Source organism: Lissotriton vulgaris, chromosome 6, assembly GCF_964263255.1.
Source record: "Lissotriton vulgaris chromosome 6, aLisVul1.2, whole genome shotgun sequence".
In the NCBI taxonomy this organism is placed as follows: domain Eukaryota; kingdom Metazoa; phylum Chordata; class Amphibia; order Caudata; family Salamandridae; genus Lissotriton; species Lissotriton vulgaris.
Genome location: NC_141694.1, coordinates 563,143,045 through 563,431,402, shown reverse-complemented (window position 1 = coordinate 563,431,402; position 288,358 = coordinate 563,143,045). Strand labels below are relative to the sequence as shown.

General features: G+C 44.4%; 1 protein-coding gene across 2 annotated transcripts; it reads left to right on the top strand.

The window, feature by feature from the left end:
• Positions 1 to 51,284: 51,284 nt before the first annotated feature.
• On the top strand, positions 51,285 to 281,989 carry PGM3 (phosphoglucomutase 3). 2 transcript variants are annotated; one of them, XM_086926556.1, is made up of 13 exons: positions 51,285 to 51,430; positions 74,720 to 74,925; positions 99,706 to 99,890; positions 112,674 to 112,741; positions 125,688 to 125,821; positions 136,285 to 136,480; positions 142,679 to 142,836; positions 174,621 to 174,704; positions 199,854 to 199,952; positions 235,687 to 235,803; positions 267,480 to 267,602; positions 278,546 to 278,719; positions 281,543 to 281,989. In XM_086926556.1, exons 2-13 carry the CDS (start codon positions 74,722 to 74,724, stop codon positions 281,627 to 281,629), a joined length of 1,629 nt encoding a protein of 542 aa, XP_086782682.1. In that variant the 5' UTR covers positions 51,285 to 51,430; positions 74,720 to 74,721; the 3' UTR covers positions 281,630 to 281,989. The 2 variants fall into 2 exon arrangements, with proteins under 2 accessions (XP_086782682.1, XP_086782681.1); XM_086926555.1 differs by lacking the exon at positions 51,285 to 51,430 and having other exon boundaries at positions 74,683 to 74,925.
• Positions 281,990 to 288,358: the final 6,369 nt, after the last annotated feature.

The window sequence follows — 288,358 nt, the reverse complement described above, 5'->3', positions numbered from 1 at the left end:
AGGAGAGGGGCCGTGGCCAGGATGAACGAAATACGTTTGATAGGCGGAATCAATATCAGATTTTGGAGGGAGAGAATGTGGAACACCAGGATTATGTGCATGCATAGGACTGCGTAGGATGGGGTAAGGAATCAGTTGAAGTACCGGTAGATCAGCAGGGTCCATATGTAACAGCGGGTATTCTGGGTTCTACTGATCAATTTCTAGTCGACACAGGAGCTACACGTAGCGCTTTGTCGAAAAACTTGGTTCCGAGGGCTCCCCTGTCTGGCGAAATGATTACATGTGTAGGGTTTGATGGCACACCCTCCCCCAGCCCATTGTCCAAGCCCCTTGCACTATGTCTTGACAAATACTTTAGTTTCGGTCAATTTTTGTTATCACCCCATACCCCAGACAATATCCTGGGTATTGACTTGCTTAAATATTTTCGAGCGACAATACCTTGCGCTCCGGAGGGAGTGCGGGTTATCCTGAATGATAATTATCCTGACCCCGACAGGTTTTACGCAATCTCAGATATTTCTGCTTTGGCCTCTCTCCCGCACACGTTATGGGCGACCTCAGATACGGATGTGGGAGAGATGCGGATTCCACCAATACATATTACTGTTAAGGAGGGGGCCCCTCTACCACGAGTGCCACAGTATAAGATTTCGAGAGAAGGTGAAATTGCATTGACACATATTGTTCAGGATTTGATTTCTGCAGGGGTTGTGGAGGAGGTCCCTTATAATGTTTGTAACAGCCCTATTCTTCCGATCCTTAAGAGAGATACTGACGGCAAAATCTATTGCTTTATTATTGACTTGCGAGAGGTCAACAAAATTGTCATTCCTCAATATCCGGTGGTGTCCGATATTACGACCTTGCTTACTTTGGTTCCACCAACGGCCACCACGTTTAGTGTAATTGATTTAAAGAATGCGTTCTTTTCTATTCCTGTTCATCCTGATAGCAGATACCTGTTTGGTTTTACGCTAAATAATAAATCGTATAGATTTTGTCGTGTTCCCCAGGGATATACTGAAAGTCCTAGCATCTATAGTCAGGCTTTGAAAAGGCAGTTGGATTCCTTTAAATTGCAGTCTGGTGTCGCGCTTATCCAGTACGTGGATGACCTTCTGCTGGCTGCTGACTCTTATGCACAATGTGAACAGAGTATACTTGCGTTGCTTTCCTTTTTGGCACAGAATAATCATAAGGTTTCGAAGAAGAAGCTTCAATACTGTAGACCTCAGGTGACCTACCTCGGTCATCTGTTGTCTAAGGAGGGGCGTGCATTAACATCTGATCGAATTCAAGCAATTTTAGACACACCAGTCCCACGCACGCAGAGAGATGTACGTGCCTTCATAGGGTTGACGTCCTTCTGTAGACAATGGATCATGGGTTTTTCACATATCATAAAACCTTTGCTAGCATTACTGTCCAAAGCTACACCAATGCCCCTTGAGTGGACAGATGAATGTCAGAAGGCTTTTGAACAGCTGAGGCAGGCCCTTTGTTCTGCACCCGTGTTAGGCACACCAGATTATACGAAACTTTTCACATTGTACGTGCACGAGAATGATGGGTGCGCGTTGTCAGTATTAGTGCAATTACACGGGGATAAGCAGAGGCCATGTGCATACTTCTCTGCCGTTCTGGATCCTGTAGCACGAGGGTTGCCTGGGTGTTTTCGAGCGGTAGCAGCAACAGCAGTGGCCATACGACAGAGTGAGGGAATAGTGTTATCACATAAATTGTTGGTGTTAGTTCCTCACGCAGTAGATGCTCTGTTGAACCAAACAAAGACCCAATACCTCACGAGTGCACGGCTAACAGGATATGAGCTGACACTTTTGGCGCCACACATTACACTGAAAAGATGCGCTACTTTGAACCCTGCCACTTTATTGCCCTATCCGGCGGAGGAGGGTCAGGAAGAAAAACATCATGATTGTGTTTTCCTGACCGAGGAACAGACAAAGGGTCGTGTTGACCTACAGGATGTCCCACTTCCAGATGTGGATGGGGAACTGTGGGTCGATGGATCGTGTTTAAGGCTGCCAGATGGCACGACTTCCGCAGCCTATGCGATCACGACACTTAAGACAGTGGTAGAAACAGCTAGGATACCACAAAAGTCGGCTCAGGCAGCAGAACTGATAGCCTTAATAAGAGCCTGCGAATTGAGTGCTGGTTTATGTGTGAACATATACACGGACAGCCGGTACGCCTTTGGAGTGGCACATGACTTTGGGCTACTTTGGAGAGAACGTGGGTTTTTGACATCTCACGGAGAGCACATTATGCACGGAGAATTAGTGCATGATCTCCTAAATGCGCTGCTAGGCCCAAAGAAAGTAGCGATAGTAAAATGCAGTGCCCACAAAAAGATTACGGATAAAGTGGGTCAAGGAAATGCCTTTGCAGACAGCATAGCTAGACAAACGGCTATGTCCCGAACTAGCTCCCCCATGTATGTGGTACAATCGCAGGCTGAGCGATGGAGTGATGCTAGAGCAGAAATATTGGATATTCAAAAATCAGCTACTGAATCTGAACTTGCGGCATGGGCAGCAGATGGGGTACTAGATGACGAGGGTTGTTGGAGAAGCAAAGACATGGAAAAGTGGAAATTGCCTGCAGCTTACTTGCAGGCGATGGTCCAGATGACACATGGACTGGCGCATGTCGGAGCTCTTGCAATCACTCGGCTCTTAACACGAGTTTGGGAACATCCCGAGATTGCTAATACTGCAAAGAGAGTAGTGCAGACCTGCCTGGTATGTTTGCAACACAATCCTGGAAAGGGGACCCATACTCCGAAAGGAGGGTTCGTTCCACCTTCTGCACCATTTGAGGTACTCCAAATGGATTACATCCAACTTGAGCGCTGCAATAACCTGAAGTACGTCCTAGTGGTGGTATGTGCTTTTAGCAAATGGGTTGAGGCCTACCCCACGAAAGACAACACGGCTTTGACAACAGCTAAGGTGTTGCTTAAGGAATTCTTTCCTCGCTTTGGAGTTTGCAAATTTCTGTGGAGCGATAATGGGCCTCATTTTGTTGGAAAGATTGTGGAATATGTACTGAAGGGGTTAGGGATTCAGCAGAAGTTCCACGCTGTATTCCACCCTCAGTCAGCAGGTCTGGTCGAGCGGTACAATGCAACGTTGAAGCTTAAGCTGGCCAAAATTGTGGCGTCTACATCGTTGAAGTGGCCAGATGCTTTGCCGCTAGCACTTCTCTCTCTTAGATCAGTACCGCATTCACGAACTGGCCTTACGCCCTATGAGGTGGTGTTTGGGCGCCCTATGAATATCTGGGGGGTGCCCAAGCCGCGATTAATACATGATGTGCCTTGTGTTATGATGAGTGATTATTTGGCACGATTAACAAATGATTTGCTCTCTATTCACCAACAGGTTCGAGAAGCGCTCCCTGATAACTCTACTGGAGAGGGCCATGATCTCCGTCCTGGTGACCATGTGATGATTCGGTCGTTTGAGAGAGCAAGCAGTCTGGAGCCCAGGTGGAAGGGCCCCGAACAGGTCCTCCTTGCAACCCGCACCGCTGTACGAGTGACCAACAGGAAGCGGTGGGTGCATTCGACACATTGTCGCCGTGTCTCTCTGGACCTGGTGAGTCCTGCTGTGCTGACTGACTACAAGGAGATTTTGGAGAAAGAAAAGAGCCCAGCTGTGACGTCGGCCGAAGTTGAGGGAGCCTTCCCGGACCACACTGTTACCGGACGAGAACGCTACAACTTGCGTCCTCGATAAGAAGATTTTTGTATTTTAATGACTGGTTGGTTACCGCTCCAGGTTTGTGAAACGGAAACCGGGAATTCCAAGGGGGGGGGATCAGTTCTGCCAGAGTAGCGACACCCGTCTTGGCCCGGAGAAGAAAACAACGGCTACCTCGGAGTTCAGCACCACATTTTGCTTTTTTAGGTATACACGTATGTGTATGAGACACTTTGTGACTAAATCGAATTATTGAATCTCAGCGAAGGCCTTCAGAACTATGGCATTATCAGCAGTGCGAGATAAGAGACTCTTGGGTGCCATTCTCTTTGTTCTGACTATCGTAGTGATTGCGGCAATAGCCTGGGTAGTTGAACTTGTGGTACCTGCACGTGAACATTTGCTGCCAACTACCCCAGCTCCATCTGAACATTTCCATTTCACCCTGCCCTATCATGAAGAACGATTTACAAAAGGGGGTGGTGATGAACAGAGTGTCTGAATTGAGCAGACCACTCTTACCCAGTCCAAAGATCAGGGCTTGATCCATCACCGTTATTTATCTCACTGCCCCATCCCAGCTCAGAACCTGGCTATATGCAAATCAGTCTGTCCCTGGCCCAGTGCATCATGGGAACAGGGCAGACTAAACTACCAAGCCAATTCTTTACCAGAAAGGAGACAAGCTACCGGGGACCGGTTTCTGGCATTTCAGCCTCTTCGGCCCGGCTTGCTTGAATCCTGATGGAGCAGTGAGAAAGGGACTCATGTCTGATCATGAAGAACGGCACCGACAGACTTATCTGAACAATAGCTTTATTCAGATCCTACATCACACACACAATATGACAAATACTTCAAATTGCTGGGTGTGTGGGATGTTGCCTGGGCATCAGAAGAAAGGGGGTACTCCACTCATCCCTCTACCGTTTTCGCATAATGGGTCTTGTAATGCATTTTATACTCTCCTCTTTACTTTGAGATGGCCCACAAAAGGGGGAGTGCTTTTTCGTTTGAATAAATTGTGCCATCATGATCGGGATGGGTATCCACAAGCTGAGGGTACTCGATTTGAATATGAGGAGTACCGCCCTGACAATGAGTCTGTTTCACGAATGTATAGCAACCAGCGAAATGTCAATGTATCGAATGCACATGTTATCAACGTTATCGCTACCAAAGCAGACCTATGTATACGTAATAAAGGTGTAATTTCTGTTGGGAGAAGTGAATGTAACACTACACTTACGTTTGATAGTCCTACTGGTATATCGTTTGTCACTTCCCGAAATACTTACTTTATCTGTGGAACGAAAGGTTATCATCAGCTTCCTTTGGGATGGTCAGGCACTTGCTACGTGTCTTTCGTATTGCCGCCTGTATTCATTGCCCCACCTATGTATCACAACAACTACATCCTCTATCACGATTTCGTTTTGAATCGTGATAAACGCTCCCTTGTCTTGGACGATGTCGACCAAACGGACACTACTTTGCAACAATATGTGGACTTCAATTTGGGTTTGTTCTCTTTCGTTGGGGCAGCTTTGAACAGTCGAAAGATCCGATGACTAACTCATGTTGTTGAGGCTGTGGCTAATGATACCGCAATTGCACTTGGAAACATCACTGAAGAAGTACAGATTTCTAGAATTGTTGCGCTTCAGAATCGGATGGTTTTGGATGTAGTGTTAGCTGATCGTGGGGGGGCATGTAGAATCATCGGAAGTAGCTGTTGCGTTTACATACCTGATAATTCACCCTCTGTATATGATGCCATCACTAAACTACATAAGATAGCGGCTGAAATACATCCCGATAATGGTACTTGGACTCTGTCAGGATGGTTCTGGTCAATACTCACCACCTGGGGATGGAAACTATTGACGATTCTATGTATTATTGTGGGAATTCTGTTTTCTATTTGTTTATGTATCCAGTGTGGCCCAGTTTTTTGTTCTATGTGCCTGTCAGTTTTTGTACCCTCGAGACGAGCTCTTGCCCATGATAAAATGATGCTTCATAAAGAAGTAACACAAATAATGCTAATTGACATAGAAGATGAACACCCTGACTATGTCCACTATGAGGTAGCTTCAGCTAAACGCTAAAAGGGTCGTCTGTCGTATTTTGACGATGGCTGTGTTAGCGCTTAGCTTTGCTACACGATTCCCGCTTAAATTAGCTATACATAGAAACGCCATTTTATATGTGTTGGCGGCCATCTTAGATCATGAACGGCCTCGTGGCCGGCGTGCCCTTTAGTCCGTTGTCCGTTCCACTGACCACTTCAGTCTGCCCAGCAACAGGCTATTTTTAGTACTGGTCAAGCCACACATGCGCAGTTCACACTGACCAGTCGTTCCTCAAGAATGTGCCGCAAACTGACCAGTGGGTTTGAAACCCTCCAATGAGCTGGCAGTATTCCAAAATATGCCCTTATATGTACATAATGTTCTGTAACTTTGTGCCGCGTGTACGTTTTTATTACCTGTAGAATCATATAAAAGAAGGGTCACACCGATGTTCGGTGTGATACCTCTTGCATTACCGAAGGGTGCTGTATGAGTGTACCACCACCCCATGGGGTCTTAATAAACTTGTTCTTTGACTTTTACAGTTTCCGTGCCAACAGTTCTTGATTGTAAGTGGGTTATCTTCGGAACATGTAGGCCTTGGGAACCCTAATTACTTCAGAATGATTTCAGCCATTTCAGTGCAATTCGTCTGATGCCACAGGCTTCAAGTCTTTGTAGGAGTAGTTTATGTGATACGGTGTCGAACGCCGCACTGAGATCCAGCTGGATCAGTGCGGCCATTTGTCCCTCATCTACCTGCTTTCTCAATTCTTCCGTAGCCAGAAGTAATGCTGATTCCATTGAGTGGGCCCTTCTGAAGCCTGACTGAGAGGGATGTAGCAGGTTGTTTGTGTTAATATGATCTGTCAGTTGTTTATTCGCAATTTTTTCTGTGATTTTAGCTACAAATGGGAGTAGTGAGATTGGACGTGGGTTCTATAACACAGTGCTCTCAATTGATGTTTTTTTTTTCATTGGCCTGACAATGGCCTGTTTCCATTTGATGGGGACCACCCCCTGCTGGAAGGAGCGGGAGATAAGCTCTGAGATATATGGCATAATCAAGTTTGCTCCCTCCATTATTATTCCTGGTCGAGCTGGGTCTCGAGGTGAGCCCGATTTTATGCCATTGGCTGTGGCTTTCAATTTTGCTAGTTTCTGGATGCGGAATTCATCCAGGGTGATGCCTATAGGATTTATTTGATCGATATATGTTAGGCTAGTCCCTTGCCTAGCTTCTCCTTGAAAGGTATCATATATTTTTTTCACCTTCACGGAGAAGAAAGCTGCTATCTTGTTACAGCTCTCTACAGAGGCTTTTATATCATCATTTTCTCTAGGTGTTTTTAGAGATTTCAGGATAGTGAACATTTCTCTAGGGGCGTTGCTGGCTTTATTTATGCTTTCTGTGTAGAGAGTACATTTGGACTGCTTAATTAGTAAATTATATAAATGTAATTCATTTCTATAGTTTTGTATGGCCTGGCCGCAATATTCCTTCCTCCATAGTCGTTCCAGCTTTTTACGATTTGATTTAGCTTTTTTCAGTTCACCACTAAACCAAGGTGCAGTTGCCCGTTATCTCTTAGGCATCCTAGTGCTCCATGGGGCTATATCATCTAGTGCCTCTGTGATCCATGATTCCCATTCATTATTTGCTCTATTGACCTCTTCATCTAATCTGGGTTTTTTCTTCATCAGAACCTGCTGAAAGGAGATGGAATTGAATTTATTCCATTTCCTAGTGGTAATCACCATTGTTGGTTGATGTAGCTTTTTTCTAGAAAAGGGTATTTTAAAGGGAACTAGGTGGTGGTCTGACCAGGGGATTGGCCATGGTGTTCCCGCCTCTATTTCTGTGATATTAGAAAAAATAGGGTCTAGGATATGGCCCTTTTGATCTGTTTAGGCTTCTACTTTTTGTACAAAATTTAGTGTCAGTTGGTCATTACATAGTGCTTCAATGCCTTGATTCAGCCTGCTGTCAAAATTTATATTCAAGTCTCCTAGTACCAAGAAATTTTTATGTCTAAGAGCGGGGAGTACTACCTTCTCTTCCAGACTCGCCATGAATTGTGTTGCTGGGCCTCGTGGTCTATATATTTAAAAAAACGCTATGGAAGTATCTTCTGTTTCCCTTATTGTGAAAAAGAAAGCCTCACAGTGTTCTATGTCTGCTTGTTTTATTTCACATTTTATTGTCGGTTCATGGATTATGGCAATGCCATCCCCCTTGTTAGTCTACCCTATCCTGCCTTACTAGCCTGTACTCACTTGGAATAGCATCCAAGATATCCAGCGTGGAGCTCTCTTTGAGCCAGGTTTCGGTCAGGAACAGGACATCCAACCATCTCTCGTTTAGTAGACCGTGGATCTCATGTTTGTGTCTCGCCAGTGATCTGCAGTTTAGGAGTGCCATTTGCAGTTTGCTTTTTTTTCAGAACAAATTGCAGTTTGCTTTTATTAGGGCTTTGAGTTGCTGCTGTTAATATCACGTTCCAATTTTCTCATATGAGCCTTTCACTCTCGACATTCAGCTTATGCTTGCATGCTTCCTCCATAGGTCTTGATAGTCTGCTTAACTCTTCTCCTGAGTATTTAATCCTGTCTTGTAGTTCTAAAAGATATGGGGTCCTGGCCTCTGGGCTCGTTCGGGCGTGAAAGGGAGCAGATGGGCTTGCCTTTGGCGCGCCTTTGGCGCAGTCGCCTGCACATTGGTGGTTTATAGGGAGTGAGCGGGAGGCTCCTCCTCTGCCATCCACACCGGAAGTAATGCGTTTGAAGCCCTGCCCTATGCTTGCCTCGGTCACGCCCTCCACAGAAACGGCACACAGCCACGGTGGACCGGGGTGGATGAGTCAGCAAGACGTCCAGGTAAAATATTTCAAAGTGCCTATTCGTGCAGTTTCAGTCTTTGTGCAATACAGTACAGTATTTCTCTAATAACAGTTTTTAAAAATGGCGATTTTAAAAGGTATCAACGCACGCCTCTCACTACCTTGTTCTGAGGTCTCTGCACGGTCGCCTGCACAGTGATGGTTTATAGGGAGCGAGCGGGAGGCTCCCCCTCTGCCACCCACACCGGAAGTGATGTGTTTGAAGCCCTGCCCTATGCCTGGCTCGGCCACACCCTCCACACAAACCGCACACAGCCAGGGTAGACCGGAGCGGGTGAGTCAGCAAGAAGTCCAAGTAAAATATTTCAAAGTGCCTATTCGTGCAGTTTCAGTCTTTGCGCAATACAGTACAGTAGTTCTCCAATAACAGTTTTAATAAACGGCGATTTTAAAAGGTATCAACGCACGCCTCTCACTACCTTGTTCTGAGGTCTCTGTGCGATCGCCTGCACAGTGGTGGTTTATAGGGCGCGAGCGGGAGGCTCCTCCTCTGCCACACACACCGGAAGCCACACCCTCCACACAAATGGCACACAGCTGGGGTGGACAGGGCAGGTGAGTCAGCAGGAAGTCCAGCTAAAATATTTTAAAGTGCCTATTCGTGCAGTTTCAGTCTTTGTGCAATACAGTACAGTATTTCTCTAATAAGTTTTAAAAAAACTTTAAAAGGTATTAACTCGCGCCTCTCACTACCTTGTTCTGAGGGTCTCTGCGCGGTCGCCTGCACACTGGTGGTTTATAGGGAGCGAGCGGGAGGCTCCTCCTCTGCCACCCACACAGGAAGTGATGCGTTTGAAGCCCTGCCCTATGCTTGCCTCGGCCAAGCCCTCCACACAAACGGCACACAGCTGGGGTGGACTGGGGCAGGTGAGTCAGCAAGAAGTCCAGGTAAAATATTTCAAAGTGCCTATTCGTGCAGTTTCAGTCTTTGTGCAATACAGTACAGTATTTCGTTAATAACAGTTTTAAATAACGGCCAGGTGGGATAATCCTCACCTCCGTGTCCTTTATAGAAGTGAAACTTTCCTTCAAGTTAGTTAGGTATAACTTTCTTTCTATGTAAGGACCTAAGGCAAGGATTATGCTGATTTCAAGTTGCTCATCACCAAGTAAGCCATGTCCAGCACCGGCTTAAAGTAGAACCAATTGAAGGTAGAATCTGAGGACCAATCTGCAGAGTTCATTATGACCTCCAATCGTATTTCCAGCGAAAAAGCATTAGAAGCTAGGTTAATTTCTGCCTCTTACACCATCCAACGTACCTACAGAGCAATGGTGGGAGAAGACAGCCTTGTCTGGTTTCCACAAAGCAATAAGGGGTTGTTGATCACCTGGGGGTCCGAACTACTCTGATATTTCCACATATACTTTAAGACATTGTACGATGCAAAACATTTAGAAGTTTGGAAAAGCCAGATAAAAAATAGTCTTGTGTTGGACTTAGTCCATTTTTAATAGGAAATTAAACTCTCAATGGGAAAAAATCCTTCCCATTCTAGGACCCAAACATCAGAAACCCGCCTGCAGGAAACGAGGTATAACATCATTGCTAATTTTGCTGAAAGCTCCTTGTGGGATAGGAATCTGGTTGGTTGCCAGGATAAAAATAGATTGAGCACTTGGTTGACATCTCAAAGTATGGTAGTGGGCCTCAGCAAGGCCTACCATTGCTAGGGGTTCTCCCTTCTCTGCACAGAGTCCTCAGACCATAGAATAGAAGTTGCACAGAAACTGGAATAGAAAGTACAACGTTTATTAAACCTCTAGAGGTGAACTACATTCACAGAGCACCCTTCGGTAATGTATGAAGTAGCACATTGAATGGAGGAGCTTGGTCCTTTTATACCCACACAGGGGCTCAAATGAAGACAGTACCAGTACACAATGCTGGTTTTAGGTACATATAAGGTCATACAGAAAGTGTACAGGCAACAAGTGGGAGGAGCTAACAGTTTTCTAATTCTGGTGGACACATCCTGACAGTTACAGACTACAGCAGCTGCAAGCTCAACTGAGCATGTGCGAAGGTGGAAGATGCTAAATATATCTTGTCTCTAGGCAGATTTCAAGAGAAGTTAACAGAAAGGTAGGACAGAGCACATGGCGGGCACATGGCAAACAAAATGGCTGACAGAAATACAAAATGGATTCCACAAAACGGACAAGATAGTCTCTAAATACAGGATGTCTTCTGCTTAACCTAATTGCGGCCAAATTACAACAGACGACCCTTTCAGCATTAGCTGAAGACATTCATTTATCTGGGGTAATCTAGATACGCATCCTGTACATTGATGCTCATCATCTCAGTCATCTGTTTATTTAACATTTGTTGTTCTTTTGGCAGGTGTGCAAGCAGTGATACACATAGAGCAAATCATAGGACCACATTGTATACAAGTACAGCATGTAAATAGTTTCACCAGTAGAGTCAGAGTCAGAGTCAAAAATACTTTATTCGATTAGTTAAAATCATAAAAGTATACTACAAACACATATGAAAACATATAAAGGCACATAAAAGCATATTAAGAAATACAAAGGAGGGGATGGCATTTCATTCATATTTCAACAAATACTGTACATGGATGTGGTATACAATAAAACGATTTTTTAAAAGAGACATTAAAAAGAACATTTATGCAGGGAAAATCAGGGTCAGGTGTTACTTTTTACTTTTTACTTTTTACTTTTCCTTTTTAATATAGATCAAACCCTTTGATACAACATCACATTTGTGTTCTATAAGTAGTTCATTGGCAAGTTCAAAAAACATTTAAAAAAACTTTATGGTGCAAGTTTTTTTTATACAAATCTACAGAAATAGGTTGTGTAATATACTACACCTATATTTACATGATTCAATCAGGTGTTGAGGAGTTCATTGATCTGAGACGTTTGGCTCTCATAGCTGCTACCAAAAAACTTGCAACCCCGTACATCACAATTGGGGTCTCCATAATTTGTAAAAACAACAATGCGGGTTTCACTTGCATAAATCCCCTGTTTCTCATTAGTGGTAGTATATATTTTTTTCTCCCCTCCGCAAAAGAGGGACAGAAAAATACAAAATGGGTCTGGTCTTGGTCGGAAAAGGAATCACATTTACATGGGACGTTATCCCTTGGTTTGTTCCATTTCGGGTAGTCTCCCAGAAGGAGGTGCATCTGGTTGAAACGAAATTTTGTGAGAAGCCACCGATGATAAGGCCTATTCACTACCCTTAAATAAGGCTGGATGGACATGGTAGATACAACAATATAGTGAGCCCTAACAGTGGTTTTCTCTAATTCTTGCGCTTCACGCAACATGTTCCTAGACTCTAAAAATTGTGTTTTGATCCATGTAATGTCTTCTTTGCACAGCCTCTCGGGGTTACTATACAAGTCAGCACGGCCCAGAAGGGTAGCAGCAGACTTAATATAGCTCAGCCATTTAATATCATTAGCTCTGTCTCTCCCCATGCAGTCAGTAATAATTTGACGATTTAACGTCAGGTTCGGGTTCAACCACATTTTCACCCAAAGAAGTAGTGGGGCCAGGTTAAGAGTATCTTCAATGTATCCTTGCCCTAATTCTATCAGGACTGAAAAGATGGGTGTGGACTGTGGTAAGCCTAATAGTGAACGCATGGACCTATTCTCCTCCTTCTGTATCAGGGCCAAATCCCTGAATCCCCAAATCCCAGCCCCGTATCTAGCCAGAGCCAAGGTTTTGGCTCTGTACAGCTTGAGAATGGCTTCCGTTGGTTTACCCCCCAGTCTTTTAGCGAAGCTCTGTATTGCTCCAAATGACCGCCGGATAGCCATTGCTTTATTGACAACCTGTGGAGTCCAGGTGCCCATGTCATCAAAAATGACTCCAAGGTATGTAAATGTTTTAACTTTGGTTAAAATCACTCCATTACATCGCAGGGTTTTAGTGGTGTTCTTTCCTTTCCCTATGGACATAACGTGCGATTTATCCATATTTACAACCAGGTCTAGTTTTTTCATAAAAGCTCCAAACGAGTCAAGGAGCAGCTGTAGACCATTAGGGGTTCTGGCAATGAGGACCGTATCGTCGGCGTACATCAGTACGGGCAACGGTGACCCTCCCATATTGGGTATATCTGGGGTAGCAGTTTTTAAGACGGAATACAGGGAATTAATATACAAGGAAAATAACATGGGGGCCAAAATGCACCCCTGTCTCACCCCTCTAACTGATCTAAACCCAGTAGTGCACTTGCCACCTGTTGTCATCCGGACCAATGCCGTCAGGTCGCTGTGCAGGAAAGCTAAGAAATTTATCACAGCAGGGTCTAGACCCAACTCAGAGAGAATTGTCCACAGCTTCGACCTATTTACTAAGTCGAACGCTGTGGACAGATCCATAAAAGCTAGGTGGATTGACCCGCTGGAAGCAGCAGTATATTTAGAAACAGTCATGTATAAGTTAAGACACTGCTCCTCAGTACCCCTCCCTGTTCTAAATCCATATTGCGTATCACATAAAATTGCATTTTCCTTTTCCCACAAGTTAATTTTATTTAAAATGACTTTGCCAAGAATCTTGAATGAAGAATCAAGTAGCGATATAGGTCTATAACACCTGGGGTCACCCCTTTGCCCCTTCTTAAAAATTGGAATAATAACCGAATGTGACCAAGTGGTGGGAGTGTCAGACAAATTCATGCATACTAAATTAAAAACATTCGCGAGTACTATAGACCATATGTGGGGATGTGCTTTATACATATCGGCGGGGACCCCATCCGGGCCTGGGGCTTTCCCGCCGGCAGTATTTTCAATTGCATTTAATACTTCTTTTACCGTTACTCTTAATGGAGTGTCTGTAGGTACAGAATCTATAGGAGTGAAAGGGGTAGTAGGGATCTTACTTCCATAGATGTTTTCAAAGTGATCTAGCCATTGTTTCTCGGTGATATTAGCCTCTAATATCTCATTCTCGTTACCACTAAACAAAGGAGAGTTCACTATTTTCCAAAATTTTGCACTATCCCTTAAACTAAGGTTGTCATAAAGTGCTTCCCAGGCCTTGTGTTTTAGTTCTCTTTTACGAGCCTCGGTCGTACTCCTATAATCTTTCCTCAATTGGGACACTTCAGTTATATTACGAGGCTTACGTTTTAGGGCTTCTAGAAGTTTTTTATGCGCCTTTGAGCAATCGGCATTGAACCATCCCTGTGCCATTCGTGGTTTATCAGATGATTTGATTGTAAGGGCCTCAGCAACATTTTTGCATATGGTTCCAAAAGCTTTTGTGACATTTCCTCCTGTTGACAGCGGATCCCTGCATATGTTAAGTTCAACACTTAATTCATCACACAAATTAGTAAAAAATTCCTCAACATTAATCTTAGACCATTTAACCCGTCTACCTTGGTCATGGGCCCGGACTACAGTAGGGTAGGTTAGCTGTTGGTCATAATTTATTATGGTAGGATTTATATTAGTCAGTTCCATAACGACCGGGTTATGGTCACTAAATGCTGTTATAATGGCATTATATGAGATAACATTTACGAGGATACTAGGTGACACAAAGATATAATCAATGATAGTGTTACTACCTCTCGCACTGTAGGTCACCACTCTATCTTTCGGGTTCACAAAAGCGGGTTCAGACATATCCATATCTATCAACAGTTCTTCTAAAGCGCCCCCCTTTGCAGAATGTTCAAAGTGCGGGTGAGTCAAATAGTCATCATCGTAGAAACTACCGTTATAACAGTTAAGTTGACAAAGATGTGTGTTAAAATCACCAAAAACAATATAATAAACCAAAGTAGTTTGACTCTTCTTATAATTGTTTAAAAAATCAGTCAACATTAGGATATTTTCGCCTCCTTGTAACCCTTCTGTTGAGTTATAAAAATTTACATATAGGAGTTTTTCCCCCGTATTCATCAAGGCCTCTAGGATGAGACAGTTAGGAGAGTCGATATCTATAATTTTCATCGCCCCCATATGACTTACTGAGGTCAATAGTGCAAGGCCTCCCTTACTTCTGCCTCTATTGGACTTTTGTGCAGCTTTAAAGTGGGATACATATCCTTCTACCCAAAAGTTACATTCGGTGTCCCATGTTTCTTGGAGTGCAATCACTTCATGTTGCTTAATGATTTCAAGCCATTCTTTATCATCTCTTTTGGTTTGTAGGCCAGAGATATTCCAAGTCATTAGCTTCATAGTTCTGACAGCCCCTTTGGACCCGGAAGGTACCTGCAGCCCCATCTTGGTGCCCAGTCAGATGTCAGTATCCAGGTTTGTAAGAGCATCAAAACGGTTTCTTAGCTCCAGGCCAGGAGTCAGAGCCGCTTGGTGATTACAGTCTAGGGACAGATGTGAGCTAAGGGGTAGAGTGGCCCAGTTGGCTAGTTGCACTTTTTGTCTTGGGGTATTTTTCCTGTGAGCAAAGTCCCGAATGGTTTGTTGTGTTGGGCGAGGATAGAAAAAGCCCAGTGGGACCGCACGTATTTGCCCTTGGATAATATCAGTTGCGTCCCAAAAAAGTCTTGAGCAGACGTGTGGATTCCTGAAGTTAATGATGACACAATCATCAGAGAAGCGTTTGGCCGTCGGGCCCAGCCAAGTAACTCTTCTCGCCAAGCTAACATGTGCAGAAACGTCACTAGGACCTGTGCAGTTTTTATCGCACCAGCTCTTTACGTTTTCCATAAGAGTTAGTTGAGTTTCTGATTCTCCCGGAGTAAGTCTTGGGACATTAACCAGAACTGCCACGAAAGGAGTTGCCTCGGGGGTAAATTTACCATAGGCTTGGGATACAAACCATGCCCCGTTCTCTTATGAGATGTGTTATCTGCAGCCCCGTCATTTGCCTCACTAGTATTTGTATTGGAATCCGAGTTGTTCTGTCTGCTGGGGTGCAGAATATTTCCGGCAGGTTTAGGATTATTTGCAGGCATCACTGTCGGGATGAGTGGCAGATGTGCTGTTTTGGGCATAGAATTCCCAGTGTTGGTCACCTCCATGGGTTGGCTGGTATGCCCTGTGGCATGTAGTGGATCTTTTGCTAGATGCTCTGCCACTTTTTGAAGCAACAGGGAGTTCATCCTCTCGCATCGGGTTATAATACCTGCTACACAGTCTTTAAGGGTTTCGACTATGTCACTTGATATCTTGATGAGTGTGGATTCAATGGTGTCCGTTAATACCCTTTCTATCATATCTTTACTAGAGCCTTCAAATTTAGCTGAAGATTGTCGTGATTTAGTGTTGGCTCTGTATTGTAAGGGTAGAGTTTTATAAGATCTTGCTCTTTTCCTAGTTTTACATATCTTGGCATCCCCCACTAGGACTTGGGCGCGCACAGGGGGGTCAGATACCCCTGTAGAGTACTCCTGGTGCGCTGACTGTTGAGCATTAGGTAAATTGTCACAGGCACTATTAATAACAATATTGGGTTCTAAAGGTACCCTTGACTCATTGTGTTCAATCGAAGCTCCCTCCCTCGAAGCTCCCTCCAAACCAAGTTCCCGTTCTTTCTCGGCGATTTCCTTATTGAGCTTCCCTACAGCAGAAGTAAGGTATGTCAAGATGCTTTCAGGGGCACTAGTTTTGCGTGCAATTTTTACTTTGCTAGTTCCCCCTGTTAGCGATGTCTGGAGTTTTCTCTTACCCATTTCTGGACTGTAGATGTTAGGGGACCCCTGTCCTCTGTCGTCCCCTGACGGCCACAGACGGCCCGCCCTCTGCCCGGGCTCCGCCCGGTGCCGGCCGCGCGCGTCCGCGTTGCGGAGGAAGCTGTCTGTTTTTATGCGCCTCCGTTTGCGCAAAGCAGGAAGTGGGCGCCGATCTCCCAGGGCAGGCTGGGAGCTGTAGTCTCGACCCCGCTCCGCGGCCGAGCGATGTCAGCAGCTCGCCGTTGGGGGAGACCACAGCGTCAGGAGCCCAGCTGTGCCCAAATGCCCAGTAAGTGCGGTGAGCGGCGATGTCCAGGTAAGCTGCGAGCCCCCTCGCAGAGCGTCAATGCAGGTTCTGTGTTTTGGCGTTTCCCGCTGCTCGGTAGGGGCTGTCCGCCTTTATGCGCCTCTGTTTGCGCAAAGCAGGAAGTGGGCGGCGATCTCCCAGGGCAGGCTGGGAGCTGTAGTCTCGACCCCGCTCCGCGGCCGAGCGATGTCAGCAGCTCGCCGTTGGGGGAGACCACAGCGTCAGGAGCCCAGCTGTGCCCAAATGCCCAGTAAGTGCGGTGAGCGGCGATGTCCAGGTAAGCTGCGAGCCCCCTCGCAGAGCGTCAATGCAGGTTCTGTGTTTTGGCGTTTCACCAGTAGTATGCATAGAATAGTCAGTAGCTTCCAGCCCCAAGTAATAAAGAGTGTCCATATCCAGTTCGAAAATGTCCATGTACCAGTCTCTGTGTGAATTTCTGCAGCAATCTTATGCAGTTTTGAGATTGCATCATCTACTGAAGATGAGTGATCTGGTATAAATACGTAACAACTGCTACCGATGATGCGACATGCACCACCTTGATCAGCCAAAATCACATCAAGCACCATTCTGTGTTGGTGTGCTACAATCCTTGCAATTTGCAGTTCCTCTGTAATATTCCCAAGTGCGATTGCTGTTTGAATGGTGACAGCTTCCACAACACGAGCCAATCGCCTTATCTTTCTACTATTCAGTGCAGCATCCACAAAGAAGAACAGTCCCAAATTGAAATCAACATATTGTTGCAAAGTGGTATCAATCTGATCGACCTCATCTGTACTTATTGTTCGTTTGTATCTATTCTTGGAAATGTCATTATACAACTTTAAATTTCGGTGATACGATGGAGGGGCCAAGAACACAGGTGGTAACAAAAATGATATGTAACATACCCCAGACCACCCAACCGGTAATTGATAGTATCCTTTATTACCACACACAAAATACGTGTTATGTGTAGACGTAAAACTGCTGTTATTAGCACCTTCAATAGTCAATGTCAAAATACATTCACTCCGTCCTAATGGAATTCTTCCAGCACTGCCAATACATAAATCTGCTTTAGCTCTGGTCACAGAAATTACAAAAGGTCCAGTGTTCTTGATTTTCTTCATATTCGAGAACACATATAGTGTTGAAATATTGTCTGGTTGATACTCTTCCCATTCCCATTTAGTCCCTTCAGCTTGAGGATAACCATCTTTATCCTGATAGCATACTTCATTTAAGTGAAAGATAATTCCACCTACTGAAGTTTTTCCAGAAGCAAACAGAAGTGCATACCAAGCTTGACAAGAACCATTATGGGAAAACGGTAGAGGAATAAAAGGTGTTCCTTCTTTCTTTTGGTGTGCAGGTATCATCCCACACACCCAACAGTTGGTAGCATTCGTGGCATTGTGCATATGATGCAACATCTGGATGAATGTATTATTTAGGTAGGATTGTCGATGCTTCTGCTCATGGTAGGGAAGCGTGAAGTAATGATGTTCCACTGGAGCTGGAGTAGTGGCAACAAAAAGCTGTCGAGCAGGAGCCACTTTCTCAACAAACCCTATAGCACAAATGATTCTTTTGTTATTCATTTCAGCAACAGCGATAATTGATATTTCTAAAAACTTTTTGAAAACAATCGTTGGAGCTCTTATCCCTGGGCAGCCGTTGATTTCTTCACCACAGGCCAAGACGGGTGTCACTACACTATGCAGGACTGATCCCCCCCACTTGCCACATCGGCGTTCCGTTTCGCTAACCCAAGGCGGTAGCTCAACCAGTTTTTTTCGGCAAAGCAGATTCTTTCCTTGGTCTCAGCTGATATCGGGATTCTCCAGCGATCGTGTGGTCCGGGAAGTCTTCCGCAGAATCGTCAGGTGAGATAACTTGACCTTTCTCCGTCTCCAGAATCGCTCAATGGTCGGTCAGCACAGCAGATTCCACCAAGGCAGGCGACACACGTTTGCAGTGTGTGCTATAGACCCAATTCTTCTTGTTCGTCACTCGAACTGCTGTCCTTGTCGCAAGGAGCACCTGCTCTGGTCCTAGCCACCTCGGCTCCAAGCTGTTCGATCTGTCGAAGACCTTGACCATCACGTGGTCGCCAGGACGGAGTTCGTGGGCCTCACCTGTAGATCTGTCAGGAAGCGCTTCTCGAACCTGTTGATGAATAGAGATCAAACTGTCGGTTAACTGTGCCAAATAATCATTCAACAGAACACAAGGAACATCACGTATGGAGCGTGGTTTAGGAACTCCCCAAATGTTCATCAGTCTCCCAAATACTATCTCATACGGTGGAAGCCCAGATCGTGAGTGTGGCACTGATCTTATGGACAACAATGCCAAAGGTAGTGCATCTGGCCATTTTAAAGATGTGGAAGCCAGTATTTTCGCCAACTTCAATTTTAAAGTTGTGTTGTACCTTTCCACTAATCCTGCTGATTGGGGGTGGAAGACTGTATTGAATTTCTGTTTGATCGCTAATCCTTTCACGATATACTCAACAACTTGCCCAATACAATAAGGTCAGTTGTCACTCCACAAAAGCTTACAAACACCATATCCAGGGAAAATCTCAGTTAGAAGCACCTTTGCTGTGGTGAGAGCAGTAATATCCTTTGTAGGGTATGCCTCTATCCATTTGCTGAAGGCACATACCACCACTAGGACATATTTCAAATTATCGCAGCGTTCAAGTTGGATGTAATCCATCTGCAAAACTTCAAAAGGTGCGGATGGTGTAGCAAACCCTCCTGTAGGAGTCCGTGTCCCTTTTCCAGGATTATACTGCCAACAGATCAAACAGGACTGTACTACTCTTATAGCTGTGCTGGCAATTTCAGGATGCTCCCAAAGTTGTGTAAGCAATTTAGTTATTACTAGAGCTCCAACATGTGCCAGCCCATGTGCCATTTGAACCACAGGTTGTAAATAGGCTGCAAGCAATTTCCACTTATTCATTTCATTGTTACGCCAAAAACCCTCATCGTCCAATATTCCTTCTTTAGCCCATTGCTCAAGTTCTGCTACAGAAGCAGATCTCTGTATATCTAATACTTCTTCTCTAGCGTCATGCCAACGCTCAGCTTGTGATTTTACTACGTACATGGATGTAGTGCTTCGGTGCAGTCTCACGAGCCAAGCGATCTGCAAAGGCATTGCCTTGTCCTATTTTGTCAATGATTTTCTTGTGTGCGCTACACTTCATAATAGCAACTTTCTTCGGGTATGTAAGTGCAGTCAAGAGATTATGTACTAATTCTCCGTGCATTATCTGCATCCCGTGGGATGTAAGAAAGCCTCTTTCCTTCAAGAGTAGGCCAAAATCAAGAACCACTCTAAAAGCATAGCGGCTATCCGTGTAAATGTTTACACACAAGTCAGTGCTAAGTTCACACGCTCGTGCCAAAGCTAATAGTTCAGCTGCTTGAGCCAACTTCTGAGGTATGCGAGCTGTTTCCACTACTGTCTCAAGCATGGTAATTGCATAAGCAGCTGAAGTTGTGCCATCTGGTAACTTCAAACAGGACCCATCAACCCACAGTTCCCCATCTACATCTGAAAGGGGCGTTTCTTGAAAATCGATGCAACCCTTTGTTCCTCAGTAAGGAATATACAATCGTGAGGCTCCTTTGACTGAGACTGAGTCGCAGGATATGGCAAAAAAGTGGCTGGGTTCAGTGTCGCACACCTCTTCAAGGTAATATGCGGTGCTAACAATGTCAATTCGTATCCTGTCAGACGAGCACTACTTAAGTGTTGTGTCTTAGTCTGATTCAAAAGGGCATCTACTGCATGGGGTACTAGTACCAACAGTTTGTGTGACAAAACTATTCCTTCACTCTGACGTATGGACACAGCTGTCGCTGCAACTGAACGGAAGCACCCAGGCAATGCATGAGCAACAGGATCAAGGACAGCTGAAAAGTATGCGCTGCTTGTCCCCGTGTGTCTGTACTAAAACTGACAATGCACAATCATCTTTCATGTGTACATAGAGTGTAAAGTAATAAATACAAAAAAGAGGGGGAGGGGGTCCTAGGGGATGTTTACCGACCAGGCATTGCTACTGCCCCTATACATATATATCTACCAACAACAAGTAGCAATGGGTCACAAAGAAACGACAAACTGACTAAGTTTCTGTAAGGACGTGACCTCAACTGTGAATGTAAAACAGCGAAATCGAACCTAGGGTACTTTCTCAATAAGAAAAAATTCCCATCAGATTATCGACCTGTACCACCCTGCATCATATGGGATCCTTCACCATGAAGGTAGATAGTTGTACCCTCGGTAGATTTGGCAAACCTCAGCCTAATCTCACAGGTATGTCCCTATTCAAGTGTGATGTATCTCAGTGTCAAGTGGTAATTTGACTAGCAGTGCTGAACAAGTGAAAATAATAAGTGACTAATGTGAAACCACATAAAATTGGGTAGTGAAGAGGTGAGAAATATTTTAATGAGTACCTTTTTACTCCCAAGATAATAAAAACAGTGCAAATAGTAGTATAAACAAAAGACTACTAAAGTAGATATTGGGTCGACATGTTTCTGCAGTTTAAGCGGGGCCAAAAGGTCTCCTACTGCTTCCTCAGGACCATGAAAGTTACTGCTAGGTGTAAGTGAAACAAGTGAAAAAAGTTTTTATATCACCTGGAGTTCTCCTGGTTTTGTGGTCCAATGTGCACCAGAACAGAACAAACAAACAAACAGATACATTGACAGAAAGACATATACATCATAATTATTAGTGTATCATAGTCACTTTGTGCCATATAGATATAATAATCATTTATAGGGCAGACATATCAGTATGTCATATTATTCTGTAGTGACATATAGTGATAATGTATCGGTTCAATACACAGTCACTCACCTATATTGTAAGAAAATGTTGCCCCACCTCACCTGGCCACAGCGCAGGTAAAACAGAGCACCGCTCTGATAGGGGAAAAAAGAAAGGTATTGAAGGAAGGACCTCATTAAACGCAACTACGTGTTCAAATGAACCGTTCAGGGCCTAAGTAATATTGTCTATGTTTGTTGATAAATGCATAATTAGTGTTTTTCGATAGTATGCCATGGTTCATACTCGTTATCTCAACGCGCTATTTCAACCGGCATCAAGATTGGCCCTCGGTCAAAATTCTTGTGAGTACGAATTACAAGGAAAGTCACTCTAAGCGTCACTGCCCCCGTGAATAATGGATAATAGAGAGTAGACTTTGACATAAGTATAATCACACGCAGTCCACAACTCATGTTTCGGAAGCCGCATTAACGTGCTGTCGTGGCTCGGCTAGAACAGTAGCTTAGCAGATTGTCAACAATATTAAAAAGGAAACCAACCTGCTATGCACGCCTCGATGTCTGAAAGAAACTCTAGTGCTGAGCGTGTACAAGTTATATAGACTCCCTGATCTCGATACCATGAGAGTCTTTTTTTTTATTTTAAATATTTTTATTATTGCAGGAAGCGACAGAAACCAAAAGTGATACATAAGTACAATTTCCAATGACCTTGAAAAGCATATATTTACAATCATTGTAATTTAAAGGGTAAGACAAGACAAGAAAAGAAAAAGAAATAGAAATAATAGACGAAGAAAATAGTAAGGGGCATAGAGGAAGATGAAAATAATTCAGGAAAACAATTAATAGAGATACTACTTAGCACACAAATATGCCTTTAACAATCCCCATTTCTTATACTTCAAAAAATTGTTTCCAAATCTTTTCCTTTCTAGCAAGAGCTTTTGGTCCTCTATATTTGGCAAGTGTGAGTTCCATGGTTCTAATTTCGATAACCAATGCTAACCACTCAGCTGCGGTTGGAGTATCCTTAGAGATCCATGCTCTTGCTATGATTAATCTTGCGCAGGCTAACAGAATTGTTATAAGATCCTGGTTGGGACAGTTGTTCTCATAAATGTCCAATAAGACCAACTGAGGAGATAATTCAGGTATCTTTATCTGGCTAGCTTGGAGATGATCTGTTATTCCATTCCAATAGCTAGAAAATGCAGGACAAGAAAAAAGCATATGTTCTATGCCAGCAGCATAAGTATTACACTTCACACATTTCGTTTTGTCGGATAATTGGTTCCCTTGCGTCCATGAGGAAATTCTCTGTGGTGTGTAATATAGCTCGGTGATAGTCCTATACAGTTGCATTCTTAGGTTAGAGGAGTGCACAACCTCACTTAAGTGTGTTAGAGCATTTCCGATCTGCCTTGAGTTTATGTCAAGGTTTAAACGGCGAGACCACTTAGTTGCAATTTTAGTAGTATTTTCGCATTTGTCTTTAATTAGAAGTTGGTATCCCAACTTTATGAGTGATTTGGTTTTATCAGAGTATATGCACTCTAAAATATCAGACTGAGTTACTGCCGTTATTTTCATTTTGTTAAAAAAAAGTCTCTCAACTGGCGATATTTAAAGTGCATATCATTCGTTAAACCTTTTAATGTTTTCAAAGTTTCAAAATCTAACCTACCATTACTTCCAAATATATCACCTAATGTATTAATATCACAACTAATCCAACGATTCCCTGTCCCATCCGAAAAGATACCCGGAAGACCCGGATTGTTCCATAGCCTAAGTTCGGTATTATAAAATGAGCTCTGACTAATGTGCATGATTTTATTCCAGATTTTTATGGCATGTTTAGCAGTCTTAAATTTAACCCGCTTGAAATAATTTGGATCGTGTGTGCGAAGCAGGAATTGGTTAGAGTCAGCACCCAACAAATACTGATAAAAAAATAGGGAAGGCTCATTTTTAAGTAAGCTCCTTATTCGAAAAAAAGAGGTAGCCAAAAAGTATAAATTAAAATCCGGGAAAGCAAGTCCCCCTTTCGATATTGGCAATGTCAAAAATTTAATAGCCCTGTGTGCCTTTTTGTATCCCCAAATAAAGCTGCTACATATACCGTCTAGCTTTTTAAAAAAGAGTTGATTCGGTTGTAATGGTATGGCTCTAAACAAATAGAGTAATTTAGGTAGTATTTTCATCTTAATCAAATTAAGTCGGCCTAATAAACTAAGAGGGATTTTATGCCACTTTTTAAGGGTTGTGGTAGTTTCTTTTAAAAATGTCTCATAATTTGTTTCCAGAATTTTCCCTACTTTGGCCATTAATTTAATACCTAAATAAGTAGCTTCTCTGCAAGTGTCGTAAATGTGGATATCCGGAGTATAATTAACTATAATTTGGGTTTTACTCACATTCAATTTATAACCCGAGATTAAGCCATATTTTTGTGCTTTATTGATAATTTCTGGCATAGCTTTATTAATATCGGTTGTATATATTGCTATGTCGTCAGCAAAAGCCGTTAGTTTAAGAGCTATGCCCCCATGATTCACTGGAATAATATTAGCTTGATCATTTAGTGCATTTAAAAAAGGTTCTAAAGAAAGAGCAAAAAGGATACCATGAGAGTCAAGTTTAAAAGTCATGAAACAGCCCGCGCTTACCTGTCCGTCGGTACCCCGGACGTCCTTCTGGGCTGTCTGTGGGGAGGTACCCAAACGGAGCGGCAGCGGCCATTATATCGATCAACTTCCTCTAGGATTTGACGCATCGTGTGACGTCATACACTAGTGCCCTGGAAAGATGAGATTTGTAGTTTATACCAGCTAAAACATGGTTTGATGGATTCGTTCCGCTTTTACTCATGACCCGAAGCTGTCTGAGACGATCACATGATTTATTAGACACAATTAAATGTTAACTGTAGTCAGAGGCATTAACATTCTTTTAAAGCAGTTGGTGTCAGCCTGTGAGTGTTATTTGTATGGAAATAAATTACAGTATGGATACCCATTGTACTCACAGAGAGAGCTGTAGCCTTCCAGAACTAGAACCCATAGGTAATTGATAGATTGCCATACAGAACATAACTGTTCAGGTGTTATAATGACATCCAAGGGATATCTTAGTTTAGTCCAATCTTATCTGACTGCAGTCTGTAGACCCATTTCTGTTCGCGTCTAAAAAGGAAAGCACTTACATCAGTTATGTGTGATGGAATAAGTGGCTGTTCAAGTACTGTCCAGCGTAAGTCAGTAGGTGAATGTCGTACTTCTATGAAGTGATTAGTCAGTCTTGTCGCCTGTTTAGAGCATCTTATTGAGCTTTTATGCTCAGAAATGCGCAATTTGACTTTGCGGGTTGTCATCCCCACATATTTTTTGTTGCAGGGACATGTAATCAAGTACACGAGATTCATGCTATTACAGTTGGTGAACCTGCGTTGCTCCCACAGTCGATCTGTTCCAATATCGATGGTCATTGTTTTTGATGTTTGTGGGCAAGCTGCGCAATTACCACAGGGATGAAGGCCCGTAACTGCTGACATGTCCCACAATGTCCCTACTGCTCGAGGGATGTCGCATTTAGGTCCCTCAGATTTTGTCCTCTATTGAATGCGAATACCGGGGGAGGCAGAGTGTCAGTGCCTGTGTTTAGGATACCCCAGTGTTTTCTTACAATTTTTTTGATCTGATTGGACTGTGTGCAGAACGTGTTAACACATGTTATTCGTTCTAGTCTTGGCTTTGGGGGTAAAATTTCTAACAGGCTCTCCCTGTTGTTATTTGAAGCCATCTTCTTCGATTTCTGAATTAGGCGGTTAGGATATTGTTTAGCTGCCAGATCCTTAGCCAGGCTATTAGCATGGACTTCGAATGCGGACTTAGTTGAGCAATTCCGTTGTACTCGTAAGAATTGCCCATAGGGCATGTTTTCCCGTAGTGCTTTCGGGTGGCAACTATGGTAACTAAGTAGCGAATTTCTCGCTATGGGCTTTCGGTACAGTTCTGATTCTAGGCCTGTGGAAGTAGATGTAATCAACAAGTCCAGAAATGCCAGTTGTTTGTTGTGGTATTTTATCGTGAACTTGAGGAATTGATTCCTCTCATTAAGCCACTCATGGAAGTTTTTTAACTCCTCCACGGTGCCTCGCCACACCACTAGAACGTCATCTATGTAACGTTTCTACAAATGCAGACACCCTAGATGGGGATTGGTGTCTGTGCAGATGTGCTCCTGCTCAAACCTGTGTACGTACAAATTAGCGAGACTAGGGGCAAAAACACTGCCCATGCTAGTCCCGCTAATCTGTAGGTAGAGCGAGTCTTCGAACTGAAAGAAATTCTCAGTCATTGTTAGCGTCGCCAGCGTCATTATTAGCCGGACCGGAGTAATGGAATTCAGATCTCTCTCAGCCAAAAGGCCCTCAATGACTTCAAGAGTTTCCATCTGAGGTATTGATGTATATAAACTCTCAACATCAAAGGACACCAAGAGATCTGTTACTCTGTTATATTCGATCTCAGGCAAAAGCCTGAGGACATCCTTGGTGTCTTTTAGAAAGGTTGGCATCTCCTTCACCATGGGTTTAAGGAAAAAATCGATGAATGTCGATAGTGGTTCTAACAAAGAACCTATCCCTAAAATTATGGGACGCCCTGGAGGCGGGCGTTGTGTTTTGTGTACTTTTGGGAGTTGATAGAAGTAGGGTGTTCTTGGATTAACTGTACATAGGTACTGCCCTTCTTTTGTAGTAATCCACCCTTCTGTCAAGGCTTCCTCAACTATGTGCCCGATCTCAGTTGTAAGCCTCTCTGTGGGATCCGTTGTCAGTTTCCGATATGCCTTGGTGTCATTGAGTTGGCGTAAACATTCATTACGGTAAGTATTTATGTCCAGCAGGACTATAGCACCGCCTTTGTCCGCGGGTTTGATCATGACGGATGGATTATTAGCTAGTCCTCTCATTGCCTCTTGCTCTCTTTTAGAAAGATTGATAAAGGATCTTTGATTGTTTTGAAACAGGTTTCTCAAGTCGTGGTCTACGGCCTCTTCAAAGGTGAGTACTTTAGCTGGAAGACCCACTGTTTTTGAATTAAAGGTTGATGGCCTCTTAAGACCTGTGTTGTCATCACAGGTGTATGTGCCTCCACGACTCTGATTTTTATTGGCAAACAGATAGTATAATCTAATTTTGCGATAAAATTTGCCCATTACTATCTGGTCAAGGAAAGGATCTCCCACGTTTGTGGAAACAAATTCCAGACCTCTATTGAGGACTTGTTCTTCCCTGTTGGTCAATGAATGAGAACTAAGATTAATTACAAGACTGGCCCTGCTGATGTCCCTGCTTGATCCTGGGCAATCTTCTTCCCACTCCTCAGATCCATGGTCTGAGGAGGGAGGTTCCAGCGGACCTGGCCTTGTTGCTGTATCCGATGTCGTCCTCGTGTTCTCCAGCCAGACTCTAAAAAAGGTTGCTGGTTGTAATCATGATAGAATTGTTGTGGGCCAAAAGAACCCATCATAGGTGGGTAAGGAGGAGGGCCCCACAGTGTAGGTTGCCACCAGGGAGGGCACTGCGGTTGGCCAATGCCTTGGCCGTAACCTCTCCAACCTCTCCTATTATTTCCTCTACCTCTATACTTAGTCTGTGTGTTGCCGGAATTTGATCCAGCAGAGTCGCTTGACCCGCCATCTGAGCTAGAGCTCCCATAGGTAGATCCTCCCTTATGCCAATTTTTATTAAACGGTGCTGGTGTATAGTCATCGCTAGTATAAGGATATTCCTTCTCCATGGAGAACTTTGCTAAGTCCTTCTTGAACTTCTCCAGTTTATTAAACAGAATAGAGTCTCTAAATTCTTTCCTGGACTTATTCCCCTCATCCTGCACAGGTCTATCTCCCTTGGAGGCAAACACGGTGACTATAAGTCTCGTTGGCGGCAGCACTTCGCGCTGCAACGCCAGCGAGACCTAAAAAGGAACCGCAGGTTCAGAGATGGTGACATTCTCCAGTGTGGTGGTGGGTCTAGGGGGTTGTTTGTTTAGTTGTGCATCACTGTCAGATGAGGAGGTCTCTGTAGCAGAGTAAGGATTATACGCTTTCGGTTGGCGTCGGCGGGCATACACTTCTGCCCAATTGTACACCTCTCCGAGCTTATAATCTATTGTGTCCCTTTTGTATTTGCGTATTTTTCTTTCCTGAATATCTTGGGTGTATTTATCCAGTTTAATATTCAAATCCTCCAGCATTTGAGTGTAATCAGTTGTTTCCATCATCTCCAATAAATCCCTTTTAGTGTTACCAATATCCTCGCTGAGCTCTTCTAGTGTTTTTGATAGCTCCTCAACAATCAATAAAATGAGATCAAGCGAGCATTTATTTAGGATCGCAAACCACCTTTCAACGAATCGGGTATTGTTTTTGCATAGTAGAGGTTTCAGTGGGACTCGTAGGCCCCTGGGGATACGCTGGGCACGGTGATACCTCACCAGGGTACTCGCGTGAAGTCTCTGGTTGGTTTCTTTTTTGAGTAAGTACAATAATTGTTTGATGTTATTTTCTTTGCTCTTTTTCTTTGAAAAAGGTGAAGTATCCTCTCTGATCAGTCCGTAAATTTTTGTAGCATCCTCTGTAGTGAAAGCAAAAGTATCAGCTTTTAAATCCGTCAAGTTGGTTATGTTGTGGAAATTCATTTTGATTGGCGTGCTGTGTCTTGAGTCAGAAAAGGTGTATACAAATGAAGGATAAGACACGCACCGCTTATGCAAACTGCAAGTTGAATTGATGAAAATTTGTTGCGTGCAGACTAGGGCTTCGCTGTCTGAACAAATCAGCGTTGAAGTAAACACTATAAAGCAATCTCCCAGTGGGAGTTGTCCCCCAGTGCACCGTTTTATGAACACAGACACAATGTAGCTCAGCTACAATTCATAATCCTTGAGAACATTGTCAATACGGAGGGCACGAACCCCAAGAATAAATTGCTTCAAAGGGAAAACTTTTGGATATGCTACCTGAGCACGATGCAGCCTACAGGGCTAAATGATCGTATGGAATTTCTTTGTTATCTTGAATAGACTTATGATGCTTTTTGACATATGACTTTCATATTTTGCATGTATGAACACGTTTATTATTGTCCTCAGATGCATGTTTGTACACATGACTTTATTTAAGAATCTCTGTTCCTTTTCACCAACTTAGACATTTTGTTATTTTTCAGGGTCGGGGAACCTGTTTTGGTTTTAACACAGTTTGACAGTTTGACTTTACATACTGCTCCAGTATGGCCCCCACACTCTCTACTATTCACCACTTTTTGAATATCATCACCGTTCCAAAATGGCCCCCACACTTCGGACTGCTTGACAGTCCTTCGTTGATGTTCACCATAATGCACCCGGCGTGCCGCATTAAGTAAGAATACCGGTAATTCTGAGTTTTACACGCTAGAACCTGTGGTTTACAGCGTTTCAACACCACGTCTCTAGTAAGTATTAACTTCCCGCGTTTTGATAAACATTCCGTCACTTTAAGGCTGATACCATTGGTCACCATGAAGTTTATCTTTATCACGATATATATGAGTTAACAGCACTCTTTTACTTTTTAAGTCCTGTCTGGGCGAGGGTTTCTTTCCTTTTTAAAATAAATCCATAGTTCACTACAATATTTCACCGTTATGGTTATCGAGCTACTTGCATGCATCGAGATTTACGATTTACATTTGCTTCGCATTACGTCTTTCACGAGCACGGGGATTATTTGACCTATCTAGCAATAATCGTTTTAAATGGAAACATTGTGTTTAATTTGATATATGAATAGGAGATATCCCCCCTGAAAATAGTCCATTTTTCATTTGTTTACAGACAATTCCCTTGATGAAGGGCTGGATAAGCCCGAAATGCATAGGGATGTAGAAAGAAACATTGTGGATGTATTTGCTGACGCTTGCAGCCGTTTTGCCGGTGGAGGACTTTGGGAATCATTACTCTTGCCTCACGGAGCCTGACACTTGGGAGGACCTGCTGAACTTTTCATTCATCGCCGTGTGCTGCAAGGGTCCGGGACTGCGAGACCCAGGGTTCACCGCGCCTTACCAACACAGCGCACCTGGTGTCTCTTCCCGCCCCTGCTCCCTCAAGGCTATTTATGGGTTGCAGCCCCTGCTCCGCGGGAGCCGCTCGCAGCCGTTTAGCCGGTGGAGGACTTTGGGAATCATTACTCTTGCCTCACGGAGCCTGACACTTGGGAGGACCTGCTGAACTTTTCATTCATCGCCGTGTGCTGCAAGGGGCCGGGACTGCGAGACCCAGGGTTCACTGCGCCTTACCAACACAGCGCACCTGGTGTCTCTTCCCGCCCCCTGCTCCCTCAAGGCTATTTACGGCTCGCGGCCCCCACTCCACGGGAGCCGCTCGCAGTCGTTTAGCCAGTGGAGGACTTTGGGAATCATTACTCTTGCCTCACGGAGCCTGACACTTTGGAGGACCTGCTGAACTTTTCATTCATCGCCGTGTACTGCAAGGGGCCGGGACTGCGAGACCCAGGGTTCACTGCGCCTTACCAACAAAACGCACCTGGTGTCTCTTCCCGCCCCCTGCTACACCTATATGACCACGGCCACCACCGTGACCGTGGGACGCGCGAGGGTGGGCGCCAGGCTAAGCCTGGGCAAAGGGCGGGCCGTTTGAGGCCGTTCGAGAACGGTAGAGACTGGGACCGGGCCACCCCCCTTATATTTTGATTTTACTTAAAAACTCCTCTTCTTCTCCTCAAACCCTCGAACTATGGCCACGAGAGAGACAAGGAGCAAGAGCACGCTAGCCGCAAGGGCGGCAAAAGGTACTCTGGACACCTATTTTGCAAAAGCGGGGTCTCTTCTTATTGATGAAATCACAATTCTTGAAAGGCGTATATCCCAAGAAATAGAATGGGTAAAGAGATCCTCCATGGGTCCCATACCACAGGCTAAGACCCCAGAAAAGAGACTGGATCGCATAGTGTCAGACAATAGGAATAATGGGGTCAGTGGTACGCTAGACTTACCTGACCTAACCAATTCTACCTTTTATAATAATGACATTGATACTAGCGCCCCCGAGGAGTTAAGCCTACTACCCCTACCCCAGCCCCCTCCTCCCCCACCCACTGTCACGGTCACCCTGGCTAACATGGATGACACTACCGATAGAGCTAACCGCCCTACTCAGGGGGAAAGGGAAGGAGCCATTCCAAAAAGGAAAAAAGGGGCACAAAATCCTGGGGGGCGTAAGGCTAAGGTAGCAAAGCACAACCCCATGGCGGAGGGAAATAAACAGGGATTAAGCAGCAAGGGACGCACACCTCAGAATAAAAACACGGCATTACCCCCTGAGAACCCACCTTCACAGACACCAGTTCAGATACCTTCTCGTCCCAGTGTAACCTCAGGTGAAGAGGAAATTACTCTCTCTGATATCGGTGCTCATCTGAAGACATTTCTAAACCCTCTTGAAGCTCGCCTATCTAAGATCGAAGCCAGATTAGTGTCCATAGAAAAAGCTACGGTGCAACTAGCAGATACCTTTAAAAAAGATAATAACGCTGCTAGAGGTGGGGGGAGCCTAGGAATAAGAAGCCTACACCAGCGCCACTAGCAAAGGAGGCGGGTTTGGCCTCCAAGTCCTTACAAATCCGACAGCCCGCACCTCACACAGCAACCCCTCAGTTGACTGATTGTGCTGCAACTTCCTGTCTCCCTGAGAGGACAGCTGTAGCCACACAGGGAGCACAGGGTATTATCAAAAAACATAGGCCAGTAAACTTGCCGCCGGAGGCGAGCCCATACACAGTTATCCTAGCTGGGGTTCCAGAGCTAAAATCATTCTCCAAAGAACCTGTTGCTGCTCTCAAAAATAAGGTGGTTAACTGGCTTTCCATCAACAGGCCCCTTCCCCAAGGAATATCGAGTGAGGTCCTCATGGTGAGGAGAGTCACATGGCTAGGCAACACAAGAAAATCAATCAATGGGGATTGTGTCCTAATCAATTTTAGGGATCCCTTGACCGTTTCACATATATGCAGATGGTCATTTCCTGATCATGGGACATCCATCCAGCCCTTACCTCTATCCTTTTTCTACCCACCACTGACCCATGTGCGAGAAGAGGAGGGATGGGACACAGTCCACAGGAGGGAGGGAAGCTGGGGTGACAGAGAGAGAGGAGTCTCCCTTCGTCCTAGACCTCTGCACCCTGCTTACTTTCCAACCTTCAACAGGTACAGCGCCCAGGACATGGTGGACTGACAGAGCGGGACCAAGAGGGGGGAGGCCGTTGATCGATACAGGGGCTCTAAGGAAAGAAAAGTCACTCCCCACACACATTGCACTGTCAACTCACGGGGGACGGTCCATGGCGAGGAGCAATATTTCACCAGGGAGGCTCACACAACTATTACCGGGTCCCCACCCAGCCTGAGCGAACATACAGTCGAACAAGGGGAAAGACCTCACAGCAACACACCACTGATGATTCCACCTAACACAGGCATTCCTCCCCCCCTGATCCCGAATTCCAGATCTCCCCGCCTAAAGATACTATCTTGGAACGCGGCAGGTCTAGGAAATAAATTGAACTGCCCGGACTGGAGTTCATTCATCGAGGGTAGGGATATATGTCTGTTCCAAGAAACCTGGGCGAGAGAGGATGTCTCTCGTACAGGTTTTGCAGCATATTCCATTCAGGCAAAGTGGGGGGGCAGGGGGCACCCCTCGGGAGGTCTTGCAACCTGGGTGGCGGCTGACCTGGGATTCATGGCCACCATACTTCCCCTAGCTACAGAGGACATTCTTGTTCTTTTGTTGGAGTAGACTCGCAGTGATAAACGTCTACTCTAGGCCGGTAGGCATTACACAAGAGTCACGTACCATTGATGAACTCTCGGTCGCTCTCAGCGACATTTCCCAGGGCACTCCCTTCCTGATTGGAGGGGATTTGTATTGCCACTTCGAGCCCTTTTCAGGTTTACTGGATGGACTTTCCCAGGAGAAGGACGCAGTATGGTCTGTACCCCCAACGGCAGCGCCAGCGCCAAGAGCCTGGACTCCTCTGGCTGTCCAAATTACGGCCACAACCCTGAAACATGGCGTGCGGGCCTGTAATGGACGCACAAATTCTGACATCCCTCCTAAATGTACATACAACAGAGTGGGTAGGGAGTCAAGGCTGGATTACATTCTGGTCCCACTTTCCTTGTGGTCACACATTAGCGACTTCCGGGTGATACCTAGGGAGGATAGCGACCACAACGCACTGGAATTGGAATATGCCCTTCCTGGCTTAGACGATAGAGGGGCTGTGGCAGGCGCCCCCGCCCAAGGGCTAGTGTTGACAAACAATAGACGGAGAGTGAGGTGGGAGAAGCTTGCCTCAAATCCAGAGAAGGTCTCAGGGCTCTATGCCCGGGTCATCCCCACACTTGAAAAGGTTTGTGCAATAACAGAGCAACCCAGTACGCTGGGCACAAACAAACAGCTATGGTTGATGCACGAGGACCTTATCAAGTCTGTGGCTGAAGTTCTCTTCTCGACAGGAAAGAGTGGTGGTGGCCGTTATATCCGACCCACTTGGTATAATGTTGTATGCCGTAAGGCTAAATCAGACCTGCTGACTTCGATTAAGGAAGGCAGAGACAGATCTGTGATTAGGGCCAGGAGAAGGGCCTACAAGTGCCTGATTACCCATGCCAAGAGTGAATGGGAACAGGAGAAATGGGAAAACCTCACTATTTCACTAGCTTGTAGGGATTCAGGAAAATTCTGGCGTATTGCTAACACGGGGTCTGAGGAGTTAGCCTCGGCAATTGAACCAAATATCTCAGCCAAGGCTTGGCAAGATCACTTCCAGTCCCTTTACAGGGTTGACGATGGCGCCCTAAATAACTCCCCACTGACCACCAGCATTGTACTAGAGGGGGACCCCTTTACAGAAAAGGAGGTACGAATAGCCATTGCAGGGTTGACATCAGGCAAGGCGCCTGGCCTGGATGGTCTACCGAGAGACTTATTCAAACAGGAGCCTGATGTATGGGCGCCCTACTTGATGACGATATTCAACGCAGTTTTGAGGGGCATGGAGGTGCCCGGTACTTGGCTGGGCACAGAGATTGTTCCCATATATAAGAAGGGATCGCCTTTGCTCCCAGCCAACTACAGGCCCATCAGCCTCATTGATGTACCTCAGAAAATATTTGGCAGGTTGATACTTGATCGCCTCCAAAATTGGATTGAGGAACTCGCCATCTTGAGTCCCTACCAGGCTGGGTTCAGAAGGGGGGTCTCAACCACGGAGCAGATCTTCCGTCTGAATCTTTTGTTCTGAAAGACTGCGGCAATCGAGGGCGGCAGCTTGTACACGGTATTCGTGGAGTTGCGAGGAGCCTTCGATCTAGTGCCAAGAGACAGATTAAGGACCGTCTTGGCGGAGTTAGGGATCCCGGCCGACATTCTCTCAATTCTGATAAGATTACATCAGGGGAATTTCGCTCGGGTCAGGTGTGGCAGAAGCGGGGCACTTTCGGGAAGATTCCCTGTTGATAGAGGGGTAAGACAGGGCTGTGTGCTAGCACCGACCCTGTTCTGCCTCAGTGTCAACGGGGTAATCGACCACTTGAATAGGTTGGGTGACATTGACGCTCCCAAGCTCAACGGCAGCAGGGTGCCCGCTATTATGTTTGCGGACGACACCCTGCTGCTATCCAAGTCCCCTATGGGTATACAACAGGTCCTGGACGGGTTTTCGACTTTTTGTGTGGAGCGTGGGCTAGAGATCAGCGCCCTGAAAACCAAATACATATCTTTAACCCTCCCTCCTCAACTCGCCCAAATCCTACTATAGGGCCATTGAGATTAGAGAGGGTCTTCACTTTCGAATACCTGGGGGTAACCATCAACCAGAAGATGACATGGGACTCGCATCGCACCAAGGCCAACATGAAACTGGTTCAGTTAACGGGTGGCATCTGTAGGATGGCAAGTAGGTCGACCTACAAGCCTTTTGGTACCCTCCTCCAAATCTACAAAATGCAGGCAAGAGGGGCAGTTACCTATGGTGGAGAATTGTGGGGTCACACAACTGTCCAGAACTTGCAGATTAGGGAGAACAACTTCATAAGGCAGCTGGCAGCCCTACCACCTAGCACCCCCCTCCTCCCGCTGAGATTAGACTTGGGTCTCAGACCTATTACAGAAGAGCTGGGACTAAAACCTATAATGTTTTGGCGCAGAATCTGAAGCACGCCAGAACTAATGAACTATAGGGCTGAGCGCGAAGAGATCCTACACTTACCCAATGCTACACAAATCCCATGGCTGAGATACATTAAACAAACATGCGAGACACTAGGAAGACCAGAACTATCACTTGATCCGGTAAATGCATGCTGTAGGATCCCACGCAAACTTCTTTCGAGAGACTTTTACGAGCAAAAGTTACTTGACTCAATTGGGAGTACACGCCAGGGGTCTTTAACAAATTTGTTTATCAAGTCCAAAGACTCATACCACCTAGAGCTGGTCCTTGATGGCATCAGTCCCGTTCTGACCAAAAAACTATTTTTGCAGTGGCGATATGGCACTGTTCCTCTCAGGGCATTTACGGATCGTTGGGCCAAGTCCCAGCCCTCAACACAGTGCCTAGTTTGCCTACATCCCCAGGAAAATGATCTGCACATTATATTTGTCTGTAAAGCTTACCAAAGATCTAGGAAGTACTGGCTTGTCCCACTCCTTAAAAACCTTGGTTTCAGGCACTACCTCTCAGCTTACAGAATACTTAAGACAGAACTATCCCCCCCAATTGTGTTTGCAGTGGCAACATTTTTAACAGCAATGTGGCATACTCGTAACCGCTGCATTAAGTCAGATACAGATAAATGAATTGTTCTGATGATTCCTAAATGTAATGTATTGTAACTGATTTTAAACATGTTAACTGTATTGCTTTTAAACTCTGCTATACTTGACACTATTTTTAACGTATTTTAAATTGCTGTACTCTTTTATGATCTAAGTAGATCGAAATTAAGATTGAAATGAATGACAAATGAATTATACCTACGGGTACTTCATAAAGTGGTGCACTGGGGGACAACACCCACTGGGAGATTGCTTTATAGCAGGGGTACTCATAGTACGGCCCGCGGGCCAGCAGCGGCCCGGCAAGCCTTCCGCTGCGGCCCGCGGACCATGCAGACATCTGTAATACCCACTGTGTGTTGGACCCCTGGCCACCCTGCCGTGTGCACGAATATTACTTGTAGTGGTGTTCGCGCGCCAAGCATTGCTAGATCTGAGCCATTTTAAAGTTCCACCCCATATGAATTTCAAAGTAATTTCTTTAATTGAAGCCGGCTGGTAATTTATAACCTCTTGGCTGTTCTTGCAGTGAGTGTTACAGAAGCGAGCGAGACGCACAGGGGGTTTAAATGCATGCACATTAAATGATTTGCGTCGCCATTCAAAAGCTGTATTTGTTTTGCTCGGAGCCTCGGCTGGCAGCAGCCCCGTGGGGCGCTGAGCACCTCTCTGTGAAGCCTTTGAAAGCGCCCGGTGCCAGGGCCTTTTCTGCCGCGCTGTGCCCTCGTGCTGGGCGGGGATTGACGGACCCTTTTACCGTGTGTTTTTTTTTTTTTAAATGTAAAAAGTGTCCACAAACACTGTGGTTGATGCAGCGCTCTATGGGGGCCGGAAGGTCAGAGTGGAAATGCACGGGTGCTAAAAAGAGGCAAAATACAACGAAGCCTCATTAACAAGTAAGTGGTCTATTAATGACCTGTGAAGTACTCGGGTTCGGCCGGCGAGCTGCCTCAGTCCTGGGTGACACACACCCACACCAGGTGAGGTGACAATGGGAGGGTGAGGGGGGTGGGGGAGGAGAGAGAGGCTGAGGGAGGGAGACAGTTACTAGTGAATGTGGGTCTGCAAAACTCTGCCCAGCATCACATTCTTATTGTTTAATCATTTTAGACTGTACCTTACTCAGTGCTACAACACTAGGTCTTTCTAGATTCCAGTTGCTTCTAAACTCTGCTGTGCCAATGATTCCAGCAAGGAATTCATTTGAAAATGAGCATTTAGAGCCAATGCGATGCCTGCCACCAGCATTACTATCCAGTTTCTTACTTTTCTCACTGTTAGAGATTGTGACTTGTAGTAAAGTAGAAACAACCATAGTCACCCGGTTTAAGTTTAAACCTTTTCCATTGTTGCATTGAGAGTTGCATCCAGAAAATTCGGTATTTGCTAGGAATGCAGATGTGACTTTTTGACCGTGGTATTTAATCCAAGATTCAGTAGCAAAGTTTTTTGAGCCAGTAAATGGCATTTTTGAGTTGTGCTCTCTTACGCCAGCCATCTAATTATGGACTTGATATACATGGGCACTTTCACAATGTAAATGTGCCACAATCACTACCAAATAATTTGTAAACACCCATGTAGTTGACATTATTCCGCAACGAAAGACTAAATTGGGGATATGTTCGCTTGCCACAAAAAGATGATAACACTGAGAAATGAATGCACTGCAATGACAGACAGAAGGAGGGAGGGAGACTGAGGGAGGTAGGGGGGAGACTGAGACGAGGGAGACAGAGGGTGAGAGACAGAGGGTGAGAGACAGAGGGTGAGAGACAGAGGGTGGGAGACAGAGGGTGGGAGACAGAGGGTGGGAGACAGAGGGTGGGAGACAGAGGGTGAGAGACAGAGGGTGAGAGACAGAGGGTAAAGAGGGTGAGAGAGGGTGGTTAAAGAGGGTGAGAGACAGTGGGTGGTTAAAGAGGGTGAGAGACAGAGGGTGATTAAAGAGGGTGAGAGACAGAGGGTGGTTAAAGAGGGTGAGAGAGGGTGGTTAAAGAGGGTGAGAGAGGGTGGTTAAAGAGGGTGAGAGAGGGTGGGAAGGAGACAGGGGGGAAGGAGAGAGAGGGAAGGAGAGAGAGGGAAGGAGAGAGAGGGAAGGAGAGAGAGGGAAGGAGAGAGAGGGAAGGAGGGAAGGAGACAGGGGGAAGGAGACAGGGGGAAGGAGACAGGGGGGAAGGAGACAGGGGGAGGGAAGGAGACAGAGGGAGGGAAGGAGAGAGAGGGAGGGAAGGAGAGAGAGGGAGGGAAGGAGACAGAGGGAGGGAAGGAGACAGAGGGAGGGAAGGAGACAGGGGGGAAGGAGACAGAGGGGGGAAGGAGAGAGAGGGAGGGAAGGAGAGAGAGGGAGGGAAGGAGACAGGGGGGAAGGAGACAGAGGGGGGAAGGAGACAGAGGGGGGAAGGAGAGAGAGGGAAGGAGAGAGAGGGAAGGAGAGAGAGGGAAGGAGGGAAGGAGACAGGGGGAAGGAGACAGGGGGAAGGAGACAGGGGGGAAGGAGACAGGGGGAGGGAAGGAGACAGAGGGAGGGAAGGAGACAGAGGGAGGGAAGGAGAGAGAGGGAGGGAAGGAGAGAGAGGGAGGGAAGGAGACAGAGGGAGGGAAGGAGACAGGGGGGAAGGAGACAGAGGGGGGAAGGAGAGAGAGGGAGGGAAGGAGAGAGAGGGAGGGAAGGAGACAGGGGGGAAGGAGACAGAGGGGGGAAGGAGACAGAGGGGGGAAGGAGAGAGAGGGAAGGAGAGAGAGGGAAGGAGAGAGAGGGAAGGAGGGAAGGAGACAGGGGGAAGGAGACAGGGGGAAGGAGACAGGGGGGAAGGAGACAGAGGGGGGAAGGAGACAGAGGGGGGAAGGAGACAGAGGGGGGAAGGAGACAGAGGGGGGAAGGAGACAGAGGGAGGGAGGGAAGGAGACAGAGGGAGGGAGGGAAGGAGACAGAGGGAGGGAGGGAAGGAGACAGAGGGAGGGAGGGAAGGAGACAGAGGGAGGGAAGGAGAAGGAGACAGAGGGAGAGAGAGAGAGACAGAGTGAGGGTAGCTGAGGGTAAGAGAGAGAGGGAGTGAGACAGAGAGACAGTCAGAGTGAAGGTGACAGAGGGTGAGAGAGAGAGAGAGAGAGAGAGAAATGTGTATGTGCCGGGTCTGGTGACTCAGTGGACGAAGGCGTCCGCTGCAGGGGCATGTGTTCAACCTCATGGTCACAGTTTTTATTTTGCTCTAGACCCGCCCCCCTCCCCCACTGACCCCGCCCCCACCAGTGCGGCCCTCTGCCACAAACCACACTGTAAATTTGGCCCCCGAGAGAAAGTTTGTGAGTACCCATGCTTTATAGTATAACCTTAAAAATACCAATGAACAAAATGAAGATGCTGCCCTATTCCCTTTGGACATTTCAGAGTTCTTTGACACAGTTGATCATGACACACTAATTCAAAGGCTCAAGGAATCAGGAATAGAGTGCACAGCTCTCACTTGGATCACATCCTACCTACACAACAGAACAAATAGTATCCATACTATATTTCTCCATTCTCTTCAAACCCATAGAGCATACAAGCAAGAGTCCCCCGAGGCTTAATTATCTTAGTCATGTTTTTTGGTAGAAAAATAAAAATACTATTGAAAACACCATACCAAACATCCTGCCAAACATCTTGCCGCCGCAGCGCAGAAGAGGTACCATCATCCCTCTCACCCTAGAATTTTTTGGTAAAAAACAGCGGAGCATGACCTATCCTAAGCCTACTCATACTTTCACCAGGCCTACATGGCCAGCAACAACTAATGGCTGGGGATTTGATGTACCAATTAATAACTGGGGCTATAGTCAGGATAGAAGGGAACGCCCAATACGGCCACCCCTCCAGATCAACATTACCCTACTCACTTTAATAATCACTTTAACATCCCCATCTCCAATAGGTATGGTATCTTCTCAGATGAGGGGGGGCTGGATGGGGTGGAATGACTACCTGTCACACATTCTAACCCCCTCACAAACGACCGATTCTCTGAAGATACAGACTTAGGAGACATTCCTCAAGTGTTAGAACCGCAAGGTGGTAAAGTTGGGGGTTCGGGTGTTATGAACCAAACTGATATACCAGGTTTACCTACTGATATAAACCCAGCCTCTCTTCTAGTTTGTACTTCGGCTAACCCTGGGGTAGACCGGGTGCGCTGTTGTGCAGGCTTAACACCTATCACTCAAATTGCACGTGAAAATGTGGCCACAATACAGCTTGAACCAATTAAATATAAGGAGGGGTTACTATCCTGGAATATAGCTGGACTGCAGGATAAACTGTCTAATAAAGACTGGTTATCCTTCGTCAAAGATTACCCCGTTATATGCCTCCAAGAAACCTGGGTAGTGGGGAAAAACATACACATTGACGGTTATCAGAGTTTTATAACTTCGGCAGTTCCCTCACCTAGTGGTAGAGCAAAAGGGGGCTTGGGAATCTTTGTTAATCTGTCACTTATATGCATTAAAACTGAACTTCACTCTGGCAATAACAATATTCAGGTTGTCAAATTTAAGAGGGGCAGTACAAGCTTCGTTTTGTTCAATTTCTATAATGCAGTGAGTCAGTCCGGAGATTGCAATATTGAGTCACTGCGTGAATTTCTAAGGGCTAAAGATGATTCCCTCCCCCGCCTTAAGATAATAGCGGGTGATTTCAACACACATTTATGTGGGAACCCTAGCCTGAGTCCTGTTGGTCAAATGGGCTGTAATAATCTGGAAGGAATTCACTTTGATCACTCGCGGAGGGGTTCATGTTTAAATGACTTAATGAATGAATGTAATCTTTTTACTGCTATGTCATTAGCTGAGGAACAAACTGTATTTTCAACCCCCACTTTTAAAGGCCACGCAACAGGGTCATATATAGACCATATTTTATTATCAGCAGAACTTGTTAATATTGTTGGGGATTTTTCGATCATCTTAAGCATTTACAGCGACCATAATCCTATATGTATTACTATGGGTGTGAATTTATTCGAAAAACTTAACCCCCGAGAGGATAGTGGAGCTACTAAATGTATTAATGGTAAGCGACGCTTAAAATGGTCAATGGTGGACTGTAAACAATTTTATTCCTCTATTAACAATGTATGCCATTATGATTTGACAATATGCACATCTACTGCCTCAGCACCATTACAAATTTTGAAGTCTTTTAATGAGATAGCTAAAAAGGTGGAGTCACTTTTAACGTTACCTGCTAAGAGGATAGTTAACTCATCCAATAACCCGAAATGGTTTGACAACATCTGTTCGAAGGCCAGTCGTGAGCTTAAGAAAGCCCTAAAAACAAAACCAAGAGATCCATCGACCATCAGGGTCTTGCGGGCTGAGTACAAGAAGTCTCTTACCATTCGTAAACGTGCTGTTAAGAATAGCGTATGGGAGTCCTTGCTAGATCCAGAGACATTAAAAAACAGCTCAAAGTTCTGGGAGATCATTAATAAGCCCTTATTTGATCACCCCAGTATTTCTAGTATGGGCACCAATATCCCAGAAGAAGAGTGGATTAACCACTTCAGCTCCATTTTCAAAGGCAACGGTTCGCAGGTACAATGCAGTCCAAAAGATAGCAGAGAAAAATCCTTGTTCTTTACAATTGATGAGGTTATAAAGGGCATAGAAGGCCTATCGAACAACAAGGCCCCAGGACCTGACGGTCTTCCCCCCGATCTTTTCAAATCATGTATAACACTCTGGGCACCAGTTCTCACAGCTGTACTCAATGCTGCTGTGTTACGTGGATGCCCAAAATCTTGGGGGGTATCTACTATTGTGCCTATTTTTAAGAAAGGAGACCGTAGTAGCCCTGCCTGCTATCGACCAATATCTCTAATAAACTCCGTGGTTAAAGTGGTGGGAGGAGTAATACTGAACAGATTGGTCAGATGGTCAGAAGAAAACAACATAATATCTTCAATCCAGTATGGATTCAGGCCCGGACACTCCACAATTTCACAATGTTTAAACTTATACCTCATTATTGCGAAGTATACTAAGGCTCGAAGAGGAACGATCCATATGGCGTTCATGGATCTTTCCTCGGCTTTCGACTGCGTGAGTCGGGGGAAGCTCTGGGACGCCATGCTAAAAATGGGTGTGGATCCAAACCTAGTCGATTTGCTAGATGACATGCACTCTGACACCAATGCAAACGTTAGATTCACCCAAGACCTAAATGTGACCAAAGACTTTGGGGTGCATCGTGGTGTCCGACAAGGCTGCATTCTGGCCCCGTTCCTTTTTAATTTATATATTAATGATTTGGAAGAGCACCTTTTAAGCACTAACACGGATTTTCCGTATATTGGCCGTAGGGGGCTGCCAGTCCTCTTATATGCGGACGACGCAGTTCTCCTATCAAGAACAGCAAATGGACTTCAAACCTTACTAGATTCCTTCCATTCTTTTATGACCTCAAGAGAGTTAAGTATTAATAACTCTAAATCTTACATAATGAAGGTCGGACAGGGAAATAAAAAAGTAAACCGCCTAAATGTAAATGGAGTACGTATCCCTACTACACATACATTTTCCTATCTCGGGGTCCTTTTTGACAGTCAATTAAATTGGGGACCCGTGATTGTAAAAAAGAAGGGAGAGGTCATTAGGGTAAACGCGGCAATAATGGACTTTTCTAGGAAAGTGGGCAATAGTCCAGTTGCCGCCTTACTCCAACTTTACAAAGCTAAAAGTGTTTCCACAGCGTGCTATGGTAGCGAAATCTGGGGTTATGTCCCTCTGGAACCCCTACAGACTGTCGAAAATAATTTTTTGAAACAAGTACTAAGGCTTCCCAGGGGTACGGCTAACTTCTCTGTGCATGAGGAACTGGGGGTTTCCTTCGTAAGTGACAAGATTGCTGTTAATCCCATGTTATGCTGGTTGAACTGTTGGTTAAATGATAACATCCCACTCACCCAGCTTATTTTAAGAGAAACACTCACATGGGATAACAGGATGAAGATTCCCTGGTTAAAGTATCTTTACAAGTGCTTTGCTGATCTAGGTCGCCCTGAACTCTTTTTATTCCCTGATTCGATCACTAAACAGGATGTTATAACGGTCAAGAAAGCTTTTATTGATTTTAGAATCCAAGATAGGGAATCACGTGAACTAAAAAAAGAAAGTGTTCGTAATCATGTATTAGTAAAAAGCACTTTGCTCATGGAACCCTATCTATCCTGGCAATTGTCCAGCTATGACCGTTTTCTATTGATCAGGTTCAGGTTTAACTTGTTTCATTTCTTGTTGGCTGTACCAAGGGGAGCTCATCGTGGACAAGTGTTGCCGGCTTGCGGCTGCGACGACAAGTCTCCGCAAGACTTGGCACACTTTCTTTTCTTCTGTCCCTTTTATGCTGTACCGAGGAATCTATATTTAAAACCCTGTCTGAAAAAACTAAATTTTATACAATTTCGCCCTGCACTGCACTTTCTTCAGCTGCTAAATTGTGAATATACCTTGTATATATGTAGTTTTTTAAAATTGGCAGTAAAATTTAGAAATAGTATGGAAGGTTAATAATATTAATACATGAATTGCTATTACCTCTTTTTTATAATGGACTCCGCAAAATACTTTGAATGCTTGTTGTATATTTGTTGTCTTTTCGCTTATATTATAACTGTATTTTACTTCTATTGTATAAATATGTTCTTTTTTAATTGTAGTGTAAATGCTTTTATGGTTGTCAATTCGTACAACCGAATAAAGTTTATTGACTTGACTTGACTTATTGAAAAGATTACAGCTATATTTCAATTCTGTTCAACCTTTAACCTCTCTCTCCTCTCTATGCCTCATCCCAAACGTTTCTGACTACTATGAACTGCCAAACATCTATTCAGAATCCCCCCTCTTTCTGTATCCAATCGGCACATATTCCCACAACTCCTAATAACTCAGACCCTCCCTTTTTAATCCTCTTTCATTATTCTTTCCCTATTCAAAACACTACTAAACGCATGAGAACTCTAGAGCATAAAGGTACCACAACTAACGCCGCCAATAGGCCTGACCTTTTTTTATTACTGATAGCACACAATGTCTACATCAACTTTCTCTTATACACACACACATTGATAACTTCATACTGGTAGCACTAGTGGTTTTGATGGTCTAGTAGGTGTGATTGTGGTGGTATTGATGCTGAAAGTAGGAGGGATAATGGTCTCAGCAGTGGTAATAGTGGTTGTAGTAGAAGAGATGGTGGTGGTAGTAGTGATGATGGTGCTTCTGGTGGTAGCAGTGATGGTAGTAATGACTATGGTAGAAGCAGTGACATGGATAGCAGTGGGGGTAATTATAGTGGTGATAGCAGAGATGTAGTTGTAGCAGAAGTAGCAGCTTTGACAAGGGTGATAGTGGTAGTAGGTGCAATGATGGTCGTAGTGATAGTACTATCTAAAATAGTGGTACCTGTGATTGTGATAGTTCTGGTGTTAGTGGTATTTGTGGTGATGAATGTGGCAAGCTTGGTATTAATAAGGGATATTATTGCTGTAATGATAATTGTGATGGTGGTAGTGGTAATGGTGGTAAAGTTGGTGGTAATTGAGGTAATAATGGTAGCAATGGTGGAGTGGCAGTGGTAAGGTCAATGGTACCTGTGATGGCAATGGTTTTGGTGGCAATAGTGGTAGTGATGTTGGAAAATGGTGATGATAATGTAGGTGGTAATGGTGATGACTGTGGTAATGGGAGAGGTGGTAGTGGTGGCAATAGAGGTGTAGTAACTGCAGGGTGGTAATGATGATAGGAATGTAGTGGTATTGGTTAGTGTAGTGGAACTAAAGATGTCCCATAGACTGCAAAGAATTTTGTATACGCTTTCATTTTTTGCATCTCGTATTAATTTAACATTGAATATGTAATGCTGCTAGTATTTTGTTCCAAACTTTCTCCAAAAACGTCATTCTAGAGAAATAATTTTAACAAATGTTGGTACAATAAGCTCTTTCTTCTTCGATATCTTTATTTTGGTTCGTCTGAACCATTAAAGTTTACAGTAAAATTATCACAATGTACATAGCAATTACAAACAATAAATTAAAAAGAAGAATTCATAAAATGCCAAAGAGATAAAATTCTTTGCATACAGTAGCTAAATTGGAACTTGATAATGTATGGGTTGTAAAAAATTAAAAAGACATAAGATTCTAAATCTATAATAATCATTTGAAGGCAATGTATGTTAAAACCACCATTCTACAGGAGCACGTACTGATAACATTTTCTGAAAGCCAGAGACTTTTATGAAATTGCCTACAGCAATACAAATATTAAGGTCCGCCAGTGAGTGAAAAAAGTTAAAACCATCAATATATGTGCAAGGGCGGATTTTCCTTAGTAATGGTACTAAAAATGTACTCCTCTCCGTCTTACGTAAGGTGCAGAATAGAATAAAGTGCAAGGTGCTTTGGCTCATAAAGTTGTCACACGGACAAGGTGTGAGCTTATTAGCCCACCCTCTTTAATGTGGAAATGCCAATGAAAAGCGCACAGCGCATAAGCAGAATCTGGTTACATAAAATCTAGTATGCAAATCAGTGGTAAAAGTTAAATTGTATTGCAACGGGCAAGGGGCATCTGTAGTGGAATCTGATGACATAGACATTGAATAAGCTCTTTCATTTTGGGAGTCTTTTAACAGAGCTGAAGCACTGACGTGTTTTATTTTTGTGATTGAAACTTCGTATTTCTCTTTACAAAAATGTACTGTTTGCCTTACCACAGTGTGAATATTTTATAAGCAAATTTGGGGCATTGAGCTCACATTAACTACTATATAATTAATTATTAAACTAATTCTGCAAATAAGCATTGGAAACACCAATAGGTCTGTTTTAGGGGTATGCTCAGTGCTTAGTTTGTAATAGAATATAAGCAATTGCCAAACACTCTGCTCAGAAGTCTGCAGCTGGTGAAATTAAATGTTGAAGTGCTGAATACCACGTAGCTGTTTTATATCGGTGGACAGGTTACTCCATCACAACGGTGACGGATATCCTGTCCGCCGAAATATAAATCCTATGGAATATAATGGGATTATTATTTCGGCAGAAACCTATCTGCCAAGATATAAATCTGAACCTAAAACTACAGTTTTAAATTGAACTTAGGCCCACCTAATCCACTACCAGTCACTCACTGCCCCTTTATCTCACTGCTGCAGGTTCCTACTCTCTCTTCCTCCATCTCCCCCCAGCGGCCTGGAGGAGCCCTCCCCTCAAACCCAACCAATCTAAAAGCGCGAGCTCGCTTCAACTGATGTTTCTGGAGATGCAGGATTGTCCCTGGCGCGACCTCGGGGGGGATCTCGTGCTTGTGAGGCAAAATGGCGGGCGGCTTTGTTCACCGGATCCTGTCGTGCCAGCGGAGGTTGCCACCTGAAGACCTTGGCCTCCCGTGTTACACCAGCACTAGAGGTGAGCCGGGCCCCACCGCAACTAACGGGGCGCCCTCGCTGCTCTCCTCAGAGAAGCGCTCCAGTCTGCTCGGCTCCGGGGCTTGCCTGACCCCAAAATGGTGGCGCCTTAGGGACATCGGTGCCAATGACTCCCCGGACAGACTTTCAAGCTCGCGATCGGCTGCTGCCTAAGCATAGCCTGAATAGCTCTCCTCCTGATCCCAACATCGAAAAAGATTTAGAGTCCCTGTCTTGAACGTAGCAGATTAGGATTGCTGAATCATTACTCATAGACGGGGTCTAGCTTGGGAAGTAGGATAATTCTTTATATCACATTAACAATACAAGTTAGTAACATAGGCAAGGCAGAGTGAACAACTAAACCAAAGTGAATTAAATTGGGACCACTAGTAAATATACCAGGCAAACAGTTTTTGTCAGTTAAAAATGAACATGAAATGTATTCTTTACCTCCCAACTGGGTTACAATCTAAAACATAATAAAAAAACAAATTTAAAAAACCACCAACAGTGGTAATAAGTGAATATCTTGTATAGTCAAAGTTAAAACAGTCGACGCAGCTTTTCGGTGCTTTTTCAATCTTGACACCTTCTTCAGGACATTTACAACATTTGACTCCGTATCTGTATTTCAAGTGGGAAGAGCGTTTCAATTGCTTTCCAATATGTTATGAGCCTCTCAGGTGTTTCATATTTCTTGAGCTTAAATATCAAAATAAAATCTTCTGTGCGCACGGAGGAGCCACCGTTAATAAAGGGAGTAGCTTCTTTGGGTCTTTAGACCTGCTTTGATATCAGGTAAATCTTTTAGTATGTTGGTTTCATGGTATTTAGTGAACCAATTCTTCTCTTGATAGGTAGAAGAGGATATCTTATGGTAAAAATATGGCCTCCCTGCTCCTCCGTGCTCTCATCTTCATGAAAATCCTCATGTGCCTCCTCCTGTGCCCATCCAGCATCGGCGTTGCTGAGGCTCCTCCAGTTGGCCCCAGATGATGTGGGTCGGCTTTGTGGCGTGTTCTCCCCTCCTCCTGGGACTGCCTCCCGTTCTGCGAACAGCTGTTTTGGCGCCTGTGGTCTTTCTTCCCTGACTCCTGGTATCCGGTTCGAACTCCTCTGCCCCAGCTCCTCATGGACGATGAGGCTGTGACTTTGCCGCGGACTGCCTTTCTCCCCCCGGACTTGCTGGCTATGGCAGCCCTCTTCCTGGACTTTCGGACCTGGACCTCTGAGTTACCCGCCATTTTCTTTTTATGACTCGCTGCTTCTACCTTTCTCCTCCTCCACTTTAGCGATCTCTGACCTCCCCCTCTGACCTAACGACCTTTCTATTGTCTCTCCTGCTGCCTCTGACACACTCCTCGCTGTCTTACTCGTTACTATCTGCTTCCCTCTATGGTTTGTCTCCCTTTCCTGCCCTTCTCTGTCCCTCCCTTGGTGCTGTGACTGCATCCCCCCTCCGACCCCACCTAATGGAACTCTGCTTTTCTGTATATAGAGATAACTCTAATCACTAGTATATGTAGTAGACCTTTGTACTCTCTACCATTCCTATGTGACTCTCATGGACTTCTTTACCTTTTCTTTTGTCCTGGCCACCATTTTACTGCTGCTCTCGGCCGTTTTTCTCTGGACCCTGACCCGCCATCTTGTCCATTCCCTCGTCTTGTACCCTTCTCCTTCGTTTCCCCCTTGACGATCCTCAAATGTTTCTTCCCTTTTCTGTTTTGCCTTTTCTCCATACCCTTGTATCCCTCCCACCCTCCCTTGGTGCTGTGACTGCGCCCCCCCTCTGACCCCACTTAATGTAACGCTGCCTGAGAAAATCTACTATGTGTGTATATATATGTATATAGAGATAACTCTAATCACTAGTATATGCAGTAGACCTTTGTATTCTCTACCATTCCTATGTGACCCTTAGAGTATATCCATTTGAATCCCTTCCTTATGTATAGAGATAACTCTGATCACTAGTACATGCAGTAGACCTGTATACTCTCTACCATTCCTATGTGACTCTTAGAGTATATCCATTTGTATCCCTTCCTTATGTATATAGAGATAACTCTAATCACTAGTATATGCAGACCTATATACTCTCTCCCTTTCCTATGTGACTCTTAGAGTATATCCATTTGAATCCCTTCCTTATGTATAGAGATAACTCTAATCACTAGTATATGCAGTAGACATTTGTACTCTCTACCATTCCTATGTGACTCTTAGAGTATATCCAGTCATATCCCTTCCCTATGTATATAGAGATAACTCTAATCACTAGTATATGCAGTAGACCTTGTACTATATACCATTCCTATGTGACTCTTAAGAGTATATCCATTTGTATCTCCTCCTTGTGTGACTTTACATCTTGTACATTTGCAATTTTTTCTGTTTGTATCCTTTATGTAACGCATGTAATCCTAAATCCTTATGTTTCTCAACTGGTTCTTATGTAAAGCGCTCTTATGTAAACCCACCAACCACCTCCAACCAACTCTGCAAAGAAACTGGAACAAAATCACCATCGACCAGATCTCCTCATCGCTCCTTTTAAACACCCCAGCCCACTCTTCTAACCCAGACCAAGCCGCCGCCAACTTCACCCTATGGTTATCCAACACCGCCGACATCCTAGCACCACTGAAAAAACGTCAAAGCAAACCTGGCAGCAAGAAGGCCTCATGGTTCAACGATGATCTTAAGAAATCCAAGAAACTCTGCCGCTCCCTTGAGAAGGCCTGGAAAAAAGACCCAACAACCAGCACCAAGGACGCCTTCAAAAACGCCACCCACATACACCACCAACTGATCCGAAATGCCAAGAAAACAGCATTCAAGGATCGACTAGACAACAACGCCCACAACAGCAAGGAACTTTTCAACATCGTCAAGGAATTCACCAACCCCTCGGCCAACTCCAACGACATCACCCCCTCTCAAGCCCTCTGCGACTCCCTAGCTCTATTCTTCCACAACAAAATTGCAGACATCCACAACAGCTTCGACAACCAACCCGGAGACCAACCCACCCAACCATATGCTGAACATTCTCCCCCCTTGAACACCCTTAACGACTGGAACCCAATCTCCACTGAGGACACCATCCGCCTGATGAACTCCATCCACTCAGGATCCCCCACAGACCCATGCCCTCACCACAGCTTCAACAAAGCAGACTCCATCATAGCACCGCACCTCCGAGACGTCATCAACTGCTCCTTCAACTCCGCCACCTTCCCGGAAAGCTGGAAACACGCTGAACTCACCGCCCTTCTGAAAAGACCCACAGCGGACCCCACCGAACTCAAAAACTACCGCCCCATATTGCTCCTTCCTTTCCCGGCCAAAGTCATCGAGAAAGCTGTCAACAACCAGCTCGCCGCTTTCCTCGAAGCCAACAAATCCCTCGACTCCTCACAATCTGGCTTCCGAGCAAAACACAGCACTGAGACTGCCCTCATCGCAGCAACAGACGACATTCGAACTCTACTGGACAATGGAGACACAGTCGCCCTCATCCTCCTCGACCTCTCTGCAGCCTTCGACACAGTCTGCCACAGCACCCTTTTACAACGCCTCAGAAACATCGGAATACAAGGAAAAGCACTTGAATGGATCACCTCGTTCCTCACTGGAAGAACCCAGAGAGTCCGCCTTCCACCATTCAAGTCCGAGGCCACTGAAGTCATCTGTGGCGTACCACAAGGATCCTCACTCAGTCCCACCCTCTTCAACGTATACATGAGCCCCCTTGCGGCCATCGCTCGCCAACACAATCTCAACATCATCTCCTACGCGGATGACACTCAACTGATCCTTTCTCTCACCAATGACCCCAGCACCGCCAAAACTAACCTACACGAAGGAATGAAAGAAGTTGCCGAATGGATGAAACACAGCCGTCTGAAACTGAACTCAGACAAAACAGAAGTCCTCATCTTAGGTACATCCCCCTCTGCATGGGACGACTCTTGGTGGCCGGAAGCCCTTGGAAAAGCACCCATCCCGACAGACCACGCACGGAACCTAGGCGTTATCCTGGATTCCTCACTCTCAATGAACAGACAAGTCAGCGCCGTATCCTCATCCTGCTTCAACATTCTTCGCATGCTCAAAAAAACATTTCGCTGGATCCCCACCGAAACCAGAAAAACAGTCACCCATGCTCTGGTCACGAGCCGACTGGACTACGGAAACACCCTCTACGCAGGTACTACCGCTAAACTCCAGAAGAAACTCCAACGAATCCAAAACGCCTCAGCCAGGATCATATTAGACATCCCGCGTAACGAACACATCTCTGGTCACCTGAAAGACCTCCACTGGCTACCCGTCAATAAGAGGATCACTTTCCGACTGCTAACCCACGCACACAAATCACTCTACGACATCGGACCAGAATGCCTCAACTCACGACTGTCCTTCTACACCCCCTCCCGCCAACTACGTTCTTCCAACCAAGCCCTCACCACTGTACCTCGCATCAACAAGACCACCATGGGAGGCAGATCCTTCTCATACCTGGCAGCTAAAACATGGAACTCACTCCCCACTTACCTTCGCCTTACCCAGAACCACCTAGCATTCAGAAAGCAACTTAAAACATGGATATTTGACAAGTAATCCTCCTCCCCTCCCTAAGCGCCTTGAGACCCTATGGGTATGTAGTGCGCTATATAAATTCTTTGACTTGACTTGACTCTGACACCTTCGGGTAAAGTTCGCGCTATATAAAATCGCATAAATAAATGTACGCTTTGTTTCATTTCCCTCGCATGCTCTCCGTTACGGTCCGATGCACAAAAATAAATGCTGGTGGCCATCGCCAGTTCAAATTAAGAGCTGGTATGCTCGTTGCTGTATATGTCTGGATACCGTGACTGAAAACTCAAGAGATACTGTTCATTGCTTTGATTTACTCGCAAGAAAGCGTAACGCGAAGTGTCACACATTTAACAGTAGACTGGTCATAGAGAGACTGGAAGTATTGAAATGTCACATAAACGATCTGAAAACGTGGCAGCTATGCTCACCGATACTGGTCCATGAGATAAGTTATACCACCTCCCACCCGGAATTAACCTGTTCCCGAAATGCCACGCTGGCTGCTGCAATTACCATCCTGCACTGCCTCCCTCCCACCCCTATCCGACCAGACAGGGTGTGCCTATCTATCAATGCCCGGCTAAAATCTTACAGCACTGCCGGTAAACTGCCTTGCTTAGAGTCATCCGCCCACTAACATAGGCAGCACCGATCAACATTACGCCCGCCAATTGGGAACAGCTAGCAATTATGTGAAAATGTGCCCACAGGAGACGTGCGGATTCTACAGCCAATAAAAACGTCAGATTCTGTGCACCGCAATAGGATTGGCTGGCCTGCAAACAGTCCTCCATTCCTAGATCACCTAGCCAGCACGAGTCACTCTGACTTTCAGGTAACGCCCAGAGTATTTTCGGTTATCGGATTGGCTGCCATGCGACCCGGAAATGCCGAATTTGCCGACACATGTTGCTTATTCATAAAAACGAAAAGATCAAGACGGACAAGCTTTACATAGACGGCCTTTGTAAGTAGGGGATTGGGGACAGATCCGCCACGCTTGTGGCTTGTTGTCTATGATGCTGAAGGTAGACGAGGAGGCTCGGGGGACCTAAGGCAACAGGGTAGCATTGCAGATAGAGTTCACAGACTCAAAAGGTGCCAATGCCTCTTTGAAAGGAAAACTGCTTTAATAAATATCATATAACTATGCAGCTAAAAGGTACTTCCTCTGCTGCAAGTCTCACAAGTAGGTCAGATTTCGTTTCTCATGACAGAAGCAAAAGTAGTGAGGAATTGTGCTCCCGTGGGCGCTGCTCGTGCCAGGACTGGCATTGTTAGTGCCCGTTTTGTAATTTTATTCATTTTAACCCTGTATAGCGCACACCAGACTGCTTCTAAGTCCTTAAATGTAAAATTCATCTTAAAGAATGTGAGCTTTCTTGCTCAGGAATGCTCTTTTTGCCGACCTCCGTATGATGAAGAGCCGAGTTGCACCTACTAATTCACATTTCTCAGGAGTAGGGAGCACAAACGGCTGAGTTTCCTTTTGTGATCTCGTCAGCACACTCAAACGGAGAGCAGAAACATGGAGCCCAGAGGCATATATTCTATTGGTGCAGCAGGTGCAGTGGCACCGGTCCCAGAACCCTGGGACTATCTAACCCTGATAATTGGTGCTATTTCCTTGCACCAGGCCTCATGATAACCTTGTTACGTTACCGACTCCTCCTTTGACCCCCTCACCCCCCCCCCCCCCCCAAATCCACCTTGCTTCCATCCCTGCGGTGTTCTGCCCTGTCAAGCACCTTGCTCCTCGGCTTTCCAATTCTAGCTGACAGCCCTGCAGGAGACAACGAAAGTGGCGCTGCTGACAGCCAAGTGTGGGATTTAAAAAGGATTGCGAATGAGGGGCTTCAAGTTTTATTTTATTTGTTTTGGTACTCTACTGAGGAGGCCTCAATAAGCGCTCCCTCGCCCCCACCCGCTCCTTCCCAAAGCTCCCACTGCCTTCAACACCTCCCATGGACTGACTGGTCATTGCATGACCTGCATGTATCTGTTTGTTTTACATCACTGCACACCCAGAGGCGCAACTAGAGCTACATTTCGGGGGGGGGGGGGGGGGGCTAAGAAAAAATTTCGGGGGGGGGGCTGAACCTTTAATCACAGGGCACAAGTCGTAAAAAAAGAAGTGGGGGGACGCTGTCACCGGAAGTGATGTCACAACAGGTGCCGAACTCCTTGTCCCAGAGAGGCCAAAGAGTAAGTCCAGCTGTTTGGCAGGGGGACGGCGTCCCCCCAGTAATATAAGTGGGGGGACGCCGTCCACTCGCGTGGTACCCTGACTCAAGCCCTGTTTAATCAGTATGCAGAGTGGAGCTGCAGGGCCTCCAACAAGGGGTGAAACAACAGCAAGGCCTAATTACCATTCAAATGGTCTTTTAAAGACCTGTTAAACGATCGGGTGCGGCTCTGTGTGTGCCCGGGATCTGTCTCATCCCGGGCTGATACACACGACGGGGGGGGGGGCTGAATCCCGGTGAGTTCAATGGGTGTTGCGCGCTTGTGCACACCCTTGTCCTCCCGTGCGTGGTCTCACTTTATATAACTTGCATTCAGGGAACAAACACCGCAGCTCGTAGAAACTGTTGAAAGGCCTAGATTTACTGAGATGTGTGCACTGGCACGAACTGCAAATACTGCGCAGCTCTGCATTTAACAGGTGTTACTTACTGACGTCACTGGTCACGGTTACTCCAAAAATGTCATGTTTACGTAACGCTAAAGAGTAATTTGCATAGTGCAATGGCGAGTGAGTGTGTTCTTCATACACACCCTCCAGGACAACTCTCTACACACATGCACACACAACCACCTGATGCGGCCGTCATGATGGGGGGAGGGGGGAAATAGCACAGGTTCACGCGCCAGGCGTGGCTTGGGGCACAGGTTTCGCTTCGCCCCAGCACGCCCATTAGGAGCTCGAAGGGCACCTAATGGGCACGCGCAAACAACCCAAAACACAAGTGCGCATGAGTGGGCACGGTGCGAAAATTCGCCCTCCGTCCCCACTCATGCACACTTGTGTTGCTGCGTGCTGGTGACAGTCCTGTCAGTCAGTATGACGTCAGGGCTGGCGTCATGTTGACTGATAGGATTGTTAGTTCTCCCTCGGCATGCCGGACTTTGAACTTTTAAGTAAATAAAACTGATCCAGTTAACTGAAGCACGCCGAGGGAGCTGCGGGCACGGGTGGGGTGGGGGGGGCGGGGCTATGCCCGTACGCCCCAGTGGACGCACCGCGCCTGCTAGTAGATATTAATTATTGTAAATTTGTTGATTAGTGGTTAAGGCTTGTGCCGTGAGAAAACTAAGGGGCATATTTACAAGGGCTTTATCTCCGCTTTTTTGGCTTAAAAAGCCAAAAAACAGAGATAAAACTATCACCGTATTTACAAGAGGGTGCTAACATGCATAATCGCATGTTAGCACCCTTTTCCCCAACGCCTCGCTTTGCATCTCTAATGAGATGCAAAGTGGGCGTACCCGGATGGACAACCTTGCAAATATCGCTGATGTTCACATCGCGATATTTACAAGGCTGCCTCAGCATTTTAGCACACTTACTTTTTGGAGAAAACTGCTGTTTTCTCCAAAAACTAACGTCTGCTAAAATGCAGACTTACCTAGCCCCAACATTGGGGTGGATTATGCTGATACGACCCTGTGGGTCGTATCAGAAAGGTTATCTCCGTTTTGCAGGGAACATCGCTGGAAAACCAGCAATGTTCCCTGCAAAAGGGCGGTGACCTCGCTATCTCTGGAATTTTTATCGCCCTGGAGTAACGCGTTGTTAATAACGCGCTACCAGGGCGATAAATTCCAGAGATAGCCTGCGATAACAAAATTATTGCTAAGCACGGTTGATAATATTCACCTGGAGCATTTACTCTAGGTTCTAGTGGTGGATTAAGTTAACGAGAGCCGGGTGTAAATTATCAGAGTGAGTTCATATAAGTAGAAAAAACTTGGGCTAAGTAAATAGCATGAAGGAAGTTAGATATTGTAAGATTGCAAGGAGAGATTGCATAGAAGGATACATTGGGATTTATGGGAATGGGATGAGTAGCTAGGTTAGGTATTGTCGGCAGGGTTACTCTGAAGGAGAGTTTATGATATGTAATGAGGCGTATAGTTTGTTTAGTGAAGTTCAGAAGAGAGTAAGGTGGTAGGCATGTGAAAGATTTTTTTTCTACTCCCTTCACCACTGTCTTCCCCTTCCTTCATCGCTGTCGTCCCCTCTCCTTGTCTCTCTTTCCCTATTACCTTCCCACTTGTCGTTTCTCTGCCTGCCGTCTCCCCGCCCGACTTTCCAATTCTCTCATTTCCCTCTTTCTTTCTCTATCCTATTCTCCACACCATGTCGTCTATGTGTCTTTTACCGCCTCTTCTCGTTTCTTTTCTATCCTCTGGTTTCACTTCTCTCTCTTGCTCCGTTTATTTTTTTCTCACTATCTCTTCTCTACTTACTGCTCTCACTATTTCTTCTCTCCTTTCTACTCTCTCTCTCCTCTTCCACCTCTCTTTCGTACTTGCTGTTTGCCTCACACATTCTCCTCTTTGCCCTCCCACGGCTCGCTCTTAGTTCCACTTTTCTTTCCTTTCTTGCATTTCTCGTTCTCTCACTTTCTCAATAGTTAACCTTCTTTTGCGCCTTATCTCTCTCACAGTCGTCTCTCTTGTGTCTGTTAATCACTCACCCTCACCCTTACACCCTCACTCACCCTCCACCCTCACACCCCTCACCTTCAAACACCCTCACACACCCTCACACCCCCTCACTAACGCTCACTAACCCTCACACACCCTCTCACCCTCACTCACCCTCACTCACCCTCTCAACCTCACTCACCCTCTCAACCTCACTCACCCTCTCACCCTCACTCACCCTCTCACCCTCATTCACCCTCACACCCCCTCACCCCCTCGCCCCCTCACACACTCTCACTCACCCTCACCCTCACACCCCCTCACTCTCACTCACCCTCACACACACTCACACACCCTCACCAGCATAGCATAACAAAACATAGCATAGCATAACAAAAGAAAGCATAGGATAGGAAACAAAACATAGCATAGCAAAACACAGCAAAGCATAGCATAGCATAACAAAACACAACAAAGCATAGCATAACAAAGCATAGCATAACAAAGCATAGCATAACATAACAAAGCTTAGCAAAACAAAACATAGCATAGCATAACAAAACATAGCATAGCATAACAAAACGCAACATAGCATAACATAGCATAGCAAAACAAAGCATAGCATAATAAAACACAACAAAACATAGCATAGCTTAACAAAACATAGCATAAAAAAGCATAGCAAAACACAACAAAACAGCATAGCAGAACAAAATATAGAATAACATAACAAAACATAGCATAGCATAACCTAAAACAAAGCATAGCATAACAAAAAAAGCATAACAAAACATAGCAAAACACAACAAAACCTAGCATAACAAAATACAACAAAACATAGCATACATAACACAACACATAGCATAACAAAACATAGCAAAATACAACTAAGCATAGCATAGCATAACAAACAAGCATAGGATAGCAAAACAAAACATAGGATAGCAAAACAAAGCATAGCATAATAAAACACAACAAAACATAGCATAGCATAACAAAACATAGCATAACAAAACATAGCATAACAAAACACAACAACCCATAGCATAACAAAACATAACATAACATAGCATAGCTTAACAAAACACAACACAATGTAGCATAGCAAAAAAAAACATATAGTAGCATAGCAAAACATAGCATACCAAACACAACAAAACATAGCATAGCATAACAAAATGTAGCATAGCAAAACAAAGTATGGCATAATAAACACAACAAAACATAGCATAGCATAACAAAACATAGCATAACAAAGCATAGCATAGCATACCAAAGCATAGCATAACAAAACACAGCATAGCATAGCATAACATATCAAATCAAAGCATAGGATAGTAAAACATAGGATAGCAAAACAAAACATAGCATAGCATACAGCATCACTCCGCACCACCACAGCATTATTCAGGGGCACCACAACATCACTATGTGCTACCACAGCATCACTGAACGCCACAGCATCACTCGTTCCCCATCACAGCATCACTCAGCGCCACCACAGCACCTATCTGTGCAACCATTCAACAACACCTGGTTCAAATATGTTCTCTCAATGTTTCAAGCTTTATTACAAACGTAACAAAATGATGTTAATATTTCACTTCTGTTCTTGGATTTTCGTCACAATGAAATGCACTGAACATAATCTTCACAAAAGTTATTCACAAAAGTTTAAGCTATTGCCATTATAAATGACAATAGCTTTTAAGTATTAATTCTTAAAATTTGAAAGCCATTATTATTTGTAATATCAATACATCTAAGTCACGTAAATACAACACACATAGCATTACAAATACTATAGGTGTCACATTTGCGAAAGTTAAAACAATTGCCATGGTAAATGACAAAGCTATTAATTTAGCAATTTTCAAAACCAACACAAATACAAAATTTGTCATTTACAATACCAATAGCTCAAACTTTCCTAATGCGAGACCTATTGCATTGCAAACGCTTGTTTGTTTCAGCTCTTGTGTTGCAGGCTGTTTCTTGTTTCCATTCTACCCCCACAACCCTCTAGCCATTTCCAGGTATCCTAAAGAGCCAGGATTTCTCTTCTTCCAGAAACTCGTAGCTTTGCTGGAAAGTGCATCATATATTATATATTGCCTGATATAGATCTTCTTTCGCTTTATCAATGGAGTGCCGTTTTGCTTGCACATCCTTGGTGTAGTCTGGAAATATCATGATTGTTTTGTTTTTTAACTGGATGGGTTTGCTTTGTTGGCCCCCCTTTAGGACCATGTTGCAGTCTATAAGGTTAAGATATTGGGCAACTGTGGTCCTGGGTCTCGCTTCTGGCTTTGGCGGCAACCTCTGTACAGGGCTGTCCTGTTTAATTATAAAGCAGAAGGAGAGGTATTCTGGATTCACCAGGTTTTTCACGTGAATTTGAACGCACCGTTCCCTCAACGGTCTCTGCATTCTTTTAGGGATTCCCACAAGACTGATAATGCTGCGCCTGGACCTCTCCTCAACTTTTCATCCCTAGCCTGTAGATGTTGAGTCGCTTTTCTTAGCTAGTTGACTTGGATCTTCAGCTCCAGTGTAGTCTTCGGTTGTCACCTACACAGAGATTTTCTGAAAGTTCGCTCATAATATGGTGATGGCCACTGCTATCAATCTTCTGCTCTAGGACATTTCTGGATCCTTTAACTGCTTGCAGCACCTTCTCAGGGATAGGTCGTGTTCTGCTCGATCTTGCCCACCTCTGTGGCCTTGTTCTGTTGGTCAGGATGAGTTGGCTTGTGTCAGCCCACACCTCCTACTTTGACGGAGTACTTTCTGAACTTGTGTAACTGCTCCATTTTGCCTTCTTTCTCTTGGGCCATCATAGGAGATGTAAAGAAGTGGATAATAATCCAGAAAGGATGATTCAGTAGACAAAGTTGTTAATCCAAAGGGTTTAATTGCAAGAAGATACAGCATACACGGGAGCGCCACCAGCTCTCAACAAGTCAAACAGTTTAATGCATATTCCTACAACAGTGAATCATAAACAGTGGTTGAACTGAAAGGAGATCCTCGAGAGATGCACCTTCAAACATAAACATGTTTGAAGGAACACTCTCTCTCGAGGATGCAGGGGATGGAACATGGGACAGAAGCATAATACATAAATGAAAGTAGAAGAAAGACTACCTTACATCATCTCCCTTCTTATAAGAAGAACACAAAATAAAAATCAAACAAAAGAACTAAGACATATAAAAATCCTTAAACCTTGTGGGAATGGAACAATTACGATTTGGCCTAACAGATTCATATATTCCACTTGAAGATGGAGAAGATTGCAAATCCATACCTGTAGAAGAAGTGGAAGGAACAACAGAAGAACAAGCATTGTTATTAAGATAATCAGAGGGAGTTCCTACAGGAAAATGTGAACATTCAACATCGTTGGAATCAGTTTTATATACAAGAATTCTTTTAGCTTGATCATTGGAAATCTTCACAAGAGCCCTTTTACTCCACCACCCCTTTTCTTCAAGAAAGACAGACCCTTTAGAAGTCTTAACAATCTGAAAAGGAGAAGAACATTTTGACATTCCTTATGTACATTTCTTTGGGTTCCTAAACAAAACCCAATCACCCACCTGAAAATCTTTCATAACAAAATGGGAAGAAGCATCAAAGTACTTCTTTTGCAAAGTTTGCTTTTTAATAACATTCTCCTTAAAAACACTCTTATCATGACAAGAAATACAAGGAGAAGTGTCCTTCCTTAAATCCTTCAACCAGTTTGGACAAATCACACCATTCGGATTTCTTTTCTTCAAAAGTATGAACGGAGAAATACCAGTTGTTGAATGTGGTGTGATTAAATAAGACCACATTTTCTTCTTCAAAAAATCTTTAACTGGGAAATTACTAGCAAGAGCTGTTTGCACACCCTCTTTTAAAAATCTATTAAATCTCTCAATTAGACCATTAGCAGCAGGGGAATAGAGTGATACTTTTAAATGTTTAATGTAATGTGCTTTATAGTAATCTTGCATAGTCGGGGAACAAAAATTTGAACCATTATCTGTCACAATTTCTTTTGGATAACCCTCTACATGAAAAACTCTTTCCAAAAATTTGATAACAGAAGAAGAAGATGGAGAGTCACCAAAATCTACATCCACCCACTTAGAATGGTAATCAATTAAAGCTATTATAAAACTATCACTAGCTGGCAATAAATCAAATGGACCAGAAAAATCCAATGCAACTTTAGACCATGCCTCATCTGGAACAGACACAGGATGAAGAGGCAATTTATTGACTCTCCAGTGTTTATCCAATAAGAGACAAGAATCACATTTATCTATAAATAAGACAACATCCTTGTCTAATGCAGGCCACCAGAAAAACTCTTTAAGCTTTCTGGAGGTGCTTCCAATGCCTAAATGACCCTCATGCGCACATTCCACTAATTTTTATACGTAACGAAGAAGGTGGAATGCATTGATCTCCACGCATCAAAATCCCACTTACAATGGAAAGATCTTCAGAAACCTGAGCAAAAGATTTAAGGGAAGCAGGTAAAGAACGTTCCTTTGGCCAACCATTAATAACCATGTTATTCACAGCCTGTAAAACTTTCATCACTATAGGCCTTGAACCATAAATCCTGAGTTAAAAATGGAAAAACTTCTCTTGAATCAAAAATTGATGCTACTACACATTCAACATCACTAAACTTAGTCTCTACATAATCCTCCTGGAGCGGAAGTCTTGAGAGACAATCCGCTCTGACATTGAGACCACCTGACACATGACGAATTGTAAAATTAAATTCATGCAATCTAGACAGTAAACGCACCAAACGTGCTGAAGCCTTCCCAGTACCATTACCATTCAATAAATTGAGTAACGGTTTGTGGTCACTTAGTAACACAAAGTGCGTGCCCCAAATATAACTCTTAAACTTTTCCACAGCCCACGAACAAGCCAATGCTTCCCTCTCAATGGTAGAATAATTTCTTTCTGCAGTGGACAGAGACCTAGAGGCAAAACCTACTGTACGTTCAAGAGAACCTGTGTGTTGAGACAAAACAGCGCCTAGACCTAACTGGCTGGCATCAACTGAAATCGTACACTCAATTCCTGGGGTAAAAGATGACAAAGCTGGAGAATTCAAAATTGCTTCCTTAATTGATTCAAATGACATGTTTACAACATCAGACCACTCAAACTTACTATTTTTCTTAAGTAGATCCCGTAAAGGTTGAACAATCTGAAAGTAACTTGAAACAAATCTAGAGTAATACTCTGTCATGCCAAGAAACGACCTCAAAGAATCTGTGTTACCAGGAGCTGGAACATCTGAAATGGCTTTTGTGAGCGAGAATTTGGGTTTTATGCCCGCTGAACTAATGCAATGACCTAGATAATCAACTTCTGATTTTAAAAATTTACATTTATCCCTTCCTAAAGTAATACCAACATTCTTGAAACATAGCAGTACCTCCTTTAAAGTGTTAACATGGTCCTCCACATAAGAACATCGTCCTGATATGCCTGAACATTTCTGCTTTTACCTAGCAAAGAATCCATAAACTTTTGAAAGACACTTGCGCCCGAAGCTAGGCCAAAGGGCAACCTCAAATACTTATAAGCACCAAACGGTGTAATAAATGTAGTTAAATCAGTTGACTTTGAGGATAAAGGAATTTGGTGGTAAGCACTACGCAAGTCTAAAAGCGTAAAAAAGTTACATCCATCAATACCAGTAAGAAGATCCTGAATTCTAGGAAAGGGATGACAATCAATCAATATATTTTTGTTTAAAGACCCGAAGGTCCACACATAAACGGATACTAGAATCCTTTTTACGAACAATAACAATAGGACTGACCCATTGCGATGAATTTGCGGGCTCAATAATTTTGTCAGTAACCATGTTATCCAATAACTTTCTCAAATCATCCCTAACACTGAGGGGAGTTGAACTAAGTTTGTGCACAACTGGAATTGCACAGGTTTCAACTTAATAAGGTGTTCACATTTTTTAACTTTACCCACATTTGAATTAAAACCGTCTGGAAATTGTTTTATAATATCACTAGCAGCCCGTCCCGACGTTGTCCGGGAGCAAAAGGCTGCTTCAGGGCCCCCGCCCGCCCCGCAGAAGAGTTGTCTGTGCAAGTCCTGGCCCTGTTCAACTGATTTGGCCCACTTGTGTAATTCTTTTAATTTGTATGTATTGTTTTCTGCGTTTTATGTTGTCCGCAAGATGTGAGGAAAGTGTCGTGTCACCTGTTTAATGTTTTTTTTTCTTTCGAAGGCTCTTTCCGTGTGTTCGTTTTTGTATCCCTTCAAAGAAGTTTCCCTTTCGTTTTGTCAATTGTGTGGTTAAGTCCTGGCAGTGCTCGAGTGATTATGGGCAGTTGTGTTATTTTCGTTATTCGTATGTCTTATTGTAAGTGTTTTATCTGTCCGCAAGATGTGAGGAAAGTCTCGTGAATGCTCAGTCGATTGCGTTTCTCCGTTAAGAAATGTCGGCTTTTTTTGTTCGTGTTTACCCCCCTGTGACGTCGTTGGTCAAGGACCAATGGTTAAAGACTTTTTTTTTTGGTTAGCCAAAGTCGTGTGTGTGTTTTCTTTAGTGTGTTGTGATTGGTGTAATATGCGATTAATCCTGCCCCCTGTGTGGCGTCATTTGACACTCCTCGTCGAATTTGTATATTGGTGTTACTGCGCTGTATGTGTGAATTTAAATTCATTGAAAGCGCATTTCCGCTGTATGTGTTGGGATTTGCAAATGTTTGTTAGAAATTCATTGAAAGCGCATTTCCGCTCTATGTCTGCATATTGTGCGTTCTAAATTCAGTGAAAGCGCATTTCCGCTCTATGTGTGCATATGTAAGTGTGTTGTGAAGTCGCTTGGCCTATGTTTATTTGCACTTGGCACGGCCCTGTAAACGCCCACATTTGTTGTTTGAGACACCCACGGCCACGGCCACGACCACGCCCCCAAGGGACTACTTTACCACTTTGGGCGTTTTTACTTTTTTAATGTATATGGTGTACATATCTATAGCCTATGTCCTTTTGCCACATCTCCCCTTTCAAATGGTGTATTGGGTGTAGTGATTGGTGCATTACTTTTGTAGTTTACCTGGCTCAAAGATTTGTGTTCTCTCTTTATAATAGTAGTATAGATTAATACAGGACTCATTAATTCCTTCTACCAGAGAAATTGCAACAACATTCAATTGAACTGGGTTCTTAGACCCAGGGAGAAGTTTCAAGTTCATCTTAGCTAAATCCTGCCACCCAACTATACTTTTTCCCTTAATGGTTACATAAACTTTAGTATAAGTTTTCCTACCCAAACATGTTTTCTCAAACATTAAGAAACCAAGCATATCAATATCCTTGTCTCAGTATGCTTTCGGTATAATGTCAACTTTACACAAAACAGTTGAAGGAGCCCATAACTTGTCAAAAATGACATCAGAAACAATTGTGACCGGAGCACCAGAATCAGCCATCATGTCAAGTGAGTGTCTACCAATAAGTACCTGACATGTAGGATCAGGAACATGTTCACCATCAATTAAATTTCCACATGAGTCAAAAGCCAACATTTCTTTAACCTCACTTGACATTGTTGGTAATTTGTTGTGATCTTCTATTTCTATTATGGAGCATGGAGCTCTGTGTTGTAGTGTTCTATGTTCTAGCTATGTGTGGATGTTCTCTACCCCGGCAGTTGCTGTCTGACTGGCCAGGGGAGAGCCACGCTTTTCTTACTCAGGAATTTCTAAGAGAATAAATCTTCTTACTACTCCTGCGATACCTTGTCTTCCTTGAATTCATCTACAACATTTTTGGCGACGCTTTGGCCAGCTTTTACACTGTCCTGAGTACGAGTGGCGAAAGGACCTACGCGAAAGGAATATTTATAGAAGTGGAGTCTTCTATTTCTTTCTTACCAGCACTTTCCTTCGGTAAAACAGACTAGTCGTGAGTAATTTCAGCCTGTATTTGTTTTATTTCTCGTCAAGTTTGGAGTCTCGCCATTGCTTTGGAGCAGCTCGTGCGTGTTTTGTAAAATGCTGTCTCGAGCGATGTGAAACCTGTGTTCCTTCTACGTCACAGTCATCACATCCAGTGTGCTCGATTGACTCTGGAAACAACACGCACACCGCGCTGCTACAACAAGGCCAACTTCCTTTGGAAATAAATGTCGGAAAAGGTAGCGGCCATTTTGTCACATTAGTATTTTATCGTGACTCCGACCCTTTCTTCATTTTTATGAGATATGAGGAGAATCGCTAAACAGGTATTACTCGAAGGATTGTATTGGTTTTAATTGCATTTGACTTATTTTCGCTCCAGCGTTTCATACTAGAAAACGAATAGTTTTATTCTTTGTTGGAAAACTTGGACTTTGGATTGTTTGATGAACATACAATATTACTTATATTTTCATTCTTTCGTAGTTTATCTTTCTGGGATTCTCATTTGATACAGTGACTACTTACATTTTACTTACCTATTTATTTTGTACATTATGGACAGTCAAAGTTCTACAGTTGCTCCTCCTATTCAATACATTATGGAGAGTCAAAGTTCAATAATAACTCCTCCAATTTTTTTAGCTTCACCTGGACCTTTATTAATAGAGTGGGAAGATTGGCTACCTATGTTTGAGAATTACTTAGATGCTCTAGATGGTTCAAAATTCAGTGCTGCAAGAAAAAGCTTTACTTCTAAATAACATAGGCAAAGAAGGTCAACGCATCTTTAAGTATTTACCAGTAGCGACTTTACCAACTGGCAATGCAATTGAAGATGTTTATCTTGAAGCTAAAAAACGTTTAGAAGTTAGGTTTGCGAAGGAGATAAACATTGTCATGAACCGATACCAATTTTACACCCATAGGCAGGAAGAAAACCAATCCATAGACGAATTTGTATCCAAGCTTAGAGAGTTATCCCTGAAATGCAAATTTGGAGCAATGACAGATGAGTTAGTGACAGATCAACTCATAGTACAATGCAGGTGCAAAAAAACGCAGGAACGACTTTGGGCTGCGAAGAATCCTTCCTTGAAAGATGCTATAGACATAGCCAAGGTTTTAGAACATTCTCAATATTGTATGCGTGAGTTGAATAAAAAAGAAGGTGGTAACGGAACCGGCTCTTCAGTTTCCGGTGCGGATACAGATGTATCCAAGCTTTACTAAAATCTAATAATTTCACCATTCTTGGTGATTTAAACATTCACTTCGATGATGTCAACAACCCCCTCAATAAAGTCCTTCTTTCTGACCTTGAGATTTTTAACCTCAAACTCTGTAACTCTGGAGCCACTCATAATGCTGGCCATCTTTTGGATCCAATCATCTCTACTCTCTCATTTGACTGTACCCACTCTGCCCGCCCGCTTGTCTGGTCTGATCACTATGCGGTTCACTTTGTACTACCACCTGCTTTATACTCTGCCAGGGTCCATGCGGATGAAATTAAATCATCGTATCGCTGGGACAAGCTCAATATAGCCGATTTTAACCTGCGTCTAACTGAGTCTATTCCATCCTCCATCAATACTGACCAGAATCTGAATGTTTCCATCTCTGATTGGCTGACAGATGCAGTATCGACTCTTGTCCTTCAATCCAGGAGCAAACATAGATCCTTGCGCCCACCAGCACCCTGGTATTCAGAGGAGCTGAAAATCCAACGCTCCAAATGCAAAGCCCTGGAGAGGAAATGGAGGGTGTCCTATTCAGCTTCCTCTAAAGTGATCTACAAAGAAGAATTAAAACTTTATCATGCAAACTGCAAACGTGCTAAGGCCTCCTACACTGTTTCCACAATCACTTCAGTGCAAAACTGTCCCCGAACTCTTTTTGCCACAGTTAAAAAACTCACAGGAGCTGATACTGTCCCCGCACTGCCGGCTTTAGATGCCACACAATGTAATGCCATTGCAGACTTTTTTGTATCTAAGTTTGAGGGCATTCATCAATCTCTTGCTTCCCTTCCCTCTCCAACTGATTCCTCTCTACACGGTCCGTATTGTAATACCTCCACCTCCCCCACTGAGTTTATTTACAACTGGACACCATTTGACGACTCTTCTTTCCTATCCTGCTTAAAAAGCATCAGGTCTGGATCTCCGCGGGACCCAGTCCCCATGAAGATACTCAAACAACTTGACCTTGAACCACGAAGATTCCTAATGAGGCTATTAAACGTCTCGCTCACCGAATCTCGAGTGGAACAGGACTGGAAACATGCCATGGTCGTCCCCCTGCTTAAAAAATCTGGTGCTGACATCACAAATCTTGCCAACTTCAGGCCTATATCCCTGCTGCCAGCCTGTTCTAAAATCCTAGAACGCCATGTTAACACCCAGCTTAATGAGTTTGTTGAAAACATGGGATATCTCCATCCGTCCCAATCAGGCTTTCGCGCTAATTACTCCACCGAATCCGCACTCCTAGGGGTAACTGAGCGACTCCGACACGGTATCGATGGCGGTGAGACCTTTGCGCTGATTCTTCTTGACTTAAGCGCTGCTTTCGATACCGTGTCCCACTCCATCCTATTGGAGTCTCTCGGTTCCCTCGGTGTTGCTGGATCTGCGCTCGCCTGGGTGTCCTCATTTCTTAATGAGCGCACCTTTCAGGTTTTCTCAAACAAAGCTGAATCTGCGATTCATTCCTCTGCCTACGGCGTCCCCCAAGGGTCTATATTGAGCCCTCTGTTGTTCAATATTTACATCAGACCACTTGCTTCCATCGTAGAGGACGCCGGTCTGTCTATATACTCATACGCAGACGACACGCAGATTGTGTTCTCTTTGTCTAGCAGCAGGGCTCAGGACACCTCTGCCCTCAAAATCGGCCTCTCTCGCGTTGCAGCTTGGATGCAAATGCATCTGTTAAAGCTCAACGGAGACAAGACCGAGGTGATCATACTAGGCAAACAAAAAGATCTCTGGGGTCCACGACATTGGCCCAGTGACATGGGTCCTCTGCCTACCCCCGTGCCTGTTGCTCGCAACCTCGGTGTCCTAATCGACGACAAACTCTCGATGAGGCAGCAGGCAACTAAGGTCGCTGCGATCTGCTTTAACACCCTTCGCTGGTTGCAAAAGATCATATGGATGCTGCCTGAGTCCACTCGTAGAACTGTCGTACAGGCCCTTGTGATGTCCCATATCGACTATGGCAATGTGCTTTATCTAGGAGCAGATAAAGCTACAATCAATAAACTCCAGGTTGTACAGAACTCAGCCGCCCGCCTGCTGCGTAATGTCCCAAGGAGAATGTCCGCAATGCAGGCTCTACGTGACCTCCATTGGTTAAAAATCTCGGATCGAGTGGCCTTCAAAACTTTGTGCATCCTCTTCAAAATTCGCCAAGGCTCCGCTCCGGCCTACCTGCACAATCTTGCGCAGCCATATCAGCCTGGCCGCCTTTTGAGGTCATCCAACAGTGGCAATCTTGTGATTCCCAGAATCCGACTGGCAAAAATGGGAGGCCGTTCATTCGCATATCTGGGCCCCAAGATGTGGAATGCTCTCCCATTGGCGCTTAAAACAGAAACCAGTCTTCTGGCTTTCCGCAAAAAACTGAAGACCCTCCTGTTCTAGTTCCAGATTCCTCCGGTCTAGTGTCTCCCTCTTGCAATTACTTGTTTTCTGATTTCTCCTCCAGTCTATCCCTGGCGCCGGGAAACCCACTGCGGGTAGCTGCGCGCAATATAAGTTCAATAAAATAAATAAATAAATGTAGCAGCTGTTTCAAGATCAGGAAGATTTTCCCAAAGAGGAAGACAACAAGTTAGATCTTGCTTTAGGTGTGGGAACTTGTCCCACAATGCTGACTTTCGTAAATGCCCTGCTTTAGAAAGGAATTGTTTAAAATTTGGACGCAGAGGTCACTTTTCCAATATGTGTAGGAAATCTTTTAAACAACATGTAGCAGTCATAGATGATGACAATGACAACTTAACCCAAAATGCTTATTTGTCTGGTGCTACTAACGATATTCCTTTACAGGTTGACCGGATCTTACTTGTTGATGATCCCAGCGATGGTCCCAGCAATCAGAGTGGTAGGAAAAATAGACCTAAAGCAAGTTTTAAGATTAACAATGTCTCTGTAGACTTGATGGTTGATTGTGGTTCATTCTACACCATCATTCCAAAACATATTTATGATAACTTGTGGCCTAATTGTACTTTATTGCCTAAAGATATAAATCCAGGGGGATATCAAGGTGAAACGATAAATATTATTGGTTATATGAAGTCTGTCATTGAGTTCAAAGGCAGATCCGTTGTAGGCAAGGTTTATGTGGCAAGTGATGGCCCACCTATTTTAGGTTGGGTGCACCAATTTGATCTATCGATCATTGTTGATCCCAGGGCTCCAACCCAAGTGCTGGTAGTGGATGAATTGCCCTTAGAGAAGATTTTGGAAGAGAACAAGGAGGTGTTTAAAGATGAATTAGGGTGTTTTAAAGGGTATGTACACAAGATAGTGTTGAAACCCAATGTTGTTCCTATACAGCATAGAGTGAGAAGGACACCTTTGGTAGCTAGAGAAGCAATTAAGGAGATGCTTCAAGACATGCTTACTTCAGTAGTGATTGAGCCGGTTGAAAGCTCATCATGGGTTTCTCCAGTAGTGATTACAGAGAAATCGGACGGCAAATTTAGATTTTGCATTGACCTCAGGTCTCTCAATCAGTATGTAGTTGTTGACCTTTTTCCACTCCCAAATATTAACGAACTTATTTTGGCGTTGAGTGGTTGTAAATTTTTCTCAAAGTTAGACTTAAAGAATGCTTACCACCAGATCAAGCTACATGCAGACTCTAAACCCCTTACTGCCTTTTATCACCACGGAAGGTGTAGACCAATGCACCAGGATGCCTTTTGGGCTTTGCTCTGCGGCTAGCATCTTTCAAAGGATGATGAATGTACTTTTCAAGGGAGTGAGAAATATCGTCTTCTTTCAAGATGACATTCTAATATTTGGTAACACAGTTGTTCAACACAATTATACACTTCGTGAGGCTATGTCAAGGATTAAAGATTCAGGGTTAACAGTTAGGCGTGACAAATGTAAGTTTTTGGTGGACAAAGTAGACTATTTGGGGTACGAGATTTCTGATTTGGGAGTAAAACCTAAAAATATTTAATTGATGCCATTAGGTTAGCTCCTGTTCCTTCTGATAAAGACAAACTTAGGTCTTTCTTAGGTTTAGTAGAATACTATTCCAAGTTTGTCAAAGATTTCTCATCTAAGACAGCTGATTTAAGGTGCTTGATGAAGAAAGGTGTTAGTTTCTCTTGGGGTGCTCCACAGCAGTCTTGTTTTGAGAACATTAAAAAAGACATTTGTGAGGCAGGGATTCTCACACCATTTGACACTAAATGTCAGACAGTACTCACTGTTGATGCGACCGCCACAGGTTTAGGTGCTGTCTTAGCACAAATTCATAATGGTCAAGAGAAGACCGTGGCATTTGCATCAAGAAGCTTGACCTGTTCAGAGAAAAATTACTCTGTTATAGAACGTGAGACCTTAGCTGCTGCTTGGGCCTGTGAATACTTTAGGACTTATCTGTGGGGATCAAGGTTTACATTGAAATCTGATCATAAACCCCTTTTTTTTAATTATTGTTACCAGGTGGAGACGCCAAGTGTTCAGCTAGGTTAGCTTCTCGCCTTCAAGAGTACTGTTACAACATTGAGTACATTCAGGGGTGGAAAAACACACAAGCCGATTGTTTATCGAGACTGTCACTGGACTGGAAGACAGTTGATGAAGTAGCCGTCTTAAAGAAACAGAATGAGGGTGCGGTTGCTTTTGTGCAAGATGTTTTGTGTATATGTGAACCTCAGGCCTTAACTAAGAGTGAGTGGATTAATGCCATGTCTACAGACAGTTCTATGACTGAGCTTAAGAAACTAATACAGACAGGATGCAAGAGAGAGAGCACAGTTTAACTTACCAATAGGCCATTTGTTAAAATGTTGGACGAGCTCTCTATCTATGATGATACTGTGATCATGCGAGGTGACTTATTTGTTCCTCCGATTTCCTTGAGGAATAGTTTGATTATGCTAGCCCATGAAGGACATTTGGGTCAAACAAGAACAAAACAAAGATTGAGAGCGAATTGGTGGTGGCCAGGTATGGATGCGGAGGTGAATGTATGGATTACCAAGTGTGAAGCTTGCAGAGAGAGTGATAAACGACTGAGGGTTGGTGTTCAAGCTTCCTCTGGACACATCTCTGATCCGGGTCAGCCTTGGCACATCATATGTTTGGACTTCATTGGACCAATGAATGGTTTGAAAGAGAATTAACGTTTTGGCATTGTAGTTGTTGATGTGCACACAAGATGGATGTATTTGGAGAGAAGAGGGCATACCATTAGTCCTTTTAACGGACAATGGTACACAGTTGACATCTGATGAAATGCAGAAATTTCTTTCAACGTGTGGAATCGGGCACAGCCGTACCTCTCTATATAACCCACAGGGTAACGGCATTGTTGAGAGGGTTAACCGTTTAATTAAAGGTGCCATACAGATGGCAATCTCTAGTGGGCAAGATGTAGAATCATTGTTATCAGAGATGCTGTGGGCTCATCGCTCAAGTGTGCATGGTGTCACAGGTAAGACACCATTTGAAATGATGCGTGGTAGACTACCAAATACCAAACTTGTACCAACTTGGATGAGAGACATTATTTCTGGCAAAAGTGTTTCTATTGATTCATCTTCAGTTGCTTCTCAAGAACGTTCGATTTGCAAGAAAAATTATAACAAGAACATTTGTCCTGGAGATTGGGTCAAAATACGTTCTGGTAGACCCAGTTCCTCAACAAAGTTTCTTGGACCTTTTAGGGTTAAGGTCACTTTACCGTATGGAGTAATATTGGATAATGGTGAGAAATGGAATTATAGGAGGGTCGCTTTGTACCAGAAAAACAATGGTCTTGTAGATGTTAGTGCCAATCCAATGCGTCATGATGTTCCTGCCAGCAACACTTTCTTATCCATGTCAGATGATGATTTCATTCAAAATCCTCAGACCATGGGTGTTTCTCGAAATGCTGTGCAAGGAGGGGGTGATGCTCCTGCTTCTCTTCCTTCTGGTCCTCCTTGCGTTCGTCAAGTGAGGCTGTTTAGAAACTGTCATCCTCCAGGTTATCTGTAAGATTACATTTGTAAATAGGATGTGTACCCTTTCCTTTCACTTATGTCATGCCACTTTTGTATTTTTATCTATCTTATTTCTTTGTTTTTTTTTCTTATTTGTTTATTTATATAAGAGAAGAGGATATGTTGTGATCTTCTATTTCTATTATGGAGCATGGAGCTCTGTGTTGTAGTGTTCTATGTTCTAGCTATATGTGGATGTTCTCTACCCCGGCAGTTGCTGTCTGACTGGCCAGGGGAGAGCCACGCTTTTCTTACTCAGGAATTTCTAAGAGAATAAATCTTCTTACTACTCCTGCGATACCTTGTCTTCCTTGAATTCATCTACAACATAATTTTATAGTATTGATGTTTAAATGTTGCATATCAGATTCTAATGGAACCACATCAAAACCTGATAAACTATCAAACTGATCAGGCTCATGTGTTTCAGCAGTTCTAACATGCACAGTACGTTTAGCTTTGCATACACTGTTAAAATGACCACACTTATGGCAATTTGTACACTTCTTACCAAGGGCATTACAAATTGGGCTATTGCTGAGATGAGTTCTTGATCCGCACCTGAAACAAAATGTATTAGTACGATGTTGTTGAGGTTTGCTAAACTTGTTTCTAACTGCTAAAGCATTAATTGATAAATCATTCTGAACAAAATTAACAGGAACAGAGTCTCCAGCAAGAATACTTTTAGAAGACCCTATACTTCTTTCGATGCTTTTAGCCATATCAATGACTTCAGCCAATGTGGGATCTCTGCAACTCAAAATCCTTTCTTCAATTTTTTTATGGCAACAACCATAAACAAATTGATCTCTGATGTAAATGTCTAGATCGGCTCCAAAGTTGCATTCAGCTGACATGTTCCTTAACACAGAGATGAAATCTTCTACACTTTCCTCCATATTTTGCTTTCTTTTCCTAAAATTAAAACGCTCCAAAATAACATTTGGCTGTTCCAAAAAATTTCTATTTAATCTATGAACTGCGTCCCTGTAAACATTCCATCCATCACCCCTTCCTGGAGGTGGAACAGCAGGAGGTAAGTTATCATAAATTTCTCTTCCAGCTCTCCCTAAATGGCTGTAAAGAATGGCTAATTTCCTTTTAGCCGTGTATTCTTCAGCATCAATTGCTATTAAATAGTTCTCGAAACTCTTAAACCATGTTTTCCAAGGTTCAACTGGTTTTCCATTAACCGGTAAAAATGTATTTAAAATAATCACTTGTTAAGTCTTCGGGATGTGGCCAGGACAACGTGGCCCCTATTCCCAGAGGCGCCCCCGCTCACTAATACCTTGGACATCATTCTATCCTGTGGGAGAGGTAAGCGCCTGATCTCCCTCCTTTACTCTGCAATGCGCAGAGACTCGATCCCCCCGTTAGCGCCGGCCTGGGTGGCTTGGGAGGTAGACCTGGGGATAGAGTTGGATCCTGCTCAGAGAAAGCGGATTGGACTGTTGACTCGCAAAGTCTCCTGCAATGCGCGTTTTAAACTTATAGACTTTAATTTTGTCCACCGCACTTGCATGACACCTGTCTCCCTCCATCGTATATCGGCAGATAGACGTCATAATTGCCCTAGATGTGGGATGGAGAGGGCGGGTTTCCTACATCTAGCGTGGGAATGCCCTTTAGTTCAGGATTTCTGGCGGAGGGTGGTGGTGTACATTGCCCGTGCCACACACCTTAGGTTGCATCTGGACCCACTCCACTGCCTACTGGCGTTAGTGCCTAAGCCAAAAAAGAAAGGTCTGTCTTATAAATTTCTGCAACTCTTACTAGTTCTGGCGAGGAGACGGGTGGCCATTACTTGGATGGGTCAGAGGGCGCCTGAGATTTCTCATTGGTTGAGGGACGCAAAGGAATGGGCCTTAGCAGAGGAGACTCACATGCAACGCACCCGCAAAGATGGGAAGTTCCAGGATGGCTTACTCGCCTGGAGGACAATGTGTATGGAGGGGCTGGAGGGGGATGATTCGGACGCCACTAGCGCTGAGTTGTTTTCCTCTGCGTCCTCGGAGTCTGGCTGTGAGGGGGGGGAGTCTGATGCGGGGAGTTTAGTAGCAGTGTAGGGGTCCCTTGTTGTCACGCCGATATTCCTTGTTAGATACGACTGTACTTAGTTGTGATTCCCATAAGGCCACACTGAATTGTGATGACTGCGACCTAGTTGGCCCTTGCATGCATCTCCTACTTTACTCGGATCAGTACTAGAAATGCCATTCATGGGGTAATTAGTTATGGTTAAACTGTTATGTAGTATAGAAATGCGACATGAGAAAACTGGCGTAGACACTGATAAAGCTTTTAATGATACTTGAAGCACAAATGCAATTTTCCCTACTAACATACATGCTTTACTCCTGCGCCGCCCTGCCTCTGGGATGTGGGCCATATATGGCTGTGTATCGACATGGGGACTGCTTGTTCCTACTGTTTGCATATCAACTGGGTTGATGACTGTATGACTGTATGCTTTGTGCCTTTTTACTATCTTCGCCACAATAATAATATATTTTTTAAAAATAATCACTTGTTGATTATTTTCCATGTTAAAATATTTTCTCCAAGTTAAAATAAGTATCAATACCTTCAAAGTATTTTAAAATAGACTTGCAGTCTTCTTTTACTTAAACAATGTAAATTTCAGTCTTTGAAAATGGAAGAAAGAAATGTTTCCAACTTGTTAAAAAAGAATATAAAAATATACTTGAAACGTTAATAAAGAGCACATACCATTTGCCAGTAGATTTCCTTTCTGATCTGAACACTTGCGCAATGATTTTCAAAACGGAAATAAACAAACCAAAATATGCAACTTTTCATCCCTAGCCTGTAGATGTTGAGTCGCTTTTCTTAGCTAGTTGACTTGGATCTTCAGCTCCAGTGTAGTCTTCGGTTGTCACCTACACAGAGATTTTCTGAAAGTTCGCTCATAATATGGTGATGGCCACTGCTATCAATCTTCTGCTCTAGGACATTTCTGGATCCTTTAACTGCTTGCAGCACCTTCTCAGGGATAGTTCGTGTTCTGCTCGATCTTGCCCACCTCTGTGGCCTTGTTCTGTTGGTCAGGATGAGTTGGCTTGTGTCAGCCCACACCTCCTACTTTGACGGAGTACTTTCTGAACTTGTGTAACTGCTCCATTTTGCCTTCTTTCTCTTGGGCCATCATAAGAGATGTAAAGAAGTGGATAATAATCCAGAAAGGATGATTCAGTAGACAAAGTTGTTAATCCAAAGGGTTTAATTGCAAGAAGATACAGCATACACGGGAGCGCCACCAGCTCTCAACAAGTCAAACAGTTTAATGCATATTCCTACAACAGTGAATCATAAACAGTGGTTGAACTGAAAGGGGATCCTCGAGAGATGCACCTTCAAACATAAACATGTTTGAAGGAACACTCTCTCTTGAGGATGCAGGGATTGGAACATGGGACAGAAGCATAATACATAAATGAAAGTAGAAGACTACCTTACAGGAGACTTTGCCACTGGTAGTTTTGTTGTGCTAGCCCCCTGTCAGCGGCTATAATTCAAGTGCGCGGGTACCCAAACAATCACTCTTGCAGCCTCTGATCACTTCAGTTGGCCAGCAGGTCGGTGATTGGGGGTTATGGCCTCAGGGTATGACCTTGCTTGCTTTCTCCTGAACACCGGGAGTTACTGCTTCATACTTGCTCATGGCTACCGATACGTTGTCACTGTTGTCTCCGTTCCTTACTCCTGCAAGATTTCTGAGCGCCCACTTTGACACCTAGGCCTGTTCTGCCGTCCTCACGCCTTTTGCCCATCAGGACGGGGACTGCACACCTTTTCAGGGTCCTGCTCTCCTCACGACCACCATTTTGCTGGGGGTGGAGGGCCGAGGTCCCACTACCCACTCCAATGGCTCTCCCATCTGCTGCAGAGCTGCTTTGGCAGGCCCTAAATGCAGCTGCCCTCCATGTGCATCACCAAGGAGGATGTGCATCCTTTGTTTAACGATTAATGATGGCATTGGGAGACTTTGGCCTGTGCTGTCCTGCGCCATCTTTGCTCTGTATCTACAAGAAACATACATTTGATTGCTTCCTGATTCTAAATATTTTGACTAAGGGCTTCTAGGTGGCTTAAAGAACAATGCCTACTAAAGGTTAAAAGAAAAAATGCTAATTGAATTAGATGTTTGTTGTTGAATGTTGTATTTGTTAAACATAACAGAAAGAAACAACAGATTATTTCTGAAACATTGTAGGTACCATTTTATAATATATGTTGCATATTAGCTGGTTTATCTGAATGGCTAGGCTCAGGTAGTTGACACATAAAGCCATGTTTTCACAAATGTTAATCATTTTCCTTTTTGACAAAGGAACTTAGCTTGATATGGTATCAGTTTATGGACTGTAACTTTTCTTCCTAGAAATGGATTTTGAATCTGCTGAGCGGCTATCGTTGCGGCACTCTAAGCCTGCAGGGCTGCTTCTTCAGTATGGGACGGCAGGCTTTCGTACAAAAGCAGAATACCTTGACCATGTCATGTACCGCATGGGTCTGTTGGCTGTCCTGAGGTCAAAACAGCAGAAATCTACAATTGGGGTAATGGTAACGGCGTCTCACAATCCAGAGGTTAGTGCTTCTTTTGGGTCTTACACATGTTTAATTGTGGGGATGCGCAACTGTTTGCAATTTACTGTTTTAGAAGACTTGTATACTTTACTACCATAACTAGTGAAGGTGAATAGTCTTGAGATCTAATGAGTTTTAGGTGTGGACGATTTTAGCAAATCATGAAGTAGGACCTTTATTCTCATCTAGAGGGTGAATGGCCATGAACCATGGCAGACTCCGCTATATTGGAGGCTTTAGGACCAAACACCTTCTTGTGTAGAGCCACTATGTCTACATGCATTGTTATTCCTTATTACCATGACTAAACCATTTCTAAAGAGGAGTTGAGCACTACAGCTTTCGACAGGCAGATACTCCCAGCCCTCTCACACCCATTTTCCCATTCAAACACTAAATGCCTTATGGTAGGCCCTTCCACACACCTAATTTTCTCGTGTGCTGCTGTGTGCGAGACATCCAATTTGGGCTGCTCGAGGCGTCCAATCTGGGCTGATTGAGGCATCCCAGTGGTCTTTTCTTTATCCATCATTAGTGTTAATTTTGCATTTACCAGCTCTGGGCCTGGTTGGATGGGAAGGAAAAAATACAGAAAGTTCAGGCCATTAAGATACTCGTTTTGTCATGGTGATTCTTGTTTGCAAAGGAATTCCTCTATGTAAACTTAGAAAAGATTGTTATCTGGGAAACCTTTGTTCTTTTATTCAGGAATAAAATAAACACCCTAAAAATGCCCAGGTCACCAGAAGATTTTTGTTAACCTACAGAAATTCCCAACGATTTTTGGAAAAATCGCCTCTCCCACAACTTATCATGGCATGCTTCATCATAAGCGATTTTCCACACCTTGGTAGGTAGATACCACCACGGCGGACTCTTACCCTTGTTGGGCGTTCTTAAATAAATAAATACCTTGCAGGGATCCTGATAATAGTTAAAAATATCTCGGGGAATGATCCTTTTTCCAAAATCTTTTGGGATTCCTAAAGGGTAACCAAAATCTTGTACTGACCTGTGCATTTTCAGTGTGTTTGTTATGATAAGTAGGTCATGGCCAGGCTATATTCCCTTTTTAGGTCGAGCCTACAGCATTGCTTTAGCAATGCTTGTTTGGCATGATTATAGTAAGGCTTTCAAAAGTCTACCCAAACTGCGGATTAGGTACAGTTCATGTGAGCCAGGCGCGTGCACATCGCCATCCACATGACACACCATTTGTCGGAGCCTCGGCATCAGACTTCAATGGAATCCGCTCCCCCGCCCCCCCATCAGACTTCAAAGGAAGCCGCTCCCCCGCCCCCCCCCCCCCCCCCCTCCGCCAAACAATGCTGACCGCTTGTTCCATTTGTGTTCATGTCGTTCACAACAGCTCCTACCACGGCACACTGTTTCATGTTTATGGGCTCCATTGCCTTTCCCTTGCTGCAGCCTCCACAGTCCTTGAATTCTCACTATACCCGCTGCTGCAGGTCATGCCCGGGTGCCACACCACATGATTTAGCACAGCGCTCTCTTTCTTCATATCCCCATCTTCCTCCATGTCGATCTCTTCCTCTCCCTGTTATTCCCATGTTTTTAATAATTGATTGTCTTTGCCAGTGACTTTTTTATTTTTATTTTGTGCATTTTTATATAGCACGAATTATAGCGCTTTACATGAGCACCCGTTACGTTGCATAAGGACTCTTTCATTTTTGGTAGGCAGCACGAGGAGATGAAGTGAATTGCCCAGAATCACACTATGTTGATCCAACGCCGATGCTCGAGCCTGGTTTCCCAAAGTCGTCAGCTCTGGCCATTACGCCGTCAATAAAAATGGCCCTCCCCCAGCACAGAGCGCGCATCGCTTGTTTATCTTCTCCCCAACTGCCCAATCTGTGTTGTGTACCTTTATACCCCCGCCTCCTTTGTGTTGCTTATTTATTTGTACGTTTTACAGTTTGATATAGCACGAAATATAGCGCTTTACATGAGCATCCGTTCATAGATTGTTCGCGGACACGGTGCTGAAACCTCCAACAAAGCTGCGTCACCGCAGCGCTGGTCATCTTACCACATTGCTGCCCACTGTCTCGCATACCTTGCAATCCGAAGATGGCTCCAAGGCATGCAGGATCAGAATGAACTAGGCGCTGGAGCCTCCATTTTGCCACCATTGCAAGGACACCGCTTCTGAAAACCTTATCAGGCCACGGGGAAGGAGAGAGCCGGCAGCGCTGACCTTCTGTCCCCGTGTCACACAAGCCGCTCTTTTTGTCTTCTCTAAATTCCTTTGGCTGGGGCTTTGTAGTACACGACTCGCGTGCTTTTTTATTTTTATTTTGTGCAGTTTTATATAGCACGAATTATAGCGCTTTACATGAGCACCCTTTACGTTGCACAAGGACACATTCATTTTTAGTAGGCAGCACGGGGAGATTTAGTGGATTGCCCAGAATCACACTATGTTGATCCAACGCTGATGCTTGAGTCTGGTTCCCAAAGTCGGCAACCCTGGCCATTACACCGTCATTTTGGTTCCCAGCCACTTTTAACCCTTTCACTCTCATTCCTATACCCCCTAATGTTATGTGTAAGAGGTGTCAATTAGGTAGGGAGGAGCTTCAGCACAATAAGGGCCCTGCACATCAGCTGCATTACCCCTATTCAGTTACAGAGACGCAAATACAGCCACTGCTCCAGATACATGAACGAAAACAATACAAGGGACCAATCCTGGGAGTATCACCTTGGTGGTTCTTTGCTCTATTAAGCTGTTTCTGAGTGCCCAAGTATTTTTAAACTAGCACCCCGCCCCAGCGTTGCCCGGGGCAGAAGGGGGCTGGGGGCAGCATTTGAGACTTGCGTGCACTTAGGGCTCCCGCCCGTCCCTCTGTGCTCACCCGCTCCCGCCCCGACCCCCTCCCGCCCGACTCCCTCCCGCCACGACTCCAATGTATCCCTTTACCTTACTTGAGCCGCCGCTGGGGGCAGCATTTGAGGCTTGCGTGCAGTAAGGGCTCCCGCCCGTCCCTCTGTGCGCACCCGCTCCCGCCCCGACTCCAATGTGTCCCTTTACCTTACCTGAGCCGCCGCTCCTCCCCGCGCTCCTCACTTCACAGCTGCTCCATGTCCGCCGCACCTCCTCGTCATAACGCACCTGAGCCGTCGCTTCTCCTCGCGCTCCTCACTTCACAGCGGCTCCCATGTCCGCCGCTCTTCCTCGTCATCACACACGTCGCGGCCAGCGCTGCGTTGCTGCCAGCGCAGCGTTGCGGCCGGCGCTACTTTCAGGGCACTACTTTTTTTTTTAAGTTATATTTTTAAATTTACGTCTAAAAAAAAAAAAATGTATAGCCTATGTCCATCTGCACACCCTGACAATTTCTACAATGTATTGGGTGTGTGGATTGGCGCTGTAGTTCCCGAGTTTACCTGGCTCAAAGGATTGTGTTCTCTCTTTATAATAGTAATATAGATCAGTGGACAGAGGTACCACAAGAGTGTGGTGTGCATAGGATATAACTCCTACTTGCTCCCAGGGCTTCACATTTACCGTCCTATTGCATTTTGGTGACTATATCAGACTGGGCACTCCCTCCCTCCCCCAGGTACTATTCAGTCCATTTTTTATCTATGCTCTTGCTCGCACCTTTTACATTAATTCTAAATACTTCCAATCTTGCCGAAAAGGGAGCAAAGGAACAATTTCAAAAAGTGTTTTCCCAAGTTCACACAATTTGGCCAAATACACAATATCTCCTCTCTCTCTACACCCCTCTCTCTCTCTACACCCCTCTCTCTTTATACCCCTTTCTCTGCACCCCGTCTCTCTACACCCCTCTCTCTCAATCGCCCTCACTCTGTTCTATCTATCTATCTATCTATCTATCTATCTATCTATCTATCTATCTATATATCGCCCTCATTCTAGCTATCGATCACCCTCACTCTATCTATCTATCGCCCTCATTCTAGCTATCGATCACCCTCACTCTTTCTATCGCACTCACTCCATTTATCTATCGCCCTCGTTCTATCTATCTATCTATCGCCCTCACTCTGTCTGTCTATCGCCTCACTCTGTCTATCGCCCTCATTATATCTATCGCCCTCGTTCTATCTATCTATCCATCGCCCTCACTCTATCTATTGCCCTCACTATCTATCTATCGCCCTCACTCTATCTATTGCCCTGACTCTATCTATTGCCCTGACTCTATCTATCTATCTAATTATTGCCCTCACTATCTATCTATCGCCCTCACTATCTATCTATCTATCTATCTATCTATCTATCTATCTATCTATCTATCTATCTATCTATCTATCTATCTATCTATCTATCTATCTATCTATCTATCTATCTATCTATCTATCTATCTATATATTGCCCTCACTATCTATCTATCTATTGCCCTCACTATCTATCTATCTATCTTTTGCCCTCACTCTATCTATCTATCGCCCTCACTCTATCGCCATCACTATATCTATCTATCGCCCTTACTCGGGGGCTCCACAACATTACTATGCGCTACCACAGCATCACTGAACGCCACAGCATCACTCGGTGCCACCACAACATCACTATGCGCTACCACAGCATCACTGAACGCCACAGCATCACTCGGTGCCACCACAACATCACTCAGCGCCACCACAGCATCAATCTGTGTAACCGTTCAAGAACAACTGGTTCAAATATGTTCTCTCAATGTTTCAATCTTTATTACAAATGTCACAAAAAGATGTTAATATTTCACTTCTGTTCTTGGATTTTCGTCACAATAAAATACACTGAACATAATCTTCATAAAAGTTATTTACAAAAGTTTAAGCTATTGCCATTATAAATTACAATAACTTTTATTTAAGTATTAATTATTTTTTAAAAAGCCATTGTTATTTGTAATATCAATACATCTAAGTAACGTAAATACAAAACCTATTGCATTACAAATGTTCAAGGTTTTGTAAATGCTAATTCCTAACTATATATGGTCTATAACCTATGGTTTTTTCAGTGGATATATATATATATATATATATATATATATATATATATATATATATATATATATATATCCACTGAAAAAACCATAGGTTATAGACCATATATAGTTAGGAATTAGCATTTACAAAACCTTATTTTACTCGCACAAAACCATTGAAATTCGCATATATAGTTAGTTGCACTAACTATATATCGTGCACCCGCAATCCACAGCTGATGATGTCACATATTACATCATTCATGACATGGTCAGTGACATCACTGATGACATCACTGATGACATCTCAAATGACATCACTGATGACATCACTGATGACAACATCCAGTGACTGTATGTTTCTGTAAAGTTAAAATATGTCTTACATATTGAAGAATGAGTGGATGCATAAGTGTCTGGATGAAGGATTTAGTAGGTGCATGACTGACTGTATGAGTGAGTGATTAAATGTGTCTCACTGAGTGCATGGGTTAGTGACTAAACTGTCTTAATTTGTGCATCATTATGTCTGTTGTTCTGTAAACTGCGGGCATTGTGTTGATCAGTAGCTATATGAGTAACTATATGGTTTATTGATTGGTTGCCCAAGTATTTGTATGGGAGACTAGGTGTGTGTGTGGGTGGCTGGGAGGTGTATGACTCTGTGCATAGATGTGTGAGCAGTTGATTCACTAGATGTATGGGTTCAAAAGTGCACGTGGAAACAGCTGTATGGGCGGTTGACTGTGTACATGAGTGTATTGGTGAGTGAAAGGATATCTCAGTGCTACATGTCAAAGTAAGTACATATGTAAAACACAGTACATGTGAGAGTTGACATATATAAATAACTGTGCATAAGAGCCAGTGAATGTGTGAGTGGCTGTATGGATCATTGTGAACTTGTATCAGGGATTGTATAAGAGAGTAAATATGTGTTAGTATATGTTTGAATAAGTAAGGTGTGTATAACTGTATAGTTGAGGAAATGGAGGTGTGATTGATTCTTTGCATGACTGACTAGGTGTGTGAGTAACTCCATGGATGAGTGACAGTCTGTGAGTATCTGTTTACACTGATTGTATCTAAGGTTATATTAGAGTCTGAAGAGGTTCATCGTATTATCACATGAATGATATCATCAGTGATGTCATCAGTGATGTCATTTGAGATGTCATCAGTGATGTCATCAGTGATGTCATTTGAGATGTCATCAGTGATGTCATCAGTGATGTCATTTGAGATGTCATCAGTGATGTCATCAGTGATGTCACTGACCATGTCATGAATGATGTAATATGTGACATCATCGGCAGTGGATTGCGGGTGCGCGATATATAGTTAGTGCAACTAACTATATATGCGAATTTCAATGGTATTGTGTGAGTAAAATAAGGTTTTGTAAATGCTAATTCCTAACTATATATGGTCTATAACCTATGGTTTTTTCAGTGAATTTTAAGGTTTTGTAAATGCTAATTCCTAACTATATGTGGTCTATAACCTATGGTTTTTTCAGTGAATTTCAATGGTTTTTTAATTGCAAATATCAAAAGCTGTAAAATGTATTCTTCTTTTAAAGGAAAAATATATTTTTTATGTATTTAATATAATTTTTTTTGTACATAAATGTTTTTTTTTTTTTTCGCTACCGGTCCGCGCACCGGGTAGCTTCCTGTTAGCTCAATTTGGTGCCGCGACCCGATCCGCGCACCGGGAAACGTTCCGTTAGCGCAACTGCGGCATTCGAAAACAACATTGTGACGCGTCACGTAAGCGCGACGTATCGCGTTGCCGCGTAATGCGTCTTATGACGTGCCGCGTTAGCGCACTCGGAAGTGCTTCGAAGCGCGACCCGAGGCGCGAAGCGCAGCACCCAGGAAGCGCTCCGGGCGCAGAGTGGGACGCGTAACGTAAGCGTAACAGGTCATGTGACCTGAAAATAACACTTTTCATTGGTTTAGAACATTTTTTTTCCCAAATGATGAAAGCCCCCACCTTTTTTCCTCACTCTGACTTTCATCTTTGTGAGAGGAAGACCTGTTTCTGCTTGTTCAGTCCTGGCATCTGTAGTAGCTGCAGCTGGTGGACCCCCACCACCACCACAACCACCTAGGAAGGAAGGACCACCTGCAAAGTTCCTTCCAAACCCAGAGGAAGAGGAAGAAGAAGAGGAAGAGGAGGTAGAGCCGAGGCAGTTCTTGCGTGAAGAGCCCCGGCAATCCCACCGCTTAGACCATTTTACATGGCAATTTTTTTCTTACCCTCGAGGGCAAAAAAAGGTCAATACCCGGCTGGTGACAGGCCTCATTGCGATGCAGTTCTGTCCCGAGGCACAGACAAAAAGTATAGTTTTGGAAACTATACTATGCACCGCCACATGAAGAGGTGGCATCCAATCAATTATAGCGTTGCTGAGGTGCGTCACCTCCAGGATAACCCACCAATATTATTTTACTGTTTCCCTTGGTTTTCCCCTTGTTACGCTTTCCGGAACGCTACCTGGTGCGCGGACCGGGCGCTAACCGTGCAAAAATTTGAAAAAAGGCTGTTTTTTTACATATATGGGCCTCCTCAGCCACCCTCAGAAAACCTAGGGGGTAAGGATATGTCTCCCTTGCCCCCTTATACCTATTCCCAACATTGTTTATCCTCCGTCTTGTGACTAAATTCGTCCAAAACACAAGATGGCGGACTCCCATTACGCTACCGGTGAGCTACCCGGTTCGCGTACCGGGTAGCGCTTCCAGCGCGAAAAATCGATTTTTATTTTTTATTTTTTTATTTTTTTACCCCGCTGGGCCCTTTAATAGCCCCCACATCACTCCTAGGGGGTCAGGAGGGGTCTACCTTGCCCCCTTTCATTAATTTCCCCCTTCGTTTATTTCCACCTCTTGTCTCTCGATCCTACCGAGAGACAAGATGGCGGCCGCTCCGGACTGTTTAGAATGTTGACAGTCACCGGAGAGCCAATCCGCTTCTCCTCCGAAGTTCCGTTACGCGTCTGGTACGTGAACCGGGGCGCTAACCGGGACGCTGTCACAGATATATATATTTTTTTGAACGTTAATTTCTCAAAATCCACTGGAGCACATATCTTGAAACCTAGCAAAGGCACATCGGGCAAACAGTCTCTACAATTTTGCCAAGTTTCATAGAAATCCACTCAGCCGTTCGAGCTAAAAGTGAGTCTAACCGCCCTATGGAAAACTCAATGTTAAAAACACGTTTTGGGACCCCCCTTTTTTCTCGGCCCCGCTTGACGAAACCCCCCCAAACCTTCAGGGGATGCTCAGAAACAAAATGTGCCATTTTCCTGAAAATTTCAGCCAATTCCGTCCATCAACGCCAAAGTTATTCAACATAGAATTTTCAGATATCCCTATTAAAAAAAAATACTAACTATTTATACCTACTGGCGACCGCCAGTAGGTAATATATATATATATATATAATTTCTATGGCAAAATGAAACCCCTCATTTTGTTCCTTTTCAAATTAAATGTATTAAGTGTTACCACTTTATTCCAATCAAGATGACTTCAGGTGTGCCATACTTTTGTCATAAGTAAGACTGTTAGCGTTCTAGTTGTTCTTTAGAACACTCTGGGACATTCTGTCATTGGGCTATAGTTGGGCTACATCTGGCTGATATTTGGGCTACATTTGGGCTCTTTTGTTTCTGGTGGCCATCTTGGAAGACTGCATATCAGATTTTTTTTCATGAAATATAAGAGGATTTGAGAAGTCACTCAAAATGGGCATACATTTTTCTTCCTTCAGCAATAATCATAATTTCTATGGCAAAATGAACCCCCTCATTTTGTTCCTTTGCAAATTAAATGTTTTAAGTGTTAACACTTTATTCCAATCAAGATGACTTCAGGTGTGCCATACTTTTGTCATAAGTAAGACTGTTAGCGCTCTAGTTGTTCTTTAGGACACTCTGGGACATTCTGTCATTGGGCTATAGTTGGGCTACATCTGGCTGATATTTGGGCTACATTTGTTTTTTTTTGTCTCTGGTGGCCATCTTTGGGCTACATTGGGCTACATTGGGGCTCTTAACATATATATAGCCCAATGTACCCCAATATATATTTTTCAAAGTTAATTTTCGGAAAAACCACTGGAGCATATATCTTGAGACATAGCAAAGGCACATCGGGGTACCAGTCCCTACAATTTTGCCAAGTTTGGTGGAAATCCATTCAGCCGTTCGGGCTAAAAGTGAGTCCAACCGCCCTATGGAAAACTCAATGTTAAAAACATGTTTTGGGACCCCCCTTTTTTCTCGGCCCCCGCTTGACGAAACCCCCCCCAAACTTTCAGGGGACGATCAGAAACAAAATGTGCCATTTTCCTGAAAATTTCAGCCAATTCCGTTCATCAACGCCAAAGTTATTCAACATAGAATTTTCAGAAATCCCTATTCAAAAAAATCCTAACTATATATACCTACTGGCGACCGCCAGTAGGTTATATATATATCTCTCCGTCCATCCATCCTACTGGCAGTCGCTGGGATCTATTTTCCTTAGGAAATCCGAAACATTCTATTTGGAATAACTTTGCCGCCGGTTGACGAATCTTCGTGAAATTTTCAAAACTGGTGGGGGCCTCCGGTCCGCAAGTCTTGGGGTGATTCGTGAAGCAAATGTGTTTTTCCCATGCAATTTTCCATAGGTACCGTTCATCGTGGCTACAGCCCGAACGATTGAACGGAATGAAACCAAATTTGGCATAGAGGTAGTCCTCGGTTCAGACTTGTGCCTTTTGCTTAAATGGTGTAAATATGTTCACTAGTTTCTGAGAAAATGACAAGTAAAAGTACATATATATCTATGGCATCGGTGGATGCGCTCATCTTGCGCGCACACTAAGCGCACAGTCCCGATCACCAGCTGAATGCTAATTGGGTGTCAAGTGGTTGTTAACATTCGAAACCAGGAATTGTTGGTAGCCATTTTGTGCCTCGGTAGAAGCGAGGATCTAGATAATAGTGGGACAAGTGTTTAAAAGGTGTAAAGGGGGCATGTAAGAAATATTTTGATCATCTAGACCTGCTTATGGGTGTCCCACAAGGACCCTTAGGGTCCCACCCCAAAAATATTTTTTGTGGAAAAAACTGAGAAATGTGCGTTGGGTGCATGGATCCGCCGTAATAAAAATAAAAACGAAGTGGGGGCTTCTGTACTTATTTAAGCATTAGCTTCCTGGGGAGGGCCAAATCCGGGGTCTAAAATATTACATTTGATGGGAGTCCAGAGGGGCCCTGTAGCCTCTCGGATTGCCATTTCTCAGTGCTACAAAATAAATGGGTCAGGGAGCTCAAAGGTCCGTCTAAGCCCCGGGGATTACCACCTTCCGGGGTTTTTTATATTTTGGGAGGGGGTCCACGTGGTCTGCATTCTGGAGCAGTCAAAAACCTTGGGGAACACCATCCCACAGGAGTGGCTCTGGGTGTCTACCCCCAGGACACTGCTGTTTGCTATGGCAGGGCGGAAGTCGAGGTTCCCGCTCTGTCATAGGAAACTTGAGGGCATATTAACAAGTGCCATTTAGCCACTATTTTTTTTAAAAAGCCAAAAATGCAGTGAATTATATTGTCCTATTTACTAGGTGATGCTAAGATGCATTAATGCATGTTAGCAGCCGGTTTGCTAAGGGCTCGCCTTGTATCTCCAATGAGTTGCAATATAGGTGTTGTCAGTGGGAAGGTAGGTGTTTCTATGAGAATATTAAAAGGAAGAGGGAGGTATGACAATAGCGTTGTATTTACAAGGCGGCCCTGAATTTGAGGACAAATAGGAAAACTCTCGCTAATTGCGGTTTATGTCGGATCCTAATATCTATTCTGAAGTAGACTTAAGCATGTTTAATATGCGATGTGGCAGATTTACAAGTTCCTTGCGTCACTATTGCATCACTTTTAACATGGGAAGAGTGATGTGAAAGGGGTGCAAGGGGCTTGTGAATCCGCTACACAGTGTTCTGTCTTAGTTTGCTTTCCTTTCTGTCGTGTAGAGAGGATCTTGGGTAAATATAATGGTTTCTGTACAGCCAGTACCTTTCAACCCTACCTCCAAACTACTTACTGCCTGTTACCATAGTAACAGTTCATGGAATACTTAAGTAAGCACACAGGTTACAAGTTCACCACACAATGTTGCTAATCCAAACAGTTCCTGTGCAGGACTTTTTAAAAATTTCCATAGGAACCTTTAATCCCAGGTACAGACTTTGGTAAAGAGCTGGTAAAGAGTTAGCCTCCGCATTATACTTCTAGCTATAAATATAATTTCCATTTTAATTGTTGTTTTTAAAAAAAAAAAAAATTTGAAAACCTTTATTTGTGTAGATGGTTGCATACAAATACGGGCCTTGAACCCAGAGGCCGGCCACAAAACAAACTGGAAAGCACCAATATCAATAAAAAGTACGGAGTGGTTACGCAATCTTACACAGTGCTGCGAGTCCATAATGCTAACTTAGTGTAACCCCCGGCACAGGATCACAGAAGGTTAATTTTTATATTAAAGAATAAAGGATTGGTTGTATAATAAGCGTCCTGGTACACATGGCGGGGAGCAGAACCAACAACATTATAATAGGGTACCTATAGATCTGTCATCAGAATAGTCCAAAGAGTTCAAGCCATAGATGCCCTTGCAATTCTTCTTCGGCCAGTGTCCACCCGCAACCTCATGTGCCCAATGACAAGCAGAACATCACTCTCATGATAATCAAATCATCAATGAGACGGATAAAATTGCAATCACTATACAGCCCAACCCGGAGAGTAAAAGAAAATGAAAAAAAAAACAGAAAAAAGGAAAAGGGGACTCCACGTTACTGTGCCCGCCCCACGGCAATAATGGCGATCAACAATCCAGACAGTAAACATTCTTAGGGGCGGGGCGGCTAAGTCAAGATAAGCAGTACCTAAAAGTACCATATTACACAGAATTACCCAATCCTCCCGCCCCAGGCACTCACCCCGCGGGAATCATGCACAGTCATGGAGACCCAAGAAAAGGACACAAAAGAGCCATAGAAACAAGTAGCTATCTAATAGACCCCAACCCACCCACCCCACCCTGCACCCCTGCAGAAGGCTATGGCCTACCCCTCCCAGCAGCGTGCCTGTCGCCCTAAACATGAACCCGAAATATAGAAAGAGATACTGTAGGGAAAAAGAAAGAAAACAGATGAAAAAGGAAAGCCAGGGGGGAGGATACGGTGTAACAAGGCGCACGGCCCCCACCCCCCGCCCATACAAACAATTAATGCAGCCCAAAACGAAACTGGCACGTTTTCAGGTAGCCATACATATTAAGGATTCGACAAAATTATCACAATTGGAGGCAGTCCATAACTCCACACACCGAACAGCAGTCCTCCGGATTAATAACAGGGCTCATCCCAGTCCGTTCTTAGCTATCGCCGCGATGTATGTCGAAGTAGCGGGCATAGAACAAAGCGGAGAGAAAAGGCTGTGAAGCGGCCGCTGAACGACCAATGGAAGCAATCCATGGGATCTCCTCCGCCGATGGTAATGCAAAAGCTGTTTACGGCACTCACGTACATCAGAGTCAATGGTCACCAGCAAATCTTCCCGCTTGTGAACCAGGACATCGTTACCCCCACCAAAATGCGGGAAACAGGCAGCAACCATCTCGGGCCCCTTCGCATCTCTGAGGGACGGCCCGAGAGCAATGGCGGTCACCACACTATCTTGCCCACAAGAATCCCGGGCCAAGGTCACTTGCCAAATCTTCAGTGCTCGTAGGACGTCGCCAATCGTGGGATCACACTCCCCAGTGCAGGCCCCATCACAGTGCAGAGGCACAGCATCGACATCCCGGGGCGTTCCACAGCATACGGCATCAGCCGCCATTTTGCGAGTACAGCGCCGTCTTCTCGGAGCCAACTCCTGGGGCGGGCTCACAGTCAGGGCCTCCGTGGGATCCCCCTTAAGCATCCAAACTGCAACCTCGATGCAGAAATGAGGGCCACCAAAAGATGGGGACCCACCAGCGCCCCGCTCCGCCGGAGCCACTTTCTGCCACCGAGCGACGAAGTTCGGAATGGCCGGGCAAGGCAACAAGGGGGGGAGCCACCAACACGGCGTCCCCCCACACACAACTTGCCGCACCTCACCTCTGGACCACCGGACGGTAGTCCCAGGCGCATTCAGTTGCCTCCGGCTTTTTTGCACAACGGCATCTACCGGCCGGCCTCCGTCCTCCACCTGAGACCGCCGCCGACACAGTCTCGCCGGCTACTCGATGAAGGCAAGGCCCCGGTCTCCACCCCCAGAAGGCCGCACTTCCTAGGAGGACGCCGCTGCGGACCCACTGAACGCCGGAGCCACCAGGACGGGTGGTAAGTATCAGCAGACCTTCATCCATAAAATGTTGTCGTTTTAGGGCAGGATGGGCGGCAGGATAAATGAGTTTGGGCCGGGAGGTCGGTGGAGCCGAGCTACCGTGCGGCCATCACGCTGTCGAGCTTGGCTCCTCCCCCCTATTTTAATTGTTAAATGTTTTGTAAGCATATGATTATCACACTAAATAAAAGTGAAATGTCAGAAAAAGAAGACGTATATACTTTTTTAATTAACTTTTAATAAAACAACAATAAATAACTAGAAACGTAACTTTAAAATAACAATATAATAAATAACTAGAAACATAACTTTAACATAACAATATAATAAGCAAAATGTTCGATGGACTCCAATGCAAGGAGGGTAGGTAATATGCAAAATAAAAATGAAAATAAGCGTTTAAAATTAGATCGATGTGACTGAATGAGGTCAACGATCACAAATTAAGGTAACACTTGGCAATATTTGTTAATTTGCATGTCTGTAGTGTGCCTGATACATTCCGCCTCTTATAGCCCGCGTTGAAGAGGTGTATGTACGGAAGTGCCTACTGCATCAGATTTACAGTATGGACCAACAGGTCTTTAAAATGATTCAGAGATGAGACAGAATTAGGTGAGAGATCAAGTCATTATGCAGGACAATATTCTTTATTTGGAACGCATTTAATCGGAGGCATTGTGTATCTAGGCCGCTCTGCTTACCTTGTGTAAACACTGTGGAGAACAGAGTTCACAACTTGAACTCCGCTTTGGTTCTACACTGCAGACTGTATTAAATTCAGCCTTGATTTTATTTATTGGCAGAGTGTACAGCAGCGTCCATAACTTTAAAAGAGAAAGAGAAACAATGTGAGAGAGATAAATTGAGAAAAAATGACATTAAAAGTGTGAGAGAGAGAAAGTAATAGATGGAGCAGTTAATACTGGAGAAAATCTTTGTAGCTCACCGTTTTGCCTTCGTTAGTGTTCAAGCACTTGCCGGTTCATAATGCACCCTCCAGTTTAGTGATCTGAAAGATAGTATAGAGTTAGTAATAGCATAGTACATACAACTGCACAGGTATATTTTTGCTTTATGTCTTTGTACACTCAGGATATTGTATTTCATCAACTTCCACTGCAAGGAGGTGTTTGTGCGATGTTTTTCTTCCAAAGTACTATACCCCACGTACTCCCACTGCATAGCGGTGAGTTCTCATTACTACGTACCCAGACTGTTGCATCCCATTGATTCCCAGAGTCCAGAGGTGAGTGCTTCTTCTTGTGCACTCAGAGGCAGATTTATTAGCTCCTTGTGCCACTTTTGCATCACTTTTCCCATGTTAAAAGTGATGCAAAAGTGGGGCAAGGGGCTTGTAAATCTGCCCCTCAGACTGTTGCAACCTATCCACTTCCAGTGCCCGGACGTAATTGTACATTCGTACGCAGTCAAACTGCTGCACACTACCCACTCTCTCCGCACACAGATGACTTTTCGTTGCTTCGGAAACAAGCTTCTTTGCTCACCTTGTGCCATTGGCGTGATTCAAAGAGGGTGCACCACGCGTGGAAGCAGCCTACTCAGACGTTGTTACTATGGCCACGCATCATTGCAAAATCTTCGAACATTGAGCTTTGGAGGTGCTGGAGGGTGGGGGGGACGCAAATTTGTGAAACACAACCTGTAAGATAAAAAGGAAGTTAATATTGTGCGTCATTTCTTTATCAAACGAGAGAGTAAGTGAAAGAGTGACTGAAAAGAATATTCGCAGCTCACCTTTCTGTCACCGGTGTGTCTTTCACCGCGTGCCAGGACATAATGCACCCTGAAGCTTTACATCTAAAAGATAGTAAAAGAAAGATGTTATGTTTGGTAATTGTTACTATCTTAATGTGGAGTAGAATTACATCGCCCTTTCACACACCTTCCCTCCAGCATTTAAAAAACAACTATTTGTACAGTTCCAACTTGTTTAATAGGCTTCGATTTTTGTAAAATTACTATAGTAGTAATGTTTTTTTATCCGGTTGTGAAAGCAAGTGGTGCGCAGTGATACACGTGCTTTCGATCATCACAAGTGACGGACATTTGACCGATCATAAAAGCTTTCCTGCTATTGGAAAAAAAATACAAATGCAATAAGAGACGGTATATACGACTGCGTACGCCTAAATCGCTGTGTCGCCTTTTTGTATCCAGTCTGCTGCACCCCATCTACTCCCTCTGCTGCGTACTCAGACTTGACTGCTCACCTTTTCGTGGACAGGGCATCTTCTACATCATGCTGCAACCAAGAAGTGTAACATATGGTGTTGAGTCTTGATATCGCTATGGCTAACAACATACTCTTGCTCCCATTATCATCGCAGGTTCCTCACCTGCTCAGTCCTTGTGGTACCACTAACTCAGTGACCAAAGAGGCCACAGACGTAGTGGTGGGCCCCTCTGCTCTGTGGTTCGGGCCTACATGAGGCATTGGAACCACTAGGACGGGCCATCACAGCGCTTGCGATGGGAGCAACTCTAAAATGGCGTAGAGCACGTGTGCCCCAACTTTTTTATTGGTAGGATCACGTGTGTAGTGACTGGTGTGGTGTGGGTGTATGCCAGCCATGAGGGAGTGTGTGTGTGCCGTTGTGACAACTAGACCTGGATGTAAGAAATCACTACAATGGAAATCTGGGCCTTGTAGCGTTGTTGTGTGGGCTGGATTGACGTATGCCTGTGCTGCGTGAGGCTGTGAATGATGACTCCGGAGCTTTGGTTGTGGTTCTGCCGTGAGCTATATGAAAAATCTACTGATTTGGGTGTCCATGTTGTAGTGCTGCTGTCACCTGGGTCTTACACGCAAATGTGTCTTTATGTCTGTAAAGATTTACAATAAGGCTAACATGTAAGGTACGGGGTATCACTGACCCTATATTCATCCATAGATGCACACATAGAAGATGGTGGACATGACACATTTCTGTGAAAATGAATGTTTGTTGTACATTCAGTGGAGTGTTGTAGTTGTAGTAATACAGGGCTGTGAGAAGTTTAGGTTGTACTTTTTTAAGCACATGAAGGACAGATAATATATATACGTATGTGGTCATTCAGGTATACTCTCGAACTTGGTGCTGGAAATCATTGTTTGAGGCTCGGAGTCGCGTCCACATCCTGTTTTTGTAGAGTAATGACGTAATCAACGCATGTCTGAAAATGTACTGTAAATACAGTGCTCATGTAAATTGTTGTTATAGTTTTAGGTCGACTTCGTGCTATATAAATATGCTAAAAAAAAAAATGAAATAGTACACATTTATCAATTGACTATATAGTTTCTTTGCAGTATTGTAATCCACTTTGTACGTTCGAATTTGTAGAATGAGCGAGAGAAAGTTATATCATCTAAGTTTTTGTTATTGGCAGAGGTAAGATGGTTGCATACGCTATTTACAGCATGTGTTGGGGCGCAGTAGCATCATTTTACAAATATAATAAGTATACAGACACAGATAGATAGTTGAAGTGGGTACGGGCACGTGTGCTCAACTCCATTTTATTACCGTGCTGTTGGTAACAAGTAGAATAGTCATCATAATATCATACACAGATATTCAATCATAAGCAGTTTATGACTTCTGCTGTACAAAGGTAGGAGCACTGTATGTGAAATTATACACAGAAGATTCTATCGTAAAGGGTTCATTAGTTGTGGTACACTGAGGTAGGGGCGGTTTCTATAGAGCCTGCGATGATGCGTGGTTCAAGCAGAACGCACTGGTAAGAATGTCTTTTGGCAACTGAATTTTGCCTTAATAAGGCGACGTGGCGATTATTTATGGTGCACTGAGTTAGTGGTACGTCTGGTGCTCCGTGTTCACAGGATGCAGGGATTAAAGGTGCTTGTGCATACTAGCAGTGCCATAGGAGTACTTTTTGTTAGCGCCTTAAATAAATCAAGGCTAAATTCCCTACTGTCTGTAGTGTAGTTAGAAAGCTGAATTCAAGTTGTGAATCCTACTGTCTGCAGTGTACATCAAAGCCACTAGTCAGCACAGTTATAGAAGAATGCTTTTTTTTCACTTATTTAAACAAAATCTGAATACATACAGTATAATTGTCTCTGCGTTACGTAAATCAAGGCTGAATTCCCTACTGTCTATAGTGTAGATCCAAAGCTGAATTCAAGTTGTAAACCCTGCTGTCCTCAATGTAGATGTTAGGGTGGACTGCATCATCTGGAATCTTGATTGAAATGAAAGATAGAATGTGTATAGAATACATTATTAAAATATGTATGTTTCAGGGACATTTAAAAGGGACAGTATGTCTCACCATGACCTAAAACTGTTCACTCTTCTTTGCGATGTTTTTTGATGCACTGAGTTAGTACTATCTTTGGTGCTGAGCTTGTACGTATCCTGCGATAATGCTTAGTACAGGGAGGCTGCACTGGGAGCAATGATTTTTGCCTTGTGAATTCTGTCTTAATAAGGCTACGGGGAGATGACTTGTGGCGCAGTGAATTATTGGTACTGAAATAACTCAGCGTGTGCGCACTGTGCGATGGTTTGGGGGTCGCAGTGGTATAATGTGTCTTGTCTACTGGAATGCGTCATGTACAATCGCCATTCTACCTGAATAGTGAGCCCTCACAATGTAGATCGAAGGCAGTAGTAATCGCTGACATCAAGAACTGATTTTTGTTGTATCTTTTAACAAAATCTGAGGACATAAAGTACAATTATCTCTAACTTAAAAAAATCAAGGCTACATTTGATGCTGTTCGTAGTATAGATTCAAAGCTGAATTCAAGATGTGAACCCTGCTGTCTGCACTATAGATCGAAGGCAGTAGTCAGCAGAGATACCGACGAAGAATTTTTATCACTTATTTGAACAAAGTCTGAGGACAAAGAGTAGAATTGTCTCTGCCTAACATAAATGAAGGATAACTTCAATGCTGTGCGTAGTGTCGATCCAAAGCTGAATTCAAGTTGTGAACCCTGCTGTCCGCAGTGTAGATCGACGGCAGTAGTAGATACAGACATATGTCTGTGGTGCTGAGTTCGCAATTGGCCTGTATTAAGGAGGCACGTGGTCATGGCGGCAGTCACGTGGCAGGGTGAGGACCTTCGCTGTGGCAGAGTCTTTTCTCTTTGCAGAAGTGAAGCACTCCCAAAGCGTAGGCTAATTATTTATTGTCTTACGCTGGAGTTGCGTACGTTGGATCAGCCGTCTCCACTTCTGCTTCAAGAGGGGGGAGACAACACAGTAACATAACCGAGCTATTCCCCAGAGTCTGAGATAATATGGCCGCGTCCACTGTGCAGTACACACGTATCAATGGTATATCTACACACGGAAAAGTTTTTGGTTTCTATAGTGAGTTGTGTATAGCATTTCACCGGTAGTCTTGGCAATGTGTAAATTATTGTTGATGTGCGAGTTCCTTCCCTTATACATAGTTTGTTGCCACATCTCTGAACATTGAGCTAGTGTGCTGTTGAGGGGATATATTATTTTGGAAGGTCCGTTGTCCTCTTTGCCCTGCCTCTGAGGTAGTAGAGGGGGAGGGGTGGTTGTAGTGGTGGTGGCATTGGGTATTGTGATTTTGTTGGGTGTCGGAAGTGTATAATTAGGACCTCTATCACATATTGCTCTTTAAATATGGGTGTGAGTTGGATGTCATTCACGCAGTACATAGACTAGTTAAATGTTGATGTTAATTTGTTAGTGGTAAGTGGAACTATTGCCTGTTTTTTTAGGTAGCATTGCAGATTTGGTTTCTTGTTGAAGACATGGGGAAGTGGTTAACAATATAATTAGGAATTGTCATTTAAAAAACCTTTGAAATTCACTGATAAAAACATAGATTTCAGGCAGGTTATAGTTAGGAATTATTATTTAAAAAGCCTTAGAAATTCACTGAAACAAACATAGGTTTCAGGGGTGTTCTCATTAGCTGAACATTTCACTCATACAAAACCATTGAAATTCCTTCGGTACAGATAGTTGTACTAACTAACTCTCGTGCTCGCATTCCACTGGTGATGATGTCACATATTACATCATTCATGACATGGTCAGTGACATCACTGTTTTGTGAGGCAACTGTCCAACAACTGTATCTGTGTGGCCCAGGTGGACATATTTTGTGCAAGCCCAATAGCCTGTGCTCCAGGGAGGGAAGGCCGGAACGATCCAGGACTTGGATCTGGCACGCCATTGTAGTCTCCTCCCTAATAAGTGGAGATCGAAGGGTTCCTAAGAAGTGCCAGGATAAATGTCTGAAGGACCTGGCTTGCCCTGAGTTGGGGGCATAAAGTGAAACCAGGGACAGTGGGTGACCATCTAGGGAGCCTTCTAAAATCGCAAAGCACCCATGGGGGTCAATGCGTGTGTGCATTATCTGTAGAGGAGTGCCTGGTGCCACCCATATCAGGACTCCCCTGGCATAGTCAGAGTAAGTTGTGCCAATTTCCGTGCCCCTACATCGTTTACTGAGCCACTGCAGTGTTTGCTGTTAGATAAGTCTCCTGAAGTAAAGCTATGCCAATTTTGTGTCTACATAAGTATTGGTAAACTTTATGCCGCTTAACACAACCGGCGAGGCCTCACACATTCCAGGTCAACAGTAAGTAGTTATTCCCTTGCATCTGCAACAGTAAAAAAGAGAGACAGTAGAGATACATTCCCCTTGTGCATCACAATTTTAGAGCGTAGAGGACAATTCTGCATCCTAGCACAGCACGCCGACATATATATTATGGACTGGCACTTTGTGGTACAAAATAAGCCAAACCCCCCACCCCAGGCCTAATTGCCAACGGGCAAGAGGACATATACACTTGTATGCAAACATATTAAACTAAAGAGAGAGAAAATATTAATTCACAGAGCTCAAGATAAGTCTATATCAGTCACGGACTGCTCCTCATACGGAAGTGGAAGTCTGGACAGGCAGTCCGCATGCACGCTACATTTCCCTGGAACATACTCGATACAATACTGGAAACTTTGTAACCTATAGGCTAATCTAGCCATCTTTGCTGACATTGTAGGTCCTCCATCAGGTGCCATTCGGTGCACTAGGGGCTCGTGATCGGTCTAAAAAACAAACCTTGTCCCCCAACGAAAACTCCTGAAATGCTCTGGACCCCAAACACACGCCAACAACCCTTTCAATGACTAATAGTTTTTCTCAGCGTTGTGCAGCGCCCAAGACTCATACACCACAATCCATTATTCCCTTGATCACATTGTATCAATACTCCTCCCAAACGTAGCTACTCGCATAAATCATCACAATGCATTCCTTCCCAATAACAAATGGTTTAAGACAAGGAGCTCCCACATTCATTTCCTTGAGAGCACTAATCGCTTCTGTTCATACAAATTTCTAATTGTTTTTAAAAGACCCCTAAAAGGATCTACTTTGGAAGCAAATTTGGGAATAAACTTAGAGAAAAACTCTGTGAGACCTAAAATTATCGCTAGTTGTTCCTTTGAATTAGGAATGGGCGCCTTTATAATATTCTCTACATTGCTATGTTTAGGTTTGATTCCTGCATCACTAATGGAATGTCGTAAATATTCGTCTTCTTGTTTCTCATATTAACATTTGTCCACCCTTAGATAATGTGATAGTACGCTCCTCAAACTATTATCATGATCCTCTTCATTTTTACCAAATACCAAGATGTCATCTTGGAAAGCAAATGCCCCACCAATACCCTCCAAAGTCTTTCATCAGCCTTTGAAAAACTGAAGTAGCTCTGGCCAAACCAAAAGGCATCATGCAGAATCTGAAAAGACCCTCCAGAGTAAAACAAGCATTTGCAATGCAATATGTCTCGCATTAGGAAAGTTTGAGCTATTGGTATTGTATATGACACATTTTTTATTTATGTTTTGATTTTTGAAAATAGCGAAATTAATAGCTTTGTCATTTACAATGCCAATAGTTATAACTTTTGCAAATGTGACACCTATAGCATTTGTAATGCAACACCGGTGAAATTAGCAAACAATGGGACTGATGAATAATCAGAGACGATAAACACCAGTGAAATTAGCAAACAATGGGACTGATTAATAATCCGAGATCGGGAAACACCTGCGCAATTCGCAAACAACGGGGGGTGGTTACATAAAATGTAGATCTTAAAACAATGCATCTTAATTACTGTGAAATAAACAATATGGTTAAATGAACAATAACGAGGTTTGCAATGATTACGAAGCCTGTAAACGACATAGCTCAAACCATGATTGTGAGGTCTGAAATGGAGCTGAAGGAATATTGTGAAATGTTTAATCATGGCACTACATAAATACTCATTTGAACTATGGGGAGGATGAAACCTTACAAAGAGGATCATCCCATATCAATTCACCCACTTGTAATTGGTAACACTTGGCTATATGACTATTCAATTAAAGTAATTATTGAAATATATTAAATTGCACTTTACAGGAAGAAGGCACAGATGCAACGAGTCAAATTTCATTCGGAGTGCTATAAACAACCCCCGTCTATCATAACCGAAAAGGATTTGGCATTCGTTTAATTAAGTCACCATAAAGGCGTTTAATGCTATACGCTTAACTATTCCTTAAATGTGTAAAAGGGGAAAGATCTGACACTATAGGTGTGCCCAAACCCCACTGGTCTTGTGGTACTATAAACCCCCACCCTGGCAAGGCCTCTGGGATGTCTGCCTCGGTGCCACCCGCGGCTCTATTGGCAGAGAAGGGCACTGGGTCTGCAGGGCAGCATGGACGGAAGACTCCCGCCTGCCTATTACCGCGTCCCAGCCTGTCCCGGAGACAGGAATCCGGACCCCAGCCCCCCACTGTGTACCTGGAAACAAACCAGACACCGGCGACCAGTCGGATGCTACAGTTCACAGATAGACGCAGCGCCTCGAAGCACGTGGAAAGCACTGGACGGAATGCACGCGGATCCAGGATCTGAAGCGGAGCCTGCATGTGAAAGGATCGATAGCTGGCGCCTGGCCACCCAGCAGCAGAGGGCCTAGAGGCGCAAAGATGCAGCGCCTCGAAGTGTCACCGCTTAAAGAGAACTGACGCGATATTACCGTGGGGTAAAGCCGCGGATCTGTGTTTCTTGAACCCGCTCTATGGAGCCCAAGAAGAGTCGGCGAGCACAGGCAGGGTACCTGGCACCAAGCACTGGCAGCTCCAAGCATCGCTCTCCCCCATCCTGTGCAGTCCACAGAAACACACCCTCTGTTTCCACTCAGTTGTGTCCCCACAAAGCCGGGCGCAGGATAACCCCGTCTCACCAGAAGGCATCAGACCAGCCAAAGCCGGAAATAAAGACTGTGTTTCCAAACCTCAGATCTCCTCCAGGGACATCACCGGCACCCCAAAGCATCACTGGGCGAGCCCCCGCAGGCGGACCCCGCCGCGCTGTGCCCTGGTAAAGCGCCTCCATGGCGCGCGTCGCCTCTGGGCGCGCAGTCCATGAACGGACCCCAGCCCCCATGCACGGCCGGTCCGCCCCTCGCAGCCTCGGCTGAGGGCTCCGGCCTGTCCCCTCTCCAGCTGACTTCTGCCAGATCCTCTCTGCCGAAACGTGCTCACTTCCTCCTATTCAATTCCACGAGAGCTCCGCGGCGCCGCTTCCTGTTTCAGTTTTTGTGGGGGGCGGGAGGGGGGCAAAGAGGAACCGGGGGTGGGGGAGAAGGAAAGAAGGCGGAAGGCGTGAAATAGGACACAGAAGTGCCCTAGGAAAATATGCGAGCAAAAAGGGAATTCAGTGCTTCCAAGCCGTGATGGCCGTTCTGCTCACTGGCGACTAACTTTCAATGCGCCTGAGTAGCAATAAAAACAAGGAAATATTTATTTTCTTGTAAGCACGGGGAGATGTAATGTGTTACGCAAAGAAGCCCCTCCCGCCCGGCGTAGACGACACTTCCGTTGCCAGGCAACGGCCCCACCGGCACCAATCCCAGCGCGGCTCCTCGTCTGACGTCAGAGGAGCTGCGCTCGGGATTTGTGAGGCTACCGAAGTTCCCGGGCTGCGGCGGTGTTTACGGGGAGGCAACTTATAATTGACATACAATGCCGCTGTGGGAGGCGGCGGTGATTTCAGACAGGCACCTTCTAGCACAGTGCCTTCACATGCGTAAGGGGAGAGGAGCCCGGTGAGCGGGGTTGAGGGTGGGGGTGTACGCGCGTGTGTCTGTTTGAGTGTGTCTGTGCGTGCGTGTGTCTGTTTAAGGGGGGTGCGTGTGTGTATGCATCGTGTGTCTGTTTAAGGGGGGTGCGTGTGTGTGTGTGTGTGTATGCAGTGTGTGTATGTGCGCATGCGTGAGTGTGGCTTGGTTTGGGAATGGCAAAATGAGGCACAGCGACGTGCGCGCTCACGAGGTAGAATCTCCGGCAGGAGACGCTCGCTCGTGACAGTCTGCTGTCCACATTCCCCTGAAAGTGGCGACATAAGTTGTCGACCTAGACAGCAAAGCTTCGCTTTGCTTTCGTCTAGGCTCGACCTAAAAAGAAGTTAGATCTTTAGAACTCTATTCCAGACAAACTTGGTGGTGTGCACTAGCCAAATCTATACATGAAAACACACATGCTCCAGCCAAGTTAGAAACCATCTCATAAAGATGAGGGAGAGGGTGAGCAACCACCCATATCGCGCTATTGAGGCTGCGCAAGTCCACACATAGCCTCAATTCTCCTGAAGATTTAACTGAATTAACGACTGGAGAAACCCAAGGAGAAGACTCCACTGGTTCAATTGTTTTTCTCGCATACATTTTTCAGCAGTACCTTTAACTTAACTTATCCCTATTGGTAAGTATTAGATTCCTTACTCTATGCCTCATGGGCAGAGTATCCTCCCACCACTTAATACTGTGCTTAAACCCTCTGAATTCTGAAGGTTTATCGCTGAAAACATTAGGAGATTGTATCTCTAACCCTTTGATGAACGTGCTCATCTCACAACTTTCCAACTTTCCTTCATTCTTACAACTGTTTTTGACAATGTAAACAGGAGGTTCCGCTCTTAGATGATGTCTTATGCCCATCTCCTCTTGGTGGGGCCAACCTAATAAAGATTGTCCATTCCTAGCGAAATGAACCTGTGCAGTGCTTTTTACATCATTTGATCCACGTTGAGTAGGATCCAAAATCTCACAGGGAGGCACTATTTCTTGAGATGAGATATTAGGGCTGAACTTCAACCAACTGATATAATGCTTTCACTCTAGATAAGTCTTCACCAGTCAAGTTGTAAGCTCACAATGGGAACATTTTGTTTGCACCAATTTCTGTCTGAGTACCATACTCCCTGCAGTACATTTGCCAGAGCTAATCTCTTAGTGGCTTGCTCTCCACATCACGCAACTGTAGAAGTATAATTTTACTACGAACATGTACATGCACTAACGTTTATTTTCTCTTGCAGGAAGATAATGGTGTGAAGCTGGTTGATCCCATGGGTGAAATGCTTGCCCCTGCATGGGAAGAGTATGCAACGTGTTTAGCAAATGCAGAGGAGAATGAAATGTCAAGCGTGTTGGCGGACATTGTTAAGAAAGAATCAGTGGATGTGAACCAAAATGCATTTGTTGCTATTGGGCGAGATACAAGGTAGGTGTGTGAGTGCATTTCCTTCCTGTTTGCACTGCTGCTCATAGCACCCTTAAGGTGTGAGAAATGTGCACTCGAAACATAAATGTCTGGAGATACAGGGGAATTCTACGGTACCAAAAGGGTAAAGAGACACTTTGACCAGGAATAGAGGAATAAGTCCTCCCTATGTGACTACTTCTGACCTAAAAAGTATCCCTTCTAGCCTATCGTCATACGTTCAAGGAAATAATTAAATCACATGATCCTATTGTATCCTTGCACGTACAACGGTAGTCTAGAGGGGATTCTTTTTAGGTCAGAAGTGAGAAATGTGCAGCAGTTCCTGATTGCCCTTTAAACCCCGCATACTATTTTTACTCTTCACTTCCCTTTGCTGGCTGCATCTGTGGAGGACTTTCACAACTAAGAGCATCACTCCTCCTCCAAACCTTGCTTAACCCAGGTCTGACTTTTCATGACAGTTCAGTCTTTGGATGCCAATGGGATCGCCTCAAGAGTGTTGTCTTCCCTCCAAATAAAAGTTTATCTATCTTATTCTGGGATTTCTTTCCGGTGAATGTACCTCCCAGACCTCCCAAATACAGACCACTAGCCATAGACCTGTTGACTAAAAAGCACCTGTGTCAAGTTTAGATCCTCTTGAATGTTCACTGCTTTTACATATGAGTTGCCTGCAGCTGCACATGACATGACCCAAACACCTGTCTCACACAGTCTGCCATCGCCTCGTAGTCATTCTAATACTATCTCCAGATTTGTTTTTTATTTCATTGAAGTTTTTGTTTGTGTACAATAATATGCATCTTTAATTATACCTCTGATCTCTCCTCGCAGCATATGCATCATAGGCTGTCTCACATAGGCGTCTACTCTCACTTCTCTGCAAACTTACCTACCCAGCGAATCTATTCCTCCAGATGTCCCCTAGGCGCTGCCTTCGCTTTCTTTTTTCTAGCAGAGACCTGCATACCTGCCACTATTTAATTGACTGTGTACGTGCATACATTTTTTTCTCTGTAATTGATTTAAGAAATGCATGAATTTCATGGATATGAACACACATTTTTGTATTACGAACATGTATTTATAATGGAGCAGTTGTAGCAGGAACATAAACTGAAAAGATTTATTGATCCGCATCTTTAATTCAACTTTGAATAATAATAATGAATTGACTGAACAAAGCAGTTAGACTTGACATAGTTTGATTTATAGTCAAGCTGATAGTTACAATTAATTATCCTCACATGTTATTGGTTCTTCAATGGTTGTATAGGACCCAAAAAGGATCAAGTGAAGGGACCACACAGCCCCCCTCCTCAAATAGAAAAAAAAGGTAGCTGGCAACTCTCCCTAGGCCCGTCCCCTCTCTGCACTACTCTGGAAACGCCTCCTGGCGTGCTCTGGGTTGAGGGAGGAATTCCCCTTCGCTGCTGAAAGTCCTTAGGGGCCAATTAGCCCACCTGTTACCTCCAGTAAGCCCCATACAATGCAATTGCTGCGAGGTGGTTGGAGGCCATGCCCCTTTTCCCACCACTTGCGCCTCTCAGTGCACTGTTGGTGGGGTGATGAGGTCCCTTTGCATCCTGAGGGCATCAGGACTAAAGTGGACTTCATTCCCGAAGCAGCAGTCAGGAAGCGCGTTTGCATTGTGGTAGAGAAAGGGGGCATGGCCTCTGACCACCTCTCAGCAATCCAGCTGTGTGGGGCTTACTAGACCTAACAGGAGGGCTAGTTGGCCCCCAGGGACCCACGAGAGGCAAGGGGACTTCATCCCCAACCAAGTGCGCGCCGGGAGGCGCATTTGCAGAGTCGTTGAAAAAAGGGGGCGTGGCCTGTAACAACCTCTCAGCAATCTACTACTGGTTGGGGGATGAAGTCCACTTTACTCCAGAGGGACCTTGGGGGCCAAGAGGCCCTCTGGTACCTCCTGTAAGTCCTGCGCAGCGTAATTCCTGAGAGCTGGTTGGAGGCCCTGCCCATTTTCTCCATCACTCTGCAAACGTGACTGCTAATTCAAAAACCTTAGAAATTCACTGAAAAAACACAGGTTTCATAGACGTTATAGTTAGAAATTAGCATTTAAAAAGACATTAGCAATGCACTGAAAGAAACTCCGGTTTCAGGGATTTTATAGTTGAACACTAGCTTTAAAAAAACCTTAGAAATTCACAGAAAAAAACTCAGGTTACAGTAACTTTATAGTTAGGCTGACATTTAACTCCTACAAAACCTGTGAAATTCAGCCGTTATAGTTAGCTTAGCGAACTAGAATGCACTGCTGATGACATCATATACTACACCACTCATGACATGGTCAGTAATATTACTGATGACATCACTGCCATCTCAAATGACATCACTGAAGACATCATCCACATAATCTCTGATGCACCTACTTTGACCCTAATATAACCTTTCATACACCCTCTCTAAAATACAGACTACCATTCTCGAAACGATATACACACCAATACCAGTTAGTACATACCCACTCACTGATTCATAGGTCTATACACACATCTACTCACTCATCCATACAGCCACTCATACACGCATTCACTTACAGTTACTGATATACGCACGCATACACCTATTCAGAGACTGCACACCGCCACTCACCCATAGTTACTCACACACCTAGTCACTCACCCGGAGTCATTTACACTGCGATTTACTCACCTATACAGTTATATACACACACCACCTCACTTATTAATACAGATACTAACACACACTTACTCCTATACAATCCCTAACACAAGCACACACTCGTCCATACAGCCACTTTCACAATAACTCACTCTCGCATACAGTCACTTATATACTCCCAACACTCACATATACTGCCTTACACATATGCAGTTACTCACCCATACACCACTGAGATATCCATTCATTCAACGACACAGCCATGCGCACACTCACTCACCCATACAGCCCCTCTCAGATACACTCATGAACTCATACATGTAGTGAATCACCCACTCACACATCCATGCAGGGTGTTGCACACCCCACCACCGACCCACACAGTCACTCAGGCACCCGTACAGGTACTCTGACAAACAACCAATAATCCATATAGACACACACCAACCCATGCAGCCACATACACACCAACTGACAGACTGATTCAGACAAGACATTCACACATATTGGTCACTCTCCCATACATTCACAGCAACACTTGTAATCACTCACTTATAGTCAGTCACTGAATCATCAATACAGACACTCATGCACCCATTCTTTCATCTATACACCTGGGTGTGTGTCAGTGTATGTGTTGTGTGTGTGTGCGTGTGTATATGCATATATATATATATATATATATATCTATATATATATATATATATCCTACTGGCAGTCGCCAGTAGGTAGTTATAGTTAGGATTTTTTTCAATGCAAAATCTCAAAATTCTATTTGAAATAACTTTGGCGCCAGTTGACGAATCTGCCTGAAAATTTCCTCAAATTTGCCTCGTTGAGCTCCGGTCCTTCCCTGAAAGTTTGGGGAGGATTCGTCAAGCGGGGTCCGAGATAAAAGGGGGGTCCCAAAACTTATTTTCCCCATGTTAATTTCCATAGGGCGGTCGAACTCACTTTTAGCCCGAACGGCTGAATGGATTTGCACCAAACTTGGCAAAATTGTAGGGACTGGTAGCCCGATGTGCCTTTGCTATGTCTCAAGATATGTGCTCCAGTGGATTTTGAGTAATTTAGGTTCAAAAAAATATATATATCTATGGCAGCACCCCGGTACGCGCACCGGGCCCGCCACGCGACTTGCGCACGGAAAGCTGATTGGCTCCCGGGTGTCTGTAAACATTCGAAACAGTCCGGAGCGGCCGCCATCTTGTGTCTCGGTAGAATCGAGACACAAGAGGTGGCCAAAACAAAGGGGGAAATGACCATAAGGGGGCAGGGTAGACCCCCCCTGTCCCCCTAGGTTTGATATGGGGGCTATAAAAGGTTCCCGCTGGGCAAAAAAAATATATATTTGTTTTATTTTTCGCGGGGGAAGCGCCCGGTACGCGCACCGGGGAGCGCACCGGGGAGGGTACCATGAGGAAAAAAGAATGACAGACTTTTCAAAAAATGTAGCCTTTTTTTATAAATTGGATGTAGTAGGAAGTAGAAATATAAAAAAGTGTATGTGAAGAAGCCTAATATAATTATAATATAACAGAGAAGCCTAATTTAATCTATAACTATAATAGAGAAGCCTATCTGAATCTGTAATTATAACAGAGGGACATTAAATAACTGTCAGAAAACGTTTTTACAAATGAACTTAAAGTGCCCCTTCACAAATTTATAACTTACCTTATAGAAAGGTGATGAAGATAAATGAGGAAATGTTTTAAAAGATGTATCTCAGGTAGTTGTAGTCAAAATGGCCGTGTTTTCCCTCTCATTTTTAATTTATATTCATGTGCATAACAAATCAAATGTCATGAAAAAAAAGTAGGATATGAAAGTAACATTTTAATTGGTTGAAAATTCTAACACTTTCATATGTGTTTTTGTCATGTAATTTACCTCAGGATATTTAGACAGGGCTACAGCCCAAATGGCTCAATGGAATACCATCAAATGTGGGATAATGGTAGGGACTGGTATGTAGTAGGGTCTATTCTATATTTGGTGAAAGTCTGTCCAGTTGTTTTTATGTAATTTTATTTCCCACATTTTTTTGGGGAGCACTTACCGGTAAAAAAAGAAAAAACGAAAAAATCACGGGGTGCGCGCACGGTACGCATACAGGTCCGCGTACGTACCGTACATGCACCCAGCAATTTCATTAGAAAATAAAATGTTTTCTTTTTTTTTTGGCCTTGGTAGTCCTTCTGGGACAACCTGAGAAGGGCTAGGGAGTAAGGGGGTCTCTACCCTGCCCCCTTTTTGCGTTTTCCACTCTTGTTTTGTGCTCTCTTGTGCTTCAGTTCTACTGAGAAATGAGATGGCTGCTCAGGTGGTACCAGAAGGATATTAACATATAAAAACGTTATTCGCTAATAGAATTTGCATTTACAAAACCTAGATAGAGACTTGTATAGAACATCCCTCTAGCTGTATTTCTTTTATCATTACTCTCTCTGTGTCCTTCCCTTATGCTCTCTCCTTTTTTTTTTTTGGTTGCACTCTCAGTGCGCGCCCCGGTACGCGTACCGGGGAGCGCACCGAAGAGAAAAGAGAATGGCAGAGTTTAAAAATTTAAGTCATTTTATATAAATGGGAGGTAGTTCTGAAAATAATTTTTTTAAATTGTTTTTGTTGTTTTATATATTTTTTTTTTTTTAGACCATTTTTTACTTTTTTTGGTTTTTCAAAACAATTTTATATATTTTTTTGTTTTTTTAGTACTTCGAAAAAAACAGAAGGATTTGAAAATGGCTCAACAGGAGCAAAAAAAACCCAATAAAGAATCATTGCTTTCGTTTGTGAGAGCACTTGTGGTTTTCTTCTGCTCTGTTAATTAAGGTGATACTTTTTTCACCATAAGCAATAGTAGCCGCACAATAAATACAAACTATTTTGAAGTCTGAGAATTTGCTTTGGATGTTGGGCACCATTTGGCGCCCTTTGGTGCTGCAAAAGATGATTCCGCACTTGAGGTGCTAGGCTGAGGGGTCTGTGGGTTTTCAGCCATAGCTCTCACCTGTGCTTGGGCCAAATTATTTGGGTACCACCTCTCCATGTGGCGAATCATGGTGTGGTTGCCAAAACTATATTTTTTAGCAGGATTGCCACGTGAAAGGATGTTGCTGCAAATTAGACATGTTACTTTATGGGCATTAACTTTCTTCAGTCCTGCAGGAAACTTAAAGAATTGCCAAATGTAGTGCTCCTTTACACGAGATGGGTGGGGTTCCTCTGGTAGGAACTGTCTCTCCTGCTCCTCCTGCTCCTCTTCCTCCTCTTCGTCCTGCTCACCACCAAAAAGCAGAGGTGGTGGTGGTCCTTTTGGTGGTGGTGGTGGTGGTGGTGTTGGAGCACCAGCAGCAGCAAGTAGAGTAGCCATTATTGGTCTCTCACAAAGAAATAGCTCTTGCTCTCTCAAAGAAGAAAGTAAGAATGAGGAAAAAAGGTAGGGGCTTTCCTCATTTGGAAAAAAAATATTAGGAACCAATGAAAAGTGTTATTTTCAGGTCACATGATCCGACGCGCTTACGCTACGCGCTCCGGGTCGCGCTCCGGTTCGCGCTCCGCAGCGCGCTTCGGGTCGCGCTCCGGAGCGCTTACGTGTGTCACGCCGCTACGCGATTCGTCGCGCTTACGCGTCACGCCGCAGCAATGGCGCGTACCAGTGCGCTTCCCGGAGCGCTCCCCGGGGCGCTTTCCGGTGCGCGCACCGGGAGCGTACCATGGTAAAAACTAAAAAAAAATATATATTATAAATATAATACATAAAAAATAGCATAACACACATATAAAATATAGTATTCTTTATAAAGAGGAATATATTTTAGAGCTAAAGATGTTTGCTATTAAAAAACCATTGAAATTCACTGAAAAAACCATAGGTTTCAGCCCATATATAGTTAGGAATTAGCATTTAAAAAACCTTACAAATTCACTGAAATAACCATAGGTTATAGACCATATATAGTTAGGAATTAGCATTTACAAAACCATGAAAATTGATATTTAACACATACAAAACCAATGAAATTCGCATATATAGTTAGTTGTACTAACTATATATATCGCGCACCCGCAATGCACTGCTGAAGACGTCACATATTATATCATTCATTAGATGGTCAGTGACATCACTGATGACATCTCAAATGATATCACTGATGACATCATCCACGTGACCTTCACATACACCTTTTGAATTTTAAACTTCATTGATACAGCAATACAAGTATCTAAAAAGCTACTTAGAAATTCCCAGATGTATACACACATCTAATCACTTACCTGTAGATTCACTTATACATGCTGACAATGAACAATAGAACACTATCAAAAATAGTTATACACCTATATCGATATTACACACCAACATACAACCTATTCACATTTGAAGTTATTCTACTTACTTATGCTAACAATTATTCACTCTTACATACTTACTTAAATACATACTTACATAAACACTACTTCATATATTTTTTTAGATAGTAAGTTAGACTACTGTATTATTCAATCATTATTACAACTTACTTAGATGCGCACTTAGAAAAACACCACTTCATAAATAGACTTACTGTATTATAAAATCATTAATGCAAGTATACACTTATGCATATAGTGACTTACATAATCATTCAGTCTTATGTATACTTATTTACTCATCAGCACACTCATACAAATATTCAATCAAGGAAACAACTGTTAAAAAATGTAATTTTAAATTCATATTTCTACTGAATCAACTACTCAAACATCTTTGGGCACCCACACACCCCAACGGAACCACATACACATTCACTCAACCATACAAATACTCACTTAACTAATCAATAATTAAAATACACTTTTACATACCTAGTAACCAACTAGAGAACTAGTTTTCACAACAACTATAAAAGTGATACAGATATTCACACAGTTTTGTCACTATCCACTATATATAGTGAGACACTAAACATTTTTAAAGTAAACAGTCAATTACACTGCTACGAAATCCTCCATGAAAATATTTACTTTTATATTTCCACTCATTCTACAATGCAAATTGCTATATAAAAAAGCATACTTAAAAAAAGAACCAAACCACATTCACTGGATGATGTCATCAGTGATGTCATCAGTGATGTCATTTGAGATGTCATCAGTGATGTCACTGACCATCTAATGAATGATGAATATCAGAATGTCACAACAACAACAACTAGAACAACTAGAGCGCTAACAGTCTTACTTATAAACTGAGACTTATAGTTGGGAATTAACATTTAAAAAACCTATGAAATTCACTGATAAAACCATAGGTTCACACCAGTTATAGTTAGGAATTAGCATTTAAAAAACCTATTAAATTCACTGAAAAAACCATAGGTTTCACACCAGTTATAGTTACCTGGAAATTTTACTAACATAAAACCATTGAAATTCCCACGTTATAGTTAGTTGGACTCACTATAATTTGCGCGTGTAATGCACTGCTGATGACATCACATATTACATCACTCATGACCTGGTCAGTGACATCACTCATGACATCACTGATGACACCATCCTTGTGACAGAGTACCTGACCTTTTTTCACTGTAAAGTAACCCTTGAAAGACATATTCAAAAATAGAAACTAACATTTACAAAAAAGTGGAGATACCTATACCAGTTACAACAACCAATTCAGTAATATACACATCCACTCATTCACTAACAGTTCTATATAGTCATTTATACATATACTCACTTATCATATGTAGTGAGTCACCTTTACATCTGTTAACACACCGACAGTCTTCCAAAAGTTGCTCACACACATACTCATACATGCAAATAAACTATTGAACATCCATTTTTTTGCATATACAGCTATACACACACTACCACCTTACTTCTAAGGAAACTTACACATACTTACTCTCTTAAACAATCACTTATAGAAACACATACTTATTAAAACAAGAACTCTTTCAATCTCTCACTCTCACATATACTCACTTATATACATCAATACTCACATATACTAGATTAAAACATATGTAGTTACTGATAAAGACACTAGTGAGACAGTCATTCACTTACTAACACATACATATACACACTCATTCACCCATACAGTCCGGCACATATGATGTCTTCAAAACACATACAAACAGTGAGTCAGTCATTAATGCATCTATGTGCTAAGTAATACCCCCAACAAATCAAACGGACAATTCTAAAGATACAAAAAAAATCTAATAACCCATATACACACACATGTAGGTACTCACCAACCCATGCAGCCACTTATACACAAAGTGAAACACTGATACATATATTTAAATATTTAAACATTACTCGCTATTATATGTATTCACTAATATACACTTAATAAGTCAGTTATTCAATCAATTTTTTTTTTAAACATCCATTTAGACACTTATTTAAACATTTATTCTTCCATACACCTTTACATATACATATACATATATAAAACATATTTATTTTTCAGAAAGACACATTTACTGGATGGTGTCATCAGTGATGTCATGAGTGATGTCACTGACCATGTCATGAGTGATGTAATATGTGATGTCATCAGCAGTGCATTACACGTGCAAGTTATAGTGAGTCCAACTAACTATAACGTGGGAATTTCAATGGTTTTTTGTCAGTAAAATTTCCAGGTAACTATAACTGGTGTGAAACCTATGGTTTTTTCAGTGAATTTAATAGGTTTTCTAGATGCTAATTCCTAACTATAACTGGTGTGAAACCTATGGTTTTTTCAGTGAATATATATATATATATATATATATATATATATATATATATATATATATATATATATATATATATATATATATATATATATATATTAGCATTGCTACATTAGGGACCATTATTTTGTCTCTTACACTGGTTGCTGGATGTGCAGCTCTTAACTAGAAAATATGTCTGAAAATTGGTGGACTTGACACCCCTGTAGCACTAGACATCTGGAAAGAAGTCCTTTCTCATCCCCCTCCACTAATTTTGTTGGGTGCTCTATGTCCAGCCGACCCGCTCAGATCAGTGGTCTCTTTCCTAACTCCTCTTAACTCCTATTTGCTGCCCGAATCACAGTTTCGCACAAATGGAAATTCCTGAAAAACACTTGTTAAATTTATGGTGGGATACAATTTGACAATCAAGGAAGAACTAACTGCAAGTGTTAGGAAAATACTATTTAAAAACTTCATAGAGCCCACACAACATTTAAGGTGGTTATTAACATTTTACAAAAGACCTATCGTGGGTGCTGAACTTCGGCGTGGTTGGAAAAGCAGCCACTATTAATGTGATACTGGTGTCAGGGGGGGTGTATTCTTATCATCTATTTTGTTGCTGGTATTGTTCTATGTTTACAATATTATTTGCTTTTTTCCTTTTAGTTCTCATAGCCCAAGCAGATTTACTCAGAATGATAGTGACTACAGCCAAAAGATCGATAAAGGCTTATTAACCCAAAGGGACCAGTAAATGCAACCCAGAATTTTATGCAACAATCCCATTACAGTCAGTGTCTGGATTCTATTTCAGAATAGTTTAAACATTGTTATCAAACATATCTGACAGCAGACCTGTACCCAAAAACCTGATCACATTTGGTCTCAAACAGGGCTATATCTTGGTTCCTATGTTGTTTTACCTACATATTTAAGATTTATCAAAATTCCTGACTAAAAATACTTCACCACCTAAACTGGGCTAGATCATTTGTATACTCAATAACAATATATGCAAGCTTAACCCATGCAGACTACCTCGTTTTGTTATCAACCATCCCAACTGAAGATTACCCCGCAATCTGGCTGACTACAATAAACTGAATTTTCTTTATTAAATTTGTTCCTAAACAAAAGTAGATATTACATGGAAAATAAATGGATTGAAAATTGATCTGGTCAACTAATATAATTTATTTGGGCATGATGATCCACAGCAAACTAAATGGGCAAGCTTGTATGAAATCTCAATCAAGTAGATGTCGTGAAACAGTTTTTCTTGTTCAGTGGCCATGCCATTTCAAAAGCTCTAATGGAATTTTCAACAAATGTTGACCAGTTATTTTGTTTGGTATGCCAGTTTTGGTTTTGAGTCTAGCTAAGAGGTACCACTAACAAACTGAATTGCAACTATTAAATCTTTGCCAATCAACCGCTCAACAATAAATACAACTAGAATTAAACCTTTTGGCAATCTCTGTAAACATAACGAAAAAGTACTTATCGTGTTACAGAGCATGTGCAAGGGCTGCTTCTCACAGACTTTCAGTGCGTTACATTTCAGCTGCTGGTCCAAGACTGCCAATAACCTTTTTTCTCCTACAGAAAATGTTTCAGGGAATCAATATTGTTTTCAAACCTTTTTGACACAATGTTCCTCGAGGTTCATGTCCAGACCCATGCAGATGGCAAACTGTTAAGCTATTGTGACCTTTAGTTTAACATACATACTAGCCTGGGCTACACCTCCTTGATTGCAAAACCTTAATTTAAAAACTTAAGACCAACTCTGAAAGGGATATAACACAGTTTTCTGCGCAAACAGATTTTTAAGCACTTAAGCAAGGTAACAAGTGTTTTATTGTCTTTGTCAGCCCGTTCTTACAATTGAAACCAGAAGCTGAATAGTCAGATAAAGGTGCATCAACTCTGATGATTAAAAAGACGCTTTAGCCATGGTAGGGAATTGACCCACGAACAACCAATGTCTTGAAATATTTTACTTGGCAACTCGATATTCAACAAGGACAAAGGACTGAACGAAAAGTCCCTCATCGTTCCTAGTTTCCTTGAGGCATGACTTTTCCATCATTATCAGCAAAGGTGGAGAAGCCAGTGCATGTTTGTGTGAAATTTGAAAATCACGGCTGAAGAAAATGAGAAATGCCGGACGAAAGGGTTGTGCTTTTATGGTGTAAAATAGGTTAACTTTGTATGCTCTTGGAGAGAAACTCCACTGCTCAAACTTGAAGAGCAGACCAGGGACAAGCATGTCTTGTACGAGTGTGTGCAGTTAGTTGGTCACATTAGCTGTTGAAGATTTAGGTTGCAACAAGTCATGGATTTGTGGGTATACTGTCCCTGCTGGATTCAGGGGGTGTATGGCTTCTAGCTTCTTAACATCAGTTGGGTCAGACAACTTGTATTCTTTCACAGCTGACATGAGAGGGCTAATTTAAAAAATAAAATTGTCTCAGTACTCCATGGGAGTGCATCGCTTTCCTCTTTCTTATCTCGGCTCACAGCTTTTCAACCTGCTTCTCCATTGCTTCCCCCACTCATCTCGTCCTCCTTCCTTTCTGCTTCATTAATTTTTTTATTTTCCTATTGCTTGTGTGATGGATTGCCGGCTGCACAGTACTGCTGCGCCAATCACGGACCCATACTTTATTCAGCAGTCCTTCCCGCTTTTTTAAATTTATTTTTTAAATGTATTTCTGTGAGGGGCTGGTTGCTGCAAACTGCTGCTGGGCTGATTAATTGCCTTTGGACCAAAGCATGATCCTCTTCCCCCATGCCTGTTTGGCTATTTTTGTTGGGGGGTGGGGGGGTTCCTATTACTTTTTATGAGCAGTTGTAAGCTGCATACTGCTACCAAGAAACTGCTTTCTCCCCCTTTGAGCAGGCATACTTCTTTTCTTTTAGTTTACTGTTCCTAGATCACCGTCTGACATTTTGAAATGATAAATTAAAAAAGAAAGTAAAAAAGATGGCCACAGTGTGAGCATGCATTAGGGTCATCCTTAAATGGTTTTTCTTTTCGTTTAATAAACAGTATTCAAGGACGACTGCTTCATTTGCATTACCACACACATTCCCATCTTGCAATGATTTTTCTAAAAGCCAAGGATAAATCATTCAAAGATTGATTCCGTGTGTGTACCCTCTTTCAGGCTTCTCACCGTGCTTACATACGCAAGCGAGCATGAAGGCCATTTATGGAAAAAAAAATTGCAAATCCAGTAATTTACACGAGTGATGCCTACTGACCATGCCGTTGTCTCTTTTTGTTTACTTTTTGCTTTCCTAGGGGCAAAGACAAAGGCTTCTTTTTACATTTGGTTTTGTTATATTTTCTGAATTGTTCTTTTTAGAGATTTTCCTTTTTATTTTTCAGACAAAGTAGTGAAAAACTTGCTCAGGCTGTGGCTGATGGCGTTACTGCATTGGGTTGCCAATATCAAGGTAGGCTGAGAGTCACTTTTTCAGGTCTGGTGTTAGCCAAGGCCTTTTGATTCTTAAAACAAATATGTATATTATACTTATATAAAGGGGCTTTCAGCTAGCTGTCTCCATCCATTGATCTCTTGAGGTGTCCTTCACATTTTGTTTCCACCTACTACAGCATAGGGCAAGGGGTCAGCCCACTTTAGCCAATGGATAGATTCACTTTGAGTGACTGCATTTTGCTCTTTCATAAGAAGCACATCCGCACATAAGGTAGTTTCAGTGCCAGTGCTTTTATTTTGGCAGCGGTGCTTTCAACTAGAGCTTTTCAGAATTTGTTTGTAATAAAATTTTGTTTGTAAGTGTTATTTTGTATGTATTTTATTGTAGTATTTATTTTTATATTTAATGATTTTGTGTGTTTAGTAAACATTTATTAAAATTTGATTTTTTTTAAAGTAAATATTTGAATTTAAATTGTGTTAATTATTTGAAGAATTTTACAAAATATAATAATAATTTTGACTGTATATTCTAAGCAATGTTTCAAGTGCTCCTGACCTCTATACCATTGTGGAGCTAGTGCGTTAATCTGCGGATCTGACAATATTATCCAAAACTCACACATTAGACAAGTAAGATATGATGCTCACTCAGGCAACTGCTGTGCAAAGAATTTTATTAGATACCAATGGAATGTACAGAGTTCCGCAAAAGAAGGGTAATAGATTAAGGAAGTGACTCTCTCTCTGAAAGTTGTTTGGTAATGCAACAGGGAATAAGGTAATCCCTTAACGGAACTAAGGATGCCTCACACAACTAAAAGGCTGGACGACTATTGCCATCCTACCTGATGATTGTCTTGTATCATCATTGGCCTCCTGCTCCAGCGACAGGCTGGCGGTGCAATGCCTGCCGGGTAGCACAGGGTGCTACTCTTTGGTGGAGTTCTTTTGTTCCTGGCCAATAGATGCGTGTGTGTGAGGGGCCTAAATGGTGAAGTAGTGAGCGTGAATAGAAAGTTAAAAGAGGTCAGTAGAGTCCACTAAGATAACTTTATTAATGTGGCTCACTGCCTCATTAAAATTGGTGAAGGGAGGGGTACCGAAGCACAAAGGTAAGGAGATTTGGCCTCATTAAACCCTCGCCTATGGTGCGGTCAACATGTTTCATGCCTCTAGGGCAATTCTTCAGGACCTAAATAAGCTCATCAACTAGAAAGAAAATTCAAACAATTTGAAAGAAGTTTCGCATACAACCTGCGTGGTGGAAGTACCAAGGCAGGAAGGAGTACTGCGTAGGTTCCCGCCCCCTGATCCCTGGTAGACTGTCCCCACAGACTGTCCTTGTGGGGCCTGAGCTGTTAGGTAGTTACCTTGTTGGCTCGAGGCACTAGGCTTGTAAGCACCTACCCCTACCACGGCGGCGAGATCGCAGGACAGCCGGATTTTATTGCCAAACTGCTCAACGCATTTCAACCACCATGGTTCTTGTTTATGATAGAGGTATAAGCTGTGAGTGCTCAGAATATGCAGTGTCTTAGTGACCTGTGACCTATATAGATCTGTTTATTATTTGGCAAGGAATGCATGGCTTAGCTGAGAAATCTGTTATTAGTCTGAACAACAGTTAATACAGTTTAAAATTAATATACAAAATGAGTAAGAAACAATCACTTTCCTAGATGTGTGATCTTAACCTCCTGTATCTGAACCTGTACAAGACTTTTCAGGAAACTAACTGCAGCTAATACTCTTCATGATAGTAATGATCACCCAGAACCCCTGAGATGGAGTATCTCCAATGGAGAACTCTTAAGTGCATGTAGGAACTATAGAACTTAAGACGCTGTTATGGAAGAACGCGAGAATATTATTTGCAGATTCAGAGAGAGAGACTACCTCAAATAGATCTTCGATAAAGCAGTCAGGAGAGTGAAAGAGAAAAGTAGGGAATCTATACTGCTCGAGAATAAGGCACAGACCAAAACAAAAACTGAGGAATGTATCTGGTTCACGGCAACATATAATGAGGTATATAAGGTGACACACCTAGCATTACGTATAGAAGAAGTTGATCTCTTTGAGATAGATTGATGCAATTTTTGGTACATTACCATCTATTAAATCAGATCCCTAGGGATTTTTTCCAAGCAGGAAATGTAAAGCTTCCAGAAATAGTGAGGTTACAACACATTATTCTGTTCTGTATGGTAATGGTCAAAGAATGATAAATACATTTCTGAATTACAACTCTGACTTTGTCATTTGTATTTTAGAATGTACATGTAAAAATCGTTATATCAAAAGCACCATTCATCCGATTGAAAATAATTAATAGAACATATGAGGGCCATTGATAACAATGATAAGCACTATCCAGTTTCGCAACATTTTGCTGAATATCATTCCAGTAGTAGCAATATGCTCAAATAGTTTGTAATTAAGCAAGTTAAGAAAGAACTGAGAGGAGGAAATAAAACTCTTCTACTGGGAAAGAATCTAAATATATCTTTGATTTAGAAACCAGAATTCCAACGGGATTGAATCTTCTTTTTCTAGTAGACTGGACCTGCTAAAGCCTATCAGATAAGCACACCTTTGCTTTCAATTTGTTTATGAAAGACTATCATTTGTATAGCTTGTATGTAATATATAGGGTAGTTGCACCCACTATATGTAAACCTAGTTAGTAAGCCCATTGAATCTGATAAACATTAAGAAATATTGGTTTGTCTGCGTGGGATAAAGCATTGTGAGGCATTTTTCATGTAATTAAGTGCATGTCACGGGTTACCATATATGTCCACTATGGGCTTAATTCTATTTTACTTGATAAATGGACACTGACCTCTGAAATCGATTCTATGCCTACTTATACTGTGATGTGCTTAAGAGACTGTTTAACAAAATGTATTTTCAAATTGAATATAATAGGGCTTTTCCTGTAACATATTCGTGTTTCATTAATTGTTTAACTTTGAAATACGTTTGTATGCTTCCTAAGAAAGGGCATTATAATTAAGGCTCCCTGTTTTCCGATTTTACTGATTTTTACAGATAAATTCAGACAGAAAAGAATGTGTTTTCTGTCTGCATTTCTTTTTAAACGTGGATAAATACAGAAAATTGTGTTTCTTTTAAATGTGACTCTACGTGCTGTCTTTCATGAATAATAGGCCAACCGCTGAGCAGATGGACAGCATGGGAAATTAAAAAACCAGGGGACATTTCTTTAAATTACGGTATATGTCAACATACATTTATGTTCTAATGCTAGTATTTACGCCCTCGCCCCTCCCCCTCCACTATCCATATATGACAGATGCTCTTTCGCGCAGCGTTCACGCGCAGCATTCGCGCCCCATCCGCGCCGAAGGTGCGCCAAAGGTAAGCCCGTCTACGCCCGTCCGCGCCTGGACCGCGCCCAGCGCCGGACCCCCTGGTCCTCGTTTTACCCTCCCACCCCGCATTACCTACGACGCCTCCACCCTCCTAGCCCTTAACCCCGGCCGCTCCCCCAACTGCGTCCAAGCCGCTCCAGGACACACCCACGGACCCTTCTCATGCAACTCCTGCAAATTCAACGGCACCAACAACAACTCCTCATCTACGATCACACAACAGATATCCGACCCCAACCACCTACAATGCATCTTGCTCAACACCCGATCGGTCCACAGGCACGCCATTGACCTCTGGAAACTACTAGATACCATCTCTCCGGACGTCGCCTTCCTAACCGAAACATGGATGAACGCCACCTCAGCCCCAGACATCACCATTGCCATCCCGGAAGACTATAAGATCATTCGCAAGGACCGTACCGACCACACAGGAGGAGGTATCGCTATCGTCCATATGAAATCCATCCGCATCTCAACCAGCTCTGACGTCAATCTCGCCAACTCTGAACACCTTCACTTCCAGATCCACATCGACCCCAAAACCACACTCAGAGGCACCCTCCTTTACAGGCCACCAGGACCCCGCGCAAAGTTTAGTGAAGACATCACGGACTTCATCACTCCACACGCACTCCCCTCCGAAGATTACATCCTTTTGGGCGACCTCAACTTTCACTTTGAAAAGAACAACGACCGCAACACCACCACCCTTCTGGACAATCTCGCCAACCTCGGACTTAAACAACTTGTCACCACCCCCACCCACATCGCAGGTCACACACTCGACCCTATCTTCACCTCCAGCAAACATGTCTCCTTCAGCCACACCACAGCTCTCCTTTGGACTGACCACAGCTGCGTTCACTTCACCTACAACAAGCCCACTTCCAACAACCACCCCCAACCCACTCTGCAAAGAAACTGGAACAAAATCACCATCGACCAGATCTCCTCATCGCTTCTTCTAAACCCCCCAGCCCACACTTCAAACCTAGACCAAGCAGCCACCAACCTCATCCAATGGTTATCCAACAGCGCCGACATCTTAGCACCACTGAAAAAACGACAAATCAAACTAGGCAGCAAGAAGGCCTCCTGGTTCAACGATGATCTTGAGAAATCCAAGAAACTCTGCCGCTCCCTTGAGAAGGCCTGGAAAAAAGACCCAATCACCAGCACCAAGGACGCCTTTAAAAACGCCACCCGCATACACCACCAACTGATCCGGACCGCCAAAAAAGCCGCCTTCAAGGACAGACTAGATAACAACGCCCACAACAGCAAGGAATTATTCAACATCGTCAAGGAATTTACCAACCCCTCGGCCAACTCCAACGACATCACCCCCTCTCAAGCCCTCTGCGACTCCCTAGCTTCGTTCTTCCACAACAAAATTGCAGACATCCACAACAGCTTGGACAACAGACCCGAAGACCAACCCTCCCAACCCCCTTCAGGACCCCCACCCCCCCTGAACATCCTCAACGACTGGAAGCCTATTTCCACTGAAGACACCATCCGTCTGATGAACTCTATCCACTCAGGATCCCCCACAGACCCATGCCCTCACCACATCTTCAACAAAGCAGACTCCATTATAGCACCGCACCTCCGAGACGTCATCAACTGCTCCCTCAACTCCGCAACCTTCCCGGAAAGCTGGAAACATGCCGAACTCAGCGCCCTTCTGAAGAAACCCACAGCTGACCCCACCGAACTCAAAAACTACCGCCCTATCTCACTCCTTCCATTCCCTGCCAAAGTCATCGAGAAAGCTGTCAACAATCAACTCGCCGCCTTCCTCGAAACCAACAAATCCCTCGACTCCTCACAGTCCGGCTTCCGAGCCAAACACAGCACTGAGACCGCACTCATCGCTGCAACTGACGACATTCGATCTCTACTGGACAACGGAGACACAGTTGCCCTCATCCTCCTCGACCTCTCCGCAGCCTTCGACACAGTCTGTCATAGCACCCTTCTACAGCGCCTCAGAAACGTCGGAATCCAAGGAAAAGCACTGGAATGGATCACTTCGTTCCTCACCGGAAGAACCCAGAGAGTCCGCCTCCCACCATTCAAGTCAGAGGCCACTGAAGTCATTTGTGGCGTGCCACAAGGATCTTCTCTCAGCCCCACCCTCTTCAACGTATACATGAGCGCCCTTGCGACCATCGCTCGCCAACACAACCTCAACATCATCTCCTACGCTGACGACACTCAACTGATCCTCTCACTCACCAAAGACCCTAACATCGCCAAAACCAACTTACACGAAGGAATGAAAGAAGTAGCCGAGTGGATGAAGCACAGCCGTCTGAAACTGAACTCCGACAAAACAGAAGTCCTCATCTTAGGCACCTCCCCCTCCGCCTGGGATGACTCTTGGTGGCCAGAGGCCCTTGGAAAGGCACCCATCCCGACAGACCACGCACGGAACCTGGGCATCATCCTGGACTCCTCACTCTCGATGACCAGACAAGTCAACGCCGTTTCATCATCCTGTTTCAACATTCTTCCCATGCTCAAAAAAACATTTCACTGGATCCCCACCGAAACTCGTAAAACGGTCACCCACGCACTGATCACTAGCCGCCTGGACTACGGAAACACCCTCTACGCCGGTACCACCGCAAAACTCCAGAAAAAACTCCAACGCATCCAGAACGCCTCTGCCAGGCTCATACTAGACATCCCGCGTAAAGAACACATCTCTGGTCATCTGAAAACACTCCACTGGCTCCCCGTCAATAAGAGGATTACTTTCCGCCTCCTAACCCACGCACACAAAGCACTCTACGAACTTGGACCTGAATGCCTCAACACACGACTGTCCTTCTACACCCCCTCCCGTCAGCTACGATCCTCCAACCAAGCTCTTGCCACTGTACCTCGCATCAACAAAACCACCATGGGAGGCAGATCCTTCTCCTACCTGGCAGCTAAAACTCCCTTCCCACTCACCTTCGCCTTACTCAGAACCACCTAGCATTCAGAAAGCAACTTAAAACTTGGATATTCGACAAGTAAGTCCCCACCCCACCGCAAGCACCTTGAGACCCTATGGGTATGTAGCGCGCTATATAAATCTTTTTGACTTGACTTGACTTGTTATGTAATATTTGGGAGCTTAAATAGCTAAAACACGACCGACATCAAAGTATGAGTGCTCCTCTATCAGTAAAATAGATATGGAAATGTACACTTTTACAACTTTATATGCAAAATACAAAATAAATATGGATAATAGAGATAAAGCAAACCCCTTTAGCGTCCAACAATGTCTTCAAAATTTTTTTTTTTAAGTGTGATCATTTAATTTAACCATTATAGTATGACAGACTTTTTTATAAATTGTACTACGATGTAGTGTGATTAGTTTGTGTAATTTAATTAGTAGTGTTGGTGTTAAGAAAGAATTTAAAAAAGTAGTTATTTACATATTTTCATGCAATAAAGACTTGTAACCATTTTTCAATTTTTATTTTTCTAAGTTTATTTAATGTGTATTTTTACATTTTTAGAAATATATATTTCTAGTAAACACATATTGATTAATAAAACCATTTTAAACACTGTTTTAAATTAAATATACATTGTAGGTCCTATTTAAATAGTAGTGTACATTTTGCAAGGTTTTTTTGTTGAACTGTTCAACATTTCTTAAATTATTTTATATACATATTTTAACATCTTTTTAACAATTTCTTTCTGTAAGTATAGAAGTATTGCATTTTTTAATGCTATATAATTTATACGTTACAAATTTTTAACATGTTTTACAACTTATTTTTTAAGGTAATTTAGCCGCCATTTCTTACCCTGGTACTTTCTATTTTGGAGTATATTTGTGTCATTTGTAGTCTCTTTCCAAGGTCCAGGTCACAGTAAGTTGCTACTGTACGTTAGAACAGGTAAGTCCTTTTTAAAGGTTTTCTTTTCAGGGTTGCGAGGGTAGATGGAGATCTAGCTGTTAAAGGATTTGTATTTTGGTTTTTTACATGCAGTTGTATTAATTGTAGTGTTTTTCATTAGTGTGTAGGTTTGGTTTTTCATATACTGTTTTATTAATGTATTGATATGTTATATTGTTTTATGTTAATTGCTTTATGAACATTATGTGTAATGTATATGTAGTTTTTGGGTATGTAATATTTTTTGGGGGTGGCTTTTCTATTTTACTTTACAGGTTTTTATGTACCAGGTTTTTTTTTGTTTAATCAAAGGAAATCTCTATTGGATCATAATAAACCAGTGTTTTTAACTGTGATTTCCAAGTTCCCTGGAGCGTTCCTGTTTTTTCTACACACTTTTACTGTTTTTTTATGGTTCCTATGTATTTTTGGATTGCTTTGAGGGATCTCTATTGGATTGGATTTATATTTGCATTATATTTTGGTCTTTTTGGAAAATAATTTTCCAGTTATTCGTGGATTATACTTTTTCACTATGTGGAAATAGCAGATGATCTGCAGCTACAGAATAGTAAGTCCTATTTAATTTATTTTGGGTGGGAAATGGTATGTTTTATTATGTGTATAAATATGTTATAGCTATTTGGAAATGTTTATTTTAAGTTTTGTAATTATTTTACCTAATTGATTGAGTTTGTTCTTTGAGTTTTTTGGTTAGTAAGGTTTAGATTTTTAATATAAAAATGTATACATTTAATTGTATCAGTCTTATTTAAGGTTGGAGTTCTATTTGACTGATGTAATAAAATATTATGGTTATTATTCATATATAAAATGATTTGTCCTATTGGTTAAAACTATAGGGATGATTACGAGTCTGGCAGACTTTGACCACCAGACTCGCTGTGGTGGCAAACCTGTGGCCGCCGCATTCCGATGCGGCCATTGGGACATTTCACTATTGTGCTGGCCGCGCCAGGTAACAGATGTTCCCTGGTGTGTGGCAAAGTGGACAGGAGTATACAATATGAAAGGCGGTTCACCAAGCATATTCTGAGTTGCCCCACCTTGCGGTGAGCTTGCCATGAAAAGGTTGGTGGTGTGGAACCAAAGGAGCTTCTACAGGCCCCCTTATCCCCTCCGCCATGAGGATGTACTCGGGGGGGGGGGGCAGTTTGCATGCACCCCTAGTTCCAGCATGGCATGGACTTCACAGTCCATTCCGTCCTGGAACTGCTTTTGCGTTCCCGATTGCGGTGCCCATTTTCAGGGTACCTTCATGGAATTGGCAAAAGAAAAGCCAGCCAGACACAGGTTGAGCTTGTAATCTGGTGGGCGGACGATTGTCTGCTTTGACGGTGCTGTGCCGGCAAGCACTGCCAAAGTCGTAAAAGGGCCCGATATCTTTTTGGGGGAATTTTGTAGGTTAGTATTTATTTTAGTATGTTTTTGGCTATTATTGCTTAGTAATCTACTCCTTTCTTGTTTATAAAGAGTTTGACTTTAAATTGTAGCATGTCGTACATTCTTTTGGTTTGTTTGCTAACTTTAGCTGCAATTTGGGGTAGATATTCCTTAATTCGTGACTGAGCCATGATGAACCGCAGATGTGATGCTAGACAACATGACTAAAAGGCATTTACACTGACAAGGCCAATAGCTCAAGCATTGCCAAGACCTATTGGTTTTGCCATTGCTTGTTTCTGGTTTTAATTGGTTAGCACTTTTCAAAGTTGTTTTCTTTTCTTTTAGTAAGTACATGTAAAGAGATTGAAGTTGGAGAGTGTTTCGTTAATTATTTTACTATTTTACAATTTTAATTACATGGAGGTTTTAGTTTGAATATAAGTTTTACTTACTTTGTAAGGTAGTTATTGAGGTGTGTGAGTGCGTGTGTGTACATAGTTTTAAAGGGTCTGGCCAGAGAATCCAGCAGTTTCCTCATCTTGCAACTGTCGTTTTTTTACGTTTCAATTGATAACATTTTTGTGCGTTTTCTTGTTTTAATTGTGAGATTTTATTAGTTTAGTTTGTTTATATTTAATTTTAATGGTTAGTTTAATTCGACTTTGAATTTTGTTTATCAGTTATGTTCTATGATAAAAGCAGATTTAGATTTTATTTATATTGTTTATGTAGTTCGTTTTTAATTTCATTTATTTACACATATAAAGATGTACATTTATAGATATATATATATATTTGCTAATATTTAGATTGTTGTTTAAATGTTTATAGTTCATGTATTTTCTTTTCACTTATATTATGTATTTAATTATATATTTTACTGGGGTGAATTATAATTTTTATGGTGATGCCGTATATTATTTTTCATTCAAACATGTCTATATATTGTGTATTGTTCATAGTAATTATTTGTTTAACATAAAAAGTCGTTTTTAATGATACTGTAATTATTTTGGGAATATTATTGTAGCCGATTTTGTTTGAGGCTATTTTTTATTTTTATTTAAAGGTAACAATATTTTTGTTTTTGATACAAGTAAAAATCGATATTTTAACGGCAAAATTTGTTTACTTGATATTTGTGGTTTATTAGTTAACTATAGGAGGTGATATGTTTGTTAACAATATTTATATTCCAATTTTTTTGAGTTTCCATATTGAGTGCATCAATATTATGTTGGTGATTCCAGTGGCGGATACATTTTGTGTGCTTTTTTTGTATTTTAGGTCTTGTGTTATCCAAGACCTATTGATTTTACTAAAATTATGTGTGTAAAATTGTTACTTATTTCATCCAAACTTCATCCATTAGTCTGTTGTCATTCACAATTTTCTTTTACCCACTCCAGCATGCATCATGGGGCAATGATTCGGGCCCCTTCTGCCACTGGCTGACTTCGCTGTGAGTTACGACATGCTGCCCTTTAACAAGGAGTACATCCACGTACAAAGTAGTTATCTTCGGTGCAAGGGACTACTATGGTAATATGTGGTTTTAACAGACCCAAAAGCATTTTTGCCTGACACCAATTTTTTTTTTTTTTTTTTAGATTGCCCCAGGTCCACCAGTTTATCCAACAAAAAAAGTTTGGCAAAAGCCACAACAGAAAAAACAATTGCCAAAGCCAAAAGGCTGGTGGCCAGCGCCAGACATCTTGGCTTTGCAAAGGCTTGTGTTCTTCAATTAGATTGTATGTTTTCAACCAAAACTTTAACCTTCCCCCATTCTTATACATTTGTTTCTTTGTAGGACTATTATTCCGGGGGGTTTGTTGAAGCTCTACCTGTATTTGACTATCTGTGCACCGTGTCTTTTATTTTTGGTTGTCTTCTATACTGTTAAAGAAATCAATATCTTTAGATTGGCCACACTAGGCCTACTTAGTCTTGTTAGCGAGGTTATGTGTTTTGTCTCTCTTTGTAGAAGAGTAGAGGAAGGCCCCTAGCTAGTTACTTGATAGTTCGGTTTGTAGAACATGTTAGACACATCAAACAGTGGCAACATTACCATCAAAATATGTTCAGTGGAATGAAGGTCATTTTAACTTCCAGAGATTTGTCAACCGTAGTGGAACCGCTAGGAAATCTCAAGTGATTATTATACATAATGTTAAAGTTGGCCAATTGCCTTTTGCAGTATGAAATTGGTACATGAGGTGCAGGGGGCCTCATTTAATGGTATAAGAAAGAAACGTTGGGTATCCGATTATAAGTTTGGCGGTGGGGGAGCGGGACTGCTATGCCAGCGCCCTGCTCCCACACTGCCAAACTCGTATGCGCACTGCCTGCCAGATTACAACTTTTACAGTAACTGGCGGGTAGTTCTTTGGCGGTCCCATGGTGGTGCGTATGACATGGGCCCCGCAATGGGAACGTCAAAGGCAGTCCCTGCACGGCATGGACTGGTGCAGTCTATGCCGTTCAGGTACTTGGGTGCATGCACACAGGAGGCACAACATGTGTCCCCCTGCACGCACCTCATGGCCCTGAGGCAACAGGGAGCCCTGTAGGGTCACCTTTGTCTCCTTTCCGCAGCTGGTTTCATTGAGTAGGAACCACTATGAAAACAGTGGCAGAGAGGAAACTTGTAATATGCCAAGCATATTGCAGCCTCATGACCTCCACGCCACCGATCAGAGATCCCTGGCGGTTTCAGAGGTGGTCAGACCGCCCAAGTTGTAATAGGGTGGTCAGACTGCCTGTGCGGTGTTGCCCGCACTACCACAGCAGCGTCCTCCATAGTCTTAATCTGACCATTAATCCATGAAGGGTCTTAAAGCCCAATGTGTTTATGGGAAAAGAATGGATTAATTACGACTTTGGTAGTCCTACAGCGGACAGTGCAACTTGCCGTCTGCTGTTGGACCGCCAAAGTCGTGGTGCCTGCCAGATTAGGACTAAAATCCTAGTCTGGAAGACAGTCCTGCGGCGTTGTGACAGCGGCAGTCTGCGATGCTCATAGAAGAGCCTCACTTGTAGGCTGCCAGAGCGCTGACTACACCTTCTTGCACAGTGTGACAAACATGCCACACTGTGCAGGAAATGGGGGTGCAAATTCAGGGGGCACTGCATGTCTGTCCCCCCCCACCTCCTCCTCCTGCTGAATACACACCCTGTGCCTAGAGGCGGCAGAGGGACCTTTTAGTGTCTCCTTAGTTACTTCACTTCCACCCATTGAATGGTTTTTCACCGCCATGGAAAGGTTGGTGGTTTGGCAACTCTGAATATGCTCGGCGGTGCCCCTGCGGCACCACCAGCATATTCCTGCCTCAGACCACCACGCCGCAGGATCCTGAATCCCAGTGGAGGCAGCAGTTCAGTGGCGGTCAGACCGCCACACTCGGAATGTGTGGCAGTGGTCTAACAGCCACCCCGGGTTCGCCAGTCTCTTAATAAGGGCCATGTCATTTGCTGATGCTAGTTATGTACCTTGAGAATGGCTGTTGTGAAACTAAGGTAACTATAAGAGGGGGAGAGGGTGTAAAAGTACCAATCGATTTGGAATATATTCAAACCAAACGTGATTTAAAATAACCTTTCCAGTTATAAACCTTGAAATCCGTCCTTGTGCTGTTTTTCATTCAAATTATCATGAAAGAATAAACCCCTGAAAATATCTGCAATGCTTTTAAACAGACTGAAGTGTGTTCACATTATTTATAAGGACAACGTCATACTAATTTAAGATAGTACCGAAGTATTTGGGAAAAAAAACTAGGTGCCACTTATTTCCATGACACTATCGAGGTTTGAGTGTCCCACTCTGCATCTCCTACTGCCTGAGTAGGGGACCGAATACTCTAATTAATATAACAGCCTAGATATTGCTTTCTGGCATGCCTTAAATTTTACCTTGTAAGCACCTCTCCACCTTTCAAAGATGAACACCTGCAGCCTTTAGGCTAAATGCCACTCTGTTTTCCTAATGTAATACATTGTGGTGTGTCCTGCTACAGCAGGGGCCCTCACATGCCGTCTCCCTCATCCAAAGGGAAGTAATCCCTCATACTTATAGATATCGATTCATATAGCCGGGTTACCTATAGCTAGGTGTTTCACATATTGCCAAACCCAGTCAAATTAAACCCAGCATTCCTATGAAAATGTGTCTAATGTTTTACAATTAATGTGTATGTTTTTGTCTCATGTTTTTATTTTTCTTCTATTGTTTTTGTAGATTATGGATTAGTGACTACACCACAACTACACTACATAATTTGCTGTCGGAACACTGAAGAACACTATGGAATTGCTACAGTCGAAGGATATTACAATAAACTGTCTAAAGCTTTTTCAGATCTTATCAAGCAGGTAGATATTCTGATTATTTAGTGGAAAAGCAGCCAAGGTCAAAGCAGATAGACCCCAGGTGTGGTATTTGGAATATAAAATGTAATCCCCATTTCCAATTTCCAAAGAAAGCAACCTTTTAGAAAATGTATTTACACCAAGGCTTACTTACATGATAGTTTTTTTGCTAATAATTGAAGATGATAGAACCCACATTGAATGTTCAATATTGAATGTAAATTTAGCATATAAATTACAATGTATTGTTTAGGGAAAATCTAAGAATTCATGTGAAGCTGCTGACCCAAACGGAACAGCACATCTTACAGGCCTGGTAACTTTGTAATATTAATAATGTGAGCCACACACTATTCTACTACTCATACCATTGAACACTCAGGGCGGCGTGTACTTGCAAGAAAGTTAAATGGTACATTCTGTAAAAAGTAAAACACTATAACCAAATCAGCAAAGCCACCAACTGAAATAATTTAAACCATTGGTGCCACAGAGGTAAAGAAAACCTAATTATTAGGCTTCCAATCCTAACTGATGAACTTTTAGAACTCTAGGTGAGAATACAGGCTCTTCCCTTCGTGCCCACCTGAACACTACATGCAGGCGATTGTCCACCTGCTCACATGACATACCTCTTCATCTCCTTTGATCAGGTGTGATCTGTTTAACCTCCTCTCCTAGGGTGTTTGGCCTGAGTGTGTAGGTAAAGGAAAGAGAGACCTGTTTTGGTCAGGTAGAGCATAAGGCCAGAAACTCTGCTGCCTTTAGCTCGGACATTCCAATCTGTAACTGCATAGTTGGGTCTGGGGGCCAGAAGTCTGCCTCTATGTACCTCACTCATTCCAATCTGAAACCCAATACACCCCGTGAGCACCAGCCCTCTTATACAAAACCTGGGAATAGGCCTTAGCAGGCCATATGCCTCAATCTGTAGTGTCTTGGTTCCTTCCCTAGGTGTTATAGTGGAAGAGATGTGGCGCAGCAGCCAGGGTGCCTGACTCCGACCATGGGGTTCACGGTTCGAAACCCTGCACTGGCGGCAGGTTAGCCCAGCACCAAGTGACTCTGGGCAATAGCTTGATCTTCCATAGGGATCCCAGCACCGGGACACCGCTCTGGAGGTAGCTGTGCACTTTACAAATGCTGGTATTTCATTTCATACACCCATCTGGATAAGTTCCTCCTCAACTTCTGGGAAGAGATCATCCCACCCCTGCCCCACTGCTTGGTAGGCCTCATAGACATTGCTACCGTAGTATATAGTTACCTTCCTTCCCGAATGTCCCACGCTCCTGATTGTGGGTAGACCTCATAGACTGACAACTCTAGTATTTTAAGTTCATTTTCCCGTCTCCCATACTCCACTTCTGGGTAAGCCTGACACAGCTTTTACTTAGGGTTCAGACCTACTACTGGAATATCTTGTTGGCTTTTTACCTTTCCACCGTCTAGACCAAAATGGCAAAGTAGCACTATTCTTGTCCAAAATCACAGACTCTTGCTCTAACTCAACAAACCGTATCAGCCTTATATTTTGATAGTTAGACCACCTTGAGCAAGCATCGGCATGGAACAACAAATCTAATATAGCAAGCGGCCCTGATCAAAACAGAAAGTTGTCTTACATGCTAACTAATGTTATATCAGGAAGCTAAAAACATTTGCTGCATCTATACACCAGACATCTGGCCCAATAGCTAAGATTGATGAATTTCGCCTTCACCTACTGGTCACTGGATCCATCTACTTGGCAGCCGCACACTGGGTGTCATATTAGACACAATAAGCATGCTATCGTCCACAGGGTACACTTCTACCAATTGGAGCCATCACATCCTCAAGTTTAACTTGACCTTCCATAATTACCCTTGGCTCATCCAAAATTCTCAGCGTCCATAGACTGTAGATCATGTTTAATCTTTGAGCTATAATAATTGAAGGAAAACTCTTTGTTTCCTTTCCTTCTGAAACAAAACTGTCAGTTAATCCGTCCTACTGAAGGCCAACTCTGATTTCATCATGATGATTCCTTTCTCCAAGCAACATGTCTAGTCTACTACCCCACAAAATTAATGCTGGATGGTCCAACTCTGACGTAGATCACTGAAAGACAGAAACAAGCCTCTTTGAAAGAATATAATGGGATTATCCAAATATAATGATAAAGTGACCTCCAAGCAGTGCAGGATCTACAGACCCACCATCAAAAAGGCAGAAAGATGTGCTGTGACTGTAAAAAGCAGATGTAGATCATATGCACCCAAAGGCCACCTGAGACTGAGAGGCGAAGACCTACTTTGCTGAACATAGGCACATGTTAGGCTCTAAATTGCAGGAACGGTCTTGGTGCTGATCCCAAGGTAGCTCCCTTGGATGGTCTACTCCCAACTTGAAGTTCCTGGTAAGGTAAAGTTTAAGTTTAATGCAAGCATAAAAAGTGAAGCAGAACTCAACCCAATTCTCTCACTCTAGTTCGAAAGATAAGGTGCAAGGCATCAGGATGAACATTGCACCTGTTTAACCTCCACAGCTTAGGAGCTGATTTGTCAGTTGTTCCTAGTGCGCCCTGAGTTTCCTGGGCTGTAGTCAACTCTATAGTAGATTTCCTCCTTCAGGGAGGTCATGCTGCAAGTTTTCAGCGTGTTATTTGCTCCCTCTAAAGCAACTTTGGATCCCAAGGAGTCGCATGGACGTCCATTCGTATGGCTGCTGGTGAATCTAGCATCGAGACACCCACGGGCATTTGTTCGCGCTTAACAAATATAAAAAATAAATAAATAAATCCTCCATGACCCGGTTGTACCCATTCCCAAGTACGTACCAGTTCCTGTATAGTCTTCCACATTGGCTTTGAGATCCACGCTCTTTCCCCCCCTACGGATGACTGCTCCAATGGATGACCTGGAGCTAGCACCCATGTTGGATCTCAGTGTCGAGCAATGAGATTACTCAAGCAAAACTAGTTGTCATTCAGCCTGCGTTCTTTTTTGGTTCTGACTCAAATTCTCTACATGTTCTAGATAGTGTTACTCAATAGCTTGATGTTAAAGAGGAGGGAGATGCTCTGTGACCTCCTTATCATACCAATGATGCAATATATCTAGATGTACAAAATGCCAGTGTCCTGGATACTTTCCAGTCAAACAGAGCTTCACTCCACAAATGAACAACCAACGCAGGAAAGTGCTTGGTTTGCATAGGTGGTCAAAAGGGCAGCTGCAGTTGCCCTCCATTGAAACAAAGCAGAATATTCTCACATTCTTCAGCCTGGGGCCTATGACCTCTGAGCCATTGTTGGCATTTAATGACCGTTTTACTTACACTTGTAATGGCTACATGTTCAAAGCAATCTTTTTGCCCACAAGTTAGCAGACCCGTAGCCCGACAAAGTAGACCTTTGTCTGTTGACCGAGATATTTTGACTGAACACCCTACACCCGAGAGCCCCATTGTGCAGGCTTCCACTAGCAAGGTGAACCCTAACTCTTCTCCAGGCAGTCCCCCGGACAGGAAATCCAAAATGATTGACACTTTCCGCAAGAGAATATTATTATCTGCGATTTTGACTCTGAGGTCCTTAAACTTAGTATGCTGCTGGGCAGATACACACATGCTCTCTGTTAATTGACCAGCACGATTTTGCCAAGGGTCCATGAAGCTCTCGCAAGCCACTTTGACCCAAATAAGACCTGGTGGACTAGTTGCCGCAATGTGTATGATTCAACCTTGTCTTAACTTTCCTGATGTGCAAGTCCTTTGGGCCTATGCATTGTTGCTCCTCAAGAATTTGGCACTAAAAACAGTGTTCCTCATTGCTCCTACTTCAGTGTACCACGTGCGCTATTGGCCCATCCTTCTTGTTTCACCTTTTTCCTAGCTAGATTGATGCTGAGAATAAGTACTGCGTCCTCCCCAGAGTTGTGACACTCTTCCATGTGAGCTAATCACTCATATTGCCAGCTTTCTTTGCACTGAAAGGAAGCAGTGAGGTTTTATCGACTTGCATGCAAAAGACCCTCAGACGTACAATCCGCTCCTTATTGGAAGCGAAAAGCAGTACAGGAAAGGACGTGTTCAAGATGGATAGCCATCTATATCAAAATCTGCTAAACACTGGCCACAATGCGATTCCCAGATGGCTTGCGCCCTCATTCAGTGTGAGCCAAGGCTGCTACGATGATGCTTGCATGGGGAATAAATATTCTTAATGTCATACAAGGTGTGATGTGGGCGTCAGTTCATATGTTCACATAGCACTATTGTCTTGAAAACAATCTCTAATGGAAAGGTCACTTTACCTGCTCGGTCTCACAGATATTTTTTATTTAAGCACACTCTACAGACCCTATAGCTTCAGTTAACACTATTTTGAAATCTACTCAAAATGGGAGGAATCTGTGATTACAAATATTCATCTAAAAAGGTTCCAAGTTGGAGATTTGCGCAGTCACCAGCAATTGGTCTATACTATGTCAGTGCGCAAGGGTGGAGCATATATGTGGCTCCACTCCTTCACCTTTGGGGCAGTGTGGAGTCTACTCAGCGCCACACTGGGAGCACTGTTGTGAAGTTTCTAGATCCAGTCTGGCACCTGGAGAATATTCAGAAGGTGAGATAGCTGCTATTGGATATCCACCAGAAAGAGCATTACCGAAGTAACAGTTGTTCATCCAGTCCGTGCTTTATCTTTTAAGAAGAAAATAATATTTATTAACAAGCTACACAAATAACTAGAAGATGCTAGCACCTTCGGGTGCTGAGATTAAGCCCCAACCCCTTTCCTAGCTCCTACGCAGTAGGTGCCTGATTTTCCATAGCATTGGCCTTGTAGCCAGTCTTCTGCTATTACGCTGCACTTGGTTTGACTTTAGTATCGTTGGATCTTCCCTGTAGAGCATATTGCTGGAAGATCAATTTGTGTAGCTGATTGTTTGTCTCAGTTACAAATTATTAATGATAATGTAATGGGCTTGTGGGTGAAGAGACCATGGTTGCAATAATGCTGGATGCCATTCATTTGGTACAAGAAACAACCAATGAAGGTGATTGGGTTAAAAGCATGAATGCTGATATGTTAAGTTTAATAAAAAAAAAAAGAATTCATCTGACTTGCCTAGCGCAGGTTCTTTATGCCTTTATTTGCAAGTATTTTTCAAGTTTAAAAAATGGATTGGCTTGTGAATGAAATGTCCTTCAGAAGGTAGCAACTGATAATCATCAAGATAAGAGAGAGATGCAAAAAGATACTGGTCAGAGAAATGTATTGTCGACCTTACATGGATGATATGGTCTTCAATGTTGTTAAAAAAATTGCATTGATTGTGCCTGTTTATATAAACGTGTGACAACGTTCAGGCCTCTCCTCAGCCATACCGGTTCAGACTCCTGAAGGGGCCCTGGCAACATATTGCTCTGCATTTGTTGGGTCCACCACATGTATTTACAAGGCGAGGATAACATTTCAGTTTTGGTAGATTACTTCTTCAGATGGGTAGAATAGAAGTTTGAATGAATTCTTTCACATAGAAGGGCCTTCCTTTGTCAATTACTACTGACAATTAAGTACAGTTTACTTAACGTTTAATGACAAAATTCCTACGTGACAATGATATAGTGCATAAACATACCCCTCTATATTCATCTAATAATAATGGTCTTGCTGAAATATGAAATGTCTTCAAAAGTTTGTCAGATTGATCTTCTGCACACACAGTGGTATATGTACGAAAATCATCAGCCAAACTGGAAGATGGAAATTGGTGGAACCTCAATAAAATGGTAAAGGTCAACAACTAAATAAAAGATAATCAATTGTTGTCAGGAGTAGAAGGTTGATTTGGGCTTGTGACCATTTCTCTCCAAAGAATTTTTCACAGCGTATAGTAAATGCGTCTATTTTTCTTCTGATCACACTTCAGAGGCAATCTATACTTCAGAAAGAATTGTTTGCGATGCAAGGACGTGACAAGGTACTTGTTACAGGACAGCTGATAGTGGAGTATATAATAGTGCTGCTCACCAGGGTAATGATCATTACAGACGGGACATGTGGTGTTACAGTTCCAGGAATAGTATGCACCCTATGCATCTCAAAGATTATATTCAATCGTTTGTTTATTCATTTTTCTGTATGTATTTTGTTTTATAGTTCTATTATCTGTTTTACATATTAAGGAGGGAGGTATGTCGTATACTAGTTATCCTTGTTTTAAGCATCTCAAAGATTATATTTATTTGTTCTTCTTTTTCCCGTATGTATTTGTATTTTATAGTTGTATTATCTGTGCGGCATCCTATTTATCAGCATTTTGTTTGTATTGTCCTCCTGTCCTTTGATTAACCTCTTACTCATTTGTCTCTTCCTTGTGTCCCTACTTACATGTATGCCTGTATCTCGTGTGCTACGATTCTTTCTGCAGTCACAGGGAGACTCATCGCAAAAATAAAGCCTTTTCTTTTGCTTTTTCCTCTGACTCATGGGAGCCTTTTTAGGTCTCGGACCGACGGCTGGCTTGCCAGCCGGAAGTCGGAGAATTATTGTCATTCAGTGGGTGCTTTAAAACCGCCTCCCTCCTCGTCTCTCCTCCATTGGCTGGCTTCCTAAACGGAGGCCAGCCATTGGAGGAGAGATGCGTCACTCCAATGAAGCCCCGTCTCTTTCGGATTCGGGGATGTGTATTTTGCTGTTCTTTCGATGGTGACGTCATCCGTCACTCAGAACAACAAATACACGCCCCCGAATCCGAAATTTGTGGAGCTTTGCAGCCGCCATTTTGCGGTCGCCTAAGCTGCTCTCGGTCGCCTAAGCTGCTCTCTTCCAGTAAGTCCTTGCTGCGTGCATTTGTGTGTATGTGTCATGTGCCCCGGCTGCCCGCAGCTCACTGCGGCCTCTTAGAGCTGCTCTGCTGTGCCGCCCCGTCGCGCCTTCACATCTCCCCCAGCCGGACCTCGGCTCTGCCCCTGTGCCCCGGCTGCCCGCAGCTCACTGCGGCCTCTTAGAGCTGCTCTGCTGTGCCGCCCCGTCGCGCCTTCACATCTCCCCCAGCCGGACCTCGGCTCTTCCCCTGTGCCCCAGTCGCCCGCAGCTCACTGAGGCCTCTTAAAGCTGCTCTGCTGTGCCGCCCCATCGCGCCTTCACATCTCCCCCAGCCGGACCGCGGCTCTTCCCCTGTGCCCCGGCCACCCGCATAACTCACTGCGGCCTCTTAGAGCAGGGGCGACCCGCCCTCTCCGGGACACAATGCAGCAGCAGCCCGCTGTGCCCGGCGTGCCACTGCTCTCTCCCTGCCCCTCTTTGCCCCTCTCCCCCCCCCCTCTCCCCTAGTTCCGTTTCTCATGAGTAAGTGGGGGAGGGAGACACCGCGCAGTGGGTAAAGGTAACACAGTAAAGATGCGGTGGGCTGCTCAGGCAACTTGAGACTTTGGCAAAATAACTTTTCCTCCGCCTCTCCGCTGTGCCCGGCGTGGGACTGGAAGCCCACTGGTCACTAAAATGAGCGAATATTGGTGTTCAGGACATATTTATAACAATAAACAATTGCATGAAAGGACGCTGGGAGCGGTTATTTTTGGAGAAATACACATTTGGAAAGCCTTTCTCAACCACAGCAGGGCCATCACCATGTGGAGGCTGTCCAGAGCGGCCGACTCTGGAGCTGGGGAACAGGCGAATCTCGACGTCTGCTCAACATCCTGTTATTCTGGGCACATCTCTTAATGTTCCCGTGCCTACCAAAGAAAGAAAGAAACATTAATGCCTCCTTGTGTAATGTAACTGGTGCTCATGTAGAATGCTAAAATACCTTTGGATCGAGTTAGTCATGCAAACAAATGCGACCCCCTAAAAATGGCGTGTGCACTAATTCCCTGGGCACCTAGTACAGTTTCTCCTTCTTTTGGTACTTTTTTCCTATTACACGAGTGTTTATATTAGAGCAGGAACACCTGACCTTGGCTCCCAGACCGGTCCAGGGGCTCCTTCGAGGCCTTTGGTAGCCCGCATACCAAACTACAAGGTTTGGAATAGGATATTACTCTTTGCGAGAAAAATAGACTTATAATACAATGGTGTGAACATCTCAATCCTCTCTCTGACCCCAAGTGTTGTTCAAGAAGCTCAGAGAACGTGCAACCATTAAGAATAAACATACCCGCAACTTAAATGGGTTTATGCCACGCAGTTGCTGATAATACACAGAAAAATACAATTGCAAAGCAATGATAGCATATTGCGAGGCAGCAAGTCTCCAATGCTATGCTAAGGAATTTCTGTTGATGAGGACCGGGATGTGTAATAAAATACTGTATGTTCACAGATTCAGTCTAATCATACATTGTGATATTAAGCATTCTTCTCTTTTGGGGCACGGGCATGAAAATTCTGAGGGGACCGGGATTTGCGAAGTATCAAATGTTATTTAAAAACTGCATATGCATGTTCAAGTGTGAACAATATCTGTCTCCACTTTGTGTGTCAAATAGGATCTCTCCCTGTTTCTCTAGCGGGGCTTAAGGAGTAAGGATAAGCTTCTCCTCAGTATCGCCAGGTTCAAATTTACAACTAAAGGGGAGACTTTCTTCCTATTTAACTGGACTCATTTTTGCAACTCCCTACTCATCTTTAGAAGGATTAGAAACGTGTTTACTTTAGATACATTTTTAAGACTTGCTCCAAGATCCTTGCTTGGATTTTTTCTTTTCTTCATTTAATGCGATTTTATATAGCGCGAACATTACCCGAAGGTGTCCGAGCGCTTTACAAAAGAACCAGTTGCGTTACATAAGGACTTTGGATAACATAAGTTACAAAGTTACATAAGAGATACAAACAGAAAAAATTGCAAATGTACAAGGTGTGAAGTCACTCAAGGAAGAGATAAAACAGGAAAAAATTGCACATGTACAAGTTGAAAGTCACTCAAGAAAGAGATACAAACAGATAACTCTAAAATCACATAGGAATGGTAGTAAGTACAAAAGTCTACTACATATACCAGTGGTTAGAGTTCTCAAAATACAAATAGTAAATTCACACAGGATTACATTTTAACAGCAATTAGGCTTGGATAATTATATAATACATATTTACATATACATATATATTTAAGGCTGTCCAGCAAAAAGAGAAAAACGATCAGGAGGAGTCCTGAGGGAAGAAGGAACGGAACAAAGGTCAGACATAATGGCGGGTCCGGGTATAGACTGAAACCATAAAACATTTTTTTTAAAGAGCGGGAAGCAAAAAAGTCACCAAAGTCAAGAATACAGAAAAAGAACACAGAGAGCAGGATTCCATTGAGTAGAGTCAGAGGGGGTACGCAGCATAGAAAAGGATTCCCTGGCGAGGGACTGTATGTTGAGATGGTCCAGAGTTATCAGGAGGCATTATGTCCTGCGGGGTTGTCCTGCATGACTCGCTTGTTTCTGTGCCAGCCGCCGCCCCCAGATAGCCACCTCAATGCCTACCTGGGCAGTCTTCTCCTCTTCCCATGCTGTGCGGCATCAAGGGGAAATGGCGGCCGCGTTTTCCTGTTTCGGACCTCGGCATCGTAGGTTGCCTGCACCGCAGGTTACAAAAACGCTATTCAAGGTTTTTTTAGGAAAGATCAAATATTTCTCTTCCCAAATTAACCAGAATAAAAAGAAGTCCCGGCACGGAAGTAGTCCTTAAAGTAAAGATCACAAAAAAGTGTGGTACTCTCCATAGACTCAACAAAGAATGTGGAGATGGATGTGTTTCTTTGGAAAATTAGGCGATAAACTTTCCCAAAGATTGTCCAGTTCCCCCATTTAAAAAATTTTTTTTTTTACAGAGTTTTATATAGCGTGAACTTGACCCGAAGGTAACGGGTATCAGAGAGCTTTACATTGCACCAGTTGTGTCACATGAAGACACATTCATTTTTGTTAGGCACAGGGAGATTACGTGATTTGCCCAGAATTGCAGGATGTTCAGTGCCATTGCCGAGACTCAAACCCACTTCCCAGGTCAACCGCCCTAGCGGTTAGGTCAACTCCTCTCCCTGATTCTGATGTGTTGATTCTAGAAAGCAAGTTACTCCTGCTTATGTTGTTGTGTCTGATTTTTAGTGTGTGTTAGGACACGTTTCATTGACGTGATTATTCTCTGTTCACCGTTCCCCTCTTGAAAGATATACAGTGGGTGGGATGTTCTAGAATGGGAGAGTTACTGAAGAGGAGTGTAAAACTTTCTGGTAGAAACAACTTGCTGGTCTCGGGAAGCTTCTGTCACTGTAGTAGAAGCCGGGATCTCTCTGAAAGCTGTAGGAAAGGCTTTGTGTAAATGAATCAAATTGTTCCATCTGTACGTTCTCTCGCTCTCCTACTACCCCTACTACCTCAGTGGTGGTCCACATGATGTAACAACTGAAGTGAATAAGGTATGAGAACAAAATGCACTTTTTAATGTTTTAATATGTTCTTTTCTGCTTATGCTCGGTCTTCAGAATGCCAGTAGTGGCGATAGCCATAGATCTCTTCAAGTTGATGGTGCAAATGGCATTGGGGCTGTGAAGCTGAAAGAGATGGAGCGTTACCTACCGACAGGACTGTTCATTCATATTGTAAACAACGGGACCTGTGGAAAGCTGAATCACCTTTGCGGGGCTGATTATGTGAAAGTTCAACAAAAACCTCCTCATGGTATGCAGATTTGTATTTCATATTCCTGTCATCTTTTCGTACATTACATTTTAACTATTCAGATATGCATCCCATGCTTCTTGTAGATGCCTTCGTTTTACCTTTACAGTTTGTTGGATGTGAGCTCTCTTCATTCCTTTACTTGTAATGTAACAGCACCCTGTCTTTTTTTATGTCTCGGCTAGGCGGGGCATGCGGATTCTCGGATAGATGTGTTGTTTTCAACCTGTGGGCTTCAGCCCACCCATAGACTTCCCATTGGCTCGCTCCATTGTCTCTATCAAATCCTTTGTCCCAGTTTGTCCATAGCATAAATGCATCATGGCTCTCCCAGAGTATGTGCCAAGTACTTGTGTCCATCCACTACAGCTTTTTTGGGCGCTACTTTTTTCTTTGTCTTGGAGCACTCAATACAAGTGCTCGTGTTTCTATTGTCTCCATCCTCCGTCTCCTGCCTGTTTTTTTTTTTTTTTTGCAGTTTTATATGCTGCGAACACCACCTTGAAGGTATTATTTAAGCGTTTTACATGAGCATCTGTTACTTTACACGAAGACACATTCATTTTTGTTGGCACAGGGAGATTAAGCTATTTGCACAGGATGTTGAGCGGATGCCAAGACTCAAACCTGGTTTCCCAGCTCCATAGTCTACAGCTCTGGCTATGTCACCACATACTCTCCTCCTGTTGCCTAGAAGTGTCCCGAACCTCTTTGACTGCAAGGGCTGTTTGCACTTTTAGTCTGTCGTTTATGTTCAATACTTGATGGCAATTCGGCATTTCGTCTCCAAGGGGACACATGCCATAGCCTGTATGTTGCGCCTCGAAGAGTATGTAAGAGAGCTGCAAGATGGTGACGCTGGACGGAGCTGAGGGATATTTATAGAGCACACACATGCAACAAAGAGTGTCCCAACACTTGTAACAAGGTTGCTCACAGAATCGCTGATCATCATATTAAGCTTGTTGGAAGAGCCAGGTTTTTAATTTTTTTCTTGAAGATGGATAACTCAGTTGTGGTACAAAGGTCCTGGGAAAGATTATTCAAGGCAACCGGCCCAAGGTAAGAGAAGTATCTGGCTCCGGCCTGGCGGAGTTTTGGTGATTTGGCTAAATGGCCATAGGCTGACCATAAATTCCTGGGCAGGGGAGCGTAGCCACAAATCCTCCTCCACAAGTACCTTGCTCCTTTATTATGTAGTGCTTTTTGAACCAGACCCAAGGTTTTAAAAATAATGTTCTTTTTGATAGGAAGCTAGTGAAGCGCATTCAGATGTGGGATCATATGGGTTCTTGGGTAAAGGTTAAGAAGAACTTGAGCCACCGAATTCTGCGCCACTTAAGGTCTATTATGAAGGTATTCTGGGATACCCAAGTGTAGTGTGTTTCCATGATCAAGTCTGAAAGTCATCAGTACTTGAATCACCATAATCCTTTACTGCATTCACAATGTTGCTATAAAATGATTCACCAAAATATACATATACATGCATTATGATTTATATTCTTACTTTGATGAGCGTTTCCAACTGGTTAACTGTTGCTCAATCGTGCAGACTTAGTAGAACGGCTTGCCAACTATGTTTTCATATGAGAATGTAGTTTTGTTTAAAGTACACACACTGATGTAGGTATCTGGTTGTGTATTGTAGGAGGGGTAGAATCTGTATCTTGGGAAATCAGCGTCCCTTTCTTCGTTCCAAAAAGGATCTCTGTTGGCGATTTCCTAGTGGTTAAATGAGGAGTGCCAAAATACCCTCCCATTGTTTGGCAAAGTAAATGAGATGGTTTGCAAAGTAATTTGTCAACTTGCATGATTTTCTTCGACATGTGCATGTAGAATTGCATTGCATTGCAGACATTACCAAATGTTTAGAACTGGTATTGTAACATGATCTGAGATGCTACCTTAAGGACAACACCGAAGGAAATCTGAAAAAATATTCCTTAGCACCGATAAGATATACTGTTGTCCCATAGGCCCAAAAAAGTCAATTGTTACTACTTTTGAATTACTTTGTGTTAGTGAATCAAATGGGTTCTGTTTGCTCAGGCCTGCATCTGAGGCATTTCCAGATGCCCAGAGTTGCTTGTATTTCCAACTGAAGTACCTCCGTGGTAAAAGGAACTCCAAACCTGAGACACTTGAATGTTAGTAGCAAAAGGTTTGATAGCACATGAAATTCCAGGGATCATTTATCAGACTGTTTGATATAGGTAATGCCAGTGTGACCTAATTTTTTTTATTGAGCTTTATTACCTTCATGTGATTGCAGTAGTGTAGGTAGATAATGATTGATGAACATATCTGCTAGTGATGGACTTTATATTGATAATCACAGGACATATTTATACCAGTGATTACACTTCACATAAATACATCCTATGCCACATAGCAGCACTCCGCATAATTGCACTCCACACATGCCACGTAATTCCACTCAACATATTTTCACTCAACACCACACGATTCAACTCCTCATGATTCTATTCTGCACCACATAATTCCACACCAAACCACATAATTTAACTCTGCGATATATAATTCCACTACATACCACGTATATCGAACCCACACCACAGAATAATGTATAAGAACATTTTCTTATCTAAAAATGCTTTTAAAAACAAATGGCTTTAATCTCAATCGCGCGTTATCAAGTTTGGTGTTCTGTTAGCCTTTTATACACTCTATGGCATTCTGTTTCCTTTGAGATAAGAAAATGTGCTTCCTACCTCTCCTCACATGCAATGTTATGGGGTCAATGTAATTCTTCTTTATGTTCATGCTAATTAATTTGCTCCATTTCCATCAATTTAAATTGAATTATTTCATAAATTAAAAATGAACAGTCCTTTCCACTAAACATGGTGCGCATTCATTACCCGTGTCCACATTACTTAATACCTACCACTGCCCATTTCATTCTCTATATTGAGCAACCCCAATCCCCCATAAAAAAGTGCAGTGTTGACTATATCCTAATACCTTTTTAAAACAGCTGTTTGTGTTGCTCCCTCCCTTCTCCTTTTTTTAATTCAAAGTTCATACCATCCCTCATTCATTAATAAAATACAGAAGAATAATGGCTGTTTCAAAGATTTTTAGAGTAAAAATTTAAACCTACTGTACAACTACAATACTGTACAAACCGCTGAAATAAACTACACCAATAGCTCTTGCAGAAGCAAGACTTATTAGCTATGCCAATGTTTGTTGTTATGTGGTTGTGATGTCCAGGAATGGAACACTTTGCTCGTGAAGGTCATGTCAGATGCAGCTTTTAAATAAGTGAATGGCAGCCTTAGTTAAACATCATAGTTGTGTTAATTAACAGTTGTTGGCTTTCACAATACACAAGAACCTTTGTAAACATTGGACCATTTTTCCTGATTTCAGAGAACATGTGGATTGCTTTATAGATCTAGAATGTACATCTTTTAAGTCCATCTTAAGGATATTATTGTACATCCTGTTGCCAACATTTCAGTGACATGTACTAGAAGAGAGAAGCTAACCTGTGCCTTATAAAGATATTACACATCGTCGAGGAGTTTCAGTGACCTCACAGATGTACGAGGCTGAAGGCAGAGTTCCTATTCAAAGTCTTTGAACTCGGCTATGACTTATTTTATTCCATATAATACAAGATCACACAATTACCCTTCCCTGGTCTCTTTGAATGACCATAGTTGCAGATATCCAGAACCTCAAATGCAAAGTTAGGCAAAGAGACATGCAGCTAATAATTTGTTGCAATGACATGTTACAAGCCTTATAATGCAAGTCAAAACTTCTTTTGCTAAGAATGTGTGCTAATTTGCAGAAAAACTCCAGCTATTGTGTAATAGATTACTACATTTGTGTCGCTGAGTCTTTGTTTTAGTACAGATAGCTTGCAAAGTCACAACTAGTCTCCATTTAATAATAGTTTTAAAAAAAACATGATTTGGGTTAATATATGCATGTGTTATTTCTTCAGCTCCAACCTAGCGCAAAGGCAGCAGATCGCTGTAGAGTGTCAAAGACGAGCATACAGTCAACGAGTAATTAAAGAGCTAACTGGTTTGTGAGCTATTAATGCATTGTGATATAGTGTTTTTTAAAAGGTACATCTTTAACTCTTTTCCAAATTGGAGCAGATTTGGAACAGACCGGATAGATACAGGGATGGTGCTTAGATGGGAAAGGGCTGCTGCTGTTTTCTTACCGAATGCAGGCTTCTGTATATTATATCCTCATGATGTGCTTTTTACATTGTTCAGTATATTTTTGTAACCTAATGTCATTGGAATTGAGATCTATTTATTTATTACAAATGGATAGCTGAGAGGGGGTGCCAGACTACCTGGCTCCAAGTTGGCTGCACCTGAAACAGGCTTATTGGCTTGGAGCACACATTCGGCTGAATCCGTGTAATTGGATGGTGAGTTCACACTTGGCCGCATTGGGGAGATCCAGGGCTCCTGGTGGCAGCCTAGTATGTTTTTTTTCCCAGCCCGCAGTGGCAAATACAACAGCGGGTTAGTAGCGGCATATATGGATTTAGCCTAGACCACAGAGGAGCTCTTGACGCATTGTAGCCCTCCAGACTGTAGGAGCCATACTAGTGGCTGCTGCTGGGGCTGACTGTAAACCGGGAAGTGGATGCCTGTGGCAGGCTGGGGAATCCATACTCTTTACACCTCCACCCCCACCCCACCCCCCCCCCCCACCTTTCCACTTTTGTTTGAGATCCTGCAGAGGATGGCTGGCTGTCCAAGCCACTGGTGCGTGGGTCTGTCAGCGTACTGAGACCAGAATGAAGCTGAATTCCTCCTTGTCTGCATACAGGGTGAAGTGATGCTGACACTAGGACACTGGTGACTGCATGTCTGGTGATTGAGGGGCCAGGACGCTCATAGGATGACTTTGTTGCACCACGCTTCTCAATCCAATTGTTGCCCTGAAGTTGAAAGCGCTTCTGAGCATCAGCGGAGGACCCCCACTGTGTATGCTGGGTGATGCTCTATGGGGACTCCATTTTGTCTACTATTAATTGCACTGTACAATTTGTATGCCGGGAGGGATGATGGGCATAAAACCAAACAAAGGAGGCACTATATGGACAGTAAATTACTGGCTGCACTATGAGGAGAGCATTTTCCTAAGGGCTCATTGTAAAATAAACATTTAGCACAATGGAGCTAAAAGGATGTTTGGATTTCTAATTGGGGCAGAGATAGTACTAGGGCTTTCGGGTTTTGATGCTTATTGGATTTATGACTGCATTATTTTACTAACATTTTATTGAAGTCTTTTCATTTCCACAATAAATTACTGACTAGACCTTGATGTTGTTGTGTGTTAATGAGCGTTCTCTATTTTGTCACACTGGCTCTGAGTGTCTAAGCTCACACACTCTGTGGAGCATTAAATGCTGTCCTGAGAGAGCCAAGTGCCTAAAACCAATCCCTTGTCTGTTCACTTTGGAGTGCAAATGTATTGTGGACCTGGGTCAACAGTGGTAAATAACCTTACTGGCATATGGTAAGGGTTAGCAGTCTCTGACTGCCCCAGGAAAATGCCTCTCAGACAGACAATGACAGTATTGAGCCAAATGTCAGAGAAGAGTGTCAGGGCTTACGACCATGTTGTCCTTCTAGCTAGAGGTGGTAGTAAAAAGTTGCAAACATTTTTTGGGAAGGGTATTTTAGTTGAAGAATCCAAGACAATAGAAGTTACTGAAACGGGATGGGATGTTTGTTAGTTGGAAAGTACAAGATGATGGAAGACAAAACACTGAGATTATAGGACAGCATAGCAGGAGTAGGTTTGAGAGGTACTTAGTGATTGTGCCTTTTGGTGCATTGAAGAAAAGGGTAAAAAATACTTTCTAGGTTGTTTCCTTGCACCTCCACCTTGCTCATTGGCAGGTGTATTTCATAAAAGGTCTCACACCCAACCTCTTCATAATCTTACTACCATCCAACAGAATCCCTAGCCTTCTTCCTGCATCACCCCAGTTCAGTGTTTTGTTTCTGATGCCTTGTGTGCTTTTTATTCACCGTTCTTATCTAACATTGTAAACCTATCTGCATGTTGACGTGTGCCTTCATGTGAGCAGCTTCACTTCTTGTTTCTATATACAGAGCTCTGCTGCCCGTTTGCTAGATTTGTGGTTTTGCAAATTTCACTTACGTTTATGTTCTGACCCAGGACTGGAGATGAAACCCATGGAAAGGTGTTGCTCCTTTGATGGGGATGCGGATAGAATTGTGTACTTTTATAACGACAGCGCTGGACACTTTCATCTTCTGGATGGAGATAAAATTGCTACATTGATTAGCACCTTTCTCAAGGAACTTCTGTTAAAGGTAAAATGCTATTTAATTAACTGTAATCCTTTTGTCTTCCACGATTGTCATGACATGCGCGTTTGCAAGTTGTGTTGGCTACAACTGATGGTTTCGCTAAATATTCCTCCAAGGGCCTTCAGTGTGCATCCTCAATACGTAGATTAACGACTCATGGGGGATACTTTTCTCTAAATTGTCTCAGGAAAGACTTAGTGACAAAAATGTGTTTTTACAGGCTCGCAATCCATTTAGCTGATAAACTTTAAAGAAGAAAAAAACTGATGGTATGGACTGGCTTGCTGGTTTTGGTTAGTTGTGCCCATTCACTTGCCTGCTGATCATTGTTTACCTTTTGCAGCTAAATTCCCTCACCCTCTTGACAGAATGCCATGCATCTAGTGTAAAGGTAACCCCTATCACTCCTAGGGCTGTTGCCATATGGGTTACTGAAATACCCATTGGCTCTATTCCTCCCTCTTTGTGTGTGAATTGTCCCTCATTAAAATTTCCCGAAGCATCACAGCTGTGTTGAGATGAGCTAAATGTTCTACCTGAAAGAGAAGGGACTCCTGTTTCATAGACCGAAGTGAGTTACACATTTTAGAAAAAGTGACCAGTTGGATGAGTGCCCCTTGGTCGCAATCACATTGATTGTAAGACTAAAAATGTGGCTTAATAGTTCTCATTAAACCTCCCAGTATTCACTTTTACTTCCAGTAAGAGAGCCACATAGGGGAGAAGTGTGCCCATGCAAGGAAGGCATACACTCGTTGAAGGATATAAGCCATCTTTCATGTTCACTCCTCGGATTTCACGATAATGCTGCTTATCCTGTTTCTAGAACTGTCCATATTTGAAGGAGAGCTCAGAATTCCCATATCACACCGTACTTACATTTACATCATCGAGAGACTGTATTATCATAATGAATGTGAATGATCATCAGCTCTGCTGCATACATGAGGCTAATTTACTAGCTTGGGCTGTGGCAGTGATAGTAAGGGAGGCACCAGATGTATATCAGTGAAGTTCAACTGACAGTACTGCAACTATTGCAAGAGCTCGAATGCATGCCTTTGAAACAGAGATGTCTTACTAATACAGTGGATGCTACTCTGATCTCATAACTTGTACTTCTTTATTTAGATTTTACCTGTTTCTATAGATTTTTTCTTTTTAATTTTCAGGATGGATCATGATGTTGGTAAAAGTTGTTCTATTCACATAGTATCAGCTGCCTGAATACCTTTCCTAAGAACAGTGGGTCCCAAATGTATGCTTGTAGTTGATGATTGTGCATGTAAGTGCCAGTTTGTAACATTGAGAGAATTACAGCATGCAGGAGATTGTCTCTCTACCTTCTCCTATTGTGAATCATATTTAGACATGGCAGTACGTATTACAAACCCTATTAGGAGACCCAGAAGCTGGAATTCATTTTTTAGTAGTAATGAAGTATAGTTTGTATCGGTTATGTTTCGAGAAGCTATAGTCACTTTAATGTTATATAGGCTATGTTGAGGAAGTGGGTGTAGCATCAGCTCTTGAAGAGAACCGAAAAGATTGGTGGGATAGACCATTGAAGCCAGATTGGTGGGATAGACCATTGTAGCCACCACTCTGTCGCTCATTGTAGAGACACTCGGGGCCAGATGTAGGTGGCTAAATACTGGTCGGTAACGCCGAAATTCATTAAATTTCTGCATTACCGACCGGTATTTGGCTGAGTGCCATGAAGGTGACTTTAAACCTACATGCAAAATAAGGATTCACAAAATAACGATGCTTTATTTTGCTCTTGCATTTAAGGAATCGGAAATACCGATTCCCTAAATGCAATGTACATAGCACTAAAAACAGTGCATTTCAGCCTTAAGGAATCACTATTTACCACCAACTTCAAGTTGGTGGTAAGTAGCGATTTCCTTTCAAAAAGCACTCTTTTTCTTTTTAAAATGTGCCATGTGGCACACATCCATGCCAGGGCATGGATGTGCACCACATGTGCACACATGCACCATTCGGGGGTGCAACAGGGTGTCCATTGGACACCCTGGCACCCTTGAAATAGCTCCGCTATTATGAATTCAGTAATACCGAATCGCTAATAGTGAATCACTTCCCATTCATTCCTATGGGCCTCCTAGCCCATAGAAATGAATGGCTAGGTATTCCTTAATAACGAATCTCAATTACCGATTCGTTATTAAGGAATGTTAAGGAATCGCTAATATTTTAGCGATTCCTACCTACATTCCATTTAGTGAGTCCTTAAAAGCGATTTGGTAAAAATCGCTATTAAGGACTCACTAAATGGAAGTTACCTATATCTGGCCCCTAGTTCCTACCCCGCAAGATAAAGCAGGGCACAAGAGACTAAAGGCATGTTTTGCAGCGTTGGGTCTTCAGTGGTAATCTTAAATGTTAGAAAAATTCCCCCTGTGGACCCTGGAACACCTTATCTCCATATATTTTTCCATACATTGACATCAATCCGGGTGCATTTGTCCATATGATGAGAAGCATTCTTCAGGGGACTTCCCGCTGCAAGATTTCTTTCCCTGAAATCTAGACATTCAAAGTACAGAGATGTCTATTTTAAGACTGCAAAGCTACATACATTCGACAAAAAAGCTAGAATGTGTCTAACTTAAAGCAAGAGCTTTCCGTTTAAGAATCCTGAAGTTTCCACCACCCATTTTTTTTAACAGACTTTATTGAGTTTTCAAAAAACATATCCAAATCGATCTCAGAAAGCATCAGTACTATATAAGAAACGCCCACAGGCGTAAGCAAGCAACTAGTCTGAGATAAAACAATCCCTTCAATAACAATTGTCCACTACTCCCGCTTGTGGAACAGGAGAATAGTGTGCGTCATACTCCCAAACCACCCCTAGCCCACAATCCTGTAATTAGTGACGACATAATACGATATTTACCAAACCCCTAGGATCTCTTCTCACAGTCTGTGTGCTCCCTTTACAAATCCATTCCATCCCTACCCAAACTCCTGCCCAGCCCCCCCCCCCCGCCCTCCCTCCACCCGCACCCCCAGGAATGTCAACCCAGCTAAACAAATTAGGTATACAATCTAGGGCTATATCAGAATGTGAACTATCTCCTGCGCCAACTAGCGTGTGCCGTTAGAAGCTTGGTAGGGTGCGCTCAATATGGTGGGTCAGGTCGATTGAGTGGTCTACCTTCCGGAACGGTGGCAGTACCGGGTGAGCAGACACTTGTCAGGGCCCTCTCGGTATACAACCCTTACAACAAATCTTTTACCACGCACTACCATTACAACGCAGTCATTACAACGCAAACCATTACAACGCATTGTGCTGGGGGTGCTCTAGGATAGGGAATAAGTTTAATTTACTATCCAACACCTTCCCTAGTGTCCACGGGGACTGGAGTTGGAATAGTAAATTAAACTATTCACACGCAAGGACCGCACCGACCACACAGGAGGAGGAATCGCTATCGTCCATAAGAAATCAATCCGCATCACAACTAGCTCTGACGCCAACCTCGCCAACTCCGAACACCTTCACTTCCAGATCCTCATCGACCCCAAGACCACACTCAGAGGCACCCTCCTTTACAGACCACCAGGACCCCGCGCTAAATTCAGTGAAGACATCACGGACTTCATCACCCCACACGCGCTCCCCTCCAAAGACTACATCCTTCTAGGAGACCTCAACTTCCACCTTGAAAAGATCAACGACCGCAACACCGCCACCCTCTTAGACAACCTCGCCAACCTCGGACTTAACCAACTGGTCACTTCCCCCACCCACATCGCAGGTCACACACTCGACCCCATCTTCACCTCCAGCAACCATGTCTCCTTCAGCCACACTACGGATCTCCTCTGGACTGACCACAGCTGCGTTCACTTCACCTACAACAAGCCGAAACCCATCATCCACCTCCAACCAACTCTACAAAGAAACTGGAACAAAATCACCTCGGATCAGATCTCCACATCGCTCCTTCAAACCTCCCCGGCCCTCTCTTCTAACGCCAACGAAGCCGCCTCCAACCTCACCATTTGGTTATCCAACACCGCCGACACCTTAGCACCACTGAAAAAACGTCAACACAAACTTGGCAACAAGAAGGCCTCATGGTTCAACGATGATCTCAAGAAGTCCAAGAAACTGTGCCGCTCCCTTGAAAAGGCCTGGAAAAAAGATCCATCCACCAGCAACAAGGACGCCTTCAAAAGCGCCACCCGCACCCACCACCAACTAATCCGAAAGGCCAAGAAAACAGCATTCAAGGATCGACTTGACAACAACGCCCACAACAGCAAGGAACTTTTCAACATCGTCAAGGAATTTTCCAACCCCTCGGCCAACTCCAACGACATCACCCCCTCTCAATCCCTCTGCGACTCCCTAGCCTCATTCTTCCACAACAAGATTGCTGACATCCACAACAGCTTTGACAACCAACCCGGAAGCCAACCCACCCTACCATCTGCTGACCATCTTCCCCCCGTTAACACCCTTAACGACTGGAAACCAATCTCCACTGAGGACACCATCCGCCTGATGAATTCCATCCACTCCGGATCCCCCACAGACCCATGCCCTCACCACATCTTCAACAAAGCAGACTCCATCATAGCCCCGCGCCTCCGAGATGTCATCAACTGCTCCTTCAACTCCGCTACCTTCCCAGAAGACTGGAAACACGCTGTACTCACCGCCCTTCTGAAAAAACCAACAGCGGACCCCACCGAACTCAAAAACTACCGCCCCATCTCACTTCTTCCATTCCCGGCCAAAGTCATCGAGAAAGCCGTCAACAACCAACTCGCCGCCTTCCTCGAAGCCAACAAATCACTGGACCCCTCACAATCTGGCTTCCGAGCTAAACACAGCACTGAGACCGCCCTCATCGCAGCAACAGACGACATTCGAACTCTACTGGACAATGGAGACACAGTCGCCCTCATCCTCCTCGACCTCTCCGCAGCCTTCGATACAGTCTGCCACAGCACCCTTCTACAACGCCTCAGAGACATCGGAATCCAAGGAAAAGCACTGGAATGGATCACCTCGTTCCTCACCGGAAGAACCCAGAGAGTCCGCCTCCCACCATACAAGTCCGAGGCCTTTGAAATCATCTGCGGCGTACCACAAGGATCATCTCTTAGTCCCACCCTCTTCAACGTATATATGAGCCCCCTTGCGGCCATCGCCCGCCAACACAACCTCAACATCATCTCTTACGCAGACGACACTCAACTGATCCTCTCTCTCACCAAGGACCCCAGCACCGCCAAAACTAACCTACACGAAGGAATGAAAGAAGTCGCCGAATGGATGAAACAAAGCCGTCTGAAACTGAACTCAGCCAAAACAGAAGTCCTCATCTTAGGCACATCCCCCTCTGCTTGGGACGACTCCTGGTGGCCGGAAGCCCTTGGAAAAGCACCCATCCCGACAAACCACGCACGGAACCTTGGCGTCATCCTGGACTCTTCACTCTCAATGAACAGACAAGTCAGCGCCGTATCCTCCTCCTGCTTTAACATTCTTCGCATGCTCAGAAAAACATTTCACTGGATCCCCTCCGAAACAAGGAAAACAGTCACCCACGCTCTAGTCACGAGCCGACTGGACTACGGAAACACCCTCTACGCAGGCACCACCGCTAAACTCCAGAAGAAACTACAACGAATCCAAAACGCCTCAGCCAGACTCATATTAGACATCCCACGCAACGAACACATCTCTGGTCACCTTAAAGACCTCCACTGGCTACCCGTCAATAAGAGGATCACTTTCCGACTGCTTACCCACGCACACAAATCACTCTACGACATCGGACCAGATTGCCTCAACTCTCGACTGTCCTTCTACACCCCCTCCCGCCAACTTCGCTCTTCCAGCCAAGCCTTCGCCACTGTACCTCGCATCAACAAGACCATCATGGGAGGCAGATCCTTTTCATACCTGGCGGCCAAAACATGGAACTCACTCCCCGCCTACCTTCGCCTCACCCAGAATCACCTAGCGTTCAGAAAGCAGCTTAAAACGTGGATATTCGACAAATAATCCCCCTCCCTTTCCTAAGCGCCTTGAAACCCTCTGGGTATGTAGTGCGCTATACAAATTTTATGACTTGACTTGACTTGACTATCCAGCACCCCAAAGCGCTATGCGTTGTAATGGTATGCGTTGTAAAAACCGCGTTGTAATGGTATGCTTGGTAAAAGTATGCGTTGTAACGTCATACATCCGGCCCTCTCATCTAGGCTATCGTCTCTATCCCAAGATGGGTGTCTCACGAGCTCCACTAGGGCCTCCCATGCCCCAGACGCCTCTAGCGTTTTCTCACTCACTGTCCTTTTAGCCATTTGCATTCTGACTGTCTGGTTGTACAAATTCCCTTGTTCATCTGGTTATGTTAGGGCCACTCCTCGCCTTCCAATGACTAGTGATTTCCCTTTTAGCCAGAATCAGACCAAAGTCCAAAAACTTGCTTGTGACCTTGTTCCTGACCGTGTGGGGGAACCAGTGAATCAAGCAATATCCTGGGGACAGCACAACCTCTCTATCCGATGTATTCGCTAAAACTACGGTGACCCTCTCCCAGTAGCCCCGCTAGGTAGGACAATCCCAGAACATATGCAAAAACTCTGCACCCTCCATGGAACATCGTGGACTACTAGCCGTTGGACACCTAAGTATTCATGACTTTTTACCAAGGGTGAGGTATGCTCTGTGCATGACATAGAAGTAAGTGGACCAACTGGAATCAGGCTCTTCCAGGCTCTCTCCACCAGCTCTCCAAGCTTCCACTGCCCACGATGCATTTTACTGGCAGTTTCCTTCCAGAGTGTTCTTTTTTCCATATTCTCGGAAGGACCCTATAATACATTGGAAGTTTCACACCTCTGTTTTTCAGAGTAATTTCTCCAAAAATGTTATTTTTAAATTTCACTCGACATATACCCGACTTGGTTAATTTTTACAAATAAAATGCCTTTACTGTTTGGAAAGTGTCAGTCCTGTGACAGGAAGAAAGCTGCAATTGACACACACACAAGGTGTGTCTTTCCTCTTCACATTTGGTCAAAGAATGTAGGACGTTTTCATAAACTGCATTTTGTTGCACGTTTAGTAGTACTACTAACATGCATCAAAATGCTGTTTCCTAACCTTTGCCTCCGCCTTCTATCTCTTCAATGCGAGATCTTTGCACACTGTCGCCTACTTTTTAGTAGTAAATGTTGGAAGGACAGGGGATTAACTGGAAAATCAGTAATGCATACTACTAAATTGGATGGTTTTAGAGAGGCCTAAATAGGGGTTCAAGTATAGCTAGGGAGAGGTTTAAGGAGGGATATGCACCCATCCATATGCTATTCCACACATTCTAGACAATTGCTATTCAGAAACTGCAGTTCTAGCTTTACTACAGCTAACAAGAACTGGCAAAGCTAATAGGTATCTTCTAAGCAGGTGCTATTGGCTTTGCCAAAGTGTTTTAGCCATGTTGTACACCATTGTGGCTGCTGTTCAGCGTGGCTAAAAGTTAGTGACGTAGAGGAGAGTGGCGTGGAGTGTTGTAGAGTGGAGTGGCATAGAGTCTTGCATTTTGGAATAGCTTAGAGTGAGGTTGCGTGGCTTAGCGTAGAGTGGACTAGTGTAGAGTGCATTGGAGTAGAGTGCTGCAGAGTAAAGTGGCATAGAGTGCAGCAGCATATATTTCAGCGGTGTACAATGCAGCATCGTAGAAAACAGTGGCTTAGATTAGTGTTGCATAAGAGAGTTAAGTAGCACAGAGTGCAGTGGTGCAGAGTAGTGTGGCATACAGTGCAGTGGCGTAGATTGTAGGACTGGAGAGTGAAGTGGCGTAGAGCAGAGTGATGCAAAGTAGAGCGGCGAAGAGTACAGTAGCAAAGAATGCAGTAGTGCGGAGAAAAGTAGGATAGAGTTCAATGGTGTAGTGTGCAGTGGTGCAGAGTAGAGTTCATTGGCCTAGAGTGTTGCAGGTTATAGTGGCATAGAGTGCAGCGGCATAGAGTTCAGTGACGTACAATGCAAAGTCGTAGAATGCAGTGTCGTAGATTAGAGTGGTGCATAGTAAAGTGCAGTGGTGCAAAGCAAAGTTGCATAGAGTGTAGTTGCGTAGAATGCAATGGCTTAGAGTGCAAGGCAAACAGTCGTGCTAGGTGCAGTGGCATAGAGTGGTGCAAAGTATAGTGAGGTAGAGTGCAATGTTGAAGAGTGGAGTGCTTCAGAGTGCAGTGATGTCAAATGCAATAGTGTGAGTGATGTAGAGTGCAGTGGCATAGAGTAGATTGTTTCAGAGTAGAGTGAAGTGGAGTGGAGTGATGCAGAGTGGAGTGACGTGGCAGAGAGTGAAGTAGTGTGGCTCACTGGTTAGAGGCGGCAGACCCGAGAGCAGAGGACGGCCCGGGACCAGGGTTCGATTCCCGGCGCAGCAGGTTTCTCGACCAGGGTCAGCGGACTCGATAATTCTCTCGCCTCGGTGCCCACTCTGATCCGCGTTCACACTCGGCAACTCTGGGCATTAGCTTGCCTCATCTTCACTAACGGCCCCACCAGACCGCTGGGGATGCCTGGTCTCACCCTGGAGATACCCATTAAGGGACCATCTCTCAGGGAAGCCAGGAAGGGTTTCGCAGCGGTCGAAGCGCCTTGGGACCCTCCGGGTAAGTAGTGCGCTATATAAATGCCTATACATTTACACATTTACATTTACACAATGGTGCAGGGTATTTATTTAGTTTTTTATAGAGCGCGAACCAGACCCGTGAGGGTATCTGAGCAATTTACAGTAGTAACAGGAGGGATACAAGGACATTGGGGGGGGCAAAGGGATAGTGACAGGTAGATACAATATATTGGTAAAACAAACAATCATAATACCCGGATGGATACATTTTGGGGTAAGAACAAGTCGATATGTTAAGCTAGAGAAAGCAGCCTCAACACCCAGGAGATTTGCTCGGAAGTGCCGGTGGGTATCATAAGGAGAAAAGGCCCAGGGATAGTACCGTAAGCGATAGGTGAAGCCAGGTCACGGAGGTAATTGAAACGTGAGCGTTAGGAGAGGAATTTGCCCATTAGGAAAGTTTTGGCCTCCATTTTGAAGTGTGCTAGAGACAATATTCTTCTGATGGCAAGTGGGAGTAAATTCCATATTCTTGGGGCAACCCCAGAGAAGGCCCAATTGCACGTCCTTTTTTTTCCCAGAAGCGTGCGGGTCGGAGCAAAAGGTCTCTGGCGGACTGGGAGTTTCTGGCTCCTCCGGATATCACGAGTTTATGGGCGAGAAATGCAGGGAACTTGGAGTAAAGAGCCTTGTGGGTGATGCAAGCCAGCTTAAATTGGATTCTGGCCTCAAGAGGAAGCCAGTTCAGAGCTTTAAGGTGGGGCAAGATATGGTCAAACTTCTTAGAGCCAGTTAGAAGTCTGGCGGCGGCGTTGAGGCAGTCTTTCAAGGGTGCCAGAGAGATCTTGGGTAGGCCTGCTAGGGTGGAGCAACCATATTCTAGCCTAGAGATGACTAGAGGCTGAATTGCCAATTTTAGATCTGAGGTGTTGAGGAATGGTTTCAGGTTTCTTAGGTAGTTCAAATCTGGCAGTTTTATCCATCAAGTTGATATGGCCACGCATATTCATGTTGCCGTCTAAGGTAATTCCAAGGGATTTAGCAGAGTCCACAATGGTAGGAAAGTTGTTTAGCGTTCTGATAGCCTTGATCCATTCTTGAATGTCTGTATTGTCATTAGGTGGTGAAATTAAGAGGAACTCAATTTTTTTTAGCTTTGAGTTTAAGCTGATTAGATGTGAGCCAGTGAACAGTCAACTTCAAGGTCTCATTCAGGGAGTGAATGTCCTCTGGAGAAGAGATTTTGATGTAGAGCTGTGTGTCATCCGTATACATGTGGTAGCAGATATTGGTGTTGCGCCGCACCTCTGAGAGCCGTTCAAGGTAAAGACTGAAGAGGGTAGGGGACAGGGTTGATCCTTGAGGTATTCCATCCATGATCGGAGAGGTAGAGGACAGCGATGTACACTGTATTGCCATAGAGTACATTGGCGTAGAGTGTTACAGTGTGGGGTAGGGTGGAGTTGTGCATTTTAGAGTGGCCTAGACTGGAGTGGCGAAGAGTGCGTTGTCATAGAGTTGAGTGGTGTTGAGTATAGTAGGGTGCAGTGGTGTGGTGTAAAGTGGAGTGGTACCGAATAGATTGCGGTGGCAGGGAGTGGAGTGGCATAGAGTGGAATATGCATGGTGTGGCAGATCACTTCCATTACAGATAACACATTATCAAGTAAAATCGCCATTACTTTTTCAAACATACAGTTTCTCTGATAAAAGTATACAGGACACGAACGATAAAGTGTGGAAATGTCATCCTCTAGTGTATTGATTTGTTTTGATCGTTTTAAAATATTTGTTTCCACCACACTTCTGAACTACCCAAAAATGTGCTTAATTTGGGTTTTTCTGATTCTGAAATATCTGCACAGTACATTTACAGATATTTAAATTTTGTTGTGTGCTAGAAACAAAATAACATAATACAGCCTTCCTCAAGCACGCCCTGGAGCCAGCATGATTGTCACATAATTCCTTCCACTTTGAAATCAGAGAAAGAAAAGTAAACACCAAGATTCCTGGAAGAGAGAGCCTGACATTTGACCTCGGTCTTTGAATGCACAGCAAATGTGACAAGATAAGAACAAGATTTAAAGGTCTGTTTACTGAAATCGAGGACTGGAGGACGCATACAGTACATAGGATTTATGCAAAGGAAGGCACGACTTCGAGCTGAACAGCCTAAAATAAATAAAGCAAGCAAATGTGAGTTGCAAACCACAAGCCAATGGTAAAAACGGGTGGAATGCTTCCCTGGAAAGCTTTCTAAATGTCCCAAGAAGTTGTTGGCAAACCAGGTAGGTTACAACTTAAAAATTACCTTAAGCAGTAGTAAATATAGTCCAGTCAAGATCTGGGGTTCGTCTGGCAACACAAATGGCCAGCCACTTGTACTGCAGTACCTTTCCATAGAATATATTGGAGGCAGGATATGATTTTTTTTTTTTAAGAGCCCATAGGACATAATGTTAAAATAATTTGATTTGAGTTTGTTAAACAAATAAAATAGAAATAATATATACTTTATTCGTACATATTTAATAACTTATTTATTTAAAAATTAATGTAACTTTATTTGTGTTTAAAGAATTGAGTTCATGTATTTTTATTCTATAGAAAATCTTTGAGTAATACATAGACCTTTAACCTTTGGTTTTTGTAAGCTTTGAAAAATAATTTTTTATTTAATATACTCAAATTAAATATTTAATTTAAAGTCAAATTAATAGTGCTGTATTTTGTTCTACATTTAAAATAGATGTATAAAAATTAATGCACATTAATATTTGATATAAATGTTTGTACTTTTTTTTTTTGTACTGCAATACATTTTTATATACTTTTCGCCATGAGGAGAACTCTACCCCGGTTGTGGAGGTCTCAGCCAAGTGTGCAGAATGTAAAACACAATCATAAAGTTACTTTTAATGTTACAGTTGGATCTGATGTTTATTCAGGCTACACCTCTTGTTTAAGGGGTAGAGGCATGCAAGTCTACATTTTGGAAATCGTGACTAGCCAATGTCAAAAAGAACATTGAAGGACCAGGAAGGGACCAGGCTATGAGAGAAGTTGGAGGACATGAGGGACTGGGAAGAAAAGAAAGCTGAAATATCTGCTAGCCATGTAACCTTGCCTGAGAAGTGCCTAGATGCCTCCGGGCATTCGCGCGCTATATAAATCCCACAATCAAATAAAAATAAAATCAGAAGTATACCAACCTCTCAAAGATTCCCACAGAAGGAGATTCAGAGAAAGGAGATAGAGTAAAGGTGACTGGGCACATCATCAACATTGTTCTTGTCAAAACTCCCGGTCAGTGTTGAAGATTACGTCATTGCTGTTGAAGACTTCGTCCCTGACGTGTTCTGCATCAAATGCTCAATTTGCATCCGTGCAGATGCATCATCACCATCACAGATCTTAGACGTTTCAGCAAATGGGCATACTGGATGATGGCATTCCATTCAACTTCTCCGCCAAGGTGGAAGAGCAATTTGACAACAGCAACACATTCACCATCGCTGTCAAAGAGAACTGGCAGCCAACCTGATGACACATTCACTATCAACATCAAAGTGGGCCTGGCTCTGGATTATGAAATCTTCACCAGTGGTGTCGAAACCCTCCATGATTACATCAGCAATGTCATAGCTACAGTTGACTCCACCACTGCATTCAAGTTGGAGTAGCCATCCTGTCTCTCAATGTCACAGTGATGCTCAACCGTGTCTGTTACTCCTACTCTAAAGAAAAGAAGTGCACCTGTAGAGATCACAATACCATTGGGTTTGTCATTTCACTAGAGGACTCTTTTCTGGTTCCATTGCGACCTCTTACTCTACTGTCACCACAAGGGATGATCTGACATTGTCATGTTGCCTGGGATAATCAGAGCTAAGGGACAGGCATAGAGCACTGCAACTATCAGTTGCGGGGTCTCCTTGTATGCCACTTACACCTCAAGGGCGACCAGACTCTCCAACTATGCACTGTGGAAAAAAAAGATGGAGATCTCCCAAGGTTGCCATCAAGATTGTGAGTGTTCACTTTTATCTTGAAAACCAATTTCTCCTTCAGTTCACATTCTACAGCCCTACCAGAGGACAATATTACCACTTCCCACTACATACTTACAGGTTGAACGTTTCGGGATAAGTACCCCTAACTGGAGTTTCAATAGTAATGGAAACCTTAAAACCAATGGTGTCCCCAGGGCCTCTCCTAATTATAGTGGTGTTACTTCTAGAAAAAGGAAAGTAAAAATTCTTAAATCTGTCAACAGTGAAAATGATACCACCACGTTGTCTTAAAAGCTACAAATGACTGCATAGTAACCCAGAATTCTTCAGATCGAACCCAAGGATAGACTACACTGTAATAGTTACATCAGTTGGTTGCCATCATGCTACAGCAACGCTAGAAAGGGAGAACAAACGCTAACACCATACAGGACAGAAAATGTGCAGTAATGTGTTAATTGCTAGTGTGTGAAATAACAACCATGGCACTTGAACCAAAATTACAATACAAGCAATTAGATAATAAAAAAGAAGAAGGGGTAGGTCTGTACACAAAATTTATTAAAAACCTTATTTAAAAAAAACAACAATCACAAACAATTCATAGTAATTATCAAATGAGAAAATATCAAAGAATAATCATAAATTCAAGAATACATAAAACAGGGGGGAGGAGCCAAGCTCGCGACTGTGATGGCCGCATTGTAGCTTGGCTCTGCCAACCTTCCTGCCCAACACGCATATCCTGATAAGCATCCTACCCCGAGGCGACACACTCGGGAAGAAATGGAAAGGTGAAGCAACGCTCGTACTCACCGTCTGTCCCGGGGGCTCCTGCGAGCTGCGGATCCTAAGTTGTGCCCCTGCTTGGTCCGGGGCCTCCGCGGCGTGAAGACCGGGGACTTGCCTGTGAAGGTCGGCCGGAGTGAAGGTGTCGGCGGCGGCCCCTGGTGGAGGAGAGGGGTCGGCTGGGAGAGGCCGTTGTGCGGTTATGCTGGTGGCGACTGACCGGGCCCGGTCTGGCGGCCTAGGGGCCCTGTGGTAGGGCGCGGCCCGCCGTGGATGGGGAAAGACCGCGCAGGAGGCATCCCCCCCCCCTTTGTTGCCCTGTCCGGCCATCTTGAAGCCCTGCGCCCGGATTCGGTGGGCGGCGTCCATGGGACGGTAGCGCTGGCGGTCCCCGCTTTTGGTGGCCCTCCTTTCTGCACCGAGGTTGCCATTTCTGGGGCTCGAGGGGACTCCAGCGGTGGCCTTGCTTGAGAGCCCGCTCCAGGAGTTGAGGCGTGTGGAGACGCGGCTGGACCTGCAAGATGGCGACCGGTCCCCTGGGTCACGGATCTACTCAGGGCGGCGAACTTGGGGCGCTGAAGTGCACCGGGGCCTGGTCCTGTGAGCGCGAGCCCACGGTTGGCGATGTCCTTGATGCCCTACAGTCTTTACGTGCGGCCATGGCCCTCGATGCCTTTGTGCAAGATAGTGGGTCTGCCGCCATTTCTGCTGGGTCGTCCCTCATGGACGCGGCTCAACTTCGAGTGTGTGCTGAATCGCCCCCCTTAGCTGCTGCGAGAAGTGCTGCCGCCGTGCATCGACAAGACTGTACGCCTGCGGCCCCGAATCTCCAGGTAGCTTTGACTGTGGCGGGCGCGGGTGTGGGCTCCACGCTGGGGCCCGTTCCTGCTCGAATGATTGGGGAGCGATGTGGATTTTCGATTCGAACTGCCTCGGTGAGGTCCCGCTGTTACCTTGCGGGGGAGACCTCACTTTCCTGGGCGGCGAGACTGCATCTGTACTGTTTGCTGCTCTTGTTGTCGCTATTGGAAAGTCTGGACTGCCGCAAAAAGTTCTTGCTTTGCCGTTTGTTGCTGGGGCCCTCTGGTTAACACCTTTGGCCCGTTTTGTTCCGATCCTGTGGCCTCTCCACCTCGAAATGTTTGCTGCCTACTACTCTACTACGCATGGTAGCGATGACCAGGAAAGGACAGGGGTGAGCCGGTCTGGACCCGGAGGACCACTGGTTAACGGATGGAGATGAGGAATGCCCCCAACCACGACAATATGGCAGATTCCTTCGAATGTTTCTGATACCCGAGACTGTGTCGATTTCGTTTTGATGTGGAATAAATGTGTGTGAAGGTGGGGGGCAGGGGCCGAACGACTCGAATGATGGTCTCCTCTCCCCCTGGTTCTTTTCCCTTTTTTCTCTTTTGTTTCCTTTCTCTCTTTCTAACCTTTCCTATATTTCGGGTTTCTATTTAGGGCGACAGGCACGCTGCTGGGGGGGTAGGCCGTAGCCTTCTGCAGGGGTGCAGGGTGGGGTGGGTGGGATGGGGTCTCTTTCCTGTTCGTTTTTCCTTTAGTTCTATGGCTCTTTTGTATCCCTTTATCGGGACGCTGTGTCTGTGCGTGTCTCCCATGGTGTGATAGCCGGTGGGGTTGGGGGGTGAGCTGCTTTCTTTCAACGGGTTTCTATTTAGGGCGACAGGCACGCTGCTGGGGTGGTAGGCCATAGCCTTCTGCAGGGGTGCAGGGTGGGGTGGGTGGGATGGGGTCTCTTTCCTGTTCGTTTTCCCTTTAGTTCTATGGCTCTTTTGTATCCCTTTATCGGGACGCTGTGTCTGTGCGTGTCTCCCATGGTGTGATAGCCGGTGGGGTTGGGGGGTGAGCTGCTTTCTTTCAACGGTATTGATTGCACATATTTCATGACTAGCACGCCCTACCCCCGATAGCGGGTCTCTCAGTCTTGCGCGCCTTTATCGCTGTGGGGCGCGTGCAGCAGCGCGGCGTTCTTTCTTTTCCTCTTTATAATATTTCCCCCCTCCCCCCTTTTTTCTTATTACTTGGGTTAGTATAGAGGATGATTGTAACTACGTTGCTGTTCTGGTTCCTTTGTTATGTACTAGCACAATAATTAGGTGGTCGATGGGCGCTTGATGGGCCACGGTGGGCACCTACTTCAACTATGGCGTCTATAAGTTGATTGCTGTGAACCGCTGCTGATACCCGTTTTTATCGATGCCCTTATGTCTTGATGTTTGAATCGTGGCCCGCTATGGGAACTTAGATGACTAAAAACTGCAACTGATCCTGCTATACTTCCTATTATAAAATTAACCTTCTTTAATCCTGCTTCCAGCGGTCGTATTCAGCTTTTCTAAGATTGGACTGCTCGCTTGCACAACGCTGGGCGACTGCCGGGAAACCTCCTTATTGACTTATGTGCTCTCATAATGTGTCGTGACCGGCCTGATTGGTTGTAGGCCCGTATTTGTATGCTTCCATCTGCACAATAAAGGTTTTCCAAACCCCCCCCCCCCCCCCCCCCCAAAAAAAGAATACATAAAACAACATTTATAAGAAAAAATCAAAATTTAAAAAGTGGCATGACAATTGGTTCTCTACGCGCGTTTCGGCGACCAGCGCCTTCTTCTGGAGTAGCCACGTGTATCCTAAAATTAGAAAAAAAGCAATAAAAATTATGGTTTCCTATACATAATCAAAAAGACATCACATTTGGTACAGTTAACCTACAACATACGAGTTACATCTTCTTTTTAAGGGAACAGAAACAAGTTTATTAACTCAACCACGCCCTAATTGAGGGCTTTCATCTCTTTGTGCATTTAAATATCAAACGTGGGTCAGTATGTAGACCAAAGAATTGCAAGGGAAAAAGGAACCTGGGAAAGCTTGGGATAAGAAAAAAGGGAACCTGAAATTAGGGATCTTGCAAATTATAAACATAGAGCAATTGTACTGTTTATATGTACAGGTGCTCTCTTATGTAAGGAAGTGACAACGTTCTACTTACAAAAATGAGGAAGGGGACAGCAACTTGATTTGCTGCAACCTCAGCGTAAATGTATAAAATTCATCTACAAATCAATAAGCGAAAAAAATAAGTAATTTGCTATAAAGCAAACTTATTGGTTAGACATACCCTATGCCACTGCGGTACTTACATGTTATTACGAAAATGGCGTCATGTGATTATTCCATCAAGTTATCTAATCTGTGATAATGGTGGGAGAGTAGAGCGGGAGAGGCTGGAATAAAAAGACGCCTGTTAATTGTGCTGCCTTGTTTATTTTTTGAGGTGAGAACAAGAACATCTAGTATTCTAATAAAGGTCATTTTTGATGGTTTAAGTCTAATTCCGAACTGTGTTCTCATTAATAGATGCCATCAAGATTGTGAGTGTTCACTTTTATCTTGAAAACCAATTTCTCTTTCAGTTCACATTCTACAGCCCTACCAGAGGACAATATTACCACTTTCCACTACATACTTACAGGTTGAACGTTTCGGGATAAGTACCCCTAACTGGAGTTTCAATAGTAATGGAAACCTTAAAACCAATGGTGTCCCCAGGGCCTCTCCTAATTATAGTGGTGTTACTTCTAGAAAAAGCAAAGTAAAAATTCTTAAATCTGTCAACAGTGAAAATGATACCACCACCACGTTGTCTTAAAAGCTACAAATGACTGCATAGTAACCCAGAATTCTTAAGATCGAACCCAAGGATAGACTACACTGTAATCAGTTGGTTGCCATCATGTTACAGCAATGCTAGAAAGGGAGAACAAACGCTAACACCATACAGGACAGAAAATGTGCAGTAATGTGTTAATTGCTAGTGACTTCCATTGTCACAGACAACAGGACTTAGAGGAGAGGGTGTGAAGAAAGGCTCCGTAGTGCTAACCAAGTCATCAGTGCCACAGTGGACTCTATTGAGCTACCACAACTAGTTACTGCCATGTAGTGCCCCAGGGAGATCATCACGACAAAGACGGATGATCCTCAAACCGGAAGCACAGTTGAAATTGCAAAATGAAGCAGGGAACCTGAAGGCAGTAGGGCTTGAAAGCAAAGGAGGTTTTATAATATGCAATTTAAAACAAAAGGCGTCTGTATCTTGCTAAATGGTTAATTCCCCTCACATGCCTTGTCCGCTTCAGCTGCACCAAGGCCAGAGGTTTCTTTACCAGAGGAAATAATCAAATGCCAAATCAACTTTGGTAAGGCCTGTGATTGCATCAGAAAGGTACACCTCTGGAAACGGACAGTGACAGCTTTTTTCCCCACTCGTTTGCCAGTCCAGACAGAGGAAGAGTACTCTCTACTTTTCAAACCAAAACCACCTCCTGTTCTTCTAAAAGCAACATAGAAGCACCAAATTTCGATCTTGAGGAAGCGAACACTTGTTCTATTTAAGAAACCTGCAATCAAACTGGATCCATGATCTCAGGAGGGGAACTAAGTTTATATTGGAGCCAAAACTAACATTCAGGGCGATATTGGATCTGCACTTCAACAAGTGGAACAGAAAGATCTTTCCCATTCATAACCCAGGAGAATGGATGTGTGCTCCACCTCCTGTGTCCAACCGTACTACAGTGGCTCACTGCAACGATTTAGCAGAATTCTTTTATCAAAAAGTGCATCAAATTTATGTATCATTTACAGATGCCAACCCAGACCCCTCTGCCCATGAACGGACATTGCCGTCAGAAGATGTCTATCTGCCCTCAGTCACTTTGGAGCAGTTTCCTTTATTAGATCAGGAGACCCTCGAACTGATGATGCGTCAGGTAAAGTCAGACTCCCCATGTGGCCCAGCCCCCCGGACACACTGGTCTCGGTAATCCATGTTGTTCTTCCCATTATTATGAATTTACTCAACTCCTCACTGTCCTCCGGTATAGTTCCATCCACCTGGAAACAAGCCATGGTGCGCGCACTCTTAAAGAAACCTAACACAGACCCCAGCAACTTTAACAACTACCGCCCTATCTCTCTGCTTCCTTGGGTGAGCAAAATCCTCGAAAAACATATTAATATACACTTAACAAACTTTCTCGAGCGTAACCAACCGCTTGATGCCACCCAGACGGAATTCGGCCCCAAACACGGGACGGAGACCACTCTACTAGCAGTTACTGAGGAAGCTAGAAGGATTATGGATCGAGGGGGATCAGTGGCAGTGGTCCTCCTCGATCTGAGCGCAGCATTCAACACGGTCAATCATAACACGCTACTGTGTCGCCTTCTTGGCTTGGGAATATCAGGGACGGCAATAACCTGGCTCAAATCTTTTTTGAGCAATAGGACCTTTCAGTTCTTTGAGGGAGATACTGTTTCTTCCAGTAAACCCTTGAGCTGCGGGGTACCGCAGGGCTCATCATTGAGCCCTACGTTATTCAATGTTTATATGAGACCACTGGCCGAGGTCGTCCGTTCATATGATATAAAGATCATTATATATGCGGACAACACGCAGCTAGTGGTCTCACTCGCGCATGAAAACGGCCTGTTAGCACAGAGTGGTTTGATGAACTGTCTGGAGGAAGTAAAAAGTTGGATGACAACATCTGGTCTCAAGCTAAACGGAGACAAAACTGAGCTGATGCTCCTTGGTCCTCCTGCTTTATCTACTATTGACTCGTTATGGCCCCCCCAGCCTGGGCACGCCACCTACACCCAAAGACAATATAAAAAGTCTCGGTGTATGGTTGTATAAGTCCTTGACTTTTGACACCCATTCAACCAAGTTCTTCCACTTCTACCCGGGGAAGCCAAACAGATAGTCATTAAGGGCCTGATTCAGTCTCGACTGGACTTTAGTAATGCCCTGTACCTAGGTGCACCTGATTATACTCTGCGTAAACTGCAGATTATTCAGAACTGCGCTGCACGTACTCTGCTTCAGTTGCCCCGCAGGATGTCAGCAAAACCGGGCTCAGGAGCCTACATTGGCTCCCGGTTAGGGAAATAATTAATTTCAAAGCAATGTGCATCTCTCACCAAGCCTACTGGCAGACGGGCCCGGTGATCAGCCATGCGCTGATCACTCCATATCATCCTAGTAAACAGCTTCGCTCAAGTCAAGCCTTTTTGGCTATAATCCCCCGAGTCAGGTGAACTAGAGCAGGTGGCAGGTCGTTTTCGTACAATGCGGCCAAGCTATGGAATTCGCTTCCGCCCCAATTTAGGGCTAATCCTAATTTGCTTTCTTTTCGTAGACAACTCAAAACTTTTCTCTTTAATATACACAACTAATTTTCTGTGATGACTGTGTCGGACAGGTAAAACCCTTTCTTTGTAGCGCTTGGACGCCCCAGGGCAGCAATCGCGCTTTACAAATTCTCTTTTCATTTCATTTCATTCATTTCATTTCATTTCATTTCATTTCATTGGACTTACAAGAGGCAAAATTCCACATCCCAGTGGTGAAGCATCACATGATGTATCCAAGGTGGGCAGCCGGGCATTCGTCACCCTATAACCAGTGCAACTATTCGGACTCCAATCAACCCCACGCGTTTTGTCCAAATGTATGGTAGTGATCATTCCTCACCTTACACTTACAAAGATAAGTGATTTTCTTCAGCAGCAACCCCTGCTCAAAGTCTGTTCTCTTTATAAGCGATAATAGACACAGTGGAAGGAAAAGTGATTCTTTGAAGGAAAGAGTGTCCCCTTCTGTTGAACACCACCAAGCCAACAGCTCCATAGACCTCATCCTTTCCCCGTAGCGTCAGTTCCTGCATTTCCATTGTTTCGAATGTCTAGAAGATCAATAGTCGCGGAGTCTGGGCAGTTTGGAGGACAGGTTCCACCTAACACTTCATACAAAGCAATCCCTCTCATGGTGGGGCAGAAGGTCAAACCTTGCAAGGAAGTCCATTCCAACAAACACTGTTACAGATGATTTTTCACAGGTGTATCTCTTTAGGTATTGGGTTCTCATCAAGACAACTATCAGTTAAAGGTTGTTGGTCGGAAAAGGAGTGCATTTACCACATCAACTATCTGTAGTTGAAAGCAGTACATACGGCTCTCAAGCCTTTCCATCGGTCTCTGATGAAGAAACCATCCTCCTTCAGTTAGACAATGCCATTAACGTGCATTACATAAAACAAACAGACACACAAGTTCAAGACCATTATTATTGCTAGAAGCACAAATGGTCTTTCTATGGGCATTAGCCATCATATTGAGTGATTCACATCCTTTGCATGCTAAATCAACAGCCCGAAGCAAACCATGAGTGGGTCCTGGATGATGACTTGGTGCAAGACCTGGCTGAAGAGTGAAGAACATTATCACTAGACCTCTTTGCTATAAAGCTGAGACTTTGCATCCAGGATTCCAATGCAGGACTCGAGCTATGTCATTTTGATCAGTTGGTCAAGAACATTACGATATGCCTTTCCTCCAATCACACTGATTACAGTAGTGGTCTTAAAGCTATGCAGGTACCAAGCTAGACGAGTTGGACAGTATGGTCATCTACTACCAGCTTCTATGGACTCTCTAAAAGGGGACAAATGTGAATCCAAGAACCTGCAAATCCCTCAAATGGAAAAGATCCTACATATAGTGCCAAAGCAATTAACATAGCCCAATTTCATGTCAAGAGGATGTTCTCATTCCATATTATTTGCACTTGGCCTTCTCGAAACTGGGGGTGGTCATCTATAAAAACAAATGCACCTTTCTTTAATTACAGCCTATATAAAGCCTCCAAACCAAATGCCGTTATTCAAAATCCCACTGATCTAAGATTTCTTGGAAGGGCTAAAGAAAGTGTTCTCTTTTAATGGGAACTTAATGTAGTTCTGTCAAAATAAATAGGATCTCTTTTTAAACCTATGCACAAGGCTACATTGCAGTATCTTTACTTGAAAAACAGCATTCTTAATGCATATGTTATCGGCACTTAGGGTTAATGAAATTCAGGTACTTCCTGCTGTGGAACCATGCCGTTTTTTACGCTAAAAGGGTGGTGGTAGTGTCGTAATTCCACATAACCAGATTGTTACTTTACTTGTATTGTTTACAAATCCATCTACAATAGTGTAACAGTCACTAAAATCCTGACATGCAAAAAGGGTGCTTCGTTTTTATTTAAAAAAGCATAAAGCCACTAAAGGACTCCAACCTGTTACTTATTAAGTATGGACATATTCCTCATGGTCTTACCACATTCAGACAATCTGTAGCCAAGTAGAGTTTGACAAATATTTTCTTGTGTTTCCATTTCCCTGATAGCCTCCTTCAGGAAAACTAAAAGTTCATTTCACTAGGGATAAGGCAGCCACAACAGCTTGACATTTGCAAAACTACCACTTGATGTTTTGTGCATACCTTCATAAGATATTAGTGCCTGGATTCTGTCACAATGGCTGAATCGATGTTTGGTGAAGCCACTCTCAGAAATCTGTTAGGTTAACCAGCTTTCATTCTCACCAATGCCTAATAGTCTACACTTGTTTCTGCTGAGCAAGAGCTGCAGTGAGAACTTGCTTTTGCTTGCTATTCTATTCTGAGTTTTTTGACTAACAATGAAGATTCAGTGATGCGGAAGAAAACTTTACTTGTAGTCCTGGTTGTACATTATAGGAAACTTCATTAAAGTAATAAACGACCCTCCTCTCTCCCCAGCTATGTTATTTGAGGCACTCAAAATAGCAACTGATATATATTCACTGAAAAAACAAAGGTTAAAGGAACATTATAGTTCGTATAGAAGTAGAAATAGTTTTCAAACTGGAGGCAAATGTGGCTGTACACCATGAAAGTTATTTGCTGCACGGTTTAGCAACCAGGGAACGTTTCAAAGCAGGTTGTGGCTTAAAGCCAAATCATGTTGCAATAAAACTGTTAGAAATCACTGTTCTTCTGTTCACAATAGATGGTCTACCAGTTAATGTCTGGGCATGTGCTCAGTTAAATAGTTGTTAGATGGTGCTGTAGTCAAATTCTGTGTAAAGAGAACATTCGGAAGGTAGGGTTTTTTATTTGCATAACTTTACCTAAGATTTCGAGGCATTGCAGATTGTTGATTATTGTAGAATGTAAGGGTGACCCGCTTAGAGATGGCTTAAATCACACTGTGATTATAGGCATGGCTCTAATGTTGTAAGCAATTGTCCTCAACTCAGGAATGTATTTAGTGCATTTTACCAAACAACTGAGGCTTCTCTAAAGGCTCGGTTGAAAGTTTTTTAACTGCGGTTAATTCATGGCTGTCCATCTCTTGTCTTACACTTGTGGGTAATGTGAAGTCATTAACACCTTAACTGCTGAGGCTTTTTCACCCCAGTGCTGAGCCCTTTTTTGGCTATTTGAGGTAGTTCATAATTAGGTCTTCATAGCTTTTTTCCACATAAGGTATCTACGCCAAATTTATATCCTTTATTTCCAGCATGCTGAGGATCCTAAAGGTACACAGGGTTTGTGGATTCTGCTGGATGGGACCAAGAAAATAGCAAAATATATCTAAATATTGTGGTTCTGGGAGAAGAAAAAAAACATGGCCACTGCAAACAAGTGTTTTATTTTTTTTCTACTAAAAATGGCATAAACTAAAAGTTTGCTGTGCATAAGTCATCAACTTTTTGGCTTAGAGGAAAACACGGAGCTGTATCAAAAAACTATATATTTTTTTTACCACAGTTTTGGCATTTATCTAAGCAGTAGCCAATTTTCTTCTATTATTGGGCTTTCAACACCTTCCAGTTTAGGGAGGAAACCTGTGTTAACGCCATTGGTGATCCTGGACAGCTATACATTCCTGAAAATTAAACAAATTGCTGAAATCGGCGTGTTTTTTTTGTTTGGATCCCTCAAGGTTTTTCAAATAAACTGTTGAAATTAAATAATATTAAAAATGGGGTTTTATCCGTAACTTCATGTCTCAATGGTTGATTTACAATAGCAATAAACCATTAAATCCACTAAACCCTTCTGGTTGCAGGGTTTTATATGGTTTGTAGTTTGTCCTAGAACCTGAGGAACACAAGGCCAACAACGGAGCTGCACCTTACAGTGGTTTTTCATTTTGTACAGAGTATAGAGCAATTCACATGGTAAATAATGAGTGAAAAATGGGGATGAAGAAAACTTCTGTATTTCCGAAATGTACACTCGATACTGAGTTTAGGAGCAGTGGTTATTTGTACATCTCTGAATTTGTAGGATACCCACTATAGCATGTGATTGAGAGGGCATTTTTCAAAATGTCTCTTTTCTTAAACATTTCGAAGGCACAAATGCAGAGAAACCCAAATCGTAATAGCCGACGTTCTACTATTCTGTGTTCCCACGTCTCCTTCTAAAAATGGTACCATGCTTGTGGGGGTAGGCCTAGTTGCCCACAACAGGAAAGGGCCCAAAACACGACATGGAGACAGTTCGTTTTTTCACTGAAACCTGACCTGTAGATTTTGGGCCCTAGTTCAGTGGCACCTAGGGAAACCTAGCAAAACTGCACATTCTATAAAAATGTTGACCCCTCCAGGCTGGTGATGAAGGCTATGCCGGAGAACCACACCTCCAGATAGCCGCAGGTGACCACACCCCCCTGTGGTAATGGCGAAGCACCTCAGCAGTATCTGCGTGTGCTGACGTCCGTGCTTGTGGACATCGCGGTTTGGCGGCGAAAAGTGCTGCGGGATACGGAGCCGGTGAGAAAGCGCAGGAGAAGCGTTTTTGGGCAGGATTGAATCCCGGAAAGCAGAGCGGCTTCTCGACGGCTTCTAAACGTCTCTGATCGACGTGGAGTGAGCACGGACTGTGCTTGGATGCAGGTGCCGTGGGAGGAGACACAGGACACCTGAGTTTATGAGGAGTCGGCGGGAGAGAAATATACTGAAGGGGGAGAGAGGTGAGGAGAGGTAACGAGTGGCAAGGACATTGGCAGGACGGAGCCTAGAGGTTGGTGGATTAAGGGGAAAAGAAATAGAACAGACTGAGCAGTAGCAATAAGATATATATATATATATATATTTTTGTTTGTCAGGGGAAGCCCTGATTGAAAGTAGCTTCACTGCTCTACTTCTTCATTTTTATTGGCTCCCCCTAGGTTGGATCTACTATGGGGCGACACAATGAGCATAATCAGCTAACATCCAGAGTTGAAACAGCCACTGGCCTAAAAGCTAAGACGCGCTTGGCTCAGGCACAGAACAAAGTTTTGTCCGTGGGCGGAGGCAGAGCAGGACTGTTGGGGAATCGTCCTGAACATAATTCCAGCTTTGAGAGCTCGGAAGAAGAACCAGCATCGGAACTGGCAGCAGAGCCTTCTAGGACACTCCAGGGAGTTAGAACCTCCCCATCAGTATCCACTAGAGGGCTGGGCGACACTGGTAGCCGGGTAGTGGATAAGGCAGGAACACCTGAAAGTGATAAAATGGAGGAGAAGAGTATGAAGGAGTTTCCTCTTTTTGTGAAAAAATCAGCACAGCCTATCCCTCCTCAGTCTAATCTATCCCAGACTGCGGTCATTGATCTCGCCTCCCCCCGCCAGCTTCCATTGGACCTAAGTTCATCGTCTTCGCCTAGCACTTCCTCTGTGTTTCCAGCACTCCCTCTCGCCCAAAACCCTCTAGCCTCACCGTTAACCTCAACTCTCCTGTTACAAGAATTGAATTCCAACCTGCTGAATTCTGTCCTTCCGCCTTCCGCAGACTCTGCATTGCAACCATCTGTTCAGCTGATGCAGTCAAGGCAGACCAGAATTTGAGTGGCAGCAACCCAACACTTTCCCCGGGGCCTCAGGAACAGCAACAACAGCAAAAAGTTCATACTCCATACTCTGAAGTCGAAGGCCCTTAAAACACTGCAATTGACTCACAACCAGGATCAGAAAGTGACTGATACTATACAATTGCTAGCCTGAGGTCCTGTTTCAGAATCTCTAGAAACTCTAATAGATGATCCAGCAGCTATTGCAACTACCAAATAGTTGGATATTAAAACACTGCTTAACCTCATTCTTGAGGAAATTAGAGACATGAAGAGGTCACAGGAGAATGAAATTGCTTCTCTTCATTCAAGATTAGCAAAATAGAGGATGCAGGGGCATGTCTTCCGGTTAAAATACAGGAAGCAGAGACTAGGATCTCTCAGTTGGAGGATCAGATTTCCGGACTGCTTATCAAAGTTTGTGAAGTAACCAAGGGTAAAAATTAGTAAGAAAATAAATTGAGGAGTTGGATAACTATTCACGCCGTTCAAATCTGCACATAGTGGGAGTACCAGAGAGGGTGGAGGGTGCTCAAGTACCACAATGGGTGGAGTCCTTTATTAAGTAAAAAGTTCTTCCGGGATTAAGTGGGGATTTGACAATTACCAGGGCCCATAGAGTTCCTTTTCATCCTCTGCCAAGCTCGAGTGGCCCATGTACAATCCTAGTTAATTTCTCAGACTATCAGATAAAGGAGAAGATCCTGGCCATGGGTTAAAAAGATTAGCAGTAAAAGGAGCAGTAGCAGGGGCATTGGAGCAAAAGCTTTCTAGGAAATGGCCAAGTATGTTTATAGCAGCAGATTTTTTGTTTTTTTTGTTTATATATTTGAAAACCACGATAAAAAATGATCAATAGGTGTCGCACTATACCTATTAATGTTAATGAGATTCTAAATAAGTCCAAATACGACGCGTTAATAAGGTGGCTAGTATCCTGCTCGCCACAGGTAGTATTTTTTCAGGAATCCCATTTGAAAACAAATTTTCCTAAACTATATCTTCCTAGGTGTTTCTCTCATGTGTTTTTTGCCTCTGCCGGGCTAGCTAAAATAGGGGTAGCTATATATTTTTGCCGTAGTCTTCCTTTGGAATTTGGGCAAAATAGGAGAGATCCGCTTGGGCGATGGCTTTGGCTTGAGGCCAAACTGAATGGGATGATCTTAAATTTTATAAACTATGATGGCCCGATAATTGATGACACTACACCGCTACTCAGGATCACCGAGCTACTTAGAGTGTTAAAAATAGTTTTGGATGGGGATTTCAATTTCATTCAAGATTTAAAAAAAGACACCTCAAATAAAAATAAAAACGAGCTGAAACCCCAAACAAAGAAAGTCTTGGAAGCACTAAAGCAGGAACATCAATTGGTAGATCAATGGTGTAAATGCAACAAGACCATTGCAAAATTTACATGTTATTCTAACCAATTCCACACGGCCTTGCGGATTGATTTTTTTCTTATTTAACGATCCTTAAAGGTTTTAGATACCACCATAGGGATTAATCTCTTCTCGGATCATTCCTTAATAACAGTTGGGTTTGTGATTGAAGTGGGAGGAAAGGCTCAATACAGGTGGCAGATGGATCGTCTACTCCATGATCTCAATTGGGTAGCTCAAACAAAAGAATAGATACTAGAGTTTTTTAACCTAAATGAAGGTACTGCAGAAATCTTCTCAGTTTGGGGAGGGTTTAAAGAAGCCATTAGAAGCCAGATGATTGCGCGGGCAGCAGCACAGACAAGAAAGAGGCGTGATGAGATCAACCAACTTCAACAGGATGTGTCTAATGCTATAAACTTCAGTAACGTCACACCTCAGGTGAGGAAGATGCGGCTTTGCAATTAGAAAGGGCGAAGGCATTCTTAAAAGAATTTTTTGTAATTGAGGAAATCAATAGCTCAAAAACTTATCAACAAAGAGTATATGAGGAGAGCCAAATGGTGGGAAAATGCTAGCAGGGCAAACAAAATCTAAACAGGAGAAAGCCTTAATAGCAGAGAATATCGATCCCAAGACGCAAATTATCGTTGGAGATAAAGATGATATAGCTCAAGTATTCATGGATCACTACTCTCAGCTATATTCCACGAAATATGAGGTAGGGACAGATCTTATCTATAAATATTTTGATGAAGTTAATCTTCCTGTCTTACCCGGCCCATTAGCTGATCAACTCGAGAGCAAAATCTTTGCTTTAGAAATTTTAGGTACAGTGAAATTAATTGCCGGGGCAAAAGCGTGTGGTGCAGATGGGCTCCCAATTGAATTTTATAAAACTTTTGATAAAGAATTGACTCCTTTTTTGGTTAAATTATTTAATGCTGTCTGATTGGGAGGATCTGTTCCTTTGAGCTTTAAAGAGTCCATTATTTTTTTTTTGTTAAACAGGGGAAAAATTAGCAGGACGTCTATTTTATATAGGCCGTTCTGCCTTCTTAACGCTGACTTTAAGATTTTAATGAAAATATGGGCCCAGCTTTTCTCCCCGATTGCCCAGGCGTTAATTCACTCTGATCAGTCAGGCTTTGTGGCAGGAAGGTTTATGTCTTCAAATACCGGATTTCTAATACAGGCTCTAGACTTTGTTTCTAATAATAAAATTCCAACTTTAATTTCAATGGTCGATGCCGAAAAGGCTTTTGACCTGGTAAATTGGGATGCACTATTAATCGGTATGCAAAAATTTGGCTTGCCGGCTCAGATAATTAATATGTTGAAAAATATTTACCAGGAAGCTCAAGCAAGGGTGGTAGTTAATGCCAATTCAAAAGGGGCAATTAATATAAATCGTTGCACCAGGCAAGGCTGCCCGATGTCCCCCATCCTGTTTACTTTTTTATTGAGCCGCTAGCGATAAGATAAAGGGGACATCCTGAAATTAAGCCACCCATAGCAGGAATAGCAAAAATTTAATTATTCGCTGATGATATTATTTTATATCTATATCCTGATAAATTAAATCTTGATCAAGCATTATATGAATTTAGTCTGTTCGAACTGATTGTTGGATATAAAATTTATCAAAATAAAATCGCGGTACTGGTTCTGAATTCGGATTGTAATTTTCTATCTTTAAATTTAAGATCACAAGCTTTAAAAAAAGAACTGATCAGATACCTGGGTATTTATGTCTCCAATCAGTTCGAACAATTATTTAGCTTGAATTATTTAACAATGCGAAATAAAATTAAAACTTTGAGGGAGAGATGGACTCTTTTACCATTAACTTTGATTGGTTTGGTTGCACTTATTAAAATGTTGATACTTCCTTTACTGGTTTTCTTTTTATAAATGTAGAGTTAAAGAATAATTCATATTATTTTAGAGAGATAGAGTCCATGATCAGGGATTTTGTTTGGAATAAGAAAGTTTCGAGGGAGAAATTGAGTACATTACAGTTGGGAACTATACAAGGGGGCCTAGCTCTACTGAATATACATACTTATTATATGGCATCTAATATGGATCTCACAGCACGTTTACTGGAGCCCAATGGACTGTTAGATATGTTTTTTTTAATGAAAAAATGGTACAAGAGGCAGGGTCACAAGTTCAGATTTTTTTTAAAACAGCGAAATTACCCAAAAAGTCTAGGTATAAGTTTAACCGTGATTTTTCATATAGAGTACAGTCCTTTTTTTAAACAGCAAGGGGGTGGTGGCTTGTACTACTTGAAATTAGAGGAATGCAAGATCTTGGGGTTTCAAATCCATTCGAGTAAGCTCAAAAAGTGTAGAGTCTCTGGTTGTGGTGATCTGGGTTCTTTTTTTACATCGCGGAAACTTATTACCTGGCAAGAGGTTCTGATTAGGTCTGATAATAAATTAAAAACGGGATTTCTGGAATTTCTGTAGATTATAAACTTTATAAATAAATATAATTTATCGGCAGGTGTAATATCAATGCCTTTGGCTACTGCCCTGTATAAAGTGAAATCAAAAGGAGTGGGGAATTGGTACAATTCTCTGAGAAAGGGTGAAGAATCTCCTTTGGTCGATAAAATTCTAGCTAAAATATCTCAGGAAACCAATTGCTCCTTCTCGAAGCAGGAATGGGAGCAGATCGCCCAGTTAGGAGGTAAGGCTCTTAGAGCGGCCAATTTTAAGAGGATGTCTTTTCTATCCCATTGGCTGGCCTATCTTACTCCTAAAGCTTTAAATATTATTCTTTCCGGGAGTAGAAAATAAATGCTTTAGATGTCAGCTGCATGAGGGGGGCGATTGGCTTCATATTTTTTACTTGAGATTTTTTGGCGCAAAATCTTTTCTTCAATAAGCCAGGCATTTGAAGGTATTTGAACCCGAAGCTGCGATTGCCCTTTTTGGCATCTCAATAAATAGAACTCATTTGTCCAGTGCAGAAGAAATCTATATAGCAATCTGTACTTTAGTCGCCCGTTCCGTAATCCTCCAAAATTGGAAATCAGAGGAGGTACCATCTTATTTTAAATGGGTAAATAAAATGAGACGGACAAAAAAATTTGAAGAGGCTTATGCCAAAAGAGTTTGGGCAACGTAAAAATTCACCAAAAACTGGAAATTCTTTAATAGTAGTCAACCCACTACCCCCTCATAGCACTTTAACACTTCCTTGTGGGCAGGTCTATTGTCTGAATAGAAGATTTTCAAATTAAGGGGGAAAATATATATTGGATATTTAGCACTTTAGCACAAGACACTTCAATAATATAAATAGTCCAGGCCAGGCATGTCAGCACTTCTCTTGTGCAGGGATCTTGCATAAGTAGCTTGGGCTACATCATTATATTTTGCACTATCTGCTCTTTAATTATTGAAACTGTGACTGGAAAATGATTACACTTGGCACTTTCTTGCTATGTATTTTTTTCTGCTTTGTACCAAATTGTATATTGATGATTATTGCTGAATGTTATGAATTATCGGACTTCACTAGATTTCGCTCAATGTTTATGACGAACCCTGAAATTGTGTTCACTGTATAAATGTTTTTATTGTCTCTGCTCTGCTCAATAAAAATATGTTAAAAAAATGACACCTGGGTTAATACAGGGTGGGTGGGGTGACTTTCATGGCTCTCAAATGCTGACTAAAACACACATTCTCCTCACATTTCTGTGAGAAAGGTTCTGGAATCTATGGGGAGCCACAAATGTCCTAACACCTAGCATTCCCCAAAGTCTCCCGAGTAGCAAACTGGCTACTGGACTTTCCAGTGGCTGTTGAGTGTAAGCCTGATTCATGCATGCTTCATACACCCGAAACTCTCAACTGCAGCTGGTGAAACATGTGATGTACATTCTCCTACCCACTGATCACATAAAATGGGCATCAAGGATATACTGGCACCCTAGTTAGCTACTGTACCCTTCATGGTTCAGTGCCTACTGGACCTTTAGAAACTATTTACATTGAATGCGCCACTCAATTGTGCCCTGGTAAAAATACAGTGGCTTACTCTTGGGCACCATCTGGAAGAACCTCTTGAAACATCTACAAGCAGTATTTTGCAAGTGGGCTTGTTATTCTTTGTGTGACTGACTAACTTAAAAGAGGCAAATTTGAAGGTTCATGATTGAAATTTCTGAGCACTTTGCTTAACTCAAATTCCTGCATCTTGAATCCGAAAAACCATTAGCTTTGATTTCTTGATTTTGTAAACTATTAACCCAAAGTCTTCGTTGAAGGCTTCAGTTATCAGGAATAGTCCATATAGCATAACTCTGGGTCTAAGGCCTTTGTTTAGTGTATAGAAAGTACTTTTGGGTTGTGACTCTGGTACAGAAGATGCTAAGCTCTTCTGGTTTTTTTTTTAAATAGGTAATTAAAGTCTAGAATATGTTACTTTCTTGTAATAAAATGTTTCCCTTTTTTTAAAATAAAGAACTGCATGGACATTTGTGGTGATAGAATTTATCTAAATGTCAATGTTTCTGAGTATTAACCCCACGCCACCTGCTAAAGATCGCACTACCGTAAGAGATTCAAGTGCTAAAAAGGGAGTACTTTGAAATTCAGTTTAAATCCAAAGAGATTGGACTCCCAGGACATCAAAGGTAAACAACTATAACCCTAATAGTAAATGTCTGGTAACCTATTAATGTCATGGATTTCTAAGTTTAACTACACCTATAAATAAATGCACCCAAGAATATGTTTAAAAAGCTTTAAATGCATGGAAATGAGCCAAGAAGCTGCACCTGACTATTTACCATATTTACCATAGATGCAGCTGGTAGAGTAGAGTAGGATGGGCATAAATCTCTCGAATAATACTCTTGAACTTCTCTTTATTTTGTTTAAGCAAGTTTTGTTTGGAGCTGACTACCTTTCGCCTCAATTGTGACACATCACAGGAAATTCTTACTTATCTTTTAGTCGCTTCACTTAACAACCAAGTCAGTTAATCCAGAGAAAATGCATTATTGTGTGTTCGGGAAACAAATACCTGAAAGCTTATTAAAATGTCCTTAGAATTAATATTGATATATTTATTAAGTGATATTAAATTAAATATTTACCTTGTCTATTTGTTTTCACATCACTGGCATTGTAAAATCCATGTTTAATATACTTCTCAGAATTGTCACATCTTGCTTTTTGCAGATAGATTTAAATTTAAAGATGGCTGTTGTCCAAACTGCTTATGCAAATGGGAGTTCTACCCGCTATCTTGAGGACACTATGAAGGTAGCTTTGATTTATATTTACATTTAGGATAAAACTTTGTTTGATAATCTGAATTATACTGTGTGAATATTTTGTTGAATGTTAAAGACGTTGTTAAATTTGTTATGTTTAATAGTTTTTGATTTTGGTAAAGCAAACCACAAGAAGATGAAGAAAAGAAGAATACATAGGTACCTGCAGTTACATCTATAATGAATGACCCTGGTCTATCATTTGTCATGAGAGTGATGCAAGTCAATATCTATGCAAGTCAATAGATAGGCAATCAAATATATCTCACAACTACTTTTCACTGATGTCCAAACTGGAAAGGTTTCTCAGTTGAGCTAACAGAAGAAGTTATGAGGAGGGAGGGTTGACTTCGTAAGGCAGCCCAGTCAGGGCACCCGTTTTATACTTGCACCCTTTCCAGAAGTGCGGAGCTCCATTATCACTATGCATTTAAAATGAAAAGTGAGTGGATAATGAGCTTATAGACATCAAGATACCAAATACCCATCAGGTGGTATCTCTCTATGGTGTGGCCACTCTTCAATCGTCCCCTAACCCTTCATAAACATTTGGCTGATTTTCTTCCTTCCAAGCTTACAGTATCATCCTAGCTAATATTATAAAGTATAATAGCAACTACTGTTCTGCCTTCTTTAATCTGCTATTTTCCTTCTTAAGCCCAAAAAATGTATTTCTTTCTTGAGTGTCTCTTAAATTACCTGGTCATTGCATACCTCAGTTGTAGCTCAGCGTACCTGCATAACGTAAATATTAAGTGCCTCCTTAAGACCATGCTTGGGACATTTCAAATGAAACTCTTGTGTTGCTTTAATAGCTTCTCCTGATTCCAGAATAACCTGAAAAGCGTGGAAAATGTGTTTTTTAATTCAGCCAGGTGAACCGATAGGTATAGGCTGTCAAGAAATATGTTACATATATTTGAATTATGAAGCCATGGCACACTCTCCATCCATATTGTCTCCATCAGTTCCATTCTGGCTTCAATTTGCTATAGCAATTTATTATTCTTGGATATCTTGCTCTTAATTTCATGACTAAATTTGTTAGCTTTCAGACATCTTTAGAAGTAATGAGTTGTCCTCCATGTAAATCCCCTGGAGCCATTTGTGCACCTGTTTTTTTTTAATCTGAATACTTCTCCTAGTGTCACTGCTCAGTTATTCCCAGCATCTGATTTTCTCCTCTATCTATAAATCTGCAATAACTTTTATATCGGCTAATTCTAAAGGAGTGCTAGGCAAGGTGGGATATGTGGCAAATGCAGTAAGGGTTCGAGTGGGCCAACATTTTGCATTATCAGAAACCTATGTACCTCCCGCTATATACATATATGTTCATTCTGTATTTCCTAGTTCTTAGGCAATTTGTATTTTTTGTGTGATTATAGTTAACTACTTCTCATGGTGTTGAATCAGAGTAGCAAGCTTGGACAGCCGCAATAAATCTTGGCCCAATCCCAGTTGACTTGATCAAATGCATTTACATGTATCACATGAATAAAATGGGATAACTTCTTAGTCATCACAATATCTTGTGTGCCAGTCATAGCCTGTGTAAAGTCATTCACTTATCTTCTTGGAATGAATAAAACATGTTTGATCCTATTTTTGAAAATCGGGTTGTGTATGACTTTTTGTAGGCAATGTTCTTGAGTGGTCGTTCTACTAATAAGCAGTTTGTGATCTTCATTTCAAATCAAAATTGGTTAGTATTTCTTTACGTACATGCCACCATATTAAAGCTGCAAAGAGGTGGATTCTGAACAGAAATAGGTGGAAGATGTCGTGGATTATTTTTCCCATTGACTTGCATGGAGTTAGAGGCAATTTTAGATGGGAGATATCATAAATAAAGATTTTTGGGCTTACAAACTCAAGAGTCTCCCGTTTAAATCTAGTCTGTTGGCATATATGTTTTAACAATATAGCAGGTTTTAGAATTAAATATATTGGGGTGGCGGGTCCTGACCACAGGGTAGATGGTTGACTCTCCATGAGCTTCACCACTAAGCTTCTCTAACCAGTCTACTAACCTCTACTGAAATGTGTGCAAGGTAGCTACAAGGGACCCCTGATGAGCGATTCATGACTACCTGTACTAAGGAAACTTGGCTATCAAACGCCGACATGCTGCTGAAAGAAGCCATATGCCCTTCAACACCTCCGCGGCTGCTTCAGTACAGCCTCTGTAATTTGGGCATGAAGCCTCCTGGAATTCCCTGCGCCTGCTGCTGCCCCTGACTGTGTAGACTAGTCCACAGCTTGCAGTCTAGGGCTACGTTTAAGACTCAGTTTAACCAAACCTAGCTCAGAATGTATGACATTGGAACTAAACTAAATGCACCACCAGACTGGGTAGACAAAATATGGTACTTGGAAAAAAATAAGTAGCATGAAATGAAAAACTGTTAACGGAAAGACAAGATTAGAATGTTTGCCTTTCCAAAGTCTGAAGAAGGAGGCAATTTTAACAAATATCTTGTTCTTTGAATACTGAAACTATTCTTGATGGACTTCCAACCATCCTTAAAGTGTCAAATGGCCCACATACTCTGTCAGAGATGCCATCTGAACCATAATGTCCCCGCCCAATCATATTCTGTTTGCTGAGGCGCTAGCATACTCGTACCATACTTCAGATATTTCACAAAGCTAACCTGTTTCCCACCCCTTGTGCTATATTCCCATCTTTGAGTAACCTATCTTAAGTTTAAGGTTTCCATACCGGATACCTTTAAACCAACCCCTTTCCTCTTGTAGGATCAGATTGAAATGCCTGTTCTGTTGTGCCTTTTCTATTTAACAATAGGTCATAATACCTATGTGTAAGCTTTAATTATTTGATATTTTGTATTGATTCTAGCCAACCAAAGTTTGTTTTTTGGTGTAGCAGGTCTTCTGCTTCTGCACACCTCCTGAATTTGTACAACTGTTTTTTCCACATTACTTTAAGAATGCTGGAATTTCAACTGGATAGTTATCCTGTAAAATTCTTTAAATAATTCTACCTTCTTACTTAGCTCTCCCCTTCTATCTTTAGCAGTTTTGGTAAGTAAACTTCAAATTGTCTAACTTTTGAATAGAGACCTAGCTAGAGGGTTCTCCTTTAAGTAATAAGCTAAAAGGTTTACCAAGAACTTTCTAATGTTGAACCCATACAAGTTGAAGCTAAATGGATTTCTGTATATCTTTAATAATCTCTTTACCAAGAGTATCCTTTAGGACCGAGTTCTTAAGTAACTTCACTACAAACGTGTTCATGTCAGCTCCCTCTGAGGATCTGAAATTTCATTTATACAGAAATTGTTTTGTCTTGCATGATTCTCTATCACTCCTTAACTGACAATTATCTGAGCATTTCCTACAGAGGTCAGTTTGTAAATGTTTTTTGTTATTTCATATAAATCTTCTAGTTTTTATTTTAAACTACAGTATGTTGATTGAATTTATTCATCACTCTAATCCGTCAAACTTTCCAAGAAAGTTTTCTCTGATTATTTTGAAAGTAAGTTTTTAAGCTCCCATCCATATGTAGGTGCTACATCTTCTTTTCTACTCTCGCCTCTTCATCTTTTCACCAGGGGAAGGCGGGCGGTCATTTGCTGAGACTGAATATTCTTCTTGGAGAAGTGCCAGCGCAGGAAAAGGACTGAAGAGGGTCTTATCTTAGTAGATAGTTCTTTTCAGCTGTTTGCTGTGCACAGAACACAGTGCAGCAACTTTGCCTCTCAAAGGATTGCAGAGGCTCTCCTCTTAACCTTAATGTGTCAAATACTCATTTTGATTAAGGAACTAGAAGACCAGAAGATTTTTATGCATTTTATACAGTTCTCCAGAAATTCCATCCTCTCTTTGCGGGTTTGCTAAGTGTCCTAATTTAATTATCTCCCTATTTTTTTCTTTAGAGAGAGATTTGCGGACCTTATCTTACTGTCCCATAGTACAGCTGTCTAAGTTTGGCATTCTTCACAAACTTCCTTATATTGACTTCTGATGGAGGCATTTTCTTGTATATGCCATGATAAACTTTTAGGAATCTGTTTGTTGTGAGCTTTTTGTCCATCTCCAAAATGCTCAGATCATTATTACTGATACATTTGATTGAAAATCTATCCATATTTAATTCTCTAACCCAGGAGCCTGCCAATGTTATTACCATTTTTATATATATTTTAGTATATTGTCTGATTTTTATAATATTTTCTTCTTTCTTCATTCCTCTTTTTCTTAGCTAGAGGCCGTTGCAATTTTTCATTGCACTGTATCTAGCTGCCATTCTGATTCCATTATTTACTTACTTACTTATAATCCTGCTCCCTATTTCATACACTTTTAACATTCAAGTTGCTCAACCAAGTTGTGCAACCAAGATTCGGACGCCTGCTCCAGTTGCCGTGCCTTGAACCCAAAGGCCTTCAGGGAGCAATCCCCCAAGCTCTCGGCAGCACGATGTGTGATGCCACCAATGTGTTGATCTCGGTCAAGAGGAAGTCCTGAAATCTACATCGCACTTGTAGTCATTGGCCCATTTGGGTAAGTCCCATCAGAAGTAGAAAAGCAAGAAGTCAGAGGTCTTCGACTTCACCTCGTCCTTCGGCTGACAAGGCGAGACAGCGTCTACGTTCAAGTCATGATTCTGCGGTTGATCCAGCGCATGGGTTGGCTCTGCACATCTCCAAGTTTCTGGGAGCTGGTGCGACCCCCACTCAGCTTCAAGAATTCTATGAGGCCATGCGCCTCATGTTTGAACTGCTCGTTCCCGCAAGCCTGCCTTCAGTCCCTGCAGGCTCGGGAGGGGACCCGTTGGATCCACCCCATCGGCTTTGGCCCCTTGGATCCACGGATGGATCCTGACTCGCGCCTCACCTACCATCTCAACCTTCCCCGATGATGGTCTCAATGCCGGCTCTCCTGGCTGCTCCATCCCCATTCTGATCCTGGACTCTGAGATGGAGCCGGATGGCTGTCACATGAGTCAGACTGGATTCATGCCTTCCAGCCTGGAGCTTGAGACCAACTCCAGCATGCAAAATTGCAGACATTGCACATTCTCGGCGATGGCAAACAGATCTACCCAAGGCTCTCTCCACTGCTGGAAAAGACTTTGCACCACTGTTGGATGGGGATACCATTCCTGATCCGCTAGGCTTCTTCGGCTGAGTTTGTCCACCCTGGCATTCAGAGAGCCCGCCAGGTGTTGAACCACCAGGGAAATGCCTAGCTTTCCAGCCATGTCCAGAGACGCAGGGTCTCTTGACAAAGGATCCACGACCCCACCCTGCCCTGTTTGTTGCAGTACCGTATGGCGGTGGTGTTGTCCATGAACACCTGCACTCGCCTTCCCTTTATGGAGGTTAGAAAGGCTTTCAATGCCAGTCAGATTGCCCAAAGCTGCAGCTGGGTGATGTGGAGTCCGGATTATGCTGGAGACCAGAGGCCTTTGATCTCCACCTCTCAGAGAGCCACCCCATCCCAGGAGAAACGCATCTGTCACTACTGTGAGATCCAGGTGGGGAAGGGAGCAGGGTCTGCCACTGACCAAACGTGGTTTGTCAACTACCACTGCAGATCTTGTGTGGTTCCCTCCGAGATCTGGATCATGTTTGAGAGACTTCCCTAATGCTGCACCCTCTGGAACTTCAAATCCCACTGCAGAGTCTGCATATGCCAGTGGACATGTGTCACCAGCAGGTTGCAGGAGGCCATGAGGCCCATCAGCGTCAGAGTTAGTCTCACCGAAAACCAGGACAGAGGCAGAAACATCAGTATCATATCCTTAATATGCTGAACTCGCTGTTCAGCAGTATAAGCACAAAACATGCATTGTGTCCAGAACAGCTCTGATGAAAGGGAACATCTGAGAGGAAGTCAAGTGTGACTTTGGCATGTTTAAAGTGCACTCCAGCAAATGCAGGAGGTCCACCGTAGTCTGGAGGTGGGAGACAACAGCCTGGGGTGAGCACCCCTACAACAGCCAGTCGCTGAGATAGAGAAAGACTGGCACCCCTAATTTCCGCAGATGAGCTGCAACCACCACCATCACTTTAGTGAACACCTGAGGGGCACTGGTCAGGCCAAAAGGGAGAACAGCGATCTGAATGTGCTTGTGGCCCACTGTGAACTGCAGGTGATGCCTGTGGGCAGGCAGGACGGCAATGTCGGAATGTGTGTCCTACCCTGCAAGTCCAACATCATCACCCAGTCTCGGTTCCAGGGAGCACAAGACCTGAGCAAGGGAGAGCATTTTTAATTTTACCTTCCTGAGGAAGAAACTGGGAGGGCGCAGGTCTAGGATAGGATGAAGGCCTCCGTCCTTTTTAGGCCCCAGAAAGTAGCAGGAATAACCACCTGCATTTAGCGTTGCCAACCTCTTGAAGACTCCCTTAGCTAAGAGAGCCGTCACATCCTGGCGGAGCAAAGAAAGATGGTCCTCTGTCATCCTGTCACAAGCAGGTGGCATGGGGGAGTGGGTAGTCTGGAAGCATCTGATGTAATAGGCCACCAGTGGTGCAGGTGATGGTGGATTCTGATGTCCGTTGGATGTCCATGATGATAATGGAGCAGACCATAATGGCTTAGAGGCTGCGGGTGGATGGGGGGGTGAGGGGGGTTGGTGCTGGTTCACCCTCTGGCTTGGCTGCCCAACTCACAAGGTTTGTGGGTACCATTTCCTCAGCCACAAAGACTGGGATGCTTGCGCGCCACAGTTGCCGGGTGGCTATATAAATTACTGGTAGGTCCTGTGGCAGCGAAAGGCAGATTGGGGGTGGCAAGGGGCAATAGAAAGGCTCGAGGTCCTGGGCAGAGCCCTGATGTCTTTAAAGTGTTTCCACACTGAATCCGCCTTGTCTCCGAAGAGACAGGAGCCATCAAAGGGTATATGAGTATGCAATCCTTGGGGGGGCGTGGCTTGGGCGCCGATGGCGATGGTCGCCTGAGAGCTCGGCTCCGGGACTAAGCCCGGAATTATCCTGAACATCGGAGGCTGAGGGGCACCCCAGACCCCGCATTCGGTTGAGCGAGGCGACGACACCCTGCCGAGGGCCCTGGTGGAGTTTGGACGGAGGTGGCTTTGAAGAAATGCCGAAGTTTGCGGAGTGGCGGAGTGCGACCCAATATGGCGCCCGGACCCCTTTGTCCCCTTGATCGATCCTACGGAGTTGAGGAGGTCTCGCGGATGTCGCCCGGCACCCGGCTTCACTAGCCTCAGTGGTTTTAGACATTGGACATTGGCTGGTTCGGACCCTCTACAGCGGGACCATACTCGATTGGACGACCGGGCGGGTGCCCACGCGTTAGAGGGCGCCGGGCACGGGTGCCCTCAGTTCCAGGCGGTGGTCTGCACCGCGACTCCGCAACTAGCTGCGAGCTCCTGGCCACCCCAACTACATGGATGGCGCGACACTCGGGCGCCACAGGACAACCGGGGGAGTTGGTGGCCCTTGCCCCGGAGCTATAGTGGGTGAACGGGCCTGCCCGACTCGGAGACGGGTGTCTCCGCCCCCTTATCGGTGCCCTCGGACGCCGTGGCGGTGGCGTGAGCCGAAACGGCGGAGTCTCCACAGGCTCTGGAGAAGGAGATCGCCCATTCCGGACTTGAGGGCGAAATCCCGGGAAAGTCGTGCTGGACACTTGCACACGGAGACGCCTACTCCGGGACCTTTGCGGAGAGCCCCTGGCAGCATGGGGAAACCTAAAGGAGCCAAGGGATCCAGCCAGGCCACCTCGGACTCTGAGGCCCAGGACAAGGAAGAGCATGGAGATCCTAAACGACCTGGTGGCGCACCACTCCAGCAACAATTCGACCGTGTACTGGAAGCCATAGAGGCAACTCGGTCGACTCTACAACAGGACATTGCCCAGGTGGCGACTGGCCTGGGCCTCCTTAGGGCAGACCATGGTAAACTCTCAGACCGGGTCAAGGAGGTGGAGAGCACGGTGAAGACTATCGAACCGGCGCAGAGAACCCTGGCTGCGACGATAAAGGATGCCATGTCCCGAATCGAGACCCTCGAACGGAGGGCGGAGGATGCAGAAGGCCGAAACAGGAGGAATAACATTCGGGTAGTGGGCCTGCCGGAAAAGGTTGAGGAAGGCGATATGGTGCGCTACTTGGAGACCTGGCTCCGAGACACGATGGTCCCGGAGGGCCTGTCCTCCTTTTACACTCTAGAACGGGCCCACAGAGTTCCAGCGCGGCCCCCACAGCTGGGACGAGCCCCAAGGCCGGTGGTGGCGCGGTTGCTACATTTCCGGGACAGAGACCTGATCCTAAATGCCGCCAGACACAATGGCCCGTTCCAGGTTGCAAACAGTCAGGTGAATATCTTCCCTGACTATACCTACGAGACGCAGCGCAAGCGGTTCTCCTTCCTGGCGGTTAAGCGTGAACTCAGGAGTGAGGGCATCCAATATTCACTCCTATTTCCCGCGAGGCTCCGAGTCATTGTCGACGACAAAACCCAGTTCTTCGACACCCCGGAGGAGGTCTGTGACTGGCTCGAACTGTACCGAACGGGGAAGGATGGTTATAACGCCTCGACCCATCAGGCGGAGGAGCCGGAACAAAGGAGGCGCTCTAAAAGGGTCAGGAACCGCCGCGGCCGCACGGGAGGGCCCTCGACAGCGGAGACATCATCTGAGCGGAGGGGAGTGTTGGAAGTTCTGTCGGAACTGTCGGGAGCAAGGGGCGAAGACATCGAAGAGGAGGAAGAAAACCCGGGTGCTCAGGGGGCACCATCGGACTCGGAAGACTCAGTGGCAGACAGTACCCACACACCGGTGATCACACCGAAATCGGTGGAGGACCTGTTGGACGGACAAGGGTAATGGGATAGGTTGCCTTGTTTTGGGTGGGGGCCCGACAGGGGGGAGGCGGCTGCCGTTATTTATTGCTGACAATGGGAGAGGGAGGGTTGGGAGGCTTCTGCTCTTGCCCCGAAAGTTTTTGACACAGGGGGGGGCTTATTATAGTCCTGGTGGCCTGGGCGACGAGGGCCCACTGCCTCCGCTCAGCCCGCACCTGGCCCATAAGGCCTACCTACGGTGGCGACCGTAGGACTTGTGGGGTTTTTGGGGTTGTTCTCCGTAGAAGTTTGGATGGGATCTAGATGGTGCAGTTTGGGTCCTGTTCTGGGGTGGTTGGGAGGGGGTTTTGTTGGTTTTTGGGGGGTTTGGTTCTGGTTGGGGAAAATGGCCGCCGTCAGCGCTGGGAGGATTGATGTCTTTTCTTTGTGGGGACCCGGACGGGGAGACTGTGCAAGAACACTCTGGGACAATGGCTGATGTTGCTAACTTGAAATGTATTACTTGGAACGTGAGGGGGCTTCACACTATGTCCAGGCGTCACAGGGTCCACGCTTATTTAGTGCGTAGGGGAGTGCAAATGGCGCTGCTACAGGAAACGCATCTGAACAAGGCGGAAGGGGCGGCGCTTCAGCGTAGGTGGCGAGGGCAGGTCTTTTCCACGGCGTACTCTGCTTATGCCAGGGGGGCGCTAATATGGATCAGGGCAGGAGTCCCCTTCCAGGTCACGAGGACAGTGTTGGACCCAGAGGGGCGTTTCGTGGCCATATCAGGCACGCTGGGAGGGAGGGACTTGAATGTTTGCTGTGTGTATGCCCCTAATGTGGACCAGACTGCCTTCCTTTCCGGGTTATCGGGCTCGTTGGCTCACTTTTTCGCCGGTCCCCTCCTGCTGGGGGGAGACTTTAACTCCGTAGTAGATGTAGACATAGACCGCTCGCATCCCCCGCTCCCCGATTCCCCGGTCCGGCGGACGGCTAAGGGCCGTCAAGATTGGCAGACCCGCTGGGGTTTGACGGATATCTGGAGGGCGCATCACCCCGCGTCTAGAGATTATTCGTACTTTTCGAGCCTTCATGAGCTGCATGTCAGACTGGATGGCTTTCTTGGTTCGTCCGAATTAGTCTCGGCAGCGGTCCGATCGGAGTATTTATCGCGGACCATCTCGGACCATAACCCCCTCCTGCTGGACATTCGCTGGTTCCCCGGGACGCCGGCGGTACCCACCTGGAAGATGCGCCCCGAGATCCTCGAGGACAGTGTCTTCAAGGCAGACCTAGGGGAGAGAATCACGGATTATTTTGCATCCAACGGCGGCTCCGCGAGTACTAGGGCGTTCGAATGGGACGCTTTCAAGGTGGTGGTGAGGGGGTACTGTATCTCTAAGAAGGTGGGCATGCGGCGTGTTATCCTGGCTGATCTAGACGCAGCGGACCGAACGCTCCGCGAGCTCGAAATTAGCCGACCCGGACACCCGGAATTGCAAACACAAACGGTAGAGGCGAGGGAGAAGGTGGCGGTGGAGGTCGAACGGCTCCGCTGTTTCGATTATAAGGCCTACACGGTCCGATCTATAGCGGAGGGCGACAGATCGAGCGCGTTACTGGCGTGGTTGGCCAACCCTACGCGCCAGTCCCAAACGACGACTAGGATGCGTAGGGCGGATGGGACCGAGGTGTGCACCCAACCGGAGATTCTTAATTGCTTCCGGCATTATTACGAATGTTTATACCGCAGTCGCTCCGCGCGTGACCCAGACCGGCTTGATAACTACCTTAGCCCGCTGGAACTCCGCACAGTGGAACAAGAAGTGGCAGACACCCTGGGATCAGACATCGGCTTGGGGGAGATCCGCGGGGCCATCAAACGGATGGCGAGGAACAAGACCCCGGGCCTAGATGGCCTGCCGGTGGAGTTCTATGCAGCTTATGCTGACCTCCTGGCCCCTCGTTTACTGGTGGTCTACAGGGAGGCGAAGAGGCTGGGTCGCCTCCCCGGCTCGATGTGTGAGGCGTTGGTGGTTCCTCTCCTCAAGCCAGGCCGAGACTCGTCTGACCCGGGGTCCTACCGTCCCCTCTCAATGCTGACGGTGGACTACAAAATATTGAGCAGCATCTTGGCCTCGAGGCTGTTAGGACATATGAGCTCCCTAGTACACGAGGACCAAGCCGGTTTCATCCCGCGGCGAAATACGACCATGAACATCCGAAGGTTGTTTCGCTTGCTTGGGGAACCATTCGTGGATGCCCCGTCCCCGGTAGTTTTGTCGGTGGACCTGGAGAAGTCTTTTGATAGCCTGGAGTGGGGCTACTTAAGCGCGGTATTGCGGAAATTCGGCCTCGGGGAGGGATTTATCAAATGGACAGCAGTTCTCTACGCTTCCGCTTCAGCCAGGGTTAGATCGGGCCCTTTGATTTCATCGCGATATCCGGTGGAGCGTGGCACGCGGCAAGGGTGCTCCTTATCCCCGCTTCTTTTTGCTCTAGCGGTGGAGCCACTAGCGATGCATCTTCGCTCGGGAGCCCACTATACGGGCTTATGGACAGCGGCGGGCCCACATTACGTCTCGCTCTATGCGGACGACCTGTTGCTCTTCCTGGAGGATCCGGTCGACGCATTACGGGGAGCGGAATTAGCGCTTACGGAGTTCGGAGACGTCTCAGGCCTACAAGTGAACTGGTCTAAGACCTGCCTCTTCCCGATGCGTAGGGGTGTCCCCACTCCGGCGCTAAGTAAGGAGATCAGATGGGAACCCGACTGCTTTAAATACCTTGGGGTAATTGTGTACCACGACCAGCCCGACCTCCTAGACGGAAACATTGCCCGTTGCATACGAGCACTCCGAGGCAGCATGGACTTTTGGGCCACGCTGCCGCTTTCCGTGGCAGGACGCATCGCCCTGCTCAAAATGGTGGCGCTCCCCCGATTATTGTATTACTTTCGGACTTTGCCGATCTGGGTCCCGCCGGCTACGTTTCGCCGCTTGCGTTCTATGGTGGTCGGGTTCCTTTGGGGCACGGGCCGGCGGCGGGTGGCCCTCAATACCCTGATGAGGCCGAAGGACGAGGGGGGGCTCGCTGTGCCGGACTTCGAGAAGTATTACCTAGCGGCGCAGCTCCAGACATACACCCAGGAGATAGCCAGGGAGTTCAGAGGCCCGGAAGACGGTAGAGGGACGGGTATGGCCAGGCACGTCCTCTCCTTTATCGCGCTGCGACAGCGTTTAGTCCTTCGGGACCTGTCGATGGAGGAGCGGACTATCCGACTCTGTTGGAATCGGGCTCATAACAGAGGTCACCTGCGGACCCCTTATGCACCTGAAATTCCATTGGGGATGCTGACGGCCCTCCCCCACGGAGGAGACTGGTCGCGACTGGCGGACTGGGAGGATTCGGGTTTACAGCTCGTCGGGGACCTGTATGAGGACGGAGTGCTCCTGTCCTTTCAGGACCTCATTGACCGCTTTGGGATCCCCCGGGGCGACTTCCTGCTGCACTCGGCCATTGTGCGAGTGATCCAGGCGCACTGGCAAAACGGACTGGAGGAACCTCAATTGTCCCAGGTGTGCCAGTATGTAATGATGTCGGCGGGCACAGTGAAGGCGGTCACTTGCCTTTACGGCAGGCTGATTACCGAGGGGTTGGTCCCTCTCGCCACACTGAAGTCCCGCTGGGAAGAGGACATCGGTAGGGAGATCCCGGAGACGGCCTGGTCCCAGCTGGTGAGGCGAGCATGGAAGGGTACACGTAGCGCCCGTTTCCAACTGGTCCACTATTATGTTCTCCATAGGGCGTACCTGACCCCGGTTAAGATCAGGCGTTATTTTGCCACGGCTTCGGCGGAATGCCCTAGGTGCCCGGCTCAGGAGGCGGACCTCCTACACATGCTATGGGCCTGTCCAGGATTGACGTCCTACTGGCAGGAGGTGGCGGCGACTTTGGAAGAGGTGACGGGGAGGCACTTATCGTTCGATGCGGCGGTAGGGCTATTGCACTGGTTCCCCCATACCCCCCGGAATAAAATCACCAGTAAATTTATCGACCTGGGGCTCCTACTTGCTAAGCGAGAGGTGACCAGGAACTGGAAGGCACGTGCTGGTCCTACGGGCAGCAGATGGCACGGTGAACTTTTGAAATGGGCGGCGGGTGAGAGCGCGCTGCGATATCAGTTGGCTTGGAGGCAAAGCAATGAGAAGGCGCAGGAGGCCGCGTTAGAATGGGAAACGCTGGTGCAGGCCCTCAGGGATTATTGTGCCCCCAGCGACTCCGAAAGCGAAGAAGCAACTAGACCCGAGTCCCGTTAGACACTAGCATTAACAGCACTATTACCTTCCCCGTGGGTCAAGCAGGGGATCCTAAAGTGATAAGCTCCCTGGCGCTGATGGTGGGGGGGGGGGGAGGGGGGAGTTTCACAATGACTGGAAGTTTGAGGGGGGGGTATCTTTTTGGGGGTTGGGGTTTGTTTAGAAAAGCAGATGACGGACAGTGTGTTATCCGGACCAGCTCCCGCACCCTACTGACCCCAGCTACATTCGCCGCCCAACCCCAGGGATATGGGCTGCTTGGCTGTATAGCAATGCAATGGAAGGGGGTCGGTGGGCTATATCTTGTAAAAGTTGGCTATAATATGTTGCTGGTCGTTACTGTATTGTTGTACTGATTCCTGCAATAAAAATATATTTAAAAAAAAAAAAAAAAAAATGAGTATGCAATCCTTGGACATCTCCAGAAAAGCCAGTTGTCCTCAGCCAGGAGTGGCTTCATAAGCCCACTGTCGATTAAACCACCCTGCCCACGAGTTGGTGGCATTCAGTTCACAACGTATGGTGAACTTGGCTGCATCCCTCCCATCAGAAACAACCTATGAGAGAATGGCCTGGGCCTCCTCTGGGATCGTCGGCAGCACCTGCGCAAATGTGGGAGTAGTGGCCCAAAGGGTTCACAGTCTGCAGTGTCAGGCTAATCTGCCCAGCCTCTTGGATTCCCTATCCAGGGGTGCGGAAGGGAAAGCGCCATGGGAAGAGGAGGCTAGGACCACCAAGCTCTCAGGTGTAGGGTGCTGTGTGAGGGGAAGTTTGGGTCCTCTAGAGCTCGGTGGTGGGCAGTTGTCCTGTTCACAAGAGCCCCTGTGTGTCTTGGATCAGGTCCCAAGTAGGACGTCAGTAAGAGCTTCATTAGAAGGGAGACACGGTTCGGGGAGGCAAGATGGCCGCTGTGGCTTTGTAGAAGTCAGTCGCTAGTTCTCTCTCTCCCACCCTAGATGGAAACGGGTTTGTGAATACGGTGAACACGGAGATACGGGGATGTGGATCTTGGTTGGTGTACTATCCCGATTTACAGCAGGATTTCGCTGGACAACTTTTGCTAACAGAGGGGCAGCTCTTTTCGATTGCTGGAGAAAAGTAGTCACTGCTTCTGAAGTAGCTCGCAAGATGTCACAGAGAAGCAAAATGAACAAAGACAAGGATAAATCATCCGGGCCGATTAAAGCCCAAGCAGTAAAGGAGGGCGCGATTCCAAAGATGCCAGGAAATATTGTTAAGAAACAGTCGGATCAGATTAACCGACCCGCTAAAATAACCTTGCTAAAGAATACGGAGAAACAGGAGAAGAAGCTCGAACCAAAGCCTGAGACCCGACTTACAGCGAGCAAAGCTGCGAGAGAGACAGTCTCAGAGACGGAAGCAAAACGCCAGCGAGCACAAGCGCTCACAACAAAGGAACAAATGCGGCAAGCTACATTACCGGAATCGTTTTCAGCAAAGTCACTCCCGCTCATTCAGGTACAAGCGCCTGACCCCCGGCAGCCCGGTGCAGCGAGTGGCGATCCATTTCCAGGGCAGAATGATACAGGATCTCCGAAATTGGCAAACGGGCTCGATGCAGATGCCGGAAGCACAGCGCAGCAGCAAACCGCGAGGACGCAGAGCGTCGAGGGCCCGGTTGCTGGGCAACCACGGGAGGCTGCAGGGAACAGCACGCAGCAAGCAGAGGAGAGCGCGGAGGGTGAAAAGACGAGCGAGGAGGACGCTAGCTCAAGAGGTAATGCGCTGGAACAGCTTGAAAAGCGCAATAATAGTCAAATGTTAGACGCATTGAGAAACGTGGAACTTGGGATTAGCGCTAAAACTTTACTGCACACTGTTCCAAGCTGGGGAAGTACACAGAGCCTAAGGGACCAGCAAGATCTTGTATATGGCCAGGAGAATGGTAGAGGAGGAGGAAGAGAGGACAGAGGCGCCAGGGGAGGCTCGCCCGAGTTCTTTTCAGTTAATGAGGGATCTGATACCACAGACATTAGCGGGCCAGAAAACGAGGAAGAGGGAACCAGCACGGATCAGTCATCAGATTCTGAAACAAGTAAAGACTCTAGGGACCAAACGACTAGAAAGAAAAAAAGAGCTGGAATAAGAAAAGAAGGAAGATGGTCTAGAAGCAGCATGAATAAGAAATTGTCATGGGACTATTCTGCAACATCAGAGACATATCAAGAAAGAGATCCGAATGAGGGTGAAAATGAGGAAACAGGGAAACCGCAAAATGTGACACTGGAAATGTTATTCGGCACTCTGAAACAGATGCACTCTGAGGCTAGAGCAGAAAGTAGGAGAGCAAAAAGAGACACAAAGAAGTTACAAGCCTCTCTTAGAAGAGTAAGCAGAAAACAGGAAGAGGTTGAAGCAAGGGTGACGCAAGTGGAAGAAAGAACTGGTAGAGTGGAGGATGAGGTAACAGACTGGAAAACATTCAAGGCAGAACAAGAAAAAGTGGTGGAGGACTTGCAATGGAAGTTGGAAGACTTTGAAAACCGTCAAAGGCGAAGCAATGTGAGACTTTTGGGACTGGAGGAAGGGCGAGAGGGCCAGGACCCTAGAGGTTATGTGGTAAAAATACTCACTGAGGCTTTTCCAGATTCTAAATGGCAATGGGACCTAGAGGTGCAGAGGGCTCATAGATATCCTATGTTGAGAAAGAAGAACCATGGTGGGCAGGAAAAAGCATTACCAAGGGCTATGCTGGTTTTTTTAGGGAACTTCTTAGCAAGACAGGAAATAATCGACAAGGCTAGGCCTGATGCTAGAAAGACGGCCGATGGGAATACCTTCTCTGCTAGGCCTGATTTCTGCCATGTCACGGTGGAAAGACGGTGGAAATTAAGGCAGTTGATAACTCCCTTCCAAAAACAAGGGGCGGAAGCCTATCTGTTATATCCGGCAAGGTTGAAAGTAATAAGGAAGGGGTACACAAGGATGTTCACATCAGAGATAAAAGCGGGGGAATATCTTGAAGAGATCTCGGAGTCAGGTAGGAGAAGAAAAGAGAACAGATCTAGAACTCCGTCAAAATCTCCAACAGCCAGTCCACCAAAAACTCCGTAAAAATCTCCAAAACTATGACAAACTAATGGTAATCAAGAGAGCAAAATATGTAAAGTATACAAAGTACAGTCAATAGATGTGGGTTCAGGGTGGGGGAGAGTAGCGACTCTGCAGACTACAGGGGCCACACATAGGTCTGCTAGACCTATTTGCCTGTGGTAAGGGGGGGGGGGATCCAGAGGGGAGGGCGACAGTGGGAGGGGAAGGGGGGGGGGTAAGGCACTCAGGTGATGGGCACAATCACAAGCTAAAGCACAACACAGGTAATAAAGGAAAGAAAGAATTGATGAATGACGTGTTTATTAGTTTTTTATTAAAATTTAAAAAGGAAATAAAGAAGCAATTGGATAGGGGGAATGCGAGAGGGGAAGGAAAAAAACCAGATTTCGAATGACTTGTAAGATAGTTTCAGTAAATATATGTGGGCTAAATGATTTAAATAAAAGGCTTAAGACTACTGCCTACCTCAAAACACTAAACCCGGACTTAGTATGTCTTCAAGAGACACATATTGAGGATTCTAAGGCTTACCTACTAGAGCAGTTAGGTTTCAACGTACTAGCAAAAACTAATCAGAATACTAAGACAAGGGGGGTGGCTATCTTAGGTAAGAGATACGATACGCAGGTTAAAAGAAAGAAGGTAGATCAAGGGGGTAGATGGGTTATAGCTGAATTGGTATTTAGAGGGGAGATTCTCACAGTTGTCTCGGTTTACGGATCTACAGGCGATGACCCCGAGATCTTTCAATATCTGGACACAGAATTAGCACAGTGGCCAGAACCAATAATAGTATGCGGGGATCTGAATCTACATGATGCAGACAGTAGTTTCTTAGACTATGGTAGGATTTATTCAGGCAGGAAAAAGAGGACTTACAGAGCCCTAGCAGAGATGGTAAGGAACAATTCACTAAATGATCCTTGGTTAAAATGCCATCCTAATATAGATGGAAGTACTTACTTTTCAGCCCCCCACCAAATATTGGTTAGGCTAGACTACTTTTTAATTTCAAGAAGTCTGATGGATAGTGTAAAGGTAGACAGGGAACCGAGGATCATCTCGGATCACAGCCCATTAGTTTTAACGGTGGTAATGGGACAAAGGAGAAACAAGGCAATAAGTCAGTGGACATTTGATAGGACACTACTACAGGACCAGGGCTATAAGGATAGAATGAACATCTGGATAAAGGAATATTGGGAGATAAATAAGGGTACAGCACCATCAGGGATAGTGTGGGACGCTTTCAAAGCCGGGGTAAGGGGGGAAACCCTGAGTTTTGTCATCAAGATGCAGAGAGAATCAAAAGCAAAAACCGAAGGAAATATTAAATTATTGAGGGAAGCAGAAGATACACTCATCGCAGCCATATCTTCTCACTCTCCGATAGACCAAATTCTATTGAAAATAGTAGCTCTTAAAGCGGAAGCCCTGGATGAGATGGCGAAAAAGACAGTGGAGAAATATATGGCAAACAAAGAAAAGGCCTATGAACTTAACGAACGGGTAGGACATATACTAGCTGTGCGAGCTAGGCAAAGAGAGGGAATGGCTGATATTAAAGAAGTTAAGAATAAACAGGGGGATATTGTGAAGGAAGTCGAGCAAGTTAGAGAGGTCTTTAAACAGTTTTACGAGGAACTCTATGCACAGGATGGCCAGGAGGATGAGGAAGATATAAGAGCTTATCTCAGTGAAATAGACCCTTCGGAACTATGTGAGCAAGATAAAAATAGCCTGGAAGAGACTATACAGGGTAACGAATTGGTGGAAGCCTTGGGGGATCTACCAGCTGGTAAAGCAGCTGGCCCGGATCAGTTGCCAGTAGAATTTTATAGAACCTTCAAACCAGTACTGTTAGAAGAAATGCTTAATGTGATGTTATTAGCACAAAAGGGTGAAGCTGTACCAGATTCATGGGGAGGTGCAGATATTATTGTAATTCCTAAAAGGGGTAAACCCACAGACCTCCCGGGCTCGTATCGCCCCATCACGCTAATGAACGCGGATGTCAAGGTGTTCTCTAAAATCCTGGCAAAAAGGCTAGCAAGGGTAATCGAAACGTTGGTAGCTCCCACACAGCATGGGTTCATTCCAGGAAAGGGAACGACACAACACACTAGGCAAGTGATTACGGTATTCGATGCAGCAAATACGTTAAAAGTCTCTACAGCTGCTCTGTTTTTAGACGCTGAAAAAGCATTCGACAGGGTTTCCTGGAGATACTTATGGGAGGTACTGAGATGGAATGGAATAGGGGCAGGATTTGTAAAGGCCTTGCAGACTCTCTATATTAATCCATCTGCCAAAATAAGGGTCAACAGAGGACAATCAACTGAAGTCAAAATCTTTAGAGGGACAAGACAGGGGTGTCCATCTTCCCCCCTGCTGTTTGCTCTATATTTAGATCCTTATATTCGGAGACTGGAAAATGATCGACAAATCCCGCCATTAGTTATTAACGGATGCAGATTTAAAACGTTAGCGTACGCCGACGATGTGGCTATTTTGACTGCACAACCTATAGTAGCTATTAGAGCAATCGAAGCTGAAGCGGGGCGATTTGGTCAATTTTCAGGGTATAGCCTGAACAGCACTAAAACCCAAATTGTTAAAAACCAGTGGGCAATTTGTAATGACGACAGAGTGGTAGAAGCTGCAACCTATCTAGGGGTGAGAATTACAGCAGAGATTGATAACATTGTTAAAAGCAATCTTGATCCCTTGTTGACCAGCGTAAAAAGAGACTTGGAAAGAATGAACAATTTACATCTATCATTGGTGGGATGCACAAACATTATCAAAATGATGATCTTTCCTAAGTTCTTATATTTCTTTAGGGCCATACCACTGTTATTTGAATACAGTTGGTTCAAGAATATAGAAGGCATATGTAATAGATTTATTTGGGCCCACGGCAAAACTCGGAGAGCGTACAGATATATGACATTACCTAGGGAAAGAGGGGGGTGGGGTGCACCTGATTTTCATCTATACTATGTGGTTACTGTATTGCAATATATACAAGGGTTAATTGGGGGGAAGGTTGATGATGTAAGAATACAAGATCTGTCTACAAAGATTTATACTGTCGTATTAGGGCCAAATGCACAGAATTGTTTTTTAAAATGTACAGAATACAGCTACTTCAAGAGAACGAGGTTTAAAACTGTTAAGGCTGCAGTTACGATATGGAATGCTTTCTTAAAAAAAGTTAAAATGGGCAGATATAATAGATATGTTCTACTGCTGAATAATAGTTCGCTCCCGGGGGAGATTTTTGCTGATCAAACTATGATAGATTGGGCAGCGAGTGGTATTACGCAAATTGGGGACTTATTTGATCAAGAACGCTTTAAGCAATTTGCAGACCTGAGAGAGGTATATGGTATAGGAAACAGGGGCTTCTTCAAGTATTTACAGATTAGAAGTTACTTAAAGAATAAATCTGGAGGGCCAGTAGGCTTTAATAAGGTTGAAATAATGGAGAAAATTAGGATGTCAAGGGATTGCACAATTAGGTCTCTGTACGCAGCTCTGCTGAAAGAAAAGCAGGATGATTTAGAGAAATATAGTACAAAGTGGGCAGAGAAAATAGGGGTTGACTGCAATCGCTTTATCGAATCTTTAAACTTAGGTCGCACGATCTTGAGTGCTGCCCCTTTGCAGTCTCAACATTACAAGACATTATACTTTCTTTACTATACACCTGAGAAGATAGCAAAATGGGGAGGGAATACAGGTATAAATTGCCCTCGATGTAACGAGTTGGAAGCTGATAGCATTCATATCTTTGCAACATGCCCACAGCTATTCTCATTGATCAAGGAGATAGAGGGATTCTTAGAAAGATCTTTGGGGATTATAATTCGCCTCACACCATGTTGGATTATGTTAGGGGTAGCTGAACAGAACCAAGAAGAATTCGTAGATTTTCTCTTTGTAGTAATGGCAGTATATAGGCTGACAATAGCCCGGGCTTGGCTAGATAAAAATCCCCCTAAATTTCAAGACTGGTTGGCAGCCACGTTGTATGCCTTTAAGGTTGAGGAAAATGTCTATGCTCAGAAAGGAAGAAGAGGAAGAGAGTTGGGGAGGAGAATATGGGAGCCTATAAGCAAATGGAAAGAGAAGCAAAAGTAAAACATTTGAAGGATATGTGTAATTACGGTTAGGAGTCTGATTGATATATGATTTATTTGTATTAAAGTTTAAGTAGATATGAAGGGCTAAGGGAAAATGTGGTAATAACCAATCTACTGCAAATTGTGTAAAAGCTATGGTGTATTATTAATGTGCCTTTGTACATAAAAGAAAAATAAAAAATTTAAAAAAGGAAAAAAAAAAAGAAGGGAGACACGGTTCTGTGGGGGACACTCCCGGGTGAAGCACCTCCATCAAGACATTAGTCCTGACTGTCACAGAGGGCAGATTGAGGTCATGGATCTCGGCCACCCTCCTCGCCATTACTGCGAAGGAGGCTCCCTCCTCAGTAGCTATGGTAGGGGGAAAAAGCATGCCAGTATCTGGAGAAGTGTCCCGTCTGCTGTCTTCCACCGAATCCTCACATCAATCCACATTAAGGTAAAAGGGTTGGAATTCTTCAGGCTCTAGCGACCCCTCCCAATCCTCCCTGAGTCCTCCGGCTCCGGACTGGGCTCAGAGAGTTTGGTATCTGGAGCTGTTGAGCTTGGCCATCGGTACTCCAATCAGGCTGCCTCTTCAGGAGGATCTTGTGTCACAGCAGTAGGCGAGGGTTCTCCACCCGAACATGTCAACACTCCGCCTCCTTGCGTGGAGATTGAACGGCAACAGTTGACAGCCTTCCACCTTCCGCTCGAAGTGTGCAATATTTATTCTTTGGCCAGGCTTCCCTCCATCAAAACGGTATACACCTGCAGTTGGGGCACGTTTGTGGCATTGTGTGCAGAAGAGCAGGTTGACCCTCTTTCTGCTCCTCTTTCTAAGGTTCTTCAATTTATTCTTTCACTTGCCCAGCATGGCTCTGCTCTGGACACCCTTGGGGGTAATCTTTCTGCTATTTCAGCCTTTCTACTGTTGCCTTACCAGCCATCCCTCTCCAAACCCCCTATTGTGCATAGGTTCATGAAAGGTCTATAACATATGTTTCCACCTTCTCCCTTTATCATACCTCAGTGAGGCCTTCATCTCGTCCTGAAGTTCCTGATGTGCGCTCACGTTAAGCCCTTGCTTAACTGTCGTCTCATGCTCCTTACCATCAAGACTGCCTTCCTAGTGGCAATAACATCTGCCAGGAAGGTCATTGAGCTTCATGCTTTGTCATCCAAGCCTCCATACCTGAACATCTACCCAGACAAGCTTGTTCTACGGAGTAGAGCTTCCTTTCTGCTGAAAGTCGTCACTCCCTTTCATTTAGGCCAGTCCATCACTTTGCTTACTTTTTACGCTCCGCCACATCCCTCTAAGGAAGAGGAGCAACTTTACCCACTGGACCCATAAAGTGCATAGTCATTCTACCTTAACTGGACGAGAAATTTCCTGGTGGGCGACCAACTCTTCGTGGAGTATGTCAGAGAGAAGGAAAATGCTGTGCAGAAATGGACCATCATCCAATGGATTGTGCTCTGTGTTAAAATCTGTTATGCACTGGCCAAGAAGCAACCCCCCGAGGGTTTGTGTGCTCATTCCACCAGAGCCAAGGCTGCAACCTCAGCGTTAGCACGCGGAGCCCTGGTCCTGGACATCAGTCAGGCAGTAACGTGGACTTTGCTGCACACTTTCACAAAACACTACTTCCTGGACAGTCCGGTCGGTTGGGATGGGCAATTTGCCCTTTTAGTGCACGACTTTCTGGTATGAAATTATTTCGTAGACCCACCTCCGGGAGGTATTCATTGGGTATCTATTCTTAGGTAAGGAATCTGCAGCCAGAAGTCTCTATCAGATGGACAAGTTACTTAGCCGGTAACACCTTATCTTGTAGAGACTCTGTCTGGCTGCAGACAGTGACGGCTTCTGGCATTCATTAGTGGTTGGGTGAGGGGAGGGAATACAAACAAAATGGAACATAAAATAAATAAAACTGCACTTACCTGCTGCTCTTACGGGCGCCGGCTTGCTCATCTCTGACGATCGCCAACTCCAGCTGCACACTGCGCAGGCTTCCTGTTGCTAATACCAGCGCTTCTTCATGCTGGGAATAATATTGAGATTGGTCTGAGTGGCATAGTTTGCTGCGCAGACAATAACTGGGAGTCTGTGGTGATTCTCCATCCCGGCTGTGCAACACAGCCGGTTTGGAGAAACCGAAGTACGCATGGCGGTTTGGCCAGTCAAACCATCTTGCACACTTAACAGGGCCCACCACCACTCCCCCTGCCATTCCTGTCACAGGGGATTACCTGGCTCCGCCCTGCTGAAGACTCACGTGGGTGCTGATCAGGCAGGCAAAAATTAAAATTCTTTTATTATCATTGTTTTTCATTGTTAGCAGGGGGTGGCGCTCACCCGCCATTACGGAGGAGCCGCGCAGCAGATTCCTTACCGACCAACCATCCTCCCTGCTCTACAAACATATTTCTAGGGACAGGGCTTTCCCCTTTCAGGGCCCTAGTTTTCCACACCAGAAGTCCCTGTTCTTCATGGCTCTGTGCTCCTGGCGTGGAAAGTCGCGAAAAGTAACTGACACCATGGTACTGGGGTGGCACCTATATAGGCAGCGCACATGTCACAACCGGCACAGCAGATGACGTCACATGGAATCAATTGAATCTACCAAGGGTCTTGCTTATGAAAACATTTCCGGATCCAGTCTGATGCCTGGAAATAATTCTAAGGTAAGGAATCTGCGGCTAGATAGTCTCTTATCAGAAAAGGTATTTACGAAGGTAAGTAGCTTGTTATTCAGGCACACTTCGCCAGTGTTTTAATGTTGCCACTTCCGGTAAGAGAGTCCATGCACCAATCAGGAAGCAAGCCAGTCGGGCTCTCTCAAATCTGTCTGCCCCTCATCTCCGGAGTCAATTGCCTCTGCCTGCCCCAGTAGAAAACAGCTCCTACAGGGTTGCCTCTCTCGCTCCCTGTTCTTTCTTCTCAGGCACATAAAAAGGTATTGTCACAACTACTGATTCACAAACTGCATCTTACTGCCACCACGCGCTGCATGCTATTTATTTATTTATGTGCTTGTATAGCGCAGGAAGTCAACCCCCGAAAGGGTATCTCCGCGCTTACGCATTACGAAAAGAGCCAGGATCAAGTTCTAGACAGTGAAAAAGAGGGGGAAAGAAACCTAACAGGCGACAAAAAAGTTTTCAGTGATTTCTTGAAGGATTGAAAATTAACAGTGTTTTTCAGAGCAGATGGCAGTGAGTTCCAAAGGATGGGACCTTTGTAGGACAGGGCTCGCCCTCCCTGCCCAGCTTTTTTTATCCTAGGAACCTGAAGTTGTTGCTGACTGCTGGAACGAAGGGTACGACTGGGTTTGTAGGGTTTGAATATGTTTTTTAGGTATTTGGGTCCATTGCCAAACAGACATCTGTGAATAGTGCAGCAGATTTTAAATTTTACACGCTGTCTGATTGGCAGCCAGTGGAGTTTAGTAAGAAGGGGGAGTGAGGCAGACTTTGGCTGGGCGTTGAGAACTAATCTCGCAGCAGTGTTCTGGACTACCTGTAGTCTCTGTAGTTGTTCTTCATTTGCTGAGACCAACAGGCCATTACAGTAGGGAGGACTCGACGTAGCAGTCCAATAGCCTGGAAGCAGGATCCTGCTACTTGATTTGTGCGCTCTTTAAACAAAAGTGATTTGTTTAATAGCACACCGAGATTTTTGACAATCTGCTTGGGGCTTGGTATTGGTCCTAAATCCGGGGGCCACCAATCCGGAGACCACAAAAGTGTGGCCTCCCCAAACAGCATCACCTCAGTCTTGCTTACATTGCACTGGAGGCGATTAGTGGACATCCAGTGGGATATTGCCCTCATTCCGTCCGCAAAGGATTTTTGTATTGCAGGCGTTAGGGTTTTAAAGGGGAATAAAAGCTGGGTGTCAGCGTACGACACAGGGGTGAACCCATGAGATCTTACAGCATCCGCCAAGGGGGCCACATACACATTGAAATGTGTGGGGCTTAGGCATGAGCCCTGTGGCACTCCCTTGGTGAGCTCCCTTGAGATGGAATGGTGGGAGCCCAGTCTTACCTCTTGTTGACGATCCAAGAGAAAGCTTTCCAACCTATACCAGTGATAGGAGCGGTAGTCCACTGTCAAATAAGCATGGGCCAACTCTATGTACCCCTTCAGCTCCAGTTCCTCTTCATTTCAAGGGACTGGCCTAGGCCTTTGCATACTCACTACATTCGTGTCTTACTGGGCCAAAATCAAATACCAGGATACAAGATACTCGTAGTTAGGCACTCCAGGCAGGGGAACAAAACTATACACAAAGGGTGTATTTCCATCCCAACAAACCCCAAATATTTTAAAACCACCATCTTTTCTCATTCTGGTGTCTTTGATTGCCTTATAGGAAGGGAGAGATGGTTGCTCCTTTAGAAATTCTTAAAATGTCAGGCCCAACTAGAACTTACTTTTTATTTAATTGGGTGAGTAAAATTATTCATTAGTTTCCTTCCCAAATTCCTCAACAAAAGTTATTAGGATCAGAAGAATTTGTATTAAGTCTGATTTCCTAAATCTGTGAAGAAACGCCCTCACCCAGAATGATGCCAACTGCCAGTATGTAGTATGTTTGCAAGTATCTCAATCGCACACTGTTCTGCTGCAAATTATGCCAAACAGGCGTATCTATCGAGCATTAGGCACGAGTGAATAACTTGTAATATGTCAATTTTTTCTGCAAAAGGTAACATCGTGGATACGTAAAGCTTTTCTGCTGTTTGGACTATTTTCTATGAACTTTGGTGCTGCAGAATTCATTTTGCAATCCTAACTCATTTGTGTCCTTCAGGTTCCTGTATTTTGCACAAAAACCGGAGTAAAACATCTGCATCACAAAGCACAAGAGTTTGACATTGGTGTTTATTTTGAAGCAAATGGCCATGGCACAGTAAGTACAACTATGTCAATATTTTTGTACATCATTGTGGTCTTGGTTTCTCCGCATCACACTAGTGCAAGATTTGCAAAGCCATTAGGTCGCGGATCTGAAAACCTAGCTATTGGATTTACTCTTTTTTGTCAACGCATGCGTCAAGACACACGCTCTCAGATTGCTGATAATTTTAAATGGGTTATGTCGTTAAAGAAAGCCCATAACAAGATGGCCACCTCTCTGCGTGCGACCGTTGTGATGCGTGATAGCCACTTTTCATTTTCTCTGCTCTAACATGGAGGACGGGTATATGCTAACAGTAAATTAAACCATGAAAAAAAATGAGTGAAAATCAAGTGCACCCATTTCTAAATAAAAACGATACAGGCAGCCTGGCAGCAGCACTTTGCATAAATAAATACATGCAATTTAAAAATATTTGCTTGGTAAACTTTGGGGTCTTTGGCAGGGGTAGTGTAAAGAGAGCACGCAGAGGGAAGGCAAAGGGAAAAGCAGGGTGGGGCAAGGAAACATAGACACTCCCACAGGGTGATGTATACAAAATAAAGCAAGCTCTGGCAAAGTCAATGTGTCTCGGTTTAATGTACTAATGTATACTTAGTACAGCTCAAGAACTTACAAACAGAGGTATGCAAAATACTGCAAATAAAATCCTGGAGACCACTGAAACTTGAAGTAAGGTATTGAGTGAGAACAAAAAAAAGGTTTTTAATAATTAATCGGGATCTCCCATTACAGCATTATGCAAACAAAACCATGTGTAATATACTGACCTTCCATCTGTGTTCAGGTCCCCTCCTGTTTAGCTGATAAGTAGGAATTTATATGATGGATTAATGCTGGATCAGGTGTTTGAATAAGATCAGGTTAAGAATGTAGGTATGAAACACAGATCACTATCAGCTAGATTCATGAAGCATTTTTGCGGGCGCAAATGGTGCGAATCGCAGAATTCGGCCGTTTGCACCCGCAAAAATGGCATTTGAAATTCATCATTGGGTCATGTACTCGCAATTTGAGAAATCACACAAAATTGCAACTTCTTAATTGCGATCGCATTTAAGGAATCTCAATTTGAGATTCCTTAAATGCTATTCATGACCCAATACAAAATTGTGAATTCGCAATTTTTTCCCGCTATTTACCGCGAAGTCAGACTTCGTGGTAAATAGCGAAAACTGAGAAAAATGCACTTTTGTGCATTTTTCTCAGTTGTATGTTACACACACACATGTCCTTTGGACATGTGTGTGCGCAACATGAGTCTAATTTACATTTCAGGGGTGCTACAGGGTGTCCTGTGGACACCCCTAGCACCCTTGAAATCGCATCCTTATTTGCGATTAGCAAATTGCTAATCGCAAATAAGGAATAGCTCCCCCCCATTCATTCCTATGGGCCTTTAGGCCCATAGGATTGAATGGGGAGTTATTCCTTATTTGCGATTAGCAATTTGCTAATCGCAAATAAGGAATGTGTAGGAATCGCAATTTATTTTGCGATTCCTACATGAATCCCGTTTTGCGAGTCTGTAATAGCGATTCCTTATTATTCGCTATTACAGACTCGCAAAACATGCCGATGATGAATCGGGCTGTTAATTCCATCCACAGTCACCAATGTAGCCATTAAAGAATTAACAAAGGTTTAGAGTTTTTAGCTGGCGTCCTCAAGAAAGCAAACCTACTCACTTATTAAACCATTGGCTGGTCACAAGTGCAGGACCAATATTGCCAAAAAGGTAGTTAGTCTCAAAGTTACAACCTCTAAGCCACCACCTTGGGGACACAAACACTTCACGTTCAACGTCCGGCCACGATTGTGCAAGCAGAGGGGTTTTGGGTGACCGTTTAGTGAAGGCTGCCTAAAATACACTCCTTAAAGTAACCAGCAAGAAACTGAGACTGACACTTACAGAGGTTGATGTGTATCTGTTGGTAGTGGCTACACTTCTTACAGCAGTGTTTTCCAGAGGACCTGTGGTAGACTGGGCTGATAAATTCATGTACAGTAAGAAACCCATGTCCAAAGCCTGTACACACATAAAATGTACCTCTACATACAATTGAGAAACTATGAAGCACTGTAAACCCCATAGGTAGGAACTGTTGAGGTGGAGGGGGACTGGCTTGGTGCTTATTGACTGCTAAGGCTTCCCATCACTTGAGCCATATACCTGCACACAGCACAAGAACAGCCAGTTCATTACCCGCGGACCTCCTGGGATGTTTCCTTTTTAGGTCTGGGCTAAGACATCACTTTAGCGGTCTCCCGGAAGCGCTTGTATTTAATTCATAATATTATGTAAGCAGTGAGGAGCTGTGAGACAGCTTTCTTCAGACATTGGTCTGCCATGGTGTCAATTAAATGTAGGTTCAGCCCATGGACGATTTACAGTCATTGAACCAATGACTCAACCCCCTTCAGCCCTTGCTCTCTTTGCAGTGTCAATCACTTGGTGGATTAGGCCACAAGACAGGGATTCGTTGACTGGAATGTTGGACATTTTGAGTGATAGCATTATTCCCTATTCCCTGTGCATGGAAAAGACAAAGCAGTCCCACCACCTCCTGTGGCTGCTCCTCATAGTTTTCCTACCTGCACATTCACTGTTATTGGAGATTAGGTTTACAGCAGTGTTAGTACTGTGGCCCTGCCTGCTGCAAGTACTGTGTTTTGGTCACCATGACCTTCAGTTGCACTGCTCTTACCGAAGGTGTGTCCCTGCCGGATAGACTCAACCCGTCTTACTACTATCACCTTTTGCTCACTTTCCCATTAAAGAACTGTACTCTGCCTGTTGCCTGCCACTCATGCTCCTGCGAGTAGTAGGGGGTGCTACTTAAAGATTGACTTGACAATCTGCAACCATAGCAATGGGATGGCCTTCAGCTGCTTTCCATGATCTCAGGCTGGGGTAGCATCTTTACCACTCTTCAGGAGCACCATCTGGCCTGTGCCGCGCAGGCAGTTTACATCCTTCTCCCGGTCTCGGCTTCCTTCTGTATGTCATTCATTAGTTATGTGCCTGTGTGTTCACACCGAAGCAAACCTTCTAGTTTCTCATTCCTATTAAACACTGACTGGTCTGTAGTGAAACATTGTCACTAAAGACCAGAGATCAAAAGATAAAGTGGCACTTGTAATAAAGTTCACTTAATGGATTGATGTGCTTCCAATCATAATAAGGTGGGACACCACAGGGCAGACTCTGCTGCTCTTTCTTAACACCTTGGCTGCTAGGTGTTTTCCCCTCCTGTGCTGGAAACTGCACTTTGGCTTTATTCATGACGAGCTCAGCTCGTCATCAGCACAGCTCAACTGTGCATCATGACGAGCTGAGCTCGTCATGAGCATCGAAAGGGTTAACCTGCCGCCCTACCTGTGGGCATAAGAGATCCCGCACCCCCATTCCCCCAAAGAGGAGTAGCTCCGCTGAATGTTTCAGCAGCTGCTGCTTCAGAGCGTTGCTGAGTCTCTTGCTAGCTGGGAGTGGACAGAGGTGGTGAGCACAATTGCACTGTTTTAATACTTTTAAAGCCAACGAAAGGGGCACCTGTGTTCCTAGAAGCAATCCCATGCAGACAGTTGAATGTGCATTAGTTCATCTTGGGCCTTGGTGAATGTTGCTTACATGACACACCATAGGGAAGTTCTCTGCATGATAAGACTGCAGAATTGCCTGCCTTACAGTTAAGCAAAACCGAAGGGGATGATGGACGGAGTGTTGAACATTGCAAGCACTCTCCCCCAGGCAACTGATCTGGGTTTAATCCATCATCATTCTTTAGCTCACTCCACCACCCCAGTTCAGACATGCCCTACAGTTAAAGCTCCTTATTTTATTGCAGCCATCTGTATTTCTTTGCTGCAATTTATGAGGATTTAATATAGCACCATTTAAACACAGCATTGGCCGATCAAGAGAACCTTTATTTGCATAGGACTTTTCACTGCAGATAAAGCGCTCTCTTCCTATACTGCTGAGAAAAGCAGACCTATTTACTTTAACTACTTGTTGTGGTTACTTAGCATGTATATAGCACAGTCCGTCATTATATATGGCATAACAGTGCTTTTGGTAGTCCCAGAGGAAACAGGAACTGGCAAAGCCAATAGGTCTGGCTATTCACATGGCTAGGGTACCTTAAGTCACTGCACGATATCCTTCTCGAGTCAGAAGCAACAGCTTGATGTATTTAACCAATCTGCAACCCTTCAGAATCATGCAGCTGCTCAAAATGTCTATCACAAAGCTGCAATAACCGAAGTTGTTGCAAAATGTCCCTCTTAATTCAGATGCAAATGCTTCAAACCGCCTCCATCACTCTGAGGGGTGTGGCTTCAGATTAAACATTTAAATATACACGTTTGATATTCTAATAAATTTTGTTCGTTTTTTACAGGATATGTAAATATTCCAAAGTGCCTTCAACCTTATCTCATATTAAAACCCACAGCCTTGACCCTTTGGGTCGTTTCGCGGTACTAGAGGCCACTTGGGAGGGTAGACTGTTAAATGTCATATCAGTCTACATTCCTCCAACCCTAGGCACAGCTGCTTTGCAGGCCCTACAATGCATTATGCTAGATCTCCCACAAGGACCCCTAATTATTGGGGGGGGATTTCAACATGACAATGAATGATGCCCAAGACCGGCACCCCCAGCGTCCGTCTCACCGGCCGGGCTCTGATCTATCTGATTTCGCACAGACAATGGGGCTTGGGGACCTATGGCGCTCATCTCACCCGACTACTTCTTATTACACACACTACTCCAATGCCCACAACAGCAACTCTCGCATAGATTATCTGTTCTCTCCCACCACCGATCTAGTTTTTTCGCCGCCATAAAGGGCTTCCCAGGGGAATCTTGGATCACTCCCCACTCACAGTGGAATTCACGCATCACCGCCAGAGATCCCGCGGCCCCATAATCATAACACCCTGGATCCTAAAAATCCCTGACATAAAAGACAGCTTACTAGAACACACAGAATACTACTTTGCGGAAAATGTCGGCTCTGTGAAATCGGCTATAACTCTATGGGAGGCCTACAAGGCGGTACTTAAGGGTAAGGCATTGTCTCTCAAAACTGGCTATATGCACAAGCAAAGTGAACACCTAATTCATGCGGAAACAGACCTGACCCACCTGGAATCACTCCACAACGCAAATCCCACGGACGAAACGGCGACTCATCTCCGTGCGAAACAACGGGAATATAAAGCGCTGGCCTCTGAGAAAGCGCAGGCCAAGCTCCTGAAGACTCTCCATCGTATCTACAAACTGGGGGACAGGGCGAGTAAACTACTGACATGGCTCGAAAAACGTGAGCAGGGATCCCGATGGATCCCAGAGTTGACCATACCAGACCAATCCACTGTCACAGACCCAGGTGAAATAGCAGAGGCCTTTGCCACCCACCTAGAGAGAGTCTACACGGCCAGGGCACACTACAGCGCCGAAGAGTCTAAACTACTCCTGACCGAGATGAGTCTTCCCACTCTCTCCGACTCAGATGTGCTGGAATTGGAGGCAGACCTCACAACAGAGGAGGTTGGCAATGCCTTGTTTGCCTTCAATCAGGTAAAGCTATAGGCCCCAACGGTGTCCCGATTGAGTTCCTGAAGGGTATGGCAGGTGAGATCCTCCCGCACCTTAAGGCAATGTTTGAGGAGAGCCGGGATGTTGGATGCCTGCCACTGGACCAACTGTTGGCTTCAATAGTGATCATTCGTAAACCTAATAAACCGACTAACAATTGCGGCTCCTACCGGCCAATCTCCTTTATAAACTCCGAGGCGAAGGTCCTGGCGAAGCTCCTTGCTACCAGGCTCATGACAGTCCTCACCGCCTTGGTCCATGAGGATCAGTCGGGCTTCTTGCCAGGCCGTAATACAGCGCTCAACCTCCGGCGGGTTCATAACGTAATGAGTAGAATACCACACCTTCAAGAAGACGCAGCTATCCTCTCCCTAGAAGCTACACTTGCCTTTGATTCTATAGAATGGTCATACCTTTTCGAGGTCCTACTCCGCTATGGTTTCGGCCCCAAATTCATCCAGTGGATCAGACTGTTCTACACTGATCTCTGGGGTCAAGTTTTTGTTAATGGACATACATCCAGGCGATTTCCCCTGCACAGACGTACGAGACAGGGGTGCCCTCTGTCCCCTTTGTTGTTCGCACTCACTCTTGAACCTCTGGCTCACTGGGTCAGGACTGACAACTCCATCCGCGGCCTCCGATGGAATGACGATACGATTGACAAGATCTCACTCTATGCGGACGACATCCTCGTCTACGTCTCCTCCCCAAATCCTCTCTTAATAGTCTGCTACACGTCATCACTAACTTTGGCAAATACTCTGGTTTTTCCATCAACTGGTCCAAATCAATACTATATGTACTGCACGGCCCACCACCTCCCCTCCCACGGGGCTACTCAATTGAAATCGCCCTAGATGGATTCAAATACCTCGGAATTTTTGTCACCCCACCCAAAAATATTTTACGACCGCAACTTAAAAGGCCCACTCCAAAGACTTCATGACGACATTTCACATTGGAGGTCACTCCCTCTCTGTCTCCCTGGCAGAGCAGCCCTCTTTAAAATGCTCGCACTCCCTCGATTCTTGTATGCCTTTTAATACGCTTGAAGGAGACCTCCGCCTCCTCCTATGGGATGGCGGTTCTCCCCGCATTGCTCTCCTTTCACTTACACAGGGGTGGTACAATGGAGGTATTGCCTTACCAAACATTCGGCTCTTCTATTGGGCTACCCAACTGACTGCCACTAACACATGGATCTATGGTTCACCCATGAACCCTGCTTTTCACCTAGAGAGATACCAGACGGGCCGCGGGGGCTATCTTGAGGCTCTGTACGGCAAACACTCTCGAGCCCGATATATAGGCCCGATGTCCCACACAATCAAAGTCTGGCACTGTGCGAACAAGCAACTCGGGTGGGCTAACACTCTCACATTATCCACCCCACTTTGGACCTCACATAAGCGTGGCTCTCCCCGTCACTATCAGGGCTTTGACAAGTGGGACACAATTGGCATCTCTACCTTAGGTGACATGCTTCACAAGGGCAAACTACTGACATTCGAAGAGCTCCAGAAGACACATGACTTAGCCCAATCTGAGGCTTTCCACTATCTCCAAATCAAACATGCCATACTCGCCAACGTCCCTGATCTTTCTTCTCTTCCACAATCATCGCCCTTCGAGGATAGACTCTTGTCAGAACCCCTCCAGGCCAATGCGATATCATACACCTACCGTAAATTATGTAATAACATGCCCAACACCTTCCAACTTTTACGAGACAAATGGCAGAACGACATCGGAGACTTAGATGAGGCAGAATGGCAGGCGGCGTTGATGTCCCCGCGCGAATCGGCTATTAACCACAGATTTCGGCTTATACAAATAAAGATATTGCACAGAACATACATGTCTGCTCCCCTACTGGCCAGGATTGGTAGACGCTCATCTGACCTCTGTCCCGTAACTGCGATCTGATTGGTACCTTCTACCATATTCTCTGGGAATGCCCGGTGATTCAAGACCTGTGGGAGCGAGCCGCTAGCAAAATGACTGATGCTCTAGGAAAGCCCGTCCTGACTCCCAAATGCGAACTCCTTAATATATGGGACCCCACAGACCTAACTGCACTGGAGCAACGGTGGGCGGCTCTGGGCTTCCTCTTGCTGACAACGGAAATAGCAATGCAATGGGGCTCACCATCTAAACCGCTTTTGATCAGGTGGGTTGCTGCTATGGATGTGTGTATGTTGTCTGAAAAAACGGTCTACAAGGTCAGGGGGTGTCCTGGTGTTTTGGGATAAGAAATGGGGGCACTGGAATATTTATAGAGGTGAACTGTGTACTTCCCCCTCAACTGACATGGCAATGGCTAGACCTGGTCCCCCTCGTAATCATGCTTGTGATACATTGCTGTAACGTACGTATTCTATGTCAAGTATGTACTTCGTGACTGTCTGCTCAATACTACAGCTGCTTTTGTTCAATAAAATATATTTTTTTTAAAACACAGCCTTGTGGTATGTTAGGAAGGCACAAAATGTTGATGTTAGTGAAGCAAATCACTAAATATATTTGCTGAAAGGTCCTTTTTTTAACCCTTTCGCTACTAGGCCTTTTCTCCCTATAAAATACAAAGCCCTATTTTGGATATTTGAGGGAGGTCGCACTTAGGCCTCCATTACTTTTTTTCCACATAAGGTATTCACACTTGATTTGCATCCTTTATTTCCAAGATCTCAAGGATTCCATAGGTACACAGGGTTTGTTGATTCCCTCGAAAGGGACTGAGAAAATAGCTAAAATACATGAAAATTGTGTGGGGGGGGCATAAAATCGGAAAAAGTGCTCCACAAAAAAGCGTTTGTTTTTTCCTAAAAATATCCTCAACCAAAGGTTTACATGCTAAAGCCATCTTTTTACCACAGTTGTGGCATTTTTCAACGAGGTAGCCCTTTTTTCCTACCTTTTTGTGCTTTCAACCTCCTTGCAGTTTTTGGTGGAGACTGAAGTGAAACCCATGGTTCATCCTGTAAAGCTTCAGATTTCTGAAAAGTAAACCACGTTCTCAGTTCAGCAATGGGTCATTCTTGTATATCCCTCAATGTTTTCCCAAATAAACTAACAGTTGAATTAAAAAACAAATTGAAAATTAGTAGTAAAAAAACGGCTATTTGTGACAGCATTTTCATTTCTAATTTCTTGTCACAATGGCCAATTTACAAAAGCAATATACCATTATTTATGCTGGACGCTTCTGGTTGCATGAATATATGGGGTTTGTAGGTTTTCCAAGAACCTGAGGTGCCCAGAGCCAGCAACTGAACTGCACCTTACAATGGTGTTTCATTGTGTACCTGGTAAAATATTAAGAGTGAAAAATGGATATCAAGAAAGCCTATGTATTTCTGAAATAGACACTAAATATGGAGTTTAGGAGCAGTGGTTATTTGTACATCTCTAAAATTGTGGGTACCTACAGTAGCATTTTTTCAAAATGTCTTCTTTCTTACACACTTGGAAGATAAATGCAGAGAAATACAATTGTTCTACTATTCTGTATTCCCACATGTGTCGCTATAAAAATGGTACTTCACTTGTGTGGGTAGGCCTAGTGCCTGCAACAAGAAAGGGCCCACACACAATATCGACACATCATATTTTTCCATTGAAAACCAGCCTTTTTTTAATGTGTGTAACAGTGGATTTTGGGCATTGGCTCCGTGGGCCCCTAGGAAAACCTAGCAAACCTGCACATTTTTCAAACTTGGCATCTACGGTAATCCAAGGTGGGATGTCTTGTGTAGCTCCCACTTCGTGTTCCTACTCAGAAACCTTAAAGTTTTATTTAAATCACTTGTTTCCTCACATTTCCATGAGGAAAACTTCTTAGGATCTGTGTGAAGCCCAGTGTTGTATCTAGACCCTTTCCGGCACGTGACTGTCCACGCAGCGGCCACCCCGTTAGCGGGGGCTGAGGAGGTGCTGGCAATTTCTGCGTCCGCCGTCCCGTAATGGCCGCAGGTAAGGCGGGGGAAGGCTACCGCCCACAAATCGCTTGCCGTCCAGGGCGGACCGTCCCACCCGCACCCAATTTCTAAACAACTGGTGGAGCCACAAATTTCCTACCGCCCAGCATTCACCCAGGGTCTTATGATTATAATGGTACCTCATTTGTGTGGGTAGGACTAGTGCCCACGAAAGGAAAAGACCCATAATGCAACATGGCCATATCCAATTTTGAAGAATTTGGGCCCTATTTCCGCTGGCACCTGGGAAAATCTAGCAAACCTGCACATTTTTTTAGAACTAGAAACCCAGTGGAATCCAGGGTGGGGTGGCTTACCCAGAAACCCTTGCATACCAAAAAACTTTGACTTGAAAAAACACATTTTCATCACATTTCTGTGATGAAGAGCTCTGAAATCTGCATGGAGCTACAAATTATCTACCACCTACTATTCCCCCAAGTCTCCCAATAAAAAGGATACCTCACTAGTGTGGGTCGGCCTAGTACCGGCAACAGGAAAGGCCCCAAAATATACTGTGGAGACATCAACATTTCCTGTCACAAAAATGATCGGATTTGACATTGGGAGATGGCAGCAGTTTTTTGGTTGGAGATCGATGGCCACCCAGAGAAATATACCAAACCCAGACATTTCTGAAAGCTAAACACGCAGGGGAGTCGAGGGTGGTGTGCCTCGCATGGGTCCCACAAAGGTTTCTTACCCACAATGCTGTGCAAACCTTCAGGGTTCCAAACACTGCATCTACCCCTGTTGGTGATTTCTCCAAATTGCTTTTAGGGGCATTTTGTATCACAGCCGTAAGGCCCAGCCACACAAGTGGGCTAATTTTATCGGTACAAGTGGCAGAAGGTAGGGTGGTATGCATTTTGTGGATCTCTGGGATTTCCATTAGTTAATGTCATAAAAGCATAGCATGATGCCTGAGTGAGCACCCCAAACCCTCTTATTCTTATTTTGGGAATAGTTGTCCTGGTGTCTAGTGGTCTTTCTGTATCCTGAAGAAGATTTTGGGTAAACACCCTCAATCCACTCGGGGAGTCAGGGGGGGCAGAAAGACTGATGCACCTATTCTGGAGTGGGCCAAAAAAAGCTGTGGGGGACGTTCATGCGGCATCATGCCATGCTCCCACCCCAGAATAGGTGCATCAGTCTTTCTGGCCCCCTGGGGCGGATTTAGGGTGTCCGCCCAAAATCTTCCACCTGGGACTGAAAGGCCAATAAGCATTAGGGTAAAAATATTCTCATAAATTAAACAGGCTGGGGCAGCTCATCCAAGCATTGTGCCTTGTCTGTAGTCCAGAATGTGAATAGCAGTATTTCTGACCCAAGGGGGCGGATTGTTGGTGAATACCCTCCAACCCCTTTTTTATATTGCACAGAAAAAAACACTGGCATTCAGTGGGCTTTCTGCCCTCCCAGCAGGGAAGATTGGAGTTAGACCTCATCTGCCCCCACTGCCATTGGGAGGCAGAAAGACTGTTGCAGTCATTTGACAGGTGGGGGCATCCTGATGCCTGGTAGGGCCACTCTACCCATATTTCCATAAAAAGCGAACCCTAGTATCTGGTGGGCTGTCTGCCCCCTCTTGCTGCAGATTAGAGGTAATTGCCTCTACTCTGTCTGAGGGAGGGGTTAAGAAGAGGTTTTCGGGGGTGGAAAGCATTAGCCCTTTGCCAGTGAGGCCGCTACCTCCTCCAGGTACACTCCCTAGTGGGCTTTCTGCATACATCGAGCTGCTGATTGAAGGAAAAAGCCTCTTATCTGCTCCCAGCAGGAGGCAAAAAGACTACTGGGAGTTATTTAGGGCTGTGCTAGCCCCAATGTCTAGGTGGGCCGCCCCCATCCATAAAGGCACCTATAAAAATCCCTTGTGTCTACTAGACTTCCCACTCCCACACCGGCCCCCCAGGGGCAGATTGGTGGTGACCATGTTCAATCTCGCCTGATTGGAGCAGAAATACGTTTGGTCCGGGGGGGGGGAGGGCTGTAGCCCAATGGGTGGAGGCTGCTCCCCTCCCCATCAAAATCCACTCTCTAGTGATCTAGTGGGCTTTCAGCCCCCTGCCAGGTTCAAAGAAACCACCTCCTATCTGCCTCCAGAAATATTACTGGGGTTTATTGGGGTGTGGGGGGGGGGGTGGGGAGCAAGACCCGATACCTGGGAGGGTCAGCCCCACCCATTGTGGGGGTGGCAGAAAGACATTTGGGCCTGGGGGAGGGAGGGAGCATTGGTCCTTTGCATGGAGCAGCTCCCCCCTTGAAAAACAGTACCTGGGGTTCTAGTAGGTGGATCGCTGCTTGGTGATTGCCCTCCTGCAGGGATCCTCAAGCAGGGTGCCACTAGTGAATGGTACCTTTGGAAAGGGGCGTTTCTCTCTTTTCCAGTGATACCTCTCCCATCAGAATCAATGCTGAGGGTGAGATATCCCCCCGAGCCCCAAAAAAAGTGAATGTGCTAATCATTTCAGGGGGGAAAAACAGCTTCTGTTGCTGGGAAAGCTCTTCCCTGGCTCCTGAGGCTGAATGCAAAAAAAGGAAATCCTTATGGTGGTCGTACCAGAGGGGTTTTCTGCCTCTAGTGCCAGGACGTGCTGGAGCTGCTCTCAGCAGCCGAACACTGCTCCAGCACGTCCATAGCACCCAAGAAGTTAAACGTCTCCATAATAATAAATGTTTGATTGTTACTATGTATTTTTCATCAACAGGGCTTTAAAAATTCACTCGCCTGTTTGCATGTGGGAGCCAGGTTTAATTACAGCAAGCTATTTTTAGGTCCTACTCACCCTATCTGGCAAGTAGTAAGGAAGACTGACTTTTGACCTCTGTCTCTGAAAGCAAAGCAAATGTGACAAGATAGCAAGATTTAAAGGCATCTTTATAGCTCACAAAGTTAATGAGCAATACAAATGCATTTAAATCTTGTGAACTTGTCACATTTGCTCACAGAGGTCAAGTGCACTACAGTTAGGTTGAGTAGATTTTTGCAATTAGTAGACCTGCAGGGCTAGCAACAATTCTTTAATTTCGAGCCCTGGTGAGGCGAGGAAGCGTGAACCTGCAGTACTTAATGTTGTTTGTCTCTAGCCAGGTGAAAAATCCTCAAAATTCTTTCACAAAGCTGCAGTACTTCAAGTAATTATGAGGTGTTCCACTTGAGTCCGATTCAACTGAAACTCCCAAAAACCTGCAGTACCTCAGTTTGTAACTAGAGGTCCCTCTCAAGTCAATTACACATGCTTCAAATGCCCTGCACCAAGCAGAGGATGGCTGTGACATATAATTTTCACTTTTTACCTTGTAAATGAAGCACCTTCAAGGAGCTAACCTTGGGTGTGTTGGAATATATATATATATATTCACTGAAAAAACCATAGGTTATAGACCATATATAGTTAGGAATTAGCATTTACAAAACCTTGAAAATTCACTGAAAAAACCATAGGTTATAGACCATATATAGTTAGGAATTCGCATTTACAAAACCTTATTTTACTCACACAAAACCATTGAAATTCCATATATAGTTAGTTGCACTAACTATATATCGCGCACCCGCAATCCACTGCTGATGATGTCACATATTACATCATTCATGACATGGTCAGTGACATCACTGATGACATCACTGATGACATCACTGATGACATCTCAAATGACATCACTGATGACATCACTGATGACATCTCATTTGACATTACTGATCACATCACTGATGATATCATTCATGTGATAATACGATGAACCTCTTCAGACTCTAATATAACCTTAGATACAATCAGTGTAAACAGACACTCACAGACTGTCACTCATCCATGGAGTTACTCACACACCTAGTCAGTCATGCAAAGAATCAATCACAACTCCATTTCCTCAACTATACAGTTATACAAACTTTACTTATTCAAACATATACTAACACATATTTACTCTCTTATACAATCCCTCATACAAGTTCACAATGATCCATACAGCCACTCACACATTCACTGGCTCTTATGCACAGTTATTTATATATGTCAACTCTCACATGTACTGTGTTTTACATATGTACTTACTTTGACATGTAGCACTGAGATATCCATTCACTCACCAATACACTCATGCACACAGTCAACCGCCCATACAGCTGTTTCCACATGCACTTTTGAAACCATACATCTAGTGAATCAACTGCTCACACATCTATGCACAGAGTCATACACCTCCCAGCCACCCACACACACACTCAGTCTCCCATACAAATACTTGGGCAACCAATCAATAACCCATATAGTTACTCATATAGCTACTTATCAACATATGCAACAGTTTACAGAACAACAGACATAATGATGCACAAATTAAGACAGTTTAGTCACTAACCCATGCACTCAGTGAGACACATTTAATCACTCACTCATACAGTCAGTCATGCACCTACTAAATCCTTCATCCAGACACTTATACATCCACTCATTCTTCAATATGTAAGACATATTTTAACTTTACAGAAACATACAATCACTGGATGTTGTCATCAGTGATGTCATCAGTGATGTCATTTGAGATGTCATCAGTGATGTCACTGACCATGTCATGAATGATGTAATATGTGACATCATCAGCAGTGGATTGCGGGTGCGCGATATATAGTTAGTGCAACTAACTATATATGGAATTTCAATGGTTTTGTGTGAGTAAAATAAGGTTTTGTAAATGCGAATTCCTAACTATATATGGTCTATAACCTATGGTTTTTTCAGTGAATTTTCAAGGTTTTGTAAATGCTAATTCCTAACTATATATGGTCTATAACCTATGGTTTTTTCAGTGAATTTTCAAGGTTTTGTAAATGCTAATTCCTAACTATATATGGTCTATAGCCTATGGTTTTTTCAGTGAATATATATATATATACATACATATATCATCTGTATATCTATATAAATACAAACATAAATGCATGCATACATATACTTATATGCATACAGATGCATGTTATTTACATGAAAGTTGAAAAAACACTAATAAAAGCAAAGCTAAAAAGCCACCTCATTACAAACAGAATGGCTTTAACTTAAACGAGGGCGAGATCTATTGCATTTTCAATTCTTGTTTACTTTGGTTCCATCAAGAAGGCATTCAGATGTGTCACACATTTGCCATACATTCTGAATGTTAGCACTCTAGTTGCACATTAGATCACTGTAGTAAAGCTACTGCTCACCAGGGACGTCTGCTGCTGGTATTCAAAGTGCATGTTTCAGTCTGCATGTCACAATTTTTTTAATGAAATAGAAGAGGATTTGAGAAGTCACTCAAAATGATCCCTAATTTTTCTTTCTGAAGCACTAATCATACTTTCTATGGCAAAATTAACCCCCTCATGTTGTTCCTTTTTAAATTGAGTGTTTTCAGACTTACCACTTCATTCCAATCAAGATGGCTTCTGGTGTGCCATACTTTTGTCATAAGTAAGACTGTTAGCGCTCTAGTTGTTCTTTAGAACACTCTGGGACATTCTGTCATTGGGCTATACTTGGGGAACATCTGGGTGATATTTGGGCTACATTTAGGCTCTTTTGTCTCTGGTGGCCATCTTGGGAGACTGTATGTCAGAATTTTTTAATGAAATTGAAGAGGGTTTGAGAAGTCACTCAAAATGTGCCCTAATTTTTCTTTCTGCAGCACTAATCATAATTCATATGGCAAAATATACCCCCTCATTTTGTTCCTTTTTAAATTAAATGTTTTAAGAGTTACCACTTTATTCCAATCAAGATGGCTTCAGGTGTGCCATACCTTTGTAATAAGTAGGACTGTTAGCGCTCTAGTTGTTCTTTAGAACACTCTGGGGCATTCTGTCATTGGGCTATACTTGGGCTACATCTGGGTGATATTTGGGCTACATTTGGGCTCTTTTGTCTCTGGTGGCCATTTTGGGAGACTGCATGTCAGAATTTTTTAATGAAATAGAAGAGGATTTGAAAAGTCACTCAAAATGTGCCCTAATTTTTCTTTCTGCAGCACTAATAATACATTCTATTGCATAATATACCCCCTCATTTTGTTCCTTTTTAAATTAAATGTTTTAAGAGTTACCACTTTATTCCCATCACGATGGCTCCAGGTGTGCCATACCTTTGTAATAAGTAGGACTGTTAGCGCTCTAGTTGTTCTTTAGAACACTCTGGGACATTCTGTCATTGGGCTATACTTGGGCTACATCTGGGTGATATTTGGGCTACATTTGGGCTCTTTTGTCTCTGGTGGCCATTTTGGGAGACTGCATGTCAGAATGTTTTATTGAAATAGAAAAGGATTTGAGAAGTCACTCAAAATGTGCCCTAATTTTTCATTCTGCAGCACTAATCATACTTTCTATGGCAAAATATACCCCCTCATGTTGTTTCTTTTTAAATTAAATGTTTTAAGAGTTACCACTTTATTCCAATCAAGATGGCTTCAGGTGTGCCATACCTTTGTAATAAGTAGGACTGTTAGCGCTCTAGTTGTTCTTTAGAACACTCTAGGAGGCTGCAGTAGAACACAAAGGAATCAACTGACAGTCTCTGTCCTTGTTGGATGTACATGTTTTACTGAGAATGTCAGACTTCATTTTCACATGACTGAGAAAGATAATGTGAATTTACAGAAAATATGCTTTCAGTTTAGCTTATAGATCCCCTTCCAAACCACTGTGGGAAAATCATGAGATATTAGTTTTCTTTCAAACAATATTCATGATATCACAGCAGAAGGTTTTTTCACATGGTAAAATCACCTTAGAACCCACCACAATTCCTAAAACGAGTATGGTACCATCAACAAATGATTTATAATGTAACTAAAGTCCTAAAACCCTCTATTAACTACAATGCTTTTTAATGAGGGGCTATCATGTATATTGGTCCAAAGATGGCTGCCAACACTTCTTGGATGAAGTGCTGACAGCCAATCAGATCAGATGTGTGGTTAGGCTCCGCCCAGATATATATCTTTTTTTGAACCTAAATTACTCAAAATCCACTGGAGCACATATATTGAGACCTAGCAAAGGCACATCGGGCTAACAGTCCCTACAATTTTGCCAAGTTTCGTGCAAATCCATTCAGCCGTTCGAGCTAAAAGTGAGGCCAACCGCCCTATGGAAATTAACATGGGAAAAACGCGTTTTGGGACTCCCCCTTTTTTCTCAGCCCCCCCTTGATGAAACCCCCCCAAATTGTCAGGGACTGCTCAGAAACAAAATGTTCCATTTTCCTGAAAATTTCAGCCAATTCCGTCCACAAACGCCAAAGTTATTAGACATAGAATTTTCACAAATCCCATCGAGAAAAAATCCTAACTATATATACCTACTGGCGACCGCCAGTAGGTTATATATATATATATATATATATATATCTCCTATTGGCAGTCACCAGTAGGTAGTTATAGTTAGGACCTAGTTTCCATAGGAAAAGCATTCTTGAACTTGCCTATAACTTTGGCATTGTTTTACCAATATTCATGAAATTTTCCCCGAAAAGTGTGAAGGTAGGTTCTGGTTGTCGTTGAAACTTTGGGGGTGATCCGTGCAGTGGGGACCGAAAATGTGGGGTGCGAAATAAGCTTAATTCCCACAGAAACATTTCGCTACAGTCCGAACCGCTAAACGGGCTTTCACCAAATTTGGCAGGGAGGTAGATGTTGGTTCAAGGAAATGCCTTTTGCCTATTGAGTGTAAATCCGTTCATTAGTTTTTGAGAAATTTAAGTCGAAAATTAAAGTGAGATCTCTGGTCGCATAGCCTTCGTGAACAAAGACGAGCTTGTGCAGGGACATGCACTGTTCTGATTGGCTGCCAACACTTCAACCAGGAAGTGTTGACAGCCATCTTGTGACTCTGTTCTACAGAGTCACAGAAAAAACAAAAGAAAATGGGACAGGATAGAAACACCCTGACCATCTAGCCTCTAGGGGGGATTACACAGGGACCTCCCCCACCCCCCCAGCCCGGGTCAAAAAAGTGTTTTTTTCAAAAAACTATATTTGGTAGGACTTGCTTTGGATTTGCGACCCCGCCGAAAAGGAAAAAACAACAAAGCGCAGGCTCCTGTGCTTCTTTTAATTTAGGCCCCTCAGGTGGACCAGTTCCGGGGGGCATTATTAAAATAATGATGAGGGGCCCTCGTGGGCCCCCCTGCAGCCCCTGTGCACCACCTACCCGGGCTATGTTAAAAAAAAAAAAAAAAATGTGTTGGGATCTCCAATCTCCCCACGTAGCCCTGGGTACCGCCAACTCCCCAAGGCTTAATTGATGTTGGAGGGGGGCTGCACAGCCCCCTTCCTGGAGCCATGCATGGCCCTGGGGACCGCCATTTCCCAGGGTTCCCACCCTCGGGACATTGCAGTTTGCTATAGCTTCTACCGCCAAGCCATAGCAAACACTGCTCCCCTTCATGACAGAAAGAGTATTGGAAATGCTCTTGCTTCCATGAAGCAGAGCAGAATGGCTTTTAGACAGGAAGCTGCATGTTTGCAGCTCTCTTTGTCCAAAAGCAATGCCGGCTCCCTCAGGAGGCAGGGAGCTGGCAGGGACCCCCAAGGCCTTCAGGCTCCCCCCACGATCCCCAAAAGGCCATGCCCCTGGGGATGGGGTGCTCTGGACAATATCGGCCCAAGGAGGGGGGCCACGCATCTCACCCCCTAATTTTTGTTTTTAAAAAAGGTGAAGGACTAGCCCCGGCTGATGGGCCCTCTGGTGCCCATGTTAGCCCAGGAAATGCGGCTCCACCTTCCTTTTTTTTTTTTTTTTAACATTTTATTTTTGTTGTTGCTACCACATGTTATACAGCGACAATCAATTGGTCCGTAGGGCAGCGTCAACATTCAGCTGCCCACGAGTAATAGAGCAACTTTTTTTTTAATTTTACCCCCCCTAACATATAACTTGCTACTTTAAGGGTTGCAGTGAGTGATCTCGAACAGTAGTCTATTTCAGCATTAGTGTGTTTACAGACGTCCATCAGCCCTCAACACAGTCTCTGATAACTTCATTCATGCTTCCAGTTACGTCCCCTATGACCCGGGGCCATGTTGAATATCTGGGCCCTCCTCCTCCCCCTACATCACTCCAGATCCTCCTCATCCCCCGAGCTATCCCCTTCCTCCTCCTCAGGCAAAGGCTCACAAATGTCCCCCCTGTAAGTGTTCCACGGTGTCCAAATTTTGTTCCATTTACGTGGATTATGTCGCTGCCGATACACTGCCCTCTCTGTCACCATGAGCACGTCCATGTTCCTGCACCATTGTGCCAGCGTCGGTGCCTCTAGTGCCCCCCAGTTTTTCGCGATATCACGCTTTGCCAGCATTATGCCAATGACCACCCAGCCCTTTGCGGTCAATGATAAGTCTGTCGGGCCCCAAACATTTAGGAGACAAATTCTGGGGTCAGGCGTGAATGGGCTCTGGAGGGTTTGACTTATTGTGCGTGTGACACGCCTCCAGTACTCCTGTATAATTGGGCAGGTCCATATAGTGTGGAGCAGTGTACCCTCCCCTCCACATTCTCTCAAGCAATACGGGTGGTCTGCTCTGTGTATTTTGTATAATGTAGTGCGGGTGTAGTAGACCCTATGTAGTACTTTGAGTTGGACCAGCCGGAATCGGGTGGAAATGCCCGCCTCCCTGGGTGATGCCAGGGCTGCGTTCCAGTCCGCCTCATCCAGGTCTCCTAGCTCATCCTCCCAGTGTTCCTTCAGCCTTGCAAGGGGATCCGGTAGGTTGTTCATCAGTTTGCGGTAGGTGAGGGAGGTTGCACTAGACTCCATATAATCCGTAAGCAATCGGTCCTCTAACGGAGCCGATTCCGGAAGCGTCACCCCTGGCTCCAACACCGACAAGAGCGCGTGCCTGATTTGTATGTACCTGTATGTTTCGGTCACTTCTAGGCTATACTGCTCCCTCAGGGTCGCAAAGGAGAGCACTCTATCCCTTGTCCATAAGTCGCCCACCGTGGAGATCCCAATGGTGTCCCATTGATCAAACCCTTTTGAACTGCGCAGGTTGCCGAGGGCCTTGGAGTCCCACAGTGGCGTGAGGTTAGTGATCACTCCCTCCCATGTCAGCCGCCTCTGCGCCTTGTGCCAGATGGCTACTGTGTGCTTGGTAGGCCCCTCTAACTTTCTCACTAGTCCTTTGTTGTAAAGTGGGGCCAGAAGGGTGGATGCGCCCAGCTGGTGCCTATCCGCCTCGTACGCCGGGTCGTCGTGTGCCGCGTGGACCCATTGGTTAATCACCTTGAGGTGAGCGGCCCAGTAATACAATTCGAGGTTGGGGAGGGCTATTCCCCCACTGTACCAGTCCCTGGTCAATTTCAATTGTGCTACCCTCGCCGGTTTGTCACCCCACAGGAGGCCGGATAATTGTGCCGCCACGTGGCGGAAAAGTGATACGGGGACCATCGCCGGTGTGTTTTCCAGGACATAGAGGAAGCGGGGCAGCGCCATCATTTTGAAGAGCGCCGCTCTACCTAATAATGTTAAGGGAAGATTTTTCCAGTGACGCACGTCCGCTTTCAGCCTGTCCAGCTGGGGTTTGAGATTCAGGTCCAGAAAGGTTGAGTGGTCCTTCGTGATCCAGATCCCTAGGTATTTAAAGGAGATGTGTTCTACGAGTAATTGGCAATCCTCAGGCAACGCAGGCAGGTCACCCTGCACCATGAAGATTATGGACTTGGCCCAGTTAAGTTTATATCCTGAGGCTGTACCGTGGGTTTCGCACAGTGCCAGTAGGACCGGGATGCTGTTCGAAAGGTCCATGAGGTAGACGAGCATGTCGTCGGCGTATAGGGAGACTCTATCTTCCCAACCGCCCCCCCATTGTACGCCCTTCAGCAGCGGGGTCGTTCTAATAACTGTGGCCAATGGTTCCAACACTAGGGCGAACAGCAGTGGCGAGAGTGGGCACCCCTGCCTCGTACCCCGCGCCAGCGAGAACTCTCTTGATATGTGGCCATTTGCGGTTACCCTCGCCACGGGCTCTGTATACAGTAGTCTGACCCACGATATAAACATCGGGCCAATACCCATGTGTTCCAGAACCGCAAAGAGATAGCGCCACTCCACCATGTCAAACGCCATTTTGGCATCTAGTGACAGTACCGCCGCTGGTTCTTCCAGCCGCGGGGCTCGGGCCAGCACCCCGTGCAGCCGTCTTAGGTTCAGTGCCGTACTCCGGTGCGGCATGAAGCCCGACTGGTCCGGGTGTATTAAATGCGTCAGGTGAGGCAGGAGCCTGGTGGCCAATAGTTTCGCCAGGATCTTGCTCTCAGCGTTAAGGAGGGAGATCGGGCGGTATGACCCGCAGTCCTCAGGGGGTTTGCCGGGCTTGGGAATCGCGACAATCGTGGCCGTACGTTGGTCAGGAGGCAGACGCCCTTGTTCCCGACACTCCTGGAACATATCAAGCAATGGCGTGGACAGCGTTTCGGACATAATTTTGTACCACTCTATCGGCACACCATTAGGACCTAGCGCTCTCCCCGGGTGGAGTGCCGTTATGGCAGTCTGTATTTCTTCCGCCGTCAGGTCGGAGTCGAGCTCTTCACGTTGGTCGGGGGTGAGAGTGCGAGTCGGCACTCCTGTGAGCGAGCTCTCTGCCATCTCCCGTGTAACCTCATACTCAGGGGTGTACACGGAGTGGAAGTGGTTTGCCAGGAGTTCCACTATGCTCGCCGGACTAGAGTGTAACTCGCCATTAGAGTCTCTCAGCCGGAGTATGGCCCTCTGACCTCCCCGCGCTTTCTCCAACCATGCCAGGAGCCTCCCCGCTTTGTCGCCCACGTCATATACCCTACTCGTAGTTGCTGACATATGTTCCCTCACTCTGCGGCGCAGAAAGTCGGTGTGGCGCTGTTGGGCCAGTCGGAGCGCGTGTTGTGTGTCCCCAGTTGGGTTCCCTTTGTGGTCCTGTGTTGCCTTGTCAAGTTGACCCTCCAGATCTGTCAGTTCCTGACGCCGTGTGCGCTTGTGCTGCGCTATCACCGAGATCGCCTGCCCGCGGAGTACCGTTTTGTAGGCCTCCCATAGGACCGTAGGTGATTCTACTGAACCTTTATTCTCATTGAGGTAGGATCGTGTAGTTCTTTTCAAGGCCTTGGCTATGTCAGGCTCCCCGAGGTACCCCGGGTATATAGGGAAGATACGCCCACGTGTCCGTTCCAGACTGGAGAGAGTCAGTGTCAGCGGGGAGTGGTCGGAGACCCCTCGCGGTCTAATCTGAGAGTCAGTGAAGGTGAGGAGACCCCCCTCTAACGACATGAAATGATCAATCCGCGACAGGCTGCCGTGAACTGCCGAGTAGTATGTGTATTGCCGGTCTATTGGGTGGAGTCGCCTCCATATGTCCACTAAGCCCTGTGCTTCCATGAAGTCCTGCAATTTGGAGTGTGCCGGTGTTTGTGTGCGCGTTGGGTATCGATCTAGGGAGTCCTGAACCACTGCGTTAAAATCCCCGCCCAGTACAAGGGCCCCCTCCGGAAGGTCTAGTAGGAATTTACCTAGGTCCGTGAAGGCCACAGTGTGTAGTGCCGGTGGGATGTATACCGATACTATGTTAAGTAGGTTTCCCTCCCATTGTCCATGTACCGCTGCGAAGCGGCCCTGTGTGTCCACTGTCACTGATTGGAGTATAAACTTGGACGAGCGGTGAATTAGTATCCCGGTGCCCCGGGACCCCTTCGTGAACTCAGAGTGGGCCACCATACTATAGCCCTTCCTGTCTAGGGCCTTTGTGGCCGTGCCTGTGAGGTGTGTTTCTTGTAGTAGGACCAGGGCAGGACTTAACCGTTTTATACTTTGCAGAACCAGCCCTCTCTTAATCTTGTCGCCCAGACCCCTCACGTTCCAGGACATGAGGCTCAACGGGGCTGCCCGCCCTACATCAGTGCCCTCCCCCATCGTGTACGTGTATGCGGACTAAGTCATGCGCATGGAGGACCAGGAGATCCGTGTAGTGACTCTGCGTGCAGCATCCTGACACTCTCGTTCTGTGTGCATGTGCCCCTTTGTAGCAATCTTGACCCTGTGTATAAACTAAAAACCATAACCCCATCCTACCCCCAACTCCCCCCCTCCCTGCCCCCCTGCTCCACGGACTCATAACTGCCCGCCCCCCCAACTTAGCAGAGTGCTTGAACCCAACCCATAACATAGTACTTGCTCGCTGGGGTGAAGGACGCTCCGAAGTCGGCGGCCCCCTCCCTTGCCGCGGAGGCCCTCAGTCCAGTGTCCAAGGCGGCATTCTCGGGCCGCGGTATTTGCAGTTCAAATGGACAGTATCCGTGGATCACTGTTCTCCGTCGTCGCCCCCCTCTTGAGTTTCTGACAATGGCGAAAGTGGCTCCGCCTCGGCACCGTTCGATTGCAGGCCCTGCTGTGATCCTCCATTACGGTTTTTGGCTTGTCTGTTGGAGCGACGGGGGTGGCCTGTCGTTCGCCAACCCTCCAGCCATTCCCGTGCCACCTCCGGGGTGTCGAAAAACCAAGTCTTATTGTCGGCCACAATCCGAAGTTTTGCTGGGAAAAGCATTGAATAAGGGATCTCTCTGGCTCTCAGTTCTTTTTTGACCTCGAAAAAAGTTCTCCTTCTCCTCGCGACCTCCGCCGTGTAGTCCGGAAAAAATGCTAGCGTGGCGTTTTGAATCTTAACGGGGGTGAGGTTCTTGCCGCCTGCAAGATAACATCCCGATCCCTAAAATTAAAGAGTCGTGCTATAATCGGCCTGGGGTTGGCACCCGTTTGTCGGCGCCCTCCAGGGACTCTGTGCGCCCTCTCCACCGTGAAAAAATTGGAGAGTCCCTTCGGTCGGAGGTGCTGTTTGATTAGGTTCTCCACATAGAGGTCCATTGACCTCGTGTCTTCCGATTCTGGCACACCTATTATACGGATGTTGTTCCGTCTCGAGCGTCCTTCCTGGTCGTCGAGCTTGTCTCTCAGCTCCCTGTTCTCTTTTGAAAGACGTTCCATATTAACCTGTAGCTCCGACACATCTTCCACCAAGGCTTTTGTTACGATGTCCATCGTGTTCACTTTCTCCGTCAGCTTGTGGAAGTCTGCCCTAATCAGCGTGATTTCGGCTGAGATTGACCCCACCGTGGCCTGTACCTGTGTGAGGGCCCGCATGACATCGTCCAGGGTAGCCTTCTTGCCCCCCGTCGCCTCCACTGTCTTGCTCGCCTGTGACCTGGCATCTGGCGGGGGGTGACGGGTTTCTCCTATGCGAAGCGATCAAGGCGGGACTGCGTCACGTTGTTCTTCGGCCCCTTGCCAGCCATTTTGATCGTGGAGCCGTGCCCCTCACTCCTCTCCGGGGCAGCCCCTCGCTTTACCAGCGTCCCGGACTCACACAGCGCGTAGTGCGCCTTTGGTCGTGGCGCTCAGGGTATGGCCCTCCAGTCTCGCCTCCTGCCTTATTTCGCGGTGGCGCGTGGCCCCTCTGGTCAGTTCTATATTCGGTCGCTGGACTGTGCTTTGCCCCACCACGTGGTATCGACGGGTCGCTGGCCGCGGAGGTGCGCCCTCAATGTCTGTAGCGCCGAGATCGGTCTCTTTAGACCTTTGCCTTCACCCCCCTGCCGCCGCTGCTGTGTCCACCTCTCTGCCCGGCACCTCGGCCCTTGCCCGGGGATAAAGTTCCACTTCGTGTCGCATAGGGGCCCCCACTCAGCGGGGGGGGGGGTCACGTATCGCCGTATGCTGCCCGCACCAGTCCCGTGTGTCTTCCTTTGGCCCAGTCCCCTGTCGCAGTTGCTGTGGCTACTCCGGGGATAGAGCGTCACGTTTAGTTTCACCGTGGCCCCCACGGGTGCAGTGCGCCCCCACACCGCGGGGGAGGGGGACCGGAGTCGTGGGTCGCTGAATCGGGTGGCGCTTTGCCGTGCCGCGATGGTACCTGCTTTTCCCTGGCGATGTCCGCACCAGATCGGCTGTGCACAGGGACCCGGCCGGGTCCTTAAGATGGCGGGTACTGTTGCAGGTTCATTCCCTCCGCACGTCCGTGCTTGGTTCCTCCGTCCACCGGATCCGCCTCCCGCCACTCAGCGCGGGGGCCCCCGGGGTCCCGCTCGGGCTTTTTGCGCCTGGATAGTCCCGCAAGATGTCGGGGAGTCTCTCTCTCCGCAGGTGTCGCGGGCGGGTGCTTCCGGCGGCCCTCCGCCCGGAGCGGCGCACTTCCTGCCGGCTCCTTCGTCTAGGTCAGTCTCCGGCTTGGGCTCCCTTCAAGGGCCGACTCGGGGCCAGTGATATCTCGGCTCCCCGGTCACGGATTTTCTTTCCGCTTGGCCGTACCTCTGCCGCCCGGTCCTGGACCTCAGTACCTTCCCGCCTGGGACATAAATGTGTCGGATAGTTAGACGGATTTCGTTGGAGGCCGCTTCAGCTGCGGAGCTCTCCCTCTAGGCTGCCACCATCGTCGGCTGCTGGCCACGCCCCCTCCACCTTCCTTTTTAGTTAAAAAATAAATAAAAGGAAAAGGCTGCATCCCGGCGGTGGGGTCACCTGGGCCGTAAGTGGCCCGGGGAGTGCACATCCCCCTCCCAACAAGCCCTCTTGTTACATCCAGTAGGTCTCAGACGGCCGGATTGCTGAGTGGACTTGAAGGTCACGCCCGCTTTCTTCGCCACCCTGCAAACGCGCCTCCTGTTGCTATTCTGGTTGAGGAATTAATTCCACTTTACTCCTGAGGGCCCCTGGACTAAAGTGTACTACTTTCACCCCCAACTAGTAGTGTTTCAGGAGGCGCGTTTGCAGAGTGGTGGAGAAAGATGGTGTGGCCTCAGACAATCTCTCAGCATCAGCTGAGTCCGTCTTACTGGAGGCGGCAGGAGGGGCAGTTGGCCCCCAAGGTCCCCCTAGAGTTAAGGGGACTTCATCCCCCTACTAGTAGGGGGATGAAGAGGCGCGTTTGCATGGTGGTGGAAAAAGAGGGCGTGGCTTTCAACAACCTATCAGCAATCGTGCTGTGTGTGACTTCCTGGCGGTAACAGGAGGGGTAGTTGGCACCTAAGGACATCTTTGAAAGCGAACTACCCATGCAACTTGGCTCATGGTGCACTGCTGGTTGGGAAATGAAGTCCACTTTACTCCTAAGGGACCTTGTGGGCCAAGAAGACCTCCTGGCACCTCCTCTAAGTCCTACATAACGGGATTCCTGAGAGCTAGTCGGAGGCCCATCTCCCATTCTCCACCGCTCTGAAAACGCGATTACTAGGTAAAAAAAAAATAGAAATTCACTGAAAAAAACCAAAGGTTACAGGGGCGTTATAGATTGGAATTAGCTTTCAAAAAACCTTAGAAATGTACTCGAAAAAACCAAAGGTTAGAGGGACGTTATAGTTAGCAAATAGAATTTAGAAAAACCTTAGAAATTCACTGAAAAAGACAATGGTTACAGGGAGGTTATAGTTGGGGTCAGATTTTACTCGTACAAAACCAGAGAAATTCAGCAGTTATAGTTAGCAAACTATAAATTACGCCCTTGCAATGCACTGCTTATGACGTCCCATATTACATCACTCATGACATGGTTAATGACATCACTGATGACATCTCAAATGACATCATCCACAGAACCACTCAAACACCCCCATAAAACCTCTTGTATGCCCGCTCACATTCCTGTACGTACAACCACTGACATACCCATTTACAGACCTATGCCAGTACTCGCATACCCACTCAGTCATCCATAGACCTACTCACACACCCACCCCTTCATGTATACACCCACTCACACAACCATTCCCTCACCCATACAGCCACCCATACAACCAGTTCCTCGCCCATACAACCAGCCACATAACCACACACTCACCCATACAGCTACTTGCACATCCACATATTTACCTACAAAGCCACACATCCAATCAGCCTCTGAACACAGCCGCTCACTCACCCATAGAAGTCCTCATACACTCACTCACACACCCACTTAGAAACCCATTCATATATCCATACAAGCACCAACTCAAACAGCCACTTACTCATCCATAGAGCCACGTACACACCCAGTCACTTACTCAGATAGCCATTCAGACACACACTCACCCATACAGTTACTACACAACAACGTACCCACTGATAGAGCCATTTACACCGTCACTCACCCACCCACCCATACATCCACTGACACACCCACTTACTCATACATCCACGAACACACCCACTCACTTACCAATACAGCCTCTCTCATAGCCTCTCACTCATTCACACAGCTGCTTACACAACCACTTTTATACCCATACATCCACTCACACTGATACGCTAAAGGATACATACAGCCACACAGCCACTCGCATGATATATATTAAAAATAGTACACCTAGTATGCTACTTTAGGTTTTGTAGTACCTTAACATATGTTTAGCAATCATAAACTCTTACAAAATACTTAGTCACTGGATGGTGTCATCAGTGATATCAATAACCATTTCATAAGTGTAATATGCGAGGTCATAAGCAGTGCATTGCGGGCATAAGTTATAGCTGGCTCAGCTAACTATACTGCTAATTTTCTCTGGTTTTGAATGAGTGAAATCTGGCCCTAACTAGAACGTCCCTGTAACCTTTGTTTTTTCCAGTGAATATATGTAAATATATGCATATATATATACACACAAAATAGTACAGAAGCGGTTGCCTCTGTGTAGTTCTAGTTTGATAAGAGTAGATAAAAAGAATGTTTTAGGACATTTAAGATCAAGCACTTTAATTGGCTGGCCACAACATGTAGAAAATGTTACAGCCATCATTACAAGACTCAGACCAAAATAAAAAATGTGCATACTGCGGGTTCCATGGGATCCAGGGTTGGCCCCTCTGGTAGTACTACTCTACTCCAGCAGGGCTGTGGTACCACGAGACAAAGCAAGCTTCAACAATTGAAGCTTGCATGGTAAAGTGGGTGGCATTTCAGCTGTAGTACGGGGTACCGCAAAAGTAATAAAAAGACATACAAGGGAAATTTGAAGGAGGGCTCTGTGGGGGAGCGTTGGCCTCATGCAGGCGGTTGGGTGTCAGCCAGGCCCTGTGACCAACCCCACGCAGCACACAACCAAAGACCATGCACAGCGGAGGGTTGACCGCAGTTGGTTGAGCGCAAGTTATGGCCAGGTCCTGCTGCTAACCACACACTACAAAAATCTATGCTCCATTATCGGTTAATGTAACGTTATAGTTAGGTGGTGTATTAATATAAAAAATAATTTTAAAAAACTTAAACACTGAAATTTACTGAGCTAGCTAGAACTTGTGGCCCCACCATGCATTACATAAAACCTCATCTACTACATCGCTCATGACATCTTAAATGACATAATTGATGACATTTCAAATTACATTATTGAGGACATCACTGATGAACTCATCCAATGAGTATGTTACTTTGTTTCATAGTTTACATGGTGGCTGATAACTACCATAGTACTTCTCTACCTAATTTGTTACAGCCTGTATCCAGCTAATGGGTAAAGTGTTTAATAACGCATGTGGTCGTAAGACATCATAGCTGTGTCAAGGTATTAAACATGTTATAAATCTTACATTGAATAGTAACCCAGTGTGCAGGTGCCTCAATAGTAACCCTTTGTGCAGGTGCCAGTTAAAGATTTGTGTTCATTATATTCCACACAAGTTTTTTGGTACTGCAGAAAAAGTTTCCAGCAGGGCAAAGAGTCTACATACTACATACTATGTATTGTAAGCATCTTGGAGTTATTAGACAGAGTAGTCTCAGCATGACCATTTGTTCTTAACATGCAAGACTGTGTGCACCAGGTACTAACCTTTGCAGCCCTGCCAAGTACTAGGCATCAGGCTTTAAGAGCGAACAGATTTCAGTGTGGCGGTCCGCATCACCGCACTGAAATGCAAATTCAACCGCACTGAAATGCAAATTCACGCATAATAGGCATAGTGCCTGCCTTGGCTGTCAAGCCGTAGAGCTGCAATGCTCACTGAAAGAATTAGACTGGAGTGGCAGCGTACAGTAGCAAACGTGCTGCTCCCTGCAGTCTTGGTAACTGGCTGAGCAACTAACTGTAGCTACAATGTATCAATAGGAAGGTCTGGATTGGGCGCAGATCACTCACTTAATGGTCTGGCCTAATCTAACAGCTCAGTTTACCTGTCTAGTGTACAGACCCTCATCTTTCTCCCAGACCTCTTGAATATTACTACTGACTCCTAGCCATCCACCCTTTATGTTGCTCATTACGGTCAGTTTCACACTGTTTTCACGTGCCACGACGAGTACGCCTAGAGATTAAAGCAGTGGAGCTAAGGGGCCGGAGGTGACGCCTGATTATCTCTCATCGCAACCACAGCTTCCAAAGAAGGCACGCCTCACAGCCTGACTTTGCCACTAACAACACAGCCCTTCTGGGGTGTACTAAGTCTGTCATTGTGTGCGCAGAGGTAATGGTAGAAACCTCCCTGAAGGGGCACGCTATCTCCTATCTGAGCCTCGCCTTCAGAATGCCAGTTAATGGAGGAATGGGACATTTAGCGCCAATCTGGGATGTGTTGTTGTTTCATGCACAGCAGGTGGGTTTGGTAAATACGGGAGCACAGGTGAGCTGCTTATCCAATATGCTTTTGTTTATTGTCAGCAAGCTACTTCTTGTCCGTATTGCATTTTATATTTAGAAACGTCCACTGTTTGTTTTGGAAATAGGTTGAGGTGCCTCCAGCAGGGTACAGCGCCATGCAAATGAGTACACTTTTGCATCATGCACTGGCAGAGTAAGACTAGGTCCTTGAGGGACATGTCTGCAATCCGGTGCATGGTCCTGATCAGACTGCTGAGTTCCAATGCACTTGGAACCAACCGGGACTGTGTGCCTGGCATAATTACTGGTGTGGTGTCTCCACTGTTGAATTAAAGATGCGCTTAATGCCCTTTAGGAATCTAACAAAAGAGGTTGTTCCAGGAGGTGTTTCATCCTGGCAGCAAATGAAGTCCTTAGCTGTGTTTGTGCATTCTTCGGAGTGAAAAGTTGTCTGTCATCCGCACTGGGGCCTCTCACATCCTGTTTGGTACAGCCGGGTCCCACAGTGCCCTTCAGTTTCTGGTGCTTTGCAGCATTTTTCACATATGCTTAGGGTATTTCGTTGATCAAAATGGGTGTGATTTCTGATATTTATATGTTCCCTCTTTGTTGCTTGATTTTACTTGCGAGAAAGTGTCACTCTTAGTCATTGAATCTCACTCATAAATATACTGAAATTATGAAAATGTCACACATAAGCAATCTGAAACCTCGGCAGCTATGCCTATGTGCATGTACTTCTTTTGCTTCAGAAAATGGACTATCTGTAAAGTCTTCCCCACACTATGAAAGCTGTAGTTAGTATGATCTTTAGGATCTTCAGAACCTTGGTTATGTCAAGCGAACAGTGTCTTTATTGACAAGTTTTGCATATAGTATACACTGTTCTTAGTCGATACTTTTTAATACTCTGTGGGGTTTTTGGTACAGAATAAACTCTCTCCACAGAGTAAACACTGTTTACAGTACCCACTTTTCTACTCATAACTTCATTTCTCAATATAGGTTCGGTGACTGTGAGGGGTTTGATACAGATTAAAGCAGTCTGTGTTTGTTTTGTTGCTCAAAATGTTAATTTTGTCCCTGACTTATTCCCCTAACTGTAACGTTACTTATACCTTTGTTTTTTTAATGAGTTTCAAGTTTTTTTTTTAATGTAAAGTAGTTTTATTACCAGACTTAAAATCAACTGTGCATGGCCTTCGACCGTACAGGCGGGGGTTGTCAGTCTGTCCTGGCCGCAGCCTTTGGCCGTGCATAGCAAGGGCTTGGCAACCAGGCCTGAACTGCGACCAGGCCGTGTGGCTAACCCACCCGGAGACGCACCATTTCCTATTGCTAACCTAAAATGGGTGGGCCAAACAAGCAGAGTTTTTAGGTGATTTGGCGCCTTTGCATAATCGGCAGGAATTAAAAGGGAGAACTGTGGGCTCTGCTCTGAGACCATGAGATAAAAAAACAACCCACTCGTCTTGGACAGTCACTGAAGAAGAGATGGTGCTCCAATAAGTCAGCGATGCATACACCTTCATCAGGATTTCAAATTGTTTTTCAACTTGCAATTGTAAAGTAAATGCTCCAGCTCTGGGAATGGTTAAAATAGTTCTACATTTTCCTTGGGTCTATAGACCACAGGAAACCGAATTCTTTTTTTAAGCATTTCTGGGGGGCTGCTGCAGCACCCCACTAACATCATGGTAGTGCCCCATGCCCGATTGGGGCACCACATTTGACAAAACAATATGCTTATTTGCCCTTGAAGGCCATCATATGGTGCTACAGTCCAGAGAAGTGAATACTAAATGAGCAGCTCTTTCACCAAGCTGCACTACCTCAAGTCTGTAGTAAAGGTGTCTATCAAGGCAGATTCAAGTGCTTGAAATGTCAAGTCACAAACCTGACGCATGCATTCAGCCAAGAAATTTTCATATGCATTCTTGATACTCTAATGACTTGCGCCAAATGCACCTGGGGGATTCTGAGGGCCATAGGACTTCTACGCCCTCATCCCCCTGCTGACAGCTGACCTTGAAGGCATGGTCACCAGCGCTATATAGCACACTTTCACCTCCTGCAGTACATGAAATCAAACACACCTGGAGAAAAGTCTTTGGGCCAAAGGACTACTGGTCCCACAACACCCTGCTGACAGATGACCTGGAGGTAGGGCCACTAGCGCTATATATAGGGCACCTTCACCTCCTACAGCACAGAATGTGCCAGGATCAGTACCGGGCCAAAATTAACCCGTCTGAGACGGACAGAGCCAGGCTGGGCTGGGCCACCTCTTTTTTATTCCAGCGCTTACTTGCCTTTAGGTCGGCACCAGATACGGCACAATATGGGTAAAAGAAAATCAATGGGGCATGAAGCATCATCCGACTAATTCTATTGTTAACTTTTTGACCAATGCTATGTGGAATATAAATAATGAAATTATTAACGTTGAAGAAAGGCAGGGGGTGACACAACTGGCTGCATTTCAGGCTTTAGTTATGGCTCTTGACCCAGCCTCCTCAACTTGAGAGGATTTCAGTAATCAAGCCTCCTCTACGCCCATTAAATCAGTCAGTCAGCCTTAAAATCCTTGTGATTTTGTGATAAACTGAATATTGCTATAGCCCCCCTCCGCCCCACATACCCAATTCTGACTTTTTGGGAATCAAACAACTCTTGTTGGATGCTGTCTCAACTTGCCAAAAACATATTGAAGAGGTTGTTAAGTGTTCAGTGGAGCCACTCTTTTAGAGATACATTGGGTAGAATTATCTGTTTTTGCTGGTGGAATCAGTTAACAATGTAAAACGGCATGTTACCCTGGAATCAGTTTCTACTCGTGAGTCCGCTGATTTTTGTCTGCTGAAAGCGAATGTACGCATTGTAAGGATCAAGACCTAATGGTGAATCAAGGATGCAGGAATTGTTAAGATGAGGTCGATGGGGGAGAGTTGAGCCTATTTCGCCCCATCATTCAGCTTCCCCCAGTCTGTCATCTACCATGCACGAGAAATGAGCAGCTTATCCAGTGCCATTTAAAGCTCCTATAACTTTGCAGCTTCCCCCTGAGGCGACACCCTTTGTTATTATAAAAAATTACCCTTCACTTCACCTTGGTCAAAAAAAAGATTGCTTTGAACTGAAAAACAAAGTAGTGCATTGAATAACAAAATGAGAAAGGAACACCAGCCTACTAAGTAATGTTATTAACGTGGTTAGAAGAGTGGCTTGCGAGTGGTAGGGGTCTAAGATGTATCCAGGGTACTGTGTAGTGATTAACTTTAGGTCAAGCTATGTTGGGGGTGTTTTATTTGGAAAATGTAAAGAATCTTGCTTTGGCAAAAGTATGATGGAATCTGTAACACTGGGTCCGCTTTACAGACCCAAAAACCTACAATGCCAACTTTCCCAGCTAAGGAGCCATATTGTTGGAAGGGTAAACTGCTTACTAACGCCCCCATCATATAGCTGTGCTTCCCTAGAGGGACTAATTGAGATTGATTGCCGCATTAGGTCATAGTACGATTCATTTATTGCCGCAGCTAACCCTCCTTGGGCCTCCATCCCCATTTATTGTTGATGACACAATCTTCAGAGCCCATGATGAACCCGATTCGCCCATGATGAATCTGATTCTTTCAGGTTTAGATCAACAAACATATAATCCGATTAATTTAGTGTCCGGGATGCTGCCGAGGTCTGATCAAAATTAGAAAATTTGGATTGCATTTCCTATAGAAGAAGCTTCTATGTCCTATGTTTACAAGAAATATGGGCCCATCACTCTTCTAGGTGTATATTTGCTCTTTTTTACAGACTACCCCCCACCCCACTCCACCCCAACCCCCAGTGAAATCCAGCAATCGGCCATGGTAGCAAAATTGTGAAACCATAGTACATCCGATGATTGCTACCGCTAAAATACCAAATATATCTGTGGGCATTATTCATGATTAATACAAAGAATATTGTATCTTCTTCTTTAATTTGTAGATGGTTAAATATTCCTTTTTTGGCATTTATCAAATATATGTTGTATGGCCCTAATGAAGCGACCCTAATGAAGCAACATGTTGTCGTGAAACACATGTTGGCCTACGAAGAACCTTTGTATCAACAGCAATAAATAAACCTGTGATTGATTCATAAAATCTTGATTACTTTGTTTTACTTATTAGGTCTCGGACATCAAAATACAGTCAGTGCCTTCTAGGTGAAAGAGTATTCTACTTTTCACTCTTATGCACTACCATCTAAAGTGGAGAAATGCAAGGGTGGTCTTGATATTTTAGTCCCACCCACGTTTCCAGGGTGAGTCCTTTGGTCAGAATTGAATTCTCCGTATTTTCAGCTTTTGGGGCTGGCACCCTCTCTTGGCTGAGCCAAAGAGCATGCTGAGCCGTCACACGCTGGCCATGTAAACCATACAGCAAATATCAAGTAAAAATATGATGAAGACTTTCAAATTAAAAATACATTATTTCTGATGGATACTTCTAACCAGATTTCCTACTTTTAGAATATATCCCCAGGTAACAGACTGGATGCGAAAATTAAAACCGCATTGCCCCTATGGGCTGGTAGGTGGCGCTGTGTGGCTCTACGCTGACTTCACTCCGCCCCAGAAGTGACAAACTGTACCGAATATGCACAGACGCTTGAGGAAGCAGTGCATCAAGGCCGATATTGTCCTGTTCACTTCTATTGGATTTGGGTCTCATTGATAACGCACTTTAAGATGCAGTTAGCAATATAAGGAGCTTTACATTTTTGATTGATGAAACATTTGTCTAGGCTAGGTACATTGATTGCTAACCGAGATCTGCCAGGATTGCACAAAACTGTATGCACTGGTGCAAAGCCACGAGCAACCCACTGAAGTAAAAGTATCATCATTTTATTGTGGTAACGCAGAAACTAGTTGATTTAGCAATGTCCAAATATTTAAGGAAAGGGAAAGAACTGGCCAAAGCTATAAAAGAATATATTTACAATGGACCATGCTTTGAATCTCTGGATGTTTTTCTTTCCCTATATGTTGCTTTGTAGGAATTGACTTTTATAAAACTTCTTTAAGATATAAAAGATTTGTACACTATGTTTGGAGTTTGAGTTTTCTGAACTCGTCTTACTAAATAATCTTGACTAGCATTATCAAATAGATTTGGTCCGGTTCAGTCCAAAGAACTTCACTATTCACTCTTTAAAAACGCCTTAGTAAAGCCTGTTGTTTTACCTGGCACAGACCTATTTGTCATTGTTCTTTTTCTCCCCCAGATGACCAGCCAGCATGGCCACGCATGCAGGATTGACATCTTATTACAATTTGGCCCATCATGCAATCATTTTTCTCATGCTTTATGAAAAATAAAGACAGTATGTCTGCCGTGCATCTGCATGCTTACACGCACGACAATCTTGTTTTTAAATAAAGCATAAGAAAGAACATTTTAAGATGGCTGCTGTGTAAGTCTGCTCAAAGGTAACAATCTTGAAACGGTTTTAAACGTCTTTCGGGTGGACACCTACTCCTTTATGGGCTTGTGGGCAGAGCACAGGACCTTAAAAGCACGCTGGGTGGCATTTTAAATAGCGAGGGGGGCTGAAAAGTAGAAGGCAGAAAGAGCAGAGAAGGGAGTAAACATAGACTCCCCTCAGTTATAAGACAAACCTCGATATCCGCAGTCTAAGCATACAACTCATCCTGTCAAAACACAGTGAGACCGAAGTGATTCTTGGGTGGGAAAAACAGACCAGGGAGGATGTCTTTGAATCAGGAGCAGGGAACTGAGATAGACAAAGCCATTAGGTCATGAACAAGGGGGCAGTCAAAGTCCTCTACAAGTATATATTGGATGCAATAGGTTTCTTGTGAAAAGACCGCTAGAGCAGTCTGCTGGCAAAGCCTAAAAATAAATCTGATTTTTGAGGACTGGAGCATCAACCCCTGACACCATTGCCTTAACGTCCATGGGGAGAATGCCCAATATCACAGATCTATAAAACACTTAGAAAAGCATAATTCCCCATGCTGGTTTCAAATCCTGTATAGAAGCTTTAGTCCTATCCAGATTGGGCTATCCAGTTGGACTTGTTATTTGGATTATCTAAGATCAGGCTTGCAACTTTACATGCTGTTGACTGTTTGATAATTGGTACTACTTATTGCTTTGATCAGTTCAGTTTTCCTCTTGATCACTCCTCAGTGGCTGTCATTGGCGCTAGATGTCTATGCAAAATAACAAGCTTTGCTTACAAACGTTTCTACCTGTGCTCTGCATTGCCAGGTGATAGCACTCCCGATATGACTAACTTCAGTCTACAAACCATTTTTGTATTGTTAGGTTTGTCCAGTGTACTGAGTCCCTGAGGGCTGGTATATGCTTATTAGAATCATATTTTCTGCGTTTTAAATGCACTTTCGAACCGGCCTTTCAAGGTAATAACACATGCATAGTTGCAACATTCAAGAGAAGAAAATAAAGCATATTGTGTGAATGTGCATGCTTTGCTATTGAATATAATGCGTCATTGTTTTCCATTCATGATCAGAAATGCTCTTTTTTGAGGTATTGTTTAGTAAATCTGCAGAAGAAAGAATACGACAGCTGGCAAAACATGAAACTGATGCTGAGAAGAGGGAAGCTGCTAAAATGTTTGAGAACGCGATCAATTTGATTAACCAGGTAAGAGATTTCACTGAGTGAATGAGTTCATATAGTGCCAAAAGCAAATGTCTGTGTAGGCTGTTAACAAGCATGGTAGATAAATTAAGATTGGATCGAGACTACAATGTTAGATTTTCATGCAAAAGCGTCATTAGGTAACTGACGTAGGTAGCCTCCTGGGGCATTTACTGGTATTTTAAGAGACACTCCATTAACTTAGATACCCTTTTACGCAACAAAATAGCAAAACAGTGGTAGCAAATAATAGGACCATAAAACAAATTGCTTTGTTTTATGCGCCGAAAGTGGCCACTCAGTACAAATCTAGATGTGTGTTGTTTCAGTATAGTTAACTTAACAAAAAGGCAATCTTAATTATGGAAAGACACGTTTTATTGGCTCTTTTCCTTTTTTGTGCTTCTTTCTTAATGCATGTAGATAGTGGTATCCAGTTTTTTTTTAATATTTCTTTTTATTAAAATTTAAAACCTAAACAGTAAAGGAACAAGGCAATACAATCATTCAAATGGTGAAGCGTCCTGTGAGGGAGGAAAGCATACAATTTTGATATGATCAACAACAGTACGGGATGGGGGAAAACAAGGGGAATTGCAAGTCAGGAGGCATTTTAGCTGAAACAGCAGTAGGAATGTCGGGTCAGGGGGAAGGTGGGGTAGTCACTACATGTGCGAAGGGAGGTGTACATATTTCACCTCGGTAGGAGTTCCACTGGCCCCAGACTTTCCCCCATTTTCGAGGCTTGCCATGTGCAACGTATTTGAATTTGAATTTACAGGAATTTATATAGCGCACGTATACCCAGCGGTTTCATGGCGCTAGAGGATGCTTAGCCCAGAGGCTTGGAGAAGAGAAATTACTGGGATGGTAAAGCTTGTGAAAAAAGGAAAGTCTTAAGGGCCCTGCGGAATTCGAGATAGGAGGGAACAGATCTAATGTGCAGGGGAGAGAGTTCCAAAAGGTCCGTGCTAGAACAGCAAATTTCAAACCCCCTGATCTGCTTTTTTAAAATCTGGGTACAGAAAGGAAGAATTTAGCAGAGGAGCGGAGTTCTCTATTGGGACGGTAAACCTTGATTGTAGATGAAATGAACGCTGGAGCAGTCCCCGCAATGGCCTGAAAGGTAGTGCAGCCCAACTTGAAGAGTTCTTTGATTGGCAACCAATGTAAAGATTTAAGTAGGGGAGTGGTATGGTGGAATCTGGGCAGCCCACAGATCAGGCGGGCAGCCTGATTTTGGACTAGCTGAAGGCGGCGGAGGGCATATGCGGGGGCGCCGTTGTACACTATGTTCCCGTAGTCCAGCCGAGATAGGACCATTGCCATTAGGATCAGTTTTAAAGCCGGGAGGGAGAAGAACCGGGAGATTTTCCTTATAGTGCGGGGAGCAAAAAAGCAGGAGGAGACTACTGAGCTGATCTGGGAATGGGGAATGAGGTGTTGATTAAGTGAAATGCCAAGTGTTTTAACTGAGGATGAAGGTATGGGGGGAGTGGCCAGGGAGAGAGGCCAGAAGTTGGGGGACCAGGGACTGGGAGTGCTACCAGTGACGACAAGTTCTGTCTTGTCCGGATTTAATTTAAGATGGTTGCAGTTCATCCAATCTCTAATGAACAGCATGACAGATTGAAAGTTGTGAATGCTGGCAGGGGAGTGAGAAAGATGGAAAATGAGTTGGAGGTCATCGGCGTAGTTGTACACGATGACCTCCATCTGCTGTAGTGCAAGGATGAGTGGAAAGATGTAAAGATTAAATAATAGGGGAGAAAGAGAGGAACACTGAGGAACACCACACTGGACCGGGCGAGGGGGGGCAGAGAATTCGGCGAGGTGGACAGCCTGGGTACGATCTTTTAAAAAGGAGTTGATCCAGGTCATAGCTGGGCCACCGATGCCCGCCGCCTTGACACGGGTGAGAAGGATGGAATGATCAACCGTGTCAAAGGCAGCGGAAAGATCTAAAAGGACGAGGGCCTGGGGGGTGTTGGTGTCTAACCCTTCTCTAAGTTCGTCCATCACGGAGATGACAACCTTCTCGGTAGAATGCCGGGGTCGGAAGTCTGCCTGAGGGGGAGCGAGGCCCCCACTCTCTTCCACGAAGGCACCGAGAGCCTGGGTGACATGGGCCTCAAGGACTTTGGCCAAGAAGGGGAGAAGGGAAATGGGACGGTAATTTGAAGGAGAGACGGGATCAGCCCCAGGTTTTTTTAAAATAGGGATGATGGTGGCCGCTTTGTAGGGGACCGGTACAACGCCCTGTTCAAGGGAGTCGCTCAGAAGGGTAAGGGGGGGGAGATGACAATAAGTGAAGATCTTACGGAGGACATGCGCCGGGGCGATGTCCGCAGGAGATCCTGACTTGAAAAGTTTCTTTTGTCAAAGGGGGTAAGTGGGTCAGACTGGACGTGGTGGGGGGAGGCTGGGGATCACAAAAGGTAGGGGAGGGCAGAGGAATCTTGGCCTTGATAAGTGCAACTTTCTCAATAAAAAAGTCATTAAGAGAGTTGCACAGGAGTTGGAAAGGGGGAATTTTGGGGGAGGCCCTGTCAGAAGAAGCCAACTCGCGAACTGTGGCGAATATTTCTGTAGGCTAGTTCTCTGCGGTGAGGATTCTCCCCGAGAAATAAGATGTCTTAGCGAGGAGAATATCCCTTTTATATTCATTGAGGATGGAAGTGTAGCGTACTTTGGAAGAAGGGCAGTAGGAGCGCCTCCAAGCTCGCTCTGCTTGACGCATTGCCAGTTTTTTTTCCTTGAGAGCGGAAGAGAACCATTTATTTGCCTCATGGGCGCGTCTGACTGTGACGCGCTTCAAAGGGGCTACTTGGTCACAGCCCCTCAGGAGCCAACTATTCAGGGCGTCCAATTGACTAGGTGGCGAGAGGCCTGCCAGGTCAGGGTCAGAAGCTGATGGGGAGGAGCAGAGGGCAGGAATGTCCACTCTGCTCCAGTTTCTCGCCCAGGTGTGTTTGGGGAGGGGAGGGTTATTGTCAATACAGAGATCCAGAAAGAAGGAAATCAAAGAATGGTCCGACCATGTACAAGGCATGACAGTAGGGGCGGAAACTGAGATGTTAAGGGTCCAGATTTGATCTAGGATGTGGCCGCAAATGTGAGTGGGAGTGTGGACCTGGGAGACGAAGTTGAAGCTAAGAAGGAGCTGGGTGAAATCGCGGGATGTAAAGTCTTCGGCTGGATCGTTAGGCCAGAAGTTAAAGTCTCCAAGTAGCATGACCGAAGAGTTGTTAATTGCAAGGGTTCCTAAAAGGTCCAAAATGGTGGGGAGAAAGCGTGGACAGGACTGGGGAGGGCGATAAACAAGAACGAACGTTAGAGGGACCTGAAAGGAGGTAGAACGTATGACCAGGCAGTCTGCCGTAGATATGGGAGGGGAAGGGAGCGCTTGAAAATGAAGGCCCACGCGGGCGATCAGGGCAACCCCACCTTCTGCCCTGCCCAGCCCTCCGGCCGGTCGGACCTGAGGACAAAGTAGGGGGGGGGGGCTGCCAACACGCTAGGAAGTGAATCAGAGCGGAACTAAGTCTCTGTCAGGAATAGAAGGTCCGGCTTGACGTATACCGTCTTCTCTCTAAACATACACCAGTCCATATTTTCCTTCCATGCCAGAACAGTGGGCGGCCTCTGGGATCCCCATAATTGCGCTATATCTCTCTTGGCAATCATATTCCCGAGGGTCACCCACTGCGTCTGCGCCACATCATAGTCAGTCGGCTCCCAAACATTCAACAAGCATCTCCTAGCTTCAGGCAACAACGCAACACCCGTGACCTCTTCCATAACTTCATGCACTCGATTCCAGAAACGCACAACCACCGGGCACTCCCAGAGTATGTGGAGAAAAGTGCCCAAGAAGCCGCACCCACGCCTACACATCCCGTCCAAGGAATATCCCATGCTAACCAGGCGAGGACTGGTCACGTACATCCGGTGGAGGATTTTGAGCTGCACAAACCGAAGGCGAGCCGGAATTGCAACCTCCTTCGGCGAGGATACCGCCGACTGCTAGTCCTCGTAGTCCATCTGCAGACCATCGCTGGTCCAGGCCTCTCTGAGGCGATGTAGGAGGTCAACCCTATTATTTATCATTTTTTGTAGATTAGCGAGATCGTACTGTCGGGGACGTACCCATCCAGTACCTGATCTTCAAGTGGTGATGCCTCCGGGACAGTAGTACCCGATGGAAAAACCGATGTCAGTGCGTGCTGAATCTGTGCGTAACGGAAAAACTCTCTGTCACTCAAATCATACTCCACCTTCAACTCCTCAAAAGTCTTGACCCTGTCCTTGGTACATAAGTCGTTCACCCTGCATATACCAATAACGTCCCACCTGTCGAAGCCTTTCGACTTCCACAGGGAGCCCAATCTCTCGGATGCGTAAAGTGGAGTCGCTCGTATCAATCTATACCTCCATCCCATTGCAGCATTTGCACGATACCATACTTGCACCGCTATCTTGGTTGGACCCGTGAGCACCTTCCCGGCAGATTTTGTATAGAGCGCCCTGTTGTAGTCCCCGCCAGGCAAGCCACTTGTCCATTTCGAACGCGGGATTCGATGCGGGACCGTATGTACCATGATTAATCGCCCCCAGCTGGGAGGCCCTATAGTAGCGGCTAATATCCGGGAGTGAGATTCCACCATCGTACCACGGGAGTGTCAATTTGGCAAGGGCAATACGGGATCGCCCGCCCCATATCAGTTGTCTCTGTAGACTTTCCACCTCTCGGAAGTAGCTTGCTGGGATAGTGTCAAATGTATTCTGTAACGCATATAAGAACCGGGGTAGCGACATCATCTTGAATAATGCCGCTCGTCCGAGAGGGGACAACGGAAGCTTGCGCCATGCCTCAACATCGGACCTTAGGCGTTGAAGCGGGGGTAGCAAGTTACGTTCATAGCGGACCACAGGATCCAGGGCGATAAAGACCCCCAAGTATTTAAATCCCGCCTGCACCACCTGTATGGGGCACCCACGTGGCAAGAGAGGAGAATCACCCAAAAGGACATATACACAGGACTTGGACCAGTTAATTACGAGGCCGGAATTTTTCCCAAAAGAATTGAACACATCAAATAACACTATCAGCGACTTCCGAGGCGACGTGAGATACAGCAGGATATCGTCCGCATAGTGACACTCGGTCCTCGAAGTCTGGGGTCCATCGAATACCCTTCATTGATGGCTCCCACCTCAGCCAGGCTGCCAAGGGTTCCAAAGCGAGGTCAAAAAGAAGCGGAGACAACGGGCATCCTTGGCGCGTGCCTCTTCTGAGGGTAAACGAGCCAGAAACTCGACCATTCACGACCACCTGGGCCAATGATTCCTCATACAGTAATTTTACCCAGCCGATAAAAACAGGGCCAAAACCAAACTGAGCAAGGGCTGCCCAGAGGTACGGCCATTCTAGCGTAGCGAATGCCAATGTGGCGTCCAAAACGGCCAAAATGGCCTGCTCACGTAACGACGCCGCCCTCGTGAGAGCGCCATGCAAGCGCCGAAGATTCAATGCCGTGTTACGGTGTGGAATGAAACCGGATTGATCTGGATGGATCAGGTTGCCAATGACGGTTATCAAGCGGTTCGCGAGCACTTTTGCAAGGATCTTGGGCTCAGCGTTTAAGAGCGAAATGGGTCTGTACGATGCACAACGATCTCGCGGCTTCCCCTCCTTGTGAATCACGACAATATACGCAAGTTGTTGATCAGGAGGAAGGGAGCCCGTGTCTAGCGACTCTAAAAACATCGATCTAAGATACGGTGCTATTTTATCCGGGCGCAGCTTGTAGAGCTCAATGGGGAGTCCATTAGGGCCCATGGCCTTTCCCGACCGCACGGAACGGACAGCAATCGCCACCTCCTCGACGGAAAGCGTTGCGTCCATCAGTTCCCAGTCTAATTCCGATAAGGTGGGCAGTGCAATGTCTTGTAGAAGCAGATGTGAATCCTGCTCCGGCCTGTCTGATACAGGGGAATATACAGTTCGGAAGTATTCCGAAAAACACTCCCTGATCTCAGTAGGGTCAGTTACTCTCACTCCATCCACTCTCTCAATCAAAGGAACCACACGACTAGCCCTCTCCTTCTTGTCTAGCCAAGCTATCAACTTTCCCGCCTTATCACCCACATCATACAGACGTCCTTGCTGCTCTCTGCTCATCACTTTGGCGGCATCCGTCACCAGCGCTCTATAGTCAAGTTGTTTAAGATTGAGGAGGTGGAGCTTGTCCTGGGCAACATCAAATTCCAATTCCCTTTCTAAGTCAGTTATTTCAGTCTCAAGTCGGACAACTGCCTCGTATTTAAGTTTCTTAGCGCTATTGATTAATGATAGCGCCTGGCCACGGATAACAGTCTTGTAGACTTCCCATAGTGAGACAGAAGATGACACAGACCCCTCATTTTCCATGAAGGAAGTATTGATCCAGTGATTTGACCAACTCTGCACGGACCTTAGGGTCGCAGAGATATCAAGGGTTAATCAGGGCTACCCGGCCCTCAGTTCCCAGCCTTGTTTCCATGACAAGCCATAAAGGAGAGTGGTCTGAAATACCCCTGGCCAGACGTCTAATCTCTCTGACAGAGGAGGCCTGTGTCACGGGCATCAGTATGTAATCGAGTCTCGAGAGACTACCGTGAGCACCAGAGTGAAAGGTGTATTGCCACTGCCCTGGATGAAGCAGTCTCCAACAATCTATTAATCCCAAAGTATCCAGGAAGCCACCTAGCCAGGACCGAGACTTCACAAGTTCCCTGGGGGGTAGCGGTCGCTATTTCCGGATACTACCAAATTAAAATCACCACCCACCACCAGGATGCCTTCCGGGAACCCCAGAATCACTCTCCCCAAGTCGGCAAAGGTCGTAGTCTGGAGGCCAGGCGGGACATAAACAGAAAGCAGGGTGATAACCTTCCCCTCCCATCTTCCAATAATGGCGGCGTACCGCCCCCTATCATCAAGGATGATATCATCGACCTCCAGAGGGAGGGAACCCCTGACCAGGATACCCACCCCCCTAGAGCCGGTAGTGAATCCAGAGTGCGCCAGAAGACTGTAGCCCCGTCGATTCATAGCGTGGCATGTGTTTCCTATCAGGTGTGTCTCCTGCAGCAGCACAACATCAGGGGAGAGGCGTCTTAATAGTTGTAACACCACACCACGTTTTATCCTGTCCCCCAACCCATTAACATTCCAACATAATAATTTCAATCCCCTACCCCCATCCCAGGAATGATTGCTGCATCCACCCCACAACAAACGCGACATCCAAGTCCAGAAGTCCATCAATACATTGCCTTGAAATGAACCAAACATCAACTTCTCTCCCCCCCCCCCCCTCACCCCCCCAACAAACTCCCAAAACCAGACCCACCACCCTGCACCCCTGCGTTAGACTCAAAAGCCACCCCAACTTGCAGTGTGCCTGTCGCCCCAACATATAACTAATCTACGAAAAGAAGCCCCAGAGGAGGAAGAGACTCACCCCCGCCACCCCTGGGTAACCACCTCTATCAAAGCAAGTTTAAGAATCATCAAACCACAGCTGGAAGGTCTATATGTAGTCCAGAGAACCAAGTCCGTTTCTCATTCCTGCTCCATCGGGCCACCTTCAGCTCCTCCAGAGTATTCGGAGTGTTCCTGCTGCCTGGGCAGCGTGTCGAGCCAGTCACTTGCAGCCTCAGGATGATCAAAAAAGAACGTCCGATCTCCATATTCCACACGTAGCCGAGCTGGAAAGAGCATTGCGTATTTCATGTCCCTGTCTCTCAGTCGTCTCTTCACCCCCTGGAACCCCATCCTTTGTTTCTGCACAAGCTGGGTGAAGTCCGGGTAAAAGCTCACCGTGGTATTTTCGAATTTCGTGGGGCCACCCAAGCACGATGCCTGCAGGATAGCGTCTCTATCGCGAAAGTTGAAAATCCTGGCGATTATGGGCCGCGGGGCAGCACCCTGCTTAGGTTTACCTCCCGGCACCCTGTGTGTGAAGTCCTCCAGTCGGCGAGAAAAGAAATGGTTTGAGGACCGCAGATTGCGGACCTCCGTTTGTAGATCAGAAACATCAGTCGTGAGGCTGGAGGTCTTCAAGTCCAGGGATTTGACTTTTTCATTGGTCTTAGCTAAATCTGCCCTGATCAGATTGACGTCGATCGCCACAGTATCAAGTTTTTGGGCCAGAGTCTCATATTGTTGGCCAGTAGAGGTCTTCATGCCAGCAATGGCGCCCATGACATCACGTAGAGTCAAATTATCTCCCGCCATCGAGTCGTCTCCCGTATCTCCCAGAGGCCTACTCGCCCCACCGGGGGATCCCTTAGGATGAGTGTACCTGTCCATAACGTTAGATTGTATGGTACCCCGACGGTGGCCAGGCTTGGTCTTTCACCTCTCGATCTTCGGTTTGCCGGCCATCTTGAAAGCTGCGCCCCCGAGGGGACCTTGAGACCTGGTTAAAATGGCACGTTCAAATCACCCAAAGGGGTTCGCTAGAAGAACAGGTTACCACTCGCCATACAACGAACAGTGACATTCAATCACGGCACTAGAGCGAAATTGCGGAGTTGAGTAAACCCTGGGTAGCAGGAGCGAAACCGATGTTGAGGAGGGTACGAGGCCAAAAGCGAAACCGAAAGCTAAGACCTGGGTAGAGAGTAGGATCAGGCTGGCCGATGTTGTTCAATTACTGCCCGGACAGGCCATTGACTCGAGCCTGGGGCAGTTCCGTGGAGCAAGCCACAAAAGTTCAGAGTTTCGTAAAATCGGTTCCCAGGGTCCAAATCAATTTCTGGAAACAGCTATTATATCAGCTGGGTAGCGTCTTCAATGACCCGTCGTCATAACCAGGATAATAGTCAGGATAAGTGCCGGAGGTGGCAAAGGTCCGGGAGCCCTGTGCTCTCGCGGCCATCACGGTTGCGCGCGAAGCTCCTCCTCTCCAGTTTATTTTTAATATTTCTTTGACATACGCCTACACTTAGATAATTCAACATATTTTCTATCGATCTGGGTTTTTTGTGCTGATAAATATATTGATAAACGTGGATGATAGGTGAGAAGAAGATATGGAGAGATAAACATGGGTATCCACCTCGTTAAAACACATTGTTAATGTGCCCTTCAGTTATGGGGTGCCACCACATATAATACATTGTGATAATTCCATTATATAGCACTGGCATTCAGTAATGGAAGCAGGGTCATGGATGTCTTACATGTTCCTTTTTTCTTGGGGGTGGGGTATGATCAGGGGTTGATCTAGTAGATTCTGAACACATTCTCATTAGTCTGCTACTTCATCCACTAATCTGTCTTCTCTGCATATCCTCTACTGTTGTTTCCATTGCACATGCTCCCTCCCCCACATCTTTCTGCCATTCGCCTAGACCGAGACCCTCCCGACTCAATTACGTGATTGCAGTATCTCACATTAAAATGTACTTTGTTAGATAGTGATTTTTCTACAAGCAGTAGAATTGTACAAACCAATACAAGTTAACTATGCTAGAAACTGATTTTATTGAAAATGGATGGCTCAAAGGTAGGTTTGACTCAGCAATTTTTTATTCTGTAAGTGATAACCTTATAATCGGCGTCCTTTTATCGTCATATGTAGTGAATTCTATGAACAACCCGGAAAGTGGCTCAGACAATCCCCCAACAGCTAATTTTTCGACTTCTCTTTTAAGCCATCCAGCACGGTTTGATTCAGTCTGGGGTTCAGACATACTTTTCTCTCAACACTTCGTCATGCAGCAGACAGTCTGCAGTCTAAAATGTGTTTATAACAATATATTGTCTTTTTCAGTTCAGAAAAAGTTTATTAGGAAAAAAGAATTAAAACAATGTGCAGAATATAAAAACAATAGCAATGAAGGCATTAGGATCATATACAGTATAACAAGTGGGTTTAGAAAATAAACATGGTATAAATATAACGTATAAGGAATGCAAATACATTCAAAAATAACGATAACATAAGCAATATTATTTAGAAAAAAAGTATAAATAGAAATATGTCAATGCAAAGGAAGTCATGGAGGTTTAGTAACTTCTTGTTGCAGAGGTTCAGAGGTAGTGGAACACTTAGCATGAGCGTCAATGAATGATATGACCGGAGCCCATAAATCGGAGCACTTGAATATCAAATGTGGTGGATATACAAAAGTAGTATCTAGCTGGTGATTATAACAGACCTCATACCACCATGCTTGATAAGAGAGCTTAATGAAATCCTTCCAATTCTCCGTTATTTGCTGGAAGGCTACTGCTATTAGGAGGTCAATTATTTTGACATTAAAGCTAGAATGTTCCCAAATGGAGGATAAGCTACCTAAAAAAAAATATGTAACGTAGAAAAGGGATGAGTAGACTTAAAAATCAAGTTTAGTTGAGTCCACACCTTTTCCCAAAAAGGGCAAACAAATCTACAATTAAAGAGTAAATGGAATAAATCAGCATGTTGAGCCCATCAGTACCAACATTCATGTGAGACATCAGCGTGGAATGAGTGGAGAGAAAGAGGCGAGAATAGGAGTCTATTCTAGATAAAAAAGAGTGTTTGTGTAGTGTTTGCAGCTCTGGAAGATTTTCGAAGTTTAAGCCAAATTTTATCCCAGAAGCCAACATCCCAGGAGGAGTCAAAGTCTTTTTCCCACAGTAATTCTGTCTAAGTTTTGTCGCTTGGCATGGATGAGGTATGTAAAAAACTGTAAATGGTAGAAGCTTTAGAATGAACAAGCAACAAAGAATGCAATTTAACAGTATGAGTAAAATCTATAGAGATGTTAAAAGAAGATGGTTGAAAAGTCAGGGAAGCAGATTGGATAGCTTGTGTTAGGAGGTAATATTTAGAGCAAAAAGATTGGGGAAAGTCAAAAACAATATGAGCCTGTGCAAAAGGTAAAATTAAATCCCGATCATATAATTGACTAACCCAAATCAGCCCACGTTGTCTCCAAGTTTTCCAATAGAAAGGTTTATTGTTAATTAGGATGTGTACATTTTGCCATATGGGAGAATTAAGAAAGGATGACGAAGGAACAGATGGGATGAGTTTAGAAGTAAGTTTAAGTATAGGAGTGGAAACGGATTGTGGTTTACGTGTAAAAGCTAGATATTCCTGAAAAGAGAAGGTAGAAATCAAAGATCGTTCTAGTGTAGTCCAGAGGGGGCAAGGCGCAGAAGAGTCAGAGAGCCATCTTGATTGAGTCAACATAAAAGATTTATGATAAAGAGAGAAGTCTGGGAAGTTGGTCCCACCTTCCTATTTTGGCCAAATTAATTTGCGAATAGACATGCGGGACTTGTTATGTCCCCATAAAAAAGAGAATAAGATACTTAATTTTCCTAAAATGCTTGAGAGGGATAGACAATGAGATATTTGAAATTGTATATAAGACTATGGGGGAGAGCATAATTTTTATAGTATCTAAACGACCCCACCAAGATAAAAATAATGCATGCCACTTTGATGTGAGAAAGGATAATCTTTGTATACAATTATCCATGCAACGCGATACTGTCCCTGCCACGATTGAGGTAAAATGTAAACCTAAATATTTGATAAATTGAGGACTCCATGAAAAACCTGAAATAGCAAAATCAGCACTAAAGGTATATTTTGTCAAGGGCAGAATTTCACACTTGTCTTTATTCAATTTGTAGTCAGAAACAGACGCAAAGGATTGTACCTCTTCTAAAAAGGCAGGAAGAGAGGATTGGGGTTGCGACAAAAATAAAAGCACATCATCGGCGTAAGCCACCATTTTAATATTGGCATCATTAAAATTGAAACCATGAACGTTATAATTTTGACGAATACGGAGTAAAAGGCTCCAGGGCAATATTAAAAAGAAAAGGAGACAGGGGACATCTCTGTCTAACACCTCTAGCAAGATCAAAGTAAGTGGCGATACTACCATTTGCTGTGACAGCCGCTCTAGAAGAGAAATATAGGATCGAAATAGGCGCCAACATTTTTGGGCCAAAACCAAACCACTGAAGTGTACGAAAAAGATATGGCCACTCAACTCTATCAAACGCTTTTTCAGCGTCCAAAGCGATGGCTGCTAGAGAATGGGACATATGAGAGGATTTGGATAAAATATCGAAGAATAGACGTGTGTTGTCTGTAAGAAGCCTTCCCTTAAAACCAGATTGCTCAGTACCCAGCAAATCAGGCATGAGAGATTCTAACCGTAATGCTAGAGCTTTCAATTTTTTTTATAATAAATGTTGATTAGGGAAATGGGTCGATAATTCTTACAATATTGAGGATCCTTACCGTCCATGGGGATAAGGCAAATAGCATCAGAAAAAGAACCAGCAGACGAACCAGACTGCACAAAAGAAAGTATAAGAGAATGCAATTTGGGGATCAGTAAGGACACAAAATGAGAAGAGAATTCTACAGTGAGACCATCTGGACAAGGAGCTTTCTCCGTTTTAAGAATTTTTAGGGCAGCGTTAAATTCTTTTTGTGGAATATCCGATTCTATACAGGAAAGATCTGGACGTGCCTCAGATGGATAATGAATTTTGGATAAGAACTGGGATGTAGAATGGTCGAAGGAGGGGGTATCAGATGTGTACTGTGTTATATAGAATTGAAGGAATTCATTTAAGATCTCATCATCCTTAGATTTTAACGAATGGTCAGTACTAAAAATAGACTCTGTTAAGTTTGTTTTGTTTAACTTTTAAATAATTAGCTAACAATTTTCCAGCCTTATTTTGGCCACCGTAAAATTTCGCACTAGATTTAAGTAAGTAATTTGAAGCATTATTAGTGGTGTCTTTATTGAATTGAAACTTAATCTTTAGGAGATCGGATAAGCAGTCTTTAGATTTGGAAGAATAATAAGAGTGTTCTAATTTTTTGATTTTGGCTAATAAAGCATTTGTGACCTACTGAGCTTTCCTACGTTTGTTGGAGACAAATTGGATAATAAAGTCTCTAGCAGAGACCTTGAAGGCATCCCAAATTACCTGAAAGGACATACCGTCTGTTTGATTAATGGCGAAATATTCATGAAAGAAAGAAGTAAAAGACGATGTTAATATGGGATCTAGAAGTAGAGCATTATTGAAACGCCTATTTGCGAGGTAGATTGGACTTGTGCAAAATGTCAATGTGTATGATTACAGGGACATGATCAGAGATCAATATAGATCCAATATCCGCCTTTATCAGTGACTGAGAAACATTGTGGGAAACAAAAATGTAATCTAAGCGGGATTGAGTATGATGTACAGGTGAAAAAAAGGAGTATTCTCGTAGGGTATCTATGAGTTTGTGTTGTTTAATAGTATGTATGAATGATTTGTGAGATTTATGAGGTGTGAAGGGAACTGGAGAGTTTCGATCCAAAAGAGGATCCAGGATTTCATTACAATCGCCAGCAAGAATAAAATTGTCATCATAACCTTGTGTAATTTGTTGGGCTAAGGAAGTCCAAAAAGAGGGGTCACCATTTGTGGGGGCATATACATTCAATAAGGAGACCGGGACATTATCAATTAGGAATTGAACAAGAACCCATCTAGCTGCCTGATCAGTGCAGTGAGACAGGATCTTAATGGAAAGGGATTTGCGGAAAAGAATGATAACTCTATTACGTTTGCCATCACCTGGGGAAAAAAGAACATCCCCTACCCATGCCCTTTTAAGTTTCGCAGATTCATCACTATTCAAATGAGATTCTTATAAGCAGGCAACATCTACTCCCAATTTAGTCAAATGCGTCAGAACCCTCTGGCACTTTATAGGTGAATGTAAACCTCTGACATTCCAAGAAATACGTTATAAAGGCATAAATTAAAGTTGTAGAAATACAAAAAATTCAAATATGGATGACATGTAAAATCAATCAAAATACAAGCAATATCAAACCAACTGCACAACAAGTAAGATATCCGAACTAGATATAAGAAGAAAGGAAGTAAAGCGACAAAAGAACCTCTGGAAGAAGAAGGAAGATTGCAGAGTATAAAATGGAAATGAGGAAGACCAAGGAGAGAAAAGAATATGCAAAGGTAAAGAAAAAGAAGAAAGAAAGCATGAAGAGAATAGAAAAAATGAAGAAAGAAAACTTACATATAATCCAAGACATACGACGGGTGGAGGGATGGAAGGCCACACAGAACAATGACGTGTCCAGGACCCACAAGGGAAGGCGGAGGGAAGTTCAAAACGAACATCCTCGAACATAGGTATGAGCAGACACGCTACCAAAGCCTGTGAAGGAAACAAAAATGGTTATATATAGTACAAACAATGGTAACTCATATTAACTGCTGCAAACATGTTAAGAAATAACTAGTGGAATAAAAATCAAAAAAGAGAACATGAAAATACTGCAACCAGAACTAGAGTCCTAATGCAAACTAGCTGGAACTAAATGATGAGGTGGTCTCCATTGTGTCAGTGTGATGAGAGTACAGGAAACTCTTCTACTAAGTAGGATCTTCATATGTGGTAGTTTTATTATTGAAAGTCACTTTAAACAAGCAAGGGTGAAAAAGAACATATCTTGCACCCAGCGAACGCTTCTGCGGCCGTAGTGCTAAAAATTATTTGCGTTGATTAGCTGTCGATTTGGCGTAATCCTGTGAGAAGAACAGAGAATTTCCCGACCAAATTATGCGATTCATTGCCCTAGCTGTTGATAGAATCTTTAAGAGGTCAGTGTATTCCAAAAAATACAGGATCAATCCCCTCGGTTTGTGCGACGACAAAGAAGATGTTTGACGCATTGGTGGGCCTAATCTATGAGCTCTTTGTATATTCAACATTGTGCCTTCTGGTAGCTTAAGGAGCATTGGAAGAAAGGATTTAAAGAAGGTGGGCGGGTCCGAGCCCTCTGTTCCTTTAGGAAGACACTAAATTTGAAGGTTATTCCGCCTATTCCTGTTTTCCAACTGTTCAACTTGTTTGTGAAGAACGGAGACCTGTGAACAAAGAGAGTCTACTTTAGAAGTAGATGAAGATAGAGAGCCAAAGTTTTGCTCTAACGCATTGACTCATTGATCCATTGCTGACCACTTGTCAGAGAGCATCTGAAGTGTGGATTTAGTTTCTTCCATGAACGGACGCAAAGCTCTAATCTCCTGCAGTATTAGATTGTGACAGAGGCAGTCTTTTTAGGTGGAGAGGGAGGATCTTTTTTCAATCTTTTCGTAGAAGCTTTGGAAACAGTAGATACTGAGGTAATCTGTGGAGGCAATGCGCCTTTGGGAGATGGAGCGGCGGAATCCTCCATAGATAAACAATTATAGCGTGAGCTGAGATTAATCAAAAATTTGCGAGGAGAAGATGTAGATGTCTGTAAAGTTCTAGATGTCCTGCCCATAGATTGAAGAAAGACAAACCTAAGACATATAACAGCACTGTACAGGAGAAGAGATGCCGTACGAAGAGCAATACCAGGTCAACTGTTCTATCACTATAAGTATAGCAAAATTAAAACAGCAATGACAAAAAAGAGCAAAAATAACATAAACCCAACAATGGGGCAGACTGCTCTATTACTGTATGCGTAACAATATTAAACCAATAATAGCAAAAAAGATCCTCTAAAGATATAGCATAACATTTTGAAAATGAAGTAGAGAGTAATAAATGCGACCAATACATGTAGTGTAAGTAACTTAATGAGTATACATACATTAAGCTAAAAATCGTCACAGCAATGAAGTAAAACAGTAAAGGAATTCAGTCAGTCTCTCCGAGAAAAAATAGTTCCAGACTCTAACTCATAGTGAATGCAAAATTCCAAGGAGAGCTTTAATAGAAAATCAAAAATGAAGGAGAGCTGAAGAAAAAACAAAGTGGAGTGACAAAGTACCGCAATACTGAGAAAAAAAAACGATGCACCAGCCAGAAGCTCTGTTTATAAAGTGCACAAAATGATGGGAAATCCATATGCAGCTGGTTGCACTGTGAGGAGATTAAATATAGGAGAGACAAGCACACAGCAAACCATAAATCATGTTAAAAGTGCACCGTTTCACTCACAGCACTACATACATGCAACTTTATTCAGCCTTTTAATTCACTTGTCAAAGAATATGACACATGGTTGTCTCTGAATCAATCCTCCCAGAGATAATGTCACCCAAAGACTCCTGACACGTATTTCGTTATGCAAGGGTACTTACCACCTGTTATATAATGTTTTAACTTTCAGTCAGCTCATTGAAAGTCAAGTAGGTCAATTGAATTGTGTGCATTCAGGTGCTCTTGGCATGCGCAACACTCTTGACAAATGTGAAGAAAATGGGGTAAGAGAGGGATTAAATTATATCTCCCACAGAGAAGCGGCGACTTTTGCAGCAGCAACCGCCGTTATTTAAACGAATGCAGGCATCTACATATTGTGAAAGCATTCAGGGTTGGCAGGCAAAGGAGGAGCCAGAGCCCATGCTCAAACGTCGCATAGGAGAAAATCTCCGTCTGCGACGAGAAAGAGGACAAAATGGCGGACGCAAGCTCAACGGAGCTGCGTCCTCGTTCGAGAGGCTCAAAATACCTTCTTGCAGTTCGAAAGAGCAGTAAAGAATGGATCCTCAGAGTCCAGGGAAAATCGCACAGCACCTCTCACATCATGAGGTGGGTGCGTGTGCGATGCTGCTAATGAAACGCCGCTCGAACCTCCGCCGCCGTGGGAGAGTCGCTAGAGCGCTCCCATTCCTCTCGGGCGCAAGCCACGCTCCCCCCAACAATATATTGTCTTTAATGAATAATATTTCACGATTGAAAGGATGACATCGGCATAGTTTAGCTGGGCACGTTGAAAAAGTAGTACATCCTGACTTACAGATTGGAAAATAAACGGTGTGGGGGCTGAACGGCTTAAAAATTATTTCAAGACTAACATTTCCTGTGGGATCATTTATGGTCTTCTTTTGCACAGAGGGCCATACATTTATTTTCGATTTCTTGTTTAATTGAAAAATAAATCGATTCAAAGACTGCAAAGGATTGGGTTTCAATTTGTGTATAACAATTACAACTGTTAGTGAGCTTCAGAGGCCCAGTGAACTTCTAAAGAATGCTCCCTCAAACATATACAACTGTCTGAAGTCCCCCTAACAGTTGTTCTCCTGCAAGGAATGGTACAATTTTTTCTTTTTTGAAACCTTGAAAATCGGCACCACAGATAATACTTATTGTTGGCTTTACATTGTAGCTTTTCACCTAGTGTACTTAGATACTGCCACCCATGATCTAGCTTCTTAATTTTGATGTAAATGAACAATAAGCCAACACCTGTAAAACCTAATAAAACAGTGTCATCCAATATAAAAACTGTGCCTTAAGCCGTAAAAGATTATCTTCCTTTATTGTGTTTTATCCATTCTGTGTATTACCCAATACTAGGTAAAGCTATGTCATTTCACAGCAGGATGTAATAAGTGATCTGAAGCATTAAAATGCTAGAAACAGTGCAGTGCTGCAGGCCTACTAGTAGCATTTAATTTATAGGCCCTGGATATGTGGGATACTGTACAAGGGACTTAAAAGTAAATTCAATATGGCAAACATGGGTAAACCAGTTATGCCAGGTTTAAAGGAGAGAGCACATGCACTTTAGCACTGATTAGCAGTGGTAAAGTGCCCAGAGTCCTAAAGCCAACAAGCATAGGGGCAGAAAAATACGATAAAGAAGGCAAAAAGTTTAGAGATAACCCTGCATAAAAAGGGCCAGGCCCAACATAGATTTCAAACAAATTATGCAGCATCCCATGGTACTCCTCTGCTATTTCTTTGTTTGAATTATTCTTTGGGAATGAATGAATGAAAAGTGTATTGTTCAGTTAATAAAAACTTACAATTAAAACACCATTATGCAATTATTCTTAAATTTCATACATTATTAGAACCACATATTTAAAAGATACTTTTCATCAGTTTATAAACCCAAGTATATATAAAAACCATCCTCATTGTCCACAGTTAAGCAGTTTCTTCTCCACTATTTCTATAAAATTCAGAAGTCTGCCCGAAAATTGCAAACTTTCTCCTTGTAAACTGGCTATGACTGCTTGTCGGCATGTTCGTATCATTTAACTATTAACGTCCGACCTTAGCAGCCTCCTACGTTCCTCTATTAGTGCAGGGCAGCTACAGATGATATGGCAAATATCTTCCCTCTTGTAATTACAGAGGCGACACACAGCCGCGGTGCGTCCATTGGGGCGTAGAGGCGTAGCCCCACCAGCCACATGGACCCACCGTCGCGTTGTGTGCATCTCGCATTAGCAATATTTCAATTGGAATCCGGGACACACCAGGCAATTTCGGAGTGCGCAGGGGGGGGGCGTCTCAGCCTGCTGCAGCTTGATTTACAGACATTCTCACACACTCAGGCTGCAGCAGACCATAGTGTGCAAGTGCAATTTGGTGAGAAACTTGCCCGAGCATGCGCACTTCAGGTTCCCTTTAGAGAGAGCGGGACCAGGGGGTGCTCGTTTAGCCGGCCACAGCCCCCGGAGTTACATAGGGCGACTGGGGGAGCAGCAAATGTGCCCCCCCCAGCCAATTCTGGCGCTGCATGCAGCGCGAGGATTGGCTGGTCCACCGCGCAGCATCCATCATTGGATGCCGCGCGTGGGGGTGGTACACACTGCCTGAGCCGCACTGTTATGGCCAATCACTGTGTGACTTCATGTGAAGCCATGCAGTGATTGGCCATTTCGCCAGGATGCGTGCGCTGCTGTGATGTTGGTTGAGGTTCTTGCTGGCCTGGTTGTAGCGCGTGGTTAGTGGTCCTCGCCACACCTCTTGCGCAGCAGAGAGAGACCGTGTCACCGTGACTGACTCCCTGAGGCGCCTCACCGTCACCGACGTCACGACTTGTGCAACGAAAGGTATATCATCGTGTATACTATCTTTTGCTCCTTTTGCCTCCCTTACCTGCCCCGCTGAAGTGCTTCGAGACTCCCACTTAAAGGAAAGCCCTGGGCACATCTGTGTTTGAGAAGGTTCAAGGGCGCGCAGGAGGAGTACGTTACTTAGAGGGGCCTTTTCTCCCTTCACTGTTTCTGTGTGTACCATGGTCTCTCTGACTCCTTGTCCCAGTCCCTGAGAAAACAGATTGAATCCTTCCCACATTTCCTCTCAGATATTACCAAAATGAGGGATGCCGGGGCAAAGACGACATACCTTTCCATGCAGGTCTGTGTTGAGTAACATGACAGCGCAGGTGAAGGTGTGCACTGGCATCTAGATGAGAAGAACATGGGTGAAGCCATGAGGAGGAGGGGCACATACGCACATAAGTCAACTTTTATCATAGAAAAAAAAACAATGCAAACGTGAAATAAATGTAGAATATGTGAGTAATGCAAGGGAAGGGATGATGACAAGGAAGAGTGCATGAAGAAGCAGAGGAAGAGGAACGCTTCCTGCTGTGGTTGAGTCAGGTGAAAGATGACCCATCCATGAGACACAATTTTTCTGTGAATGCATTGTAAATTCTGCAAGATATATATTTTCTATGATTCTCTCAAATACAATTCCAGTTTTCATCTCCTTACTGCCCCAGGAAGCACTTGATTCTGCCAATCCTGCCCTGGCCTGGTTGGTTGTGATTTTTTGCTTTGCCAATGCCTGCGTAGTTGCTCAGCACATCTGTTTAACATGGTGTTTATTTCCGGCCAGCAAAAACCCACGAATACCTCGCAGTCGCCAGCACAAGCATGCACTTGGGTTCACAACGAAAGTGTGCTGGCACTTCATGTACATGTTCTTGAGGTTGTCTGAGACTGACAGTTTGCACTGTTTTCACACTGGCACTGCTTCGTGTGAGGCCGCCATATTTCACCGCATCATGGGAGGTCATTAGTGTTTAAGAGTGGAGTGTGCATTTAATCTGCACGCCTGGATTGAATTAGGGGTGCCTCATAATTTCATTAACGAAGATATCATCTTTGCCATGCATATCTCGTTCCAATTTTGAATGCTTTTTCGTTGTATTTCTGATTTAGGGAGACTAAGGTATACACATCCGAAACACCCCGTCCAGCCACAAGAACACTGGGTCACTTACTATCTACTACTACTACTATCTAATCTAGAGAGGGACACCTTCATTTCTTATTTTTAGTTGTACGTTGCTATCTTGTGCTCAGGATTAAATCTTCGAACAAATCCCTAATTGAAGGCTTTTATTGAATTACCAGAAAGCACACAACTTTAGAATGCATTTTCAGCTGTTTGCCATTTGGATTTATTTTTTCTGTAATAGGGTAAACCAGCCCTACCATTTACAACCAGCATTTCCTCCATGACGTACATTAAATTAGGTTGACATGACATGACCATATTTTGAGGACTTGGCTCGCACTTTGGCCAGAGCCCCCAAGCAGGCCTGTGGCTCGGCTCTTCTACTTGCTCGGCTCCTGCCGGGGTAAATGTAGCAGTCCAGACTAGATGCTGCTGCTAAGATACAGCCCAGGCGAACCTAGCTTGATGCACGCACACACGTTTTTCATACCTTCCTATTCTGACCTTGCATCAATATTGAGCTGACCAACTGGCAGAAATGTTGTTTTTGCACTAGTGGTCGGTCTGTGGAAATGGTGGTTTTCACGTTGCGACAATATTGGAACACATTACCCAGGCATGGATTTTAATCTTTATTGCAAGGTTTATTTAGTCATTAATGGTAATGTGAGGCGTGGTTCCCAATGCTTTGTGAAGGCTGTTCCCAACTTCTGTGCAACTTCTACTCTTAGAGCTGAGATTTTCATGATAGTCTTATAGTCCGAATTCAGCAGCGTAATAGGACGGAATGTATGAAGCTCTGTGGTTATACTGAATAAGCAGCTACCTATGTTATGGCATCTATTAATGTAATAACTGCACTTTCACAATTGCTTTATTAACCTTACTGCTTTCTCAAATTTGCTTGAAAATGCACGATTTTTCTTCTCTTTTTTCAACATTTTCTCGGGGCTCGGGGGGTAACCCCCCCCCATCCCCCCTTATGGGGTTCAGGCTCGCTCGCTACGGTGCAGTGTGCAAATCACTTTGCGCCCCACAACTTTCAAATGTCACCAGCCGCCCCTGGCGACACATCCTCTCACTGCTCATCAATTTCCATGTAGGGGGCGTCTCCAAGAAATTAGCTATTTCCAAATCGGAGATTCATAAGTTTCAGCTTTGCCCTTTGGCTATTTGAGTCTCCTAAATAGCTTTGAGGTTTTGGCATGCCGTAAGAAGCAATAACTGTCCATGCATGGGATCTCTTTGCCAGTACTGCTTTACCCCATTAAGACGACAATTGTTTGCTGCACCCATTTATAACTTTATAAAAAGCCACCTGTGAAAGAGATAAGGCCCATAGTTGTTCCGCCTTGAGCGTATCTATCGCCAGTTTAAAATATTCATGTACCTGCTTATGTTTATTATCGCATATTGCCTTCCGGACCACTGTCATAAGCGAGGAATTATTATCTCTTCTAAATTTATGACAGCATTTTTAATTTGCTCCTAAGCTATTTAGGTCCTGTCGTTTAAGTCCGAACTCAAGTCGGATTTATGCCCGTGAAGTATGTTGAGGAAGATTAAACAGGCGTCGGTAGGTCTCTGTCAGTAGCTTATCTATGGTGTTGTCAGCACATCCTCATATGCGAGAGTTGGCACATGTTTAACTGACATAATTTGCAATAGTTGGTTAAGGGGAACCAATTAGTTATTTCTTCTCTGTAGTGCAGCGCCCTGGTTTTTACCTGTGCCCCTAGCATCTATTATAACACCCAGATATCTATATTCAGTGACTGATTCTAAAACAGTACCTCCCATTCTCAATTTTGGTCTTACAGCCGACACCCTAGTCACCAGCATTGTTTTTGTCTTTTTTAAGTTAATCTTAAGGCCATGGGTGGAGCGTACTGTGCACTTTCACTAATTAATATCTGCAGTCCCACCTTGGTATAACTTCAAATCAAATCAAAAAATCTTTATTTAGATATAAACATATATCTTTAAAAGAAGTTACAAAGTTCACAATGTACAGCGACTGTTAAAAACAAGAAGAAAACATGTAACAGTCAATATGCGGCAGTGTAAAAGAAGAGGTTATCCGATCGTGGGCCTCCTTAATCCAGAACAGTTTAAAAGAAAAATAAATACACAAGGCGAAAATGGTGAAAAAAAAGAAGAAAAAAAAGAGTAGATTAAGGCGTATTATGTAGGATACTTTTCCTGTCAACCCTTTTATAAAATACCCGTTGCCCATGATGCCGTACATGTGCAGAACCGCCAACAGACCTAATTCAATGATAGGATTTCATTTTGGCCCCCCTCAAAGTTAAAAGCTATTGTTAAGAACATCAGGATAAAAAAATATAGGGGGGGGGGGCGTTGGCTGGACCCGATTTGGTTAAGGTTGCAGTATGCCAACTGAATGAATTTTGTGAGTTTTATGTTTAAGGGGGTATTTTCGGGGTTCAAGGCCACTATAATCGCTTGCCTGCAGGATCGGACGCCCAGGTTGTTCCAATCAGCTTTAAGTTTGGACCTGCGTTCGGAGTTAAAGGCTGGGAAGAGGCAGACCACGTGCATCAGAGTTTCAGCTACTTTGCCACATCCTCTGCAAGTTACGACCTCTGCCGTGCGTCGCCATGCTGGTAAATCTTGCAGGAATCGCCAATTACCCATTCTGATAGCGGTAAAACTGCGTTTAAAATACAACGTGTATGTGCCGGCCAAGTAAGAGGCAGGGACTAACCGGCTGTATGAGTTTAACAGGGGCCAAGCGTGGCTACGTTTTGAAAAGTGTGCTTTGTCCATAATAAGAGATTTCATTTTCACACATTTTTTAATACCCATTTTAAAAGCTGTCTGACCGGGGTTAAGTGCCCATAGTTCACTTGCTGAAAATTGTTGAATTGCGTCCTTGAAGAGGCGACCGAACGTTCCACCTGAGTTATTCCGGGAGATTTCTAACCAGACTAAGTGTCCAGTGTGCCTGAGTCCGCCTGCCTCAGTTTATGGCAGAGGTTCAGGTATACCCCAATTTCTGAGGCATTGTAATTTAGTAGACCCAGCTCTAGTCTTAGCTGAGCAGCAGAAGCGGACCTTGGTAACTGGAGGACCTTTTTATAGATTTTGGTTGTGTGCCTATTCAAAGCGGTGTTCAATTTACCACTGAATGTTTCCATGCCATATGATAAAGTGGGGCCAATTTTAGCTCTCATTACTTCTAACAAGGGCATTAGAGTTGGACCTGAGAGTTTTTTAGAGAGCTTGCCTAGTGACACTGCTAAGGTCGTGGCTTTGACTAAGATCTCGCGACGCTGCTTTAAGAGGTTGCGTCTAGAGTCCAGATGGACACCTAGATATTTGTACGATTGGCCAGTGACTAAGGGTACGTTGTTAAATGACCACCCACCGCCGGTGTAACGTTTTTTGCCAAAGGGGACAACTTGCGTTTTCTTTAAATTTACCTCTAGCTGGTTCATTTTCGTATACCTGAGCAGTTTGTCCAGAAGCCTTTGTAACCCGACCCTCGTAAGGCTAAAGACAACCAAGTCGTCAGCATACAGTAGGTTGCTTAGCGATTGGCCTCCCACCTTTGGGGGATGGCTATTTGTTTCATCCAAGGTTGTCGGGAGGTCAGCTATAAACAGGTTGAAGAGAAGGGGGGCCAGAACACATCCCCTCTTCACGCCCCTAGTTGTCATTATTTTCCGCGAGAGATGTGTGCCGGACCCTAACTTCACCCAGACCCAGGTTCGGGAGTGTAGTTGGATAATGGCCTCTAACAAAGGCTCTGGAATCCCCCACTTCCTTAATTTTACCCATAAGGCAGCCTGGGGGACGCTATCAAATGCTGCTTTGAAGTCGACAAAGCAGCAGAACACTGACCTGGATGTTAAAAAAGCTTTGTTGACAATGGTTGATACTACTAGCAGATTAGTCCTAGTCCCGGAGTTGGCAGTGAACCCTGTTTGGGTCATCGGCATTAGGTTCTGGTCTTTTACCCATAGTCTCAAGTGTTTCAAGAGTTGGCCTGCGTAGTACTTTGCCTCATTGTCCAAAAGTGCAATGAGTCTATAATTGTTGGGTGAGGCGCGTGGTCCTGATTTGTACATTGGGTCGATAATGGCACCTCGCCATGAATCAGGAATTGAGGCTGTTCGCAGAGCGTAGTTGAAGAGGTTTGTTAGGGCACTTGACCAGAAGGGAATGTGCGATTTAAACAGGCTCTGTGGCAGTCCATTGGGGCCTGGCGCGCCATCGGCTCTTGCTTTTGTTATTGCTTTGGCAACCCCTTCTTGTCTCGCTTCGAGGTCCTCGTAAGCTGGGTGAGTGGACTCAGTTGGTATACTCCGCTTGGTATAACTTATTAAAACAATATTGTCGGCATAAAGTAAATGTGAAACATTAAAACCTGCTACAGTCTGTGAGTGAGAATGAATTTCACTACAAGTTAAATAAGGTTGGGGCCAAAACACACTCCTGCTTCAGCCCGTCCCTTATCACCATTTGTTTTGACAAAACTGTGCTTTGGCCCAACCTTACCCTCGTCCAAGTATTATTATATAGCAATTGTATCGCTCTCAACCAACTCAGTGAGATTCCCATTTTCGTTAAATTGTTCCAAAGAATATTTCTATGCACAGTGCTGAAAGCTGAGCTAAAATCAATAAAACAACATAAATGAAGATTCATCTTACAGTTTTTGGCCATTTTCTTTATAAGGACTAGCATTTGATTATTAATAATTGTCCCCATACCTTTATTAAACCCTGTTTGATTTTTGGAGAGTAAATTACTGGCAGCAACCCAAACTGTGAGTTCTGTTAGCAGACACTTAGCAAAAAACTTTGCTTCACAATCCATTTAAGCTATACGTCTGTAATTAGCAGGGTCCGAAACTTGAGCAGCTGTGTAAATCTTAGCCAAAATTGAACCCCTCCATTTGTCTGGGACTTCTTCCTTCATCAAAACATGATTGAATACGTTTGACAAGTTCTTTCCCCAATATTGTGGATTTTCTTTAAATAGTGCTTGAGGAAGGCCATTTGGCCCTGGTGCACTACTCCGTCGGCTAGAACTTATAATTTTTTCCACTGTTGTCTGCTGGATCATTAGCTGGGGTTTTTCCTTACATTATCATTGACCCTTGTATTTTCTACTGAATTTACTTCTGTTGGCTTTATTATATTTCTGATGTAACCTGTCATTGATCCCAAATGCTTCTTCCAGACTTCTTCCGATATATTTGTAGGCAGTCGTTGTTGTTTCCTACCATTGGCTTGATTGACCAGTCTCCAAAATGCACGTGCATCTTTACGTTTTGCTGCATAATTGATTTGACTCCAAAACAGATCAAGCTCGGTTTTTGTTTGTATCCATACTTCTTTTTTATAGAGTGACCTCAGTTTTGGTAATATCTTACTCCTGACATTGGAGGATGGTTGATTTCTTAGGACCCTCAACGCATTGTTCAATTTCCTTTTCACTATCTTTAGTTGAACAGTCATTTTTTGGGGAAAATATGTAGCCGTTGTTACCATGCCTTTTGAACGCACAGCATTTTTCTCTACTAGGTTAGTTATGAACTGCTCCCAGAGGGTCAATGATTTTGATCTATTCTATTTAACTCTTCCTCCCACTGGTCTCTTGCTTGCTGTACGATCTTTTGTCTATTCTTTTCTGTCCAGTGTATCCTTCTATAGGTCAGACCAATAGGTTACCCTAACTCAGGGGAGCTTTGTTTGTGTCGGGTAATATGAAGATTAAGTTTGATCATTAGTGGTTGGTGATCACTTTCCAGTCGATTTCCCAGGTTATAGCTTATTATTGATTGGTATAATGGGAGGGACACTAAAATGTAATCAATAACTGCTTTGGATTGTGCTGTAAAATTGGTTGCCTGAGCTGGGATGTTCGGATCCACTCGGCCAATCAAAACTCTAAGGTCGTGATGCTCCAGATTTCCCACCGTTTCTTCACCCATTTTGTCTGATCGTTGTTTAGTTGCATCAGTTGCCGCGATATGCCAGATCAATCACCTCCAATAATTGATCCCTAGGCACCCCATGGAAGAAATTCATATTAAAATCCCCTGTCAAGATGATCCCAGGAACTGGATTCATCATGCTTAGTGTTATTAATAGGCTCAGTATTATCTCTATTGTTTCTTTTTTTTTTTTGCTGCCAAGAGGATGTATGTATACATTTATTATCATCAAAGAAGGAGTGTTATTTCCTGTGCTAACCGGCCAGACCTTAATTGCTTGAATGCTTGAATGTTCGATTTCCACTTCTTCGATCTTTATTTTTAAAGCCACTGTAACCTATAAGGCCAAACCTCCTGCTGCGCGCCCCTTCAATTTTGTTTTAATTTCTGGTTTACTATAGCATAAGTATGCTGGTAACTTACTTTCCTCCTGTGCCCATGTTTCTGGAAAGAGGATTATCTGATATCTTCCAATGTATGTTAGGAAGTCATGATCGTCCACCTTTGCTGCCAAACCCTCTATATTCCATGAGCAGATGATTACCTTTGCTGCCAGACTCTCTAAATTCCATTCGCAGGTGACACCTTTATTTCTATCATCAACGAGATGATTTATATCCTTTCAGTATCTTACACCTTTGTCTGTCCTGACATTCAAGGCACTCTGTAGCCAGGCCCAGCCCGAGTTTTGCTCTCCTTTGCATCAGTGTGGTTATCTGCCTGAAGGGTTATATTGTCCCTTAAAGGGGTAATTGAATTACTCCTTGCCCCTTTCAAGATCGTCATTATACCCGATTGCTGATTTTTATTGCCCATTTGTTAGTTTCTGTCTTCCCCTATCACCTTCTTCATTGACACTTTTAAACTGTTTGTCTCCACCCTTTGGTTTTAGAAACTGTGGACAGGGTTCCTCCTTTTTCCTTATCTCAATACCCCATGTTTCAAATTTCTCTTTTTCCGCCCATAGTTGGTCCCCTACCTCAGCAGTCGTCCATGTGATCATTGTCGCTTCCTCACCTCCTTACTTACAAATATCTGAATGTATATCCGTGGACTCTGTGTTGTAAAGACTCCATTTTCTTGGTCATTCGAATCATAGACCCTCTAATTATTCGATCAAAGTGACCCCTGGATTTATATTTTGGTACAAATGTCATTTTACAATGAATACTAGGCAAGCTGTGCTGAATTGTCCTGTCCTTTTGACCCTGTTGGACCGTGCAGACTATTTCCTACTTAATATTCTTAACCTGCCCTGTTTCATTTCGGTCGTTCTTTCCCAGTTGACGTACGTCCTGCGATCGTTGCCTCTTTTCCCTTTGGGGCTCATAATCATTCCTTAGCATTCTGTTCTCCTTTGCATCTTTCTCCTCCAGAGCTTTGAGCGGTGTTTCCAAAAGCTCCACCATCTTAACTGTTTTAATTTGGTTTATATGTTCCTCTTTTACTGTTTTGGCCTGGACTAATTCCTGTTGGATATCTTCCAGTTGGCCCTCCTTTCTCTTCATCCTTTTTCCTTTCGCACTAGCTGGTATATTCTCCATTTTCCTTCTCCACATTATTTTCCCTTACCATCACTTTGTTCTTGTTCTGGAGGAGTCACTTGTCTTCCCAATTTACGGCCAAAAATTGGATACACCTTCCTTTGGAGACCTGGGCTCTTTACCTCTTTTTTATTGTGGCTTTTCCGAACTCTTTCTCTGTCTCTTAGAGAGCTTAAATGTCTAGACTGCTTTCCCTTGTGCGGGCTGTTTAAGAGCTCTCTGCTCAACAGGACCATTCCTACCTAGTATGCAAGACGATGCTTGATCAGTTAATAGCTTTTCATGTATGGCAACGGGTTTGTCTAAGTTCTTTCCTGAGTAACTCCCCTGTATTAAGTCTACATTGTTCTGCGACTGTATCTTTTCCATACTTAAAATTTCCCCCGCGGCTCCCCTTCACTAATTCACAATGAAGGTTTATTTCCCTCTGATATCCCACTGTTGTTAACTCTTTGAACCTCAGGGGTATTCCCTTCTTTAGTAGTGGATTGTAGTTGCCCCTTGATTTCTGCCAGAACCTGTTCCAGCATCCCTGGCAGCGAGGACAGTTTAGCCAATACTGGGCTACATTCACAAGTATTTTCAGGCAATGCCTCCACCTGTACTACTGCCTGCGCCTTTACGATCAACTGATTGAATGCCCCAATTTTGTTATCAATCGCCTGGAAATCCAATTTACTTGACTGATATGTCAATGCATTGCCCACCGATTCAAATAAATTAAGTAAAATCCCCCAAGTGTTATTATTCAGGCTTTTCCCCCCAATGATTCTCTACTTGGTGATCCAACTTGCATATCATCAGCCAGGCAGCCCATTACCTTGGACACTGCAAGTTGTGCCCCTGGTAATTCATTTAGCTCAACCCTGTCCTCTCTCTGTGTTAAATCATGTTTAATTTCTGATTGTTACTTTTATTTTTACTGGTGTTGTATTATCTCCAATAAAACACACAAGATGATGGACGGAATGTTGCACAATGGCAAAACATTCTCCCCCACTCAAAGATCTGGGTTTAATCCATCGTTATTTTGCTCACCAAGCCACCCCAGTTCAGACATGGCCATATGCAAATCAGTCTTGACCCTGTGCCTCATGGGAACAGTCCAGCCCGAACTGCCAAGCCATGTCTTCCATTGACCAAAATCAAGCATCCTAAGACCGGTTTCTGGCTATCAGCCGTCTTCAGCCAGGATAGCTGAAGAAGAAAAGGGGGGGCCAATCGGCCCCCACGCATGCATGGCGGGGCCCGGCCCCTCCCATATCTCCCCGGTCCCTTCGTGGTGGCTTGCCCCCCGCCCTCGCCCCGGAAGTAGTTGTGCACTTCCGGGCCGAGGGGGCGGGGCCCCGACTGCAAAGGGGTTAAGAGCCTGGGGAGCGCGGGAAGCGGCCTCTTTGTGCTCGCGCTCCCCAGGCTCGCTCCTCGCCCCACCGTGGGGCTGTTTAATTTTCCCCACCCTCCATCCCCTTGGTTAGCGGAATTTGGGTAAGGACAATGGTAGGTATACTGTCTAGCGATGTGCAGGATCATAGGAATAAAATGCTTTCTTCCTTAGGCCTTTTTCCCGTTTACAGACAAATGTACATATGTATATGTTTGGTGGGATTTGCTGTGGTTTTAACTAAGTTTTCCTTAGGCCTTTGTTATGCAAGATCATAGGAATACAATGTTTTTTCTTCCTTAGGCCTTTTTTCCCGTTTACAGGCAAATGTACATATGTATATGTTTTGTGTGCTTTGCTGGTTTTAACTAATTTTTCTTTAGGCCTTTTTTCCATCTTAGAATAGCAATGTCGTATTTATTATGTGGGTCTGGCGGTAAGGTCATAATCGGTGAGCAGCAATTTAAGGTCCTTAGGGGGGGGACGGTCCCATTCACGAAAGGGGCCGCCCAGCGGGAGGGGCCACTGGTCTCTCCCAGAACTTTAGGGGCAGGATATCCATTGCTTAGAAGTGCGCGGGGGAGGGAGTCTACGCTTTCCTCAGGCTGGTAGCCACCCCTCACATACACTATGACGTCATCAAGGTGCGCGAGTGTACGGGCCCTCCTGTTATGGTTAAATGGAGTTCAGGGAGCGCACGTGGGTGAAACGTGCCCTGGGTTGCGCGCGCACGTGGGTGAAACGTGCCCTGGGTTGCGCATGCGCATCTCGAACGTGAGAGCGTAGCTGTAAAAGGATCTGACACCGGTTAGCGACCTTGCCGTACGACTTAATTATTAGAATGCACAGTTATTTTCAGGATGTTAGATTCGGTTAGGAACCACGCTGTACTAGCTACTTGTTAAAGTTATCCCATCATACCATGTCAAAATGGATGTTAATCTAATGTTCTGAAGTGTTCATTTAATAATTGTATAAAGGTTTTATTTTATTAAAATTTTAGTTTTGTTTCATATTTTAATAAATACGGCCAGGGGGTCCCTGACCCCCTGCCTTCCAAAGACTCATGTGTCGACTGGTTGAACTAAGTGATGTAGTCTGTGTATTAAGGCGGGGTGGCCGGTAGTCCCAGACCATGCTGCTCCGTGCCAGACTTCCCCATAAGAGCCCCATTTGCAACATAGTCACCTCCTTATCTCTGCTTACTTATGTTGTTACTGTATGCTGAGAGCTATAGGAGCTATAAGAGCTATAAGCTGGGCGCCGCGAAGGCAATGTGCAGTTATTTTCCGGGGTTGGAGCTGGAGCTGATTCACCACGCTCACTTCAAATTTCCTCTGTACTCTGGCCCGATTCTAGGAGTTCTGGGGGTGCTAAGATCTGAAGCACACACTCCTGCACCTTGATAAAACTGCTGCACCGCTGCTCAGTGCTCAATGTTCACTGCAACACTGCCTAGGGCATAGATCACCACACTTCAGCTACACTTCAACTGCATCCACCGCTACCACTGCACCCCTGCTATCCGCTAATGAAAGCGGAGGGTAGAGCTGTAGTGGCAGGAACAGCAGGCCGGCAGCTGTGCAGGCAAGTGGCAAAGTTGCAAAGTGGCAGCGATAGCAAGAGCCTGGATCAGAGCCTGAATCGGAGCAGAGCAAAAACGCAGTGTAAGCAGAGTCTGCAAGTGGCGGATACTCGGCTGCCCACAGCACCACGTAGTCTTAGTCCCAGCTGTTGTAATCCCAGTCACAGGCATCTAGGCCTGTCTTTGACCACCAAATGTTTCCCAAACATTCCCAAAAATGTTCCCAAATGTTTTCTCTGCATCTCTGATCGGCAAACACTCCCAGGACAGCCTCTGCGATACAACCCCCACTCTGCCCCCGCTCTCACCTTTGCTAGGTTCATTCGGCCTCACTGCCTTCCAGTAGCAGCTCGGGGAGGAGGACCGAGATCCTTGATGTACCTTGATGAAAGTGGACGGGGGCGGGTCTGGATTAATCCACGACCGGCGGCATTATCCTGCCTGTAACCGGGCGGTGCCTTTCTTGCTGTATTTCCTGCTGTGGTTACAGCGGCAGCTACCCCATTGTCTGTTTGGCCCCCACGCCGCCTCACACCACCTCACACCGCCACCGCCTCTGTAAATAAATGCCCACAACAGCGTCTGGGCTTTGGCCGGGACTTGGCGGAAATTTTTCCCAAACGGGGAACAAAAGAGCAAGCAGCAATCCGACGTCCTCCTCTCAGCTCTTGGTGCCGAGTAGTCTTTTGGTGGGAGCAGGAGTTCGCTTCCTTCGTGTAGTTGTCCACATTCAAAACCACAATATTTCCACCTTTGTCTATCAGTGCCTTCTGTTTCTGACTTGTGAAGTTTTGTTGACCATTTTCGAATCTCATGTTTATTTTATGGAATAAATCAATTTAATTTCTAGACTTTAATTGCAGGTAAAATTTGCTCTTATTCCTTAATCCACTTTTCTATGTGAAATTTGTGCTGAAATCATTAATGTCCATATACCTTTCAGTCACCTAGTCACCATTCCTAATGTTTACTATCTGTACATGCATATAGAAATAATTACATAATTTCTGTAAAAGTAAATGTGCCAAATAAATTGTGGAACTTATCTGTTAGAATTTTAGAATATTGTGGATCAGTAAAGCTTTTTTGTTTTAAATTAAATTGCATTCAGCTGCACATTCTACCTACTTAAATATGTATTTCAGGCTTACTTTTTTCTTTTCTATTTCAGACTGTAGGGGATGCCATTTCAGATATGCTGATAATCGAAGCAATCTTGCTGTTGAAAAATATAACTGTACAGCAGTGGGATGCAATGTACACTGACTTGCCAAATAGGCAACTAAAAGTTAAGGTTTGTATTCAAGCAGAAAACATTAACCTTGTTTCGAAAGGGAAAAAACAACCTGAGTTATCAGAGTATCCGAGTATTACTCAGTACAGTTGTGGTGTGCCAAACAACTAGCCAAGTAGTACCGTCGTTTTGCTTGTTAAAACTGTACATAGTATTTGAGAACTGGTAATAGCATACATCAGTAGAATACATAATTACATTTATATAATGAATATTTCTACCTTTCCGTTGAAGTCCCACTTAACAAACACATCTCCTTCCCTTCTGGCAAACAAAACCCCATAGATTAGGCTCTGTTTTTTGCAGCATTTTCCATCCGGCCTCCTAAAAGTAACTACATTGAAACGCACACAAAATACAACAGTGAGTAATTGTGGCTCTTAGTTTACCAAATTGTATAGGGCCTTTTATATATTGGATAAAGTATCCCCTGCCGTAACCATACATAGGAGGCGGAAGGCAGAGTTCCTCTATATAGGTTTTGGAACACGAAAGTGACTTACAGCATCCTTATGTATGCTAGGGGGTACTTTGTCCCATATAATACATGGTCACACAATCACTTTTCACCAAACCACTTTAAACCTTGGTGCATAGCTTTTCCATATGAAAGAGCGGACATGTTTGAAGCATGAAGAATAGTGCAAAATTGACCACATTAAGAACCCACTAGATATTTGTTGCGCCTTTGAAAAATAAAAAAAAGCTATTGTTGCTCGGAACGTGTTGAAAAATGCAGACAGATTCTACCTTTTCTCTACCTTTCTAATGAGTACATAAACTAAAACATGTAGCTGAAGAAAAGCAAGCAATGTTCCATTTTAGGTGTTTTTAACAATTGCTTCAGTTATGGTATGTGACCTGACCTGCCTTTCACCTCAGGTGCCGGCTCCGGAAGCAGGTGTTTGAACTTCAGAACTTGACTGTAATAATTTATAATACTAGAGTTCTGACATCTTTTCTTTATAATCGGTGAATGGGTGAGTCACAAGTCGCTGAAATTAAAGACAGACATTTTCACAGAGATTACAGAATCCCATGAATTATATATTTATTGTGGTCATGTAAGCATTTTAAATTTAAATGCTGTAATTAGAATATTCCCAGTAAATATTGTAATGCATGCCTATCCAGTATATATTGTGTTGAGAAATGTTATTATCGGGCAGGGCTTACCGGAAGATAGGTCACACTCCTTCAATAACAACTCGCCAGTGACTCATTTACCCCATCAACACAGTTTGTTTATTTGATCTGACCTAAAATCCTGATATTTAATTACAACCACACTTATGTGCACAGATGTGCACTGTACATTATGTCGCTCTTCTAATATGAATTTCTCCTCTGTCTTCTATCAGGTTAGATGTAGGATTTGTGGAAATGCTTCCCCTGGCAATGTAGCTTCTTGGAGCCGACTTCTGCTTGTGGTCAGCATTGTTCTGATGTTTCTGTCCATGGGGACAATGGCCATTGTTGATGTAGATGTTGTTCCACTGACGTATGTTCCTGCTCTGACCCTTGCAGTTAGTTATTGCTAAGGGTCTTTGGATCACTTGCATGGGCTGTGGTGTGTTCTCCACACTCTTTTCTGCTTGAGGCGAGTATCATTCCATTGGAACCTTTTAGATGAATAAGATCTTTCAGGCTGCTAATTGCTTCACCTTTTGTGCACATCAGTGTGAAAAGATGCAGTTTTTTGGGGGGAGGGGTTTGAAGTCAACGAGTTCATGCACTAGGATGCCTTTCTGGACTAGTATTTCTGCATTGGATACGATTATGTTTCAATAGTCTCACTTCTCTCTCTCTTTCCTTGTATAATAGTAGTGTTTTTCATTTTGCCTATGGTATTGTTCTCTCTTTTGTTGCATAATAGTAGTGTTTTTCATTTTGCATATGCTATTGTAGTCTTCAATGCTCTCTCTAACAGGAATATTTCTGGGGCTACCTCTGTGCTGCAGTGTGGATTTTTAAGAAATGCTCTCCGTAACCATGTGATGGGCACTATTCTTAGCTATTTCTTCAGCATTTGAAAGAACCTTTCTACCTTGGAATTACACTGAAGCTAATGTTCAGTAGTACAGAAGACCACATGTTCTGCAGAATCAGATAGCTAGCAAGAAAATGGTGACCCATGTCCATTTTAAGCAATACAGCCCTCCATATGGTGCCAACGATATTGACTAGCTCTGGCACTACGTGTTATACAGTTGTACTTCTTTCTGTGCATTTCTCTGATTTCGAATTTTCTCAGTTGCCGGATTTGTTCCAGAAAACCTTTCCAGGCAATGGTTTTACAGCATAGACCTGTAATATCATAAGACTCTTGTTGTGGCTCCATCTACCACCAGACATGACATAGGTCTATATATAGCACTGACTGGTGCTGTATTGCAAATTCCTGTTTTTACACTCCTAATCAATACAATGTGGATGCTCCTCTTCTGCCTTTAGCGATTTCCCCGTGTTTTTGACGGTTATAGTGGACATACTAGGTCAAATGTAATTTCTCACAGATTCAGGGTTTAAGCCCTGCAGGAACTATTAATTTCAGAGGAGGACATCTGCTTCTAGTATCTGGAACATCTTTCTTTGAATAGTGTGCTCGCATGCACCCAAGGCCAAGTTTTTCTTTCCTTAGAAGGAGAATGCCAAAAGGCCCCCCCCCACTCCTTTTTTCCACTGCTTTAATTGGTGAGGAAACTCATCAAGTGTAGCAAAAGCTGCTTCTATCTCTTCGTCTCATTCTCCCAGAGCTGTGTCAGCTCCCCAGTTGCAAAACCCATTAACCCATTTGATTTGTCCTTTCCCACTTGTCAGCATCCTGGTGTCTCTGAGAGCCTCGATCCTTTCAAGATGTTTTGTTATTTTTTATGTTCTATACTTTACATTTACCCTTGCATAGCACCGCCTGGCAGTCTGGACTATTAATGGTTACTTGGTGGCATTGCTTTTCTGTGCCTTCCTTACCAATCTGGTACCTCCCATTGGCAGGTTTTTAAATGGTTTATTTGGATGGATATTTTTAACTGCAGATTTCACTCCTTTAGAAAATCCCCAGACACCAGATCGCATCTGGAAAAATATTCCAGCAGGATACTCCTGCATACTGGTGGTAGGTGACCCTGAATGGCTCCATGTTGACACCATATCTCCCTCGAAGTGACCCACATGTAAGAAACACTCCTGCTCATTGACCTCAGTTTTCGAAGTTTGTTGGTTTCCCAATATCTCTAAATTTACAAACTCTGTGCTAGGGAACGATATCCCCCCCCAAAGACTACAGTATTCAGACCATGCTGAGACTGCAGAAAGCAGGCGTTGGTCACAGACTTCCACGAGATGCATTTGTGGTGCTTTTTTCAGGGCACTACTTGGGTATGTAAAAAGTATGTCCTCATGCACTTCAAGCCAATTCAATGAATCTCTGCATCACCAAGCACAAGAAGAGATCACGGTTGATATATACAGTCTGCACTGAATTGTGGGCCCAGTTGCGGTCCTAGTCTTAAGGCCTCTCCTGCGAAACATCCTCTACTCAGGCAAAATCTTCCAGTAAGTCTAAGTTGAAGTCTACTAAAACATAAAGGGACACTGCAACTTGGACGTTGGATGCAAAAAGTCATCCTGAAACGTAGGGGTGCTAAAAAGTCACCTAAACAAACAATTTAAAGAGAAAAAAGAGAAAGGGGGGAAGGAGACAGAGAGAGGAGCCTAGGTATAATCACCCATCATAACAAAGGCAAATATTGTCCTTCGTTGCCCTCACACACCCTTAGGATATCATGTTTCATCATACACCCATAGGATGTCATGCTTCATCATCGGGCCACAGCTCCACGTGGGGCCGGCGCTGCAATCCCCCACTGGCCCCAATATGGGACACTTTACTGGAGATCGTTTAGGACAGCCAGATGGTGCATGTAGGTGTGCGGGGTAAAGGAGGTATGGGGTAAAATGAGGGAAAAACCAGTGCCTAGTGAAAAATGGGGAGGGGGTTTGTACGCAACAATGTGTCGTAGTGATAAACCTCAAGCAGTAGTAGCCATGAAAGACGTTCCTGTTCTAATAGGTATATTCACCTGATGAATCAAGGAATCAAAGGTCAACATGTTTCATGCCCATAATCGCCCAGAGGTCGGTGGCATTTCGTCAGGACCAAAAACTTATAAGTGCACGTGAATTCTAAAAATAGAAGAAAACCTCTCCACTTAACTTAGCAGGGCGGCCAGGGGGGTTATGTATCCAATCTCAGGATACATCTTCTTAATGTGTCCCGCTCCTGTATAGTACCTAGGATAAAGAGACAGACAAAAGAATACTTGTATATGCATCAGTAACAACTTGATGTCACAACGTGTGCCCGCAATGGTGCACATCTTACACAAAAGACAAACGTGAGTTGCACACAAGAGACACACCGCAAACAAGTACATATACGAGTGCATGGGTAAACAGGCAGAATCGCCCAAAAATGGGCTCAACAATCACATGTGTGATAATGAACTCAATGCCTCGTGGTTTTTGAAAACAAGATCTAGATCTAAAGAGACTACCTTGCAGGCGCAAAAAATTTAAGGAAAATAGAAAGTTCAATTGATTACACAAACCCGTCTCACTGGTTAGGGAAAGTGCTAACTAAACCAAAAAAGGGGAACCACACATTGGTAACGAGTGGTAATTACAATATTAACAACAATAAGCAGGCTTACCTTGCTCATTGACGAGTGTCAGGTATGGCATGGGCATCCTGTACTAACTCGATAGCAGATTTGTAATCACTAGTCAGTAGAAAAACAAACAAAAGAGTAGCTGAAGCGAAAAACCATGAGCTAGCCTACGACTCGTGCAAAAGCATCCCAGAGTCTAGCGGCCGGGATCCCATAAGAGGGACCCGCTCTGTACTTACGTCGCTCTCACGGGGCTGCCGGCTGTAATTACCACTCGTTACCAATGTGTGGTACACGGGTACACGGAGGGGCGGACTAGGTGAGAAGTCACTCGTTATGCCAGAAAACTAATACGTTTTTTGAGCTCTGCTGCCTCCCCTCAATTCCCGTGCAGCAAGCATTTCTCCACTGAGAAGTTTTTGCCATTCTCAGTAACCATACTTGGTTGCAAGTTTTTTACCCATTTAGCAAATCAGCTAAATAGGTTCCTGAGAGGGTTGCAGGTATGGCAGGGCGTTAGTGTACCCTGACCACCCAACTCCTTTCTTTTTCATGGTCCTGAAGAAAAACCGGTAACTCCCACCTATGGTTTGAAACATGTAGACCTTCCACATAATTCAGATACATTAGGTCCTATTTACACCTTTACTGTATCTACACACACTATTTTAATATTGTCCAGTAGCCTTACAATAAATAATATTAAGTCATACCAGGACAATTTTTAACCCACTGACCTTTTTTTCACATTCATCACTCACATACCCGCTCCACTGTATTTTCAGGTGTCGCAGCACACCTTGACGGCACTCGGCTGTCAAGGTGGCCCCGATGATGAAGCATGTCACCGACCAGGTCGGTGAGTGAGGGGTTCTTTAAAAAACAAAGAAGGACCTCTTCTTACAAATCAAGGTCTCATTCCACCGATATTGGCTGTTTAGCCTCATCTTTGGTGGTACTCCTCCTATTTTGTTATATAACTATTGAACCAGGGGACTGGGAGTACCCTTCCGTCCACTTGAGTGGATAAAATCCCTTTGCTCTCTATCTCTTGTTAAATATACATGAAACATGTTGACCTTTGATTCCTTGATTCATCAGGTGAATATACCTATTAGAACAGGAACGTCTTTCATGGCTACTACTGCTTGAGGTTTATCACTACGACACATTGTTGCGTACAAACCCCCTCCCCATTTTTCACTAGGCACTGGTTTTTCCCTCATTTTACCCCATACCTCCTTTACCCCGCACACCTACATGCACCATCTGGCTGTCCTAAACAATCTCCAGTAAAGTGTCCCATCTTGGGGCCAGTGGGGGATTACAGCGCCGGCCCCACGTGGAGCTGTGGCCCGATGATGAAGCATGACATCCTATGGGTGTATGATGAAACATGATATCCTAAGGGTGTGTGAGGGCAACGAAGGACAATATTTGCCTTTGTTATGATGGGTGATTATACCTAGGCTCCACTCTCTGTCTCCTTCCCCCCTTTCTCTTTTTTCTCTTTAAACTGTTTGTTTAGGTGACTTTTTAGCACCCCTACGTTTCAGGATGACTTTTTGCATCCAACGTCCAAGTTGCAGTGTCCCTTTATGTTTTAGTGATGAAGTTAGGAGCATGGACTCTGTATCTTTAATAGCTCTTGGGTCTCCCCTTGTTGTTAATAAGTTGAAGTCTAGACATAAGCGAAAGAAAGTATAGTAGGACTCAACTCCATTTCACCCCTTAAAGTCTCACAATAAGGCATGAGGCAGTAAAGATACAGATCATCTCCTCTATTCTCCTCTCCGTCCAAACTAACCCTGTAGTCTGTTCCTGTGCCCACAAATTTCCCAGACCATTGTCAACCCCACAGCAGATAGCTTCCATTAAGAAGGTCATGCTGTGGATCATTGATGTGATTCTGGCTCCCTCTAGCCTGCTTTCAGACCCCACAGGAGCTGTAGGGGTCAACAGTCCAACTTCCACCGACCAGTCCAGTCCCTATATTAACTGTCCCAAGGTCCATTACCAGGTCGTGCTGACTCCACTGTTGACTTCAACTCTAGCACAAAGGATCCTTCTGGGCTGGTACTGACCTCTGACCCTAAATCAATGTTGGCTCGATCCATCTCTGTCACACTATAAAACCACGAAGGGGTAACCAGTGGTTATATAGCCGATCCATTAGCCTGTCACAGGCATCGGTACCAGCAGAGGTTTCATGCTATTTTTTGTTCTAATTCAGACCTAGTGCCAGAAACACCTGATATCCCTCAAGACACTGATGATAAGCAGGGGGCTGGGGGAGGGGGTTTACAGGTTTCTTCACCCTCACTTTAGTGAGGATTCATCCTGTGCAGACCTGTGCAGTTCTGTGCAGGCCCACAAAAACTCATTGCCTAAAATGGAGATAAACTTGCCACTTGGGCCAACAGATGGAGAAAGCACTTCTTTTGCTGTAGTGGTTCAGAGTGCAGCTGAGGCACTTCAATTACAGTTGCCCAATGTAGAGACAAAGACAAATTTATTGACTGAGATACTTCAACCAGGGCCTGCTTCATTTGAGATGTTGTTGAAATTTAATTGAGCCCTTACGGATGCCCTTCTGGCTACTTGGTGTAAGCCATGACCATACTGCCAAGTCAGTCAACCTGTGGCTGGGCCACATAGACCGGCCCAGTGATCTGCATTTCCTTACTGACCACCTGACACTGGGGAGTTTGATTGTCAAGCTTCAACAAGCAAAGATAATTAAAATTCCTTTCTGGTTAACCTGAATAGGGAGTTGAAAAGAGTTGATGCTTTTGGAAAGAGAATGTTTACTTCAGCCACTCTAGCACTTGGATCCATAAATGTATTTTGGCTTCTATGGAAGTATACCCATGACTATGAGATATGGTCACTGACATGTTGCCACCGTTCCAGCAGATGTCAGGCTCTCGCTAGCTCAAACAATACATGATGGCCAGGATGCCGCAAGTATGTGCTTCGAACGGGTCTGTAAACTAGGAACTACATGGTCAGAGATATTGGTACCAGCGTCGTACTCCGAAGACATGCCTGGATGTGGGCAACCAGTTTTCTGGTGATGTGCATGTATCCTTCATGGGCATGGCTTTCAGTAGCTCTAGGTTGTTTGGAGAAAAAGCTGATTCAGCACAATAACAATTCAACGATAGTCATGCCACAGCTCAGTCTTTAGGGCTCTTGCTGCTGGGTAAGCACTTTCCCAATCAATGCAGAAAATTCCTGCTGTTTTCTGGTACCCAAAAAGGATGGAAGTCTTTGGCCTATTCTTGGCCTACACCCTCTTCAATGCCTTCTCCTGGAAGGAGAAATTCAAAGTGCTCACTCTGGCCCAGATCTTGTCTGCCCTTGACCCTGGAGACTGGATGGTGGTGTTTGACCATTAAGGAGAACAACGGTCCTTAGGGTTAGAATTTTCAAATTCAAATGAGAATATAGACTCCAATCAGTACTATATCAGTCAATTTTTCAGTACCCAGCCGGGCCTGAAATTTTTATTCAAATATAATCATAGATAAAAAGACCACTGAAGGGGTCTAATTCGGAAACTGATAGGGTACAAGCCTGTATCTATCCAGAACACACTCGAACAGAGTTCGGGGGTGGAAAAGGTGAGAAAAGAAGTAAAGAAGTAAAGAATATCAGGCAAAAAGGAAAAGGTGGAGCCAACTGTCCCTTGCAACATTAGCACATTTTGCAAAGCAAGCTCAGACAGACAATTACTGTAACAAATATTAACACAATGGCAAGGTTACAGAATTGTGAAAGTGTCGACGGCGTTTCGATCCCTGGCTCCTAGTGAACTGGGATCATCATCAGGACTTTAAAATATATTGCCTGTTTGTACCTTTTGTGAAAACCTCTCGGAGCGAGAAGTACTCCGCTCCTGTGGATCAGGGCGCGGTGGTTTGAGTTGGAGGATCCGCGTTGAGACGGCGCTGTGCCATTGAACACGCCGGTTGAATCCTGCCCGTATCGTGAGCAAGATAGCACTGTCTATGCACTCAAGACTTTGAAATCGCTTGAGTTCCCACCATCGTGTGGCTTTGAATATATCTTATTCCTCCTTCCCGGATGAATCACTATAAACGGGATATTAGTATTATTTACAAGTCTTCGCAACAGGAACCCGAGGCATCAGCCCTCCAACCCAAACCACCGTGCCCTTACTTCTTTTCTCACAGTTTCCACCCCCGAACTCTGTTAGAGTGTGTTCTGGATAGGTACAGGCTTGTACCCTATCAGTTTCCGAATTAGACCCCTTCAGTGGTCTTTTTATCTATGATTATATTTGAATAAAAATTTCAGGCCCGGCTGGGTACTGAAAAATTGACTGATATAGTACTGATTGGAGTCTATATTCTCATTTGAATTTGAAAATTCTAACCCTAAGGACCGTTGTTCTCCTTAATAGTTGATTGCCCAAGGTCCCTAGGCACTCATTGGGTCCCCTTGTTTCTTGAAAAGGTGGTGTTTGACCAGCAGGACACCAATTTCCGTATTCCTGTTCTACCGACACATTGGCACAAGCAGTACATGGTGGGATAGGATCATTGAGTTCGCAGTGCTACTTTTTGGTCTCATTAGCACTTCTTGGGTGTTCACTAAAGTGATGGTGGTGTTGGCAGCACACCTTCGGAGTTCAGGGCTGCTTACCTTAATGACTTTCAGTTACATGCAAGCTTGCACCTGGCAGTCTACATCTCCAGACTACGGTGAACCTCTTGCCATCTTTGGGGTTCACTATGAAAGTACCAAAGTCACACCTGACTCCATATTAGACGCTCCACTTCATTGAACCCATTCTGGATACAGATTGGTTTTGTGCCTTTTTCCCTAGGCATGAGACTTCAGGATGTGACCCGGATCTTTCAGCCTCCGTCCTGGATTTCAGTGAGGTCAACTCTCAGGCTGCTGGGACTGATGGCCTCCTGCATCCCACTGGTCGAGCACATCCTGTGGCATATGCAGGCTCTGGAGTGGGATCTGAAGTCCCACTGGGCACAACGTCAAGGGGACCTCTACAATCGCCGTAGGCCAGAGTCCATGACCCTCCCTTCCTTTTTCTGTCCACCATATACTTCTGAGGAGTATGAGAGGTTTTGTTGGCTGGACCCAGAAACGACTCTCAGTTTTTAAATTAAGCGCATACTTTGCTGGTGCTAAGAAGAGAAGGGTGGTGGATAATCCTGCCAAGAATAATCCTTTGCATAAAATTGTGCCCTGGCCACCAAGGAGAGCCTCCCATGGGCCTAAGGGTTCATTCCACCAGAGACGAGGCTACCATGACAGCAAGGGGTGTTCCAGGACTGACCATCTGCAAGGTTGCTACGTAGGCATCCGTATATATCTTCACCAAGCATTACTCCATCGACAGTCAAGTCTGCAGAGAGCTTGATCCTATAGAACGTCTTGGTGTGAGTCCACTCCTCAGCTGACCTTAAAGCCGAGCGTATATGCAGAAAAAATAGTAGTTTAAAAACAATCATTCAAAAGTGAATCTTCTTTTCGGTGTATGGAGCTGTTGCTGGGTTCTTGCTTCCTGGGCAAATCCGGCCACGGGGCGGGCAGCAGCCCATCTCCTTCCATAGTAATTCTGCTGCTTCTGTAAGCAGATTATAGATTTGTCCGCTAAATATTTCAAATTTATTGAAAAAAGCTCTGCAGTACTACTCATGTAGCATGCCTTCCTCATTGTCATTCTTGGCGTCAGGAAAGGTCTGTCTACAAATGCAGGATTTTTGCATAACTTACACCCTTTTCAGTGTTCTTGTTGAGGTGAAGGTCTGCTGAACAGAAGTGTTCCAGAGTCCTCTCCAAACAATTTGCAGCGGTTGAAACAGTTGACTTTTCATTACACTTTTTTATATATATATTTAAGGTACAAGCAGGATTTGAAAACGATCAAACCAGCCTATCAGATTCTGCATTTGAACATTACGGCACCATGCCACACTTCTCCAGCCAATTGCCCTCCCACCCATTCAAACCATAACCTTCTACTATATTAAGTATCTAAATAAACATATGTATTACTAAATAAATCAAACAGTTACATTTGGTCAGTCTAAAAAGAAAATTTGGTCAGTCTAAAGAGAAAATGAATGTTGGTCTTTTTATGTTATTAGTTGCTTTTTTTAACTTGTCAATAGCACATGTTCTTGTTAAAATGCTGCAGGGAAGCAAAGTTGTATTGTTCATTTCAAAAGAGAAATGATACGACAAATGTTCGATTGTTCATGCGATTGCTCCTGCTAGGTTTCTGACAGAAGAGTAATTGAAACTACAGACGCAGAGAGACGGGCAGTCACGCCACCAGGATTGCAGGAGAAAATTGATAACCTTGTGAAGGAGTACAAACTGTCAAGAGCATTCGTTCGTCCATCAGGAACAGAGGATGTGGTTAGAGTCTATGCTGAGGCTGACACTCAGGTCAGAGCTTGAACATTTTCTCCTAAAAATGAGCTTGTTTTGTTTGGGAGTGCAGGTACGGCTGTGAATAGTCGTATTAAATAAAGAAAATATGTGGCATTTTCATGTCTATAAGGTGTTTATCTGCCAAATCAATGTATCTGTGAATACCTGAGAAGGACAACAGGACCTCAAATATGCATAAGGTGCACAAGAAGAGGCAAGGCTCACATTAATTGCACTTCATACTCCAGTGGAGGTCATGTGATGAAACTGATGCAGGATTCTGAAGTCATTAACAAGTGCCAGTTGCTTTCAAATAGATACAGAAATGTAAACTTCATGCATAGAAACAATGCATTTCATATCATAGACAGGCATTACTTTAATGCACGGTGAGCATGTGAACATAGATGGCTGCCGCAGTTACAGTTCCACTAAGGCAATGACTTTAAAATTTCACAGTCTCACATAAAGGAGTGCGTTCTTGTTAGTGTCGGTGGTGGGACATATACTTTTAACCACAATGTAAATCTTGTGGTTGATTATATCTTAGTAGACCTAGTAAATGCAAAATTGTTTTCCTTTCTTAGCTTACTTTTAAATAGGACCGCCTAAAGTTGGAAAATCAGAATTTGATTAAAGGCACAGAGTCACGGAGTGCTGTTTAATTGGGTAATTGTAATACCGTTCGTTTAGAGAATTTTGTGGGTTGTAACAAAATAAAACAAGGAATAGACTGAAACTAGCAGATAGGCACTATTGTTAGGCAGCAACCATTACCACAGGAAAAGAGGCAGAGTTTTGCTAAGCAGAGAAGAATTTACCCAACAAACAAGAGTTTTGGTATTTGAATCATGAATAACAAAGATGAGTAGGCTGTTATGTCTACCATGGACATAGAAGGCCTCCATGTGATGCAGTCCAGCACACAGTATACCTGTGGATACTGAAGCACTCCTACACAGGATAAAGAAGCTCTCCCTACATGTCCCACTTATGAGGATAAGCAAGGAACCCAGCTACGGGGCACTTGGTGGACCTTTACTTAGAATACGTGGTAGCTAATCTGTCCACAACGGGGCTAGTAAAAAGGCCTGTACCACTAAACTAGAATTCTGCTGCCTCCACTACTATCAGTTTGTGGTGAGGGTATAGGATGATGGCAGCTTGGGGGTAGTAAGAAGGGATATAGAATAATTTTCACTTGTTGAAATACTGGCTGAGTTTCCAGCCTTCTACTTCTAGGTCAGGGATGGTGATGGGTGCAAGATATGTTGCCAAATTGACAGTGTTAAAGAATTTTGTGGAAATCACATTTAGCTGATTTATTCCAGGCTTTAAAGAAAGAAACCTTGGCTTCCGAGGAAATGCCACATTTCTTTTACATAGTGATGTGACTGGCTAATCGATCTGGTCTATCATCCAACTCACTTTTTAATCTTGCCTTAACACTCCACCATTAAAACATTTTTGGGCTTGGTAAAGACAGTTTTAACCTATCACTGGGTTCACATTTTGCAGTCACCTTCACTAAACCTGCTCCGCTGTAATCAGGCGTTGAAGCACACCAGCGAGGAATTTGGCCTCTCTGGAGGGAACCCAATGATAAAGCATTTCACCAACTAGGTTGGTGAGTGAGCGTTCTTTTTACATATAAAGAGTGACTCTCTCTGCCGGTTTGTTATTACCTTTGGCCCCACTCTTCTGTTTTGGTACTGTTTATTAGGGGGTCTAAGAGTGGATCCAGTTCCTTACCCTCCCTCCCCTTTTGTTTAATAATAAGTATCCATTACTGCCAGAAAATGCCATACGCCTGCCTTTACGTGCCAGTAGCCGCAGAAGCCTCCCAATATAATTGCAAAGAGTCCCGTCCAAAACGACAAGGATGGCAGCACACTACTTCCATCCACAAGTGTTTATTTGTGCAAAACAACGGGTTTCGGCTGGAACAGCCCTTGTCAAGTTAGCTTATTGGACCCAACGTACCCAATAAATACGTATGACATCATTATGAACATAGAAAAAATCTCTCCATGGACATAAAAAACATTAAATATCTCGTAGTAGTCAATTTTTAAATCTCCACAATTCTCCAAACATGATTGTCAGTTAAATGATTAAAATAGAAACATGTTCTCATTAAATCACATTGTTTGGCAAATTTGCTTTGTCTTTGGACAACAATGGACACAGTAGAAAGACTCTGCGTTTAGTCCTATCAACTGTTGTTTTCGGCATCTATATGTAGCGTCCATTTTATTCGTAATTGATGGGATAACCAACAAATTCATTTGTTTTACTCTATAAAACCTGCATAGAGTGGCAAAATTAAAACCACAAATGATATGATCTTAGGGCAGTATCTCTAATGTATACTCCTCTATCCACTTAAATCCATATTACGAAAATAGGATTCATTATACCGTTGTCGTATGTATTGAATCACCTTCATGATGAAAACAAAAATTGATTTATCTAATATCTGATAAACATCCCAATGGAAGTTATGGATAATAGTTCATCATTGTAAGATTACTGTCTATCAAATATCTTGCAAGGAGCCCAATAACTTAGCAAAATGTAGGGCACATGCCCCTTAATAGCAGATCCTAATAGGATGTGATGTGTTTTCAGTGGGTGTTGTTGAAGTGTCTGACCACAGGGTAACTGAAATCCAGATATATGGCCCCTTATTGCTCCAAGGTACGCTTCTTTAGTTATATATATATATATATATAATGTTTAGTTTTACTTGTTAATATTAACCTTTGGAACGTCTCCATCAAAGGCCATTATTCATGGGGATGGAATCCTAATTAAATTTTTTGTTCTCATTCATAGGAAAATGCTGATGCCCTTGCCCATGCAGTTAGTCTGGCTGTCTATCACCTGGCCGGAGGAGTCGGAGAAGAGCCTAAGCCACTTTAATAAATTGAAGGCTTATGAAGATGAGACAAACTTGTGTAAACAGCAACTGATTAGTCTTGCGGTCTAGTGTTTCAAATGAAGTTTACAAATGACATTTGAGTGCCAATTGAAGGTATTAATGTTATTTTCAATTGAAAGTGTTTCATATGTTAATCAAACCAGATAGATCGATGCACATTTCTCAGATGATTTTTCAAAAGATTAATGTGACCAAGAACATTTTCTATACTTCTGGGGCAAATAATTTTTCTGCTGCTAATATTGGGTCTGTGTTCTTACTGCCGGAGCTGGTATCCTGTTAATCACGTTTTCTAATCAAGTGCAATAAAGAGAACACTTCCAAGTGCATATGTTTAGGAACTAAGACTATGTACTCTGTATTATTCAGAGTTGCCCTGACAATGGTTGGATTTGTCATTTTATTTTGTAACAATCTAACTCTAGCCTCGTAATTGATAAGGAGGGCATTCCAACATCGAGTTTGCATATTAATTTTTTTTTAACAAATGTTTTTGATTACATTCTTTTCTTTTGCGCAGTACAATTATTTTGTTGGTGGTATTTGCGCACAATCGGAACCCAACATGTGGTTATGTGTGCAACAGGTTAGCCTCCCACCCATCACTTCGAAATATATTTTCCACAGATTGTTTGATTGAGCATATTTAATGCTAGAAGTATTGTACCAAAAAACACAAACTTTTACCTACGCCCAACCAATTTAACAAAGAAATTATTCTTAGAAAAAGGGGGCAAACAGAATTTACTGGTTCGACCCAGTATTTTTATTTATACCTGTCTATTTAGAAATTTTTTGTACACTATTTTTTCAAATTTCGCAAAAAAAGGAAAAGCTATACATTTACCATATTACAATTACATTACACAACATTTACAAACACATATTTACAATTATCATACATTCCACAAAAAATACAATGTACAAACAACAAAGAATTGCAATTTTTCAATGAAGTTAATCAAAATCTATAGTTGAAGAAAAGACAAAGTCAAAGAGAAGGAGCACAATCCTAAAGTGAAGATGACTTTATGACCAGCCGAAGCCAGTTTGGGGACTTAATGGTATTGCTCGCTCCCTCAGGTGTGCTGACGCGTTTCTAGTCTAGGGAAACCAGTTCCCAGACTGTCATCAGGGCTTTGTCAATTTTTCTGTATAGAATGCAGAGAAACATTAAGAATGTGTTAGCTGACTGCGACTACCTCTTCTAACTCTTATTGTACTATAAAGAATGAGAATTTGCCTAGCCTTGGTGCTGGTAAGTTCCAATTCTATTAAGGACTCGGAGGCGAGGATTATGCCTTTCTTCCTTCGCTTTATTGCACAAACAGCAGCAAGAAAAACTACAAACAACTACATTTCCCATGAACAGTAGGGAAAGAAAAGAGGCACAATGCTAGTTCTTCGTCGCTCTCCGCACTCCAGCAGCTCCCATCATGCCTTGCAGCTGCTTCCTCTTTCTTCGCGCGAAGCCCATGCTCCAGTCACCTTTAGCATCCTGTTTATTTCTGTCATTCCCTGCAAAATACGCAGTGTCAGATATCATCCGTTCACCAATGAGTGTAAAACGCATGGCAAGAGAACATTACAAGCACTATCGAGCATAGCCAGCAGGAAAAACTCCATAAATGCATTACTTACATTCCGTACGGGCAGGGTCCACTTCCTTGAAGTCATTGGGGGGGATAATCCTCGCCTCCGAATCCTTAATAGAATTGGAACTTACCAGCACCAAGGCTAGGCAAATTCTCATTCTATGGCAGGACCGGAGGCTTCAGATTATGCCAGTTCAAAGCTTGTCGACAACTAGCCGAGCAACTTCCAACACTGGCTTGAAATAGAACCTCTTGAAAGTGGAGTCTGAGGACCAATCGGCCGCCCTCATCAAATCCTCCAACCGAGCCCCAAGGGCAAAAGCTTTAGAGGCCATCGCTCCTCTCGCTGAATGAGCACTAACTGCTTGGTATCAATCCCCGCCTCCTGCATCACCCAACGCACCCACCTGTCTATAGTTGGGGAAGAGACTGCCTTGTACGGTGTACGTAGGGCAATAAGCAATTGTCATTCGCCCAGAGTGTCTTCTGTCGAATTTTCATAGGCACGGAGGCACTGTGCAACACACAGTTTAGGGGAATCCTGAAAGGCCGGGTATGAGATCACTCTCGACAGGGACTTAGTCCGCCTACTCACTGTGAAAGACACCCCATCTGGGGAGAAAACTCCAGCAGTGATGTCCAATGCTCGTACGTCCGAAACCCGCCTGCAAGATATCAGGCACAACAGCATTGCCAACTTAGCTGTGAGCTCTTTGCGAGACAAAAACCGATTCGGCTGCCAGGACAAAAACAAGTTCAGAACCCTGTTCACGTCCCAAAGGACTGAGTAACGTGGCTCAGGCGGCAATGATGAGGGTTGAATCCCTCTCGAGCCGACACACCAAAGGGTGCTCCCCAACCCGGGAGCCATGCACCAGGTCTTGCCCGGCCGAGATAGCGGAACGGAAGGTGTTGACTGACCAGTAAGCAAGACCATCTTCCGCTAACCCGGCCAAGAAGTTAAGAACCTGCACTACGTCTGCCCCCACGGGATCAAAACCCCGTCGCATACACCAGCGACGCCATCTATTCCAAGCTGACTGTTATCTCCTGGTCGTGCTATCGGCCCATGCCTTGGAGAGTAGGTCCTCTGCCTTTCCCGAAAGACCTGGGAGCGTCAAGCGGCGCCGGAGATCCGCCAAGCCATCAGTCGCAGAGACCCCTCCTGGACTAGCCGGTGGGGAGCCCCCTCCGGACTGAGCAGAATGCGACCAGAGTGGGGGGAGTAGGATTGGAGAATCCCAGGAAAGTTCCAGTAGAACTGGAAACCAAACTTGAGACCTCCACCATGGGGTGATCAGGACAACCTCGGCCAACTGGCGGCGTAGCAACGCCGACACTCGCGTTATCATCGAAAACGGGGGAAACGCATACTCCTGCTCGCCCGACCAGTCCTGGAGGAAAGCATCCGTCGCCTCCGCCAACTGGTCCGGTCATCAACTGAAGAACCTCGGAAGTTGATGATCCAGGCACGACGCGAACAGGTCCACCGAGAAGGGGCCCCACCTGTCCGCCAACCAGGAGAACACCAGAGGATCCAACTTCCATACACTGGCGTCCAGCAGGTGCCGGGAGTGCCCATCGTCCACTTCGTTCTGTCGACCCGGCAGGTACTCCGCCGCGACCGACACCTGCCGGTCCAGGCAAAAGTGCCAAAAGTCCTTGGCAAGGCCCGCTAGTATTTTGGACCTGGTCCCCCCCAGGTGTTTGATATAACTGACCGCTGACACGTTGTCCATCCGAAGGAGGACGCAAGATTGAACTCTGTCCTTCGTCCAACACTGGACTGCAAAGGAGCCTGCTAGCAATTCCAAACAGTTGATATGCAAGGACTGCTCGTGGGCCGACCAGGCGCCCCCTGTGGAAAAATCTCCGCACCTGGCCCCCCAGCCAGAACGACTGGCGTCTGACTCGATAGTCATCCGGCACGGAGCCGAAAATCGCACGGCCATTCCAGGCCTCCATGTGCGTTAGCCACCACCGCATCTCGTCCCTCACATCCTCCGACAATGGGATCATCTGAGAGTAAGTCAGACCCTTCCTGAGGTGGTACACCTTCAGGCGCTGCATGGCCCGATAGTGAAGGGGGCCTGGGAAGATGGCCTGAATCAAAGAGGACAGGAGACCCACCAAACGCGCCCAATGGCGCAATGACGTGTGAGACTTCGCCAGAGTCTGACGCAACTCGTGCCCGATCATCGCCATCTTTCGAGCAGGAAGGCTCAACGTGGACGACACAGAGTCGACGGTGAACCCCAAAAAGGTTGTACACTGAGTGGGGACTAGAAGAGACTTCTTCTCGTTGATAACAAAGCCCAGATCCTGAAGCAGGTTGACCGCCACCTGAATCTGGGATGAAAGACGCTTCGGACATTGGTCCATGAAGAGCATTTCGTCCAGGTATACGATCATCCGAATACCTCGAGCCCGCAAGGCCTCCACCACCGGGTGCAACACCTTTGTGAAACACCATGGCGCAGAGGATAGCTCGAAAGGTAGCGTGGTGAACTCGTAGACCTGACCGTCCCATTTGAACTGAAGGAAACGACGGTGGGGGGGGGGGGAAATGGGCACTGCCAAGTAGGCGTCTTTCAAGTCGAGTCTGACCATCCAATCTGATGGGCGCAAAACATCCCTCAGGAGGTGGATCCCCTCCATCTTGAATGGCGGTATACCAGCCATTCGTTGAAATCCTTCAAGTTGATGACTGGACGCCGGCCTCGTCGACCTTGTCGACCAAAAAGAGATTGCTGAGGAAACCCCCAGGGTGCTCTTGCGTGCAACAAATCGCCCCTTTGTGGAGGAGGGCGGACACCTCTTTGCGCACTAAGTCTGCGTCGCGCTGGGAAAAGGTAATAGGACGGGGACGTAGAAGCTGACACGGACGGCCATGAAACTCCAGCTGGAAGCCCTGGACCGTCTGCAGCACCCAAGCATCGCTTGTCAGGGAAGCCCACGCTGGGAGAAACTGCGCCAAGCGCCCCCCAACCCGCAAACTCTCTGAAGGCAGCACACTCACCTCTTCCAGCACCTTGTTGTTGTCCTCTTTGGCTGCCACGGCCCGGAATCCTTGACCCCGGTTAGAAATTGTTGAAGCGGGTACCATCCTGCACCTGCCCGCGGCCGGAGCCTTGTCCTCGATCGGAGGGGTTGCCAAGGCCGAACGAGCGGCCCCTGCCACGTCAAAAACCCGAGGGGCAAAAACTTTTTTGATATTGGACTGCGCCCTGTCCAAGGATGTAAATTTAGCTACGAACTTTCCAAGTTCCTTAATGAAGGGGTCCCCGAACAGGCCCCCCTGGGCCACAGCGCCGGCTTCTGAAGAAGCAAGGTCACCCAACTTAGGGTCAATTTTTATCAACAGTGACGACCTCCTCTCAGTTGAGAGTGCACAATTCGCATTACCGAGTAAGATAATGGCCCGCTGGGCCCAGTTGGACAGGACCTCCGGGGAAATGAGATCCCCTGTGACCTTGGCTTCCTCTGCCATGTCCAGGATTTTGGTCAGAGGACCTACCGCGTCTAACAACTTGTCCTGGCATGTGCGCCAGGACCTGTCAATACCCTTACGAGGATCTCTGACAAACTTCGCCAGGAACGTCGCCATCTTAGGGTCGATGTCAGGCGTCAGTGCCACCTTGCCCTCTAAGGTGGGCCGAGGGCACTAAGCCCTAAGGCGGTTGCGTGTGTCCTTCTCTATGGGCTTGCCCAAGCGGCCGGCCATGTACTGGGCCACCTTGTCGCCGGGAACCCAGTCCGAAGACCGGGGGTGGACGATATCGTCCTGGTCCAACATATCCGAAGGACCCGCAGAGGAAGTGGTTTGGGATGGGAGCCACGACCTCGAGGAACAGGCCTCCTCATCCGTGTCCGGGGAATCCCCATCGTTCTGGGGTTCTGGGGCATAGTACGCGGGGTTGGGGGGGGGGGGGACCTCCGCAGGTACGGGGGAGGGTTGGGACCCCTCATGCGCCATGAAGGCGTTTTTGACCCGAGCAAAAGCCTCCGAGTCAACCCCCTATGCACAGGGCTTTTTAGGTGGAGGGGAGTGGATGAGGTCGCAGGGGCCGGGGCTGCGGCCGCAGCAGGAATCGGAGCTGCCAACTTGGAGTAAGCCTCATCTAACCGTGCCGTGAGGCGCTGCTCCAGGGCGCCATGGCTTGGTCATCTGCCCTATAAATTGAATCATCTACGGCTTGGTAGAAGTCGTCATCCCAAGCTGCATAGCTGAGAGGGTCCCCCTCTGCATACTGCTCGTGATTCCCCCTGCATGATGAGTGAAATTAGGCTCTGGCAAGAAGGGAATTGCGGTACAGCTAGTAAATATGGGCCCTAACAGGCGCCAAATGTAAGCTGGGAGGGAGCCCAGACAATGAGGGGGCACCAAGGCACACAATTAACGGGCAAGAGCCCCGGGAACTCTGCAGCCTTTTTAGATCACAGGGCGCCAACCCGGCAAGGCGTCGCCAGCGCTAATTACAACCCCGCAGGTTGTCCAACAGAAACCAGGATACAACCCTTTCCGGGCGTTCAACACATGGGGGAAACCCTACAAAATACTACCCCGCAGGGTGTCAGGCCGAGAGGCAGGGGGGCACTGCAAACAGCCTGTAGGCAAAGCGTGCCGAAAAACGCTTTAAAAAGCGTCCCTCAGGCGCGCTAGTCACAGATGAAGCTCGCCCCCTAGCAGTGGAAAGCGCACACCGCACCTACCACTGGGACCAGGTCGCGTGAGGAGCGCTGAAAAGCGTCCCGCGATCACCAGGGGACTCTGCAGGAATGAAATAGGTCAGCGCTTGCCCCAAACACAAAACGCTACCCACACAGTCCCAAAATATTCACAGAGAAAGCCAAAAAAACACTTAACTTGCTTCTGAGCAGCGAAGGAAGAGGAAGCAGCTGCAAGGCATGATGGGAGCTGCGGGAGTGCGGAGAGCGATGAAGGGCTAGCATTGTGACTCTTTTCTTTCCCTACTGTTTATGGGAAATGTAGTTGTTTGTAGTTTTTCTTGCTGCTGTTTGTGCAATAAAGCGAAGGAAGAAAGGCAGAATCTGAAGCCTCCGGTCCTGCCATAGAATTAATTTTGTTCCTGTCAATGTCTGGTATCCTGCCCT

Excerpts from the sequence above, each read along its gene's own strand:
- PGM3 (XM_086926556.1), top strand. The coding sequence starts at position 74,722 with ATGGATTTTGAATCTGCTGAGCGGCTATCGTTGCGGCACTCTAAGCCT. Across the intron at positions 142,837-174,620 it reads TCAAGGAACTTCTGTTAAAG|ATAGATTTAAATTTAAAGAT; the intron begins GTAAAATGCTAT and ends TGCTTTTTGCAG. Across the intron at positions 174,705-199,853 it reads ATCTTGAGGACACTATGAAG|GTTCCTGTATTTTGCACAAA; the intron begins GTAGCTTTGATT and ends TGTGTCCTTCAG.